Raw genomic sequence first — 288,358 nt, forward strand, 5'->3', positions numbered from 1 at the left:
CCTTCTTTGAATTAGGCATGAGTGAAATGCCTGAGAAAATGATTTATAACTGTAAAGGGTGATGCAAAGATCACTATTCTTTTGTTTCCTAATTTCAAACTCTTTGAGGAGCTACTCTGTAAGCTCAGCCTCAGTGTGACCCAACATCACTCACGATCAAAGTGTCCTTGTCAGCACTAAAGTCACTACTAATACGGTGTAGGTATAAACAATAACACCGCCATCAAAGAGCAGGGGTGTCTGGAAGCACTGGCGTGAGTCTTCGCTGTTTGAGGAGACTCTTTGAGAAGCCAGGCTTCGAGTCTGCCGGTTTCCTCCTCCCTCTGGTCAAGGGGAAGGCCCCTCACAGGCAGAGGCAGTGGGGACAGGGACGCTGCTGCACCTGATGGATGGCAAAGCCGGCTGGCTGCTCGGGGCCAGTTTCCTTGGGGTCGGTGGGGTCTGTCCGGCAGATCGCAGAACCAGCGACGAGTAGGCATTTCCCGCTGGACCGATTGAAGCTTCCATTTCTGGGACAGCTGGAGCTGTTACTAAGTTTCTGCGCTGCTGTGCAGATTTGGTGACATGGGGCTTAGCGCATGCTCCTCCATTCTGGGCCTGTTGTCTAGTTTTCAACAGTTTTGTAGCGGGTGAAGATCACAGTCCATTTGACTTCCTCCTTCTAAGCTCAGTGATTCAGCTTGGACGTAAATATTTGCCGGGTCCCTGGCATTCCATGAGTCATTGAGAGAGTCACAGGCAATGATGAGTCACGGGTTCCGCTCTCAAGGAGCTCGTGGACACTCGGGGCAGGGAGAAAAGGCCCACGCAGTGTGGGAGGAAAACACTCTCCTCTCCCCTTTGGGGTTATTTTGGTGGTCTGATAATCAAGTCTACAGGAGACAGGTTAACAAGAGGAAATAACCAAGTTTAATCACACATGTCCACATGGGAACCCCACATGTGCGAGGGAGTCAGAGGCAGAAAGGGAAAATGAGGGTAGAGGTGGTATTCTGAGCTGAGGATGAGGTGAGGCACCTTGAGCATTCCGGGGGAGGTGCGGGGGGAGGAAGGTTATTTGTAGGGTGACAGAAATGGGTGTTTAGTAATTAGAAGTTTGCCCTGCACTACAAACAGGTCATCAAACATTATTTCTGGTGATCACTCTTACTGTGGGCAGGGACCCAGATTTTGATTCTTTAAAGTGGACGTGGAAGTCCCCCTGGGCCAGCAGGGGCTCTGTTCCCTTTGGCTCGAGGTACTTCCAATGCCGAAGTGGTGCATTGTGGGGAGGCCTGTTCTGAGCCCTCTCGACAGTAAAAAAAAAAATAGTAAGCACTAAACAGTGCGCTCTTGCAGGGAAGGAAGAATATTCTTTCTACCCTGCTGGGTTCTTGGCTGAGACCCTGTCCCCAACCTCCTTCATAAAAGACAGACTCACAGGCGAGAACAAAAAGAAGTTTAATAAAGTGTGCGCCTCCAGTATGGGCGGGACACTCCCGAAAACTGAGTGACTCCTCCACGTGGCTCATCCACCACTTTAAATAACATCTCCAGCTAAGAGGAAAGAGGATGTTGACCTCGTGGGAGGTCAGCTCCAGACAGAGACCCAGAGAAGCCCAGCAAACGAGGGGGAGGTGGTTGTGTAGATTTGAGTCCTTTACTTCTCTGTTGATAAAAGATTCAGTCACCTGCCTTTTGCTGGTACAGAGAGGCAGGCACCCTTACAAAGAGGAAATTTTCATTATAAATGTAACTCTCTCTTACAAAAGGGTAACTTCTACTTAGTTTTCAGAGCTTCCCCTGTGTCTGCTGTTTCTTAAAATAACCATCTCAAAATAATCCATAGGCCAAGGAGGCATATTTTGGGGTGGCATGTTCTGCTCCCCTAAGAGGGGAGTGGGGCCAGTGGGAAGAGTACCAGGCCAGGAATGGGACAGCTCCCATTGTGACTCGGCCCTGGTTCACTGTGTGACCTTATTGGGGAAACATAAAAAATAAAATAGCCTTGGCTGGTGTGGCTCAGTGGACCGAGTGCTGGCCTGCGAACCAAAGGATCTCTGGTTCGATTCCCAGTCAGTACACATGCCTAGGTTGCAATGGGTCAGGCCCCCAGTAGGGGGCGTGTGAGAGGCAACCACATATTGATGTTTCTCTCCTTTTCTTTCTTCCCCCTTTCCTTCACTCTAAAAATAAATAAAATTTTAAAAAATATAGAATAAAATAAAATCTCCTGCCAACAGAAAACCTTGCCCCAAAAAGTAGAAGAGAAAGAAGACAGTTTTGTTACTGAATAGGCATCACACTAGAATGTAAGGCACAGCTCAGGCACCCACTGGAGACAAAGAAAGCTCACCCTTTCCCACAGCCAACAAGCGGAGACCGCCCCCTGGTGGACAAGGGCTGGTCCTCCAACAGCGGGCTTGACAGCACCACCTGTCACACTCCGAGTCCTCATAGATTCATTAGGCAATCAGGGTGACCTGTATGAGCGAATCAGTTTCATCCAAAGGAAAATGAAATGGCAGGAGGCAGCTTTGGAGCAAGACACCTGCTGATCAGGCTGCTGCCCTCCCACGGAATCTGGGTGAGGGGCACTCTCTTCCTCAGATGCCACATGTGTAACATGCATATGGTTTTTATGCCATATGTGTAATATATACACATGGTGTAAAATGTAAAATGATTATTTTTTAAAGTGATGGATCCTAGGTCCTTGAGGCAGAAATTCCCGGGTTGTAAATGTGGCACAAGGTTTACTTAAGTTTTGTCAAGGTAAGAAGGTCCAAATCTGTGCAGAACTTTTGTGAGTTGGAGCCAAAACTGATAACATTTGCCAAGAAGCAAGATCTCAAATGCTCCGGAGAGTGACAGTTTTGCCGTGTTTTTTGTGTGTGCATTTGAAATGAAGGAAAGGTCCTGGGAAGGTTATGTGAAGGTGGGAGAAAGCCAGGCAGGCCTGAATTACACAATAGTTAGTGAGATTGTGCTCTCTTAAAGGTGGCTGCACTTTCAAAGGTATTACTTCTGGCATTTCAAAGGTGTGTTCACCTAGATGCACAAGAACATGGTCAGGGCTGGCTTAAAACCCTGCATTGAAGAAGTCGTGGGCCTGGGGCTTGCCTGCCCACCAAGGCCTGCCCTGTTGGGGCTTATGACCAGATGGCACTGTGAGGTTACTTTCTGCAGAACCCCTTTTCCATTCACGGCTTTGAGGAGGACTTATATACATTTCAAGGAGAAAGACAAAGAGATGATGAGTTATCTAAAGAAGATTCTCCAAGGAAAAGCAGGCAAAGTCTCTTCCCGTATTGCCAACGAGTGGAATTAAGGGCCCGTTTTGTTGTGCAACTTGCATTTGCTCCGGCAGCCTTGTGCACCTTGCGCAAGCCACTGTGCCTTCCTCCTTGCGTGTGCATGGAGCCAGCAGGCAGCTCTGCGTCAGCCGTCACAACCTGCTCCCCGTGGAGTCTGAGAACCACCGAACTGCCTGCCACAAGGAGGAGCTTTCCGATTCTTCCACTTTTTCATGTCTGTTCTTGTGGTGGAATGCAAAACACAGCCTTGGAAGGCAGATAATGTGAGGTTCCGGCCCGGGATCCTCACAGCTGAAAATGTGACCGTCCTCTCTAATCTCCATTACCTTGTCACCAGACGGGTTCCGTTGGGGTGAGGTGGGGTGGGGTGGCTGGCCCGGCCCTGCCCTGGCACACCTGGGACCTCCAAGTTCCCGACTCCGACCTGTGCAGGAAAGGTTCCAAGAACAAGTCAGAGTGAGAAGGAAAGCAAGTTCATTCAGGTAAAGAAGAGAGAGGCAAGAACCCATGCGTGCCACTGTGAAAGGAGCGAAAACACACAGACTTTTTTGAAGTATTTTTATAAGTAAAATATACATAACCTAAAAATTACCATTTTAACCATTTAAATGAACCATTCAGTGGTATTGAGCACTTCACAATGTTGTGAAAGCATCACCACTGTCTGTTCTAAAAACGTTTTTATCACCCCCAATAGAAACTGTAGTCATTATGCAATAACTTAAACCACAGCCTTAAACTGTGAGAACCTGGGGGAGGGCAAGATTACATAGGAAGTCTGAACACAGCGGCCAGAGCTGTCTCACGCTATGAATGTGAATAGTTTGCATGTGCTAAAGACCATGGTCAGGACACAGAACACCAGCTTACTTAGCAGGCGTTCCTGTGAGGAAAGACCCGGATGACAGCTTGCAGGCCTCTTTCCTGACCCTGTAAAACCATGCTTATGCATCTGTAAACACACTGATAACAACCCTAGTGTTCAGAACAAGAAGATCACGGTGCTTCTGCAGATGGAGTACTGCTCAGGGCACTTTACAAAGCTCTGATAAACTCAGTCTGAGATGGGTTTTACAAAATGAAGTGCATCCAAGTAAGTAGGAGAAGCAGGATAGAGATTGTGAAATCTATGTCATGCATGCTATGTCTGAAGAACCTAGGAATATTTATTCCAAGGAACAGAGACCTGGATACTAAAATCCTCCTTGCACATCTGAACAGACATCATGTGAAAAAAGGAACCAGTCAGACAAATGAGGGCTTGCTAACAAATGCCATTGTCCAACAGTAGAATCAGCAGCCATAATGGGTAGTGAGAGCTCTGTCAGCAGAGGTAATCAAACAGGTTAGACAGCAGCTGATGAATATGTAGCTGCAGATATGTGCAATCATTGGTGTGTTACCACAGGCTTAGTTGGGGTGGGGTGTGCTGGGGAGCAGTTAGAGAGATAACATGTGAAAAATACCTGTTATGTTACAAGCTATTTGCCAGTACTTTGGATTACCTGTTTCATTGTAGGAAGAACTTTAACAAATTACTTTCTGGTAAAGTCGCTTAAATCCCAAGAACAATAACAAAATCTTTACATAACACTGATGCTTCAGAACCATACCTCTCATACGGGGTCTTTGAAGACCAGAAAGAAAACTTCCAGCACAGGCAGGTTTGAAAAATGCAGTGGCAGAGATTCGTGCAGGGGCTGATGGGCCCAGAGTATGTCATGAGGGAATTGTGGGCTCCGCTGACAGCCAGCTTATTTTTTCCTTTGTGTTTTGAAACCTTCCCAAAGCTGACTGTGACTCTCCCGGGACTCAGGGGAAAGAGGCCCAGTCCTTGCACTTCCAGCCTAGAACCCTGAACATGCTGGGACTTGCTAAGTGGGACTCTAACCAGGAGATGGCAGCACCTGCCCAGAGATGCACCATCCAGCCCGGTTCTCACCTCGCAGCACCGCAGGAACGTGTTTATGGAACACTAGAGGGCGCTAGGCGCTCACCGCTGGTTACAGAGGCCCTGGTTCAGAGGTTCTGTTTGCAGGAAACAGTCCTCCTAGGTCTCCAGACCCTGTATGTATAACTCCCCTCCCCACGCACCCCCACACCCCCACCTTGTGAATACGTATTCACAAGGAGGGTCCTGCGGCTGTCCACAGAGCTGGGCTGTTACACACACACACACACACACACACACACACAATTTGCAATCTGAGACAGGGCCAATAAGCCCCACATCTCAAGGCTCAGAGGGAGCTGTCGTTTTTCTTTATCTACTTTTCTACACTTTGGCGATCACAGGAAGTGCTCTACATTAAATACACGCTTCAGTGGCAGAACGTATTAGACTCCGAGGTCAACCAGGCTACCAGGTGGGCAGAGATTGTATCCTGTGAGAAACCAGAGCCAATCGAGAATGGGGCTGACTCTTTGCTGCTCCTCCAGGCACAGTAGCGGTGGCTGTGTGTATCCGGTGCAGTTTCAGACATGCTAATTTTGCGAGAGGCGTCACTTTATCCCTCTCACACTTTAGGCAGCTGATCCTCAGTGTCACTTCTTAGGTGCTTCTCCGCTGTCATAAACTGCCCAGTGACAGAAAGGAGACTCAGATTTATCCGATCCCAAACACTGATGTTTCTACAGCCCTTTTCTGGTGCTTCCCCTGCAACATGAGGACACTCAAATCTCTGAAGAAATACCTAATTCTGTGCAAGGAATTCAGTGCCAAGCGCAATTGTGTTTCCTTTTCCAAATAGAATGCAGTCGAATTCAACAAAGACTTTTGCCCATTGCTGAAGAGAAGCGTTTCTACCGAGGGCAAGTTCTAGGCACGTGGAATGCAATGTGGGATTCCGGCTGGCTGCGGATTCAGGGCTGCAGGGCGCAGCGCGCCATCCTCTGTGATCACAGTAGCCCCTAAACCGTCCAGGTGCTGCGTGCATTTTAAAGCAAGGCTGAATGAAAGTTGCTACACTTGTTCTCTAAAATGTTAATACCGAAAATCAAATCAGCTGCATTAGCTCTGGTTGGGGCGAAATGTGAATGAGCCTCACCCAGGGCGTTTTCACACGGGCTCTTGGGGGCAGTGTTGTGATCTGCACCGGGGTGTCTGTCCGGTACATCTACATGGACTTCAGGGGCAGCAAGAAAAGAATAAAAGTTCTAAACAAACCGATGCGGTCATTGTCCTCTGTTCTAGCTCGATCAGGTCATTCCTGGTGCTGCAGAGGTCTCGCTGCCACATTTCGGTGGGAGGACTGGCGGGCCTGCTGAGGGGATCAGTAACACTCGGTGGGTGGAGGAGATATTAAACAGCAGACCCTCTCCTGTACGGCGAGGGCTAAACTAAACCCGGGAGCACCATCACAACCGAGGCCAGCTCTGGCCTTGCCAGTCCCACGGGGAAGCGTGCCTCGTGGCCATGGGGTGTGAAAGGCACTGTAGCAGGTGGGTAAGGAGCCCATCAGAGAAGCACCTACCCCCACCTTAGAGGAGCCAGAGAAGAAGTCCCAGAGAAAGGCTGTCTCATTTGAGACCTAAATAGTGAATAGAAATGAGATAAGGAGGGTGGGCCCTGGCTGGGTGACTTGGTTGCAGCATCGACCTGTACACCAAAAGGTTGCAAGTTCAATCCCTGGTCAGGGCACACCCCTAGGTTGTGGGTTGGATCCTCTGTTGGGACTCGTACAAGAGGCAACCAATGGATGTTTCTCTCTCACAATGATCTCTCTCTCTCTCCCCCATACCTCCCTCCCTACACACACACACATTCTCTCTCTCTCTCTCTCCCCCTCTCTCCCTCTCTCCTTCCCTCTCCCTCTCTCTCAGGTAAAGATTAAAAAAGAAGGGCAGAAGAAAGTGAGGCTTTTCCATGGAAATAATCTGCCTTCCCTAGCACAAAGGTTCCTTTGCCTTTCTATATGTATATGATCTTTCTGAAATGCAAAGAAAAATGTCTTATTGCATCTGTTATCTATTGCTGCCCAACGAATCACCTCCAAGTGTTGTCTTAAAACCAGACCATGTATTTGCTCACGATTCTGTGGTCTGGGCCAGGCTCCGCTGTGTGGTTCTTCTCCTGGCTCATCTGGGGGTCACTTGGGGGCTGCCATGATCTGTTAGCCCAGCTGGGCGATGGTCCAGAGGGCCTCAAATTCCTGGCAGGTGGCGCTAGCATCCTCTGGGAATACTTGGGTTCTTGGTTTCGCATCCTTCAGTGGGATAGACAGATGTTCTTCCTACTGTGGTCTTGGGCCAGCATCTCAAGAGGACCAAGAGGGACATTTCGAGGCACCTTGGGCACTGGCTTGTAGAACTCACATAAGAAAATAGACTCCTGCTTTGGATAGAAGGCACTACGAAATATCCTGGCCATGTTGTTTAGTTTCCATCAATCATTCTGAGAAAACCCAGACTAGACCCAAGGAAGGAGACTCCAGAGAGGGGGAGCTTGTGCTCAGTCCTTGAGGATGAATGAGACTGCACTGAGGGAGCAGAGGGGAGCACAGCAGGGCAGGGAGGGGGGAGAGCGTGGCTGGACCATGGAGAGGATCACAGGCTTCGGCATCGAAGCATCAGGGGAGCGAAGGTGGGCACACGCACGGCAGGAGAAGGGTGCTGCTCCTTCTGGCAGTGGCCCCCAGTGCACTGGGCTGCCTGGGAAGCCATCAGCAAATTCCAATCCTATCTGGAGAAGCCTGGGATCATGAAGGGCCTGGTACGATCAATAGAGCGGTTCAGCAAGAGAACATTACACTGGGGGATTTCAGCGGCGAGTTTTGTTTGTGCATGTCCAAAGTGTCATTTCACAGCCCCTGCCTAAAGTAGCCTCGGAATTTCATTCCCGTGGATTTGGCCAGGGCCCCAGGTACTGGTCCTTGCTGCAGCCCTGGTTGGATCATCTGTGAGCCCTGCTTCCTTGTTTGGGCCACGCTCCTTCACTGGAGGTGGAGGAGAGGTTCCGCTCTGTAGCTGGCTGCAAATGCTCCCACTGCTTCACTGTGCGCACCGAAACCAGGCACTCTGAGGACCATTGACAAAGCACATGGCCTTCAGCACATGAGGGCCAGAGCCACCGCTGCCAACACATATCTACCGCCAGCTGGACGGCCACAGGATCCCCCCCACCCCCACCCTTATTTATCTTCAGTCAGCAAGGAGAAGATAATGTATTGCTGAATGACCTTTGAGAGGATGAACTGCACAGCAATCAACCCTTTGGCAATGCGGGGACAGAGGTGCCTCCATCGCTGAAGGTCACGTGGTAGCCAAGTGATCTAAGCCACCGGGGATGGGGAGCAAACATCCCCTCCCATTTCTGGTTGCTCTGTGGGCAGGAACAAAGCGTGATTGAAAACTGAAGTGCAAACTCTCTCTTTTGAGTAAATCCTTCTGTCATTTTGAGGCAGGCTGGCAACCCCCTAGGCTTTGTGTTCAGAAAGTCTGTTGAAAATCAAGTAGAGACAGGTTCTGCAAGCCGCAGCTAGCGCCACAAGTGCCTTCCGCTTCCTGAGCACACCCCTTTGTTCCTCTGAAGCCAGAGGAGCATCCATAGACGTGCACACCACGAATCCAGCCATTCTTGTAGCTGACAATTGGGGTTTATGTTGTTCAATCAACCTTAATGCTCACAAAAATAAAAAAAAAAGATTGTTTTGGGGAGAAACGGAGTGTCTTGGAGGTGGCAGAAATAAAGACCTGTGGATGCAGCGCCTTTTGTGTTAGATCAGCCGGACTCAGCAGAGCGACAGGCCCCTGAGCCTTGGGGCTGCCTCTGTTTTGCTAAGATAGGAGGGATTCCCTCAGGGACCGACAGGCCTGGGGCTAATTATGCTGTAGGGTGAATTCATCCCTAACTCTTTTTTGCTAACAAAGACAAATGACCTCATACGTTGTAAAAGGCCCTAAAAAATTAGGTGAGTGAAGCGGACTTGCAGCCAACACATGAGCCCAGAGTCAGCAGATGGCAGCCTGCCAGGGAGGCTCCTCGTGTGGGTCTGCATAGACAGAGACGAGAGATAGGCGACCATCACCAGGCATGCAGCTTGAGAGACCTTGTGCACGCCGTCGTCTTTGCTGCAGGCATGGAGAGGGAGACGGTGTTACCACCTTCCTGTGCAGAAGAGGACATTGTGGTTCGGCAGCGTCAGAATCATGGAATCAAGACAGGTTGGGTTTTGGGTTTTGCAGATGTACAGCTCTTAGCTCTGGTTCTGTCCCCACCACTCCTTTGCCACGGGCGTGATGTTTAGCAGGTTTTTAAATCTCATTGAGACTCGGTTTTCTCATCTTTATAATGGGGAGGGTATGCCACCTCATAGGCGTGTGACAACAGAAGAGAATTCATTCACACCTACACACTCACGTACAATTCCTGCACCTCACGGCATTCATGAATTGATGATCTAGTTTAGCTTTTCTGTGTCACGTTTTCTTATTTATAAAATGTGGACAGTAATCGCAGCTGCTTCGGTGGTTTGTTGTGAAGCTTAATGCTGATTATGGTAGGGGAGGTCAACCAATCAGCACTATGATGATGGTGGGGGGGGTGGTGGTGATGATGATGATGATAGTAGTGATTCTCTTATCCCCCAAATCATTTGTCAGGGTCTCACATCATGTAAGGTCCAGAGCCAGCGTCCAGTCCCAGGAGTTCTAACTTTAAGTTTTAAGGTTTTCCTAGTGTGAGAAAGGAACACACCAGGAATTAAAGGCGAGGATGGGAAACAATGCGAACTCCCAAGAGATGGGATTTCAGCGATGCCATAAAGGACTTGAGCGACTTTCAAGAGACAATGGAAGTGCGGGAGGGCGAGGCTAATGCCTTCCTGATGGGCCTCCGAAGGCTTTCCCCCCCGGGAAGCTCTGAACTGCGTTATGCTGCAAGACCCGGGGAGCCACTCCATGTGGGTCGTGGGGCTGAGTTCCAGGGCTATGGGGTCTGGAGTGTGACCTTCAGCTCTCGTTTGAGAGAAGGGTCTCTGTCATGATCAAAGAGTGACTGTAATCCTTTCTTATGTCTCCCTTTTATAGCTTCCTCTTTGGGGGGAAGACTCTGGGGGTGGTCATTTGTATCTGTAGTACAAATTGTCTTATCCTGCATTATTTATTCATTTACTCCTTTTCCACGTACTTCCACTGGCCCAAGGTCAATGGTTGGCATATCAAGATCTGTTTCCTTGTCTGTAAAACTGGTAATAAGAGAATCTGTCCCTTAGCACTGTAATCAAGGTGTAAGATAACGCAGGTAAAACACTTAGCCCTTACTTATTATCTCTGCCTTACTGCGTGCTGATGACTCTGTTGAAGACTCAAGGAAGTAGCCGCAGAGAGGGGTCTGGTCCTTTGGTCGCGTCTGGGGGTCAGGGTCAGAGTCCTGGTTCAGACGACTACTGCCACCCAAGGAGAGTCACTTTTTCTTTCAGACTTCTATTTTTTCTCACATGTAAAATGAGGATATTGGAAAAGGTCAACTTTTAAAGGTATTTTCCAAGAGACATTCATCTCTCAAAGTTGTCCTTAGAATGAGAAGGAGTCGAGCAGACGCACACGTCTGGGAAAGTGGGCATCTCCCATCCTTTCCCTAGACGCCCTCCGTGCCCGTGCTGCGGTGCAGACCCTGCTGCAGGGGAGTCCTCCGGTACAGCAGCCTGCTCGGTGGGGGTTAAAGTTTCCCAAAGTCTTTTGACCTTGGGACCCATTTCTCTCCATAACAGCAGGTCCCCTTCCCACGGACTGTTGTTCGGGACATGCTCAACTAGGTGATCTCCTAAGAGCTTTTTCAACAGTGACAATCTTTTCTCTCCTCCAACACACCAACTTGTGATGTTTCTTTCTGCGGTTCCAACACCAGGTGCAAGTGGGGAGAGTCTCCTTGTTGGGAGGGGCCATATTGGTCAACCCCAAACCACATGGCCTAGGCAGCTGGCAGGTCTATATCTACACAGAGCCACACGGGTACAATGCACACCCATTGGTGCGTGCACAAAGGAGATGGGGATACACAAAATCTAGAAATGCATTTTACAACATCCTTATTGCTGCCAAAACTGTTAGGATTTTTCTCTTTTTCTTTTCACTGTTCCCTGGGCAGCCCTTTCTTTCAGAATTGTATCCCATTTTTCTCACCCAGATGGAAAGAAAAACTTGGAACCAGAAGCCTGCCATGGCTTTTGGAGTAGCTGAGCCAAATCAAAGTGATGGTCTGGAAGCCAGAAGGTTTGGATTCTCGTTCTGCCTGTGCCATGAACTTGACCTTAATTTGGAGCAAGTCGTCTGTCCAGCCAAATCCTGCATTGCTCCATCCAGCAGGCGAGAAGTTGAGCTAGGTTGGTCTTTGTGTTCTCACCCAGCACGAAACGTGGTTTCTTCTAGACAGTTCACATCGGAAGCCTGCTGTTGATGCAGAGTCCTCCAGTGTGTCCCTGCAGCCTCCTGTAGCCAACACCCAGCCCAGAATGGTTCTCATTGGCCACTCTGCACCAACTAGCAATAGCAGCAGCTGGGACTGCTCGAGCCCTTCTGGCTCTTTTAAAAGCGGCTGCACTTCACACCCCCTGTGCACACCCACACGGGCGTCACCCTCGTTCTTGGGGAAAACGCTCTGTCCATTTGTTGGGACAGCCTGTGTCTACTAGATGGCAGGCCTGGATTTTAGGGATTTGGGTGTTTTTCTTTTTTTCTTTTCATATTATAACAACAGAAATCTCATCAACACAAAGCCTAATTTAAATTATGGGAAGGGTTTTACTTAAATCCACAAAAGCAATGAGAACCAGACCTGGGCTTGCAAGCTGGGCCAGACACAATGGGTTGGATTAAGGCATGAGGATCAGCTTCAGTCTTGAGGCTGAAGATTGTTCTCTCCTTTGTGGCTCTGTCAGGCCCTTAACATCACTTAAGCATAATTGATTTCGGGGAACTGAATGCCATGAATGTGTACATTGGCTTCTGTTTCTTCAAAATTGTGTTTTAAGAGAGTTCACATTCCAGGAACCATTTGAGCACAGAGATGTGCTCTTCAGAAAAAGCCTCAAGGGTTGATTTTGAGGTGGTTTTCTGTGTCCCTCGCCTTGTCCCACAGGTGACCAGTGAGTGAGGACCTGCTGGGGCTCGTCTGTAACTCCTGGGGAGAGGGCTCTAGTCTTTGTACACTGGCAGACGGGAGCACCACAGGCCGGGGCTGGGTCTCTGGGGGCTCAGTGACTTCCCCGCTGTGTGGCCCTGGGCCAGGCACTGAGGCCCCGTGGGCCCTGCTCAGCTCCCTTTCCTGTGCAGTGGAGCAGATAACCTTGTCACAAACCCTCATCGGGCAGCTCTGCTGGGGCACGCCATCCCCCTCCCCCAGTTTTCTGTGTAACACCTGTGGGACACCCTGACTCTGTCTCACTCTACCTGGTTCCCCGCGTCTTCGACACTTGGCCAGGTCTGTCCCCTCTTGTGGCAACAGCCTTCTCTTCCACGTGGTGAATGTGTATTCACTGGAATAGAGGGCTTTCTCCACGGGTAGTGTTTTCACGGCATTCCAGGCTGGATTTCCCTGCTCGGTGTTCCTCTCCGGGTGTCCCTGTGTCAGAGCACTTAGGGAAGCCGGAGCCCACCTTCGAGATGTCACACACTTGTGAGACATGTGTCACACTCTTCTACAGTTGTGCGTTCCCAGCATCCCATCGCCCCTGCGGTGGTCAAACACTGTTTTAGGCATGTCACAGTGAGTGAATAAAAGTGAAGAACACGTCTTATCTTTACTCACCAGTGATGAGAAAGGCCCGACTGGTGAGCTGAATGAAGGGAAACAACCCTGGTGGCAGTCTTCCGTGAGCCAGGGCGCGTTCTGTCTTCTGTCTCATCTCCCCTCCTCACATTCTGCTGGTGTGGGGGGGAGCAATGCAGTTTGAGAGAGGAAGAAATAGAGTTTCAGAGAGCTTAAGGAACTCTGTCAGTTGGATCCTTTGGGAAGTAGATGCCAAAATGGAATTAGTAGTTCGAATGGTTCATTCTGTGTGTGCCCGTGCATGAGCCCGCATGTGCACACTTGTGTGGTGTGTGTGTGTGTGGGGGGGGGTAGTCTTTGGCAAGGTATAGGCCAGTTCAGCAGGGAACTCCAGAGCAAAAATTGCCCATCAGAGATGTCCCACACTGGGCAGAAATGGCGATGAAGTTACTGCAGCTGAAGTTCTCAGCTAACTGTACTCCTTGCCATGGAATCTAGATGTCCCAGCAAAGCCAGGGTTTGAAAGAGTGGGTCCACCTGACTTTGAAGTCCATTGTTTCCTGCACTGCACTTCTCAGACTTAAGGCCCCTCCTATTACGTAGTTCTAAAGATCCCATGAGTGACCAAGATCAGTGCAATACCAACACAGATTTGACACTAGAGTTTCTGTTCCCCTGAAAAACAAGATACAAGGTGACCTTCTCATTCACAGTCTTGCTTCCATTGCTCCGTTTCCTCTCTCTTGAAACTGTGTCTTGGCAGAACCGTATAGGGATTCTATAATATACTGAATGATTAAAAGTTATTAAAACCCCAGATGATTGAACCTACTGATTAAGCAACCGTGTGGACATCCAAATCATTTAAGAGGGCTCTGATGGTCGCCAAGAGCTCTCTCTAACCCTGGACTGCAGAGGCGCGGGATTTGCACAAGCTGGAATGCTTCTGACGCTTCCTCTACCAGAGCTTGGTCTGAGCCAAGTCTTGATTAACCATGACCTCATCTTCATTATAGACGCCCCGGGACTGCAGCCTTTCAATCACCCCCATCCACGGCCATATGGGGACCCTCAGAGTCCGATGGCATGGGATCTGTTACAGTCCAAACTCTCTGGAGTATTCGAACACTACAAATTAATACAAAGTCTTTTTCAATCCAGTGCTTTAAAATAGCTGCAAAATAGGATGTCAAGTAGAGAGACAGATGGGTTCAGCTTTCCTCTGAAAATTCCGTTGCTCATTTGGGTAAAGCCAGGTCTACGTTGTCAGGGTCAAGCCTCAATCACTCTGCCTCATAGACCCCAGCCCAGAATGGCTAAGTATCTCCAGGGGTGGAGCTCAGAATCATTACTTTATTACTGATTTACAGGAGTTCATCTCAGGGGAATGAGCAGGCTGGTGGCAGGCACTAGAATCTTGATCCCCATCCAAGTTCATGCTGATCTTAAGAGTTCTAGTCTGAAGGTCACCAGTGGGAGAGACAAGCCAAAAACCTGGTCCAGGGGTCTGCCAGAATTATAGGGAGTCATACAGTTCTTCAAATCAACATGGTGATGGGTGGCCCAACTGGTGGTGAGCCTTCCATCCCTGGAGCTATTCAAGCAACAGAGGCAGGAAGGCCATCTGTCTCAAGTAGGCTGTGGATAAGAGTCTTGAAGAGGGAAGGAGGTCGTTATAGTCCATAAATTCTCTTGCAACTCTGTAAGTCAACCTCCAGTAAAGGTATACATAGAAAATCCAGTAGGAAAAAAATGTACTCTAATTTATGCCTAATGTCATATGTACCCACACCTTCATGAAGATCATGGTCTAGTGTCCAGGCATCTACTTTCTAACTCAAATCCAATGCCACCACTTACCTGCTAAAACCAACAACAGTCCCCTCTTACAGTTCTCTGTGGTTCACCCGAACACAAAACCTTTCCAATGGGATCCCCCCCCCCACTTTCCCTCTGCAGCCCCACCCCTAACCATTTCCCTTCATATCTTGGAGTGTAACAGAAACCTGGATGCCACCTACGTTCGCTCTCGGCTAGGGTTTAGCAAATAACCCCCAACACAGTGGCTCACAGCAGTCACAGGGACTCAGAAGCGGTTAGCTGGGTGGCTCTGGCTTGAGGTCTGTCGTGAGGAGGCAGGGAAGAAGTCAGGTCTCTGCTCCCATGGGGGCACTCTCAGGGGGCGCTGTCAGGAGGCGTGAGCTCTCCACGGGCTGCTGGAGCATCCCGACGGGGGAGCAGACTCCCCCCAGGTGTGAAATCCAAGAGGGCCAAGGCAGACACCCCAATATTTCTTATGGCCTGGCCTCGGAAATCGCACACAGTTAATCTGGCAGCTTTGTAGGTCACATAGGTGAGTTTTATCCGTCTGAGAGGGGACTCCACAAGGGCAGGGGTGTGAGGAGGCGGGGCTCATGGGGGCTTTCTTAGAGGCTGCCTAAACATGCTGCTCCTTCCCCCTGGCTGCCCCGGCCTCCTCTTTACCTGCTGCCCTCCTATCCATCCATCTAGGATCCCCTCACGTGCCACCGCCCGGGCGAGGTCTTCTCTGAACCCGTTCAATGGAACTCAAAATCTTTTTGTTTCCCCATAGAACTTTGCACATATTTCTGTTAGGTTATCTCTTATGAAAAGATGCATTTTATTGTCAGGTCCAGTTTTATCTTTCCACCAAGAGACATATAAAAGAAGGGGCCAAGGGGTTTGTAAAAGGAAGGGCCATATCTTATCTAGTGTTTCTAACACTGAGTTAAATTTTGGCAGATAACAGGTACTTATGGAACATGTCAATTCAATTAATATCTCTTCCCTCATGTGATCATCCCTAGCCTATTTTCAGGGGCCAAAATTAATACTAAGGAAGTGAAAATACAAAAATAGCACCTAAGATAACGTAAAAGACACCACATGCTATTTTTCATTTAAACCCTCAACTTATGTATCATTTTGATAAGAAACAATCTTCTACGAGGGGAAGTTGAGATAAAGTGGAAATCCCAATTGTTAGAGCAGGAAAAAGCTTTAAAATTTATGTTGTCCAAATTTCTCCATTTGGAAATGGGGAAAATTGAGGTCCGATTTTAATACACATTTTTCAGGAACAGACATTCACCTTGATAGAAAGAAGTAAATCACTGGAGCAGATTTGGTTAATATCTCTAATTTCATCCCCACGAATCTTCCCCACAGAAGAGCGACACAGAGTGCGCACCAACCGCATGAGGCCCAGGGGAGGAAGGCAGATGTTAACTCCAGAACATGAAGAGGGGACTCGGGCATTTGGTTCCAAGCACAGGTGGGAAAGAGCTCTTTATGCACAGAGAACTTGCAGGGGGCTTCTTCACCTTCCTCTGAGCTCCAGTGTTCTCTGTTCTTGAGGCAGAACCCTCACTTCATGCAAGGGAAGGACTTTGTCTGGAGAAGGAGAAATAAAGGCAAAGCCTCGCTAAGCGAGTCCTGGAGGTCACTATTCAACAATGAAGTTGGCTTTCTTTTAGGGGAGGGAAGCTGAGGACATGGGAACGGGGTCAGAGCAAGAACACCATCTTTTCCAAACCAATCTTGAATGCAAGCTTTATTTTTTTCTGTCGGGGGATCCGGGCTCATTTGCACCCGTCTCATTCCTCTGTGACCTTCACTGTCCAAAAGCAGTGCAGTTGTTTCTCCCCGTCAAGAGTTATGCCGACATCCGTGAGAGTTTTCAGACGGGAGGAGAAGGAAATAGGTAGCTGTGGAACCAGAGGACGGCAGCGCCTGCTGTGCCAAGCCCACCGACGAGGTGTCGCCGGGGCGTGTGTTGTTAGCACCAGAGCAACAGGGACACACATCCAAGAAGGAGTTTCCAGCAGAGAGCTTCCTGAGAGCCACTTCCCACCCCATTCTCACCATGTCCCATGTCACGGGCAGCAGCTAGTACTCAGCACAAATGTTTTTAATTTTTGTTTGTTGAACCCACCCAGGGAAGATAAATAAATTGCTGTAGCGATTGCACTCTCAGGCCACTTACACAATAGGCTGAAGTCATTCTTAGATTTTCAGTGAGAATAGAAGCCATCGTAACATGATGGAAGATGCAAGGGCTTGGAAGAGCCCTTACGTGACTCATCTGCAAAGTTGCTGGAATTTAACCAAGGGTTCCCAGCCCTCTGAATAGGAACGACCTGGGGACTTGCAGCGTTATTTCAAATCAATGAGACTGGAACTTCTGGAGGTGGGAACAGGCATAGTATTTCTTACATTTTCTTTGGGTTATTCTGATTTACACTCATGGCTGAGTATCGCCACATCTGATCAGACCCTGGACTCAGGGAGGATGTAAGATAAAAAACAAGTTCACCCAGGGGGTTCATGCAAAGCGAAGTTTAAACTCAAGGTTTTCTGTCTTCCTTCTTTTAAAGGCACCATAGTAATGCACTTCGTAATTAATGCCCTGACTAATGTCTATTTAATCAATTCAGGGAACAGGGACAGTAAATCTTAAAATCTCTTTCTTTAAGTAATGAACCATATGCACCCAAGATTCTCAGTCACCAGAATACTGTGCTCTAACACTTGATAACTGGGCTGAGTGCATTATCATGTTGGCCAAAAAAGTCAGTTATGTTTTTCTGTACAATGGCTCCAGTAAGCTTTGTACAGTGCTTAGTTGCTTGTAACTTCACTCAAAACAATTTTATTAGATTGTATTGTGACAACTGTCATTTTGGCATGCATTAAAAACATCAAAATTGGTGAATTTTTGTGCAATCATTTTAATATTGAAGATGGAAGAAGATAATGCAGCATTTTCAGCATGCTATGCTTTATTATTTCAAGAAAGGTGAAAACGCAACTGAAACACAAAAGATTTATGCAGTGTATGGAGAAGGTGCTGTGACTGATAAAATGTGTCAAAAGTGGTTTGCGATGTTTGTTGGTACTATTAACATTTTGGCCAAATAACTCTTTGCCCTGGGGCTGTCTTGTGCATTGGAAGATCTTTAGCAGCACCCCTGGCCTCTACCCACTAGAAGCTAATAGCAGGAGATGGCTGACATACTCAAAATATCCAAATCAAAAAAGTTATTGGTGAAAGTGAAAATGTGTATTTTATGGAAAAAAACTAAATGGACAATCCAATATTTCTGCGAGGCAGCAGAGCATGTAACGAGCACATTGGGCTGCAAGCCAGGTAAAGCTGCGCTCTAGTATCAGCTCTGCCACAGACCAGCCGAGCCGCACAGGTTGGAGGCGTTCAGTCTTGCGCTGTGGTTCTCTATCCAGGCTGCATAGCGCATCACCTCTGAGCTTAAAAAATATAAAAGCTCTGACTCTACTCTCAATATTTGCATTTAGAAAATCTACAGTGGCTCAGGAATAGGTATGTTAGAAGATCCTCAAGTGATCCTGATGTCCAACCCTTAGTTGAAAACTCCCAGACTAATGATCTCCAGAGAACGTTGTTTTCAGTTATGATATTCTGTGGTAAAAAGATTTCTATGGCTCTCGTGTGTGCTACACTGCTTAAGTATTTTTTTAAACAGATCTGTAGGGATATAGTTCACATACTATACAGTACATCCATTTAGAGTATACAATGCAATGGTTTCCATATATTCACAGGTATGTGCAGTCATCACCATAGCACATTTTAGAACATTTTCAAAACATGCTTTAGCTATCACCCCCCCCCCCAAGACTCTCAGCTTCCCCCTAGCCCTAGCCCACCTCTAATGTACTTTCTGAACCCACAGGTTTCCCTATTCTGGACATTTTACATGAATGGAATCATATGTAATCTTTTATGAGTTACTTCTTTCATTTAGCATAGTGTTTTCAAAATTCTTTCATGTCGTATCATATATCAGTACTTCATTCCTTTTTATGGCTGAGTAATACTTCACATTGTGGTTATACTGCACTTTGATTAAGTATTCTTCAGCTGGTGGACATTTGAGTTGTTTCCAGCTTTTGGCCATTAGGAATACAACCTACCAGGACCAAATAGTGAAAACCAGGAAGCCCAAGCACAAAAATAATAAGCAAGAAGATCGAAGCATTAAATGAAAATCTCCCAACAAAGAAAATCTCAGGACAGATGGCTTCATGGATGGATTCTTCCAAACATTTGACAAAGAATTAATGCCAAACCTTCTCAATTATTTCTAAAGTTGAAGAGTGGGGAGCATGTCCAAACTCATTTTACAAGGCCAGCATTACCCACATGCCAAAGCCAGATAAAGACACTGTGAGAAAAGAAAATTACAGCCTATATCTTTGATGAATATGGATGGAAAAAATCCTGAACAAAATACTGGCACACTGAATTCAACAGCATATTAAAAGGGTCATACACCATGATGAAGTGGAGTTTATCTCTGGTGTGTAAGGATGGTTCAAATTAATATGCAAATTAATAAATGTGGTGCATATTCATAGAATGAAGACTAAAAATCATATCATCTCAGATGCGGAGATTTGACAAAATTCAACATTCTTTCATGATAAAACCCTCAGAAAATTAGGTGTAGAAGGAATATACCTCAACATAATGAAGGCCATATATGACAATCCCAACAGCTAATGTCTTACTCAATGGTAAAATCTTCTTCTAAGATCAAGAACAAGGATGCCACAGCCCTGTCTGGCATAGCTCAGTGGATTGACCGTGGGCTGGGAACCAAAGTGTCCCAGGTTCGATTCCCAGCCAGGGTACATTCCTGGGTTGCAGGCCATAACCCCCAGCAACCGCACATTAATGTTTCTCTCTCTCTCCCCCTCCCTTCCCTCTCTAAAAAATATATAAATAAAATATTTTAAAAAAGTAACCTGAGCATAGTGAACATTTAAAAAAAAAAAAAAAAAGAACAAGGATGCCTGCTCTCACCACCACTGTACTGGAGGTGCTAGCCAGAGCAACTAAGCAAAAGAAAGAAATAAAAAGCATCCAAATTAGAAAGGAAATTAATGAAGTTGTCTCTCTTGCACATGATCTATTCTTATACATAGGAAACCTTAAAGATTCCACAAAAAAAACTCAAAAGTAATCAAACGGTTCAGTAAAATTGCAGATATAACATACAAAAATCAGTTTTCTTTCAATACTAACAACAAACTATCTGAAAAATAAATTTAAAAAAATCCTAGCACCAAAACAATAAATTTAACAAAGGAGCTGAAAAATCTGTACACTGAAAACTGTAAAACATTGATAAAAGGATTTGAAGAAGACGCAAATGGAAAGATATCTTTACGTTTATGTGTCCAAAGAATTTAACATGATTAAAATGTCCATACTACCCAGAGTGATCTATAGATTCAATGCAATGCCTATGAAAACTCCAATGGCATATTTTACATAATTAGGAAAAAAACCCCTAAATTCATATGGAACCACAAAAGACCCGAACCAGCCCAACAAATCTGGGAAGAAGAAAAAAGAGCAAAACTGAAGTCGTCACACTTCCTGCGTTTAAGTTGTACCCCAGAGCCAGAGGAATCTCCACTGGCTGGTGCCGAAGTTCACCGACTCTGTCTTTTGCTTGCTCGAATCTGCTGCCTAGCTTCAGTCATATATTTTTTTATTTCAGTTATTAAAAATTTTAAACTCTAGAATTTTTAGTTGTTTCTTTTCTAGAATTCATGTTTTAATAGACATTCTCTATTTAGGACACTTCCCATACTTTACCATCACTCTTATACATTAGCTCATCAGACATTTCTTTCCCCAATTTTTGAAGTATTTGAAATAGCAGATTTAAAATCTTTGTTTACTGAGTCTAACATCTGGGTTTCCTCCTGGAAAGGAAATGCAAGGAAAAGAAATTTGCCCCTTTGCTCTTTGCTTGTCCACATTGCACACCCCCCCCCCCCCGCCCCCCGCCCCAAACACATGCCTGCTCGTGTTGACTCTGCAGGTCTCTCTGGGCAGGTGTTTTTCCCATTTTGTCCAAAGTTTGCATCAGAGTTCATCTTTCAGAGGCTTCTACCATCCTCCTATCAGTGGAAGCCACAGGACAGTCTTTAAACGAATCTTATTACTGCCTTATTATTAAAAATAGGCTCCTGTCTTTTCCAAATGGAAAGATTTCATAACCTGAAACAGACCTGTGCTCTAAGCCTTGTAATGTCATGTTTTCCTGTGTGACTTTAAGTGAATTATTTACCTTTATTGGACTCAGTCTTCTTGTCCTTAAAGGGGAGGAAATTATAGGAGATTTGATGTGAGAATTAAAGCAGAGAGTGCTGATAAATTGCCTCAGACAGTCTTTGGCATACGATTGGGGTTTTGCAAATGTCAGCCCACTTTTCTTCGTGGAGCAGTAAAGGCTTTGGAAAGAAATTAGACTAGCTGGTGATTCTTGGGCTACCGCATTTGAAGGCAGTAAAAACCAACATCTGAATTAGCTGGCTTGATAAGATTATCTAGATCGCTACTAAATCTCCCTGCCACTTTGTAGGAGGGATACTGAGACACCTAACTCCCAAACATAATCTTCCAAAAAGCAATCCTTACAGAGTAACTCTGAAAGACTCTTTGTGCTAGCGAACAATACCCGGAGTGTGCCTTCCAGATAGACAATATGGGAAAGCACATTAATCTTCCCAAATCCTATTTCATGTCTTCCGGACCTTGCGGAGGGGAGATGGTGGAAACAATCCGTCCATTGAGAATCCCAGGCTGACCTCCAGCTCAGGCCTCTACCTGGGTGAGTAAATTTGGATGGAGAACAAGCGCTTTGGACCCCGCCAAAGGTTGTTTCCTGTTCCCTGGCTGAGGCTGGCTGCAGTTCAGCTGCGAACTCTGCTAGCAAGGCTGCTACTGGAAAAGACATTAAAAGTGCCCACCCAGTTAGGATTTAATTAACGGTCACACAGGAAGCAGCCTCCTCCCACTCTGGGGAGAGGTGGGGTTTGGCAGCCGGCCATTCCTGCTGGCAGCGCTCTGTCCTTTGAGGACTTCAGTCGTGTACCTGTGCCAGGGGGCTGCCAGCGTGGGGGCAGGCCAGTCCAGGGCCTCAAGAAATTTTGGCCACAAATGAACTTGCTTCTCATTGTTTTCTGAAAAGCTTTAAAATTATAAAACTCTAATTGTATGCTTCAAATCTCTTTTGCTGTTCTAAGAACATCTGTACTTTTTCACTCTTCTAGTTATTTTTCTCACATTTTTTTGTAGTCACCATTTGTTGAGTATTAGTGTGTGCCAGGCATTCCCGCTCAGCACACGATACCTTATTGAGCATTCAAACAGTCCTAGTTACTATAGTTACTCCTGACTAGGTCAGTCACTAATGAATGAATGGCACATTGGTGGAGGGGCTTCCAAAGGCTGAGGGGGCAGTACATTTCCAGGCACTTGTGGTTTTCTGTGTTCGTGGCCCAGTGAGTGCCCCCAGCAAGAGCATGACCTTGGAAAAGGAAATGCAGGTGCTGGCTTTGGGAATAAAATCACACCAAAGACTGGTGCACAAGAAAATGAGGAAGGGTTCCAGTGACTAGGTGGCTTATGCTACAACCGCACACCTTTCCTGCTTAGCCCCGATTCTGTGCAATTTTTGTGTGTTTTCCAATGAGGTATCTTGGCAATGGCTGTCCTCGCCCATGAATCATAGGCTCCGTGGGGGCAAACCCCATTTCTCCTCAACCTTGTCCTATCCAGCACAAGTGGTGCAAACTTGGTTGAATAAATGATAAGATGCTGTTCCTAGGTGAAGAAATTAAGGCTCAAAGAAACGAGGTGACATTGTCACTGACCAGATGAGTCTTTGGGGGAAACTCAGGATATGACTTTGAGGTTTGTGTGTATGCAAATTCCTTGCTCTTCATCAACATAATAGTGTCTCCATAAATCCGATGTCATCATATGAAATGTCTGTGAGCTGTGAATCATGTGCAAAGTAAGGGGAGTTAATAATTTCACATGTTGTTTTAAGATTCGGACAACTACAGAAATTCAGATGAACGTAGGGGCGATACAAAGCACACCCCGTGTGCAGAGCAGATGTGCGTTAACGTTAGTTATTACCCCGTCAGCACGTCCTCCCTGCCCCTCCCCCTCTTCCCTCCCACTCCTGCTGCTAGTCTTTGGGAACTCTAGCCTCTCACTGCATTGCTATTCTGGGTTTTCCACATAAATCCTAGAGCAATTTTATGAAAATGAGCAAAACAGTTTAAATTTATCAGATGACTCTTAAAACATAGATTTAAAAAAAAAATCTGTTTTATAACATCCCACAAGATATTAAAGAACACTGTCCCAAATAACTTCCCCCAGGAAAAGAGCCCTCTATGAGATTGTCCTCAAGTTCCTTTGTGATTATTTAATTCGATAAATGAGACGAAAAAGATCTTTTACTCTTTTAATGTGTGGGATATATGTATTTCCCCTCTTAGGATTGTGGGTGGCTACAAATTCAGACGTAGCTGCTCCCGCCAGACTCCTACAGCGCGGGCCGCACGAGCAACGTGCAGTGCCCCGCTTCTCCCCGTTGTCTCTGCAGCCAGAGCTCAGCAGCCTGGTCGTACTTCCCACCCCCCTCTCCTCCGGTAGAAACAGCCGCGTTCCTGACAGGGCCTTGCCCTTCAGTGACGTCACCACAAACATGAAGGGCTTACTTCCAATCTGCTTTATTTCTTCATATGACCCAGTCAGGGGCAGGAGGATTTAATTATCTTTGTTTCAGTTGCTCTGTTGTTTTATGGTAGGTTTTTTTTTTTTTTAACACAACAAGCATAGTACATCAAACTACTCTTTTAACTGGGCATACATGGCCATTTTAAACTTACTGATTTGTGATATGGTTTGGGTCAAAACACGCTTACTATCTGTGCCCTTAACATTGTTACTGGGAATGTTTCTCCTTTTTGAAAGGGTATAGGGAATCAGCTCAGGCATTTTTTAAAAAAACGCACACTAGCATTAAGTTTATCTTTTTCATCTCATTTATTGAGTTAAATAATCACAAAGGAACTTGAGGACAATCTCATATAGTGCTCATTTCCTGGTCCCACAGAGTTCTCTCTCCCAGATAATTCTGCATTAAGAGTCCTATTTAATTTTCTGTGTCTTTAACTAGATTGTAAGTTAGAAGAGGCACAGACTATGTCTGTCTCGTGCCCCTGTATATTGTCCATTCAAGAAATGGTAGGTGATGGTGCTATTGTACAAAACAAAACGAGAAATCCCACTGCCTTCATGGGCCTTCATTCTATCTTCAGCACCAAGCACAGGGTCAAAGTTAACATCCTACAGTTAACTCACTGAGTCAAATAGAAAATGAAGGAATAACATCGCCCCTCCTGTAAGTCAGAGTTGCTTGGAGCACTGTGTTGTACCAAGTAAGTATCCCCAGTGGGGTGTGAACAGGACAGGACTAATTGGCACCACACAGCGAAGTTCCAGTGTGACCACAGGTGTGAACATAGCCCTCATTTCAAACATGTGCCATTTATTTGGAGAGCTTTATTGAGATATAATTTAATGCCACACAATGCACCCACTTAGAGCGTGCAATTTGATGATTTTTAGCATCCTCACAGAGCTTCCCAGCCCTTGGCATCCTTCTTAATTCATTGCTTAGGACAGAGCATTAGCCCAGTTTCCTGAAGACATCAGACCTTTGGAAAGGGAATGGGTCAGGCAGTTTTAAAAATTGGTACTCTCGTGAGGTTTCCTTTGCCCTACATAGAGGAAGCATGGGAACATTTTTGTGCTGCTTACAGTACCAGAGCATTTCCTTTCAGAGAGGGAAACTTCAGTCAGCATTCTAGACATCATATGAGCTCAGGAATGTTTCCTGTTAGGGTTCTATTTCACGCTCACTACTCATTAAAGTTGTCCTTAAACTCAATGAGAGTGTTTGGCTGTTAAGTAAAGAATCAGTAAATATTTTGTAAGATAGTGAAAAGTGTATTTATGTGGAAATCACTAACACTGACTACACCTGGACTTACCATGAACTCAGCAGGTGATTTTCGGAGTGCTCCTTAGCTGTGTGGGTCTCAGCTGCTACGTTTGGGGGAGAGAATAAAGTAACCAACTTCTCTTCCAATTCTTAACTTCTACGCATCAATTTGCAAGTGGCCTTCTCTCTTCTTAATGTGATTTTTTAATTTTTTTGAGAGGGGGGAAGCCACACCTACAGTCTCATGACCCTAATTTGCACATGTGATAGTGACAATAATAAAGACTAAAAAAACAGGCATTACCCAGTGTTGACTGGTGTGAATGTAAAAGTGAGGAATTAAAAAAAGTCTTAGGACTATATAACCATGGACCAATGTCTAATTGTTGGGAGGATAATTATCTATAGTTCTCTTTTTTCCCCCAAATTTATTGATTTGGTGTGTGGGGTGGGGGAGAGAGAGATGGATTTATTCCACTTATTTGTTTCATTTATTTGTGCAATCGCTGATTGATTCTTGTCTGTGACCTGTCTGGGGACTGAACCCACAACCTTGGTGACTCAGGACAATGCTCTAACCAACTGAACTACTCGGCCTGTCCTCATATGTTTCAGTATGAGCTCCTCTGGGTTAAGAACAAGATCTGTTTTTGCTTGGATTTCACCCGGCACTTGGTGGCCCCTTTAAGAGCAGAGCCTTGGTCTCTAGCATCCCTTTGTCTGTCTCAGACACAATCCCTGCTGGTTTTCCCAGCCAGAGGCTATGGGGGCTCCTCTTCTTGGCACTGACACCCTAGGCTGTGGAACCCAGTGGAGGGCTAGGACCCCTCACTCTTCAAGGGGGTCCTCCCCAGCTTGAGCTGCTCTCCCTCCCGATTCTCAGTCCCTCCGCACTGTGGGTGTGTGACCTGCCCATTCTGCAACTTCATCCCCCCTACCAGTCTCCTTGTGGCTTCTTCTCTGTATCTCAGTGATAATACTTCTGTTCAGCTAGCCTTTGGGGGCTTCCCTACGGCGGTGGCTATACAATTTAGTTGTAATTTGGATGCGGTCGTGGGAGAAGGCAAGCACAGAGTTACCTACTGTGCTGTCTTGAGTTCAAGTCTAGACATGTTTATTTTAAATATCTTGACTCAATCTTCAAAAACATACCTTGTAAATTAGTGAAATTAGCCATTAAACAAGAAAAATTAAAGACCCATAACAGCAAAAATCTGTGACATAAACTTGCTTTCACTTTAGCACGATCAAAAAACATCAGTCTAACATTTCCTCCCCATATTCTCAAAGATGTCGTTTCTTCTGTCTTCCACAGGACAAGAGATAAATTCACGACAGTCATTCAGTCGGGCCAGCCAGTGCATTTCTGACAATTCATAAGGAAGGGACAGTTGGCGTAATTTATAAAAATGGATAATTTACCCCTTGGCACCTAAGGACCGGGCAGGAAGCAGGACAGGAGCTTTCATTCTGCCCTGACTCCGGCAGAAGCACAACTGTTTTCATGCACTGCAGGTTTTTACATATACCCCTGAAAGGTCCTGGGAGTCATTCGCCAGAAGACACTTTCTGGTAAGGATTTCACTGGTTTTTCTATTGCATGCTTTTTCCTTAAAAAACCAACCAAACAAAAAAACCCATCACCACCATAATGCACTAGCTCTTGCATGTGGGTGCTTGACTGAGGAAAACAGCCAGTTGCCCTCCATCCTGCCGACCCACCGCCCCCCACACCCTGCTGAGGGCTCCTGATGTGCTTGGGGATGAGAAGAATCTGAGAGAAAGGTGACCAGGGCGCTGGTTCCTGCCCGGGAGTCCTCCTCCTGACCCGTTATTCACCACCCCGAGAGCTCCCGGGCGCAACCTACAGGCAGAGGACGAGAGCAGGTCCAGGCCACTTTACTGTTAGCGGAGTTTGGCCCCCATCGCCCCAGAGCTGCACCGGAGGGGGTGGTGCCAAGGGGGCTCCTTTGCCCACACAAGGCAGGCAGACTCAAAGTGCTTCTTTACTTGCCTTAGATGAGGGGTTCTGAGACTGGCTGTTCTTTGAGAAACTTGAATGTCTTTCAAAATATGAATTCCTAGTCCCTACTCCAGGCTTAATTACTGTATTTTGGGGACTGTAAGATGCACTGGACCATAAAACGCACCTAGGTTTTAGAGGAGGAAAATAGGAAAAAAATTTTTGAAGCAAAAAATGTGGTAAAATATTTGATAACTTGTGACACTGCTTCATCATCGATCCCCCCAACACAGCAAGCCAGGTAAGCTACATTCAGACTATAAGATGCACCCCTCTTTTCTCCCAAATTGGGGAGTGCATCTTATAATCCAAAAAATACAGTGATTACACTTATAAAATGGGGCCTGGGAATTTTTTGTAAAATATTCTTGTGATTGTGACTTTACTAGTTATTTAGAAACTATTGCCCTGATGTGTCTAGCTTCAACTTGTTTCCAAAGGGGGCAGGGCAGAGGAGAGAGGACCCTCCTCCCAAGAAAGGGGAGGCACTTGGCCACACAGTATGTGGGATGAGAGCACCAGAACAGGAGAGCTGGCTAGGCCTTCGTCCAAGAGCGGGCTGCGCTGTCCTTTCTGTGCTCCAGCCACGTAGGAGAGAGAGGAGGGAGTCAGAGGGAAACCTGTCTGGGCTTTGTCTTGGCAGAAATAGCCCCTGGCCCTGGCTCACCTGCAGAGAGCATCTGCTCCAAGGGCTCTGACTGCTCGCTTATTCCAGCGGAAGTGCCATTCTTCGTACTGCGCACCGGCTTTAGAAAGGCTGTTGGCCACGGCCACAGAGGGTTAAGGAGTACCAGGCGTTCATCTGGAGCGGTCTGCCAGCAGGTGGCATGGGGATTGCGGTGCCACACTAGGTCATGGCAGGTGATCTGACCTGCGTGGGCACAGGTAGCCTTGGTGGGGAGGCCGGGGTGGTGCAGGGAGGAAGAGAAGAGGGGTGGAAAGGAACACAGGGGCCTGGGGAGGCATGGCCTACAGGACTTCCTTTTCCTAGACATCGGTGCCTCTTTCTCAGCCCAGTTAGGATGCTGGAAACACTCCTTGTACCGCCTTTCTCCATTAAGGGAACAAACAATATTAAATTACTTTCAGGCACTGAGTGGCCTGTGAACTCAACTGTGACCATCACTAAACACAGTTCAGGAAAACACTTGAATGTACCTCGAAGTATCTCTTCATACTATTCAGACACGATGGCGGTTGTGAGTGGGTAAGGAGACTTGGCATTACTCTGCAGAACCTAACACACAACGGGACACATTCAGGAAAATCGATTCTGGATATCGCTCCTGATGGCTTCTCTACAGCAAAAATTTGTCGAACCACAGTCACTGATCCCACAATTCTCAGTGTCTCACTCTATCAGCAAAGGTACAGTTAATAAACATAATATACTGTTCCTATGTCCAAATACAAATTGGGATGCAAGACAGAAATAATCTCATTGACAGGAAATTCCATCTTTCTCCGAAGCTCAGTGATGCTGAACGGACTGTCCCTGAGGAGCTGCACGCAGGTCCCTTGTCCTCCACTGAGGACTCTTTTTTCAGTATGAATTCTGTAAACCAATTATAGTGACAATATTTTATTTTTAGTTAAAATTAACAAATGTTAGTATTATTTAGTACTTTTATAGCTACTTTCTATTTATGGCAAATAATATTTTCCATTTCAAGGACTTATAAAAAGTTTACTGTAATTGACAATAAAAACTTTGTTTAAAGCATGTAAAATTACTTAAATAATAAGCTTGCTTTTCAATAATATTTTACTTGATGAAATAATTATTTACTTAAGTCGATAAATTAGAAATTTGACAGGGGTGTTCTGTGCTTGTTTGCAGGGAAACTGAACACAGTACTAATGAATGACAGCCATGCAAGCATCACTCTGCCCGTGGTCTCCCTGGAGGGGACACACAGTGACCCGGGTCTGGGCGGCTGATGGAAGGTACTTCAGGTGAAGATCCTTAGTACCAGCTAAGGCTGTGGAAGTGTTTGAGGACGTCAGATCTACTGGGAAAGATAAGGTAAGGCAGACAAAACATGCAATTCATACACAGCAGGTTCTCGAATACTACCCTTTCATTCAACATTGTTTGTTATAACCTTGGTGAGATGCTGAAGGAAGTGGACTCCTGTTATGTCTATAAGCCTATGTCATTTCACTTAATGTCACAGAACCCACTGATGACAGTAAGTGAGGACTTACAGTATATACTTTTCATTACTAGAATAGACCCACTAGAACATAAGTAAATGGCCTTTTCTTCATTGCATTTAGCAATAATGGGTTCCATGCTGTTAATTCCTTAAGCATTCCTTGTGTGGCACAGCTGCTGTGAGGTCATCCTCCCCTCCAGCTAGCACACAAAACCCACACCAAGGGTGCTGTTCCTCACTCCCCTCTACTCCATCTCTCTTGATGCTAATGGGTTTGACATTGTAGGCTCCAGTCGCTCAGATTCTGTTGCTCAGGAAACACTATCGTCCCAGACAGAAGCAGTTCTTAGAGGATAAAGACAGTTATGCAATGAGTCCCTAGGTATCCTGTACTGAGAAGACCAGCTAAGTGGGAATGCATGGCCTCCCATTCCCAATTCCCCACCTGAGGCCGTCCCAGCTCTGCCCATAATTCATCACCAATGACCATCTGGTTATCGATCCTCTTCGCACTCGTGGAGTTCTGAGGACTACAGGTCCTTTTTATTTCATCCCTCCCAGGGCAATGTGGCACAGTGACAAGAGAGTGCCAGCCGTTTGAGCCCAACGGACCTGGGTTGGAACCCTGACCCATCACTGGATGGCCATGTGCCTTTGGGCCAAATGTCTGAACCCAGAGTCCTCATCTGCAAGGGGAAGATTCCACTGGCTTCCAGCTTTTGTGAGGATGCAATGAGGTAACACGTAAAGAGCTTATTAGCACAGTGCTTGGTACCCAGTAAGCGCTAGCGTATGGTTACTTTTATTAATAATATTCTGTTACCTAATTGTATAAAGACATTTTCTGCCATTTATATCATTTTTCATCTTTAACTGAATTTCTTTCCGTTTTCCAATTAGCAATAATTCATATAAAATCCTCTTAAATATATTTTATAATTATGTATACATAAATGATTTACATATTATATATATATAAAATCATATATTCAGGGGAAAATATTTTTTATTCAGGTCAGTTGGATTCACTTTGCCTGGATAGTTTTTATTCTCTGTTGATCTGATGATTCAAAATTTGAAAAACCTGAGAAAAATGGCTTTTTTAGTTCTTGAAAAGAATTTGAATGTTTTGTAGGAAAAGAAATGGATGATTACACAAGGATTTGATGTCATAGTCACTAAAAAGGATTGCATATAAAATTTGTAATCATGGCCCAGAATGATCCTGAGCTTGGTGTGATTATGTGCAAATTTTAGAAAATGATAGGTAGGGGACTGTGAAATACTACATTCTGGTAAATAAATTCACTGCAGCTAAAGTGGGGCAGGGCCCACCTTTAGAATTAGAATTCATAAATGAAGCTCTACTTCTTTGATTTTTTTTTGGAGATTGTTTCTTTTGGGGTTGATGGCCCAGCTCTGGGCTTTATCTCCAGTTACAGCCCATCGCCTTTCCCTCAGGCCAGGAGCATGGAATCATTTTCACGGGGGGCCACATCAGCCTTGAGGTTGCCTTCAAAGGGCCGAATGTAAGTTGAGGACTGTGTACATGTAACTACTCCTTAACAGTTAAGGGAGAGCTCGGTGCTGCTGCGGGGTAGAAACAAGGTGCTGGGCCGGATAAAACAACGTGGAGGGCCAGACTTGGCCTGTGGGCCTTGTGTTTGCCACCTGTGCCTTAGACTCTGGCCCAAGGAAGACCAGCCAAGGGAACATATGCAAATTTCTTTATGCTTTCCGGTTTCCTATTCTTTCATCTTTTAAAAATATTTTTTGTTTTTCAATAACAGTTGACATACAACAGTGATTCAGCTTCAAGTGCACAACACAGTCATTAGACATTTATGTAATTTGTTAAGTTATTACCCGCATCAGTCTGGCACCCATCTGGCACCACACATGGTTATTATGACATTATTGACCGTATTCCCTACGCTGTGCTTCGCATCCCTGGGACTGTTTAACTGCCAATGTATACTACTAAATGTCTGCACCGTTTTTACCCACTCTCCAAACTTCCCTTCTATCTGGCAACTATCAGTTTGTTCTCTGGATCTATGAGTTTGTTTCTGCTTTGTTTGTTCATTTTGTTTTTTAGATTCCACATATAAGTGAAATCATATGGTATTTGTCTTTCTCTGTCTGACTTATTTCACTTAGCATTAATTCCCCCTAAGTCCATCCATGCTGTCCCAAATGTTAAGACTTCATATTTTTTTTTATGGCTGAGTAATAGTCCATTGTGCCACTTCTTTATCCATTCATCTATCGTTGGACAGTTAGGTAGCTTCCCTATCTTGGCTACTGCAAACAGTGCTGCAGTGATTGGGTGGGTGCACATGTCTTTTCAAGTTGGACCTTTGGATTTCTTCAGATGAACAACCAGGAGTGGAATTGCTGGGTCAGTATGGCAGTTCTATTTTTAATTTTTGAGGAACCTCCATACTGTTTTCCATAGTGGCCACACAGGTTTGTAATCCCACCAACAGTGCGCAGGAGTTCTCTTTGCTCCACATCCTCGCCAGCACTTGTTCACTGATTTATTGATGACGGCCATTCTGACTGGTATGAAGTGACACTGCGTTGTGGTGTTAATTTGCATTTCTCTGATGATTTGTGATGTTGAGCCTCTTTTCATATATCTAGGGGCCATCTGTGCATCCTTTTTGGAGAAGTGTCTATGCAGGTCCTCTGCCCATATTTTAACCATGGTCTGGGTTTTTTTTCTGGTGTTAAATTGTGTGTTTTTTTAAAATATATATATATATAATATATATATATGTATATTTTGGATATTAACCCCTTCCCAGAAGTATCTACTCCCATTTAGTAGGTTGTCTTTTTATTTTGTTGGCTTCCTTCATTGTGCAAAACCTTTTCAGTTTGATGTTTATTTTTTTCTTTGCTTGCTATGACATATCCAAAAATATTACTAAGGGTGATGTCGAAGAGTTTACTCCCTATTTTTCCCTATTTTTAATTCTAGGAGCTTTATGGTTTGGGGTTTGCATTTCAGTCTTTAATCTGTTTTGAGTTTATTTTTGTATATGGTGTAAGAAAGTGGTCATTTCATTTTTTTCCCATATCTGTCCAGTTTCCCCAACTGTCCTTATATAATGGGTCCTCCTGTGTTGGATTAATGGAACATATAGGCATGGGTTTATTTCTGGTCTGTTATTTAGGGTTGTTTTTTCCTTCCTTCTTCCTCCCTTCTCTCTTTCTCTTTGCAAAACAATTTTACTAGAATGAAAACCAACTACATTTATGGTAGGTTTATCTAACTAACTTGGATTTCCATAAATGTTTACACGATCGTTAGAGTAGAAAAAATAATTTAGTGTCCTTATAAGACAGTAAATATGTCATCTATTTCACCTCAATGCTTGATAGTTTTAAATTTTATCATATACAAACAGGAAAATTCATTAATATCTCTCCCCCCTAAAAATTTCTCAACTTTTCACTGAAAAATTAATCATTTATACAGTTAAATCACCTTGGAAATAACTAACTTCTCACTAATTTATTCAAGAACTTAACAAGTTTGAGATAAAGAAACAACACTTTATTATAAAACTTATAAAATAATTAAATATTATACATATATTTTGACTTTTCTCCATAACCCATGGTTTTATTCAACACTTTTCCTCAGAATTAATATCAGAGAAGCAAGTGAGAACACATAACAATAGGCTATTAATAAATTAATTTCTCCATAAAATAATAAAATGATAATTATATAAAGAAACAAATAACTTGTAATTCATCAAGGGTGGTGATGCATAAATCTTTTTTTCTGATGATAAAATGACCACTAATCTAGGCCAAGAGAGCTGAGACAATGTCCTGATCATTCCTCAGAGGTTTGAGAGCGCACGGTTCAGTGAGAGTGGGAACCAGGGATGCCCCGAGTTCCACGGACCGCTGTCCAGTTGGTTGTGCTGAGCTGGCAAACCCCTGTTTGAATCGAAACTTTTTAAAGCAGTAAAACTGGGTTACATTCATCAAAAAATTGAGGACTAGGGTAGAATTATATAAATATGTCCTTTATAACCACAGCTCAAAAAATTACAGGAGGACTCCGTCTTGTAAGTTACTTTGGTTTTGGCAAATTAGTGTGGTGTTTTTGCAATTGAGAACAATTTTAAGCTCATTAGTGCCAACCGACAGCTGGCCTTTGAAGACTGAAAATATCATCTGAAAGATTGGAAAATACTCTTATTCATTAAACAGTTTTGCCATATTATGATTTATTAATATTAATGTAGCAAGAAGACAGATGGACTTCACTCTTGCCACGATGACTTTTTTCTTGTAAACCAAATCCTAGGGCAAATTTAAACATGTCAGTTGGTAGGAAGAAAACCCACAAGTGGCCTTTAATTTTCCAAGCAGCTATGATAATAAGTAGGGAGCATTACAAATAATGGCCTCCTCTCTTTCAGCACACTGCTATTTAACTCCTCCTAGATTTTTACCAGAAATAAACATTTCACCAATTCTGATTCCCAAAGAGCAGACTAGAGGATCCTGTCTAGCACCAAAAGTTACGAGGTTGATATAATGTGCGGGGCATTAAGATTTACCCTTCTTATGAGCTTTTGTTTTTTATCCCCAGAGTGTGAATTTCAATGAAACGGCAATCTTAAATAGTCCATGTTGCCGTGTTTTTAGAATATTCCTTTTCAAGTTGTGAATTTTAGTCTTGGAGACTCTCTATAAGCAGAATATACTTTAAACAAAATAATAAAAACACACGCACACTAAATAAACATAACGTGATGCCTGCCCGTCCAGCAGCACGCACCACTGTGAGCACCAGTGGGCTTCCTGGCCAGCTCCTGGCTCGGCATGTCCACAGCTCCAGCCAAACCGTGAGCTCCAAGTAAACGTCCCGTCCGTGTCCGATCCTCCAACTCTCAGCCTACGACCTGAAGTCATAAAGGGCCTTTCCAAAACTGATGTCTTTGCCACGGAACCCTTTCAGACGCCAAGGGGGATATGGCCAAAGTTGGCTGGATTCTCACTTCGACCAAACTCAGAGTTCACCTATCTCAGTGTGACTCCTCACTCCTTCCATGCACACAGTGCAAATCCATGTCGTTTTCATTTTTGTTTCTCTGTCAGATTTGTCGTCGCTTCCCATTTTCAAGTGCTTCAGAGTACCATGTGCTCGGGGGAACTGGAAAAGAAGCCCACCTGTTCTTCGGAGTGGGCCCCTCCACGCCGCAGACCACTGGTGAGCTGCTGCGGCCTTCAGCCGTCACGGATCTGGAAGGTGAGCCCCTGGCCCTCAGGCACTGGAGGGGCAGCAGGGGGTGGGCTGGGGTCAGCTTTTCCTCGTGCATGACTTACAGCACTGCTTGCCGTAAAATTTGTGGTTGCAGACACCGTGTTGAGGAACCAGATGACACCAGCTGAAGAAATCCACACAGGCTGGATCCTCTGAAATGAGAAAGCAGGTTCAGCGTGTTAGGAAAAGGCTCAGGCTCTTTTCTGAAGGCACAACCCTGCAGATCAAAGGCCTGGCATCCGCCTGCCTGTGCTTCTGAGTGGTGTTTCTTCTTCCCCATTGGGACTTTGGCAGGAAGGTGGGGAAAGCAGCATTTAGACATCGAAAGGGACTATGACCCTTAGTAAAAGTTAAACAGGTGGGGGAAGAGTGGATGTTAAGACAAAAAGTCATGTCTAGCTAGAGCTTATCTGATCCTCCCCAAATAGCCTGGAGGTACCATTTTGCACCCAAGGGAAGTACCCAGACCAGCACATTTAAAATCACCGGAGGATCTTGTAAAACCACAGGTTCTGGTTCAGAAGGTCTCTGGTGAGCGCCGGGGTTCTGTGCTTCTAACAAGCACACAGCAGATGCTGCTGCTGGTCTGTGCAGATTACTCTGGGGAACAAGAAGCCCAAGGTACTGGGAATTGTGGCACCTGTATTAGAGACCCAGCTGCAACAGCGTGTAGTTTTACGAAAATCTCATAGCCAATTTGCAACTAAGTGAATGTAAGTCAACACCAGTCCTTTCTAATTTCTTTAAGTAGGACAGCAGCTGAGATTATGGATCAGAAGCAGGACGCTGGACATCAGGGATTCTGATCCAGAAGGGCCTCGTGAGACACAGAATGCACATGAAATTGTAAGTAAGATGTTCTTTATGTAAACATAGTACATGTTTAAGGAGTTAGGGCCCAGTCATTGTACTGGATTCCCAAGGATTTTTTATTTATTTAATATTTAGGGTCTACCCACTATGTGATTATTCTCATTCACAGCTGGGATAGTTCTCCCCTCCTCTGTGCAAGCCTTGAGTTGCCTTTATCTTCAACGCCCTTTAAAGCCCACATTGCCCATGCGCATCTACTCAAGTGCCTTCTGAGTTTGTCCTTCAGTGGCTCTCCACGGTGCCTTTGGTAACTGCACTCAAAACTCTCAGCTCTCCTGCTGCTCCCGATGGTAGCCTCCCTTTCTATGATTCAGAGCTGCCTAAGGTTAGTTCTTCAAGCCTTCCTTCCTCTGCCTAAAATTCCCTTTAACATACACATCCCGCCTCACAGTGACCCCTGTGATCCTTAAGCCAGTTCATGTAATGCCTCTACCCCAAATTCACCATTAGCTCCCAGCCACTCAGAGTAGGAGGTAGCTCTGGCATTGGCTGACCAGGTTCCTGCAATCTTTGTATGTGTGATTGTGTCTGGAGCCATCTGACTAAACGGTGGAAATTTGAAATCACTGACAGTGAAGAAAGGAGGAGATGGTCTAGGAAAACATGACCACTTGCTCAAAATGTGTATATTCCCCCACCCCCACTCCTTAGCTTTCTGCTGAGAGAGGCTGCAGGTTTGCAGAACTCCAGCATTGCCTAGAGGTGGCCTGGCTGGGAGCAACTGCGTATTACTAGCCCTCTGATCTTGTGCTAGCCTCAGAGAAGATGGGGGCAGAGCAGAGGAAGGGACAGTGATGCCCAGAGCCTGGAGCAAAGGCTGTAGAAGAAGTAGGTGAACAATGGAGAGAGAGAGATGAGAATTGAGTCAGAGTCCTGAAGCTGATTCACCACAAATTGGACAGCGTAGGCTAAAAGACTGGACAGTCTTGGAAGAGCTGTGATTAAATAAAAGGACAACTCAGCAGATACATGATTCTTTAGCCCAAGGAAATCCGATTAGGCTGAAAAAATATTTCATGCTGTTCGATTACTTCAAAAGAGGCTGCACTTGTGAGGAGTGATGTAGTCTATTTGTATAACTGAATTTCCCATTTTTCCCATCAGCACTCACTGCACTGCCTTTGAACTAAGAGAACATTTAAGTTGTAGTCCTAGGATAATGCATATTCACTCTAATTGTCTGTAATTAATCTATCCTTTCAATATGTGAGCTCCTTGAGGGCAATTCCTGTTCACGCTGGCATTCCCACTGATTAGTTCTATCTCTGGCACACGGTGCTTACTTTTCCATGTGTGTGTTCAGTCAAAATTTAGTTTGGAAAAACGGACTCACAAGATTACCATTTCTCCCTTTCGAGGTAAGAATTGATGACTAAAAAGCCTTATCATATAATTAAATCTCCCTGCATATGAGATCATTCTGAGCAGGAACTGCCTGGATTTGTGCCTCGTACACCTGCGAGGAGCACTGTTCCCATAGACCTGGATGTGAAGGGCGCCCCCTAGAGGTGTGGAACACACAACCTGTACAAGCAAATGGGAGGGGTTTCTGAAACATTCTCTGAAGACTAGTAAAATTGATGGAGTGTGGGGTCCTCGTTACCTCTCTTTTCAGGAGCTGGGCAAAAGTTAGTGTTGCAGGCTCGCATCGCTGGAGGTTTCTGTCGGAGCAGACAACCGGCGGAGGGCCGGCCCTGCTGCACACAGTGGACGGATCGGGTCTGGACCCCTCCTCCACAGGTCACCGTGCACTGTAGAAGAGGGAGAAGAGGAGGGAGTCAGAAACACTCAGCTGGATCGTATCCTTGGAGGGTCAGTGCTATCAGAGGATCTCCATGCTTTACGGCATTAGCAGGATGCCTGTTGATAAAACGAACCGTGCAGAGCCAGGTACGTGTGCTTACCATCTACAGTCTCTTCTAACATGTGGGAGCCATTTGGCCTGATTAGAAGGGTCTTAGGCTAATGCCAGCTTACCCGAGTGTATCTCTCCCCGTTAAGTGACTCGGAGAGAAGAGAGCTTCCAGAAATACAGAAGCTGCCCTAAGAATGCGGAAACAAATACAGACACATCTAGGCAATTAATCACAGTATGTAAAGAATTCCGAATAATCTCTGCAGATGCGGTGGTGGAGGGGATAGTTCAAAGTGAGGACAGCAAAAGAAACGATACTCAAGGGGCTCTGGAACCAAGCCCTCGGTGCCCAGCGAGTTCCTGGTTGGCACGGTGGGTACGCTGCTTCCCAGCAGTCAGCATTACTACTGTCCAGGTAGTGTTTTCCTGAAAAATAAATGACTAACAAGGGCTGTCAACGTTCTTACATTTTCATGTGTGTCTGAACAAAAGAACAAAGATTTTGTAACAAAAGGATAAATAAGAAAATACTGTCAGAGAAAAAGCCCTTTAAATTGATGAGCTTTTATCTTGCTTTTTAAATTTCACTATATAATCATTTTTATTTTATTACCATTTACATTTTATGGGCCATTGGTAGCACAAACAGGTAGGGGCCAGGGACACAGATTTGGCATGCTGGCGATGCTTTACTGATCTACATAACCATATAAAAATTTCCAAATCTGTTAAATGAGGAAAATAATGATAAAAATTTTTAAAAGCAATCCATAGCTGTAGGTATTGCACCTGGGACACAGGTGCAGTGCCAGCCAATCTGGAGAGAGAACGCCATGCTGATTTCCTTTCTCCGTGTGCTGCTTCCCAGACTGTCTCTCTTTCTCTCTCTCACACAGCTGACTCTGGAACAGCGTGGGTTTGGGGTATCGACACTCCGTGCAGTTGAAAATCCATGTGTAATTTTGACTCCCCGCAAAGCTTAACTACTAATAGCCAACTGTTGACTAGAACCTTCATTGATAACATAGTCTATTAACACATACTTTGTGTTTATATATATATATATATATATACACACATATACACACACTGTATTCTTATGATAAAGTCAGCCAGAGAAAAATGTTATGAAGAAAATCATAAGGAAGAGAAAATGCACTTCTGGTAACTATTGAAAAGATCCATGTGTAAGTGGGCCTGTACAATTCAAAGCCATGTTGTCCGAGGGTCCACCGCATGCATACCTGTGTATTTACAATACATACACATACATATGTGTGAATATCTATGCAGGAAAGTGTGTATGTAAACACAGGTTCATGCACATACAGACAAACGGGACCTCGCCCACCCCTATACTTCACGGGGAGTTGTGGGCAGCATCCCGAGCCAGCAAGTTCTTTGCACAGCTGTGTACCGCTGTTGGCTGGAATGCTGCGAGCACCAAAGACAGCTTTGGATTCCCGAGGACACGCTGTTCTCTTGGACAGCATCACATACTCCTGCCAATAAGAACCAAACCAATGTGACCAACATTTCACCTAAGTCTTCTGAGGAAAAGGGTGGCATGAATGTATAATGAGATGAAAAAGCTGGGGGTCCTTGGCTGAACTGCCTAACTCTGAGATTTTCCTGCCCCAGCTACAAAATAGGGACAAGAATATCCACTAATAAGACTATTAAAAGGATGAAGTGAGAGAACCGCAAATGCATGTAAAGCATTTACCATACTGTATAGCAATGGCTTGACAAATGTTGGCTAGCTATTATTATAATATTATTTGGAAACATAAGAACCAAATGAGTCAAGATTGTGACTTTTAGAAGGCAGCCAACTCTAGCAGTGGATTTAATAGCAGTGGCAAACGCAAAGATTAGCACTATAGACAAACCGAGTACTGAGTGCTTTATATTATCTTATTACTCATTTAAAAAAAAAGCCTTGCAAGATATCTTCCAACTGCGTTAGATGTGAAAACTGAGGCTCACAGATCCTGTAACCTTTCAGGCCACACAGGAGGTGGGTGGGCCAAAGAACGTAAGGACTTTGTTTTGAACCTGTGGACAGGTCTCTAACAGCAGCCCATGGCGGACTGCCTCCTTTTGAGTCTCACTTAAATAGAAACCTCATAGATGTGTGTGTACTCACCTGTTGCCATGGCGATGAGTACCATCCAGCTGCCACACCGTACCCCGAACGAGCCGGACAGGCCCCTCGGTTGCAGGTTTCCTCCAAGTCCAGGTTTGGCTTCTTAATGTTGCGGCACCTTCGCTCTGGGAAAGTTATCAGCTTTCCCTGGAAGGTCTTCTCGCTGCACTTCATCTCCCTCTTCCTCACACCCAGACCACAGGTCGTGGAACACTAGGAGCCAAAAAAAGGAGGTGTGAGTGTGCAATGCAGATGTGTTCCAACCTGAGGATGTACCGTCCGCGTGGAATTAGAGGGATTGGACAATGGCAGGTCCACCACACGCAAGGACCCTACAACTATGGCACCAGGTCCCTCACACTACAGGTAAGACAACCAGTGTCGCAGAGCTCACCAGCACTAAAAAAAAAACAGAATGAGACGCTGTCTTCCCCTGTGGACACAAGGGAGCAAAGTCTGGACAGAGATGAGGCGGCAGAGCATGGGATCGGGGCTCTGTGGGGCGTTTGTTTGGCTGCCCAGCTCCACCTGAGCCCCAAGAAGCTGGGCATCTGTGCCGACGAGGTGGGGCACACAGGTGACAGAGGCTCTGGGGTGGGAGGAACAACCCTAGTTTCCCCCCACCTCTCTGCTGGCTGAGTTATAACCTGACGTTGTTATGGCAAGAAAAGGAGCTGGGGCGGGGATGGAGACAAAGGAAATCAGTGTGAGAAAACTGGTGTTTGCTCCGAGGGTTTGAAACATCATTATGGGATAAAGTGTAGGGCCTTGATGAACTGAGGGAGTAAGAACCGGCATTAGTGCAACCATCATAAGCAGTAAAGGATGACCGAGCTTCCTACTCCCAGCAGCTCTGTGGGAGCTGTGAGCGCTGCTGGGTCCTTTGTGTAGAGGAAGAAAGTGAGGCTTAGCTGCCCTGGTGAGTGGTGAGCCCCAGGGCACACCCACAGTGCGCACTGGAAGCTGCTTTCAAATGGGAAGTCTGGGCCAAGCCCAGGCATTCCGCCGCTAGGGTTTTAAGGTCTCAAAGAAAGCGAGTGGACAGAGAGAGATGCACACGCTGCTCTAGACGGACCATTAGACAGAGAACGAGGGCGCTGATGGAAAGGGCCCCAGCTGTTGACACACAAACCCCGCCCCCCCTTCTAACTCCCCATCCCCCTGTTGGCCTTTTCTCCTTCTCCCCATGTCTTCCTCAGAAGACGGTGAACTCCTTAAGAGCAGAGACCTTGCCTCCCTGGTTACCGGAGTCCACTTCTGGCTCGGCTGCCTCTCTCCCACACCGGAACCCAGGAGGCATCTTCAAGCCTCGCCCACACATTCCTGAAGGTCCCAAGGGGCCTTTCTGGGACCGCTCAAAGGTGATGCTTCTCTCCACCCCCACACACTTTCATCTTCAGGCCGGAGTACTGTGACAGCTGTGCAGGCGCCTCTCCCGCCTCTGCCTGTGCTGCATCCGCTCCCCTTCTCTCTGACCTGAAAACCTGCCTGTCCCACTCCTTCACTTGCACGTTAATTGGCTCCTACTGTCTACAGGACACATTTCTAGGCCGTTACCTGAGGCCTCCCGCTCTGTCCCTGGTGACCTTGGCAGCCCCGGCGTACCCCTGTTGCCTCCTGAGTGTGTTCCCTTGTGTCCCCTGTACCGTGTCCACCCTCGGACTGGAACAGGCTCTCCCCAGCCCCACCTGCTCATCCTTCAGGCCCGCACTCCCTGGAAAGCCTCTTCTGCCAAGGATTCCTCCTGATCTCGGGCTGGGTGGACCTCGGCTGCCTGGTGGAGTGACCCGACCCCGTCAGTTTCTGCACCTCCACTGCCCAGTCGGGGTGATGGCCGCTTCACCAATATTTGATGAAGGCAGGCAGGAAGGAGGAGGGACCAGAAGGGTGCCTGGCACACGCGTGTTGAACGGAAAGAAGCCCCGAGCATCTGGTGGCGGTGCCCAAGCTGGGCTAGAACAGCGGCAGCACCACCGCCGCCCCTAGCAGTACATGGAGGTCGTACCTCACTCCACGAGGAGGCGGCCCACTGTAGCCGGCTGTTCTTCGGGCACCGGCCCAGGACACAGCCCTCCTGCGACTCCGGCCTGGGGGCGCCGGCGCACAGGCTGTCCGGCAGGCCCTCCGCCGCGGAGGCGCTTCTGCACAGCACCGCGCGTTTCCGCACGCCTCGCCCGCAGGTCTTGGAACACTGGAGATTGGGAAAAAAAAATGCGTTGGCATGCTAGTTTCAAATGATTTTCAGGTTCTCGGGCATATTTGCTTTTAGTAATAAAAAAAAATTTAAAAAATACTCTCAAAATATTTCCATGTGAAGTTCAGGGCAAATGCCATGCACTAAGGCTCCTTCTCTCGCTGAAGCCCCTATTTGACACTCCGCACGCCCATGTCCTCTCTCCACACCCGCCGTGCACACTGGGCTGGAACAGCCCTCTGAATTCTCCTCTGGTAATTTAGAACTCCCAGCTGCAGACAGAGACCCGCCTCAACGCCACACACAACTCAGATTTGCCATCTGGGATAAACGAACACGCGCCCTCACTTTGAAGGACACCTAAGCATGCTTGGAGATGTTTCTCCCCACTCCCAGCTCCTTACTCCCCCAAAAGATAGACTCTTAACATTAAAAAACATTTTTCATAATGTTCTGTCATTAAAAAAGCGAAGCAGAACTTTGTTCTGATCTCTGATCGGGGCACGGCAGCGCACTGTTAAACTGAACCAACCGGACAGCAGGCGTGCTGGAGGGGGCAGGGCGGAAATGGGGCCCCGGGCTGCCACTGGCTCCACGGTTCAGGCCATACAACCCCTGAAATTGTATTATTCCCCCAGATTGTCTCCCCATCCGCAGTTTAGCAGAGGCTGGGCCGTTACAGAGCAGAGTTCTCACCCTCAGCACCATTTGGACCAGGTAACTTTTGTACTGGGGAGGGGTCCAGTCTATTGTAGGATATTTCCCTCACCGGTGATACCCATCCCCCACTCACTGTGACAATCAAACATGTCTCCTGGCATTGAATGTGCCCTGGGGGCAAACGTACCCCCTTGTTTGAGAACCTTTGAGTCGTAAATGACAGGTAGTTCTATGCTTCTTCCAACTTTATAACTTTACATTTCACTGGGAGTTGGTGACAAATCAAGCTTTAGGCCCAACTCCTCTCTGTATTCTTTCAAACCCCTCACCCTTCATCGAAGCAACAGTTAAATCTCCTTTTTATGCCTTACCCTTTGTTTTGACAAATTCAGTTGCCAGTTCCACCGGCCAATCCTCTGGCACTCGAACGCTGTCTCACTGGGCTACTAGTCCAGCCTACAGGGCCCCCACACTCTGCTCTAATTTCTGGACTTCTAAAGATTCCCAAACAGCAGGTTGTGTGAGAATCACCGAAAACGTTAATGACAGCGCCCCTCACATGAACTCAGTGTGGCCCTCAGGAAGGCAGGTGTGAAACCAGCTGACGGTCTCCTGGGAAGCAGAGACGCCACCTGTATCTTTGTTGCCGTCATTTTCCACGAGGAACAAGACCCACAACTCGCAGTTACCTGGGACCAGGGCCCGGAGGTCCACTCCGGGGGGCAGGCGTGGCTGTTGCAGGCTTGCACTTGCGTGGGTGTGCTCACGGGGCAGAGGGAGTGCAGCACGGCCGCCTCCTTCTGGAAGGGCTGCTTCTGGACACACTGGATCTTCCGGCTCTGCTGGCCCCCCGCACACGGCCGGCTGCACACGCTCCACTCGCCCGGCTTCCAGCTGTCGGGGAAAAGCAAAATTACCTCCAGTGACGCTCAGACTTGGGCTCGTACCTTCCAAAGCAGTTCCTGCGAAACACTGACCACCTGGTGGAAGCCTTAGGTCAATTTTAGGACCCATAAGGGAGACTCCTACTAATTCTTCTCTTACAGATTTTGAAGTTCTCACTAATGTGGCCCAGCTATAGGGTGTCACATCTAGTCACCGCAAAGTTCTGGGGGAAAATACATTCCTGCCCTTGCCGGGGAAGAAACATGTGCCACTTGGAAATCTGAGCCATCCAGTCATTCAGCCAAATTTCTTGGGATCCTAACTTTGTGCCAGGGACTCTCCTGGGCATCAGGGTTGGAAAAAGGAATGAGGCGATGTTCTTTCCATTAAGGAGCCTACAACACACTGACGAGGCAGATATGTGAACAAAGACAATGCTTCCTGATAATCGCCACCATCGTAGTTAACATAAACCACAACAGTGAGTGAGGTTCATGGAGGAGCGATCCATTGGGTGGGGGTGGGGTGGGGTGCGCATGCATGTAGGGCAGAGGGGTGCATTCAGCGGTGGTCTCACAGGGGACATTTCTAAGCAGGCAATTCTACCACCTAATTCTCTGGTTAGCCTTAAAATTTACTGATGAGCTAGAGATATAACCTTGTGTTCTTTATTTAAAAATTGCCAGACCACCTTTTCCCACAGCAGCCTGAGCCTTGAATTCTATCTATGTGAAGGTGAGTCAAATGAAACTATTAATCCTTTTCAATGACTTTGATTAATCGAAATTCTATAATTTGAAGACCTAGCATTAAAAAGATCTATCAGACATAATCATTAATACACTGGAGCCATAGAAATGTCTAAAACTCAGCTTGATCTACCAATATTCTCAGTATCATTTTAAGGAATAGAATGTCACAAATATGCTCTTATTATATCTTTGCATTTCTCTGACCTTCCCTAGTCCTATAAATTTTTTTTCTGGTTTCTGCACAAGCCTGACATGTGAAATTAAAGACTTTTAGTCCAGAGAATTTAGCACATGGATTTAGGATTATGTGTATTCTAAACCACTGCATAATCCATATTATCTTTCTTAAAGATTGTGTCAAGTAAAGTATTTCCTGTTTGTATAATTATTTGATTTTATAATAAGACATAAAGAAAACATTATGAAATCAGTAGCTTTAACATTTCTATAAAAATAGTGTTTCTTTTGTTTACCAAGTTTCTTTCCTTTACATGGCTAAGATGGTGACTTTGTACAAGTAGCAGGAAAACCATAACACCCGTGGACTTTGTGCGTGGCAAGCACGGTCCCCACTCCTGGGCCTCCGGCTCGTGCCACACCTGGCCTCCTTCCCCACCCCCTTCCTCACAGACCAGACACCTACAGCGTTCATTTCTCGCTCACTGATCTTCTATGTGACCTTTTTTACAGCGTGTCTCTCACTGCATCTGCAGGACGTCTTGATGCTTCCGCCTGTTCCATTTGGTTGTGGGTTTGCTGAGGGCAAGAGCTACCAGCTACTCACTCCACACCCCAGTGCTCGGCTCAGGGCCGGCCTACAGTGAGGCCCCCACGTGGCTCACCTGCTGCGTGGGAAGATAGTGGAGCTGGCTCAGATTCATTTCTTTGTCCTTCCAGCTCTAGCAGTCTGAGTCTAAACTTCCATTCTAGGATCTCCCTAGGGAAGAATATCCCTGAGAGTCCCCATGATTCCAACAGAAAGTAATGAGACGTAAGTAATAGGGTGACGAAGAAAGAAGACAATGAAAGACTCTGCCCTTTCGCCACTGTGACTTGCCAGTCAGGGGAGGGGCGTGTCTGCTTTTAAATAACCAGTGAAGCTGTTACTGCCCAGGGTGCCATTTCTACGTGGAGTCACCGGGCAGGTCCTAGGGGCTGGACAGGACCAAGGCTCTCTCCCTTTTCGTGGATGTGTATGGAAGTGGGGTCCCTTTCTGTGGCTGGCCGAGATAACCCATGACGAGGAGGAAGTTTGAAATAAAATCCCAGCTTGCCATTCGAGCATACAATTCCTACATGCATATACACACCCCTACCACCTAAAGGAGAAATCACAACGGCCAGTGACAACTGTCTGGTAGTCATGTTGTGGAGACATGTGTTCCTTAGAACATGATTCTAAGCAAAAGGGGAAAATTCATGAAAGCACCCCAGATTTCTCTTTCTTGTGTTTAGGATATAGCTGGTTCCAGATTCTAAGACAAAGACTGGGCTGGCAGTTGGGCATGCGGGATTGGTGGATAGTTACAGGCCCAGACATAATTAGACAATTATGGCTAATACACTATTTATACACATGTATGTGTATAAAAAGCCTGTGTAATATCACTGCCTTACCACAAAGCAAACACTGCTTATTAAGATGGTCTGAAACATTAGTGAACAAATGTTGCTTCTGAAAAAACTCTGTCAATTCTATATAAATACATTTGGCAGGAGATAAATCGCACAAGAAAAGACTCCATATGGCTGGGGAGATTACTAAAATTACTGTTCAAACAATAGTACAGCTAAAATCCACCCAAAAACAAACCCACGGAGCTCCCCATAGGTCCCCACCAGCAGAAGTGGACTACCACTTGGCCTCTCACCCCGTCTTTTTATTCTGCGTCTTGCTACTGTGTAATTTGCATTTGGGGTTTCATGGTCTGCATAGTATTATGATCTTTAAATTCTTAGACAGCTATATAAAAGTTAAACACACAACCACGTGGAAATGTAACTAATACAGTTATCTGTGTTATTTAAATATCTATTTGATCTAGTGCAGAGTGTCTATGGAAAGGTTAAAAAATAAAAACACTTTTACACCTCAAGGTTAGGTTTGCACAGGCAGAGTTAAATGAATGTCTAAAGCAAATTTGTGTTTTTCAAGTTATATATTTGAACCTCTCCTACCTTCGTTCTTTTGTTAGCTTTCTGGGGATTCTGTCTATCTTAACACCACTTTTGATCAGAAGCATTGACCTGATGGGCTTTAGTGATCTCATACCAACAACAGAGGCATATAAAGTACAAATATAACCAGAAAGACATTTCCAGATGACTTACTAGGCAGGGCAGGAGAAAGCGTTGCATACTTTGGGTTCAGTTGCTGGCTTGGTTCTTGCATTGCAGAACGAGGAATTGACTTGAGTATTTTGATCTCGTAAGCAAATGGCCTTTACACTTATGTAACCTAGTAAGACATCAAAAGTCACAAAGTAAAAAATACAGATAACCAATTCAATTTCGTTTCCAAATTTAGCTGATTTACCTGGGTTTTGATACTTTAAGATACAGAATTACTGTGTGAGAAGGCCTCCTTTTGGTAAAATCTGCAACTCGTTTGATCCTATTCCCCCCCACCAAGATAATAATAGCTTTTATATCTTAATAATTTTCACATGTAGCTTCTTCATCGTCAAGACTGCTCTGCATTTTAGAGCCACACAGTGACACATGCAGGCTTTTGAAAACAGGGCAGCCATGCAGGGAACATCCCATCGACTTGAACTCACACTGCACACATCCAGTGGAAAGAATTCTTCAAAGAAAAACCATCGGTGAATCACTCGCAGAAACTCCGAGATTCTGCCTTTCCACGAAGCATCCTCCACTTCCATAATGGTATGACGCACACATACATGAGGAGTGGAGCTCACTGAATACATACGTATTCGGACCTGTCAGCTAGGATTCTGGTTTCCTGTTTCAGTGGCATCCCACACCTTGCCTGCAGTGTTCGTTTCAGGACTTCTCATCAGAGGCATGAATTTTGTGAATAGCTGTCTGTCAGCTCCCCGAATAGGAATTCTGCCTCCTCTCTGCATTGTTTATACTTACATGGTGCTTTTCCTTAAAATCAATCTGAGAAGCAGTGAAAAGCTGCCCCTGCTCTTACAGCTAGGTTGAAGTGGACTTGCCTTCAGGAGGCACTTAACAAAACCACACAGGGATTCCCTAAGAGTTTACTTCCAGAGAACTTATTCACTTCTCAAATGCCTTGGACACAATGTGACCTGTGAGTCATGTGACCGGATTGCTAAATCAAGGCAAGAGGGAATCCCACAATGCATTTCTCCAGCATCCTCCCTTTGGCTGGATTCATTTCCTGTAAATGGAAAATGATCGAATCTCTCTCCTTCCCAAGGACCTGTGCTCTCTCTGGAACACCAGGGAGTTATTGCAAATGATCTGAAAGAACCCTTGATATGGGAAAAACTGCTCAGGCTCCAAAACTCAGTAAAAAAGTGTAAAGATATGTCTATAGTAATGATTTCCAACCAGTGTGCTGCACAAATTTTTTAAAACATGCAACACTAGACTACCTAATTGAGGTACTGACCTCCTGCCCTTAGACTATCAAGTAAAAAGACAGTAGCCAACGCAACAACAGCTGTCTGGTGTGACTGAATCTAAAGCATACCTATTTTTTGGTCAGAATGGCAAAACAGTATATTTTTCAGTGTGCCACAGAATCTGAGTAATTCATTTAGTGTGTGCCGGGTTTAAAATGTTTATTGCTAAAATTGTATTACTTTTAAATTATTTGAGGTTTTTAAAAAGAAGTATTTCCTCATATCTTGTTAATTACTATGAATTCCTGAAGAACAGGCCTTATAGACACAAGAATTTCTTCATTTTCTCTATTCCTGCTCTGTCTCTGGTTCTGAGATGCCCCATTTCGCTAAGTGGGGTGGAAAGAGTTAGGGGACCCAGTGTCACCAGGTGCTCTGGACATGAAGAAAGGGGTGACCGACCTTCATGCTTTCTTTTCATGGGCCTCTTTATGGACTTTTCTTCCTTTTCCCAAGCATGACAAAATGTGCCTAACAAGCAAATGCGTGATGTTTTGGGATCTCGATAAAGTGTCAGCCTCTACTTGCTGAGAGGATAACTGGGTTTTTTCCTTACAAGGGTTATTTCTCAGAGTTAATCCATCTCCCTTCTGAGGCCTGCTGGCCTCGCCCCTGAGCAGACGGCAGGGCGCAGTACCCCCGCCTTCAGAGCTGCCTGAGGTCTGCATTGCTTGTGTCCTCCCTCATCACAGCCCTGCCTTCTCTAAGTCCCAGCGGGCAGTTTACAGCACCAGAGAAGTCACAGTACAGGAAAACTAAACTGCGGGCTGAAAAAATTTTTAAATGTATGAATATATATGTAAATATTCTTATAAATAGACTTTTTACAGGGTCCAGCAGAAGTGATGCCTCATATTTTATCATAAAATCTTTTAACAAAATCAATATGCATGTAATTCTGTAACCTAACAATATCACACTTAAGCACACCACATGACATTTTAGGTGAAATGTTCGAGTTATAACTATAAATTGTTACACCCATCTTATTACCCTACCAACCACACCCACGGGGGCCTTACTTCTGCTGCACCCTGCGTATTTCCCCCAGAGGGTTCTGACGTGTGACTTTGAGTCCTGGTTGTGGCTGACGAGTTTTGTGAGAATCGCTTCCTTGCTGCATAGGAAAATCCTCGAGTAGTACAATAATATTTGCTTTTCAGAGTGATGGTTCCCATAAGAGACAGTTCTTTTGTTGCTTATTCAAACCATACAATTCAAAGAGTCCCGGGGCGAAAGAGCCTGTTTTAAGGAGAGACTGCGAGGATGACACAAAGAAGCGAACGCACCTCCGCCGCAGGAGGCGGAGCAGGCGGACCGCACTGTGCTCCAGGAGTGGACGTGTCTTTTCGGCGCCGGCTGCGTCCCGTTCGCGGCCCTGGGCAGGGCGTACTTCCAGGCGATCCCCGGATTTTTGCCTTGCATCAGAACCTGCACAGCGTAAGACACAAATCAGAAGTCAAGATACAGGTCAGACCCTGGAATTCCAGAGAGCTCACTGCACATTTTAAAGATATTTATATGACATTTTGACCTTAAAGTTGGTTCACATCATTGTTCCCAAGCCAGTTGACTTCAAGTTTTCCCATGGCACTTTAAAACGTGCACTGCCACGCCATCGAGGCTGTGATTAAGATAAATGCTGCACAGGGAAACAGGACTTGACATTTGCCATAAGCCGGCCACCCTCAATGAGAGGCATCATTGTAATAAAAAAGAACTGCATTAATAAACCAAATATTTTTTACATTATATTGAAGGAAAGAAGGTTACAACTGGAAATCTTAACTAAAGAGAATGTGTCTGTTCACTGTGTACCAGGGTGAGCAGCAGATTAAGATGAAAAGAAATATGATTGGAAGTAGGAGTTGGTTTTTTATTTATATCTATATATCTATAGATATTCTTAAAAGGGCAAGGCCTTAGGATAAATCTGATGCTGTAAGATCTGACTACTAAATGAGAGCAGTCATTTCCCGACACAGTCTAGGCACCAGGCACCCTGCTGAATTTTTGCTAAGCATCATCTCAAAACATTCCTCCAACCACTTTATAATGTAGCTGTCTATATCTTCATGGGAAAAACAAACCCAAAACCCGAGAAGACCTTGCACAAGACCACACAGCTCACTAGTGAATGAGCTTAAGGCAGAACTTAGGACCTCCAACAAAACGTGTTTCAACACTGCAATACATGCCCTTGTTTCTGGTGTGGAAAAACATTCTTTGACTCCCTTTCGGATTCTCTCCTTTCTTAACTATCCCTCTCCTCTCTCCTTTCGAGCTCCGTGCATGAATATAAATAGCTGCTTGTCTCTCTACCCCAGAGTCATATGGAAAATTCTTTACCACCAGAACTGGGCATCCATGCTCAAGAAGCAAAGCAGACTTCTAGTTAAAATTAGAAACCTCTGGCCTTTTTCTCTGTCTGGTGGGATCCCACCTCAATTAAAGTCGGTGGGGTGGCAGCTGTTCAAGGACCTCTGTCATACCCGACCACTCCTGAGGATGCTACCAAACGCTTTCCACTTGGCCGCTAGCCTAAACGTACCCAGGAATATAAAGGCTTACTTGAAACACTCCACGGTGTGGACGTCACTTGTTGCACAACAAAAATCTTGGGGCCTCCCAGAAACAACCAACATGTTCACAGATGGGTCTTTGTTCCTCCATCCCCATCCAACACAAAAAATAAAATCAGTAAACAGGTAGCGCCACTAAAATAGACAAATGCCAAATTCTCACCAACAAAAATCTTAAAGTTGAGGTCCTAGGGGTCATTTCATTCTGAGGATCTATTTAGTCTTTGCTTTTCTTATTTTTGCAGCTAGAGCATACAACTGTTTTAGAACCATGTGTTTAATTATGCTAAACATTTCATACATTTTGAATAAATAGCATTCTTTATTTGATCTTTATTTGAAAGATTTTATTTATATACTATTTTAGAGAGGGGTAGGGAGGGAGAAAGAGAGAGAGAGAAACATCAGTGTAATTATTGCCTCTCATATGCCCCCTACTGGGGAACTGGCCTGCAACCCAGGCATGTGCCCTGACTGGGAATTGAACCAGCAACCCTTTGGTTAGCAGGCCAGTGCTCAATCCACTGAGCCACACCAGCCAGGGCCTTATTTCAGAGTTTTGCAGTGTTTCTGTAAATGTGTTTGTGTGCTGTTAAGTAAACAGATACTTTAGAAATTTTTCCACAATCAAACTAGACTTTTGAGGGAATTTTTACATTCAGAAGAATCTTGATGATCACTGATTTCTCAACTGAATTTCTCCTTCAGTTAAAGTAGTATCTCCAACACAACACTTTGGGTTGCTATTTTCTTTATGCAGTAGGAATGCAGAAATCTTGTAGACCCGAAGATGTTGCAGTTCACGCACCACACATGCATGTAGTTAAATATAAATGAACTGCATAGGAGTTAGAGTGAGCTAAGGCTCATGAGGCAGGGTGGCATTGCAATGCAGGGGGGTTACATCACACATGCATCCAAGGACAGCATGTTCAAGTGCAAGAGTGATAAAGACATCCACTCCCTTATCTCCTCTTCCTTGGACCACCCATTTCCCCCATTCAAACTAGATCTTGACTTCTACTGCCATAAGGGAAAGTGATCCCTAATGGAAATGCAAAGAACATTAAACATTAGTTCTTGCTTTGGGGATGTTAAGGACTTACATTCTGGTGATTTAACAGTGGTTTAATACATCTTCAAAGGGCATTTAAATACATTCTACTTTCATCTTTTAGACAGATTGTAGAACTTAAGCCACACATGACATGTGGTTCACTGTAAAACATTTTTAAATGTTGCTGTGAATAGCAGGATGCGTTCAAGAAAAAAAAAATTAGACTATGAAGATCAAAGTGCCATTGCTATTGAACAAACAGAACCACTAAGATGTCAAGGTTCCCCAGGTATCCAGTAAAGCCAACTATAAAAAAAACTATCAAAATATCTTGCTGTCAATAAAATAACTTAGACGTTTTCCCCACGCCCAACCCGTCCCTACATCTGTCCCTCTCATGTTACCCAGGATGCCCTGCCCTGACTCTGGGTCAGTCCAGGTTGTCCCCATGCCCCTGACTCCATCTTCCCTTGCCGGCTCCAGGACTCCGCTACTACAGCTGCCCTCTCTTTCTCGAGCCTTAAATTACCCTATTGACTGGATCATTCCCAACACATATCCAAATACGCTATTGTAGTTCTCACTTTAAGAAAAAAATATCTTCATATACCCCTGCAGCGCTTGTCCCACCTTTTTCCCTTGATGGCAAGAATTCCTGCAAGAGTTGCCTTTTCTGTCTGTCTCCATATCTTTCCTCCTCAGCCCACGATGCTTCTCTATTCGGTGCCCCTCCCACCACACCACGGAAACTGCTCCTTCAAGAACACCTGGTGATGTTCAGTAGCCGAACAGCCTTGTCTCACTCACCCAATCGGCAGCATGGGATACAGTTGATCACATCCTCCTTTCTTGGCCACCAGAAGCCCGTTTTCTCAGTTCTTTTCCAGACTCACTGACCATCATTTCTAGTCTCTTTTGCTGAATCCTTCTTATCTCCTAGCTATTCAATATCAAGTGATCTCCAGCATCTTGACCCTTCTCTTTTCTATACTCACCTCTCTAGGTGATTGCACTAGTCCTGTGGTTTTAAATCTAATCACCTTGCTGACCGCTCTCAAATCTATAATACTGCACCAGTGCTTTCCAGTAGAACTTTCTGCAAGGATGATAACACCCTGCCCTGTTCCATGTGGGACCCACAGGCCACAAGTGGCTATTGAGCACCAGCATACTAGTGTGACTGAAGAACAAAACTTTACATTTTACTTCCTTAAGACGTAAACTTCCCCATGCGTGGGCAGTGGCTACCATAGTGAACAATACAGCTGTAGGCGAAACCCGTTTTCTGACTCCATGTTCGCATAGTCAACTGCCTGCCTGGCCTCTGCGCTTGAATCTTTAAAAGGTGAGTCAGCATCCCACAATGAACTCTGGATTTTCCTCCCAGGCTCATAAAACGGTGACCCAGTCCTTCCGACTGTTCAGGCCAAAGTTAAACACTGGCGGTGTTTTCATAGCCTCCCCTGTTCTCATCCTCCACAGCTAATCAACCAGGAAAGGGTGTTATCTTTACTTCCAACGTATCTCCAATCAGACCATGTGCCCCTTTGCCTACGGCGGCAGCTGCGCCCTGACCTAAGCCCCCATCACTCTTCTGGGGTCCACCATCAGGGCACTCTGTGCCAGAGGCCAGGCCTACTCTCCAGTCGGGGTGGGGTGGGCGGGTGACGCACGTCCACACCACAATGACACAGTGACAGTGACTTCGGAGGTTAAAGACAAAGTGCCATCAACCTGTACGGGAAAATCAAATGCTGCTGTGACGTTGGGGGAGGGGACCGCACGCCTAAAGCAGCTCTGTGGCTGTCATTGAATTTCGGTGAACAGTTTCGCCAAAAAAGCCACAAGACAACAACATAGAAGGTAAGTCGTCTTTGCGAATGTCTATTCCCCTCAAGAGGACAAACCTTTACATTGAGTTTCCCATAGGCCTTCACTCATAGCTTACAAGTCCCCTGAAAAGTAAAATTATTGAGCAAAAATTAGCAAAGGTAAGCAAACAATACGAAGTAGCAAGAAGGCAACTAATCCATTTCATATTATCAAGGTAACAACAAGTTTACTTACTCAGCCAAAGCAGGAAGGGAAATAACTTACACAATTTACTAGAATGGTTCACAGGATTATGCAACTTTAAATTACTACCTCGTAAAATACATAGAGCTGGATATCGTTGTATTACTACTATAGTTTTATAGCCAAAGGCATAAAGAATACATTGTTTATAGTTTGTTGAACATATTAATGCATTCAATGAATGCATAAATGAGTAAAAGCCTCTCAACTTTGAAAAACTCAAACGATTCAAGGCCTGACTGTGACGCCTGCGCAGTGGCAAACTCGCCTCCAGAGTGGGCGCGTGGGCACGCACGCTGAGAGACAGTGTGCATGTGAACTAGCAGAAAGCTGGCGTAGGAATTAGATGAACATTTGCCAACTGTACCAGTGTTTGCTTCTCGATGATAATTAAAGTATATTTCTGTCCTTTTCTTCCCCTTGTATGGAGGAGGAAAGTGGCCAAGAACAGAATACACAGTGGTAAAATAATCTCTTCCTTCTAATCTCTTCACTCTTTCCTTTGGAAATAGACTGTCCATCTGGCTAATAGAATAGAGATTCTCAAAATGGCTGGACTTCAACAAAAAATCAACCCTAGAGTCAGGAATGGCCACAGAATTTCTGGGACCTGGAGCAAAAATGAAAACACAAGGCCCCTTATTTAAAAAAAATGATCTAGAATTTCAAGTTGGTGGCTCTTGCTGGGGGGTTCGGTTGGTTGGAGCATCGTCCCGATATACCAAGGTTGCAGGTTTGATCTCCGATCAGGGCACATACAAGAGTCAACCAATGAATGCTAATAAATAAGTGGAACAGCAAGGGGATGTTTTCTCTCTCTCTAAAATCAGTAAATTAAAGACAAAAGAATTTCACGTGAGTGACAGCAAAGCGTTAAACCCAACACAGGGCCCGTCCGAGCACCAGGCCCTGTGCGACTTTGCAGGACCCACACCCGTGAAACCAGCTCTGTCCAACCTTAAGGTGGAGGCTTTCTCATCTGCAGCAGTTTTGGGACGCCATTTACCAGCTCCCACATTCCAAATGGCACTGTGGCCTAACGACGTCTTCACCCTCTCTTCCTGGATGAAGACGATAGCCCCTGACGTACCTCACAATGGCCATGACCATCACCTCGACCACAGACAGTTTGTCCCACCAGCATCTGGGAAGCAGGAGGACTGGGGACGATGTACGACAACCACAGGGCTGAGATTCTAACTGCCTCTGGGAACGCTGAGGAACACGTCCGGGACAGTACATAATCTGAAAATAATTCCCATTACTCACATCTATTTTAGAACATTTGCAGTGACCCTGTCAGGAGCAGTCAATAACTTTTCTCAGCACTGATGAAGACGACAAATGCCCTGCAGGTCACAAGAATGCCACAGGGCCCCTCCCCAGCCTCTGCCTGGGCGCAACGTTGCAGTAGCGCCGTCCCTAGCCACCCCACGCAGCACGTCAGGCTGCACAGCCCTGCTGTCCAGTGCGCAAACTTGGAAAGACCGCCAGCGATTCAGTCTACTTAACTGGTCTTAGTCCAGAGAATTTTCCAGCCAACTGGCATTGGGTCTCTAATTTACAGCTGGCAAGCAACCTCCTTAAGTGCTTCCAGGTCCTCAGTAGAACTGTTTAATGTCTACCTTTAACACACGAACCACCTGACTTCAGACACAACACTCAGCAGCTTTGACCACAGGGTGCAGAGTTATAAAATTTACAGCTTCTTAAGTTGGAAAACCACAGATGGGGGCTGGACTCTACCAATGGCCCTCTGAACGGTGGGGGTGCGGTTTCTGCTTTGGGCACACCGAGTTAAAACAAAGGTTACATTGAGTAATCTTGGGTAAGCAGCCTTCTTGCTTTTGCTCTCATGTTTAATTTTTCGTGTTAAAACTATAAATGACTTCAACCAGCTTTGTATTCGTTTCATTATTTAGGCCTTTTTTTTTTTTTTTTTAAGAGATTGTCCTAATTCTCCCATGGAAATCAAAGAGTTATGGACAGGCTGGAAAGACTGGCTTTTTATTTAATGCATGCTGGAAAGCTTGCTTCTTGTCTGCAGTAATGTATTTGATGGCTTACAAAATACTAATAACAGAACTTGCTGTATGCCAGGCAAAGTACTGCACGTGCACGATCTCATTTTAATTTGATAACATTATGAAGAAGGCACAGTGCTATTAATATCCCACACTATACATGAATAAGTCAACACACCGGATCCCAAAGCTAGTAAACAGAAGCACCGAACTCGAGTCTCTAACACTGCCTGGCTCCAAAACTCACCATCTTTTCACTCTCGTGACATTGCCTCCCCAGCTGTGAAACACAACGTCTAGGATTCTAACTTAAAATTCTAAAAACCATATCAACTATTGAGAAGATTTTTAAAAAGACTTTATTTATTTTTAGAGAGAAGGGAAAGGAAGGAGAAAGAGAGGGAGAGAAACATCAATGTGTGGTTGCCTCTCATGTGCCCCCTACTGGGGACCTGGCCTGCAACCCAGGCATGTGCCCTGACTGGGAATCGAACCAGCGACCCTTTGGTTAGCAGGCCAGTGCTCAATCCACTGAGCCACACCAGCCAGGGCAACTACTGAAAAAGATTTTATTACTAGGACTCAAGAGCATGCTCTATGACATTTACTGGGTTCAAACCCCGAATGTTGGATTTCTGGAACATGCTAATATGTGATTTAAGCTTCCATGACTTTTAATCTCCTAAATCCATTTTCCCCTGTGTTTATTTAGATGTGTTATTTAACCACTGTTTTAATAACTGAAACACGACACGCTTTATAGAATGGCCCTTCCTGAGAAGTCACGAATTACACCAAATGTGGCCTAAAGCTCCGGAAGGGGGTACACTTTTGTGGTGCGGATGCGTGTTTGTGTATGTTCCTGGATTTCTGGAAACCCTCGTGATGTGAAAAGAGAGTCAGTTGTCTTTGCTGCCTTCTTGTTGCTGCAAAGTTTGCAGAACATGAGCGGGTATCATCGCCACTATTATGTGGGAGCGAGTTGGATCTGACACAAGGCAGCGACACGGAGGCCCCGATGCGGGCGCGCAAACACATCTGTTAGGCAGCTTCAAAGGTGCAGCTGACACACTGAAACCCTGACTGCAGTTCTAATTCAACTCATCAACATTCCTCAGAGTTCAGTGAAGAGAAATAGTGTCCTCCCGCCCGTCAGAGAAGTATTTGCCGTGAATGTACTGAGGCCTACGCTTCTAATAGCAAATGGCACTCTCCAGACAAATGACGTGGCATCGCCGAAGCACCTCCGAATTGTCCCCTGGAGCCTGGGTTTTACATCATCTGTTCTGCATTAATCCTCCATTCGGCCTTGGCCTCTTCTGTGCCTAGTGTCTTCACTCAGTCCGTGCCGCTTGGCTAGTCTCCGCTCCCTCACACTGCGTTTATCTCGAAGCTCATCTTCACTCATTTCGGCTCCCTTCCCTGGGGGGAACTTGGGTAGCAGGGTCACAGGGAAGGAGCTAAATGACAAGGCGATGCCCCATCAGTGGGGCTCACACACTGTCATCTCGCTGATCTATGTGCCGTCCACCTGGTCCCCCGCCACTCCATCATCTCCTTTTGCCAAAGAGGGGAGGAAGTTGTTTATTATAGTAATTTTCTTTACATGTCTTTTTTCTGCCCTGAAACGGGCCTGTGGTTAACCTATTTCTCACGTACTGTCATTACAAAGGCTGCCATCCTTTTCGGCTTCGGGACTTCCCCTTGGTACACTACTAATTGAGAAGGGGGTTCAAAGAGTTAAACACCCCTTTGGCCACTTAAAAGAGAGGGGAAAAATCTTTAACATAAAGCTTTTATTTTTAAGACTTAAAAAAAAGGAATGTTGTAAAAACACAGGTGATCATATTTCAGTCTTAGAATAGCAACCTGTGTTATCATGTCATCTCGAGTCACCGTCCATCACACAGAGATGAAGTTACTTTATAATGAAACACTCACGATGGATTTCCTCACCTGCCCTCCAACGGCGTGACAGTTGGGGAGAGTGTGTGACTCATTTATTGTTTTGTGTGTGTGTGAGAGTGACAGAGAGAGAGAGAGAGAGAGAGAGAGAGAGAGAGAGAAACAGATGGAGAATGAGGGGGAGAGAGGAAGTGGAAGGAGAGAAAGAATGTGGGAGAAGAAGAACGGAACAGGTAGGAGACGGGTGGGGATGTAGGGAGGAGAGAGGGCGTCAGCTAGCAAAACAGCTCATCTTACATCATCCCTGAGTGGACACCTTAGTTGATCAAGAAAAAAGGAGAATGTAAGTGCTTTTAATTATCATTGTCAAGACTCCCTAAAATTACACATTCAACAGGCCTTTTGCATGATGCTTAAACAAAGAAGAGTCAGTGACCTTACATGACCTCCAACTAATCTCAAAATGGAAAGAATGAAGTTTCCAGCCCCACTCAAAAGACCAGCACAAATACGTAGACCTCAGATTAAATCATTATTTTGCAGTAAGGCATGGACACATTTAAACTCTAATCTTTGATTTTCACATTTCTGCCCCTTCAAGATGTAATTCCTTACTCAACACGCACACTAAGCGGGAGGTGTGGAAGTAACATAGATACGGTTTTCCTTGGTCTTCCCAAACCTGATACAATAAACAACGCAGTGGTGTATACCTGATATCCTAAAGACTACCGAACTATAAGCTGACTTTGAAACCTTTCAGACAACTGACAAGTGCACTAGTTCAATGACAAATTCCTTACATTTCATTCCGGGCTTATGCTGTGTGGAATAAATTGCATTAAAAATATGCAAAAATTATCTAGTTTATAATAACTGTATCTGCAGTGACCTCAGACTGTATATGATTGCCAAATCAATATTGTTTTGGTGCTGGCGTGTGCGTGCGCATGAGTAGTTTTTCCACAGGCAATGCAAAAATATAATACAGGGTCATGAAATTAGCTCCTTTTCTCCAGCTCATTTACATATATATGTATTTCAAAATAAGCAGTTGATTGATGGATTAAATAATGCCTAAAAATTTTAAGATGTAAGGCAATCATATAAATCCTTGATTATCCTTATGAGTTTCCCTTGGCCACCGATACTCAATTTGACATGCACCTCTTGCAAATGCTGACGCACATGAGCCAAGGTCCCGAGGACAATGGATGTTTGTAAGGGCGTGTGTTTTAAAATCGGGCGGGCACATGACTCAGTGATAAAAGAAAAGATCTGTTCTCCATTTAAACTGAGCTTCTCTATGAAGACATTCTGTAAAGCTTTGACATATAAAAATAACCAGAAGCAGAAGACTCTTTTATTTGGTGTCAGGCCACACACTTTCTTCTTGGGGATAACTGACAGCAGTCAATTATTCCCAGGGTTGCCTCACCCTGCCTTGTGCTAGAAAGTGATCTGAAAGAAGCAAAAGGATCTGGGAAACCCCCCACCCTGGGAGGGCAGCTTGAGTGAGTCTCCTGTGAACCAACTGGTCAGCAATTTCTTCTGTGTAAATTATTCACTCCGGGAGAGGCAAGCATTTTTGCAACCATATTGATTCCTCAAATGCAATTTAGGAGATCAAATTTCAGTACTTTAAATGCTATTCACTGTACTCAACTTTAAACTCTAGCCAGTTCTAAGACTAGTCCTAGAAGATGATGAAATCCAGTGGTTTTTTTAAGTGCATATTTTAGAAGTCTGGGCCTTTCAGAGAACTCCAGACTACAGCTGTGGTTGGGGCAGAAGAAAAAAAATGTGGAGGAAGAAGAGGCTGGCCTTGGGCCTGTCACTCCTGACTTTGGTCAGAGAAACTCTCCTCTCATTTAATTTATTTATTACCTGTATGTATGATTTTTCAATCTGGAAAGAAGATTTTGCTTTTTAAGTGTGTAAGTGAATTTTATCATTGGATGTCCTTCATCCAATAAATACAGGCAAACTTTAGTTCTCAAATGTCTTGGTTCTCAAACATTTTGGTTCTCGACAAAGTTGTTCATGGAAAAAAAAATATCCGTTGTCTAACAAAGCTTCTGGTGTCGATTCCCTACCTAACAGCCCTTTCATGCTGATACCGCTGTGATCAGTCACGTGTCTCCCAGGTGATTCAGTTATCGAACAAATCACTTCTCAAACAATCTTCTGGAACAAATTAAGTTCCAGAACTGAGGTTCCACTGTATTTTTTATTTTTTGAGCATCTATGATGTTCTAGGTCCTATGCCAGCCCTGGAAGCTGCCAAGATGAGTAAGTCTTCCTGCTAATGTAGGGTTTCAGGTGCAATTAAAGAGCTTAAAGACAGTGCTATGGGACCGAGTGCACTAGTTTGGGGAATGATTTCACAAATGAGAAAACTGGGATCCAGGAAGTTTAAGTGACTCGTGCAGAGTGGCACAGGTAGGGGCACACGTAGTGACCCATACTGCCAACTCTATATACAGATGCTCCCTGCTCCGACCTGTGCTGCTTCCAAAAAAATGAGATCCACACACCAAACCTCACTTTTTACACCCTTTAAACACTTGTGACATGATTTATGTCTTCACCACTGTGTATTCCCAAAGTCTAAAACGAGGGACCCAAAAAATGTTTAATTTTTTTCAGACATTGAGAGGAAGTAAGGAGAAGAAAATTACTTTGAAGGTAGTTACCTAAATCATTACACACCAACATGGTTGAAGATGGGAACTAGGTATAAGATACTGGGAAGACCTGATTAATATGCATAAATGAGATAAAAATAGGGACATCACGTTATCCTTCCAATGCCAGCATCGTGTGTTTTGGCAAACAGGCCGTTCTGCTGATTTTTACACTATAATAAGGACTTAGTGAACACGCAGATATTTTCAGTGGCCAAGCGAGAAAGTGCTTTTTTTCCACAGACGTATACTTTCTGCGGACAGAACAGCATTTTTTATTTTGGTAGTTTCCCACACTTTGATTTTCAGCATCCCACAGGATTGTAAAACACATTCAACATTTTTATATTGGAGTGAACATATTTTTGGCTCTAAAAGTATTCATTTTGGTTCAATTCATAGCTGTATGGAAAGACATATGAACTTGAACTTCCTTTAAAGAATATAGCCATGGATTACTTGGATACTGATATGTAATCTAGTTTTGGAAAAAATGTAATTTATTGCTAACTCTGATTTTAACTTTTTAAAAATCACTGTGTTATATCGATTTAGGAGAGGACTGAGTATATGCAAAAAACTGGCCTGGAACTTGATGTTCTCCTGAGAGGAATAAAGTATAATTTAAATATTAAAGTCATTAACCCCAATATTTCTAAAAGATAAAATAGACATAGTACAAGGTCCCTGCATTTGATTTTTCTAAGCTCCAAACATATTTTGCAAAATTTGAATGAAACCATAACTCCTTTAAAAATACAAGTAATTCACGTCCAATTAATCACACATTTCCCTCTAGATTGCTTTCAGACAGGGCACATTCCTAGGACATTAGTTTAAGCTTTCATTGATTCTATAAGTAGAATGAGCACATAAAGTGTGGCTTTGTAAAGCAACAGCTAAGCCAATGTGATGTTAGTCCATTGCAGTGAAACTATGATTTTGTATTAATAGAGATATTACAGCTCTTATTTCTATTCATATGGTAGTAAAATTATTTTTAAAAATATATTTTACATATCTGGTTGAACCTAGAGAAGATTTTTAAGATAATTTTATTTAGATCTACCCAATATGTTCCTCTTATATTTTAACTTTTTTTTCCTCAAGGTGCTGCCTGTATTTGCAAACAGAGTGATGGATGAACTTGCTCAACTTTAGAGAACTCCATCACCAACTGAGGTCATCCTTCTATTTCTCAAAAAGAGCTCCTAAACATCAGAACAAATTTTGGACCAAGTGACCAACCCAAAGATTTCATTGTAGTCAAGGCTAAATAAGACAGATGAGTAAGATACGGAGCTATGCTTCCATTATGCAAAGCACAAAGAAATTCTCAGCTTGAGGCTGGTACAACGTTCTGTGACAACGCGTCAATTATCTGGTGAATTTGATTAACACAGACAGTGCCAGGGGATACTTCAGGCCCTGAAGATGAAAGCAAGAAGGAACTCAGCTATTCTGCTTCGCACTTTCCATCAGTCTTGTCTTACTCTTTGTGTTTTTTCCTACAGAAGATATACATTTAATGGCAAACCTTAAATTACCAACAGCTCTGGCAACACCTACTGGAACGACTTTGTGTTTATGAACAAAACAAACAACAAAAAATGGCTGCTCGTCACAAAGGAGTAAAATGCACATTTCTCACGAGGAATGATTTGCGCACGGCTCTCACTGCCCACGGCGGAGACTGTGAGTGGCGCCTCACTGCACCTCCTGAGCCACATTATTTTTCAGCCACAAAACGTGTTGCACGTACATTTGCTTAGAAATGGATCAGAGTCCTCTTGGCAAAGCTAATGAAGCTGTGTTTCCCTAAAACATACACCTTGCAAGCTAAATATACCTCCCTAAAGAAAACAGACCTTTTCTAAAGAAAAGAAAAAGATGTTTGTGTCTTAGACACCGGGTAGAAAAAAAATAGAACAAACATACATATCTAAAATTAAGGTTTGAAGAAAAAAAAAAAGTCCAGGAATCCTTAAGCAGAGAGTTTGATTCCTGTGTCTTAGGCTTAATGAAAGTATAATTTCAGGGGCTGGATTCCTGGTTGAGTTACACTCACCCTAACCTTAGTCCAGTTTGATCTGGGGCTCCTGTGCTCACCCATTGGAAGACCTGAGAGGGGTGGAAGAGGATTTTGTAATGATGGCTTCTCTCAGAGTTAGTGTTGTGAAATCTTTGAGGGATCTTCTGTCTGTGTGGGAGAGGGAATAGGATGTAGTACCTCAAGTTCATAAGATACTGGGAAGTTGACTCGTGGTCAAGATCGAGGGCTTAGCCCTGGCTGGCATGACTCAGCTGGTTGAAGCGTCATCCTATAACCAAAAGGCTGCAGGTTCGATTCCCACTCAGGGCACATACCTAGGTTGCAGGTCCCATCTCCCGTCAGGGCACTTACAGAAGGCAACTAATCAATGTTTCTCTCTCACATCATTTTTTTCCTCTCTCTCTCCCTTCCTCTCTCTCTAAAAGTGATGGAAAAATGTCCTTGGATGAGGATTTAAAAAAAAAGAGCTCTAGTGCCTAAGTTGCAAACTCAAATACTGTACCTGCTAGGGTCTGAAGTTCTGTTTTCTTAAAAAAAGTCAAAAATCTCTATTTTTAAATATAAGAAATCACCTTATATTAAAGCATTGATCTGTTTTACTTTAATATGCAGATCTGGGAGCTTGGTCTGGCTTGTGGTCAGCAGTTTGCTAGCCATAGTCTGAAGTTTAGATGAAAAAAAAAACGTGTGATATTCTCGGAAGGCAACACAACGCTCATGGTTACAAACATTATGTGCCAAGTACTCTGTAAGCACTCAACTTACCTCTGATTATCCTCACAATAGCCCTAATGGTTACCTAGTAATCTGCCTATTTCACAATTGTGGGCATTCAGTGGCACAGGGTAAGAAACTTGCCCAAGTTTAGAGCTAGCTAAGAGTCCGTATGCTTGACCAGACTACATGTACAATATCTGACTTAGAATCCAAAGTTACAGGTGGTCATTTTTTTAACTGTCTTCTACTCATTTTCCTTAGTAAATGTTTAAGGCTAATGCCTTTAATAATAATAAAAATATTAATAATAACAGTAATAATAGTTATTGTTATTGAATTAAGCTAACGTTTCCTTGAGTTGAGAAGAGCAGTAGGCCCGGACCGAGCGTAGATAGCAAACTCCGAGGTGGAGACATTGGGCCACAGTTCAGCGCTGCGTTTCCTCAGCTGTGTGAGTTGTGTGAGGCAAATCTTTTAAGCTCTCGTCACACTTCAGTGCTTATTTTTCTGGCAAGTGAGTGAGGCAGGTTTTCTATCCCAATTTTGTGGGTGAGAAACTGAAGCTCAAAACAACTCATACAAGTGCCGGGTTCTGTAGGTCCTCAGTGGGGGGAGCCAGTGTGACCCCCACACAGCCTGAAGCTAATCCCTGGCCTCTGAAAACGAGCAACCAGCCCCACCCTACACACTAAACATCAGGAGGACCAAAGAAAATGCACATGGTAAGAGCCTGCAAAGTCACGGGCACATATGTTGGCTGTTTCTGTGATCATTATTACCTGCTAATTATATTCCTTTTCTTACCTGTAAGAAAGCGGTGACCTACACGAGAAAGGTGGTTTGCTGTAATGAAAACTTTCTTGGCACTCAGGCAAGTGCTACTATATCATTCCACCTCCCGAGTCAGTCAGCCTAGGTGGCGAATTGCTAGAGTGGACTATCCAAATGGCGGACACGGACAAACTAGAACAATATAAAAAGTATTCCTAATCTAGCTCCACCTGAGCATTCAGGACAGCCAAGCGTCATGGTGGAAGGTTGGCAAGTAAACGTGCAAATCACACATTCTCTTGGAGACCCATTGGATTCTTGCCCTTTCCCCCAAGTGGAGTTGCTCTCTTTTCCCCTTCGCACTCGGAATTGTAGCCTGTGAGGAAACACGAACTCCAAGGATCGGAGCTCTCTAATCGAGCTCAAATTGGGATCATCATCACAAACTGAGCAAGAGGCACTGAGAACTGAGTGAACAGAAGGAGCTTACTTCAAAGACCAGCGTCTCATTAGTGGGTCCCGGTGCGTACAGACGTTCGGGGCGGTTAAAGGCGCGCTGGTACTCAAACACGGTCCCCGCGAAGAGGAACTCCCCAGGCCAGTCGATGCTCCAGCCCCCTGTTAGGTAGTACTTTCGATGGAGGCTTCGGACCGCGAGGTAACTGGAGGATGTCTGCAGTTCCTGGACTTCGATGCTCCGGGCGCCCGCCGGGATGGTGACTACTGGATAGTACTCTGGATGGAAATGAGAGGACATTGCTGTTTTCCAGCCAAGGCGGCTAGAAGTGCTCAGAGACAGCTGTAGTGGTTGTTTGCATAGAGTGAGGTTTTTGAATCATTAACTGACATTCCTTTCTACTCTTATGAAGTGAAAATGATCAATTATTTCCTTTCCCAGAGGGTAGGAACACCAGAGAAATCCATGTCGCTTTCCCAAGCAGTTGTGTGGGGACAGAGGCTACATGTGAAGGCCAGGAAAATCAAGAATGCTTGTTCTTTTTCATCTATTTACAGGAAAATCATAGCCATGTATTCTCACAGTGATATCTGAAAACCAGAGCTCAAAGTTTCATCTTCTTCAAGATGTTTAGATAATTGCTTCAGATATCCATCTAACACTGTGAGGGTGTATTATCTAAGTTCCATAATAAGTTCTTTGTTTAACAAACAAATGTGGGGTGTGTGCCAGCCTGGATAGCATATTAAAACTGCCTAGTAGGAGGACATGTGTGCAACACATCTGTGAGATGTGTGTACTGACAGAACTCTTCATCTTAAAAAACCCACCTCTCCTCCCTTGCTCTTGTGCCAAGTGCCGAAAGCCATCCTTTTCCATGAGCCAGGTGAGCCAGGTAAAGGCTTGACCACCTTTAGCCTCACCTGAACTTGTTCAGTAGCAAAGGGTGTGTCCCACCGGCAGTAGCAATGAAATAGCAGCATCTCTTACCGTTTGCTTTGTGCTGGTTGAGGTACAGGCCTTTATAAAACTTGCAAGTTGAATTATCACCTTTGCAAACGCCACAGGCATCAGAAACTGCTTTAGAGCCAAGTTCATGATCGCATCCCACTGGCTGTGACAAAGGCCAAAAAAGCAAGAAAAATCAAAAGTCAGAGAAGCCAGTGGCTAAGAATAACCGAGAGGTCCATGGTTTTCTGTACTTATAGAACACTAGGAAGGAGGCTCAGCTTTATGGTTAAAAGCACAGTGTCAACTTCAGCTGACTCAGGGTTCAAATCCTTCCTCTGCTATTACTAGGTGCATGTCTAGGCAGTTATGTAACTTGTCTAGGCTTAGACTCTTCATCCATAAAACTGGAATAAAAAGTCTCTCTTGCTAACAATGGCAGGTGAGCTTATTTGGGTCAGCTCCACCGCTGAAACATAAAATGCTGGACAACACACACACACACACACACCCTCACTGAAGAGATCAAAGATCTCACAATCAAATTAAAAAAAAAAGTGGGTACCCAAATAGAAAAGAAAACTAACAGAAATAAAGAGTAGTACTCTTTCATACACATTTTCGAGGCTCTAATCATGTAGTGAATGTACTTAGTGAGTATACAATAAAAGTTTCTGCTATTATATACATTCTCATGTAATTTTTACAACTACTATGCAAAGTAGGCTATATTAGGATCTCCGTTCTATTACACAAAGATGGAGCAAAAAGGAAACTAAAAAATCATACTGGCCAGTAAGTGGGCAACCTGGAGATAGTGCTCACATCCAGTTTGAAGATGTTGCCCTTTAACCCCAGGCCACCTGCTTTTCTGCAGACAGAATCTCTTGCCACACTTCTCACATTTGCATTTGATACAAGGAAACAACAAAACATGCTCAGACATCCCAAAGCAGAAAGGTTCTCTTACTTCACAAATCCCATCAATACAAACATCATTTTTGTTTGGGGAGCAAGGAGTTCCGTCTTTCACCTTGCTGGACATTGCGAAAAAAAATTCAAAGTTCTCAGCCTTGCAGTACAGTCGACATCGGTCTTCCTCTAGAAGCAAAGAGAGCAAGACAGGGCATGGTCAAGAGGAACCACAGGAAAATGACCTGCCCTCCCGAAGGGTGGATTAAATTTATTTAGCATGCCAGCAGGGTCCAAATGGAAAGTGTTATTTACAGATTTGTGTGTGTGGCATGTTTGTGCATGCGTGCTTAGGTACGTGGCTTTTAAAAATAGGAGTGCCATTTAGTAATCCATATGAAGCTGCTTCAACATTAATATATAAGAATTTAATTTTTCCTTAATAACAGCCACGATGCACACGTGGGTTGTATAGTTACTCTCCCTGGACAGTAAATATCTGAATCTTCATAGGCACTATGGTCTGCCATTGCCAACATGTAAGTGAAGGGGTGTTTAAAGTTCCAATAAAACTATATATTTATATTTACGTTTTAAATTTTATTTTTCAATTACAGTTGACATTCAATATTGTTTTATAATAGTTTCAGGGGTTCTGAATCGTGACTAGACAATTATAGAATTTACAAAGTAATCCCACGATTTTTCAGGTACCCACCTGGCCTCATACACAGTTGTCACAATAATATCTACTGCATTCCCTCTGCCGACTCTCCACTCCCGTGTCTGCTTTGTACCTACCTGCTAGTGTGCGCTTCTTATTTCCTTCCCCCTTTTCACCCAGCTCCCAACCCCTTCCTCTCTAGCAATTAGTTTGTTCTCTGTATCTGTGAGTGTTTCTGTGTTGTTTGTTCATCCACTTTTTTTCTTTAGACTCCACATAGAAGTGAAATCACATGGTATCTGTCCTTCTCCAGTAAAACTTTGTTTTTTAAAAAAGCAGGTCAGATTTGGCCCAAAGGCCATCGTTTGCTGACCAGTGATTTAGGATGTGGCTTACTACAGATATTTATTCAATCAGTTAAGAGAAAAAAAACTAGGCATTTTGGAATAAAGGCATATAGTCAATAATGTTCATAAAACATACAGAGAAGAATCATATCATGAAAAGTAAGAAGCAGCAAATAAACTGAACCTAAAGGCTAAAACAATGAACTTTTATTGACCATTACGTTTCTGGTACCACAGGCACAGAGAAAACAGTACTATGCTTCTAGAGCTCTTGTTATCAGAAGGCCGTTATTATGCTAGATTCTCAAATACGACGAGCTCTCCCAGGCCAGCAACTCCAGACGGCAGCTCTCACGAGACCTGAAGTGGGCAATGTCGTGATGTGCCCAAGCAGTCTTACAACAAATGTGCAAACAGTTTACAAACAGTTGTGCTTCACAAAACCTCTCAATAAAGGACAATGCCAACAATGAGAAAAAAGGTCAATTATTGTGTCCCAAATATGCAAATGTGTAGATGAATTACTTTTTTTTCTCCCACCTAGGGTTTTTTTTTAAATAGCAGCTTTATTTAACACCTGCTAAATTTTGCATATGAGATTAGGGAGCTGGAAGTAACCAGTTCTAGAAAATTCCATTTTTCCAGCACAGGTTCCTGGGCAAGTTATGAATTAGTCCATGGGAGACACAGAAGAAAAAAGCTCACTACTGTCAGATAAAGACAATCTATGGATATGAATAAGGACAAAAATGATCTACAAACAACCCATCCCTTGTGTTTCCCAAACTGCATGGAAGTCACAAGCGCTTCAATCGTGGTCAGTCTTTTCTGATTGTAAGTAAGTGTCAGGAGGAGGAGAGGGAGGGACAAGAAGGCCTTCCCTTTCCTGCCTCCCCACTGGGCTCAGAGACCCCACGGCTGTGGGCTGTTTGACCCCGTGCAGTCTGCTCCGTGCGGGGCAGGGAGTCGGCCATGCAGCCCGTGCTCAGTGAACATCTGCTGAGTGAAGGAATGAAATGGCATGCTCCTTGCTTAGTAAAAACTCCAGTAAAATTGGTGAAGGAATTTTGAAACCAAAAAACATCTTACACATTATAAAATTCACATGTATTCAAGACGGGGCCTGTTGAAAGGATGATCAGAGTCTATTAACAGATTCCATAAACACTGTATTTGAGTGAAAGATGTGGGAAAGGCCAGCGAATATCCAAGAAGACAAAGCAAGGAGCAGAAGGGGGAAATGAAGGGGAGGATAACAGAGTCTCGGAGAAAGAACTGTGGATAAGAAATGTGGAATTATGGGAGAGTACAACGAAGAGCAAATAAGTCTTCAAATGTCAGACCTGAAAGCAACTGTAGCTATTCTACTGAATTGTCCACTGGGACCTGCTGGATAGTATCCTTCCTAGATAACCACACAGTTTGTGATCAAATGCCGCTAATGATGGAGAGCTCACAGCTTGTAAAGGGGCACGCTTCCACTATGGGCAGCTGACATCTGTCTGTTCATTCAGCGCAAGTTATAAAAATTCCTGTAGAACCTAGGTTCTTGTGGGGGTAAAGGTAACAAATAAATGACAGTATAATATAAATTTATGCACTAGTAAGAGTTTTGAAGAAGAAAGCAGATTAAGCAGTTTGAAGACTGATACGAATGAAGGGTATTTTGGACAGGCTAGCAACTAGAATCTCTCTGAGGAGGTGATGCGGCTAGACAGGTCTTAGTCCTTGAATGAATTCTATTTGCTGAAGCAATTTCAAAGAAATCTAAATTCCCTTCTAGTCAATAAAACTCTGAATTTTTAAGGTAACTAGTGTCTTTTCTACAGGAAATATCTGCACAGGTTCCTCATTGCTTCCTCCTAAGACAGGGATTTCAGAACTTTCGTGTCTATTGTTATCTGTTTCAGGCACTCGTGACCCAGACACAGACCAGTGCTTTGCAATGGGCTGGACTGGCGCTGAGTGGAGTCACGCTACCATCTTTGATTTGGAGGTGCTCCTTGTTATAACGGTGTTTCTAATCGCATTGGCTGCTCCATGGTAATGGATAATCTAGGCTCCTTTTGGACTTTTGCACCAGAACAGCCTGCAGTCTCCTCCCCCATGAGTTGTCATTACATTTAGTCTCTCTCTACTTCACATGCATGCGGTTGGGATTCCCACGTTTCCCCTTCCCAGGGGGCGTGGATGAGTTCCCGTAAAGCCAGTGAATGGAAACAACGGGAGGAAACAAATGGGAGTGGGCGGCGGTTTGCACTACACAGGTAACAGGAAGCACGCTCAATTTGTATGTTAGAACTGAAATAAATGTCTTGATGCTTGACCAAAAACAAATGAATATAAAAGCAAAATACGGGTCATTACTTTAAGCTATAATAAGTACTGAGAACCTAGTATGAGACTTCTTTTATTCATGGGGGGCGGGGGGCGTACACTCAGCAAACAAGGCCTTCCCGTGCTTGTAACCATCTAACATGTCAGTTACTGAGAGTGGGGTCTCTGTGGGGCATATACGGTTTCATGAGTTTTTGGTCTGGATAATTCATACCAATTTCAATTAACATCCCTGGGAGGCTTAATTGCTGAAATGTCAAAGGTAAGTTTACAAATGTAAGTGCATTCCAAACACATGAATACTGTGGCTTACAGATGTGGGAGACAAGGGGTGTCTGATGAAAAATTAAGTGTGGAAAAATAAACAAAACCTATGCAACTGAATTAAACTATGGACCAGGACAGATCTGGGGAACAACGGATAAAAATGGAAACTCCGTCACATCGGCAGCCGTTTCTTCTGGGTTGTGCGTTCACGTTGCTGTCCGCACGGAGACATGTGGATCTGAGGGGCATAGAGACCGAGTTACCTTCCACTTTCGTGTAGGGCTTCCACTGGTAGAACCATCCACGGAAAGGTTTGCTGTTGTATTCTGCACACTGCTGGGCTCGAAAATCCAAGCTGTTTTCATGACAAGGGTTAATATTGCACAACTGATAAATTCGGCTAGAACCCGGACAGAACTTGCCACCGTATTGAGGCCTGAAAAATAAAATGAAAGAACTTATTAAAGTTAGCCATCAAAGAGCTCGCTACAGTCTCAAAGAGTACTATACGGAGGGACAAGCCAGGTGAGTGTCGTCCCAACGCATACGGTCCACGATGACAGTGGAAGTGTGTAGCATACAACCTATCACATCCCTTCTTGTAGCCACAGCAGACATAAGCAATCAATCAGAGGCTTTTGGGAGGGCGCAGAGCCTGACGTGTCCTCAAAATCCCTCTCGGCATAGCCCTCAGGTAGCCACTACTGCAGCTCATCAATTGGAATTGGCAGGTTAGAGCAAACTTATTTGGCATCTCTGATCCCGTTTCCACATCTGGCAATTTCCTTAAAGACTGTTGAAAGCATACTCTTGACACTCATCCTGTCACCTTACATGACAGGAAATCTGTGAAGGCACCTCCGTGTTCCTATTAAGGTAGATGTGTGCTAGTCACACAGACCCCAGGTGGGCATCAGAGCTCTTCAACTGTGAACCCACACACCACTCCAGCTTTCCTCGGATTTCTAGGTACTCAGCACCTTCCTACGGGTCACCCTGCCTCTGCTTCTGTGAAGAAATTCAGGCTGCTGGGGAGAAGGAGTGGGGAGCCTCATCTGCCATGTTTTCCAGTCCAGCTTTGTCAGTCACTGAGCTGATATTCTGATTGCTGTCTGGCTCTTGCGTGTTTTACTGTAATTGTTCCAAAGCTGCAAGGCTGATCATTCCCTCATTTTCATCTGCACAATCACTTTTCAACTTTGCAGGTGGCTCACTCCTTTCCTGCCAAGCACGATGGGAAATGGATTTCAAGAGTAGAGAATCCCATTAGAACATAAATAATTAGGATCTAATGGCAAGCTCTTTAAGATCTTAGTAGGCAGGCTGCAAAAACCAGAAAGCAAAATAAAGAAAAAAAGGAGCACAAATCACACTGCAAATCACCAGTAACATCTTATCCGGCTTAGTCCAGGCATAAAGCAATGGCTTCTTTTCATTTCCACTTTTTCTGTAGTTTTCTCCAACAGCTAAACCCAACGATGGATCGCCTCACACCAAAGCTCGATGCAAACATGTAACGTGAAAGAAGGTTCCAGGTTAATAAATTTATGTGATTAAAATTCCTTGTCTTTTTAGGAAGCACAAGAATGCTATAAAACAGCCCTGGAACTGCTTCAGCATATTTTACCAAACCCTCCAATAACGGCCTGCTAAAATGGATTCAACAGAAACGAGAAGTGCCATATCGCCAGGATGAGATTTTTCTGCTATTTCAAAACATTCTGGAGCAACTACTTAAACATCCCACCGTCGCTGTGCTAGATCAAACCCCCGAGGACTTCTTAAATCATTATCTAAAAAGCACTTAGAAAAACTTGCAAGTGCCCTCTCACTGTCTTCCTGTTCCTGGTCATCTTTCCAAGGCGTATGTCAATCCTCAGTGTGAGACTCCCTGAGGTTTTACACGTAACCTTCATTCAGACCATTTAAATGCACTAAAGTGAAAGAGGACCACATGTGTTGCTTTTTCAACTCAGAAACTATAACGTGGAAAAGACTTCAGGACTCATATAGCCATCTCACACAACTTGCTGCGTAAAGGCCACACGGCTAGAAGAGAGGCACGCTGAACCTCTCATCTCTGGACTCTCCAGGGTTCTTTGCCTACTCTGCTCCGCCCGCACCTAACTGAATGCAGCAATAGGACCCAGGCACAGGTGAGGAATGGAGGAGAGCACAGTGGTCCTGGGCTGGCCTTTTCCAATGAGGCAGATCTGGATTTAACTATTCTCTGCCTCTTTCCAGCTTATCTTTAGGCAATTTTATCTAACTTCCTAATCTGTAAAGTGGGGGCAATTGTGACAATATTTGTGAAGAATTTAGGGCAGAGTCTAGGGCCCAGTTAGCACAAATAAATAATAACTATTTTTAAATGCTTTCTATTTTTAATGACCAACAAAAATGTGGACATTTCCATCAAATCCTCAAATACAGGCACATTCTTCTGGAACTCTGAACACGAGTGTTCGGATAAGTTAACAGAAAATTCTACTACGGCATCCCTTGGTACAATAAGTTCTTGAAGATTAAAAATAAAAATATAAACAGAAGGCAAATGTCTAGGCACATGATTTCATGTTTATATTAGACTATTATACAGTATATCCATAATTTGCTTCTGCATAATTTATCAGGTCCTCCCTATAAATGGTTACAATATTGGCTGGCCAGCTGATATTAGGGCCACTTGGGGAGCTCTGCTAAATATGCCTGCACCCTCCTGGGCCCTCCCCGACATTCTCCATGAGAACATGGGATGGGGAAGACCCAGAGATCAGGTTTTTAAAGTACACAGGGTGATTCTAATAATCAGCCGAGCCTGGAAATTGCTGGTTGGGAAAAGAGCCAGAGATTTGAATCAATTATTATTCTGATTCTAGTGGCATATTATTCTTTCTCAAATGGACCTGCATATTTTAGGGAAGTTCTAGAAGACCTTAATGTCTTTCATTTTCAAGATTTTCATTTCACTGTTTTCTTCAACAGGGTTTATAGGAGTTTGACTAGGCTCTCTGAAGTGTAATAATTTAATAGTAAGGGAACCAGGAAAAATGTCAGAGGATTAAGACGGTGGTCCTTGGTCTCACTCGAACATCACCAGCTTGGTGAACTGGGCGAGGACTACCACTGTGCTTAGCACCCTCTGCTGCCCCATCACCTGCTTGTAAAATAACTGGATTAGACAACAGGTGGCAACTCGTGTGTCTGTTCTAACCTGACTGGGAGCTAATGCCTGGGAAGTGTTTGGAGAAGATTCCTGAGGGCTCAGTAGAAAATGAAGCTCCATCAATTAAAAGTGTCTGCGGCAGACACGGGAAAAATAAGAAGGGCCATGTGTACCTGGGACTGGCCGTTCCAGGACCAGATAAGCTGTAAACTCTCGTGAAGCTGGAAAGCTTGATGTGAAGCCATGAATCAGCCAGGAATAATTCATTTTTTATGAAACAAAAATATGCTCTGGGAAAGTCATCATCGTGTGAAATAAAAAGCTCACACTGCTTTCGCATGAAAAAAAATAAAAATGGTTAGGCCGAGGGATGCGAACAGAACAAATGTTTCAGCTGAAGGAAGAAAGAAATCAGTAACTTGAAATAGGGAGAAAAAAACCAGCTGTGCTACAACGAAGTGAACTAAGGACAGAGAACAACTTATTCAATCGTCTTGGGATAGCTGATCGCTCACTTGTTTTATTTGTGACTTCAAGCTTAATCAAAGCAAACAGCACCGTGATTAGCCTTCATCTTGTTTAAAATTAAAACTGCACCAAGTGGAACTACTTTAGTGATTAATTCTCCTATTAGGCATCTCTAAGGTTACAATGTGATATTTCCATGAGCAATGCCCTATTCCGACGAGAGCTCTCAAGCCCGCAGACACGGGAGAGGGTTTCACTGAAATCTCGGGGGTGTCATTCATGCACTCTACCAGTGGGGCTAGTAAATTAGGCAATCTATTTCTTTCTTGGGAAAATATCGAGATGGTCCAATGTTGCGATGTATGAAAACCAGATCCATGGAACATGTTGCAAAAATGAAACGTAATATAATGGATTTTAACAATTCCATCCAAGACGAGGGCTCCATTCAAAGCAGAGGAGGGTGGTTTTAGAAATCCGACATACATTGTACAAGTATCACAAACCTCCGCACCATTGTGCATAGTTACTGGGTCTGAGTAGAGGAGCCAGTCTCGACTGAGGATGACTCTGCCACCTATAGGACATTTGGCAACATATGGAGACATTTTTCGATGTCACAACTTGGACGCCGGCGGGGAGAGAGAGTCATCCTACTGGCATCCAGTGGGGAGAGGCTAGGGATGCTACTAAATATTCTGCCCCATACAGGATCAACCCTGACACCAAAAAAAGTTTCTAGCTTAATACGTTAATAGTGCTGAAGCTGAGAAATCCTGCATTAGCCTGAGATACCCCAAAGAGCACCTAAGAACCACGGTTAGTGTGTCTCCCCATCCTCCCTTGCATTTTGGAACAAATTGGCCTTTTGATCCGGTTCAGCCTGCTCATTCCCATAAAGTATCATTTGTCTCTCTAAAAATTTGCTTGGGCTCTAGTTTCATTATTTATTCTACTTCTCAATCAACCACACTGCAATGTAAATGCAATGTAAATCAATGCAAACATTGATTTATGCAATGTTTGCAACCTGCCAGGCACTTATAAAAGCACTTTTCAAATATTGACTCAGTCGATGGAGGTAGCATCTTTACCCCGTTTTTACAAATGAGGAGTCCAGAGCAGCAGAGTACACTGTCCATCGCCCCAGAGCTGGGAAGCGGCGGGTTGGGAGGCAAACCCAGGCTTCTGGAGTGAGGTCTGTGTTCTTAGCTCCCGTGCTGTGCCGCCACTGAAGTGAAGTTGTAAAATCAACTCCACTATTTTCCAACGCCCCATCACATTCCCCTCACTCCACACCATCCTCCAAAGTCCGGTTCCCACCGCTCCTGAGGGCTGCTCCTCTGATACCCCGTGTTCCTAGTGAGATTTAAGGTGAAAGGGCAAAAACCACATGGACCCTAGAACCTTTGCTGATTGGCCATTGGATGATCCTCAGTGTGTCAGACGTTCTGTAGCTGCGATTTTTCATCCTCCCCAAACCTTCGGAGGTGAGTGTTATCACCTCCATTCCATGTACGTGAACCCAAGCTCAGAGTTCATGTGATCTTGCCAAAACCATACAGTTAATAAGTGGCAGGCCAAACGTGTGGAATCATATCTTCTTGTCTCCCAGACCTGGGCTCTCTCTCTGCGAACTGAGCCAGTCAGGAAACACACGTGCGACCCCTGCAGGAATCAGATCCGGTGACAGCAGCAGCAGAGCCCCTTCTTCCACAGCACAGACTGTAGTCAGACCCCCAGGACTGGGCCGGGGGGTGCCCACGGGGGTCACGGGCCAGCTGCAATCCACAGATGTTTTGATTATTCCTCACAGTGTTTTTATTTTTAAAGGAAATTGAATTTGTCCTCAATATTTTAAATATCGGGAAATTTCACACAACTTTTTTTTAGATTTCTGGTTTCTCTTGAAAAGTCAGGCAGATCCGTCAACCTGTGTTGATGGACATTCCTGCCAGGCAGACACCAGCCCACTCTCTCCAGTCGGCCCATGTGAGGGAGGCACCAGGCCCCGCGGCCAAGCCTCCGGGCTCCAGCCTCACACTCAGGCGGTGGGACTTGCAGCCCTTGTTCAGGTTCAGAAAGCAGCTCAGACCACTGCTACCCTTAGGGAGCCCTTGATCACCATATTCTCGCATGGACTAACTCCCTTGCTGGCATTCCGTTTCTGCCCACCATGGCTCCCCCCGGTGCACCCCACCTTCACATGCAGCAGTAAAACCCTAGTTGACAGCTATGAACCAGAGACAAGAAGGCCACCCGTAACAACAAAACCGAACCAGCACATTCCCGGTGGAAGGTCAATGCCTTACAAACACTGACTTCCTGCGGGAGCCTTACTTGGGGTTGTTGCAGTGTCTCTCTTGGTACTTGACTCCTCCACCGCAAGTGCGGGAACACTCCGACCACTTTGACCAGGCGGACCACTGGCCGTGGACGGGCCGGGGCCCGTGCTCCCCGAACTTCACACACTGGCCTTGCCGACACCACTGGGGAAAGAATATGTGACATGTCTGCTGTCAGAAACCACCTGGGGAAGGAAGGGCAGGGGGATGCAGACACCTGCACGGGAACAGGAAAAACGAGTCCGTTGGCAAGTGGGAGAAGGCAGGACGCCCTGATGGAATTCCCGGGCTGGCTGTGCTGCATAAACAGCGGCTTAGTCTGCAGTGACCACATGCGCTTTGAAAAGCTGACATCTAGAGAGAGGGGACATCTGTCACCAACAGATGCTTTGTGTGCTGTGGAGGTGAAGGGTTCAGACGGGATCCCACCCAGCGGCCGAGCGAGGCAGAGCAGAAAAATGAGAACAGAGCCTCCCTGGATGACTAGGAACAACGCTGTGTAGGCAGCAGTTTGGATCGTGCACTCAAGGAGAACCCGTTTTTAAGACAGTAACAGAACTCATTGTTCTGGATGTTTGTCTCATCATGAAAACAAAGACAACTATGCATACATTTTTGCTTATTCCACCCATAGAGCATTTCTTATAAAACTCAATAGCTTTCAGGCTACACATACTGTGCTTGTAGACAACACCTTTCTGTGTGTATAGAAGGTCCCTACTAAAGACCCTCGGGTGACGTGGAACACTGAATGCCTTTTACGGGTTAGCCTTGGGTCTTTCGTTTGTCGGCAATCTGCTCAAGCCAGGGAGAGAGGGTTTCTGTGTTAACCCTCTCGTGTTAGTATCCCGGGTTTCTCGGGTCGTATCTGTCCTTGGGGGTTGCATCAGCCCTGCGAGTGGCTTCTTTCCTGTGGTGCCTTTATTTATGGGTCAGTTCTGCATGACTTCACAGAACTGCGTCCTTTTCGGAAGGGCTCTGCAGTCAGATCCAAAGGGCTGGAGTGTGGTCTGCTCCAGGTTGCACCGAGGAGAGGGGTGCTAGGTGCGGAATCATGGGGAGATTCGATTTTCAAATCTTCACTTTTCTCCCATGATACATTTGGCTTGTGGCTGTTGATTGTGTTGCTAGTGCACTTTGTCTAGGTCAACACACTGCTTCCTGTCTTCACATTCCTGTCATAAAACTGATGAATTCTTCTGTTTATAATTTTTCTTTCCCTTGGATTGACTGCCATTTTGGAGCTTGCAGAAAATCGTACAACATGGTTGAGGACTTTGAATGGTGGGGGAGCAACGGGTCACTTGAAGATTTTGTCTACCATAAGTAAAAATGTGACTCTTCCCTACCTGGGGTCCCCGGGACCTCCTGGGCAGGGCTCAGTGGCTGAGACAAAAATGACAAGAGTAGCCAACAACCACCACCACAGCTCCCGTTTATGAAGTTGTTTGTGTGTGTGCAGAGGTGCAGGCAGGGGGAGGAGGGAGCCTTCACGAGCAGTATCGAATGCAAACCTCACATGGCGTGCAGTGGTCAATAACTATTTTCTGGATAAGAGAAATCTAGCAAAGAGAAACTGATGAACTTGCTCAGTTTTGCACATCTGCCCAAGTAGCTACACAACTAGCGGAGGCTGCATTTAAACTCAGCAGCCAAAACCCCTGAACAGGACACACAGGCTTTTCCCCTCTGAGGCAAATCACCCACCAAGATATCTGAACTCTGATCTAATTTCTTCCTTCCTTTTTTTTTAGAAATGTGGTTTTTAGATCTGTTCCAACTCTTCAATTATTTTGACTTTATTTAATTCTACTATTCATCTTAGTACTGACAGTCTCCTCTGGGTTTTTCAGTTTGTATAGGAATCCGGAATATATAGGAACACATACCCATACATGCAGAGTCCACATGTACACATAAAATTGTACACAGAATGCACAAATATTGGGTTGGCCAAAAAGTCTGGATGATTTTTCCTATAAAATAAAAAACACATTGTTCATTTTCATCAATAACTTTACTGACTTGGGTATTTTGAATATGTCAGTCATCTCCCTACATGGTATAACATTGATTGTTCTCAACTAATGTCCTGATTTGATCGCTATGAACTTCAACTGGTCTACCAGACCACTGAGTATCATCCAGCGAGAAATCTCCAGCATGAAACTTGGCAAATCACTTTTAACAGGTTTGATCAGTCACAGCACCTTCTCCATACACTGCACACATCTTCTTTTGTGTGTTTCAGGTGTGTTTTTACCTTGAAATCATGAAACATAATATGCTACAAATATTATGTATTTTCTTTAATATTAAGATGGCTACTCAAAAATTCAGCTGTTTTGATAAGTTTTTTTTTAAAAATATACAATCTGATATGACAGTTGGCACAATACTATCTAACAAAATTGTTTCGAGTGAAATTGAAGACAACTAAGCTCTATTAGAGCCATTTTATGGAAAACCCAAATGAACTTTTTGGCCAATCCAATATAAAATAGATACACATGTAACTTTTTCTATCGGCACAGACGTATCCCTAGCACTGCTTCTAGTTTCAGATTGAACAGCCGTGACTTGGGCAAATGTCTTTTATGACAGAGAGCAAGCACAAGGCTTTCTTTCCTTGCACACATAACCTAGGTGAAAGGATGCAGCTCTCACAGCCTCGCACACATGCTGAGCATTCACGGTACAACTATCCCTGAAGCACGGGGGAGGGACTGGAGAAAGACGAGGGAGGATTCAGTGGGTCCCAGTTTGGGGGAAATAAACAACACATGGAGTGGCTGCTACTTTGCAAGACCCTCGGGATAAAGCCTGAGTAAGACAGGGCCTGACCTCCTGGGGTTTGCAGTCCAGTACACAGCCAGTTATATCCCCCAGGGAAGGGAGACTCCGAGAACCATCTGTGTGAATGAGGAGTAATTTCACTGGAGTGATGATGGGTGAAATGTATCAGATGCTTTCTACTGAGGGTACCCTGACAGTTGAGGGCTTTCTCCCAGTGTATACGAGGTCTGTCTGGAAAAAGTCCAGCCATTACTGATATAACAAGAACGGTTTGCACGACATGGTCATAACCTGGCAGCCAAGGTGAGTGGGCTGGAATGTGCACGTGTGGACAATGACAACTTCCCTATACTAGTCAGTGGGGAAGGTGGACGCCACTGAGTGAGCATGTGTACTGTGTGGTCACTGCATTCAAAATGACTGAGCAAGTAGAGCAACAGATCTGCATCAGATTTTGTGTTACACTTGAACATTCCTCTGGGGGAACTACTGGGATGATTCAGGACACAGCTCTGGCCATCTGGTGATTGGCAGCTTCATCAGGACAATGTGCCCACTCACACATCAGGTCTTGTGCAGAGTTTCATGGCAAAACATCAAATCACCCAGGTGACTCAGTCCCTCTACGGCCCAGATTTGGCACCTGAGACTTCTTTCTGGCTTTTCCCAAAACTAAAATCTCCTTTGAAAGGGAAGAGATTTCAGACTGTCAATGAGATTCAGGAAAATATGACGGGGCAGCTGATGGCAATTGCGAGAACTGTGTGAGGTCCCAAGGTGCCTACTGTGAAGGAGACTGAGGCATCACTGTCCTATGTACAATGTTTCCTGTATCTTGTATCTTCTCCGATAAATGTCTCCATTTTTCATAGTACATGGCTGGCCACTTTCCAGATAGACCTTGGTACATCCATAGTCTGGTCTTCTAAAACAGCAGGGTGTGGAAAGCAGTATTAGGATACCTGCGCTCTAACTCTTGGCAGGGTTTGTCTCGTGTTGTACTAGCCGGAGTCTAACCCCGGGGCACTTTATCTCCAAGGCACTAGATCGTGGGGGTGTTCATGTAACACACCTGAGACCCATGCCAGGGTGCACTTACTTTCCTCACTGATTATATCAGTCTTTTCTTGTCCATCCCTCTTATGTGTAACGCTGCCGCTTTCTTAACAACAAAAATACCTGTGACAAGTTTCAAGTTCTCGATTTTGATGCTTTAAAAATACAAATGACTTGAGCAGTAGCTGTGTTTTCAGTCCCTCAGGTAACTCATCACCGTGTGTCATCACAGCTGAAATGCTCTGATGTGGGCTTCCCACGGCATCCTTACTGGGGTTTCCTCAGACAGATGCATCCAATTAAAACTTGCGTGTTAACTCCTCAACTTTTAAATGTTTATTTTCTTTAGAGTTTGAAATTACAAATCTTGTAAGAGGTGCTGAATAAATGACTTAACAAATCTCAGAAAGCATTTCTTGGCACGTTTCATTGTGTGTGTTCTATCCTTGCCTCTGCTGTTACTGCTCTGTCACTGAGAGCCTCTCATTCCACGGAAGAACTTCAGTCCAAATTCCGGCGTCCGCCTTGGTGCGCCCACTCATCGCAGTGCGCCCCGAGTGCACGCCTGATCCTGAGTCAGACTCACGTCTCGTTCATCTGGGCCTGAATGGCAATGCTGTGCTTAAAGAAGGTACGTTTACAAAGAAAGTTCCAGTTATTGGCTTCTGCACAGGTTTGCTCACTAGATTGTGAGTTCTTGAAGAGACAAAACTGAGTTTTATTCACCTGTGCGCCCCCAGAGCTTTCCGTCTCTGATACATAGTAGTCAGGAAACTGCTGTGGAACTGAATTCACTTTCAATGACCGATTCTTCTGCGCAGGCGTGTGCTGCCCTCGAGAGGGCCGGGAGCAGAGATGAGGAAATCCTGTGGCATCACGTGCTCTCTAATCATTCATCGCCCCCCTATCTTGGTCTCTCAAAGGAACACCCCGATCTTGGTCATTTGCTATCCTTCAATTGTACCTTTCCCTCCAGATTCAACTGGGGAAGGGAAAGAAAAACGGAAACTAATGTGTGAGAGTTCTTCAGGCAAAACACAAAAATCTCCCATAATCTTCCCTAATGGGAGCGGTGCACCGGGTGGAAGACGCTGGCCAGCAGGCAGACTTGCCGGAACACTCTGGATGGAGACGCAGCTTACCCTCCCACAGAGGTCACCACATGTGACGGGACTCTACTGGGCATGTCACAGGCTCCACGGCGGGTCCTGGGGGTCATGAGTAGGGGCCTTGTGTGGAGGGACGGTCTTTCCTTTGCTACTCAAAGGGCCACCTGCTCCCTGAGGCCTTTCTATGCTGAATCGAGTTTAAAATATGAGCAGTAGACAATGAACCTATGAGCTCATTGAAAGAGAAATATTTTGTCCCAAATCTCCATCTAAAAATGGAAAATAAAGGCAAAAAGTAAAAAAAAAAATCTTCTTAAAGAATTGAGCTAACTAGGTTACATTAGCACTGAGATTCAGAAGAGCTGCTGAATAACGCTGGTTAATTTAAAGGGAAGTCAGAAAACACACGCAGCTAGGGCAGTCCATTCTGAGGTCACAGCACCAAGCGTCCAGGTTCTACGCTCCATCAAGTTTCTAGAACTAAAAAACTACCAAGTATGCAGTTTACCATACTCAAGCCACAAATGGTCCCTTCTGCTGCAGGCATAAACTTGGTCTCACACCTGTGGCCCACTCGATGGCACCAAAGTGACTTGCAGATGTCCTGAAAGGAAAGAAGGAACTCATAAGGATAATGGTACAATAAAAACAAAAATATCCAAAGCTTTTCATACATCATACATTTTGAGGTGGCCAGAAGGAGGCAGTACCCAGAAAGCAGAGGCACGTGAAGTTGGTAGTAGCCAGGTAACCAGCAGTATGTTCTAACCAATGAAGTTTCTACACTACCCACGTGTCCATGGATGTTTAGGAATGACTGGGAGGTGATAATAGTTAAGTGAAAGACCATTTGTCTTGAAACTAAGGGATCTGCTTTCTAATAACAACAAAGACAACAGCAATATAGCAACCAGCAAAGGAGAACTCGCCAAGGCTGATGTAAAGCCCAATTCAAACCCCTGTCCTGCAATTCCAGGTCGCATGCCCTAAGGACATGTTATAGGAGCCTTGTCTCACAGTTTCTTCCTCTGTGAAATAGTGATTGCATTAGCCTTGCCCCTACAGGCTTGCTCTCCAGGATAAATAATGTAAATAATCACTGGCATTACCTTCTTCATCTTTTATTAATTTTCAACCATTGAGACAATTTAATTCTCACACTAGACCTACTAAATAAGCTCCTGTGCTAGACTGTAGTAGGCAGAATAATGCAACCCTCCACCAGAAGCACATCCTCCTAATCCCTAGGAACTGAATACGTGAGGTTATACAGCAAAGAAGAATTAACATTGCAAATAGAATTACGGTTGCCGCCCTGGCTGGTGTGGCTCAGTGGATGGAGTGCCAGCCTGTAAACCAAAATCTGAAATTTCCCAGAAGGGCCCAAGGTAGTCACAAGGGTCCTTAAAGGGGGAGGAGGAAGACAGAAGAGACAGGGGAGATGACAGTGTGAGGGAGACTTGGGGATGTCGCTGCCCTTGAAGATGGAGAAAGAATCCAGGCACCAAGGAGTTCAGGAGGCCTCTGGGGCTCGGGCACGCAAGGAAGTGGCTTCTCCTCTAGAGCCTCCAGCAGGAGCACAGCCCTGCCCGCACCTGCTCTGCACCCAGGGAGACTCCTGTCAGGTCACATGTCTGCCTCCAGACCCACAAAAAACCGAACGTGTGTGGTTTTAACCCGCTAAGACCGTGGAACTTGATCACAGCAGCCGCAGGAAACTAATACTGTTACTGACACCATTTAGTGCCGGATGCTAAAGCAGTTCCTCATAAACACTCACTTGATGAGGACACTGAGGAAGCTATGGACCCATCCCCTGCAGGGGAGTCACGCAGCTGGGAAGTGGCTAAGCCAGACTCCAGTGGCCTGTTCCAGAGTGCAGATCCTTGACCGCTGCTCTGGGCCTGGATTTGCCATCGACAGATGGTAGAAAGCGCTCAATTCTCCAGGCCTCAGTCACCAATCTACAAAGTAAGGGAACTGAACCAGACTCCTTCTAGCTCAGACAGTTGAAGCTGCCCTTCAGAAAGACCTTCCTAATGAAATATCAAAAACCATGAGAAGTCAAAGTGACTCCATTCTGCTTGCTGCATTCTATTTACTATGATAGTGTGAACACATGCATTTTGGGATAAATATTAACAAGGAAAGAGGAAACAAAATGATTTTTATGGTCACTTGCAACCGAGAATTTGATTAAGGAGACACCCAATTCCCCAAGCAGTTCAGCTAATACAGACTCCGTGGTGAGAAATATGGCAGGAACATGCTTAGAAATATTCCACCAAAAGTTTCCTGCAGGACTGAGAAAAGAAAACCCAGGGAAACCAGAGACAGGGGCAGCGAGCCTGTTCTTGCCGACCATCACATCTGGGCGCCCACCTCGGAGAAGGAAGCACATTCAGGACACGGCTTGCACCGCACACACCATTTCCAGAGCTCCAAACAGCTCGGAGGACACAGTGTGTACATGTTTCCCGTGGAAGTGGATCTGCCACTGGCATTAGTGAAAAGCACAAGGCAGCTTTGAACACCTCAGGTCCCCGTCTCTGTGCACCACCCTATGGCGCCACCCTGGGTCTGTGGGGGACAAGTTCATGGGGGAAAAGAGCAGCCTCCATCAACATGGAAAAGTGGATGTAACCATCGAAACATTGAAAGCCACAGTGAGAAAGGCTTTCAGCATTAAATTGTTTTCCTTCTTACAGCCAGAAGAAAGCCATAACGCATACCCTTCGCCTATGTGGCAGCCACCAGAATGACTCCAGGGCAGACCAGAGTGGAGAGGCCCTGATTCCACAGTCAATGCCAAGCCACAGGCTAGGGAAAGGGGCAGCTGGAGAAGACCAGGGAAATAAAGCAAAACACGAAGCACAGGGACTCCAGAGAGAAATAGGGCAGGCTATGCGAACATGTTATTTCTTTTGCGGTGAAGTACAGAAGTCAAAGGTAATTATAGCCAACTGCATGCTCCCTTTCAAAGTAAGCAGAAATGAGAGTTTGCGGTTTTTTGCTGGTTCTTCCCTCTTTTTTTTTTCCAGCATATTCAACTAACTTTTCCTTATCTATAATTCCCTAGACTTAAGTCATAATTTAAGGGAAAAAGAAGGACCCATAGAGACTTCAAGGTCTCCTGTTGCCTGCATGTGATTTTCGAGAACAGAGTCTCAGTGCCACTCATTATTCTGTCCTGTCACCCCTTGGCTGTGTTCTCCAGGTGTATTCCAAAGGACAGATGTCCCATAAGTAAAACCTGACATGCTAAAAATGTTAATGGCCCTTGCAAATCAAATTTTATAAAGCATCTCAAACCTAACACATCCAAAGCAAAATTCTCCATCTGCCTCTCCCCTCAAACCTCTTCCAAGTCCAGCCTTCCCCAGCTCACTTTACGACTCCTCCATACATATAGAATCTCAATCAATAACTGCTGATTCATCTTTGACTCCTCCCTTTCTCCCATATAAGTCACTCCCATTTCCTTGAGGAGAGAGGAGAAGGGGACAGAGGCCAAATCCTCCACTTGATGAAAATGGGAGAGCTAAAAAACGTTTTCTTCGGTTATCACTGAAAACCCAGTAACTAACTACTGAGTATTTGCTGGCATGTCAGGTGCATGCTCGGTGCTGCAGATACTCTGCACCTACTGGGGCGAGAGGTCTTCGCGGACAGCTGTCATACAGTGTCACAAGGTTTTGATGGTGACACACAGGGTGGAGATGGAGCCCAGAGAAAAGAATGTTTAGATCTCCTTGAGGGGAAAACACTTGAGCTGAATCTTTAACAACAGTGAAAAAATGACTAGACATTTGTCACATGGGTGACCGTGCAGCTTTCTAGATGAAGAGCACGTACGCGAAGGTTTGCAGGTAGGAGAACAGGTTGGACACACAAGCCCATGGGGAAGTTCATAGAAGCTGAAATGTGATGTAGAACATTTACTAAATTACAAAGTAGGTGTGATTTAGATTCTAGGAAGTTATTCTTTTATTTTATCCTCATACAAGGACAATTTTTCATTGCTTTTAGAGAGAGAGAGGAGAGACAGAAACATCCATGCAAGAGAGAAGCACTGATTGGTTGCCTCCCCTATGCACCCAGGCCAGGGAACCAAAGCTGCAGCCTAGGTGTGTGCCCTGACCTGGAGTTGAACCCACAACCTTTCAGCTACAGGATGATACTCCAACCAACTGAGCCACACTGGCCAGGGCTAGGAAGTGACTCTTTACTCTACATTCTTTGGTCCCAGTGTCCAATTCTTGGAAGGAGAAATATATGCCCATCCTATTATATTCGGCATGCCTTTTCCTTTGAAGGGAATGCTTTCTGAGGTGACAGGCCTGAAAATACTCAGGAGAATTCAAATACCTTCCCCATGATTCCCATTCTGCTTCAGACCCTCTCGGTGTGGCTGTAAATGAACATTTACCGAGCTCCTGCTAGGTGACAGCGGCTGTGCTGGCTATTGCGGTACAGAGTTCGGGCTGCTCACTCCTCACACAGTAAAATAACCAGCACGGAAGCACTGGTCAGCGCTTCATACAGCTTGGGGCACTCTGGCAAAAAGTACTGAATCACTCACTGCATCAGTAAGCATTTAATAAGTACATAATAATCAAATGCAAGTTCTCCCTCCTTTAGGTCTGACCAAAACTGTGCAACCATTACCCACAATGACGCACTTTCTCAGCACTGTGAAAGGAAACAGATATTCAGCCTGACGTGCTGAAGAGACAGTCTGTGAGGCTGGGAGAGGAGGAAAGGCAGGACAGGTGATAACAGTAGCCAGCCCCAGCCCCTCTGACAGGCGGCCACTGTGAGAGGACAGCCAGACCTGACGGTGATGATGCTACTGGAGACGGAGGCGGCGGCAAGCAGAAAGCCCTTACTATTTATTGAGTGGTGAAGCTACACCAAAAGATTAATCCTCACAAGGACCAGGGAAGAATTATTAGGCTCACCTTACGAATGTGAACATGAGAGCTGAGAATAGTGGAGTCATTTGCCCAGGGTTCTAGGAAGGGGTGGAATAAGGTTTTAGATTCAAGTCTAACTCCAAACGCCAGAGTGTCCATGTGTGTGTGTTTGAGCATGTGTTTCAAATTTAAGATGGTCTAACGCAGTAGCCCCCCATCTTGAGCGTGCATCAGGATGACCTGGAGCCCCTGTTCGAGCACAGACTGGCAGGCCCCACGCCCAGAGGTTCTTATTCTCTAGGCCTGGGAGGAGACCCGAGCATTCGCATTTCTACCAAGTTCTAGGTGATGCTGATACACTCCACCTGCTGGTTTGAGAGGACACTTGGTTAGACAGAGAACAGGATGACAGCTATTGGAGGGGAGGGATTGAGAAAAAAGGAAAAAGGACTCATGGGCATGGACAACAGTGTGGTGATTGTCGGGGGGACTAAATGGTAGTGGAAAAATACAATAAAGATTAAATCAATTTTCTAAATGATCTTTTATTTTTCCCCCTTTTTTGTTGCTTCTAAACATTATGTAAAACTTTCCCTCCAGGAGGTATAGAGAAAAAAAAATGGGCAGTAAGGAGAAAAGATCAGAAAGGGAACATATGCTAGGCCAGTGGAGACCCCGAAAAGAAACCTTGTGCTTTTCTTGGGTTGCCGGAGCTGGTCTAACCTGTGGAGCCCAATTGGGTGAACAGGACCCCTCCTACTTAGGGCCTGGCAGGGACCTATTTATGATCCCCAGAGATGTAGTCGTGTTCAAGTTATAAGTAGGCTTGGGAATGATACCGAAGGTCACCGATGGCAGGTGGCGGGGGGTGGGGGTACATTCCACACTCAGGATCCACCGCCCAGCCCACGTCTCCACCTCACTGTCATCCTCAATGATCTCTCTCAGTCAGATCCCCCCACCCTGCCAGGCTTTCCCATCTCTGTGCCTCCCCTTATTGTTTTCCTTTTTAAAAATACTCACCCCAGGATATATTGACTGATTGATTTTAGAGAGAAGGAAGAGAGAGAGGGAGGGAGGATGGGAGGAGAAGAAAGACAGAGACAGAGACATTGATAGGTGTGCGCCCCTACGGGGATCAAACCCGCAGCCTAGGTATGGGCCTGGCTGGGGACTGAGCGTACAGCTTCGTGGTGTGTGCAGCAATGCTGCGACCAACCAAGCCACCGGCCAGGACATGAGCCTTTCCTTATTTCATTCAGTCCTTCAGTCTGGAATTTCCATTTCTCTTTGCTCTGCTTCCCAGGGAAGACCACAATGCTGAGATTGTGTCTTTCAAAATATGGCATTCTTAGAAAAAAGATCTATATTTTAAGAATGCTTGTTTAAGCCCTGCACACTGTCTGACACAGAACACTCACTCCACAAATGTTTGTTCAATGTACGATCCTGAAGGAATGACAGTCATTCTGGAAACTTTCTTTATGTTTCTAAAGAAAATCAACCTCATTAGCAATTGTGCATTTACTGCATAATTTATAAATATTTGATTAACAAATAACTTAGTGAATCTTTTAAGAATGAAGTAACCAGGAGACAAATACAGCAACCATTTTCAACAAAGAGAACAGCTACTTAATTCTGCCAAATGCATCAACTTAATGGGCAATTTGAAATAGTTATAAATTTATTAATTTATATATATCATATAGGCCCATGATACCAGGTACCATGGTACTATGGAGGACACACCAAAATGTGTATGTGTCAACTTTTCTAATAGTTACACATTTAAATTGTATTAGAAAAATACGTAATCCCGTATCAAACCTGTGATTTAATGGTTATTATTTCCTAGGTCTGAACTTACATTTTTTAAGTGAGTTGTTTTATAGAAAAGCAACAAGTGGATGATAAAAAAGAGACAACATAACTAAGGAAGGTAACTGTTAAGGACTGGATGTTAACATTAATGACTGAGGGCTAGGAAACACTGGTATTAACTAACGGAGAGGAAGAAGCTTAGCATCAGTGTGGGTGATGCATTTTGTTTAGGTACCACATTTAAAAGTTTTGTGACTTTGGGCAAATTAAATACATTCTCTGAGCTCCAGGTCGAAAGTGGTGATAACTCTCACTTCAAAGGTTTTTGTGGAGGTTAAAGAAAAATAAAAGAAGTCTAAGTAGAGTGCTTTATGTGGAGCAGAGACTCACCCAGCAACTGCTGAAGGTGATGGAGGTAAATGGAAGGAAGTGGTGATACTGGGGGTGTTGGCGGTGCTGCTTGTGGTAATCATGGTGGTGGTGGTGCTGTTGGTAATGATGGTTGCGGTGGTGGTACTGTTGGTAATGATGGTGGTGGTGGTGGTGCTGTTGGTGGTGATGGTTGCAGTGGTGGTACTGTTGGTAATGATGGTGGTGGTGGTGGTGCTGTTGGTGGTGATGGTGGTGGTGGTGCTGTTAGTGGTGATCATGATGGTGGTAATGATCATGATGGTGGTAATGATGATGATGGTGCTGTTGGTGGTAATGGTGATGGTGATGGTGGGTGGGTGGAGGAAGAGGAAGAGGAAGAAAATAAAAGTAGAAAGAGAAATAGTGAGAACAGAGGAAGGAAAATGAGCTAGAAAACTCCGTAATTCCCCTGCATCCAGACCTAGGATTCCATGTTTCTCATTGAGTACTCGCAATACACCAGCTTAGAAGGGCATCTACTTTCTCAGTGAGGTTGAGGTCGTCAGGGATGTGGCTTTGGCCGACTGGAACAGTGTTTCTCCCATTCCTACTCCCTCGACTTCTGCCTTTTCCCATCTACCCTTCCCACAGTATTGAAAGAAAGACTTGACAAATACCTTAAGATTGCTCAAGATACACATTGAATTTTACATATCAAAAAAAGTTGGCTGCCATAAAGTATTTTTGTATCACGTAAAAGGCACCTCTACGTATTTTGGGGGGTGATTATTTCAAAAATATCGCATTAAAAGAGAACATGAACACAATGATGCGAAAACCAGAGATGAGCAGGAGGTAAAGCTATTGAACGCAGATTTACTACTTGTGACAAAAACCTTCGTCTGCAGCGGAGGAATGTTCTTTCAAGGGTGCAAGTCAGATGCACTAAAAGCAGGCATGGTCTAGGGGGATAAGACTGGGCAATTCATCGGTGGTAAAATTGCTACTTAATTATCATGCCAAACAACTGCCATTTTTGAGATAACCCAGACTCTAACCCTTGGCCTTAGCAAACTAAATGTTTATACTTCGGTTAGGTATACAGACACATTGCAGGATCTTAATGTGAGTTTCACATCGCAAGCAAACATACCTTCACAAAACCAAGGCTGCATAACTTGGCTTTGGCTCCAAATTGCCACTTGCACTGTGTGTCGGCATCATAAATCTGTCCTGGAAGTTTGTCCGGATATTTATACTGTCCTGTTTGCTTGGGCTCATCCACCAGACACCCGGCCTGCGGTGTACTGCAGTGACAACGCATCCTTATTAATTATCTTGCTTATCTGCAATCTGCCACTTAAAATGGTACACCTCTAAATGCATTCATGTAAAGAAAAGCATGACATGGCTAGAGAAATAGATATGCGCTTAAAATGAAAATGTATATTTATTCCAAATAGTGAGTTTTGTCCTAAGAAGGTGAAGTTGATACATCCCTAAGGGCTTTCACGTGGTACTGAAGTTCGAGCTCTCCGAGGGACCTGGCTTGGCCTGCTAAGAGATGGGCAAGATCAACATGCTTGAAAAAGTTCCCCATCACCTTGTTCAACAATATCTAACGAATTTTCATTGAGTGCGTACTCTGTGGACAGCATTATGCTAATCACTAAAGGCACAGAGTGAACCAGACAGGGAGAGAGTGTCTATCTTCATGGAGTTGAAAATCGTGCTATGTGTTTTTTTTTAGAGATGATGGGGTAGTAGTCAAAGACACTTTATCTCAAATAACCTTTACAATTAAAAAAATGAATAAGGTTTTTGAAAGTAGTCAGGAGAAAAAAACACATGGGGGCATAAGACAGAACAATTTCCCTGAAGGACATGCTGACAAAGAAAAAAAACCAGTCTTAAAAAAAAAAATTGGTGTTGATGGAAGTGGTATTCCCAGAAAGCACCTTATCTCCATCGGCTTAGTTAAACATACTGTCTGTGAGGGGTTAAAAACAGCGTGGCGGTTACATGTTACTTCAGAGTCCGACGTACGGGGTCCTAGCCAACCACACGACTCTGAGGCATCTCGTTTCTGACAAGGACTCCCAGGAAGGCCGTTACACAGATCAGTAAGAAAAAGGAAGGCGTACAGCACGGCAGAGTAAGCATTCCGAGTTAGCCGCCACTGCTGTTACCATTATCGTCCAAAAGCATTTAACTATGTCACAAAAGTGATGAAAATTCCATCTATAGGGTGGATCAAAAGTAGCTTTACAGTTGTGAGGATGTGAAACAGAATTTATTTTTGTATTACTATTTACTAATGATTGCATTACTTTCCATATGAACAACTGTGAACCCACTTCTGCCCCACTCTGCACATTGAGTTGACCTGGATTTACATATAATATTTATTCTCACATGAGGTAGAAAAGACCATTTCAGGCCCCAAATCATAGATTTAAAACTGAAAAAATCTACGTGACAAAGCTCATTGTTAGCAAAAGTTTTGTCAAGTTTTCACTGTCTTTTGGGATGACATTTGTTAGGCATCTTGACATTTAATCAGCTTTGCCGGTGCTGTGCATATTGCTAATTCTGTAAGCACTTGTAAATAATATGCAGTTGTACAGGTAAAAAAAAAAAGTACAGTAGTGCCCCTCTTATCTGTGAGAGATATGTTCCAAGACCCCCAGTGGGTGCCTGAAACCATGGATAATACTGAACCTTACATATATATATATATATATATATATATATATATATATATATATATATACACACACTATGCTTTTTCCTACACATCCATACCTAAGCCAAAGCTTATAAATTAGACAAAGTAAGAGATTAACAACAATAACTAGTAATAATACAGGACAATTAATATCTAGCCATCTCTGGAGGTCATAGAGGAGAAAGAATTGATAAGCACAAATCTTGGGGGTCGTAACAGACCTAAGTGTGAGTCTTATGTCTGCAACTTACCAGCTGCAGGACCTTAAACAACACAATTATCCTCACAAGACTCCACCTCCTCAACTCTAGGACAAGGAGATAATAGGATTGCTGTGAGGACTGAATGAGGCATCCTGGGGTGAGTATATAGCACAATATTAGGCTTTTAATCTGTTTTTCCAACAATGACAATATCACCATCACCATCGGAGTTTGTCAGCCTTTCTGTTCACCAGAAGGTGAAAAGCTACTCTCACTGCATATTTGTTTTTGGAGCTATGGACCACTGCGGGCTGGCATGCTCCAAACCCGGGAGTGGCCCTGGCCTTGGCCCGTCTTACCTGAGGAATTTCTTGAGATACTGCCGGCTGCACGAAGACCATGAAAACACCCCGTTGTTTCCCGTCAGCGTGGGAGACATGATGTTGCCCTCAGCCTTCCTGCAGGGGTTGCCTTCTCCGTCGTGAATCATGCCAAAGCTGAGGCACAGCAACAACCGTGACCACAAAGCCTCCCTCAGTGAACACCCCACTTCCCCAGTTATAACCAGAGGAGGACAATGGTGCACTGAGAACCAGCGGGCCCAAGTGAGAGGCAGAGCCATCAATACTGAATGGAAAGGGAAGGACAAAAATAAGCTGCCACCCAAAGTGTTGGGAAATATGTGGGGAAGATTATGCTGAGTCCTTTGTCAGAGTATGTCTTGGCCAGAAAAATCAAAGGATGGTATACCTGCCATGTATTTTAAGAATGAAGAGATTTTGGTCCCGATTTTTAAGCTAAGCTGAAGTGGTGAGCGAGTCAAATTCTTTTATTTCAAATGGCGACACTTCTTCCTTGCCACCAGTTGTGGAACCGTGGTAAGGAAGTTCAGAGTGAGGATCGGGTAGGTACAGAGAGAAGCTGGTTGTAACTCGCTTATAGACGGTTCATTCATAAAGCAAGTGTGACTTATACACTTCTAATGATGGCCTGTTTATTAACTGAAATCACAAACTCTACCATAACCAAACTCCCTTAAATCATAAATATCTTTAAAAATTAGTGGTTGAACCCATCTAGTGAAGGCATACAAAGGACTTCTTTTGAATACATTTTATGAGAAAACTTTGATTCGTCCCATTTTACCACAGCAGGTTCTAGTGAGTGCAGTGTAAAAATAACTTTAGGTGGTTTACTCCATAGGACTCATGTACATTACACCCAAATTGTTCCCAAATCTCCTGATGGGTAGAATAAATATGGCAGTAATGTATATACCCATACGTGGTGCATACACCATAAAGGCAGCTAACTCCAGCCATATTAAAGTTATAGAGGGTAGGAGAATAATTGTCTTTTGTCATCCCCCAAAATTCAGTGCACGAGAAAGCTTTTTGTGGTTCTAGGGAGGCAGCGGATAGACACATATCAATTTTATCATTAATTTAGATGGTTCTTAACCTAATTATTTAACGGAGCAGAATTGCCTCTGAAGAATGTATCTTCATGAGGCAGATACGACTCCTGTAGAAAGAAACATGTGATTCTGATGTATTCTTATCAATTGTTACCCTTTGAAGGTAGGCTATACCAAATAATATATTATAATATAATGTAAACTGATAAGTATAAGCATGAATGGGATTCTGTTGGGAGTCATGTCTAACACTAGCCATTTTTCTAGCATTTCCTCTCAATTTGTCAGGCAGGCCATACCAGAGGGCTGTATACCATGATCTTATCAGTGAACGACCCAGCTAGTTAGAGGTGGCAAATTCACAAATAAGTATTTATTAAATTCAACATATACTCAGGGAAAGCATTTTTTCCTCCTCAGCTTTGCCCTATTCAATTCTTCCTTATGCCCAACCAGGAAACTAATGGGTTTACTCTGGGAGACATCCCCCTAAATATATCAGTGAAAGTCAGAAGCAGAGGGAAATTTCTATATGAAGTACCAGAGGAAAAGAGTAAGAATTGAGGAAATGATCATTAAATTAGCATTTCACTGGAGTTTGACGGACACAAGAAAACCAAGTTTAAACTGAATTTTGAACTTAAAAATGCTAAAATTTCTAATTTATTTTGATTTAGCAGCAGTTCAGAAAATACACATTTTCTTTAGCACATGTCAAAAACCATATCAAAACCTCATGAAATGTCTGTTTTAAAATGTACCTCTATAAGGCTATGTTACTTAGAATGTGAGTATGTATGTTTCATTTTTGTATCTGTTCTTTCTTCTGATTGTGACCATTCTCTCCTCACCCCATCTGGAGGATTTATTTGTTTTTCCTTATTGAAATGTTGGATTTTGATTTTGGTTAATTTTCACTCATAACCAAGGATGACTAAATTTTTTAATGGCCAGTAATTTGAAAGGTGAGAGACCTATTCATTTGGACCTGCTCCTTGGAAACAAATTGACACATACGTTTGACATTCAAAGATCATTTTATTTCCTGCTCTATACGAAGGGTCTTGTGCCTAATGGCTATTTCTGAACCACCACCATTCACAGTAAAATTGGTTCATTCACATCTTTCTAAGAAAGCAGTTTGTATATATATACAATTCTGGGATTTTGTTAGCTAATAGTAATGGTCAAGATTCAAATTTTTTAGAGATAATGCATTTAGCTCATGAGACACCGATGCCAAAATATCAAACACGAATTATAGTTGTGGAATAGATGGCAATTGCTCTTATTTCTAAGTCAGAAATTAATTGGATGCTCTGAAAATGAGCATTCAATATAAATGCTGAATACGAGGCACACACAGAAACAATCCTAAACTCATACATCCAGGGAGCTTGCCCTTGAACCAGTCATTTTGCAAAGCAGTATGCGTATACCAATGTAGATGCTGTTGCTCAAATAGTATTTGAAAATTCACCATGGAATGGTATCCACTCCAGACGATATGCCTCATAAAATGAATTCACTTCATTACTCTTGGGTTTCTGATACCTCATTTCTAACTATATTCTCACAAAAGAAAGATTTACTGATAGCAGTTTAAAAAATATTAAATGCACGCAATGATGCCAACTAAAAGAACATCTGGAATATGCATCAAAAGTTTTAAACCATTAGCATGCCATTATATTCTGGGAAGTTCCACGTGCCCATGATTACTGCCTTCGTGTAATAAACCATAGGCATCTTCAGCAGAACATGGAAGAAAATAAACAAATGTCTGACTGACTAGAGGAGCGACCAGATAAGCCGCAGTCCATGATGCACAGCGCAAGGCTGTGGGGCCACTGAACGAACGCAGCTGAAAAGGAGCAGCATCAACAATGGCCTTTACGGAGCCCTTCTCATCGTCAGGCGCTATTGGAAGATTTACACAAGATCTACCCAAATTATTCTACTGAGATCAATGCCAATGCATCACCCAACCAGCTTTCATATAAAGTCACTTACTTGTGCCCTGACTCGTGAGCGATGGTGAAGGCCAGGCCAAGCCCCGTGTCCTCGTTGATGGTGCAGCTTCGGTACTTACTGCACATGCCGCTGATGGGGGCGAACCCTGTTGAAATGCCAGTTTCAAAAAAAAAAAAAAGTTAGTCCACAGGGAACACACATAGGTACCTCGTCATTTCTTATGTCCTCAAAATGTTCTGTACAGTTTTAGTTTAATGCATTCATGGATTTATTGGGGGTGGGAGTGGGGGGGGGGGGTAGGAAAACACTCATTTGTCCAAATAGATAAGAATTTGATATTTTCTTTTTTCTTACAACATCATCATCAATTGGTCCTCCTCACAACCCTGTTAAGTCGGTCTAAATATCATAAATCTCATTTTACATGTAGGATAGTGCATCACTGAATGTTTCTTTGCCTTATCTAAATTTACTATTTGGGTCAGAGCAGCTGCTAAAATGATAGTTAAACCATTGCAAATGTCCACTTAACAGTAGTATTAGCATCAGTGCTCAAGGTTTATTTTCTAAGAAATACATTCTGTTTTATTTCTAAAGTATGTAACATGAAAATGCCTAAATAATGTGAATAAATCAAATTCATTTTTTTCCTGTTCACTATAATGTGATAAATATTCCTCTTTCCAAAAACTACTTCCTCTCAAGAACAGTCATAAAATCAGTCCTGGATCGCATCTTGAATGACATGATAGTGGTAAGCATCTTTCCTCCCACATTTGAGACCCTGTAACCAGCGAGTATTAAGCACACACTTGTGAATCTACTGCATCCACCTTGCAGTCAAGATGTGAGGTCTCCGGGGGAACCTAATACAGTATCATGGGCAGCCCCATCACCCCCTCCACCCCCACCGTCAATACTGATCTACCATCCATTCATTAAAATACTTGATGAATTCCTACTTCATGCAGTGGAATACACGAGAAAATATGTCACAGATGTAAAAGATTTGGTGCTTACTCAATGTCTTGTACAAATGTAGAAGATCTGAGTCCTTCGAAGGTCAAGTAACTTTCTAAAGGAGACACTGCTACCAAGGAACACAGTTAAATACCATGGAGACCAATCAAACTCTCTTCAGCTACCCAACTCTGCAGTTGTGATGCTTATGGAATAAACCACAGTGCGTCCAGTTAAAGAACTTACCTCAAGCCTCAATGAGCATCAACAGAGTTAATGAAGAAAAACACAGAAACTCCATGCTCAGTTCAGTTAGACAGAACAACATTCACCAGAGGGTTCAGTGAGGATATTCCACAATTTAAATATCAGGTCTCCTTATCAATGATCGTAAGAGCCACCCACCCAATAGAAAGATGCCCTACTGTGTTTTCAGCTAACGGGGTCTGTGTATAAAGCATCTGCTCATACCATACCTAGAGTGTCACACGGTTCATTCTTCCAGGAGCAAATATCAAACCCTGTGAGTAAGATGGCGTGATCATGCCTCTTGCCGTTCTTCCCGACGAGGGCAGACTGCCACTGACAAAAGCTGTTCAGAGACTGGTCTGCGTGATGGTTGATCGATAATCCTCCCTACGGGAAACCCACACAAATCAGAGTGTGAATCTGTCACAGAGGTGAGATCGTTGTTGAGTCATTCCATTTCTACAGGCAAACACAGAAACAGCATGTTTCTCGGAGAGGAAAAAACTTGAGCTAAGGTTGATGACAACTGGTAAAAAAAAAAGAAAAAAACTAAAAACTATTTTGGGTAAATGCTCACGATGTTTAAAGTAACTATGAAGAGGTTCAGTAGTGTAGTTAGTTGATGACCAATCACACTTCTATAACCAATAACCTGGCTGGCTAGGTACATCTTTGTCCATGTCTGACTGGTAACACCTTTACAAAAGTATTATAACTTTTGGAACATAGTTATAAATTAATAGTGATAAAGTCCAAAGCCTCTTCAATAGAGCCTGAGAAGGTAATGAATATAGCTTAGTTACTGCTCTCTCAGAATTTCCAGTAAAGGGCTTGGCATATCACAGATTACGATCAATCAACCAACCAATCAAATGAAAGCTCATTGAATGGATGAAGAAACAAATAGTTACAAGCTTCTAAAGGGAAAGGTAGAATTTACCCTCAAAATAATGGTTTGTCAAAACGTTTGCTTAAAATTATCGACTAGGGTCCAGTTCAGGGTTTTTAGAGCGGCTCTTCAGTTAAAGTGAATTAGGCTGCTGCTGGCTTCTGAGTCCTTGAGCAGAGTGTAAGTCGGAGGTCAAAGGTGAAAAGGTGCCTCCCAGACAGCACACACCCTTTCTGCCTTTCGGAAATTCCAAGAACCATTTGGCAGGCTGTGAACCTCCCCAGCTCTGCACACCTGGGCAGTGAGATGGACTTTTGTCTCTGACTCTCTGCTTCGTACATTCCTTACGGGGGCTATCCATGCAGGTGAAAGGCTGCCGGGGCTTGAACAACAGCCTGGGAATTGGTGGTCCCCACCTCAGGAAAACACAGTTTTAACATTGAAACACTGCAAAGCAGTGAGCATCTGCCATTCAGCACTTTATTATACGTGCTGATTTTATCATTTACCCCCTGCCTTTGGCTTGCACCTCATGGTGATCAGTTCAGGGCAGTGCAACATTCCTTGTTTGTCCCGGGAGTGCCCAACGTTATGCTTGAGACAGTCGGTTTACTACAGGGACTTTCTGGTGACTTTTTTCAGTATATGTTTAAAATGTCCTTTTGCATATACCTGCTGTTACTCAGCATATCCAACTTGTAAAATCCAATGAATCCTTACATTTATTATCAAATGCTCCTTCCTTATGAAATCTATATTGTTATATATAAGATTTATATTTTACATTTGTATTTATAGTATATGTGCATATTTAATCATAATTTATGTCACTGTATATACATGCATATATAATTACATTTATATATAAATAATTACTTTGTGATGTTTCAGTTATTTGGATACACAACCCTATTCATTGTACTTTCCTTGAGGGTAAGGTCAGCATATCTTTGAATTTGAATTTCTAATGACCAGTAAGTACATGACTGGCACATGCTAGGTGTTTAACAAGTGTATCCTGAATGAGGAAATAAAGGAAGTGTGCCACTCACAGGTTCTTGTTCCAGAAGAATGAGGCTCACCACCACGATGTTTATGTCGCTTCCAATGGTCCCATCTTTAAATAGGCTGGAAACCTGTTGGAACAATTGAAGTCAGAAATAAAATAAACAGATCTGAAAATTGCCAAAAGTGGGGAGGGCAAAAACCGATGAAAAATATTTATATGTATAAAGGCTTTAATTTTACCAAATACATGTACAATGAAGCCAATTTCCTCAAAACTCAAATTTGTTTCCAGCAGAATCGCATGGCTACGTCTGCTATTGAGCCCACACAAGAGACTCCTCTGCGGTCCAGCGGTTCTGGAGAGCCGGGAGGGTGGGAGTCCCACAGCTTCCCTTACCATGTTCATGACCGTGAGGATGTACGTGGTGACGTTGGCCTTGCCGTGCTTGTCCACCATTTTCTTGTCTGCTACCACGAGGGTCTCCACGTTCAGGCCCTTCTGTGACTTCCCAGCTGATCTTCTGGGCCGCCCTGTGCTCCCGTATTCATCAAACCTGAGATAGGTGTCCTCGGTGGGCGGCTTGGGGGCATCTGCAGCGAATGGAAGAGCATGTGGACGGGGTATCGGTCCACAACATTTGGGTGAGGCAGACAGAAATCTAAACGAGGGGAGGGGAAGGCCTACAGAACCAACACTTCACTGAGCTACTGATAAGTGATGCCATCAGTGCCTTCCCTGGGGCTCTGCACCTAGTTTGTGGTCAGACAAGTTCATTCAATAGAAGTTTGGATGGATGAATGGGTGGATGGATGGGTGAGGACAGGGGCGAATGGGTGGGCGGGTAGGTGAGTGTGTGGATGGATGTGTGGGGTGGGTGCCTGGGCGGGTGGGTGGATGAGTGGGTGGATGTGTGGCATAGGTGGGTGGATGGATTCAGAAACTCAGAAATGCTCCAATGAGTAAACAAAAAGCTACAATTCAAGTGGGTGAAAAAAAAAAATCAATCTTGTGAGAATAGTTTTTAAAAATAAAAAATGTTCATTTTATTTTACTACTAAAAAACTGCAGAAATAGACATCACTCTTTGCATCTGAACTCATGATAACACATTACATATTACTTCCTAAATAAAACTTAAAAATATATATCCTGTAGAACACTGCCCATGTCTTATACTCCTGTTTCATCAACACGAACTTTAACATAGCACAAAATGAATGGCCAATCAAATCTCTGCCCTGATATTGACTTAGTGACACAGGAAACAGCATAGTTTGGTTGATATTTAAAAGCATAAATACTCTGTAACAGGTAAAGTGCAGGCACCCTCTTAACAGAAAGGATACCGGCCACAGCCTGTGGGCAGAGCCCTGGATGTGCCTGCTGGACCAGACGCGGTCTCTTTAGCGGACGGACAGGGACAAGTCCAAGGGTGGCTGGGAAGGAAAGGAGCATTTGAAAAGCTCAGGACAGTAACTACGTCAAGTAATAGAGGATTATTTTGGTACTCTAACACCCGGTACCATTATAACAGTGATGTCTACTCTCTACAGAGTGAAATTAAAAGAGCAGACCATTCAGAGGTAGATGTAAAACCTCAGGTTGGCTACACTGATACGTGACCTTGAGGTTAGTTTTCCTATCTCGTTGCCACTGTGAATATCATCACAATTACAGTAACACGGCCACTACTATAGACCCATGCCAAATAGATGTCACTAAGAGAGGATATTTCAATAACACCCCCAACGCAAAAACTAACTACAATGGTAAAAACACCATCTGTCATTATTGCTCCCAATCAACGTCTCAGTGACAGAAGCCCCCTGACCCCCCAGGGGGCAAGCATCACGTGGTTGCACATTCAACTCACTTGCCACTCATGGCTACTGAGCCTTTGCAATGTGGTTGGTGACAATGGAGAGGGTTAATTTTAAATTTAATTTAATTTTAATTTAGAAAGCAATACTTGATTCAGTTATTAAAAAATGTAAGCATGCTTGAAACAACTTGAACATGTAAGTCTACTTTTTCAACCTTAAATTTTATGAAATCTAAATACAGATTTTTTTTTCAGATGAGAGTTTATTATCTGAGTTAAAACTGTGCTGTAAGTGCAAAATAAATACTAGATTTCCAAAACTTAATATAAAAATAATAATTTGTTCCATTGATGACATGTTAACATACTTTGTATTTTATTGCCTTAATAAAATATGTTATTATGTATTAATAAAATTAACTATTTAAAAAATGTTTTAGATGTGGCTATTAGAACAGTTAAAATTCCATTTGGGGTTGGCATTATCATGTATTTCTACTGGACACTGCTGGTCTAGAGAATGCAGAAGCCTGTGCCCAGGTCAAAAGACCATGCCCAAGGGTCCAATTAATTCACTGCCACTGCCCCTCAGGTGCCAACATTCTTGTCTGCTAGGAAGTTTCTCCTTTAAATCCTTAAAAGGAAGGCCCAACCACACCTAAGGATGCAACTCTGATTTCTTTCACTATTGTAAGACTGTGTACTTTTCTCCCAAGCACAGAGATAACACTGGAACCTTTGACTAAAATGTAGGAGGTACTAAAAGAACAAGAACAAAAAAGCAGATAAAAATCTTTCCAGTTTATACCAAAAAATTGAGCATCTATCACGTAATATCTGCCTGACCAGGATGATGTCTGGTCCATCTCCAAGACTAATTCCAATTTTAATATGCGAAGCCGGCACACCCAATGGACTTGAGGAAACCTATTGAGGGCCCACATATGAATAGAATAAGAAAAAGTTTCCTTACATACATTTCTTGCGTCGTCCACAAAAATGCTGCTTTTGCAACCTTCGATGGTGATGGTCTGTTTCTTGACTCTGGTACGTGTGGGGAGTGTGTCTTGGAGTGTGACCCGGATAATACTGGCTGGAGCCCAGGTAGCCATGGTAACGCTGGACCGTCTCCTCAGCGGTTCTTTTGTACAGTACGTGAGGGTGGTGGCCGGCAGGTGAGCTGTAGTTGTGTTCCTGGGCCAGCAGCTGAGGTAATGGTGAGATGAGGAATTCATTTCTTCGTGTCCTTATCAGACCTGACTAAAAAGTCAAACGCAAAGGAAACATTAATGATTCCAGGCATGCCTTTTGTATGTGTTGATTTTCAGTAACTGTTTATTGGCTACTTCCTACGTGCGGGCACTATGCTAAATGCTTGACTTGTATCATCTCATTTTATCTGTACCATTAGCAGTTGCAACTCTTATCACCCTGTTTTACAGATGAGGAAACTGAGGCTAAGATAGTAAATGGGAAAGCCAATACTGGCACTTTGGGGAAGGAAAAATAATTTTCCCTCTACCTTTCTAGGCTCTTGGCTGAAATCGCCCCTGTAATAAAAAAAAATTAACAGGAGAAAAACAAACAGATGTTTAATAACATGTACATCTCCCTTTATACATGGGAGATACCCAGGAACACTGTAGTGCCTGGAAATGGCCCAAACTACCACTTTAAACCTGTTTTATTACAGGGCTGCCTCAGCCAAGAACCTAGAAGGTGTGAGAAGGTGGCAAAATAGAGCCAGAGAGGTCACCCCAGGGGAGCAGCCTGCACATCTTGCTCCTTGAACCTTTGGAAAGTTTGAACTGGACAGCATAACCTTGGGACTGAGCCAAAGCAACACCGCCTTGTAAGTAACTGCTTGTGAAACTAGCAGGAGAGCAGACACCCTGACCACCAGGACTGCCGATTGTGGACTCTCCTTCTGAAGATAGAACCAGTCATCAGCCACGTGCAGCGAAAGGAGAACTCCACCTGCTCGCACCGATAGACATGTCTCTCCTTTCTTCCTGCACTCACTTCCCTTTCACGTCCCACAAACACCCCTTGCCTCCCCCTGGAATCAGTACCCAGCCTGGGCTTCTGCCTGCATCTGTGCCCGGGACTGCAATTTTGTAACCTTACACAAATGCTTGTGGCCTCTCACTTTGGCTTTTTACTTTTAGGTTAATCAAGGATAAAGAGAAAAATGACTTTCCCTCCTCTACACACGTGTCAGGGAGTCTGCACACACGTCTCACTGTGTCTTCTCCCACACACTGACGTGGCTCGCTGGTGCTCCCTGCCTCTGTCTCAGCGTGAACACCACCCCCTCAGACCCTGTGTGAAGCGGGCCTCTCCCCACTTCTAAGTTACCTCGGGCCACAGATGTCTGCTTTAGTCTATCTTCAGTGAAGGAAGCAGACAAAGGGCACCCTGGTCCCCGCCACCTCCGATGCACGATTTCCATGTACCCGACAGTGGCATCCCAGGTGTCTGCCACACAGCAGCAGCCAATCAGTATTTATTAGTCTATAACATTTGTGGAATAAGTTATTGAAAGAGACTCAGAGTGGAGGGGCACTGAGGGGATGCCAGCCCCCCCGCCCCTCCCTTCACAGATGGGGAAATCAGAGTTGGGAAGTGACATGTTCGAATCCACTCAGAACTAAACAGAGAGGTGTGTGGGCCCAGTGTGTTTGTGCCATTACAGGAAGAAAATTATTTTTGTATTGCTTTCTCAAAAACAGAACCTTTCACTCTGCTTTGGAGTTGCCTACAATTCTTCAGCAACAGGGAGGAAAAAGAGAGCTCCCAAACTGGTTAGTCCAGTTAAGGCACTTCAGTGTTTGAGCCTTTGATATGACTTCAACCAGTTAGGAAGTTACTAAGGCTGGAGGGCTTTCAAGGATAATGCACTTTTTTTTCCAAAAACATTTAAATCTTTTCACTGTGTTGGGGACTGTAACTGGTGTCCCTTGTCTGCATGCAGCTCAGAAGGGATGAGGGGATCCACCTGTGCCGCCAGCTGAGATGGGCTCACGGGTGGCGGTTAAGGGTGACACCAGGTCCCGGGTGAGAACAAGGGGACATCTGGAGGGGACAAACTCTGATGTCATTATGCCGAGAGCACACCAACACTGGTAACGTCCTCAGGTCTCCCTAAAGCACACCAGTCTAAGAAACTGAAATATAACTTTTTGCCGTCTGCATCTACAGCCGGAGGAACGGTTTAATTGATACCTCGGACAGGCCCTCACATGTGGACACAGACTGAAAAAAGAACGTACGTTCAGGATTCCCTACGATTGAAGGGGGAAAATCTCATGCTTTGGGAGAAAAAAACCGAAAATATACACGTCAACAAAAAACTGTGATTTCCCACCCATTCACTGGTACCATTATTCCCACCAACGCCACTCACAACAGAAATATGATTTAGAAGATTTATGTTTTCCAGATCCGTATACCATATACCCAATAATCTTCCTTCAAAAGCCTGAAAAGCCCAGTTAAACTGAATGTAATCAGATACTGTCAATAACCCCAAAGTTTTCACAGCCTGGTGGGGGCGGGGGGAGGTCCGAAGCTAGTAAGAGCCACCAAGTACTTTGAATTCTGTAATGGGTAAGTGTTCCTTTCATCCTTTCCCTTATCTCTCGGGGAAGTTTATAAACCTCTCAGGTGCTCAAGTCCCCGATTTGTAAAAGAGGAATAATAATAGCACTTCCCTTAGAGGATTTTTAGAGGTTAAATGATATTTTAAGTGCTAAGAACAGTACTTGGCACAGGGAAAATACTCAGTACATGTTTATTATTGTGATTACTATATTTGATTATTTGAGGGAACAAAGCAGAGACGTCATGCCATTTTCCAACTGTGTTTGTATTGCAATTTCACCCTTCAGCTGGACCTGAAATTCTGGGAAGCAGCATAAATGTTCTTTCTGTTCATTGAGAAAAACGATGAAAAGACTCAACAGGTTTTAAGATCTGAAATGAGACAGATGAATGAAATTCTTGCAAATGTAACTGGAGATAAAGACAGAGGAGAAATCATAATTCCTGTTTCTTTTTTAACCTCGGATTGTTGCTCAACCCGAAGATTCTAGGTTTTAGTTTTGACTTGTTTGCTGGGTTGTTCTGACGGGAAGTCACTGGACTGCTCCTCTTCAATGACACTACTTGGATGCATGATGTTTACAGGTCAAAACATTTAAATCCCACTTCCATCCATTCTGAAGACCCAATCTCTTATCCACTGGCTGTTTCCTGAGAATGGGAAGCTTTATGGGGGGAAAAATACCCTTGACTGGCTTTAAAGAAATAAATGGATGGCGACTGCTGGGAGAAAAAGAAAAGCAAAGTGGACTTTCTGGAAAATGTGCCAGAATGCACCATGAGTGTGGACTGGAGCTCTCAAATTCCACGCTGGCCATCAGTTTAGACAGACGGGTAATGGCCCAGCTCCTCCCAGAGAGTGAACACCTGGGCAGATCCCTCCAAGGCTGCTCAACAGCTGCTCACTGAGCACCCGGGGTACATGCAGCTGTGTCCCTGGCAAAGATGTTTATCCAGGTGACCCCTGACCTCAGCCAGGCAGGTAGGGTCTCCGTGTACTCTCAGTGGCTTTGGCTTTCTGAGTCACACTGAGAGTGATGGATTAAGAGGGGAAAGGGTCCAAAATACTTGCTTCAGCAGTTCTGAGAAATGCCTGGCTTTTTTTCCTTCCCTAGCTTGGGACGTTCAGCGCCTTCAAACACTCTGGTAGGCACAAGACAAATTATCCTTTTCTTTCACTTACTAACCAATTCTGGCACCAAAACAGCATCAGCCAACATGTCTGGTTTATGCAATGGTTTATGCTACTGACACAAAGACAAATCATCTCAGTTCCTTCCTCGATTAACTGTCTGTCCTGGTCTAGATTATGCCATTTTGGTGTCTCTTAAGAGATATTAATAACACGCTGCTGAAACTCACTTATTTGGCTAATTAATAATATTTCTGTTGAAATTAATCCTTAATTACATCAATAGCCCAAGTCTCAGGAGACCAGGATACGGCGGCTCACAACTCAACACGGGGTTGAGAGGCGTGAGCCGATTATGTCCGTTAGATGTCTGTGTCCATTCTCCGAAGGGCATTTACTTCTAAAAAGCTCTTTTTATTTTCTAAACAGTGTGTAAATAGCAAAATGGTTGGCATGTTTACCATAGCTATTATATAAACTTTAGTATTAATTTCAAAAAATAAATCCACAAATGTTCATATAGTTTTTTTAAGCAGTCAAAAATCTATGACTTAACACTTACAAACTAATCCAAGTAGTTTAATCATGACCAATAGACGGCTCTCTCCTTTTCTCCCCACCCCCTGTACTGCCTCCACCAATCGGAAGAGTTGTTCACAGTTTCCTATGCGCCAGACAGTGTGCAAAACATTCTCTCTGTGAAACCTCAGACTCTCACAATGGCCCGTTCGATAGACACTCTCATTAAACCTTCTGCGTGACACAGCCTCCCTCACCCTTAAATATACATCCCATCAGGATTCAAGAAAAGTTCAGCAAACACTGTATTGTACAACTAAAACTTTCTAAGAAAGAACTGAGTGTATGTGTAAAAATTTTTTACAGGTACATATATGAGGTGAAGAATGTGTTCATTAACTCGATGGGGAAACTCTTTTCATAATGTAGGTAAATTCAAATCATCACGTTACACACTTTAAATATCTTACAGTTTTGTTCATTATACCTCAGTAAAGCTGGAAAAAAAAAGAGAAAGATTCTAGAGAGGATGTGACTTTTTTTGGCAAAGTAGGTTAGCAGCCCAAATAATTGACTCTTAAAGATGAAACGCTCGTTGGCTGGCTTAACGTAAGTGCTAACCTGTTAACTCCCTTTTCCTGCCATTTCCTAGGGAAAGGAAGAACACCGAGGGGTGCCCAGAAACTCAGACCTTCTGGAAATGAAGGCTGGGGTCAAGTAATCTAAAATCAGAGCCATCCTTTTGGCTTCCCCTCTCGATTTTCACACCAAAGCGTTGTGTTCAACAACATCAGTCACGGAGAAAGCTTCTCCATGCATCTGGAGATCCCGGCTCAGCTGCTGTCTGGAATGTGGCCTGACTGGACATTACTAAGCTAGTCCAGACTCACCCCGCAATGCTCTGGTTTCACGCTTCTACTGCTTTGCAAGCACTTGCAGGGCACGGTCGGGCTACTCTGCTTTGCAACAGCCAAGGCCTGTCCTGTACATCAGAGGCACTCAGCACATCTTGGGGAGAGGAGTAAGTGAAACCCACTCTTCTCTGCCCCTCCAATAGCTAAACATGCCCTGACAATCAACGAGGACAGATGTCAAAGCTGCGTGACCCTTCCCGGCAGTGTGGCCATGCAGACTTTCTATTCTAGGGAAGACGGAGGAAGGAGCTCCTTGACACTCGGCTGCCACACAGTCTTCTTTCCTCCAGCCTTGCCTTGTGAATCAGATCATTTCAAAGGAAGCTTAAGGAAGGACTCCATTTGGAAAACACATGACTGCCATAAAGGCTGTTGGTTAATTGTGAGGGACCAAGTTGAGATAGCTAGCGTGTCTGGATTTAATAGAAACCAGACTTTCCATGAACTTCACATGAGACCACGCAGCCAGCCTCCGTCCCTAGACCATTCCAGGCTTTGGTGCTGTGTCTGCTAATAACAGTCCTCCTTCGTCTCATGTCATGTCACTGTCCTCTGGAAGGGGGGTGCATCTGGGAGGAGGCAGTCATAACTCATATCCCTCAGGGTTGTGTTTTTAAATGTCAATTTCAGAATCCAAATTTGTGCTCCCAACCTCAAATTTCCATTTTCTCTAAATAATATCCTACCGAATGCGGTATTATGTGGTTAACAATGCTGACAAATTTCAACATACAATTAGCTCCCGAGCTCCTAGCTCTGCCCTTCCCTGTGTTCTGATTCCAGTCTCTACAGTCTTGTCATGCATCACCCCAGCCCTAGAGTCAAGCAGTGGCCTCCTCTCTGATCTCCCCGTGGGCAATGCCTACCCTCTGTCACTCCAAGGTTTATTTTTCTATAGCATCTCATTAAACAGGCCACATTCATGCTGACTTAGGACAAGAGGAGCACCAGCACAAGAAACATGGATTTCAAACAATGCTGCAGTCCAGTTCGATCTAAACCCAGCCCCTAGTCGCCTCTCTATCCATCTTCTACCCCTTTCTACTGAACCCCAGGTACGCGGGCTCCTTCGCTGTTCCATCAACAGGATGGCTGAGCTCCAACCCCAGGACCTTTGTGACTGCAGTTTCCGGTGTCTACAGCAGCGATTGTCAACCCATGTGCTGCAAGAAGTTCAAACACACACGACACCAGACTATTGAGTCAGGGGCACTGACGTCTTTTCCCTTAGATGGTCAAATAAAAAAAATGAAAACAGCCGACATAACAATAGCCATCTGGTGTGAATGAATCAAAATGATGCCCATTTTTAGTCAGATCGGCAAAAAATAATATTGTCTGGAGTGCTCCAGAATTTTAGTAATTAGTCTATGTGTGCCATGAGATGAAAAAGGTTGAGAATCACTGTTCTAGAATGTTCTTTCCCCAGACACCTCACTGCATTTAGAGTTTTGCCCAGAAGCCACCTCTTCAAACCACCCCGTGCACAAAGCAAACCTGGTCGCCCTCTGTGCCAGTCAGCTTCCTTTTTCTGTGGAGTCCTTATTGTCACTCAGCAGTGCACCATGTGCTGTTGCTCGTGTGTTTCTTGTCCGTTGCTCCTGTTCACTCCCTAAAACCTGGGGCTTTGTGTCTGTGTTGCTCATTTTCGTGTGCCCAGTGTTTGACACATGGTTGGTGCTCTGTAAATATTGGTGGAATTAAGGGATGAGCTAGAAATGAGGTGAATGTTGGTACTAAGGGAGACAAAGCAAGCAAGGCAGTGATGGCTGAACTTAAGGATGCTTCTACAATGGGACACAAACATAACCAATCAGTCAGATACATTATATCCTTTCCTGAGTCATCATTCTGGTTTATATGCCCCTGGAGTAGGCTTCTTTACCATAGTGTGGTTTGCCACAGCACTCGTCAAAGGGGTCTTTTATCCTCTCTTCAAGTCAAGTAAATCCCTGCAAAGGGGAAGTGGTGTTTTACCAGACTTTGTCCCCGTGGTGTACTCAGATGGCACTGGCGTGACATTTAAACCATCATGGGTGAATGGGGAATATACAGAATCCTATGGGAATACAACGTCAGGGCGGACCATCCCTGAGAAGAATATGCAAACTTTTGTCCAGCAAGGAACAGCAGAAGGTTTTGATGGGAAAAGCCGTAAGAACCAATCTGTTATAGAAAACTGGCTGGACCCAAGTTGTAGACACTCTCTGCCTCCTCTGACAGTGAAAGACAAACTAATTTGACACTATATTTTTCTGATTATCACAAAAAATGCCCCCCAAATTAGACAAGACTAGAAAATTATATGATGAGCGTCTATTAGCTAATATCCAGTTTGTCAACTCTTACTATGCCATCTTTGCTTCAAATTTCTTTTTTAAAGAGCCTTATTATTTTATATATAGGTATTCAAATACAAAAGTCTAAACTCTCAATATAAAAATAAGTGGAAGCTCATACTGTGCTCATGGATAGGAAGAATTAACGTCATTAAAATGCTCATACTACCCAAAACAACCTATAAATCCAATGCAGTGCCTATAAAAATACCAATGGCATATTTCACAGAACTAGAACAAATAATCCAAAAATTTATATGGAACCATGAAAGACTCTGAATAGCCTCAGTAAGCTTGAGAAAAAAGAACCTGTTGGGAGTATCACACTGATATCAAACTATACTACAAGGCCATAGTAATCCAATTGGCATGGTACTGGCATAAAAACTGACATACAGGTCAATGAAATAGAAAGAGCACCCAGAAATAAACCTATACCTATATGGTCAATTATTTGACAAAGGAGGCAAGAGCATATAATGAGGTAAAGATAGTCTCTTCAATAAATGATGTTGGGAAAATTGGAGAGATAGAAGCAAAAAAATGAAACTAGACCATCTTCTTATACCATAGAGAAGAATAAACTAAAAAATTAATGACTTAAATATAAGACTCATATCCATAAAACCCCTAGGAAAGTAACATAGGCAGTAAAATCTATGATATTTCTCTTAGCAATATTTTTTTTCTGCTATATCTCCTCTATTTGTAAGGGAAACAAAGGGAAAACAATGGGACTACATCAAACTAAAAAGGTTTTGTACAGCAAAGGGAACCATCAGCAAAATGAAAAGAAAATCTACCAAATAGGAGAAGGTATTTGTCAATGACACTTCAGATCCAAAGTTTATAGGGAACTCATACAACTGAACACTGAAAAAAAAACAAAGAATCCAATCACCGAATGGATAGGACCTGAGTAGACACTTCTTCAAAGAAGACATACAGATAGCCAATAGATATATAAAAAGATGCTCAATGTCATTAATTGTCAGAGAGATGCAAATTAAAACCGCAGTAAGATGTCACCTCACACCTATCAGGATGGCTATCACCAATAAATCAATAAACAACAAGCGCTGGCAAGAAGGTGGAGAAAAGAACTTCAGTGGGAATTCAGACTGGTGTAGCTACTATGGAAGACAATATGGAGGATCCTCAAAAAATTAAAAATAAAACTGCTTTACGACCCAGGGATTCCACTTCTAGGTATATTTCCAAAGAAACCAAACCACTAATTTGAAAGGATGTCTGCACCTCTATGTTCACTGCAGCATTATTTACAATAGCCAAGATATGAAAGCAACCCAAGTGCCCATCAATAGATGAGTGGGTGAAAAACACTGTGGTACATATATACAATAGAATATTATTTAGCCACAAAAAAGGAATGCAGCCTTGCCATGTGGGACAGCATGGATGGAGCTAGAAGGTATTATGTTAAGTGAAATAAGTCAGCCCAAGAAAGACAAATACCATATAATTTTATTTACATGTGGAATCTAAAGAACAAAATAAAATTAAAACACATTCATAGACACAGAGAACAGACTGATGGTTGCCAAAGGAGTGGGGGGAAGGTGGGGAACTGGGTAAAAAAGGTGAGGGGATTAAGAAGTATACATTGGAAGTTACAAAATAGTCACGGGGATATAAAGTATAGCATAGAGAATATAGTCAATAGTATTGTAATAACTATGTATAGGTCCAGGTGGGTAAATATCGGGGGAATACTTTGTAAAGTATATAATTGTCTAACTACTATGCTGTACACCTGAAACTAATACAAAATAGTATTGAATGTAAACTGTTATGGAAAAATATACTTAAAAAAAGAAACTCTCAGTATCGAATCAATCACAATGAATATTTTCATATAAGATTAGTATCCTTTGCTATCAAAACTCTAACTCGTTGCTATCTAAAATCAATAATCAATACATTGTTGTTGTCTATTGCTATTTAGGTTCTCGCTATCCAAATTTATTTGGTTCCTGAGTTTGGACAGGAAGGAATTTACATAGTTGGCTTAATATACGTTTGCCGAAAATAGTGATGTTTCTAGGAGGAACAGCTGACACGGGTCCTGTGACCCAGCTGGAGCGGCATAAATAGTGTCTGTTACATTTGCAAGATGCTGGAGCAATTGGTTTTGAAATAAACGGCACTCCTCCATTTCTAAGGCTGCTGCCTGCTGGTGTGCGGCATCAGGAAGACACATGTTTATACTTGTGTCTGTAGTGGTGATGGGTTATGTCAAGCCCTCCACCCTACCTTGCCCTGCCTACCTTGGAACTGACAGCATTCATTTTTTTGAAAAGACAGCTGGAGCGGGAAGCCATGCCAGTAAGCAGCTGGTGGAGATGTGATGAAGTTCACCACGTGGCGTCCGCCCATTGGGTAGCCACACTGAGGGGCTAGGTGGCTGACTGGACTGCCCGAGCCCTCCCAGGCGTGGCGTGCGGCAGCCAGAGATGCACACCATGTTGGGAACAGCTGGGCCCAACTGTCCTCAGTTATTTCTCCTTCTCCTGCCCCTTCTTGCTCCCTGCCTTTAAGGTAAAACCAAGGAAAATAATCATAGGATTATGGGATGTTAGCAATTATGTACTTCAGCCTCCAGATTTTACAGAGGAAGAAAATGGGATCCAGAAAGAACAAAGCAGCTGGCCCAAGTCTCACAACTGCTTAGCTGTGGATCATTCTTGCCTAGCATTTTGTTTTCTCTATTACTTAATGGAGAGGTTGGACTTTGTAATGTAAGGGCCAGTCTACTTCTGCAATTTTATTCTTTTTAGGAGTGGAGATGACATACAGGTTATTTACTGTGATGCAAAACGTAAGTTCTGCCCAAGATGGCTAGCTCGCATGACAGCCTGGTACACACATAGCAATAAACATGTTTCTTGATGATGCTGCATAGCATCAGAACCCAGTTAGGGGCCCTACTGCCCATCTTTAACCTGGCTGAATATCAAGTTTAAAGATGTAGACACATCGAGGTGTGACAGAATCATCTACTGGCTGCCTCTTGCATGCCTCCTCTGAACCCGAAACCCAGGCATGTGCCTTGATTGGGAATTGAACAGGAAACCTTTGGCTTTGTGGGACAACACCAAGACCAAGTGAGCCACCCCAGTCCGCACAGCACAGTATTATTAGCTGTAGTCACCCTGCTGCACGTGACATATCCAGAACCTACTCACCCCGCATAACTGAAAGTCTGTGCATTTCCACAATTCCCCCACCCTTCAGTCCCGGCAGTTACCGCTCTACTCTCTGGTTCTATGAGTGTGATTGACCACTTGAGGTTCCACCTATAAGTGAGATCGTGCAGTATCTGTCCTTCTGTGTCTGACTTCACTTAGTGTAATGCTCATCCTAGCTGTTGCAAATGACAGGATGTCCCCTTTTTAATGGCCAAATAATATTCCATTGCACATGTACATCACACTTTTTCATCACTTATTCGTTGATAGGCACACTTCAGTTGATCCCGTATATTGGCTACCGTGAATGATGCTGCATTGAGCCAGGGAGCGCAGATGTCTCTCTGAGACCCTGATTTTGTTTCCCGTGGATCTACACCCCTAAGTGAAATTATTGGGTTGTATGGTAGTTCTATTTTTTTTTAGACATCTCCATATTTTTTTCCCAAAATGACTGTACATTCCCACCAACAACGTACAGCGTCTTTCCCGATACTTACCTCCTCCTGTCTTTTTTGTAACACCTGTTCTAACAGGTGTCAGGTGACTCCTCCTAGTGGTTCTGACTTGCATTTCCTCAGTGAGTAGTGGTGCTGAGCATTTTTTCATATCCCTTTTTGGCCATTGTATGCCTTCTTTTGAGAAACATCTATTCAGGCCCTCTGTTCAGTTTTTAAATCAGGATATTTATTCTCTTGCTATTGAGTTCCTTCTACATTTTGGAAATCAACCATCTATCAGATGTATGGTGTGCCAGTATTTTCTTTCATGTTGTAAGTTGTCTTTTCACTTTGTTTATTGTTTCCTTTGCTGCGCAGGCACTTTTTAGTCAGCTGCAGCTCTGCGTGTCTATTTTTGCTTTTGTCGTCTGTGCTTTTGGGGTCAAATCCAAAAATTCCCTGCCCAGACCAACGAATACAGAAGCATGTCCCCTTATTCTCTTCTTATACTTTTACAGTTTCCAGTCTTTTGTTAAGTCTTTCGTCAATCTTTCATCCACTTAGCTGTTGTGAGGGCTTTTTCATGCACGAATGGTGATTCAAATCGATGTTCCTAGGAGGGGACCAGCACTGGAGACTTCTACTCTGCCATCTTGCTGACCTCACTCCCCGTACGGAGGTTTTGTCTTTCAACTCCATGTTAATTCTGTGTGTTTTTTTTCATATAGGAATTTGAACCCAATATTGTCATTTCATTCAGTTTTTCAAGAGAAGTCAGAAATTCTGTTTTGTATGTACAACCACTGGGCACTAGCTAAGGCTGCCCCGTATGGATCTGGCATACGCTCTCCAGTTCCTCGCAGTGCCCGCCCTTCCCACTGCCCCACGTCCCTCGTTACATTACTGGCCTGGTGCCTGTGGGCATTTGGCTTCGTGCCCTCTGCCCTCATGCAACCCTGTTTTCAATGCATTGCTTTTATAGGAGTCGTGTCTTATTATTAGAGACATTTCTTTTTCCTTCTTTACCTGCCAGATCACTGAGCACAATGTGGACTCCACAAATGTAATTATTGAACAAAAAGTATCTGCTACGAATGCGTTTATATTGAGCAAAGGGAAAAAGAATTGAGATTTAGAGTCTGGACTTAGATTCGAGTTCTGACTCCACACCTTAAAATCTTTGCAACCTTGGAACATTTGCATTTCCCTCGTGCCCACCCCCACCCCACTCAGCCTTCATTTCCTCACATGTAAAATGACAATGACAGAGAATTCTAGCTTTTTAGCATTGCTTGGGATTATATCAGGTAAAGCACACTTGGCTGACAGGGATTCATTAAGACATTAATACACGATCACTGTTTGCATGCGGCCAGTAGATAAACACAGCTTTCTTAGAAGGTTGCAACAGAAGCATAGTTTATTTACGCTGAAGTCTGTTGGTTTGCAAATACTTGGGTGCCTTCATGCAGAAACAAACTACAGAAGCCTGCAAACGGGTAAACATTTCTGTTCTGTGAACCGAACTGGCCTTCTGTAGCATCCAAATTACCACCCCAAACAGATGCTGGGGGTGGAGGAGGGGCGCCTGGCGGCAAAAATAGCAAAGGGCCATTTGCATTAAATTAAACTAATACCCTCCATCCAGATTCAGCTTCAGAATGACATAAATAAGATAGGATGTCAGGCCAATGCATATGCTGTTAACTCGTTAACATATAACAGAGGGATTAATTAAATATGTGTGGGGATTTCCAAGTTTTTTCCTCAGGCTTTCATCGTTTCCTTGGCTTATCCAACTGTCATGCAAGCTCTCTCCCCTTTACAAGCACAGTGTGGCAGGGAGACAAGAAGTGGCTTTCTTGCCAGATGTCGGGTCACTTCCAACTGATGTCAATAGTTACATATTAGTCTGTCATGGGTCATGGATCGGTTTACAAAGTTATTCAAAATGTCAGATGGCTCTGGCCACACTTGTCCTGGGGTAAGTTGAACTTTGCCGGCTTCCTGAGAGCTGATAAAAACAGCCGACTAGGTGCTTGCTGGCGGACTCCGAGGGCTCCAGTCAAGTGCGAGCACGGGAAGACAGCTCTGTCCTGACCCAGCTGCTCGTGCTTCCTAGGCTGCCTGAAGTGTACTCCCCGCCCATGCTTCAGTGGAGTGTAAAGCATTTGGAAGTGAATTGCTTTTACTGTCATGTCTCCTTTAATCAGAGATTTCAGGCTGCATATCAGTGGTTTACCATGATCACATTAAGAGAAAATCAGCAGCAGGACTCTGAGTTCTTTAGCTTCTGCCAAAAAGAGTTTTGTTTGTTTCTACAACCATAGCTAAGATAACATGGGTACTGAGGTTGCAGCTAACATCTTACATGGATCCCTCAACAATGAAGACTGTGGGTAACGTTGTACCTTTGCTACCCAATAGGCTGTTTGTTTATCTAATGACTGCCGCCCTCACTTGGTTGCGGTGGACCCAGCTCCAGTAGGAGAGAGGGGGCCTGCTCTGATATCCTCTCTGCCTCCTTCTCTCACCACTATGCCCTCCCCCACCCCCACCCTCACCCTCTAATACTTTCTAAGCAGGGAGGTCTTTCTGCTGTTCTCTAAACTTGCCAAACCGGTTTGGGGCTTTCTGCAAACCTCCAGCTCTCTGTGAGACTGAATTCACCTCCTCAGAAAGGTTTTCCCTGACTATCTAATTAAAAACACCCCCTCCCCCTCCCATATCACCATTGTGTGGTCATGTCACCAATGGGAACCAAATGTCTGGGGTCAATTTCTGGCTCCACTACTTGGGAGACTTGTGATCTTGGTTGAGTTACTGGACCCTTTGTGCCTCAGTTTACTGAGGACAAGTGAAAGACAGGCTTGTGCTGAGCATTAAAGGCATTAATACACATAAACCACTTAGAATAGTGTCTGACACACAGTGAGTGCCTGGCCGGTCTATTTCATTTGTTGCTTCCCTACCTGAAAGTATTGTGTTTCTTGAGTGAATGATTATCTTTCCCCAGGAGCATGTAGGGTAGCAGAGAGGAGGAACCTTGCATGTTCTTGTCCTGTTTTTTAATCCCTGAGTCATGTCTGATGCTTTTGGGACAAGATAGCAGCCACTAACAAAGCTGGCGGCGGTCAACTAAGAATTCATCGGGTGGGGAACCGGGGATGTGATTAAAGAAAGATAAAAACAAGAGCATTCCAAACGTTGTATTAGCTAGTTCCACAAAATGGTTATAAAATCACAGCCTATATAGAGAGTTTGGTTTTCATTTGTTACTTTTGCGGCGGGGGCAGGGGGTGGTTCTGGAAAACTCCCCCGCATGGTAGCATGGGACTGTCAGATTAACTCATTGAACAAATACTGAGTGTTTATAATGGATTAGGCACTGACCTAGGCATGAAACAGCTCTGGCCCCTGTGCCCCAGGCTGCCCAGGGAGACCAACTGCTGAGCAGATATCACAAGGCAGCCTCCTTTTGCCCTCCCCTCCACCACCCTCCAAAGGAGCTTGGGAGATCACAGAAGGGGCACCTAACAAATTCTTAGAAAGGCTTCTTAGAAGAGGGAATGTCTCAGCTTAGTCTTTAATGAGCCCGGTGTCAGCCAGGTGAACAAGGGGCGGGGGTGTGTGGGTATCCAGGTGAGGGAGCAAAGGTGAAACAGAAAGAGTGGCTGGCCGCCTGAAGCTATTTGATTTGTCAAGCGTGGAATGGTTATTTGCACTGGCATGCATATGCTTTTGAGAGTGGAAAGTAGCAGATTTTTAAAAGCTCTAAGTACTAAAAAGATAATGTGCACCCACACGTAATTCCAAATAAAAACATTGTGAGTAAGACTTACATTCACTTGACACTACCACAGCCAGAGTCTCATGACTCATAACACAAAAAAAGCCATTGTGTTCATTAAAGCAAAGGGCTCTGAGCTCCATCCTGAGAAAAGTGGAGACTCATCAGGGATTTAATCCCGAGCAGAGTTCATGTGGCTACAACAGGGAGGAGGAACTGATTGAAAGGAAGACAAGAATCCAGACTAAGAAATCATCAGAGGCTAGTGCCCGGGTTCCTGCAGAGAAAACGGCAATAGAGACTAAGCAGTGATGGCAAAGATGCAAATCCAGTATGCAAATTAGAGAAAAAGAAGAAGGTAGACTCACAAGGGTTCACTTATTGGGTATGGAAAGTTAAGGTAGGTACTCAGGTCTCTTTTGTAAGCAACTGCATAGATCAAAAATGAAAAGGGCCCATGGCTTCATTTTTGTCACCCAGCCGGAGGACTTCCTGTAGACAACCCCTCCAACCCATCAAATCTGCACTGTCCAGTATGGTAGCTACAGGCCCCACATCACTATTTATGTTTAAATTTAATTCCCTCCAAGTGCTCATTAGTTGCACGTTGTGAGCAGCCACCATAGTGTACAGCGCGGAAAGTTGTATCGGCTGCACCTTGCTACCACCCTTCCATCAACTTTAATAAACTGTCCTGATCCCACACATCTATAATTTGTTTTCCTTTTTAAACTAAAAGATGTCAAGCTACTTCTAAAGACAGGAATTTCTATCTACTTACAGGCATAAATTAAATGTCATGGCACACACGCATTTAGAAGAGAAAGGAGGCAGGATTAGAAACCAACCCATCGTGATTCCACAGTCTTAGATGAGATTAAAAGAGGCTTGCTGCAAACAAGCTGGAACCTAGTAATGTCAAATACCAAGTAATTATGTGGGTGTTCCTGATAGAGTAGCAAGAGCCGGGGGGCGGGGGAAGCAGTCAGCAGTAAGGTTCTATTGATCTTCCTTTTAATATCTGCAAAGAGCCTTGTGACCAACCTATAATCTCTATAATCTGCTGGGGTTAAAAATAATGAAAATTAAATATCTGAAAACCATAAAAAAAACTACAACAGCTGTATTTGGTTTCAGGTTGAACAGAAAGAAGAGGTATTCTTTTCTTCATGCAGGCAGCAGGCAAGGGGGACCCAGGAGTTCACCTCAGATCAGCTAATACATCACTTTCTGCGTTTCCAATCAGCCTCACAAAGGGATCCATCTATATCATTGGAGAAGGTGGCTTGGTGATTTGGACAAAATGTAATTTACACTGCTATTAACTAAAAAAAATAGCCTCATTGACCACTTATGTTCACAGAAACTTCAGTACCACAAAAACAGTCCCTTCCAGGCTACCCAGTAATCACACAGGAAACTGAACAAAAATAATGAGAATCATTGAGTCAAACTTTTGCCCATAGACTGTGTGCCAGGCATAACTGGTAGTATTATGGGAAAGAAAACAGTCAAGGTCAAGTGATAACACCTTGCTCCTCTGCTCAAAACTCCTGGCCAGCTCCAGTGCAGCCCAGATTAAAAGTCAAAGTGTTTGTCATGGTCTACATGGGTTTTCATGTTAACTTCATGATTTGCATGATCTGCACCTCACTCATTTGTCTTTGATTTCACTTCCTAATGCTCATCTTTCACTAAATGAGCACCTACTATACTGGCTTGATGGCTATTCTTAAATATGTCAACTATAATGCTCCTGTGTAGGGCCTTCCTACGAGCATGTTCTGTTTATTCTGCCCAGAACACTCACCCCCACCTGCCTTACACCCTCATTTCCTTCCTGCTCATCTGTCACTTTCAGTAAGATGGTCCCTGAGCCCCTGCATGAAATTCTCATCCCACTACTCCCCAGCTCATTCCCCTGCTTTACATTCCTTTATAACACTTTACCTGTAGGTGGATTATAATGTGTTTCCTTATGGTCTACTTCCTCCTGTTACAGTATAGGCAGGCTCCAGAAGGGCAGTCACCTCAATTTGTTCTGCTGTATTCCCAGTGCCTGGCCTGCTCCTGGCATAGACTGGGCCTGAAAATTACTTGTTGAATCAATGGGTACCTCCATCCTTGCTGAATGAATGCGTACCGTTTTATACGTAGATGGCAGATCCCTCTGCATTAAGTACTAAAATCATCTTTTTGATATAGTAACAATGTATTTCATTTACCACTGAATTAAATCAGGCATTAGATCAAAGTATATATGTTAGCTATTAAATTCTTTTTTATGTTGATTTGATCAGTGGGCTGTCAAGGAAACTTTTACAACATGGGGAGCTCGTGGCATCTAAAAGAATAGAGAAAGGTGTCATTAAAGAAGTAAAGGACCTGAATCAGGAATCAGTGGGTACTACAGAAGGGGTGGTGTGCTGATCATGATTTCTAAAAGTCAGCCACGTGTTTAAAGGTAGCATTTAAAGCACTTTAAAACAGACAGGGCTCCTTTCTGGTCAAGATGGCGGAGTAGGTATACACTGTGTTCACCTCGTCTCACAAACACATCAAAATTACAATGAAATTATACAATGCCATCATTGAGAACCACCTGAAGACTAGCTGAACAGACTTCCTGTAACTAAAGACATTTAACTAATATCTTTCTTTTCAAGTGGACATAGAATATTTTAATAGGATAAACCACACGTTAGGCCACAAAACAAGATTCAATAAATGTAAGAAGATTGAAATCATATCAAGCATCTTCACTAAAAACAATGGCATGAACTAGAAATCAGTTATAAGAAGAAAACTGAAAAACATGCAAACACATGGAAGTGAAATAACATGCTACTAAATAATGAATGGGTTAACAACTAGATCAAGGAAGAAATCAAAACATACCTTGAGACAAATGAAAGTGAAAACATAATGGCCCAAATCTATGGAACACAGCCAAAGCTGTTCTTGGAGGAAAATTCATAGCAAATATAGGCCTACTGCAAGAAACAAGAAAAATTTCAATCTAATACTACACCGAAAAGAAATAGAAAAAAACAAAGACCAATGTGAGAAGTTAGGAAATAATAAAGATCAAAGTGGAAATAAACAAAACAGCTTCTAAAAGAACAATAGGAAAAATTAATGAAATGAAGAACTGGTTCTTTGAAAAGATAAACCAAATAGATAAATCTTTATCAAGATTGCTCAAAAACAAAAAAGGAGTAGTCCCAAATAAATAATATCAGGAATGAAATGAAAGTAGTGACAGCTAAATACAAAGGATTTTAAGAAAATGCAATGAAAAATTTTATGCCAACAAACTGGACAACCTAGAAGAAATGGATAACTTCCTAGAAACACACAAGCTGCTAAAACTAAACCAAGAAGAAAGAAGAAAAGCTGAACAGCTTGATAACTGCAAATTATATCATATCAGTAATTTAAAAAAAAAAAACGCTCTCATCAAACAAAAGTCCTGGACCAGATAGCCTCACAGGTAGACTTTAACAAATATTTAAATAAAATTAATTTCTATCCTTCTGAAATTATTTCAAATAATTGAAGAGGAAGGAGGCAAAGATTAACAATGATACAAAACCAGACAAAGACACTATAAAAAAACAGATAATTATAGGCCAATATACCTGATGAACATAGATGAAAAATCCTCAACAAAGCATTAGCAAACCAAATTCAGCAATACACTAAAAAGATCATAACCCATGATTAAACAGGATTTATCCCTAGGATGCAAGGTTGGTTTAACATTCACAGATCAATTCACATGATATGCCACATAACAAAATTCAGGATAAAAATCACATGATCATACCAATAAATACAGAAAAAGCATCTGACAAAAGCCAACATCTGTTTATGATAAAGTCTCTCCTCAAAGAGGGGACAGAGTAAACATACTTCAACACAATAAAGGCCATATATGACAAGTACACAACTAACATCATATTCAGTAGTGTAAGCTAAAAGGTTTTTCTTTAAGATCATGAAAAATACAAGGATGTCCACTTTCACAACTGTCATTCAACATAGTATTGAAAATCCTAGCCACAGCAATCAGACAAGAAAAAAAAAGGCATCCAAATTGAAAAGGAAGAAGTAAAACTGCTATTATTTGCAGTTTTACTTCAAATACTGACATGATACAATATAGAAAGAACTCAAGTTTTCACAAAAAAATTATAAGAACTAAATAAATGAATTAAGCAAAGTAGGATAAAAATATTCAGAACTCAGTTGCAGTTTATATACCAACAACAGTCAGAGAGAGAAATTAAGAAAACAATCCCATTCATAACTGCATCAGAAAGAATAAAATGCCTAGGAATAAATTTAACCAAGGAGGTAAGAGACCTATACTCAGAAAACTGTAAGACTAAAGGAAGTCATTGAAAAAGATACAGATAAATGGAACAATAAACTGTGCTCGTGGGTAGGAAAAAAATTAAGATCTTTAAAATGTCCATACTACCCAAAGCAATCTACAGAGTAAATGTAATCCCTATCAAAATACCAACGGCATTTGTCACAGAAATAGAACAAGGAATTCTAAAGTTTATACAGAACCACAAAGTACCCCAAATAGCCAAAACAATACTGAGAAAGAACAAAGTTGGAGTTATCACACTATCTGGTATCAAACTATACTACAAGGCTATGTAATCAAAACAGCATGGTTTTGGCATACAGATGCATAGATCAATGCAACAAGATAGAGAGTCCAGAGATAAAACCATAATGATCAACTGACCTATGACAAAGGAGGCAAGAATATACAATGGGGTAAAGGCAGTCTCTTCCACAAATGGTGATGGGAAAACTGGACAGATACATGCAAAAAAATCAAACTGGATCACTTTCTTACACAAGAATAAACTCAAAATGGATTAAAGACTTAAATGTATGACCCCACACTATAAAACTCATAGAAGAAAACAGAGGCAGTGAACTATTTGAGAGTGCTTATTGAAATATTTTTTGGATGTGTCTCCTTGGGCAAGGGAAACAAAAATAGGAAAGTAAATAAAATAGGACTGTATCAAACTAAAAAGTTTCTGCATACTGAAGAAAACCATCAATAAAATGAAAATACAACATACTAAATAGGAGACATATTCACCAATGATACATCAAATAGGGGTTTAATATCCACATTATAAAAGGCATTCATTCAATTACATACACACATACACACCCACAACAATTAGACTAAAGAATGGGCAGAGGACCTGAACAGACATTTCTCCAAAGAGAACATAGAGATGACCAAATGACACATGAAAAGATGTTCAACATCACCAATCATTAGGGAAATGCAAATTAAAACTACAATAAAATATCACCTCATGCCTGTCATAAGGGCTATCTTCAATAAATCAATGAACCATGAGGGCTGGTTTGGTGAGGACCTGGAGAAAAAAACAGCCTCCATGTACTGTCGATGGTACTGCAAATGGTGCAGTCACTATGGAAAACAATATGGGGTGTCCTCAAAAAATTAACAACAGAATTACTATATGACTTAGCAATTCCACATCAGGATATTTATCTGACGAAATCCAAACCACTAACTTGAAAAGATATATGTACCCCATACTCACTGCAGTATTATTTACAATAGCCAAGATGGGCAAGCAACCTAAGTGCCCATCCATAGATAACTGGGTAATGAAGACACGATACATATATACAATGGAATACTACTCAGCTGCTACAAAGAATGAAATCTTGTCATTTGCAACAACATGGGTAGACCTAGAGGGTATTACGGTAAGTATAATAAGTCAGACAGAGAAAGAGATATGCCATATGATTTCACTTATATGTGGAATCTGAAATAAGTAAACAAACAAAACAAAAACAATTCATAGGTATAGCGAACAAATGGATGGTTTCCAGATATAAGAGGATTTGAGGGATGGGTGAAAAAGGCGAATGGATTAAGAAGTATGAATTGCCAGCTATAAAAAGAGTCTCAAGAATGTGAAGTATAGCCTAGAGAAGATAGCAGTGATATTGTAAGAACTACGTATGGTGACAGATGGACACAAGACTTACAGGGCTGATCACTTTGTAAGGTATATGAATGTGCAATCGCTTGGTTGTACATCAGAAACAAATATAATACTGTATGTCAATTGTAACTGAAAAATATATAAAAAATAAAACTGAAAGGACTCCCAGTGACCATCTGGTCACCATGGGGGTGAAAATAATTGTCCAGAGGGCGGCATGACTTGTATGCAGTCACAGAGTGGCCAAGCTCTGCCTAGAAGCCGACCCACGACCCTCCCGAGTCAGTCACACAGCCTGGCACAGTCTCCGCTGCACCACGGGCTGCATGCAGGGGGCTCAAAACGAAAGGCCGCCTGCGGATGCGCAGTGCACTCAAAACAGGGAGCCAGGCAGGTCTGAGCCCGCAGGGGCTCAGCGGTTCGCACTGAGATCATGCACAGCCCGATGGACAGTCTTCTAAACCCTGAGATGCCATGAAAACCAGCCTAGAAAAACACTTGCAATGGGCCAGGCCCGTTATGGTCCAGTGGCCTCTAATGTGACTCTCACTGCAGGCCCATTCTTTCTTCCAGTCTCCTCTGACACTGACAAATGTCCTGGCGAGGAGCCCTGCGCGCAGCCCAATGGGGTTATTGCTGCTGAGATACTCAATTCACGTTACCAGGGCTTCACGTGATTAATGAAAATTTTGTTTGTTTTTTTCAAGACCATCAACTTTGTTATAAAGATCTGTCCCCCAGAATCCATTAAACTTGATGATCACTGTACATTAAAATACAACCTTAGCAGCCATTTGGGTGGAGTGGGGGTGGGGAGGATACTGATCTCACTTCCAAGAGACTTTTCACTTCACAATTAGGTCCCTGCACTAAAGTGTCTGTTTATAAACTATTCATTGCTTTGTATGTGGAGACAGCCCACAGTCACAGGATTGGCAAGGGGTTAATTAAGCCCAGCTTTCAATCCTGGTCACAGGTGATGTTTTTCAGGTTGTTTAATGTTTCTGAAATTTAGTAGCCTCATTTATAATGTGAGAAAACAAAAGCTTTAGTCGAGGGACTGATGTGAGAATTAGATATTTATCCACTACTTTGTACATAGAAAAATGTTAATTATTAGTGTTATTTTGAGGAGAAAGTTTTGGAAGACAGCAAATATAACATAAGTATTAGAAGTCTGTGTCAAAAGGAATTGATCAGTATTTTATAATACCCTAATAAACAGAAAGGAGGAGAAAAAACATCTACCAGAGATTAGGATAAAATGCATTTGGTTTACATTATGAATGAGAATAAAATAACCTTTCACTATTTAAAAAAACATAAGAAATAACATGGTGAGAATGTGGAGAAAAGGCAACACTTGAGCACTGTCAGTGGGAATATAAATTGATAAAGATACTGTGGAAGACAGTAGGGAAGTTCCCCTGCAAAATTAAAAGTAAAATGACCATATGATCCAGCATAAATATTCACTTCTGGGTATTTATTCTAAGAAAATTAAAACGTTAACTTGAAAAGCTACATGCACCCCCACGTTCACTGCAGCATCATTTACAGGAGCCAAGACATGGAAACCACCTGCGTCTGTCGACGGGTGAATGCAGAAAGAAGGTGTGGTACTGGGTTGGCCAAAAAGTCCATTTAGTTTTTTCTCTAAAATAAAAGACATATTTTCTGTTTTCACCAGTAACTTCATGGATTTGTATATTTTGAATATGATGGCTGTCACTTGCTATTGCCTTCTAGTGGGTAGAGGCCAGGGGTGCTGCTAAACATCTTCCAATGCATAAGACAGCCCCACAGCAAAGAATTATTTGGCCAAAATGTCAGTAGTGCCAAGAAACTTCACAAACCACTTTTGACATGTTTGATCAGTCACAGCACCTTCTCCACACACTGCACAAATCTTTTTGTGTGTTTCAATTGCATTTTTACCTTTCTTGAAATAATAAAGCAAAATGCACTGAAAATGTGCATTTTCTTTGATCTTCAATATTAAAATGACTGTACAAAAATTCACCCATTTTGATTTTTTTTTTAACATGCTGGTATGACAGCTGTCACAATACAATCTAACAAAATTATTTTGCATGAAGTTCAAGACAACTAAACACTACTAGAACCCTTGTATGGAAAAAATGTAACAGGCTTTTTGGCCAACCTAATATATACACACAATGGAATATTAATCAGTCCTCAAAAAGGAACTCTTGCCATTTACAAGAACATGGATAAAACTTGAGGGCACTATGTTAAATGACATAAGTCGGACAGACAAAGACAAATATCATGTAGTCTCACTCTGTGTGGAATCTAAAAAGAATAAAAACAAAAACCAAAAAACAACTCCTAGATACAGAGAACAGATTGGTGTCAGAGGTGGTGGGGTGGGGCAGATGAAAGGGTAAATTCGTTCAAAAGGTATGAGCTTCTAGTTATAAAATAATCAATCTATGGGGGTATAATAGCATGGTGACTATAGTTAATAATACTGTACTGCATATTTGAATGTTGCTAAGATGGTACATTTTTTTATTTTTTAAAGATTTTATTTACTTTTTTTTTGAGAAGGGGGCAGGAAGGAAAGGAGAAAGAGAGGGAGAGAAACATCAATGTGGGAGAGATATATCAACCAGTTGCCTCTCACACGCCCCCACCTGGGGACCTGGCCCACACCCAGGCACGTGCCCTGACTGGGAATCGAATCAGCAACCATTTGGTTCACAGGCGGGCACTCAGTCCACTGAGCCACACCAGCCAGGCCAAGAGAGTAAAATTTAAACGTCCTCATCACAGGAAAAAGGTGTTTTGACTATGCACTGTTTGACAGACGTTAACCAGGCTTACTGCGGTTATCATGTTGCAGTCACTCAATCATCATGCTGGATACCTGAAACTAATACATGGTAATGATACTTCCATTTTAAAAAATTCTGCTAAAAAAGCATTTCCACCCTAAATGTGACTTATAAGAAAAATGTCAAGAAAATACATAACATAAAAAGAAGGGGGTTGTAAAGACTTTTGAAATTCTTGGACCTGTAAATGAAACTGTAGCTGATTCATATTAATTTGATATTTCCATCTTTATTCCCCAAACTGCCATCTTTCATCAACATCATTTCATACAATAAAAAATAGGGCATTTTGTCACCAATAGGTGGCAAAGAATAGGCACACACCCAAGGTATATGCATATGTGAGTATGTAAGTATGTGTGTGTATATGTACACACACATACATTTAACAAATACATGCAAATTTATTTTACTCTTCCCTTTGCATTGAAAACCGATCTCAAAAACAAAAACACTCATTTGTCTCTTGGGATTTAATAATACAACAGAGACTTCTGGCTTATCAGTCCAAACGCACAAAAGTGCCGTTGCCGCCTGTGGAGAGCCGATGATCTAGGGCAGCATGCTCTGGAACCTCCAGAGAGCCCAAGATGACAACGCTGCACAGGCCACACGCCCTGACACCTGACAGACTGCAGTTCCTTACATCTGGGTGGTCCTTTAGCAGCTGCACTTTCTAAGCTCCACAGGTGAACCACTTCGGTCCTCCTCACACATTGGACGTGCTGCAAAGCTGTAAGGTAACAGGACCATCTGCCCCCCCAGATTACGAACCCTTCCACTGTGTTCCTTCGGCTGCGTCTGTCCGGGCTCTCAGCACGCAGACACTCATAGGCACATGAAGCCTGGTCTGCCCCTGGCCAGGGAGAACATGGGTGACCTTCCCTTACCCGCCTAGCTTCATGACAATCTTATTACTGGTCCCACTAGGTCTGAGGAAATGGAGAGTAAGCCACAAAACCAAAGGAGACCTAAGACCAGCTTAGTGCTACTTTCCTTCGGAGAAACTAGAAACCATGCCCACATCTTCTTTCCGACGCAATCGTCAGTAAATGTGCTTGCAGAGGGGGCTAGAAGGTGGGTAGGGAGAATGTTTGGTACTGAGGAGGCCCAAGTTCTCTGAAAGGCCACTCAGGTCCCCGCTATGGCCCCAGCCCCGCTCTGCAGCCTCACCAAGGACCCTGGCTCCTCCGGCTGCCCACCCAGTGTGGCTCCCCATGGTGGCCTCCTTGGTTCCTGCAGCCATGCTTGCTGCGCTTCCCCCTCCTCCAGAGACAAGCCACCCCCTCTGCCTAGTGAGCTCCTGAGCCCTCCTCCTCACCCAGCTGAGGGGTGTTCCCATCACTTCTGAGCTTAAGCACCCTTTGGTTTTTTTCCCAGGGCTGCCTCTCTTTTTTATTATTACTTTTTATCCTCACCTGAGGATATATATTTTTTATTTTTAATTGATTTTTAGAGAGAGAGGAAAGGAGAGACAGAAAAAAAATTGACGTGAAAGAGAAACATCAATCGGTTGCCTCCCACCCACACCCCAACTGGGGCTTGAATCTGCAGCCTATGTATGTGCTCTGACTGGGAATTGAACTTGCAACCTTTCGGTGTACAGGACAATGCTCCAACCAACTGAGCCACCCAGCCAGGGTAGAGCTGCCTCCTCCTAACCCCCTTCCACCAAGCACGCCTTCCTTGCTCCATTCACCTTTCTTTCGAAGCACTTACCAAAGTTGTAATTGCACGTTTCTATGATTCTTTAATGAAATATCTGCTCCCACAAGATTATAAGCTATAAAGCCCACAAGAGAAAGAGCATACCTTTTAAAAAAGGCAGTCATTGCATTTTCAGCACCTACCAAAGGCCCTGACATCGAGTATGAGTTTAAAAAAAAAATCAGTAAAAGGATGGAACGGACAATATCAAACAGGACTCTGGAGAAGCCTGAATTGAAACATCTCTCGGGCAATTTTAGATCCACTCTAGAGAAACATGATTGATGACGACTATTATTACCGCCACAGTTCCTACAAGTACCAGTGTTAGGAGCAGTTTACGAAGCACTTCCCACTACGAGCCGGGCAGAACGCCAAGCTGCTTAATCTCATTTAGTTCTCATAACAGCCCCCTAGAGTAGGAACAATACCATTAATATTTTGTAGATGAGGAAACCGAGCCTCAGCAGAAGTGAAGCCGCTGGCCCGGGGCCCATCCAGCCAGTGTGGGAAAGTGGGGGCGCCGGGGTGTTCGCTCGCCATTGGACTGCCAGGCTCGAGCTCCAGCCCACGGCGGTCCCTCTGCGACTCTCTGCCACGCCCTGCCCATGCCTCACGCTGAATCGAAGGGCCTGTGATCTCCACACGTTCCAACGGAGTAAAGAAAGCTATTGCCACTCGACTGCAAGGGAAGTCAAGAGGTTAATCGACTTACTGTGTTTGCCATAAAGGGAAATTTGAAATATCAGCAGAAAAAAAAAATGTATCAATATGGCTTCAAACTGCTGCAAATTAAAAACAGATCACAGCCTTTTTACAAAAATATGACTACATTTCAGCGTAAAGTCATTTAAAAATAACTATTTCCAGACACCATATGGGTTATGTACCAGTTTCACATGATTAGTATAATTTTTGAAGGAAGTTGTTATCAGAACCACAAGGTTGAAAAATCATTTTAGACCAAAACCGCAGGAAATATTCAAAGGTAAGAATCTTAACGGAAAAACAAATGTTGAAGGGAAGAGGACCGGTCAGGAGAAAACCTGCAAAGAGTAAGTTCTAAATTCCGGCACATGGGGGAAATCTAGATTCCAAGAAAGCTTATGAGAAACAGGGACCGGTTTATTTTGTAAGCCTAAGATGCAGACCAGGTGAATTCCAAAACCATTATTGTTTTCTGAGAGCTCACACTGAATGACATCCCAGTTCTGTCCACCAAACATGTGCCAATCTGCGTAGCTTTCCAAGGTTCTATTATTCCAAATCTAATACTATTATCACCCCAAGTAAAGAATAAAAAATAGTTTTAGAATCTATTTTAGACATGGGAAACAAGAAAAATCAACCATGTAAAATAAAAAAGAACTTAGCATTTACGCACTTCTATATAAATGAAATATACAGGAAAAAAAGAGGCAGGACCCTCATTTTCTCCATTTCCCTAAGGTCAAATATGAAAGGATATCAGACTTCCCCAATGCTGTGGCTATTATATTAATACATCACATCCACTTTTCTTCTCTGTAATTAGTCTCATCATCACCATCGCCAGTAGATATCACTAAGTTAAAAGTTCTAATTAATTCCATTCCAAAGACGGCCCTTCTGTTAACAAGCTTAACAGAGCTGTCTTGACTAGATAAGTGGACCTTGTAGAACTTGTGGTCATCAGCCTGTTGACATTCAACTATTCCGAGGCACTGGGGAACCCTGCCAGCACGCAGAGCCTGAGAAGCAAACGGCGCTCGCTGGAAAAGATTCCCGGGAAGTCCTGATGGCTCAGGCAGAGGTGGTTACCCACTGACCACACACACATGCACACACACACACACACACACACACACTTTGTTTTGTTCACCTGGAGCTTCTTACAGATGTGTTGGACCAGGCACCCACATTGAACATGAAAAGACTTCACACGCAGTCCAGGTGTGAGGCTTGTCTGCGAGACTCGGAGGAGCTGGTGACAGTGTCTCACACCTGAGAAAGGGCGGTGACGAGCAGCTTCCCTCGTTAGAGGAGGACCCTGTCCCTGCATGCCCCAGACCCCTCTGCTCCCTCCCATGTGCAGTAAGATTGCTTTACTTCCTCAGATATCTGCCTGGCCCGGGATTTGAACTGGGGGTGCCAGATGCAAAGAAGGATATGGGTAAGAAACCAGGAAGCAGGGGTCAGAGGGACAGCGGGAAGCCAGGGGTGGTGCACCAATCACACATGCCAGGGAAATGCAGGGTTCCCAGAAGACCATGGTCAAAACTGTCAAGTACTTTTAACAGGCCAGGGTACCCTGAGGGTGACAGCAATGGGTCGGCTTCAGCAAAAAGGAGGACGTGGTGATTCTGGCCACAAGAGTGTGAGAGCATTTATGCGGATCTCTGTTTCTTAGTATCTGCACTACTGATACTTGGGCCCAGTTAAGTCTCTGGGGTGGAGGGCTGTCCGTGCATGACAGGGTATTTAGGCACATCCCTGGCCTCCACCCACTAGCTCCCAGTAGCCGGTCCGCCATGCCTGGATGGGACAACCAAAAATGTCTCTAATCCCATTGCCAAGATGTCCCCTGGGGGGCAAAATCGCCTATGGTTGAGAATACCATTCTAGGTAGAAAAGAGATAGAGATGGGTTAAGTAGTGAAAATTCAAGAACTGAATAGAGGAAGGATTGAAAACATGTAAATAGTACCTAGAAGTTGCGATTTGAGGAGGGAAATGTCATAGAATGACCGTTCGAGGAGATGCTCAGAAAAGTCATCTCCCGGTACCTGCTGTGCAGATGGCTCCAGACCCCTGGGGGTGCCTGAGGCGGCAGACAGTCCGAGCCCCACAGCACTGCGATTCTGCCGTACGTGCATTCCTGCCACAAAGCTTACTTTCTAAGTTCGGCACAGTGAGAGAAATGAGTGTTACTTAAACACAAGCACTGTGATGCCTCGACAGCCCATCGGGTAACCGAGATGGCTACTGACTGACTAAGGGGAAGGCAGCCTCCACGGGGTGGAGACACTGGCCAAGGGAGGACTCGCTTCCTGGGAGGGACAGAGAAAAGCCCCGTGCTGCTGAGAACGATGCTCGGCAACTTTCCATTGCAGAGCTGCAGTTCGCTGCAGGTTACCTAACCACCGCCAAGGCGGGGGAGGGGGGGGCGGAGCTACGGCACAGGGAAAGAGCCTCAGTCCGTTTGCGCACGTGAAAATAGAGATGACCTTCCCAGCAGCTGTTCTTTGGGGTCTGGAGCCACACCCCCTGGTGGGGAAATGCCTTTTACCTCACTGAAATCCCGCGTGGTTCAGGTGTGAGGTGGGCCCACCAGGGGCTGTTGAGGCCGTGCTGCTTGCCTTGGATTTGGAGAGGAGCCCATCTCCACCCTGACGGACAAGGGACAGCCCTGGGCACGGAGCCGGATCTCGTGGGGGGAATGGCTGTCTCTAGTCTGGGATTACTCAATGGGAAGGAAGGAAGCCAGGGCTGCTGTGGCTGTCCTTGCCGGCACTCGGGGAGGCCCGGGGAAGGGGCCGACATGGAAGGCTGGCCTGGGCAAAGGACAGAGACCCAGTCCTGATGAACAAGGTCAACACCTGAGTCTCACCAAGCCCACATACTGCGTTTTCCCTTACACCAGGTGGGTCAAGCTTTTCATGTTTGAAATGAAAGCCTGAGGGAACCTAGAGGAATTGTGAAGTTTTCATTTCATTTTTTTCCCTAAAAGAAGATAAAAGTAAGTTATGTCTGCTGCTGCTTCTCAGAGACCCTACTACTTGCTGGTGTTAGGATGCTAGAATGTTGACTGGTTTCTCTGACCTTCAGTTGCTTCACGAGGTGGAGAAGGTACTACTATACACTTCATAGGGCTGTCTTGGGTGGCAAGTACGATTATGCTGCCAGGCAGTGAGTACAGTGGCTGGCTTGTGCCAAACCCTCAATACATGATACATGTCCATAGTTATGGTTCAGTATGCAGTCACGACTTGATCACCACTACTATTATTACTCCACTAGTAACTATAATGATTACAACTATAACCATAACCAGCCCCACATTCTGTGTCTTATACAAATTAATCACAGATAACTTGGCTGTCTATAATCAAGAATCCTACATGGGTCTATCTTTAAGAAGTTGGTGGCTTATATAAATACCTGACTGGGTCTATCTCTCTTTAAAATAAGTACAAAGACTTTGTGGTACCAAGCAGTATATGGGGGCACTGGTTAGAGTGAATCAATGTCCCCAGCCAGATCTCACAAAAGCTAACAAAGTTTAAAATGGGCTCTCTGGCCCTGCCCAGTGGAAAAGCCACCCCATTTGGGGCCTTTGTAGAAGCCCTCTATGTTGCCTGCACCCTCGCCCCCTCCAGCCCCCTCTGGCTTCAGTTCCACCACAGTGGACAGTGCAGGGCGAGCCCAGCCTGACGCCCAGCACTGAGGATGGAGGGAGCAAAGAAAGACCCGGGGCAACGCCCCTCCAGTGGAGGACGGGACTCCCCGACAGTCACCCTCAGGGAGACATTCGGGGGTATCTGTGTGCTTCTCAGGAGACCCTGGCAGCACTGAGCTCACTGTGCCCCCAGAAAAATCCTCTAGGAAGCGCCCCAGTACTGTTGTTGTTCTTCCCTTATCACATTCTCGCTGTCCCTCACTTCTGGGATCATCTCCCAAATAAATTACCCAAAGCAAAAAGCACCCAAATCATTGCCTCAGGTTTCACCTTGGGAGAAACCAGACTAAGACAGAGTTAAGGCACAATAATGCAAGATAATCACAGCAAACACGTTTACTGTGTACCGGGTGCCATTTCCAGAGCTTCACTTAAATTAATTCATCAGCCCTTTAAAGTAAGTTATATTGTTGACCCTGCTTTACATGTGTGGAAACTGAGGCACAGAGCACTTAAGCAACCTTCCACTAAAAAGTGGAACCGGGATTTGAACCTGGTCTGGCCCCAGAGCCTTAATCACGGTTGTACTGTCCTCGTCAGACTCTAGCACTCACACGGTCCGTCGCCTCCCAGAACAGCGGGAGAGCTCAGATACAGAAGAACTTTGGTTATATAATGATTCAATCAGTTTCCTAGGTTTCCTGTTCCAGCACAAAACACGACCCACCACAGCTTTCTGCCCAAAGAGTGGGCCACTTTACCGGGACATGCCTGGTCCCCCACTTCCAACCATGCCTGTCCCAACCTGGAGGCAACCCCGGGGGCCAGCAGTGTTCGTTATCCTGACACCCTGGGGACGTCTTTCTAAGCAGAGGTTCTAACACTGAGGGGGCTCTTCCACGATCCTGCGAAATCCCCGAGTGTGGCCTGGAAGATCCGAGGGAGACTCGAGCATGAGAAGCGAGAGCGAGCCCGCTCTTGAGTGCTGGCCGAGATTACTAATAAGACTTTAAGCTCAGAGAGTCCATTTTAAGTCCCAGATTTAAGTAGAACATAAACAACTTTAAAAATTAACCTTAAGTTAGAGAATGTTTGTGTGCCTTCTCTTCCTCTGGATATACGAACTTGCATTTGAGCAACATGGATAATTGATCTAAAGACTAACAGCAGAAAATATGTTTTTACAAAACAAAGAAAGTAAGACTGGACTAGAATTTGTTGCACCTCCCCCCACAAAAAATACAAAGCTTTTAACTCTCCAGTTCTTATTTTTACAAAAGTATCCGAACTTTAGAGATGCCTGGCTCTCGACCAAGAACTCTGGCCATGGTTGAATGCCCTGAATTCTTTACCTCCGCATCTGGCTTCCTCGTGGGAAATGCCCTGCGATGTCATAAAAACACAGGCTCTATCAAATACACATGAAGCAATTACTGGGCAATCACACGGCGGTACAGCATTAATAATTATTCCTTTTATAATCATCACTATAAATCATAACAAATAATGCTAATATTTTAAATTCTCACTATGTGCCAACCGCTATTTTAATCTCTCTGCATGCATTAACCCAATTTCTTGTTCATTGTTCACTATGAGGCAACTTAATAGCCAAGACAACATGCATGCACAGAGGTCAAGTAACTTGCCCAACATCACGTGGATAAGACGAAAATACAGGAGCTTACCATAAGAGGGTGTTGGTACCTTTAAGAGGTGGAATGACATAAGTCAACAGAGACTTTTTCTCTGGGCTAACATCTGATATTACTGGAAATCATAACGCAAGCATACAGTGAGAGTGCCTCCTTGGAGTCACTGCATTTAATCCGTATAATGATAGCCGAATGCAGGGAATATTTTATCTATATTTGGAGGAGAGCGTGAAGAAATGAAAGTTGAAGAAATTTTAGCAACGACACATGCTATTAAGTGTCAGAAACAGGATTTGAACCGAGGACTGTCCGTGTTTAGAGCCTGTGCTTTCTCCTGCTATATTCCACTATGGCACAACCTATGAGGCTGGGGAAGGAGGGTGGGAGGCCTTCGGGACCAACGTGGTTAAAAATCCAGTCTCCTTGCTTCTGAATATCCAGATCCCTCAGCCTGGAGTACAGCCGGTTGCTGAGTTGGGTGCCCTGACAACATCTAAATCATCTTCATGTTTCAGCCAGCTCAACTATCAGGGGAGACAGTCATTCATGTCATCCAAAATATTTATCTGTGGAGGCCTCGGGGCACAGAGGCCTGCCTCCCAGTTCTGACAGTCGAGGGGGAGAGAGAAACGGCACCCACAGAACCACACAGGTCAGTGGGCAATCACAAACAGAGACGACCACTTTGACAGGAAGAGACGTGGCGCTGGGAATGTGTAAAGCGAAGGGACTTGAGCAGATCCGGTTTGGAGGCAGCTTCCCCGAGGACAACTGGGGTTACGTGGGGATGACCTCTGGAAATTCTCCAGACGCTGCTTCGTGTGAGTCAAAAGCCTTGTCTTAAAGAGTCCTGTGTCTGCTTGCAGGAGGAGGAGGAGGAAGTGAGGAAGAATGAATGACTCGAGAGCATGAATTGAGTTCTGCATTCCTGCTGTAACTTCCTAACCCCCCTGAGACTGGGGATGCCTGCAACCAGAGAAGAGGGTGTTTCTCGGAGAGATAAGGAAATAGATTTTGAGGAAAATTTCTCAGGATTACAAAATATTAGTTTGAGAAAAAATGGATTTTTGGCATGAACCTCAAATCCACTTTAGTATATTATCACATGGACCCAAGGCTTATGAGTTAATAACGGAACAATAATATAACAAGAAAATAAGAAATAAAATCATTGAAAATTGACTGTAAACTCCATGGCTAGATATTTTTTTAAAAAAGCCAGCATGGGAAATAATAGCAAGCATGACCTGACTCTCACATGCATGGTAGATGGGGTAGTGAGTGATACCAGAGTTCTAGTTTGCTTGTTCTGTCTGTGTAGTGAAAGACTGTAAATCCTCAAAGCCCAGTCCAGGTCACTCGGTCCACATACTTTCCTAACGTGTCTGTCACACAGTCCACCCTGGGATCCTTTGCATTTAGCGTGACTGATTCTATGCCAGGCCCTGAGACTGCAAAGATGAAGATCTCCTCTCTCTCCTAATGATGTCTGAGTAAACAGGCCTCTGCAACATGCAGCATGATGGCAAAGGCAAGCCCCGAGATCATGAAGCATGGGTCCTCAACTCTGCGGGAGCATCAGAGAAGACTTCTTTGGTGAAAGGGGTGTTTGAACAAAATCTTAGGAGCAAGGCAAGAGCCTCCAGAAAAAGATGTTTTTAGCACTGCTGTTAATCACTTTAGCCATTGGTGAGGCCAAAAATTCCGAGTGATTGCGGGCAGATCAGCTCTGAGTAAAAGGGACGTTGATACCCAGGGGAGGGGAATGCAAAGGAGACTCAGATTAGGGCCTTGTCCTAAACGGCAGGTGGCCATCCCTGAGCTCATCCAGGGGGAGGAAGTCTGGATGCCTCTGCGGTGTGCTGATAGCTAAGTGATCCGAAATTCAGGTCCAACCAAGCAGCTCTTGGTCAAATGCATCCTCAATGTTCGACCCTGAATGCAAATCAAACCAAAACAATGGAATTCTTTTCAATATCTTGAGCACCTCTCCAGCCCACTTGGGAGAACATCTTGCAACGCCCAATTCATTCAGTCTATCACACCGCTCTAACACTTAGTTTGTCCTTCTGTAAAATGGTGGTAATAATGAACCTCTATAATGAGATTATTATAAGACACAGCTGAATAAAAAAAATAAAGCACTCAGACTTTTTTCAAAATAGGGCCTGGCTGGTGTGGCTCAGTGGATTGAGTGTCAGCCTGCAAATCAAAGGGTTGCTAGTTTGATTCCCAGTCAGGGCACATGCCTGGGTTGCAGACCAGGTCCCCAGTAGGGGGCGTGTGAGCAGCAAACACACACTGATATTTCTCTCCTTCGTTTTTTCCCTCCCTTCCCCTCTCTAAAAAATAAATAAAATCTTTAAAAATATTTTATTATCGATTAAAAGGTAGTATAGTATAGTGTTCAAAATACTAGGCCCTGGACCAAGAAAGACATTTCTCAAACTTACTGTATTTAGAAGGAGTTCTGATAAGTGAGTGAAGTATTCTATTACCTTAAGTGCAACCCTTCATACAAAATAAAGTGGCATTTCATGCAGACGGTGTCAGTAGCTGTGTGGCTCGTCTCTCAGTTCCTCACAGCGCACCCACAAACCAGCTGTGCAGTGGAAGTGTACACTGGCCGCTCCCATCACTCTCAAATTTAACTTTTCTTTCTTTTCTATAGTGTCCTTATTAACTCAATAGTAAAACAAGAAGACATAAATAAGACTATCTTATAGTGGACCAGATAACATGCTCGATAAAAACCAGGTAAGTTTTATAAGATTACCAACCCCCCAAAACATGCCTGTTTGAAGATATTAAATAACTGTAAAGACATCCAGGACCCTAAAGCTAAATATCCCAAAAGGAAGAGAAACACAATGAGATGATCTGGGCGTTCTACAGTATTTTCGCCTCAAGGCATTCAAATGTGGCAGCCGAAAAGTCTGACTTAAAGCAATCGCAGAGATGAAACCTCAGCATCATCTTCTGCTGAATCAAGAGGCAAGGAAGACAGAAGCTTATGTTTCAGGCTCCCAAAATATCCAGCACTTGAAGGGCCAACACCCCACAGGGAAGAAAAGCACCAAGAAGTGAACCCAATACTCCAAAATGCCTATATCTTTGAGGAATTTGCTACTTAGTAAATGGTGCTGATTCAGAGGAACTGGGCAGAAAGCAACAACCCGAAGTTTGAGGGTGCTAAACCCGGGCATCGGCCGTTGCATGGGGAGATAAAAAGAAAACGGGGTTCGGTAACCACCAAGGAAGAAGAAAACTGGTGAATGAGCCCAGCCTTCTCCCGAGACCACCGGAAGGAGGGTGGCCCGGGGGTAAGGGGAAACAGGAAGCAGACCAGACTCTACAAAAACTGAAGTCCACCCTCAACACGGCTGATTGGATTAAACCAACCTGCCTGGTAGATTCTGCCCTTACCTGACTGCCTCAGAAGCTAAAGACTGACCTGGAATCTGTAATTTCTCATACATAAAGTTGACCATGTAATTAAAGTCACAAGGCACAACAATACATGGGACGGAAGGGGAGCGGACCCCAGACACTAGGAGGAGATCCTCAGGTGAAGCTGATATTGATGTTACCAGCCCCCTTTAGAGCATCTGTGGTTAACACACTCAGGAAGATAAACAGCAAGTGAGGAAAATTTCACTAGAAAACCAACATTTCTTCTAAAAGTTAAATTTTAGGCTTTCAGAATGGAAGTCATAATAATTGAAAGTAAGGACTCATGATTTCACGAAAATTCAGACTCTGCTGAAGGGAGGATCAATGTTTTGGAAAACAGGTCAGTAGACAAGGTATAATATACAGGCTGTTGCTAATTTGAAAATCTGTGTGTGATGCATGAGCAGCCGAGGTCTCAGACGAGGAGAGGAAACAACTAAAGCAGATGGGATACCTGAAAAATAAAGGGCCTGGCACAAATAACGCCCCTCCATTTACTACAAAAATCCTTTATTACAAAATCAGAAGCATGTAATTCTGTAACATAACAATACCACACTCAAGCACACCATATGACATTTTAGGTGAAATGTTCAAATTAAAACTATGAATTATTACGCCCGTATTATTACCCTACCAATCACACTCAAGTAGGCCTTCCTTTTCTGCTGGACCCTGTATAATGGCCCAGAATTTTCCAAAAACTGGAAATGACTTCAAGCACATATCCAGGAAACACAGGAAACACCAAGAAGTTTAAGAAAACGAGAACACACCTAGGCACACCCATCAGTGATAGGAGTCAGTGTAATGGCTCCGTGCGGGGAGGGGGAGGGGGCTCAGGAGCCGAGAAAAGGCAGAGAAGGGCTTCTGACGGGCTGGGGACATTCTACATTCAGATCCAGTTGCCCGTTACCCAAGTGTGGCCACTTCATAAAAATTAACTGAGCTTTACAGTCACTATTTGTGCATCCTTTTATATTTATGCAATTTCAGTGAACTTTCCAGAGCAGAAATCAAAACATTCCTGAACGGAGAGAAGCAGCATGCAGGGTTTCACAACCACCTTGTAAACCGAGCGGCCGTGCTGGAGTCAGAAACTAGACTAAAGCTCCAGTGCCTGCAGCCCCGTCCTACTGGAACAGGAGGCTGCAGACAGCAGAGATAAGAAACTGCATTAGAGTCCAAAGTAGCATTTAACAGGGGAGAGTAACAAAAGACTGTTCACCTCAGCTGATACGACAGGATAAATAGTATCACAGACATTCTGTTCTCAGTAGCTGACTCAACAGCCACGGCTGACAGATTTACAATGGAGGACTGAATCCTCAGATCAAAAACCATGTGCTCTTTTGGGGGCTTGATGACCTACAGTGTACACTGAAACCCTTAAATCAACAGGTTTATGGCGTTTACAGCGAAGCACTCTGACAGGTCTGCTTCATCAAACAAGCCTTGTCTTGACTCTGAGCTCAGCTAAAAGCTGGGCTATCAAAGGCAAGCATTTGCTAACACGGGAGGAAAAATGCTCTGTTTCTGTTCAAATACTTAATGGAAACCTTTCTTGTGCTTTTAGGGTCAAGGGAAAAAAATGGCACACAAATGTAGAGAGATGTACATAATCTTTAAGACCTACCAGAGCTGGACCCTGTGGAGTCGTTCATTCAGTGACTCCACAGCTGCTGAGAATGCGACCATGGCGAGAACCTCAGTGTTCGTCCTGGTTGCCCCTAGGCGGCCCACACAACACCCCTTTCCCGAGGGCCAGTGACACACACCCCATGGCACCGCCATTCGGTATGGATGCCCCATTACGGTGTCTCAGACTATTCTGGATACAAGCCAGGTCTAAAAAATTTAGCACACAAACCTCTACACATTGTGTAACGTGGCTCAGTAAGCAACACGCCCACACTGGAAAACATCATTCAGTGCTCTTCCCAGATAACAACCCGGCATTCTCTGGTCCAGTGTGCTTGATGTTCCCTATAACATTTCCCTTCGGACTAATGGTCATCATCACTGACTAGACTGATTCACAACCCACTAACTGCCTGCAACCCAAATTCTGAAAAAAAGAAATTCTCTGTAAGGTATCAGATTTTTTTTTCCAAATGTATGAGGCAAGCTACCTTTTTTATTTCACTGATTCTCAAAATTTGATGAGCATGGCAGTTATTGGAAGAGCAGATTCCAAGGGTCTCAATCCCAGAGATGATGATTCATCAGATCCGACCTTTTGTTGCAGGGGGACCCAAGAGGACAGTGTGATAAACACTTCTGAGATCCCACCCTTCATTTCCAGAGGGGTAAATCAGGGCCCCGAAAAGGATGATTAGCTGGTTAGGGTCTGGGGCTGGAACCAGTCTCTTGGCTTCCAGACCGTCTCAGCAGGTACCCAGTGCCCTTCCCCTTCCTTTTAATGTCTGCTCCAAAAGCGAACAATACAACTGAATGTTAGCAAGGAGGAGACTAACTGGTAACATTAGAAATGAGCCACCCAACCCCCCGCTGAGTCCAGGGAGCTGAGGACACCTTCTTCCTTCTACCCATAGGGCAACATCGCGTGTTCAGCCCCGTGAATCCTCCCAGCGCCGTCCTCAGAGTGTGGCCGACCGCACAGCATTCCGGCCTTCAGTCACCCCCTGCTTGCCCGGCAGTTCTGGAAGAACCTCACATTATTTCAAACTGGCTCATTTGTTACAACTGAACCCCCTATTTGCCGATGAAGCACCAACAGCCACCGCCTACCTGTTCCCGGTGGCGAGCTGGGGAGAATGGCAGGCAGCAAGGAGCTATGGGGACAGCAGATGCCCACGGAGAAGTCGGGCTCCCGGAACCGCCCCCCCCCCCCCGCCCACCCCAGCGCAGTCGTACTCCCTGCCTCTGCCGCGGATGCTCGTCCCCACCAGGGCCGCGGGACTGGCTCCTTCCTGTCCCCGGTCTCCGCTCTGCGGTCAGTTCACCAGGGAGACCTTTCCTGACCGCTCCGCAGGGAAGAGCAAGCGCCCCCTTCCACCCCGCCAGCATTTCCTGTCTCCCTCACCCGCCCTGACCTTCTGACCCACGTGTATTCGCTTGTCTGTGTGTCTGTTGTCTGTTTTCCTCCCGGCCTGAGGGCAGGGACTTTTTCTCTTTGGTCGCTGCAAGACCTGGGGTGTCTGTAATAGAACACTCCCCGGCAGACGGAAGGCATGAAAAGCTACATGTTAAGTGATTAAGAGAGAGATGCTCGCTCGCTCTTCTTTCCGAGGCATGGTGATGTGTTTTGCACGAAGAGTGTAGGACTCACCACAACCCGTAAGAGACAGGGGATCTCGCCCATATGTCACTGACGAGGAGGTGAGAAGCACAGCCGCACAGAAGGTGTGAGGCTGCCCGGGTTCCTCGGCCCCCAGGTGGAAAGGCTGTGACTCACCCTGGGGTCAGCCTGATGCTAACTCCCCTCTTCAGGGCCGCTGGGCTAGACAGCTTCCTGGACACTTCCCAGTTGGCAATCCACACCTATTGCATTACTGAGTGAATTAATTTAGACATGCTTCTAATATTTAAGACATTGTTTGGTGACACTAATGTTAAATGTAGAGTTACACATTTCTATATACTTATGTTTGAAAATACACACTGGAGTATACACACTTGAGCACATATACTTGAAGACCACGAGTAAATGGGTGTCCGGCACGGTGACAGACCCCTGAGCTACAACGACAAGAACAAATTAAAGGCAGGGCTCATGCCCTCACACACTCGCCATCCAGCTCAGCAGACAGACATGACAGAAACAACCCCACGACTGACTGTAAAAGCACAACTGGAGTATGTCAGGAGAAGAAAAGCTGCGGAATCAGCTTCACCAAGGACAGTGAAAAGACGCTGCTGTTATGAAATCGACCACCTCGTAATTATTTAACCAGAGAGCTGGTTAAACAGTGTTCTGGGAGAGCCTGTGTGAGTGTTTCTGGAGGAAACGAACGTTTGGGCCTGTAGACAGAGTAACACTGACTGCCCCCCTGCCTGTGGGTGGGCTCACCCGGCGGTTGAAGGCCTGCACAGAGCACAAAAGCTGAATGAGGCCGACCTCGCCGGCTCTGCCTGACTTTGAGCCAGGACCAAGGTCATCACCTGCCTTCAGACTCTGACTGGACCCTGCACATGGGCTGTCCTGGGTCTCCGGTTTGCTGACTGCAGGTCTTGGGACTTCTCAGCCTCCATAAAGCACGAGTCAATTCCTCATAATTATTTATTTATATATATTTAATGTTCTATACCATACTGATGTATATTAATAATGTATCATAATAATTATACACTGATATTATACACATATGACAGGCACGCATTGTTCTGTGTCTACGCAGAACCCCAGTACAACCCCACTCACGCTGGGCCCACCGCCAAGAATAGAAGGGGAAAGGGGTGCACCTGAAATGCAGCCACTGCTGTTCCCCTGGACTGAGCATGTCCCTTTCTTTCTGTGGAACGAAGGCCACCTGCTCCGCACTTCGAACCTTTCTGGGGAAACCCTCTTCTTTTCTGGCCTGGGAGAGCCAGACTCAGCAAAGGATTAGAGCATTAGAATCAAAGCCAGGCAGCTCTCACTCTCGGGTGGGGGCCGGAGCCCCTGCAGGGGAGGCCTGGGGACACCCCCCCACTGGCTGATTCTGCAGCCAGCCTCAGGCAGCGATGCCACAGCCGGGAAAAGCTGCACAGGTCTCCATCGGAGCAGAACTCCAACGAGTTAACCAAGCATTCTGATACATTAAATGTCATCCTGAGTCAGATACAATATACAGGGTCCCGCACAAGTAACACCCCTTTTTATTACAATATCATAAGCATGTACTTCTGTAATGTAACACTATCACACTCAAGCACACCATATGATATTTGTAGGTGAAATGTTCAAATTGTTGTCCAGCTCACGCGAGACATTCACGTACCCTACCAACCACACTCAAGCAAGCCTTACTTTTGCCAGACCCTGGATTTTTGAATGTTCACTGATTTAGACCCTTTTTGCCACTGAACTCCTGTGTTAGAGGATTTTGTAATAGTGTGATCTGACCTTCTAATGTCCTGATCATGGATACTTTAAAAACGATATTTTGCTTTGCTTTTTCAATCTGTTAATTAGCATAACTAGGTAACTTATTATGAAAACAAACCAGAAAGATGAGACTTAATAAAGTTTCCATTTTTTAAAAAAAAAGTAAAAGTTAAGCTAGCGGGATCACACCAAATAGAATCAGAAGAAAACCCATGTGTAAATTCTGAAATTTTTCAAGGCATCATTTCTTTCGCTGATCATCAAGAGAAATATTCAACTTAGCATTCTCACTTTAAATCTGAGTTTCACTGTCAGAATTGTGCGACTTCCTGTGTAACTGCATAAATGTGAAGCCTCCAAACCAAAATGCCAAACTGTCCACAGCAGCGAATTCAAAAGAAAACTGAAGGTGCCGTGAAGGTGCTGTTCGGAAGGCGAGCGGTTCCAGCGAACTAGTCAGCAGGGAGTGGCTCTCTTCTCCCCGCTCGCTGCGGCTGGCTCTGCTAGGCCACCTCTGAACGGGAGAGGACGGGACCCACACTGCCCGACACCGTCGCCGTCACTGGGCTCTTGACATGTGGCTGGTCTGACCGAAACGGCAGTGATTGTGAAATTCACACTGGGTTGTGTAAGGTGAAATCACCTCATTAATAATTTGAGTGAGTTATATTTTGAAATATGATTGTCAATACATATTGGGTTAAGTAAAATACGGAGTTGACTCTTAAACAAAGCAGGGGTTAGGGACACTGATCCACCACCAAGTTGAAAACTCTGGGGTAACTAGGTGATGCCAACAGGAATTTCACCGGTCTTTTTCACTTTCTTTTTAAAATGACTACTAGCAAAATGTAAAATCACATAGGCTAGCTTGTGTTACGTTCTACCAGACAACACTATGGCAAAGCAAAGAGGAGATGGAATTCCACGCATCATAAAAAGAAAATAGGGGATTTTGTGGGGGGAACCCCATTTCTGTTGTTATTACTTAAACATAAAAATCCACTGCACACTAAAATTAGGTTCATTAAAATAAACGTCTTCAAAGACACAAATGAACTGCATATGAATGTTGAGCGATATAATCAATCAATAAGCAGGCTTGGTTTACAACACTGCCCCACATGTCATCATCCAGAAAAATCAAAGAAGCCAAGTAAAAGGGGTTACGGCGTGTGAAGTCATCCTCTGAGCCAACCATGGCGCCCCTTCTCCCTCTGACCACGCACTGACAGGCATGTAATGTGCTCACTTGTACTTGCTGCCGTAAAGCCATCTGCAGTTATTGTTGGCAGACACAGCGAGGTGTGCAATAACAAGACAATTGACAGACAGAGTCAACAAGAGATAATGCATCCAAGATGCGTGGGAAGGAACAAATATTGACAGTGCTGACTGTAGCAGGACTGTGCAGCGGGGCACCGCACCCAGATGTCGGTTTACGACGTGTGCGGGCCAGTTGCTGCTGCATTTACCTGTTGGCCACTCCATGCCAAGTGCCCTTATTGCATGAGGCTTCCCTGCGTCCTCTGTGAGGCTGTGAGCGCTTTGCAGAAAGCGTCCGTAATGGCTCATCCCTCTCACAGTGAGGACTTGCACTTTAAAATGACAGAAACTAAAGTTCAAGTAGATTAACCAAAATAACAGGGTGAGGGTTAGGGTTCATATGAATGAAAAGCCTGAAGTACTTTAATTTCAGGCACAGCTGGACCTCAAGGCTGGGGTGACCCTATTCTCAGATGACAAGATAGTTGTGGGCAACACTGGACTCACATTCCACCCTCTTCACTAACACCACTGCCCACCAGGGGTCTGCCAAATCTGATTTGATTGGCTCTGATCTTGTTACATGTTTATCCCTGAACCAATCACTGCACTCAAGGGTATCTGACATCCTGACTGCTCACTATGGAAAACATTCCAAGGGCAGCGGTGGGGAAGGCAGGTCCCCAAGGAAGACTGCAGTGTTTGTACCAAAGGGACTAGAGAAACAGTGGTTGGCCAGACAAAAAAATTACAGGTGGTCTCTGCCATCTCTGAATCACTACCTCTACTATGCACATAGAAGATACTCAATTAATACATTTTTTCAATACACAAACAAACAAATAGATAAATAAGAAAGAAATATCCAAATCATGGATGTATTCCAAACACAGAAATGATTTATCTGACCTAAATTACCAGGATGTTAATTGCGTACATTTCACACATAATGCGTGTTCATTGGATGCCTACTATTCGCGGGACTGCATTGTAGCCACTGGGGGGCAGCAGAGATGAGACCCTGCCAGGCCCTCGTGGGGCAGACGTTCTAAAGCGGAAAGTGGCTTGTCCAAGACAACGAGCTAGTAAGTTGGGTCCTATTTATCACCTGAGTGATAAGTAGCATGAAGAAAAACAGAGCAGAGTAGGGGGAGGCGGAGCGGCAGGTGTCAGGAAGAACTTGAGCAAGGGTGGCATTTGCTCAGAGAACTGCAGAGTGCCAGGAGTGAAGGATGGAACTAGGTGAGTATCTGGGGCAAGGGGCTTCAAAGTGCAAAGTCTCCAGAGTGGGGGCTCCTGGGGACACTGAAAGGCAGCGGAGGCCAGAAGGGCTTGGGCGGAGTGTGTGACGGCAGGAGAGGTGGGCAGTTAGGTCAGAGGGTCCAGGCCACATGGGGCCTTGTGGTCTGTGGTCATAAATTTGGATCACGTGCTGTGGGTAACAGGAAAACCATTAGGTGGTGCAGAAGATGATGGAATTTGCAGGGAGAAGAACAGATTACGGGGACACAGGAGAGGAAAGAGAATCACCAGACAGGAAGAGGCTGCGGGAATCCAGGCGAGAGGATGGACACTGGCTTAGATAACAGTGGCCGCACTGGAGGCGGGAGCAGCGGTCCAAGCTAGCACATTTTAACTGACTTGCGAGCAACGAAATTGACACGGACACGTGTGTAGTGAGATCACCAGGTATTTCTCTATCTTCGCAGGCTGGTGTACTCATTTAAATTGCTTGCCCATCGCATTAAAAATCAGTCTCATCACTCCCTTAGTCGTGCCCCCGTGGTGCCGTAAACACACCTTCACTATTGCATTAATTCTGTTACACTGTCCTCATGTGGTTACACTCCTATCACTGTTACTTCCCACCATCCATTGGAATATCCTGGAATTTATGAACCATATCATCATTTTTGAACTTCCACAGTAAGCTGGGAATAAATGGTTTAGATTAGAAGGTGGGTGGACATGTGAGTGGGTGGGTAGGAAAGAGGAAGGAATCAAGGGAAAAGAAGGAAGCCATGTCAAGCAATCAGTTGCTGAGAGCTAGGAATACAAGCTCCAAGGTGACCTTGACTTTGTTAACCTGGTTTATTTATAAAGAGGTTGAGTAATTCAAAGAATGTTGCAAATTATGTAGATACCAGTGGACTGCTCACTCCTCCCTGACAGCTACATTCGAGGAAGGGGTGACGGAGACAGGGCAAATGGGCAGGTCAGCGGGGAGTCTGAGCAAATGAGAGAATGAGGTTCCTTATCTGGCATTCCAGTTAAAACAGAGCTCCTTGTCTCTTCAAGTACGGTGCAGAATTTCTATATGTCCTAAATGTATAAACGGCCCAACTACATGCAGTGGAAAGAGAAATCCAGTATAGCTGTACAAGGTTCTTAGGCTCAGATACTCATTCACAGAACACGAACATCTTTCCCGATTTCACCCCCGGAACTGGCCCCTGCCCCCATTCCTATAGGTCAAGAGAACACAGAGAACATTGAACTTTTATCTCTGCACAGCTGCGAGGCCAGAAATAGAATCCACATGGTTGGGCTCCCTCCTTCATAAGAATGCAAGAGTAAATTTTATTATAAATATATCTCTGTGTCTCCAGAGATCCTGTTATTCTCAGCAGTCTGGGTTAGCATGCTGTCAAATTCAAAAGCAAATACACATCTTTTAATGTATTTGCAGATGGTTTTCCTGCTGCCACCCCATCCACCTCCGGCCCCCAGGCACCTGCATCCCCAGCCTCCCCAGCTAAGATCCTCAGAAGCAGGTGAAGTACCTGAAATCATTATTCTTAACACTAGCAAACAGCAACTACGCTTACAAACTTACACGAATACATCCTAGTAAAGAGGCCAGTCTGTGATGGTGCCACACCAGAGGTTCTCAGCCAGGGACAACACCACCCCCAGGGCACACCTGGCCACGTCTGGAAACCCTTTTGCTTGACACTGGCCTCTAGTGGGCAGCGACCGGGATGCCGAGAATCCCGCGATGCACACAGGACAGTGCCCCGCAAGTCTCTACCCACCGTGTCCACAGGGCCCTGGAGAGAAACCCTGGGCCAAACAGAACAATCCCTAAGCAGTGTCACAGAGTGAATGTCTAAGGATGCTTTTCTCCCCCTTGGGTCCACTGTCCCGCCTGCCCCACACAGTAGCGTGGGTGGTTGATGATTTAAGATGACCGTGATTCCAGAAAGGGAAGAGGACTCACTAGGTGTTCACACCTGCTACAGAGTCAGCACCATAGAAATTTTCTGTATGTTTTTTATTGCTATGTAACATGTGTGTGCATGTATACACACATACCTAACATGCATATACATGCACACACAACAGCTTAAAAACCACACCCATTTACCGCCTCGCAGTCCTGCCAGTCAGAAGTCTCGGCGCAGTGTGACTGGGTTCTCTGCTCAGGGCTTCCTAAGGCTAAAATCAGGATGTCAGCCAGGCTGCATTCCTTTCTGGAAGCTCTGGGAAAGAATTCACTGTCAAGTTCATTCAAATTGTTGGCAGAATCCAGTCCCTTTCAGTTGCTGAGGCTGAGGCCCCATTTCCTTGCTGGCTGTCAGCAAGAGGCCACTCAGCTCCCAGAGGCCGCCTGCATGCCTTGCCACGTGGCCCCCTCGCGCTCCCAGAAAGAGACTTCCTCAGATGGCAGATCTCTACGTATGAGCCTCTCTGACTTTTCCTGATTCTGTATGATCAGGTCAAACCTACCTGGAAAATCTCCCTTTCTTAAGGTCAACGGATTTGAAGCCTTGGTTCTACCTGTAAAATCCCTTCCCAGCAGGACCTCAACGAGTGATCGACTGAATCCTCGAGAGAGGGTGTGCGCACACCAGGGGCTGGAAGCTTGGGGGCCAGCTTCAGGTTCTGCCGCCTCGAAGTGTGCACGGGGTCACCCTCTCGCCAACTTCCCACAGCAGCCCTCTGAAGTTCGCTTCTCACCTGCACTTGGCAGGTGAGGACACCAGATTCTCAGACCATCTGATGAGGCCCCAAAGGTGGGGGAAGGGTACATGGGAACCCTCTACAAGTTCTTGTGAGTCTAAATTGTTTCAAAATAAAGTGCCTTTAGAAAAGAGCAACTCCACCAACACCATGCAAGTGGAAAGGGAGGCTTCTAAAGCCCACACCCTTCAGCATCCTGCCTTCGGAAACTGTTGCATTTCTGACGCAATGGCGCCTCCAGAGCCCCTGACACTTCTCCACGGCAGGGTTTTCGACCCTGACTGCGAGTTAGAACCGACTGGGGGCCTCTGAGGACCATGGATGCCTGGGCCCCTCTCAGACATGGCGCCGCCACAGTCTGGAGCAGCGTCCGGGCATCTGTATTTTTTAAAGCTCTGTATGGTACGAATCCCTGATCCAGACATTATTGAATCATAAATGACAGTGTTGGATTTGCATATTAAACAGAAATTCAACAGAAACATATTCAACACGTATGTTATTTACTTCACACACAAAAGGAATCCTTTTGAAAGAATGAAGTTCACCTTCCTTCAATGCATTTTTTTTACTGGAAAGCAAGACCACAAAAGCCTGAGATTAAACTGAAAAGTAGGAAAATACATTCACAAATTTGAAGAGTGAGAATGCATTTAACTAATATTTTCTTTCTGTCACATCTCTGTGCTGCATAAAACAAACCTAAACTCAATAACTAAGGTGGAGTGAAAAATTGTGTCTGTTATTTATTCACAGAGAAATAAACATCAAGTAACTCTTTGCCTCCTGGAAATGGCAGAGTATGATATAAAAGAGAGAGGAGGAACTGTAAAATCCCAGAACGAACCCACAGACACTAACCAGCGTGCTGCTGGAGGAGAACTCAGTAAATCACCAGAGAGATAATCTCCTTTTACTGGCTTATCTTGACCCCTTTCAAGTGCTGTCTCTCCAAGAAGGGTCGTGCACACAGCCGAAGTCTGGTAAATTAGTGATGTGCACTATATAATTCATATTTGAAAGCATGCCCCCTTGACTTGCAGTGGGAATAAGGGCAGATAAAATATTCCCAAGCTCAGAAGCATGAATAAGCAATCAAAAGAATTCAGCTGAAAATGAAATCCTCCGATCCATCAAAGGCGTCCCTTCAGGACAGATGAGCGTGCTGTCCAGGCAGACCGCTCTCGCCAGACTCGTACCATGGTATCCCAGTACACTCCGCCCTGTGACTGCATGGAGACACCACGGGAGCAGGCTTCCACGGGAATATAACTGAGGAGGAACTCCTGCGTTTGTGGGCTGAGGTACATAGGAAGCCCAGGCAAATATATTTTGGTTATGAAAACCTTAATGTGCAGTGCTATCAGTGGGCCAGTAGGTACCCAGACTTCAGTATGATTTTCTCTTACATTGTTTATTTCCTGGGTGGAATGCCATGCAATTTTACCAGCACATACACCCTGCAGGAAGGACAGACTTCTTCTTCCGACTGACTCGGGCTGGGGCTCAGGGAAAACAGAGGTGAAGTGCGCTCTCAGTAACGTCGCATGCCATATGACCGAGACGACGGCAGCAGTGATGCCGGGGGACTAGTGTCGACACCAGCGAGCACGTTTCTGGCCGAGCACATTAACGTCTCTCCTGTGTTTGGCACCTCGGCCTTTCACAAAGTAGGTCTCCCCTCTCGCCACCCTCTACCTATAAAATACACAAGTGCACGAAGCACTAAGAAGACCCATGCATATGCATGTTCTTTTCAGCGGCAGCAAGAAATCTAAAAAATAATTAATCAGAAGGTAATGATGAAAAAATGCAGAACTCAAGAGAATAAGATAGATGTATACTCAGTAATAAGGAAGGAACTCAAAGATACATATTATGTTAAAGCACTCCTCCTTCCCCAGAATGCTTCAGGAAAAGTATTGACTAATAATACAATTTATGTGTGTTTTAAATGCATGAGCGCACACACAGCCACGACAGAAACAATGAACTCTGGTTTCAAAAAGAGCCCAAACTGACGGCTGGCTGTGGCACCCTTGGCTTGCTCTGCCGTACTCCAGACCTCCTCCTAGGCATTAATTCACAGGTCAACACGTAAATTAAAATACAATGGAGCCATGTTCAGATACACAGACCAATTGAGTGTGGCCCTCTGAGGCTTACAGACAGGTGCGGGCAAAGAAAGCCCCGAGTCCTGCACACTTGTTGTCATGTATGACACAGGTGACAACTGGTGTTATTGCTGAGTAAGTCTCACAAGCTACTAGGAGCTCGAGGAAACGTTTGAATTATCACTGGAGCTCAGAATATCCTGTATGCAAAAGGAAGACTAGCAACTGGCAAATTGCTGAGTGATGGAGGAGAAGGAAAAAAAAAAACAATGATGACATCATCGGGTACCTTGGATCCACCCTGCTGAGAGCTAGCTGGCCATCCTAGCACAGGGAAGGATGAGGTAGATTATTCCAGAGCGAAAAAATACTTCTTAATGCCTAGCATAGTTGTAAATGGAATTATTCTACTTGTGAATGAAAGTCTTATTGTATATAAATAAGAATAATCTCTACATTCTGATCTATACTCGCCACCCCTGCCTGCCCACCCCCCTTAGCATGCAAACTGGCTAGCACTAGTCAGAGCCTCGACAGCCACACTTACTTGGTGTGATGTGGTCCGCAGAGCACAAGCGATCTTCCAGAAGAGGTCCCACCCATCCTCCCCGCTCCCTGAGCCGGCCCTGTGCAGGCACCTTTAAGGCGCGGCTTCACGGTCGCCAGGGGCCATGGGCACGGTTTGTGGAGCTTTTCTCTCCTTTACTCAAGTGGACAATCAGGCTCTACCCAGGACCTGCTGAATTTGCAGGGGTGGGGCCCGGATATCTGTTGTTTTTGTTTTTTCCAAAGTTCCCAGGGGAGCTCTTTTTGACGTGTATGGAGAAAAAAGAAAAACTCTACTTCAGATTGTGAATATCCATAAACAGACTCACAGGAAAAGATTATAAAAGCCGAGATCTGAGTCTCAGCTGACACTTCTCTCCATGGCTCCGGTTTTAATAGCTCAGTAAGTGCTCAAAAATGCAAACTGTTCTTATTGTCTAGGCTAACACTTCCTGGCCTGTGGGTGGCGAGGAGGACTGGCATTAGCCGATTTTGAACACTCCTTTGTGGAAACTCTGCCGTACTACTCTCTCATTGCCATGGCCAATATTATTGCTAGGTGCCAGGTACTAATTTAAACATTGTACCTGGAATGTTTTCCTTTCAATTAAGCACCCATAAACCCCACAGGGGAAGTACTGCTATTATCCTCACCCTACCAATGAGGACATGAAGCTGAGAAAGGGTGCCTAACTGGGCCTGGGGCACACAGTTCAGAAAGGCCAGAGCTGGAACCCCAGGTCCACCCTCAGAGCCATGGGTCTGTGCCGCTTTAGCACCCTTGCATTCGTCCGCGTCTTCATCTGCTTGTTCATCCTTCCTCTCTGATTCTTTATCTTTCTCCCACTGTATTTCTTTAGAGTTGATAAAAAGTGGTTCCTTTCCCCCCACAAAATCCCTGCACAGTCTCAGTGGGATGATGGCCGACACCCAAGTGCTCGCTTCCTGTCCCGGCAGTGTGGAGGAGAATCCAGGATGGGAGCCCTTGTTGCCATTTCCTTCCCAGACCCTCGCCTCATCCAAAGTCAAGAATAGTCAAGTGCGTGCCAGGCTAGGTGCCCATTGCAAAGTGTCAGGATCCTGTGAGAGAGACAGCATTACCATCTCCACTTTACAGGTGAGAATACCGAGGTACAGAGGTGGGGAGGGGGCATGGGGAGTCTGAGGCTTCGGGGGTGTCACAAGCAGGCAGAGAGCATGGCGGGAAGGGGTGGTGTTTCTCCCTCTTATGTAAATATCCCTCAGCTCAGCCCTTAGGGGCCAGCTCTCAGGCTAAAACTCTGGCTATTTAAAAAAAAAAGAAATTGGATGGAATTTCACTAACAATGTTGCTATGGGCAAATAATTATTGTCACAAACCATGTCAAAATAGGGCATACTGGAGAGAGGCAAAAAAAACACACAAAAAAATAGCAAAAACAACACTTTTTACCCTTGATGAACCAAGTAAGAACCTAGGAAAACAACTCTGATTGGGGTCAGCCTGTATCCAAAAACTTATAGATACAACCCAGTCCAGTCCTTAATTTCACATGATCCTCTCACGTGCCTGGAAAGTTCCAAAGAGGTATATATAATTCCACAAACCCCTGCTAGCTAACAAGGCCCCACAAAGCAGTAAGAGCTTGGTTTCTTTCTGCCGGTCTAGACTAAGGTCATTTAACTTCAGCCCTTTTATGAATGGAAATCGGCTTTCTAAAGCCTGCTGGGCAGGCAGTGGCCAGCAACAGTCAACTCAATGGCTGAGCCTTCTGAGTCATAAAATCCTTCTGAAAGGGGGAGATCAAAGTGTCCCTACCACCTATTGAAACCTGGCTGCTTCCAAAGTTCCTCGCAGGGACCCAGGCTCTGGAGGATTGGTCACAGTCTACAAAGGCCACCACTAAGAAGGATACAATGAGGACATTAGGGCAGCCAGCCATGGAGGAGAAACACCACTTACGGTTTAATTGGTGGGGACAAAGAAAAGAGAGAGGAAGGAAAACCAAGTCACAAAGTTGGCCAGTGGGTCAGAGTCGAGGCTGGAAGGACCCTGTGGCAGTCTTGGTCACGGCATGCATGCCTCTCTGAGTCCCTGGTGCTGTGCGGAAGGAAGCAGGACCCTCCTCGTCAGAGACTGGACAGAAGACGCCAGGAGGCACGGCGCAGCTGCCTGCTGCTCTGCCAGCCAGGCCCTCGCTGGGCTCACAAATCAAAGGTACAGTCCTGATATATTACAGACCTGGGCAGAAATGCAATAGGGTGACCATGTTTACGTGTCTTTTCACTTGATTTTCTGTTGTGAATGGTGCTTGGTGTTCAGAGTTTCTTAAGCAAGGGGCTCATTGGCCCAACTGGAAGACATGGGTGTTAGATTTATGAGGTTACCAGTAAAGTGCAAATAATCTTAGACCTAGGTATTGCTCCTCTATAGTAAACCACGGAACCTCAGACAAGCTGTTGATGGAAGGCAGGGCTTAAAGAGGGAGGGAGTATTTAAATCAGTATCAAAATTCCACCTGTTGGAGCTTCACAAAGCACATGGGCATATGAGAAGAAGTGAAGTGGATTACAGAAAAACACATTTGCCTAATTGAATTTAAATTTAACATTTCCCTAACCAAATGGTAATCTACAGCCAAGAAACCACTTACATGGTCATGAAAACCCCTATTTCATTTCCTGAAGCATCATTTAACAGTTAGAAATCAATGCATAATATAGTATTTCTTGGATGATTTTCTTGTTACTACAAGACAGTGAAGGAAAGCTCCTTGTAAAAAAAGTTTTCATGATCAAATAAATTAGGAAAACTCTAGGTTTAAATGGAGTTCAAGAAATGTCATTAATGTAGGACATTTCTGAATTCTTAATATGCTGGCGGGCACGGTAAAGCCCCAGAAACGGGCATCCGGCACCAAGTTGACCGTATTCCCCTTTACACCACACCTCGTGAACCCCTTGTTCCAGGGTTATGTTGAATCATAGTTGGGTTCAAAATGAAATGCCAATTTCTAGGTCTAAGGTTACTGCTCCAGTTTCTCTCTCAGAATGAAACTGTATAAACAGGAGCACAGCATCGTTCTGCCCCCAGTTTCACTCACTGTGCTCCAAACAGCGCCTGGCGTGACAGAAGCTCGTCAGCAGTTGTTGAGTGAAAGACAATCACTCAAAGTGTCTTTCCAGTCACTTCTCAAAATCCACTCCCACTAAGTTTCAAAAATGGGATCCATCTATCAAACCATCCACAAATCAAGTTAAAACAATTCTCCTGTATATCCAAGGTCTTAATCCAATGGTTCTCTATTGTTAGTATGCATTCAAATCATTCGGAGAATTAAAGATACACATTCCTGGGCCCAGCTTCCCTGATTTTCTGTGGCGGGTAAAGAAATGCAAATGTTTAACACCTTGAAGGAAGCTAAGGAAGGGAACTGACTGTACTCTGAAAATCACTATCCTAAAAAACAAAAAAGGTGGAGGGTGGGGTGGCAGGTGTGATCACTAAGGTGAAACACTTCTGGGAAGAGTGGCCTTTTAGATCTCCCAGTATGTAAGAAGACAGACACAGGTTTGTTTGTTTTCCTGCTATCATCCCAGAAAACAAAATTAAGAAATATTGGTGAAAGTAACAAGAAGGTAGGTTGATGTTCAACAGCAGGATGGAGGCTCTCCCAACAATGGCACAGGCTTCTTGGGTGTAATGAGCTTCTCACCACTGTGATAGTCGAGAAGAGGCTAGATATGGTAGAAAAAACACGCACAGCCAATTGTGCTGTACATTAGGTTCACCTGCAGCCCTGAGATTCTGGGACAAGAGCTGAAAACCCAAACACCTTCCTACAGTGCAGGCCGGCCAGGTATAGGGGGCAGTAGTGAGCTGCAGAGAGCTTGCTCCGCGATAAAGGCCTTCCAAATTTAAAAAGAATCACCTCAGATGTAAAGGTCGGCAGGATCCACTCAGGGAAGTTCACAACTCCTGTTTTATGAATTATTCGAAGTTAATAACTGCCTACTCAACTCTTGAATAAAGTGCGACCTGTCAGCTGGGGGAAGTGCATTTTAAAAAATTATTAAGTAGAGTTTAATTCTGAATGACTGAGGGAAATTCCTTGCCAGAGAAACCCTGGCTGGAGTGTGCATGTAGGCACATAAGTACTTATTTTTCATTATTATACCCCACCCAGCCATTCTGGCCCTCTCTTGGGGTTTCCCTAGCAGCTTTCCTAGATTGCTTTCAAGATCGCTTTTGAGATCGCTTTCCTATTGGTACTTTGTTAGCCAAAGGTGACCTATTACTTTCCTGCTGCACACCGCATGCATGCTGGGAGACTGCTCTGACCCTAACGACATTCAGACGCAGTCACCAGAAACACTGGTGTCGGGACTTTGAGTGGAAGATGCTTCTCGTCCTACTCTTGTTCATCTCATGTCAGTCTTGTATTAAAAAGAGTTGCTCAGCTCTTCTGGCATGTGGACTTCAATGAGTCTCTCCAACAAGCATGTTAGAAGACTGTTATCTTTCTCCTGAACTCTTGAATCATTCACTATCCTGAATCCATTTCAGCAGTTACTAATTAACTTTAGAGAAAGTATTAACCTCTGGTTTAGCCAAAGAAGCCAGACAATGTCTGTGCGTTCCAGGTAGGATGAAGAAATTCTTCCTCCCAGCATGACTATTTCCCTCCATCCCTGTTTCTCAGTGCCCCCAGTGAGGGGTCCCCTCAATGTGGGGCCTCACGTGATCTCCCAGCACTCACTGTTGCTATTTGATAGTTTCACAAGCAGATCGATGCCCTGTTAGAGATTCAAAGCCATAATAACAATTATATTAGGTTGACAAAGGTGCTTTTGCTCAGAATTCCTGTTTCTACTCACTGAGAGGAAAACCCACCACAGTTTAGGCTGAAAATATTTATATCATTTCTTGTCCATGTATGATATAGATAGATCACCAAAGAGAACATACAAATGGCCAAAAGGCATAAGAAATAACACCCAACTTCAAAACATCAGGACGATACAAACTAAACCCACAACCACTTTACACCCGTCAATCGGAGCAGCTAAAATGGAAAGAAACAGTAACAAGAGTTGGTGAGGGTGTGGAGCAACTGGAACTCTCACACACTGCTGCCGAGAGTGTAAATTAGTGCAACCACTTTGAAAAGCTATTTGGCAGCATTGACTAAAGCTGAATATACACATAACCTGTGACCCAGAACCTTCATTCTTAGGTATGTCTCCAACAGAACATGACCGTAAGTTCACCAAAAGGCATGCACAAGATTGGCGAGCAGCACTCTTTGTAATGGCCCCAGACTGGAAGCAACGGGAATGTCCGCCAATAATTAAATAGGAACACTGTGAAATAATCATACAGAGAAATACTAGGATTCTACCTATGCAAAATATTAAAACAGGCAAAATTAAGCAATGTCATAAGTTAGAAGAGTGGTGACCTAGGGTGGGTAGTGACTGGGAAGGGGACATGGGGATGCTCTGGGGCACTGGTAATGTCTTCTTTGGGCTGGTTGGTGGCTACACCAGTGTGAGCTTTCTGAAAATGCATTAAGCTGTGTGATTTTTGTATTTTTCTGTGCATACCTTATATTTCAATACAAGGTTACAAAAGTTCATACAGAGTGGTGTCTCAGCTTCCTGAGCCACAACCATTTCTTGGTTGTAGCTCTGTTCTCTCTCTTGTTCTGTTTTCTTGTTGAGTCTGGGTGTATGTGTTTTGTAAGGCCATGGGGAGGTGGGTGATGCAATGAGATAAGCTCAATCCTCTCCCTGCCCCCTGCCCCGTGGATCCTGCCGGGACCAGCAAAGGAATAATCAGAGGCAGATGTCTTAGAAGTCATTTTACATGTTTCAGGAGAGGAAATCGAGGCCTACAGGAATAAAGCTAATGAAGAATATGTTGAACGGTGGGACAGAATCTCAGTTTTATGATTCCACTTTATATCGGCCTTATACATAGGTGGAAGTCATGGACAATTACCTCCTTTACATCCATCTCAAAGATGGAAATTAACTTGCCTTATTCTTATGTGTTAAGTGATCATTTGCTCTCTGTTCAAAAGAAAATCTCCTCCTTAGGAGAAATAACACAACAACTTAATATGAGGCAACTGATCGGATTTCCTATCTCTGCAGAGAGTGGGGTCCTGAGAGAGCTAAACAGGAGGAGATTGAGTTTTGCAGGAACTAGAACACATACACAGCAGCCACGCCCTTCTAGAACAGCTATAGCACTTCCCATAAAAGAAGCACTTACTCCCCACAGCATCATCTAAACTCTCATTATCCCCCTTTTAGAGATGAGGAAACTGAGACACAAAGATTAGTAACTTGCCCAAGGCCCTACCGGTAAGTCCTGGTGTGAGAATGACCCTGGCCAGCTGCACCTACCCACTGTGTTCTGTTTAAGCCAACTCGGTGGGGTGCCTATACTCCTTCTGAAAACATTAGGTCACTGGGATAGACAGAAGACAGGGAAATAGGAACAATGTCCCCAAAAGAGCAGGAGACTCATGACAACAGAAGAAAAACCAAGAGATACTCATGTTTGTGCAGGCGCTCACGTGTGTGTGGCCACGTTATAATACACAGGTGGTCAGACAGCCACACCGATCCTTTCAGTGGGCCAAGCTTAGCTGGGGATGGTCAAATCTTTGTTTCACTCTGTACTTTCAAGACTACACCCGAGAACATCATAACTCTGATGAAAGATTTTTGCTAAATTTCAAGCCATGATATGGAGGGGAAAAGGTTAAACAGTAAAGTTTTAATTAGAAAGGAACGTGGGAGTTCTCATTTGCCGGCAGCCAAGCCACTCTGGCTTTGTGTTGTAATGCGTTAATACCATGTGCATTGCTAACCACACACTCAACTGAGCTTTCTCACAGTCTCCTCCTAGTCATCCCAGAGTGGGACCATCATGTGTCTCAACACACACACACTCACTCACACACACAAACATACACCTGTCTGTGCAAGGCACTTCTCAATTGCTGCACAGAACGAGATCAACCCCAAATGCCACCGACTGCCTCATGTATTTGACTGACTTCTGAGACAAGTACCATTTACACCAGTGTTCTTGGCCCAGAGCTCAACAGATGAGGAACACACAGAGGGGAGAGAACACTTGTCCCCAGTTCCTCTAAGTGTTCTGCTTCCCTGGATGGCACCCTGAATGCTGCCAGCCTGCAAACACACCACACTCCAAAAGGACGTCGTACATGAACAGGACAACATGAACAGATCAGTTCAAAGAAAACAAAAAGCCTCCCTTCTCCAGTGAAGGTTGGGCTTAACAGGGCTGCTGACTGCAATTTTGCCATGAAATACAGTTTTCCCATTTCAAAGCAACGTAGAGGCATGCAGCTTGTGAGATTTATGTAATGCCTGGTCTCTCAGGACTTTACAATGCGAATGACATCCATCAAGTTAATTTCCTTGGGGATCGTCTCAAACATGGGGAATGAAGAGGCCCAGACCATTAAACATCAAAAGAATGTTCTAAATGGTAGTTAAAGTTCTATTATATTTTCTTTTTCTGGGAGCAGATTAGATTAATTCAATTGAGAATATTATACGTATCAAAGCTGACAGTGTGAATGGGTCGAGTTGGCTGGAAGAGCACTTAATATTGCAGACAGCTGTTTATCCGAGTTACACCGAGTGCACGCCCAAGAGGGAGGTGCCTCAAAGAGCAGGGTACTTACCAAGCCAGCACAAGTAGACACAGCGACAGAGGAGGAGCTGTCATTTCGGATAAATCCCTGATAGAAACATTGCTGCACCCTGGGTCCCCGAGTCTCTGAAGCACCATCTTTTCCAAGTACCTGGACAATAAAGTGACTGCTCAAAATCGCCGAGGGCTTAAGTTCTAAATGGAGTTCCTGTCCAAATGCTGAAAATCGGTAATGCAGGGAGCTGCTGGCACCCAGCGCGGATCGCTTTCTCCTGCCGCTGTGCAAAATGTCGTGTGAAATGTAAGACCCGCCCGCGTCCACTTCTACCGGTGTGACAAAGACGTAATCTGTAAGGGGAAAGGTTTGGCTGTCAGCACCCCAGGCCCACAATGCCAGCCAGTCACGCCCAACAGGCTGGCAGAGTGACGCTCAGCTCAAGGACATCTTTGTTCCCACTGCTACCAGGTGAGGTGAAATGTAACTCGGAGCAGCTCACGAGGAAGAGAAGCCCGTCGTGGCCTTTACTGCGAGCTCTGCCTCAGTAATTCCTACAAAAACTGAAAGTCAAGCACAATCTTGACGAATGTCAAGAATGTTTACGGAAAAGGCCCCAAACGCTCCCGGTCTGGGGAGAGACAGATGGACTTTTCATATATCAGCCATAGAGCCACTCATTCATAAAAATTTATTTTTGGGGAGACAAAATTAATAAATATAAAATTACCAAAGTAAAGACATGAATTTTTTTAAAGGAGATGACTATCTTTGGGTTTAACCTGAACTGGGAACATTTTGGGTGAGGGGCAGAATTTCAATTTCATATGGTAACTCACAGTGCTGAATAACTTGAGAGGATTCCTCAGAAAATTAACAAGTAACTGCGGTTTCCGATTTCCAGTATTAATGATATGTGACAATAAAACTGAAGAACTTGTAGCACTCTTAACCCTTTACCACGAGCTTTCACAGGGACAGCCCCACTCAAATGCAAGCACAAAATACAGTGGATGCGTAAAAATGCCTCGACATTGTCAGAACGTTCCCTGCACAGTGTGATGTTTAAAATTGCTCAGACATGTTGCCAGATCAGGGACACCTGGAGAGGCATGTTTAGAAATACCTTCGCCACGGCTCCCCAGAGCAGCACTAATTGCTGCTTGTTCCAGAGGGGAGGAGCTACGAAACCATTTGCTGCCTGAAAGAATGAAGCCAGCACGCTGCTTTCTATCACAAAACATTGAAGCTGAAAAGTATCATCCCCCCAAAATGATCTGGAATATGCCCTCGGTGCATTGAAAAGCACTCTGCATTTCCACTTTCGAGGCACAGAGCGGGGAACGAATTGGGAAAGTGTTTAGAAAGATTCTGAACAACGAAGAGGCGTGTTCGAGTCACTGGGGCCCTTGGTTACAGGAGAAGAAAAAGAAAGAGGAATTTCTCTTTTCCCAAAATAGTCAACAATCAAAAAATTAAAACGAAGATGAAGAAGCCCTGTAACTAACAGGGGGTCAATAAGTATTACTACCTTTACAAAAAAAAATCCCAGCATGACAATTTTAAGATGTTTTCCCCTGTATGACCATCTGTCGTTCCTGCAGTATCTGTGTGTCCTGCCTCTCCCACTCTCTCTTCCACCCCTTCGGCTGGAAATATCATTGAATTAAAGTACATGTGGAAAAACTGGGAAACAAAAGTTTGTCTCCTCTCTTAACCTCAAGAAACAGCAGGTGTATACTATCTTCTTTTAAAAACCCTCAGCATGATGCTTTACAGGTATATGACTTTTGATTAAATGCAGCTTTTCCTTAGTGAAAAACCACTTTCTCCCTTATTAAAAACTATGAAAACCATCCCCGACACATGCAACAGAGCCTCTCAATAAGTTGTTTCTTACCTCCGTGTCCAGAACCATCTGAAACTATGCTCCTGGCTGCGAGGCCATGCGGGAGTCTTAACCAGCAGCTTAAATGGTATCAGCCCAAAAAGCCAACACCTGCCTCCCAACACCATCAGCCCAGACACCTGCTACTAGCTTGTTTCCGAGGGGAGAATGAGCGGGCTGATGGCAATCTTCAGCCCTTGAAGGGAAGAGGGTCAAGCGTAGAGAATGATCTGGGCAGTCAGCTCAGGGGCTGACTGAAGATGAGGTTCTTACAAGGTGGCGGCTGGAACAGAGGGGGCCCGCAGCCATTTGACCCCGATGGGACAATGGGGAGTTGTTTCAGAAACTGCAGCCAGCCTGTCCGGTTGGACACAAGGTGAATTTCTCAAGAGCTAATTCCTGACTCTTTCCTGTTCCCCCACTCACCCACTCCCTGGCACAGCTCCTCTCCAAGCTTCTGCCATTGCCCCATCCCCAGTCTGTTCCCTTCCCCCCCACCCCCCGAAAGGAGGAGAAACCCTGCAAGGCTAAAAATGAGAGGATCCACACCAAGGTCTTGCTAGACACCTTGGGTCAAGCATCAGCTGTTCTGTAGTTGGTGGGAACAAGGAAACAAGGATTTTCCTTCTGGGGACCATCAAGAAGCTAATAAATGACAGAAGCGAAGGGTGTTCTGGAGGTTTTCTGTTGCGGAACCTTGGAAGAGCTAAAGATCCCAGAGACCTCAAGCTATCTTCTTTCCTCTCTCTGACAGTGGTCTTTGGGAATCCGAGACACAAGGGCAGAGACTCAGGGGGAAGAGAGGAAAGGAGGACAAGGAGCAGGAGTGGAGAGGAGAGGGAGGAGGAGAGAGGAGAGGGTGAAAAGCGTTCATATTCTTTCATCCCTCACACAGAATTAGCTCCTGCCGGCTTTCTCAGAGGAGGAAGGTGCCTTTTGATATCAACCGCCTAGTCAACGTCCACTCTCTTTCTAATTTCTCACTGCAGTACGATGTGATTTTTAAACACGCCATCTGCGAACAAGGGAAAGTATTGTTTTCTCATTTATGTGCCTTGAAGCTTGAGGCATTGATTCTTTTGATAAGTTCAGAGCCCTTGCCATATACCCCCCTCTCCAAACAGGAACCATTTCCAAGACGCACACACACCTGCAACTTTGGGGCCCGGGGTGGGGAGTGGGGGACGAGCTTTTCTACCTTTTCCCTCTTTTGAGGGGGGGGGGGGAGGAAGGAAGGGATAAAGTGCCCAGACAGACCCTTTTGAGGGTGGGGGGTGCAATACGAACCGTCGTTTAATCCGCTGCCGCCGCTGCTGCTGTCACTTGCTAAGACCGAGGCGACCGACGCACAGCAGAGGCAGCACAGCTGGAGCGCCTGCAAGAGAAAAGGTGACATCGTGCGTGAGGGGCGCGGCGGGGCTTGCACCGGGCGCCCCCAGCCACCCACTCTCGGCGCGCCCCTCGGCGGGCACCTGCCTTGGCCACACGCCCCAGTCCCGCCGGAGCCCACGGCGGGCCCGAGCCGGCGGCGGGGAGGGCGCACGCGAGCAGGAGGGCGCACTCCATGGTCAGGTGCGGGTGCGGCGGCTGCGGACGGCGCACATTCTCCCCGCCGCCCCGGAGCGAGGCGCTCCAGGTGCGGCGCCAGGTGGGAGCCGCCGCCGCTCACATCGCGGGCCCGGCGCGCCGAGGCCTCGCCACCTCCGACCGCCTGCGCGCCCTCCTTCTGCCGGCGCCGGCTGCGGAGCTGCCGCCTGCGGCTCCCCGCGGGGCACAGGGGGCTCCCCGGGCCGGGGCTGGCGCGCGCCTCAGAGCGCAAACGGCCGGGGGACTTTGTCCGTGCCTGCCCGCGCGCTTGCCCGCCAGTCTGTGTGTCTGTCTGGGTCTGTGCGAGCGTCTGAGGCTCCCGGGGAAAGCAGCGCCAGCTGGCTCCCCCAGCTCGCCGGAGCCGAGCGCCCGCCTCTCCACCGCACGGTGATTGGCGACCAGCGGCTCCTGGGCCCGTCCGAGCCCCCGGGCTGGTGCAAGGGCGTGGGATTCCCGGCTCCCACTCCGAGGGAGGGGGCGAAGAGGGAGGGGAGGCTGGGTAAGCTTGAGGGGGAGGGAGGGACCCACCGCCGAGAGAGGGAGCGGAGCGCCCTGGGTCAGGCTTGGAAAACGTAATTTAAGCGCAGGAAGAGATGAGTCGAGTAAGGGGGAGGCTCAGGTAAGTGGCCCGACTTCTTTGCTGCCTGTGCAGACTTCTCTTTTAAGTCTTCTGGGTGGCGAGACAGACAAGGTATTGAGCGTTCTCAACACCCCCAAGTGCCAGGTGCTATTCCCTGCTTTATCTCCTTCCCCTTGGGCCCTGTCCTTGCCAAGGCGGGAATCATTCACCCCTCGGTGAAGATGAAGAAAGTGGACTCGGGTGGGCTCCCCTTAGCCTACCATAAATAATTCTGAAACTCGCAAGTCCAGGGCGACCTAGAGGGCTGGAGCTGTGAGCCTCGTCTCTGTCTGCAGCGCGGCGGAAGGAGACTAGAGTGAGCACACAACAGATGTCTTCGGGTGCAAGTTGTGCACCCGAACTTTACATGTCACTAACCAGTGCTGCCCCAATACATTTGAAAGAAAAATAAAACACACGGCCAGTGGGCAGCGGCCTCGCCTCTTCTCCTAGATCTTTCTGTCTTCGCCAAGTGGCTGTGGTTCCAAGTCCTAAAGACTGAGTCCTGGCCCCAGACCCCCGTTCTGCAGAAATCAGCTGTAACAAACAGCATGGCCATCACCCCAGACGCACATCCCATGTGCTGCGTTCCTGTTCATTTACTCAGTGCCTTTGATCCCTACTGTCTGCAGGGATAAACAGAATATATTCTCACAGGCTAGTGGGAAAGACTCTCATTGGATAACTCAGCAACAATACTAAAACCTAAATGATCACAAACACTCCGAAGGAAAAGCATAGGCTACTAAACCAGAAAGAGTAACAGTGGAATCCAGTGTAGTTGGGGGGTTGCAGCCGGCAGGGGCGTGGAGAAGAGGAGTGTGTGAGAGCATAAGAGCTGGCTTTTCAAAGGAGCCCAGACAGAGTGGGTCAGCTTTATAAGGAAAAAAGGAGAAAGATCCCCGGTGCCAGGGGAGGGGGCACCACATAGGTGAAGGTGTTGACACAGGAAAAGGGCTTTGCCATGACGAAAAAGCTACAGGCAGGAGCGAGAGTCAGGAACAGGTTCAGGCAAACAGGACCTTGTAGACTGGGGCGAAGCAGGTGGGAGTTAGATTTAAGGTGCATGTGTGTGCATGTGTGTGTGTGTGTGTGTGTGTGTGTGTGTGTGAGAGAGAGAGAGAGAGAGAGAGAGAGAGAGAGAGAGAGAGAGGGAGAGAGAGAGAGAGAGAGAGGGAACCTGTCTGCAATGAAAACGATGTGGATTGTGTGTGGGGATACGGATTGCAGGTACTAAGCAGAGGGGGCTAGCAGGGAAGCTATTGCTAGAACCACCATGAGCAGTGCTGGTATCCCGGACCAGGGTGGTGGCAGGGGAGTGGGCATATGCCCTGCTCCGGCTTTAAGGATACAGAGGTGGTTAAGATGAGGTCCATGTCACAGCTTAGAGCAAGTGACAGACCCCAGTGCACAGTCTGTTTCCTTGGCTGCAGCAGTAAAGAGGCAAACCTGGACTGTGGAGGCAGAAAAAGTGTCACAACTTCTGCCCGGGGCAAAGCTTTTTAGCATAACCTCAGGGGAGGAAGACCAGGTTAAACAAAACCCTTAGCTTTGCCTATGTAATCTGTGTAAGCTTGGTGACCTCTATGTTATAATCTGTAAAATAGGAAGAAAAGTAATACATCAAAAGAACATCCCAAGGATTGAATAAGTGTATTATACTTTTCTGAGCTGTATAAGTGGGATTGCAAAGTCAGGAGAGAGGACACCTGCACTTCTGTTACTTTGCAGATCTTATGTCAAACTTTAATGTGCGCAGAAATCACCTGCGCCGCCGGCTGAAAATGCAGAGCCCTGAACCATGAGCCATGGAAATTCTGATGCTGTTGGTTTGGTGCAGGCCCCAAATGTGCATTTGTAGCAACACCTGTGGGTGATTCTGACAGAGGTGACAACAGTGCTTTATGTGATTCCAATAAATAGCTGGACACTAAGGGAAACTGGATGTTAAGGGCATGCAGCAAAGACAATGCTTAAAGTCATGTCACCAAGCAACAGACAAGATTTTTAAAAAGGAGACTGGGGTGGAGAGCACTGAATGATAGTGCTGGATAAACACTGAAGGAAGTGGGAGGGGTGGACGGTCTGTTCACTGGCCCCTGAGAGTAGCCATGTCCCTCATTTGCATCTCCCCACTGAGATACGTTTGTATGGAGTCATCCATACCCCTTGGGTCTCTGTGTTTTGCAGCCGGTAATAGAGGTTACTCGCCATGGTGAAGTCCAGAGTCTTAGAGACCCACTCTTACCATGCTCTGTGTCAGACTGTGGTGATTTTCAACCTCAAGCACCAATGACATTTGGGGCTGGATCGTTCCTTGTGCCAGGGTTGTCCTGTGCCTTGTAGGCTGTTTAGCAGCATCTCTTGCCTCTCCCTTCCAGATGCCAGTAGCAACACCACAACTGCGACAAAACGTGACGTGGCCCGATGTCCCAGAGAGCAAAATCACCCCTGGTGAGAGCCTGGATGGACAGTGTGGATTCTAATCCTACTGTGTGGTCTTTCTCTCCATCAACCTGGAGCCTCACAGCCTCTCATTCAACCGAATAAATATTTGTGGAGTGCTAACACTTTGAGGGACTGGTGGCCTCTTCTGAACCTAATGGTATAAAAGCCCCCACCCCATGGATTTTGCAGCTCATCTGCCACACATCAGTAAACCTCTGCACTTGGTAGATCCCAGCCCTCCATGGTTTGGTAGAGAAACCAAGATCCACCTAGTAGATCTAGAGATCAAACCTTCCTGTTCCATTCATCTGCAGATGAGCAGGTCTAATTTCTTCTTCAGGACCCTTACACAAGCACCGCAAAGCCATCACTTCCGGAATGATTTCAAACCTTCAAGACTGCAGGAACTGGCCCTGCAATATGTATAAATTGTCTCTAGATGGTGACAGAGAGTCATGAGCAAGTGGTCCAGTCTTTCAGTTACAAATGGCAAATTCTAAGTTACTTGGAGATATAAATCGTAGCTGATTTTAAAACTATAAATCTAGGACACGGTGAAGAAGAGCTAAAGTTCACGGTAATCTGTCTTAGTCTGTGCAGGCTGCTATAACAAATACTAGAGACCGGGGGCCATATAAATAACAGAAAGGTATTTTTCACCATTCTGCAGGCTGGGAATTCCAACAGCAAGGCTCCTGCAGGTCGCTGTGAGGTGAGAGCCTGCTTCCTGGCCTATACACAACCTTCTCCTCACTGTGTCCTCACATGGTGGAAGGTGCCAGGACCCTCACTGTCTAAGGTCTCTTTTATAAGGTCCCATTCATGAGGGCTCAGCCCCAAATACCATCACATTGGGGACTATGTTTCAACATACCAATTGTGGGGAGGAGCACGAATATTCCATCCATTGCATAAACCAATGAGGAAAAAAAAAAATCCTGTTGTACTCCACTCTGTCAAACATGGCCCAGAGCCTGGCACACAGCGGGCATTTGGTAAATATTTATTGGAAAGAAGGAAGGGAGGGAGAGGGGAGGAAGACAGGGAAGGAAGGAAATGGGAAATTGAGAGAGATCGCACGATTCACTCTTAACTACATAAAAAGAGATTTCCCTTTCCCCCTCTAAAGTCAATGGTATATTGGTTTTTCTTCTTTTTATACTGACATAAGTTTCACCTTTTTTCTTTTCAAAATAATATGCCTTAAGTTAAACACATCCTCCTGGCCACAGCAAGAAATAAACAGCAATCCCCCTGTTCCTCATTCCCTTCTTCCCTTGGTCTCTGCTCCGCGATGATGCAGGCGTCTCCTCCACGGAGAGTAAGGTGCGTCCAGCCCCTCTCCCACCTGGGCTGAGGGTCTGTGCTGCAGCAGCCAGCCTCCGTGCGCTCCGCTCCTCCCCACGCGGAGAGCAGAGGGCGCGGCCTTTGCTCTGGTGGATTAATGCTGCACGGAACAGCGTGTCGGATCGTATTGAGCCGACTCCTGACAGTGTCCCCTAGGAATCAGTTTCATGACCAAAGAGAAAGATAGCCAAAGCCATGCATCCAAACCTAGTGAAACAGAAGACAAGGCTTCACTTATTTCAACACAGGAGCCCAGAGAGAACAGTACGGAGAAGGAAAGGTACCCTGTCCTCGAAGCCCTGAGAAGGCCGGGCTGCCTCGGGGCCCCTGTCTCAGCAGCAGGTGCAGTTAGCAGCAGGGCCCTGAAAACCAGTGTGGGGTGGGGCGTGGGAGTGGGGGGAGAGGACAGCGCAGCAGCCCCAAACATTTTCTCTCTTCTCCAGAGATACCTGTTCAGAAAGACAAGCTGTTTGCTGTACCACACAAAACAGGGCAAACCCCACCCAAGCGACACGCAGCGACTTGTGCCGCCTACTCGTTGGTGACGACAGGGAAAGCAGAGCCTCTGAACGACTAGCTCTGGAAATACTGCCACCGAGCGTGACTTGGGAACTGTCCGCTGTTCTCCCTCCTCGCGTTTTACTCAGCCATTCACTGCACTTGCTTAGGACGCTGGCACAGAGTTCTTCCTTGTGCGACCTGGGCTTGTCTCACTTCTCTGTGGGACGAGGCTTCCTCTGCTCATCTCAGCGTCCCTCCGATCATGCTCCGGCTGCAGACTGCTTCCCCATTCCAGTTTTAGTCCGTTCCCAAGTCCTACTGTGGAAAGTAGTTCATTTGCCCGAGGCTAGAGGCAGTATTAGAAGTAGACTACTTATTCCCACAAAGGAACCCAAGCCTCGTTCAGAGCTCTCTGCACAGTGGAAGAGTGGAATGGAGGCCTTGCAAAAGCTCTGGAAAATGTCCCACTGCCTATGAAAGGGAGGTGACCTTTGTTCACGTGAAGTCTTCTCCCCTCGTTCTCATCCCCTCGTGCTCTCATCACACACAGGCGTGGACACCTGCTCCAGTGCTTCCCCAACTCACATCTCTAACACCGGCCAGTCCGCTCCACACCTGGGTCGGCCAGCATTGGGAACTACTGCTGCTAATCAAAACCACCTGGGGGACTGTTAGAACTCCAGTCTTGGGCATCCCTACGAGTATTCCAATTTAAGTGGGTCTGGGATGAGGCCCAGACATCTGTCTTTTAACTAACACCTGGGTGATTCTGATGTAACTAAATATATTACAACCCAGTAATTGTGGCCCGTGGTACTTGCGCCTGCACTTGAATGCCAAAGTTACTTCCTAGTCAATAGGATTTAAAACTTCTAGGATGCCTTTGACTCATTTCTTATTCATGAAGAAAGCAAAGTGTAATAGAAAGAATGAAGGGTAGGGCTGAGGCTGAATCCTTGCTACAGTGATGAGCTGTATTTGTTACTTAGATTTTTGGGTAGCAGAGGGTAATTTCTGTTCTAAATGTTTCTTTCATCCTTCTCTGTCCCTTTTCCTGGTTTAATCCATGATACAGACTTGCCCAAACACATCATAACACTTTTTGGCAAAGATTATTGGCCAAGAGTTGGGACCTGAATACATGCGGCCTACTAGAATCAGTCACTGGTGTTGATCTGCAAAATATGGGAGAGTGAATCCATCTTTCAGCTTAGGTTGTCACAGTCTGTGATTAAAGCCCACAGTTGTCAGTAGCCATCTTCCTGGGCCGCAAAAAGAAATACACGGAAAAGTATGAAAGAGCCCTGGCTGGTGCAGCTCAGGTGGTTGCAGCGGCGTCCTGTAAACCAGAAGGTCACGGTGCGATTCCCCGTCAGGGCACAGGCCTGGCTTGAGGGGCTGGTCCCCATTCAGGGACCATTTGGGAGGCAACCAATGGGTGTTTCTCTCACACCAATGTTTCTCTCTCTGTTTCCCTTCCTGTGTCTGCAATCAATGGATTGAAAAAGAAAGAAAAAGGAAAGTACAAAAGAGGAAAATCCGCAGGTTCCTGTCTGAGCCGCGATTCTTGTACCTTCTCCTATAATCCTTGGATTCACTGCCATTTAAGACCCACACAGTCTCAAGGCGCTCACCTCTCACACAGGGAGAAAAAGCCCATGATGGTTGAATGAAGCCGCATATAAAATGTCGGGTGCACAGCCCAGAACCACCAGCGCTCAGCAAATGGTAGCTCTCCCCTTTTGTGAACTTCCGTTGACCCTTATTCCTGACGCGGTGCCGATTCCTGAGGCTGTGAGCTCTTGCTTAGAGGTGCACGCCAGCTGCGTGTTCTTCCCCCCAAACCCCAGGCTGGACCCTGGTATTTTCCACACGACCCAGGGCTGCAGCTCCTGGACACAGCGCCTGCGTGGGCATTAGAAAATGGTGCTCCCCCTGTACAGGGACCTGGATGTGGCCAAGAGAGCCAGAGCTATGCAAATCAGGACAAGAGGGCCTGCTTTGGGCAGATGACACCTTTTGGGGGCAGGGTTTAGAACTCACTCCCCGAGAGAGCACAGCTGTTCACCGTGTCCAGTTTGGGGCTGCACCCTCCTCTTGGGCTTCTTCTGATTGGGCTGGGTATCTGACAAGGAGCAGAGTTGGCCGCATCTACTGCCCTGCATGGAGTCAGTAATTTCTAAGTTACCAACTCATCCTGTCCTCATTTGTACTCAGCATCCCCCTCCTGTGCTCACACTCTCTCAGGATGCTCTTTCCAAAGGTGGGCTATGCAGGTAAGGGTAAACACATTGCATCCTCCATGACTTTCCCTCACTTCCACCCCCAAGTCCCTGAAACTGTCCCCACCAAGGCCAGACTCCAAAGGATAACTTTGTAATCCTCTAAGGACAATAAAGCTATTTAAAAATAAATACAGAGACATGTAAAGATGTAGGCATGATTTCTCCTCATGTTCAGAGAAAACCATTAACGATGCTTCAGAGAGAGGGGCAGAGCTCTTAGCGGTGTTTATCTTTAACTCGTTGCAGCATTTGACACAAACCTCCACTGCCTCCTTCTCAGAACCCTCTCACCTCCTCAGCTTCCCGGTCACGACTGCATCCTGTTTCTTTTGTCCTTTCATGTTTAATTTTTACTTATCAATCACTTCCCTGTCCCTTTTTATGTCCCATAAACACTGGTGCTTCCCAGACCCCCATCCTCGTCTGTTCTGTTTTCTCATAACATAATCTCCGGTCCTGCACATCCAGATCCCATCTGACTTGTCGATGACTCCGGGATCTACTATGCCTGCACGAATGTGTCCCAAGCCCTAGATGCATGTCTCCAACCACTTACAGGGCATTTTTAACTGCATGTGCCAGAGGCACCTTGAACTCAGGGAGACATAAGCCCACCATAAACCATTTGTGTCTCTCTGGCTGCCACCATCTGCCCAGAATCCAAAGCTGGGAAGTTTGGGAGCTGCTCCTGCACCTGGGTGGGAGGTAAAGGGGAGCAGAGAGGGGCCATTTGGTCACCAAATTTACTTTTAAAATGCCTCAGGATCAGTCCCCCTCATCCTCACCTCGCTGCCTTAATTCATGCACTGATTCAGGCTCTTGGCAATGGTCACCCTTTAAGACTAGAGAAGGGAACATCTCACCCAGGACTGACCTTTCTGTCTCCCACAACAACCTGCCATCCCCTCTGGCCTCTGTTCGAGAAGTGAGGCAAGTACAATAGAGGTCATGGCTCCATGACCGCCGTGGCCACTGCTGGCTTTGTTTCCAGGACCACGAACAGGGCTGGCACAGCCAGGGCTAGTACACACGTGTTTGGAAATATGTTGAATGGAAACCTCATGGCCCGGAAGGAGCCCGATCCAGACTGCTGAGGCAGGCGCTTTGCATCACCCCCCAGCCAGCCCGACCACAGAACCTTATTACTACCGCCTCCTGTGAGGGACAAATCCCACAGCCGAACAGGTTCCACACCTGCCTGTGAACTAGCTCCAGCTGCTTTTGTTTGTTTTCACTCTTTGCCCGAATTCCCCAGCTTGACCTCATTTCCATTCCCTCCCACTCCCTCCCATGCACAGTGGTCTTTTTCTCCTTCTCTTCCTAACTAAACCATACGCATTCATTATTAAAATAAGTCTCAGTGCCTCGAGGCTTGCCCCGACCTGTCTGGCCATGCGATTCCCCCCTCAGCAGATGTTCTCAACCTGTGTGCACAATGGCCAAGTTCCACCCCCACGGATTCCGAGCTGATGAGTCTGAGCGCACATAGGGAACATTTTTCAAGGCCCCTGGCTCCAGGTGACTCTAACGTGCAGCCAATGGGACCATCCCATTGTCTGGAATCTCCTATGGAGTGGGCCCCAAACAGGCAGCGTTCACATCCCCTGGGAGCTCCTGAGTCAGGTCGAGATCCCCGGGTGACTGTCTGCATGTTAACTTTTCTGAAGTGCTGCAGTCCATCAACCAGACAGCACTTTGACGTGAACTGGGTAAACTTAGCTCGTCTCCTGCCCTCAGTTTACCCGTGTACGAGATGGTGCGAATAACAGCACAGTCTCACAGGAGTGTAGGGGGGAGTAAAAGAGATCACCAGGGTAAGTGCTAGACTAAACACTTGATAAGTGGTGGTCTCATTATCGCTCATTCTCCCTCCCCCATCCCTGTGCCACTATGGTCAGGGCGGGCAGGGCAAGGATACTCTTTGTTCCCGGGATGCTGACCCTGTTACCCTGGGCAGCGTAGACAATAGGAAGCTCGAGGATGCCACATTGACATCCAAACTCAATGTTTCTGATTTCAATCACACTAAGAGGCTGCAGATCCCTGGATTTACCTGCACCACCTAGAGCGCCGCCACGCGCTGGCCTTCCTCACGCGCCGTCTGCCCAGTTACACAACCACCACTCTTCTGAGAGTGCTGCAGGCAGCCCGCACCCCGTTAGGCAGGCAATTTGTTTCCAGAAGCTGCATGGAGACTTGGCCACACCGCATTGCAGGCTGGCGTTTCCACGAGGCTGCAAGGCACGATTTCAAGAGGCAGATCATTTAAAAACAATTATTGGAACTCAACTGGCTTTTTGCAAGGAATTAATTTAAGGAATCCAAGGTGCCAGAGGGATAATAGTAAGAGGGATGGGAGGGGCATTCCTTATTTTTAAAGCAGTCTGGGATCTATTTAGAGACGTTCCAAACATCAGGGGTTGTGTCCAGACTGCAACCTAATACTTTATATTGCTCTCTTTCTGTAGAGTTCTAGCTCCCGCGTGATTGGATGGAGTCTCTCTGAAAAGCTAACATTGAACTGGGACGAAATAACAGCCTCGGGACATCAGAGCCGCTTGTGCCTGCCCTGCAGGACTGGACGTTTTTATGTGCACTACATTAAGAGCTTCCATCTCTCCGGACAAAGGGGGGAAGCGCTTCCATGGTGGGTGGCCCCAATTAAACCCTGTGCCTAGTGAGTTTCCGCCGAGGCTGACTGGATGGCAGCCAGGCTGATTAGAAAGCAGGTACCTCAAATGGCCCAGCGCTGCCATAATGAAAAAGCCCGGGAAAACTGCTAAGTGACACAGAGGAAAACCATTACAATGGAAACAACCCCCACCCCCTACCCCATGCTCCCTCGTGCCTAAAAAAGGCCCACTCCTTCAGAATTACCTAAATGTCTCTTTGTCCAATGAATGAACTGTACAGTAAATGAAAGCTCTGTCACAAACACACAGCTTTGAACACCATGATTTGGTGATGAAACATGTATTTGGTTTAACAGCGTGTAAAGAGAATATAGTCAAAACCAAAACAAAGGCAGCCCACTCACCACCAAAAAGCAGATAAATCGCCACATACAGAGAGCTGATGGGTTCCATAGGTTTAATACAGGCGGGTTGCAGATATTATGTAATTTAGAAATGGTAGTAAGTATTTATGATGAAAAAGCCAGTAACACTCTTTTGAAAACATTGTGAACTACAGTGTAATGAGACAACAGGAATGACTCATCATCCACCCGTCAGAGAGGAGCACAGATCACACGGTATCTCCCATCTGCAAACACTGCTTGACGCAGCTGAGATCACACTGCGTGTACCTCCGTGGGCTGCTCCCTTCAGTGTTATGACATGGAGTGTGTTGCAGGTACTGCCAGGTCTGGTACCTTCACTGTTAACGGCTGGGACACAATCCACCGAAGGAGTGTAACATGATGCACTCAGCAACAATTTGGAAGCTGCCTTGGGTGGGACAGTTAAGCTATAATGTAATAGAAGCAGCAAGGAGAAGTGCACCATCGTCCCAGCAGTAGGGAAGGGAGGTGAGGACTAATGCTGTGTCTGTTACTCTGAGCCAAAGTCTGTGCTAGGGAACATCCAGTAGGCACCTCATGCAACCCCCAACAACTCTGCGAGGGAGTTATTACTAACCCCCTTTCATAGATAGGGAAACGGGGGTTCGTGGACAGGCAAGGTCACTGGCCGAGGTCGCAGAGTGAGAGAGGCTGGGCCAGAACAAAGACCCAGGTTTCCACTCTCACTCATCCATTTGCAGACACGCAGCAGTGCAGTCAGAGGAGCCTCAGTCTGGAGTCCGAGTGTCTGTCTTGCACCGTGCAAACCCTAAGCACCCAATGGATACGGGCTGCATAAATGCCGTTTCTTCTGCTTCGAATCTCACGGCTGCCACCACTTATAGACCTGGTGTCTACACCCACAAACCATGAGATTGGCAAGGCTGTACCTTTTCCCAAGACCCACCGCTTCGAATTCAATTGTATGTATGAAGAATGTCACAGGTTTAGTTAACAATGTGGGACTGAGAAAACAGAAGCACAAGGCATGTGTCTCAGAAAGTTGCAGAAGAGAGAGGGACTCTAGTTGGGTTGAGACAGGGACAGTAATAACACAAACAATGACAGAAGTCACTCCCGCTAATTAATTGCTTACTTGGTACTCAGCCAAGCACATTTAAAGAAAAGAAGCATCAAAGTACTCTGCAAAATAGTTTCCTAATCTGGAAAAGGAAGAATGTCTAATGCATAAAGAAACTTTAAGTAATTACCAGCTGACATAATTTGGATGAGTCGTGGGGGGTGGTGGAGTGTCTGCTGTTTTCCAGAAATGCATGCAGGGCCCGCCCCACCATCCTTTCTTGGAGGGTGGGATGCACCAGGCCAGTAGATACAACCCACCCCCAGTCATGCCATGGTAGCTTCTGGTTTCCGGGGAGCCTGAATTTGGAAAGAAACAACCCTTGCACTCCTGGAGTTGCCAGCAGATGTCTGTCTGTGTGTCCATCCCCGAAGGCTTGAATGGACAAGACTGCAGCTGGGAATGGGCATTGTTAGGAAGTCATCCAAATGTTCAGAGTTTACCAAAAAAGGCCTCCATGGCCTCACCCTGGGAGTCAGAATACTCACCCGGGCAGGTCGCAGGCCTGGCCCGAGGTGGCATTTATATGCTTAAATTATAGGGGGAAATCAGAGAAGCAAATGTCAGGGCATGCGCTGGAGAGAGGAGGAGGTTTAGGAGGCCAGAAACTTGGAGAAAAAGGCTAAAGGCAATAACTATCACGTGAACGGAACATCACATAAGGGCAAGAAAACATTTTAACAGAAGCAAAGAGAGCATATGAAGAGGAAGCATCAGATAGTAAAATTGGTATGTATTCAATTTGCATAGCCATTAAACTGCTTTGACACTTAAACAGCCCTGTGAGGTAGGCAGTACAAACAGCAATTGGTAAACTCTAAACCAAGCACAGGTTACAGTCCTTTTGAGCCTTTTCTGCTCCATCTTTATTTATGCAAGCTCAGTTCACCCTGTCCCCTGAATGTGGACACCATCAGTGTGATCCCTGAGTCCCTCACACTATTGGAAGTCTGGAATTTGAGTGACTTGGTCTGGCTGGAATTTGTGTGACTTCCTAGCCACCTGCTTTCTCACATACCTCCTGGTTCCCACGACTCTCACCTCTTCTCCTATTCTCCCTTCTCACCCTAGGCCACAGGTGGCAAACACAAGGCCTGCAGACGAATCTGGCCCCCCACCTTGCTTCTATCTGGTGGCAGTGCCGAGCTCTCGCTTAACTGTTAAGGAGTAATTACATTTATACGGTCCTGAAATTACATTCGTCCCTTGGAAGGCAACTGCAAGGCTGATGTGGCCCCCGGTGAAGATGAGTTTGATACCCCTGCCCTAGACATAGAAGACAACCTCTTTTGTTTTCCCCAGACCATTTCCCCAAGAAGTACAGGTGTGTATATAGCAGATTGTTCCTAAAGTTCAGGGTCTCGAGTGCTTTTTTATACAGATAGCAGTAAAAGACTGTATTAGTCAGGAGAATACACATGTAAGGGTTGCTGACGAGCCCCACTATCTGCCCTGTGCCAGCTGGAGGCCCAGGAAAGGCAGTGTTGTAGGTCAGTCCAAACCCAAGGTTGAGAACCAGCAGAGCCAAGGGTGTAGGTCCTGGTCGGAGCCTGAAGGTCCAAGAACCAGAGGCCCTGGTGTCTGAGTGCAGGAGAAGATGGGGACGCAGCTCAGTGGGAAGAAGGAATTCACCCTTCCTCCGAGGCACTGCTGGGTTCAGGCCCTCAGCAGTCTGGATGCTGGCCATGGGCAGCGGTGAGGGCCATCTTCTGTACTTCCCCTACCCCTTCAAATGCTAATTGCTTTCACAAAGGCCCTCACAGACACACCCAGAAATACTGCTTTACCGGCTCTCTGGGCATCCCTTGGCTTGGTCAAGTTGACACCTAACATTAACCATCACAAGTACACGTAAAATCTACCATTGGAACCCGGTGAAAGTGAACAGTTCAGTGGCCTTCAGTGCATCCACAAGGCCAGGCGGCTGTCACCACCATCAGATGGGTCTACATCACGGAGGTCTCAACTGGTGGAAAGTTATCCGATTGCTCTTACAAGCCACTGGCCAGCCACCATGTGGCTTGAGGTCTCCATACACCCAAAGACTCTCCTGGTCTCCTGCCTTTGTGCAAACAGTTTAGCCTCCATCCCCTACCCATCTCAGCAGATCACATCACTCATTAATGTGCCCTTCAGCCCCTGCTGCACTCTTCAGCAGAGCGAATGACTAACAGAAGCACTGATGTGTCAGATCCCCTTTCTGCTTACTCAGTCTCCGCAAGTGGAAAGAATCTGGAGAGAGGTTGATATTCTCTTGGCTGGAAAGAGTGCCATTTCCCTCAGACGGCAGATACATTTAATCAGTTTAGGCTTAAGCAAAAAACATGGTTGTTTTTGCCAATTTCTAACTATCTAAAAGCATATCTTCTCATCACCAGTTCAGATGGACCTACTGGGTCTATTTATGAAGGTCAGTCCAACTGGTTGTAATCGGATTTCTCCATGGAAGCCTTTTAAACTACCCCAACCCTTCCGAAATGGGTCGATGACCCCTCTCTGTGCTCTCCTTTGTTACCAGGATCCTCCGAGAAGCAGTACATGTGTGAGGGCCTTGGGGGTCTGTCTGGGAGGAGAAGCAGGGAGGAGCCAAGGAGGCCAGGAAACCCATCAGGCTGTGAAGTGGGTCTGACCCTCGGTGAAGAGGACCAGGGAGGATGGTTGGGTGCAAGCACCTCAGACTTCCATGGAGTATAAGGAATGTTCCAGAAGGCCAATGAAAAGGCCTAAATGACAGCCCTCAGAGGAGTCCCATGTGTCCTAGGACTGGGCCTGCCTTTGCATCACTGCTATGCTCCCTCGCTGGCTAGGAGGAAGCAACCCATTGGAAGTGCAGGCTTGGAAGAGCTGTAGTGGGATTCAGCGCAGGGCAGCTGGGCCCCTGGTCCGTGACCCTCGCTGTGGATGAAAGTTTGTAAGGCACCTCCTCATGACCACCACACTAGGTGCTTTTCCATGTTTAATAAAACACGTACAAATCCTCTGCCTTCAATTCAGCTAGATGTGCAGGTACTCAAACGCATGCTCCTTGGACAAACAGCTGTCATCTGCCTGCCTCTGAGTTGCACTCGAGCATCAGCTTGTAGGTGAGCTCACCTGCTGGCAGGACATGTTGGACCTGCCCCTTTCTGTGCACAGTTGACCTGCTCCCAATCCACCCTTACCTCCCCTCCAAAGTGCTATTATTTTGTTTTGTTTCATATTAGAACCTGTATCTCATCTTGGAGTGCCTGGCCCTCCTGGTTTCTTTCTATAGCCACTAGGCCTGGGGTAACAAGCTACGCACACTGTAATCGTGTGTAAACAATACCTGTCTGAGGTGAGCTCTAAGCCAAGAAGGTAGCTCCATAGTCATTCTTCTCCCGAGGGTCCTGCCCCGCCTCCCCAGGGTGGGATATGTGGTGTGAGAGGTGAGCGTGTGTTGCCAAACCTTTGGTGGGGCCTGAAATAGTCATCAGGCAGGACAGAGCGGGGTGAGAGGCATTCGGGATCCTACCTGAGTGCTCTGTAGGTGGCCGCAGGGCACTTGACTCACGCCCAAGAGAGGCACCTGGCCCCAGGCTGGCGTGGGGCCAGCTTCAGAGGGTAAGCTCGCTGTGAATGACAGTGTCTGGACTCGGTTCATGCTTTATGGCTGTGTGTCTCTTCAAAACTAATTCCTCAGTGAAAGACGTTTGAAACCTAACCCGCCCCATCCTCCCTCCCCATTTTACTTTCAGTTGCAGGCACTTGTCCCTGTTGAGGATCAGGAGAGACCTGCTGGTGAGCAAATCCCTGCTGGAAATCGAATCCCTGAACATGGCCGGGCACAGCTGTTAAAAATCTGGAAGCTTCTCCCAGGTCTACAAAAGAGCAAACTTGTCCATCTTCTATAACATCCGAGGCTGTGCCTAGTGCAGTAAGTGGAGAAGGGGCGATTTCTCGAAAATGTTTGGAGCACACGGATGTAAGAACCATCTTCCAAAAATCCGTGTGGGCCGGCACCGTGGTTCTCAAGGCCTGGCCGCCGGCAGCACCAGTGTCACCAGGAAACTCATTAGAAATGCCATTTTTGACACACCCACACCTACTGAATCAAAAACTCTGCAGGTGGGAACCTCGCACTTGCCTTTAGCAAGCTTTCCAGGTGATTGTGATCATCACTCAGGCTTGAGAACCCTGGCTCTGTGGATGCTGTTTTCCCCCCAATACCTGAGCACACACATCAGTTTAACTATGTAGCAATCTTACCACGCCCTAGCACTGTGTATTTGATCAAATATTTATTGAACTTCTACGATGTAGTTCAAGGCTTATCTGACTCATTTGCACTCTCTCAACATGAACCAGGAGGCAGTTTTATAGGTTTTTCTCTCTCTATAGCCACTAAAAAAAAAATTCTACCTCCTTGTTGGAAAAAAATAACCAAGACAGATCATATAGTTACATAGATAAATATGAACATTTTGTGAATTTGAAGGAAAATACCGTGGTAGGTATCATTATCATTGTTAAAGAAATTTAAAAATAACATAAATAGAAAAATTCAAATGGTAGAAACCTTGGAAACCAAGTCCAACTGTTTCTGTACCATCCTTAGAATCTCCCCTCCCTACCCCCTTCCTTCCTTCCATTTGTTCAATCTGTGTACCCCCTGAACTATTTACTTATTTTTACATAACTTGATTCAGTTTACAAACTGTAAAATGATTTTATCTAATGTGAACATAGTAATAGTTTCAAACGTCAGGCTATCATGTTCTTTGATTCTCTGTGCCCTCAAGAACCTTCTGGCGCGCCGGCAGTGGAATGCGTCCTGCGGTGGAGACCCCAGTCAGAAGGATGGGGGATGCAGGGAAGACGACAAAAGAAAGCAAACAATGGCTTGGAGACAGGGTGGCTCCAGACCTCTCATCTCCAACATCTTTTTTCAACTTCCCAAGGAATCCCCATAGGGCAGGACTCGGTTGCCGGGGAAACCCTGGTCTCCGTAACCTGACCGCATGTCACCCTGTGACATATGGAAGGGCTCCCTACTCACACCCAGGACCCATCACAAACATGTCACCCAACATTGGAACATTTGTGAACTATGAGCTCTGAATTTACAATTCAAAAAGTTATCTGCCAGGAAGAGCAGGTATCACACAACAAAATGTGCAATGTTCTAAATTCAACCACGGATTTCAGAACATAGATATCATGGTCTCATATACACAGGCAGAAAAATGCAGCAAAGCCAAAATGTTTAGCTTCGAAAAAAAGGAAACATTTAGTCAGTTCTACTTCAATGTCTCCTCTGTGGTCCAATTAATCAAATCAGAATGGATTCAGAACTGGTCGTCACTTGCCAAGCCTGCAAAAAAATGTCTGATTCTGATTATTAAGTAAACAACTGCTAAAAAATGGGAAGCATTATGGAGAAAGACAAACATTTTCTTTCCCTGAACGGCAGCATTTTGAACCCCCTCACAAGCTCGTCGTAGGGAAAGACAAAACCAGCTAGAAATTGAGGCTATATCAAATCCTGTTTCATTCCAAACATAAAATATCAAAGTTTCTAAATTGCCTCTTAAAAATGTAAGTGTTATTGCTTTGTCTTGTTATGCTAACGAAAATAATTATGACACATTCTTGGACGGTAAAGGTTTTGGTTATCTGTTTCTGTACAGAGTTTTATAAATTAGTTCTCTCTTCAGTGCAAAAGCTTCAAAGCAAATACTAATGAATTCAATTTTGATTTCCTAATCGTTCTCCTGGTTCTTTGTGCCATAAGCCAGGAGGCTGGTTCAAACAACCCCAAGGCAGCTGGAGCCAGGATAAGGATCTACAGATTTGGAGCGGAGTTCCGACCCTCACAGCTGCTCCCTACCTGCAGCAGAACGGTGCCCTGGTGCTCTGAGCTGTACAGCCGTCCCACGTAAAGGGGGAATGCTTCATGTGACCGGTGAGGGTGTAAAGGAGACAGTGCAGTGGGAACCCTCTGTGGTGGGACATTGGACAGGAAAGGAAAATCTGGAAGGATCCACATCTCAACCGAGCCCTCCCTTTGGAAAAGTGCGAAGGTGTGTGTGAGGGCCGGGGGTTTGTTTGTGGCATGATTGTGAAATCCCATTTTCTGTTTCACCTACTCCCCAACTAGTTGAATATGTTAAAATGAGCATGCCTCACGTGTACATGTTAGCGATTAAAAAGACATTTAAGGACAAAACTAGCCATAGACAAAAGGTGCCCATGGAAGGGGTTCTCGGTCCTTGACCTGCACCCTGAGCCTTGCCCAGAATGGCGGGCAGGCGGCTGAGGCCAACTGGACTCTGAGGGAAGCTGCACAGCAGAGTCACGGAAAAGGCTCCTTACAATGAGTGCTGTGGTGAGCTCGACGCATTAAAAAAAAATAAAGTAAGTCGCTCTTTTTATCATAACTATGGCCACAGTGTTGCTGCTATCAATCATTAACATTTATTGGTATTTTGCTATGATCCGGGCATGGTGCCTGGTATTTTTTTAAGTGCATGCCTCATTTGATGTTTGCACAACTGTTTGAAGACGGCATTACGGTCAGGCACCCCCCTTTTGCACGTGGGAAAATGATGCTGGAGAGGTCAGGTAACTGCTCCATGGTCCCAGGGCTCACGAGTTGTGGAGCTGGAAACTAGACTCTGAAAATCTGGAATGTACATGGGATTAGACAGTGGGAACCCAAAAGCACTGAAGCAGAGAAGTCGGCAAATTGGCCCCTTCTGAATAGACGTGAACTTCTCGTGGGCCTGGCTCTTAGACTCAGAATTGTCAGTGTTGGAAGGATGGTGCAGGTCTCAGAGCTCAGTCTCTTCCTCGCACACAGAGCGAGGAGCCCTTCCCACACGTCTCTGACAGGTGGCCGATTCTCTGCCTAGGTAGCTTTAGCAAAAGGAAATTTGGGATTTACGTGGAGAGATCTTTGTACTGTGGAATAATTCTAACTACAACTTCTGCCTTAATTTCAGCAGATACTGGTTGCTTTATGCAATGGCAGCAAATGCCTTCGTTCTTGTCTCTGGAAACCCACATGAGGGAACCTTCGTTCCCTCTTCCATATGCCAGTGCCTGAAATATACGGAGACGCCTGTGTCCTCAATACTCGTGGATGGTGTCTCTGGAGGGGAAGGTAGTTTAGGGTTAGACAGCTGAGTCTTGGACTCAGATCTCAGTTTGGCCTTTCGCTAGTCATTAATCTTTAAGCAACTTCCTCAAATTTTGAGTCTCAATCTTATTTATAAATTGGTGAACACACTTCCCATGTCATAGGGCTTTGGGGGAAATTATATATATAATATATATAATTTCTATATTATATACCATATAAATAATTATACAATCCATATAATTTCCATATTATATATCATATATATAATTATATAATCCCATATATATAATTCCCCCCAAATATATATATATAGTGTGTATATATGTATACATATATGTATGTATATATATGTAGAGAGAGAAAGAGAGACAGACAGACAGAGACAGAGAGAAGGGTGGAGAGACAGAGATCCCAGCATCCACAGTGCCAGGCACAGAATAAGAATCCAGTGACCGCTGGGTGTCTTCCCCCACCCCCCTCACTGCTTTGTTGGCCTCTGTCTGATTTCTCTCTAGCTTTTTGGTGAACTTGGGCTCCCATGCAGACACGAAACCCCAGAACTACTCTGATGAACAGGACGGGGCAACTGTCAGGTCCCACGACATAAACACTCTGATGTTTAAACTTAAATGTCCTCATCCTTCCAAGGGTCCATGTTCACTCTGGAAATGGATGGGAACAACCAGACCTCTTTGCCCTGCTTTCTCATCAAGTCTCCTGTCTCCTGTGACAAACCTACTGATTTTATAGCCAGCCCCCAACGTTGAAGACTTCCATTTCTCCTGTTTGCGCTCCATTTTCTAATGTTCAAGTCCACTGCTCCCGCCTGTTGATTTCACTGTGCCTCTAGGTTCTGTCGTCTGTGCTATTAGCCACCCCTCCCCACTAAGTGGCAGCTGAAAATGTGATAAGCATTCTTTCAACCCAAGTAAGTAGCTGATAAAAAATGACAAAGAAGACAGGGCCGGGGAGTGATCCCCGTGCCGCTCCGCTGCAGACCTCCCACCAGGCTGCCACGGCATCATTAATCAGCCTCCTCAGTCATCTGCGATCGTGTTCAGTGGCTCTCCCATCCCATTCCCGTGTCATCATCCTGCACACGCAACCACCAGGGAAACTTGGTCCAACGTTTCTCTGCACCCAGGATGCATCTGTCCCCGATCCACCAGCCTTGCAGGAAAACCATCAGTACAGTATGTGGAGTTGTTTTGGCACAAAAACACAAACCACATTAATACCGACATACAGCAGTAAATGCTCATCAATTTACTAATTGTCATTAATTAGTTTCTTTAAGAAAAGATTATTTTTCTTTAAAAAGATGACATCACCTCTTTGGCTTACGGCAGTGGCTTAAACAGATAGCCCTCGGTGTAGCACAGTTGGGTATTTCTAACCTAATGGCATCTTTGCTATTCTCTAAATAAAAGTCAGACATTACAGAAAATTATGCTAATGAGTCTTCAGATCCTAGAATTGTTTTCACAAGCCCTGAAGGAAGCTATCTGCTTTTATGTGTGTGATCACTATCTTCTTTCCTATCTGAGAAAGTTTCCGCTTTTCAAACATTTATTTGATCTCCTCTTTGCTCTTAGAAGACCAGCCATGCGGCTCCGTCTCAGGCGTCTCAGGCGTCTCAGGCCAGCACCGGCCGGAGGGCCGTCCTGTGAGCAGCACCTCACGCTGCTGTCAGTGAGTCCCAGTCCTTCCTCCTGCGCTGGTTGTCTCTCGTTTGCTCATCTTCCGAATTGAGAAAGTTAGTTTGGAGAGCTTTCAAAAAAACTTTACATTTCTTGAATAGAGCTACTTTGGTCCAATAATTTTAAAAAATCAGCTTTTGTATATATGCACGTGTATTTCACATTTGACCTATGCATTACCACTGACATACTTTTACATCTGCATTTTAAAACTAGTATCAAACCATATTCTTGTTTATGTTGTTACATATTGTAGGGGTGACATTCAAGCAAAGTCAATATGTCAACTTCCTGGACTGTAATGTAGAGCTTAAAACACTGGAAGCCTAATAAATATATAATTTTCCAATTTAATTTTTGTATAAATGTGAAAAGAATCTTGTCTATAGTAGTAATGTATTGCAGTTTATCTCTTTGAGTTCTTTCCTTGGTATTAACTCCCCTGAGACAGAGAACTAGGTCACAGTGAACGGGTGGGTACTTTCATTCCTCTCACTGTGTATCACCATTTCTGTTTAAAATAATGTATAGTGCTACAATGTGTTCTTTAGAACTACACTTGTGTTATGTACACTGTTAATTTTCAGGTGTTCCATTCTAACAGAGAACCTTCACCTTCGTATTTATTTCATCAAGCCTTATACTTGTGGCTTGTAGATATTTAGACAGTACACAAATTGTGACATTTGTTATATCAGTTTCCCTTGTAGTAAACTAAAAAGAAAATTGCACTATTTAGTTTTGTTCTTTTCCTTTTAAATTACTGCAGCCAGCTTTTGTGATACGGCAACCGTACGTCACTCCTTCTATCGTTCCCACCCAGTGCATTTATTAGACGGCTGCCTGTGATGCGAACTTCAGCTCAGCTCAGAACCCAACAAAGACAGCTCTAAATTTTGAAAGACACATGCAAGACACAGAACAGCTCTCCAAAGTCGTTGCATTTACCTGTCACAGAAACTATGGAGGACACGCTGTGCCCAGCATGGGAGTTGCTGTGGTGCAAGCAACGGTGAGTGAGCACGACCCTTCCATCTCAGAAACTTGTCATCGATGAGGTGTGATAAAGGGGAGAAAAAAGAAAGAGAAAACCCAGCAGTAGGAGGCAGACTATGGGTGCTGCCCTGAGTGCAGAAAACGCAATGGGAAAAAGATGGAGAAATGGATTTGGAACTCAGAACTCCCTCCTCGGGGCCTGATGGGGTGGGGCAGACATGATGATTAAGACCTATCAAAGCCCCAGGGAGAGACTTCCTCTGCTGCTCAAGTTAGAGGAGACCGCCAAAGAAGGCTGGTTTCTAGGGCATGGGAAATAAAGCCTCTCCCCAAAGGAGGGTCTTCTGCTTTTGTTTTGTACGAGCTGAGACTGTGCCCAGACAGGCGACACTCCGGGGGTGGTGTGTGGGAGCGCACAGTGTGTTTGGGGTGTGTGGGCTCTTGGGCGGTGCTTTCCCCGGGAGGAGGGTTTGGTCTGGGGTCCAGAAGGGCTCTGAGAACTGGGCATGGCTCCTCGCAGTCCTGCGAGAGTGGAATGTGACGCGGACACTGAGCCACCACCAGGTCGTGCCATGCGCCTCTCGGGACTGTGGAAGCATGTTCGTCATTTTGATGCTCGTCGGGTGCGTCCACCAAAAACCAAGCATTGGTACCATCTTGCTTCTCCTCGGCCACCCAGAAGCCCCACCGGGGCCAGCCCAAGGCCCTGGGACTGCAGGACGGAATGTGCGCACTGCATTCCTTTGCAGGACCGCTGCTCGGGGAGCCTGCCACCTTACCCAGCAAGGAATGTTGTTTATTGATCTTAAGTGATTCCGGGCACCTACATCTCAGGGCAGCCTGTCAAATACTGGTCAAACTGATGTGTCATGTGATCGCCCCCCACAGCTGCCAGAGATTCCATGAATTTGATACATAAATAAATATGTCACACCCCCCCTTTTCTTTACCCTATACCTTTTTCCCACTAGTAATAAACTATTCAGCAGTTCAACTTGACTGATTAATCTAGAAGTGTATAATATAGTTTGTTTCAAAAGGAAGTAGGGAGACCTGGGTGCAAATCTTGACTCTGCCACTATGAGCACGTGGGTTGGATTCCAGTGTGTGTTTCCTATGCAATAAGATTGGAATTTCTCCTAGAGCTTTATATAACTGGTCCTTTCTACTTACTCAGGTGTCGGCTGAAACATCAACTCCTCAGAGAGGGCTTGCCCGATTATTCAATTTAAGTTGTCTCTCGCTTTCCCAGTCACTCTCTGTTCTATTGTACTCTGGAATTTAATTTTAAAAATTTTACATTCATTTTATTCTTTTTTCATAGAACTTGTTGCTATCAAATATTATCTAATTTGTTTATTTTCTGTCTCTTTTAACAAGAGAGTAAGCTTCACGTGGGCAGGAGCTTTTTCTGTCTTATACCAGGTAGTGCCTGGCTCATTGGCCACCCTAGGATAAGAAGCCAGTAAATATTTGTTAAAAGCAAAATGAAACACATGGGATTTGGCAATGAATTCTTAGATAGGATGCTGTTATGGGATGAGTTGTGTCCCCCTCACTGCCAGCCCTCCAAGTGTGACTCTCTTTTGAGACAGGGTCTTTGAAGGGGTCATTAAAGCCACACAGGATTGCCAGAGGTGGGTCCAAATTCAATATGACAGGCGTCCTTATGAGAAGAGAAAGTCTGAGACTTTCTCCACAGACACCAGAGATGTGCACGAGCAGAGGAAAGAGCAGGTGAAGAGGCAGCAAGAGGCAAGCCATCTGCAAGTGCAAACGAGAGGCCTCAGAGGAAGCCAGAGGTATTTGTTACGGCAGCCCGAGCAAACTAATACAGACTCCAGAAGCACATGCCACACCAACAGCAAATAGGTGAAATGGACTTCATCACAGCTAAAACTTCTGTACACCAGAGAATATTATTAAGAAAGTGTGAAGATAATCTCTAAAATGGGGGAAATCTGCAAACTAGAAATCTAATAAAGGTTTAATATCCAGAATATAAGGACTTCTGAAACTAAACATCTAATAATCCCATTGAAAAATACTTGAATAAACATTTCTCAAGAGACGATATACAGAAGGCCAGTGAGCACATGGAGAGATGCTCAACATGGCCTTTCAGGGAATACGAATCAATAACAAAGAGATGTCGCGCCCTGTCTACGAGGATGACTGTCATCAGAAACTAAAATGATCGCAAGAGTTGCGAGGGTGCAGAGAAACTGGAACCTGCAGACACCACCATGGGCTGTGAAATTCTGCAGCTACTGCGGAGAACAGTGTGATGGTTCCTCCAAGAGCTAGACAGAGAAGTCAGTTCCCGTAGTTCCACTATTAGTCACATACTCCAAAGAATTGAAAACAGACCCAAACAGAAACTACTTGTTCACCCATGTTGACTGTGGCATTATTCACAACAGCCAACATGGGAAGAGAACCCAACTGTCCATCACAGATTAATGAACAAACACAAGTGTTGTGCCCACACGATGGAATGCTATGCAGCCGTGAAAAGAAACGGCTATCCGATTGATACATGCTTCAGTGTACACAAGCCTTGAGAACACCGTGCCACATGAAAAGGTCAGATGTTATGATTCCATTTCTGTGAAATATGGACAACAGGCAAATTTATAGAGACAGAAAAAAGCTTAGAGGTGACCAGGCAACAGGGAAAGAGAGAACAGTGAGTTATTGCTTAACAGGTACAGAGTTTCTTTTGGAGCGATGAAAAAAGTTTTAGAAATTCTGGTCATGGTTGCACAACCCCAGGGATGCAATTAATGCCACTGAATCGCACACTTAAAAATAGGTAAAATGGCAAATGTTGTTATAACATGTTACCCCGGAAAGGGAAAACATTAAGTGAATATAGGATTTGTAACACCACTCTTCATCCTCTCCCAGATTAGACTCTTATCAGAGGTTATAATGTATTTAAGAAGCTTGTTTTTTCCTATATGGATTTTATTTTCGATATGAGTTGGGACGCATATTAATAAAATGTTGGTACATTGGAAACTTCTGAGCCTGCATATATTATTCTCCTTGGAAGCAAGCTTGCAGAGCATATGCTGTGGGCAGCCGTCTCCCTGGCCACAGACTAGGGTAAGCTCCCTGTGCAAAGCTTGGACTTTCCCTCAATGCTCCTTCACACTGGTGTCTCTAGTACCAGATGTGGCAATAGTAGGTGCTTAATAAAAACTTGTTAAAGGGTGGAAGTAGTAAGTGTAGCCAGAGCATCCTAACTCTTTAGGGAATCATGACAAATTACAGCAATTTAACCTCATATATAACACCAAACTCCCTCATTAAATCATCAAATTAGAGTGAGCTTTCTTTTTCTATCCTCAGTAGGCATTCTCCAGCAAAGCTATAGTTTTTTAAAGCTACAAATCTTCTTTAAAATAGCATGTATTTCTTTGAATTATTATGGGTGGAAAAATGCCCCATATAATTTATTCCAATTTCCATTAAGGGGCCCTAGTAAAACCCTTTTTCTCCGAACATACATAGTCTCAGATTTGTGTGTGTGTGTTTGTGTGAACACACACATGCATTTAGGGAGGACATAAACATCTTCTAAACCTAACCTTTCTGTATTGAAACGCTCTGGTTCCACAGAACCAGGGCATATATGGCAGAGAAAGAAGGGCATCCGAAGGGGCAGGGGCAGCAGCATCATCCTGAGGGATGACGGGAGCTGATGATTTCAGGAAACACGATGAAGCAAGCCTGACTCTGAAGGTGAAGCTCCCTTCTCAGTGAGATTCCAAGGAGCTCCTAGTCTGCACGCATGGGCATCTTAACCTCTTTGAGCTTCAGAGTCTGTTTTGCAAACGCGGAATTGTTAGACCTATACGATTGGTCATGGCAAGAGTTAAGCCAGGTGGTGAGTGAAATCGCTCCTGAATTCAGGGAGCTGACAAAGCTATTCTTACCACTGCCTTCGTCACCACCATTTCCCCTGACAAAACCCATGAAACACCTGTGTGACACACCGAGGACCACAGACCCCCACCACAGGACCCTCACGCCGCCGCACAGGCCCTAAGATCTTTGATGGGCTGGGCAGCCCCCAGGCTGTGGTAGCAGCCCCATTCCTGGCCCCGGCCCTTGAGTCTCCGTTTATATCAAGTTCATTAACTATCAGCAGCATTTCCTGTCCCAGCAAGGCAGTTAAATAGTATCCTCCTCCTCAAGTGTCCACCATCACACTATTAAAACATGCTATTTAAAAAGTAAAACAGGGATTTTCCTACCAAATCTCTGTCTTCACATTTTACTGCAGGCCTAGTTCCTGACCTCCATGGATGGGCTCGCAGAGGTTCTGTGGAGGTAGGACGAGGCTCACTTCAGTAGCGGTGTGGGAATGTTCCCCTCGCCCGGTATCGAGAAGCTCGACCTCCCAGAGCTGTTAGAGGGGTGGCTTGCACAACGCTCGGTGTGACTTGCTGCGGCTTCTGTTTGTCACTGCCCAGGAAGCGTCGGACAGGACTGGCACTGCTGAAGAATAATTTATTTTTACAGAAGGCCAGTATAAAGCTTGCACCAAAGCAACCAGTGATGAAAAGCACGGGGTCCTGCCCTGTGCAAGGACATCTCTCCCTCGGGGCCAGGGTGGATCTCACCAAGGATTAGACTGTTCCACCGCACTTCCGGTCCGGCGCAGAGAGTCTGCACCCCCATTCGGGAGCGCAGGCACGCCAACCTGGCCACTGCCTGTCCGGGGGATGGCTTTCAGAGGTGCACAAACAAAGTGACAATGAAATCTCACAGGAACCTAATTGAAAGGGACTCACTTTCTCACTTGCTGGTTCCATCCAGGGGAAGTGTTTTGGCTCGGAATGAGTAGGTCTTTAATGCCACGGTAAAAAGAGGGATTAGCAAGCATTAAGGAAAGAACAACCCTGGGGCTAGAACCTTTGGCAGGCAAAAGTACCTAATTAGAAGGTAATTTTAAAAATACAGTGAAAATAATACAATGTTTAGAAATTCTTAGTGTGGCAAAGGATAGAAGGAGTCCTTTTTAAGTATTTCTATATAGAGAAAAAGTGAGTTGGCTTAAAGACAAGTATTAAAGAGATATTGGTACACCGGGCCCACTAAATGTGTCCTAAGGGATTCTGATGTTTCTCTGTAACCTGCTTTTTGCCCCTTTACTTCCAACCTGAGGCTAGAGAGCACCGGGAATTTCGAATCTCCTGAGAGTTCCACGTGCGAGAGCAATGGTCTCTTGGCTATTCTTTCCATTTTGAGAATCACACCTTGTTTTAATCAGATAATCTCTGAGGTTTCTTCAGGCTGCAATGGCTCACTTTTCAGAAGAGACCCCTGGGGCTCACAGAGGCGATGGAATTCGCCCAAAATGACAGGGCTGGCAAGGGGCAGAGGCAGTATAGGATTGCCGGCCACATCTGTGGTAGGAAGCTGCCCCACAAGGCCTGGGGCAATATTCCTCCCTTCCTGGATCTAAACGTCCTTTCCTCCTGCCCACTCTGGCCTGTAGGTATTGGCCAGCTGGGACCAGAGGAGCCTCAGCTTGCCAGCTCTGAGACAGAAGCCACCTGGGGTGTGAGAAAGACATGTGCGACCTTGGGGATGAGACATCAGCCCCAAAGTCACTGGAGGCCTGGCAGTTGTGTCCTTCCAGAGAGCTTGCTGATGCTCTCTTCTTCCCCAGGACATGGGAGTCTCCCCCGTGTTTATGGTTCCCACAGCCCGGCCCAGGGTGGGCCTTCTCCTCCGACTGCTTCCCAGCCCCTCCCTGTCTGAACATGCAGCCCCCACTGCGCTCCCTTCAGTCCGCCCAGCAAACGCCCTGGCAGCCTGCTGCTGATAAAAGCCAAAAGCCATCGTAGCAAATGCCAGAGGCATCTGTGTCATTTTGTTCATTAGATCTGGTCCCACTGATAGTTGAAGGCCCACTTTTTAACAACAGCAAAAAAAAAAAAAAAATCACTGTAAGAAAAATAGCTTCCTGGTCTCACTCGCCCAAACAGACCTCTGTCCACTTAGAGTGACAAGCATGTCATTGAAACGTGGAAGGTGTATACATTCAGACCCCAAAACTGGCAAAGATGGCACTGGCCCCATTTTTTCCTCCCTTTGGGATTTTCCTTTCTCGTTCTGCAACTGGAGCAACTGTGAGTTCTGTGCTATCGAGTGCTTTGGTGTCGCCGAAGGAAAAGCACATTGGCTTGTTTCAGACTCACAGGTTCTGCAGGAATCGCACCTACGCCCTGCCAGGATGGCACCTGAGATGAAACAGTGAATCTTTTTTGGAAAATGGTGTAAAGGACAGTCCCTTGTGCACTAGGATTTGCTCTCGGCTGTCTCCATGTCACTCTCTTTGCTGCAGCAAACCTCAAATGAGGAGCCATTGGGAAAAAGAGCTGAGGAGACATCCCATTCCTCTCTCTGCCTCTGCCACCTGCTCCTTCATCCTTCAGGGAGAAATCTGGATGAAAGTGCCTGATACAAAACGGAAATTCACACTGTGCTGTCAGTGACCGGTCAAAGGTCATTTCCTGGGGGCGAGCGCAGGGGCAAGACAGGACAGCGGCCGAGAGCAGGGCTGGGAAGCCAGGCTGCCTTGGTTTGCGAGTCCTGGAGCCAACACTAACCAGTTTGGGACTTGAGGTGCTTAACTCTCCAAGCCCCCATCCCCTGGCCCTCAAAAGGGGGACTATCACAGGGTGTGGAAAGTCATATAGTGCCCTTAGAATGCTCCTGGCCCTCAGCTTGGATGGACATGCATGTGCCAATGATAATAAAAATGTTTGGTAGTCTTTGTGCAAGGGGCAGCCTTTGCTTACCCGAGGGACTGCATTCAGGGTGTAAAATAGAATGAGTAGAATTCTCAGCCCCACCCCACCACTGATTCAGGGTCTTCTGTTGGACAAATGATTTCCTCTCTCAATTTACCAGGATGGTTTCTGGTTGTAAGTGACACAAACCCAACTCAAACCGATTCACACATAAAATGGGACTTGATTTATGGGCTCATACGACTCGGAAGCCCAGGTCCCGGCTTCCGGCACTCTGGGGTCTGGGAACTAGGAAGGACCGAACTCACGGTCTCCTTTGTGCCGAGGCATTGCCCTCGTCCCCACCGCAGTCGAGTGCTTAGCTGTGCTTCTCTCGTGTCTTGTGTCCTCTCCTACTGTACACGTGTCCTCTCCTACTGTACACACCTTCTCTTTGCGTGTTTTGGTAGATGGCTCCCACGATCACTCTGATTTGTGCCTTGTGGTTCTGTGTCCCAAAAGACAAAACCCCTTTTCTTTCAGCCCTAGGTGAACAAAGTCCTGGGGAAGAACTTGGAACGACCCAGCACGGGTCAGGACACTGAAAGCCGGGCCAGTGGCCATGGTGAGGAAAATGTGGTTCTCATGACTGACCGGGCCTGTGTTCAGTGCCCAGCTGCGTCTCGGGGGGCCCACACTGAGCGGAGCGGGGCATATCCACAGGAGAAAGAGGAGCGTTGGAAGAAAAACAAATAACTGTACACATTCACACAGAGTATGAAATTCTCTATGTGGAAGAATTTATACCTAGATATTAATCATTCTCATTAGGGCTACATGCCAAAATCACAGGGAAAAATTTAGTATATTAATTTTCAATCTTTGCTTTATTTTCTGAATTGTATTGTTCTCTGAAACTCCCTAGTCGAGTTCATTTGTTTGTTTTTCAACTTTGAGACCCACTGAGCTAGAAGATCCTTTGCTATGAAGAAGGAAAAAAAAAATGAGTGCTACTGGTGTGGTCCCTGGGTCTGCACCACATGTTCAACTTTCCACCCTGACTTAATTTTCACTCCCCACAGGATCAGGGAACTGGCCTCCGGAGCTCCAAAGAGCATTCTGTGGTCTTACTTCAGGACCAATCCCTCTCCTCCCACCCAGAGCATTTTAAGTGAAGAGAATGCAGAGCATAGACACACTGTAAACAAGTATTTCCAAGAGACAAACTTAGGATAAAATCTGGGCTATACCATTTGCAAGCTGTGTGAGCTCAGACAAGTTATGTGACTTATCTGAACCTCATCTTCCTCCCCTGTAAGTGGGGGGGGGGATTAACTATTTCAACGGCTCATTGATACAATTAAATAAGATATCGAGAAGCCTCTCTTCTACATCCAGGCAAGACAGATTAACAAGACTTACCTTCCCACCTGAAATAAACCAACAAATAAAAAGGGATACAATACATGAAAAATTATTTTCAAGACATGGCACATCAAGCAGCAACAGACAGAGACCCCTGAGGGATGGGGAAGGACTGAAGCGAGGACTACGACTGTCCCGGCTTGCTTCTCCAGCAAGGTCTGCGGTCTGGGTGACGAGGGGAACCCACGTGCAATGAGGAAGACATGAGTTGGGGAACAGAGTTGAGTGTCCAGGGAGAGCAAGGCAGCTCAAGTCTGTAGACCACGCATGCAGGGCAGGATTTGGGAAAGAGCTGCACTTAGCACCCCAAAGATCAGCAGAGGGTTCTCCTTGAATACTCAGCAGAGTACTAATCAGCAAATGCATGTGAGAAAACTACTCCAAATAAGTGAAAGAACCACCTAAAAGGATGAAAGGAAGCATTGTCAGGTATTCACACAATGTAGGTACATATTTTTGTACCTACAGTTTTGGAGTATAAAAATATCTATCAACCTACAAGGTGAAGTTCACAGTGGCTAACACCCAAACATAACCAGGTATGCAGTAAAGCCAGCAATGATGAGCCAAACTGAGAATCATCAATACATTGAAATGGATCCAGAACTGACACAGATGTTAAAAGTAGCAGACAGGTACAGTACAATAATTATAACTGTATTCCAGATGTTCAAAAGTTACATTTTAACTGAAGATGACTCTGACTTAAAAATATATAAAAGACTGGAAAAAAAAGGTTTTTTTGAAAAAGACCCACACTGAACTTCTAGAGATGAAATCCACAGTGTGTAAGATGGAATGTACACTGGATGGGATTGATTCCAGATTAGATGTCACAGAAGAAAAGACTAGTGAACTTGGACTTACAGCAATAGAAATTATTCAAAATAGAATTCAGAGAGAAAAAATGAAAATAATACCAGGTTGTATACTTGAAAGTTGCTAAGAAAGAACTTAAAAGTCCTCATCACACACAAAAAAATGTGTAATTATGTACGGTGATGACTGTTAACTAGACTTATTGTGTTGATCACTGTGGAGTATACGCAAACAGTGACCCATGATGTTGTGTACCCAAAGCAAACTAAAAGAAAAAAATTAAAAAACAGTATCAGCGAGCTTAAGGACAATTCCAGCTGCCTGGAGTACGTGTAATTGTCCTTGGTGAAGAACAGGGCCGGTGGGGACAGAAAGAATATTTGAAGAAATAGGGGCCAATTGTTCTTTTTTCCCCCAAATTTAATGGAAACTATGTACCTGTTTAATGGAAACAGATACAAACACTCAGTATCTCCCTGAGCACACAAGATGTGAATAGAAGGACACAAAGGCGCATCACAGTCCAAATCTGCTCACAGTGATCAAAATCATAGTTAAAATCTGCGCAGGAGCAGTCATGAACACCAGATCTCAGAAGCAGCCGGGAGCAAAGGGACATGTTCCGCACAGCAAGACGAGGGTGAGCGTGGAAGCAGGTTTCTCCTCGGAAACGAGGCCAGAGAGAAGGCAGCGAGGCAGTGCGAGGCGGTGAGCAGGCCACGGTTTCTGTGTGGAAGCTCTGCCATCCAGCATGCGACCTGGTTGGAAGACTGAATCGGGGCTTCCCGGTTCTTGGGGAGAGTAGAAAGCAAACAGAGCTTGTTGCTCTAAGGGGCATGACTTGAAAAGTGCACAATTCTCTGTCTTCATACCCATGGGCCAGAACCGAGTCCCAGAACCAAACCTCTGTGTTTGGCTGCGAGGATGCCTCCAAGCACGGTCTGCAACCTCAGGGAGGTTTACTGCTTAATGGAAAAAAGAGCCTGTACGGCATATAGTGGGGTGATCACCAGCATCTGCCACACTACCCTATTCCCACTTGGCTCTTTACCCAGCCCTTTCTCTATCTGACCGATCAGCAAACGTGGTGTTACCCTGTAAGACTTTAAGCGCCATGGAGACAGGAACAAAGTCAATCTGGTCTACCCCTGCCCAAGCCCTGTTTCGGTGTTATTTTGTTCTTGTTTCTTTTCTTTTCCTTAGTTTTACATTGTTTCTATACATTGTTTTCTTTTAACAACCTTATTGAGATACAATTCGTGCACCATACAATTCACCCAAAGTACGTGATTCAATGTATTTAAATATATTAGCAAAATTCTGCAACCATCACCACTATCTAATTTTAGCATTTTGCCAACTCAAAAGAGATCTCATCTCCATTAGCCCCTCCACAGTTTCAACCTAAAGCAATAAGTAATCTACTTTCTGTGTTCCAAATGCATGAATGAAGCAACAGAGGTGAATTTTCAGGTATGCAATAAATACCTACTGGACTTGGTTAAATCTTTTTACTATCGTCACATGTTCTCCAGTTAAAGATTCTTGGTGCACTTTGTCACTTTTTCTTGGTGCTCAGAAAAATAAAATAAAATCCCACTCTCTGGCAGCTGGTAATGATCTCATTTTACCTCCACCACCAACATCTGTGGAGGGAATCACTGTGGTTCCCATTGTACAGGTGAGAACAACTGAGTCCAGCTCTCCCTCACTAGCTGGCTGATTCTGAGAATTATTAACCTACTTGCTCTACGCAGGTCTGTCTGAGTCCTCAGCTTTAGCCAAGTAATGAATGCAAAACCCATACGTCGTACCTCTTAGAAAATGTTGTCTAATAGGGCTGATGCTGGCCCAGATTTGCAACCTGTTACATAAACCATATTTGGTTTTAAACTGAACCATTACAATCTGCTGCCTGATCTGCCTGCCAACCACCCGCCTATCAGGCATTCTGCCTGTGCCATCGTTTTCCCCAAACGACATAAATATCCACACCGACACTCACAAAAACTGGACATCTTCACAGACAAGAATTTTTCTGCTCCTTAAACTGTTTCCCAGCTTGCTCTCACAGCTGGCAAGGTGCCTCTGTTGAATCACTTGATATTTTGACTTTTCTTACAGTAAACTTCACAGACAACCAGAAGCCACGACACCCTCTGACTGTGTGGGTTCTGGGCACATGGAAACACGAGGCCATTCAGGGCTCTGGTTTCTGTTAGGAGGTCCTCACAGTTTGGATCCATTGGCTTTATTTTAATAGAGCCACTTAATGTACCAAAATGAAAATAAAACTTGTTTAAAGTATCCATTTCATAGCTCCTGGTCCTTGCCCTGAGCCACAAAGTTGCCAAATGTTGCTGTCTGCACTCTCTGCTTCCCAACTGGTCCCTTTTTGAAGGGAACAATAGTCTTTCTTTCCAGACGCCTTGGGGGAAAGGATGGATGAAGCAAGAGAGGCTGGTGAGGGCAGGAGCTGCCTCAGAGGCTCAGGGTGAGTGGCAGGGTGGTGAGAGTGTCCGGGCTCCTGCAGACTTTGATGCTCTGAAGGCATGGAAAGGCAGCCAGGGAAATTCGGATACACTCATCCCGTAATTGATTATTCAGCTGCAGAGCAAGAAAGACACAGCTTGGGGCAGGCTGACAGCTATTGTTTCCTTTTGCTGCCTCCTTTGAGGGTGGGAGCCAAGGAAGTGTGGGGCAAAGATGTTGCCTTCAGGGGATGGAGGTAAGAAGTCATCCAGGCCATGAAACCTATTGTTCAGGTATTTGCAAGCCTCCTTTTTCATCCAGTATGAGATAGGCAGTGGGGTGAAATAGGGCTTGATAAGAAGAGCAAGGGCCACTGATGACCGGGTGCTGGAGAAAAACAAGTGCAGACACCATGGAGAAAAAAGACTTTTGTGGGCTTAGCGATGTTTCCTTTCTTGGTGGGGTGAAAAACATGAATACACTAGAGTTTCATGTGGGCACAAGTATTTCAAAATAATGAAAATCAGTCCTGATCCTCCGCACTTTTGTGCCACTGTGTGTGATCTTTCACTTATTTTTAAATGCGCTGCTGAAAGACAGTATGAAATATTGTACCTCTGTTGCCCTCATGCACTTTTATGGTTATTTTTTGACAGATGAACAGCTGTCTCCAGTAACTGTTGAGGAATAACTACCACGGGTTGGTTTTCATGCACATAACGGGCAAACATTCCCAGGCTGGACGGGAACACCCGGGAACCTGTGGGACGGGGATTTCACTGGGTGTGATTGTGTCTCGTGGGGAGGGTGGAAAATGAGAAGGTACCTGTCAGATTTCCCAGGAGGAAAACACACACAGACACTTAAAAAGGTTTCAACTCTATCGCACTGCTTAGCTTCAGTGGTGTTAAAACAATTTAATCCATCTGGAAGTGTCCAAGGATTGTGCTGTTCATACTTATTACAAGGGAGTGAGGTTGCCCTAGTGATGACAGGTGCGCTGACGCCCAGAGCACGAACCGAACACACCCCCGCTGCTGGGAGAGGCGGGCCGAGGTCTGGAACCAAACACCCTGACTCCACACTCCACTCCCTTTTCGTGGTGGACGTTCGTGTGTGGGGGGATGGGGACATGTTTCTGTGTCTGTCCCAGTCATCTCTGCACTACGGAGAGGGTCCTGTGAGTGGCAGTGGAGGTGCTACCACATGTGGTAGGTGTTTAGCAAGTGCTGTTAGTTTATGCCAGTCATTGTGCTAAGCGCTTTACGGGTGTCATCTCATGTACGCCTCATACCTAGCCCTACCCAGGTAGCGCAGTTGGCCAGGGCATCATCCCAACACGCCAAGGCTGTGGGTTGGATCCCTGGTCAGGGCACAGACAAGAATCAACCAAATCAACCAATGGCTGCATGAATAAGTGGAACAACAAATCTCAACCTTTTTCTCTCTCTTTCTCTCTCCCCCCACCCTTGTCTCTCTCTGAAATAAATAAATAGATAGATAGATAGATAGATAGATACTTGTTAAGCCTCACAACTATACTACAGCTTGGGCACCGCTATTACCCCCATTTTGAAGATGACAAAACAGGTTGAAAGAGGTTCAGTATTTTGCCTGAAGCCACACAGTTGGTACATGGTTGACTTTTGATGCCTGAACCCATATACAGGACCCATATACACTCCCAGAGCAAGAGCATGGCTAGATGTCACCCATATACTCCCAGTTGCTGGGACATATGGATATCTAGGATCACAGCTGTTTTGTTCCCACATGATGCAGGCCCCCGCTCCAGAGAAATGTGAGTGGTACTGGCCCACCCTTCCTGCCAAGCATTCTGACAAGTGTGGGCAGCTTCAGCCTGCAGGGGGCGCACCATCAGAGATGGGAATCGGGCTGGTGCAGCATGCCCACTGAGAACAGATGCCTGGGATCCCCGTGAGGCCACTGGTGGACCTCAGGACTTTTCCAGTACTGCATGTCTACAATTCTTATGGTTCACCTTCCCTGCCTTGCCTTTTGGCTCTCGATCTGCTGATTTTGGCTTTTTCGCTTGTATCTCTCCAACTGACCATATCGCCCAGGTATAAATGGTCCTGGCCACATTGCCAGGCCACCCTCACAGGCTATGTGAGTTCTGGAGTGAAGGGTTTCTCAGAGTTTAATGTCTCTGTTTCTCATTCCAGAGAATCAATCAGTCAACAGCATCTGAAGGGCAAGAGTTTTGCTGGAGTCGCAACAGGATCTGGGCTCACCACAGGATGCTGAGACTGTGCCACTGCGGCGAGTCTGTGCTCGGAAGCTGCAGCCACCCAGAGACCTGGCAGCAGGCAGAAGGCGTCGAGTATTTAAGCAGGAAGCCGTTTGGTTATCAACTAAACGGCACTTTCATTTTGACCTATGAGAAAACGAGAGAGAGCTCGCACATGGCTGCATGCCCCTCGGCGAGCTGGTGGTAAAGCTGGCACTGACACTTTGGGGTGCCTGAGATCTTCCTGAGATGTCCCTGCATCCGTCCATCCCGCCACCTGACAAACTGCTATGAAGGGTCTTCTTTGCTGTTGTCTGGGCTAGAAGGTGGAAATTTACACACGGAGACTCTCCATTCCCGTGTTTTGGGAGCAGACAGTGGAGCAGGGAGAAACACACATCTAACGATCACACGAATTGATTAGCAACTGTGATAGTGACACATAGATTCTATGGAAGCACAGAGGAGAAAAGAGGTTACATTTCCCGGGCAGGCATCCTGGAAGGAGCTACAGTCGAGTGAAACGTTGTGCAATGGGGAAGCGTTTGTTAGGTGGCCCAGCAGGAAAGGGAGGAGGCAGCTTAGGAGGATGGCACGGGTATGCGAGAGCCATGCGGAGACGAGAACAAATGCCCTCACCCTGCACTGACGCCGCAAACAGAGGAGGGAAAGCTGAAGAGTAGAAACACCTCCCAGAAGCATCGGGAGATGGGCCTCTTCAGGAAACCTGCTACACGGGGCAACCCAGGCACGTGCACTTGGGCTGCAATCGTTGCATTTAGACAGCCTAAGATATCCAGGGACCAAGCTGTCCAACTTGTCCCATCTCATTCCACATCAGCTTTTTCTTCTAAGGTGGCCGTTGGCACCAGGAAGAAAGTGAAAAGCCATAGGCAGGGCAAAGACCAGGGGAGTGTAGCATTTTCTCAAGCATATTCTCCTGTGGAGGCAGCTCGTGCCGGTGGTCAAAGCCACATACAATGTAGTGACATGCAGAGACACGTCCTCGGAGAGACACGGTGGGGAAGCCAAGACCAGAGCCTCAAAAGCCAAGAGGCAGCTGTGGAAAGTGAGCCTCGTGAACCGAAGTGGCTTGTACCCCAGACGTGCCATGTCAGTGACTCCATCCAGGGGCTCTCTGGACGGAGCTCATCTGCGTGTATGTAAAAGGCTCATCGCGGCGGGGGCCAGGGGGCTTAAGATTGCCCTGCATGTGAACCATGCTCCACGTCGCTAGGTGGGGGCAGAACGAGCAGCCCACTGCCCACACCGAGAAAGCCCAGAAACCTCAACATACTGACGAGGCTAAATGGTGTCCCCACCACAGGTGTGGCCTGATGTCACTGAAGCTAAAACAAGGAGGTTATGATTCCGGAAGAGAGCACATGTCTCTCTGAGGAGAGAGGGACTGGATTTCCCTTCTCTCCAGCATTTATCTTGCCTAGACATGCTTCATTTTTTCCCCCAAAAGACTTGCTTCAGGTCAGCCAGAGAAAGGAGTTTTTGCTTAACTCAAGATTTGGCACAGACGACCAGAGTGGAATGGGTTTCGAAAGGTCCAGAATGTGGGGTTGGGTGTGAGCAGCCAAAGTCACTGAACATTGTTTCCATAAAGTTCAGTGACTACTCTAAAGGTATTAGGGAGTCTATACTGACTATAATTAAATACATATAATAATTTGATGATATAAAGAGCTACTCAGCTCCCAATTTTAAATACATACACACCGTGGTGGTTAAATTTATATGGCATCTTGGACAGGCCACGGTGCCCAAATATTTGGTCAAATGTTATTATGGATGTTTTGGTGAAGGCATTTATTGGATGAGACGAACAATTTAAGTTGGTGGACTTTGAGGAAAGCGGATTACTTTTCATGGTGTGGGTGGGCCTCGTCCAATCAGTTGAAGGCCAAAGCAAAAAGGAATTCTGCCAGCAGGCTGCCTTTGGATGGGGAGTGGGAGTCCTCGGAGTCTCCAACCTCCCAGCAGTCTGTGCTCTGCATGCTTTGGATTTACCAAACCTCTACAATTGCATGAAACAATTCCTTACAAGAAATCTCCATTTTGGTGGATAAGATAAATAGATGAATAGGAAGGAAGGAGAGGAAATGAAAGGAGAAAGGGAGGGAGGAAGGAAAAAGGCAGAAAGACACACACGCCCTGTTGGTTCCCCTTTCCTGGAGAACCCTGACCGATACAAACAGACACACATGCATAGTCATACTACGTGCTCACTCTATGTCAGGCAATATGCCAGGTTATTTATATTCATTTACCTCATGAACACATAACAAGCTAGTTATTGATATTATTATCTCCATTTTAAGGGCGAGAAAACTGAGACTTAAAAAGATTAGATAACTTGATCAATAAAGGTCTGGGAGTTTACAGGAGACAGAGAGAACTAGGATTTGAACTCAAGCACATCTGCCCAAGAGATGGTGCTCAATGCCCAGAGTGATGACAAGTAACTAGGCAAAATGAAATGATTTAAGTGGCAGAACATGTGAAGGGAGAAGACCCACGAGTGCAAAATCATCTCCCAATAGGCAGCACCGGTGAAGCCGTCCACAAAACTCGAGAAGACGGGCTGCTGGAAGGCGCAGCACCGCCCTGGCAAAGGCAGGCGCGGCCCGCTCCCTCTCGCTCTGTCTCTGCCCGTTCCGCACGCGGCTTTGATGGGTTTTAGCTGATTCTGGATGCGTTCTGGAGGGTGGGAACATTCATGGCAGCCCAGAAGGAGAGCAATTAGGTTTTACATTAGCTTCCCCCATGACTTCATCATTGACTGTTTCTCTTTGTGGAAAGACTTTAGAAAATTGTCCCAGACAGATTTCTGGAATACATGGGACTTGGGGATTTTTTTTTTAATGAAGGACATTCCACTCGTTGGAGGAACTGTGTTCCGGGGGTAATGCTGACAGATGCTGGAAGTTGAACCCTAGCTCTGCAATTTTAATCTTGTGGACGTGGACACAGGGCAGTTCCCCAAGATTTTCCCCAGACCATCGATGTCTAGCTTAGACGTGAACGAGAGAGGACCACAGTCAGCCCCCCTTCCTCTAGCTTTCTTCCTTTCCCTAGCCACGCGCTTAGCTTTTCCCCAACACATCTTGCCACTGACATAATGGGGAAACCTTCGCCCAGCTCTGATAGGGAGCTAATCCTCACCACTGTGCTGAGAAATAACCAGTCCAGTGTCCAAGGATGAAGTCATGGGAGCATCTTTGCACCTAGAGACAAGCTTTCAATTATTTCGGCATTTGCATGCCTCCCTGCTCTCCATTAGCCAAGACAATCCAGTGTTTACCAAACAATAGTTCCCCCTTGCTCTCCACAGGGTGAACACTTATCTCCAGCATCCCCCAGATTTTCCGCTGATGCCTTTGCATCCCATACGTGACTCAGTGCTCTCCAACTGTGATTCTGTTTTGCTTGTGTTTCTCCCTTTTTACAGCCTCTGAGTAGTCCCTGGTGGTGTGTGGATGTGATTTCCCACCGCGAGAATGGTGTGGCCGTAGCAGTGAGGTATCAGGGTGTGCCATAAATCAGCCCGGGCTTGGGGAAACGATGACAAGTGTGATTTATAGGCTCGGTCAGCCCTGATTTCCAGAGAGCTATTCTTTGATTCACAGTTATTCCTCAGAGGAGGGAAAAGTAAAAGAAAGTACAGTGTGGGTGGTAGGTTCCCTCCCCAGAGATTCACAATAGTCATCGTATCCATATAGGAAAGCAGATCCTTATGCTTTCCAGTGGATGCGTGTTTTCATGGCAACCGGGAACCGGTCAGCGCTGGGGGAAGTGAGTCAACCGAAGATCATTTTCCCCTGACCTGGGAAGACTAATCTTGCATACTGGTCAAGACGATTAGAAAACTGCCAACAATTTATGGCACGGTGAGCCCCTAGAATGTAACTAACTAAGAATGTATAAATAGAACATATCAATGCTGATCATCATCTTTAGTTTATGTTTGAGTGAAAGTGGGAAATGTGGTTGATTTTACCAAAAGGCACTTCTTTTCACACATGTACAACCATTGGCAAATTAGCCTTAAGGAGGGCAAACTCTATAATTGACCTTCCAAGCTCGGATCTTCTTAAGAACGAAAGGGGGACTTGTAATCACCCCAGCCCGGGGGAGCAGTCCCTGGGGACGGCTGTGAGCCTCGCGGCCTGTCACACTGACCCCGACACTGTCCACCTCCCCTCTCCGGCTGAAGAGCAGGCCCAGGGGTCCTGGCTGTCTGCCTCGACAGCCCATTTCGCTCTCCTCGAGGGGGGAAGGACATGTTTGTGTTGACAGGACGGCATGTTGCAGTTTGAAATACATTCACCCAGACACCTGGTGTAAGGCAATTACTCAGTGAATTACATGAATAAATATTTTTTTTAACGCTAACATGAATACAAATGGCCATGGTAGAGAGGGCCAGTATATTTTGCAGACATTCAAAATCAGTGTCTGGGGGGAACACTTTAAAACATTTTTTATTATTTTCTCACCGAACCTCTTTTTGTGCTTTGAAAATGTAACCTTACCTAGAACCCTGTATGTTAAAGAGATAAAAGCAATTAAGTGTGTGCATTTTGGAGGAAAGTTCCTCAGCGTTTGCAATACCCCTAAAGCACAGCTTCAGGTGCAAATACTTCCCTTGGAGCAAAATTCAACACTAAAATTATAAATAAAATGTTAAAATATCAACTAGACATGACTGGAGAAATAATCCCAATGTTTTAGACAAGTTCAGAAGTGCATTAAGGGCCCTGGCTGGTGTGGCTCAGTGGATTGAACACCGGCCTACAAACCAAAGGGTCACCCATTCGATTCCCAGTCAGGGCACAGGCCTGGGTTGTGAACCAGGTCCCCAGTAGGGGGCATGTGAGAGGCAACCACCCGTTGGTGTTTCTCTCCCTCTCTTTCTCCTCTCTCTAGAAATAAATAAATAAATAAAGTCTTTATAAAACAAAAAAGTGCATTAAGGGAGAATCAAGAAGAAATGCCTGGCGTTCACTAGGTTTTAGGATTTCTTTAATGCTTAATGCGTGTGATGTAAGCAAGCGAGCGAGTCCTTCCACTGAACTTCAGACCCCAAACAGAAGAGAAAGAGAAAAAGACAAGTGCTATTTGCAGCATTTCTCTTCGCATTCTTTCAGACTCAAGGAAGCAGGAAAGAAAAACAGATTTTCTGAATGAGCTCGAGGATACTGTATTTTCCTTAAACTCCTGCTTGCGTCTGGCCGGCCAGGTCCTTACTGCAGCCCCCTGAGAGCCCCCGTTCTTCGTGCCATCGTCAGAAATGCAAGTAGGCGCTCCCATTTCAGTGTGATCCCAGACGGCTCCACGGGATGCTCCTGCTAGGGACTGTGAGGGTTGGAGCAAACACTCGGGCCCGTTGGCTCATGCTGGGAGCAGCTTCTTGCCCAAGCCCAAAGCCAGAGTCGTCTGCCGTGGGTCTAGGCTAACATCGCAGCGGGCCGGTGATTTAAAATAACACGCCCTTATTGTCTCATAGTCCCTCCAGACCAGGAGGCCAGGCGCAGCTCAGCCAGGCCCTTGGCCTCAGCGTCTCTCACAGGCTCCTGTAGTCAAGGTGCCGGCCAGGCATCTCGTTCTGCTGAAGAAGGACAGGCTTCCCGGCCCATGTGGTAGTTGGCAGGATTTACTTCTGGAAGATTGTCGGATTGGTGGCCTTCATTCCCATCTGGCTGTTGGTGAGGGGTCATCCTCAGTACCTTGTCCTGTGGCCTCACCATTAGGGCAACTCACACCACGGCAGCCTGCTTCACCGGAGAGGAGAGCAGGTGAGAGGAAGAGGGCAGGCGAGACAGAAGGCACAGTCTTTTCCAGCCTGATCTGGGAAGTGACGTACCGCCAGCTTGGCCGCACGCTACCCACTGGCAGCGAGTCACAGGTCCTGCCCACTCGCAGTGGGAGGGGTCACACAGAGAAGTGAGCGCCAGAGGGTGGGCGATCACTGGGGGGCCACCTGTGAGCCCACCTGCTGTGAGAGACTTACTTGAAGCGAAGGAAGGACTAGAAGTCAGTGATTTCCAAACCTGGCATTCAAGTCCTGTGTCTTTAAACTTCTCTCCAGCCTCCTCATAGACCACTCCCCTTTTGGTAAGCCTGTTCTGTCTTTGGAAGCACACAAGCCTCCCAAGCCTTACTGCCCTTGGCCCTCGCGCCTGTTCCTCCCACTGCCCTCGAAGCTCTTCTCCCAGCTCCACCAAGGCTGCCGCTGGAGTGCCACCTCTGCCCACAGGTCTCCTCCGAGTACTCACTCAGTAGTTATCCACTGAGCTCCTGCTAGGTGTCAGGTGTTGTATGGGGCCCCTCAAAAATAAATAAGAAAAAAAACCCAGCATCTGTGACCTGAAGGAATTCTCTACTCAGTGGAACAGACAAATAAAAAGCCAGCCCTTGGCACTATGAAACTGCCATTCACTACGACAGAGGGGAGGGCAGGGCGCAGAAGCCGTGGACTAGGGGCTGTGCCTTAGTTGGGAGAAACCCACTCGTTTGCCCATATTTTGAAGCCAAACTCCTCCACTTGGCATGAAAAGTGCCCTTCCTACTGGTCCCTTATCACCCCTCTTTCTTCTGATTATATAGTCCAACCACAAAGAGATATAAAAAGTCGGGTGTGGTGCCCATGTGTTGTCCCCTCTGCTGAAAACATCCCTTCTTGCCTGTTGAACATGTCCACATCCTTAGAGGAGCGCAATCACATGCCACCCCTGCCTTCGTGTGCTTGGGCTGCTACGGCAACATGCCACCCATTGGGCACTCTGCCCAACACGCATTTACTTATGACTTGTTCTGGAGGCTGGCAGTTTAAGTTCACGCTGCCAGGAGATTCAGTTCGGGTGACAGCCTCCTCCCGGCTTGCACACGGCCACCTCCTCACGGTCCTCCTGGGGCAGAGGGAGGAACCTCTGCTGTCTGTCTCTCCTCTAGGGACAGTAATTCTGTCATGAGGCTCCCAGCCTCGTGACCGCATTGAAACCTAATGACCTCCTCAAGGTTCCATCTCCAAAGACCATGACATTGGGGGTCGGGGCTTCGACATACGAATTTTGGGGGGATGCCAACATTCGGTCCACGGCAGCCTGTTTTGAAGGAGCATCCCCCCAATCCCTAGGGGCTCAGGCGGCTGCACGCACCGTGCTTCCGCAACCCTTTGCACTTCGCCTGAGAAGCGTGTGCCGCATGTGTTTTTGTGCACGTGAATCTCTCACTCAACCGTGAGCACCTTGGAGGCGGATGATGGGTCCTTGTTGCTGTCACCTCAGTGGGTAGAAGGCAGGGGGCACCCAGATGTGGCCAGGAAGCACTTGAGAGGAGTATGTAAGAGAAGAGGGTGGCCCTTTTCTAACTCTCTGGCTATTGCTCGCTCACCTGGATCTTTCCTTTCAGGTCATGTAAATGCCCTGAACTTCTAGCTGCCGGAATCTCACTGGAAATGTTTGCGGGTCTGGCCGTCCTGTAGTTGGTGAGAAGCTCCAATGTGCACACCCAGAAATTAGAAACCCAAAAACCACCGGCACTTCAGAGTGTTTCGTATGTCGTAGCCTTTGACCCCAATCTGAATCAGACACAGCCGTCTCCAGAACTTAAACTCCAGCGTGAAAGTCAGGGAAAACCATGTCCTCACACGCAGAGGGTCCTCACATGTTCGGTGTGTGGGTCTTTCTGTGTGTTGGGATTGCTCCTTTGCTGTTCAACTCCCTGGCTGCAGCTTCCTCACTTTGTCATCAGTGTTCTAGAAGGAACTGCTGTGTCGTCAAGGCTCTCTGTGACTCTTAAAGCACAAACGTATATTATGATCACCTTTTATAGGCAGTCTCCAGTGTATTTCAGTGTGGTCAAGGCACGTCTTTTCTGAGGTTTTAAAATAAAATGTAGTATGTTTAGAAAGTTTCACGACTTGATTATTTTCATCCCTTTAACCTAGCTTCTAACATGGATGGTGGTAATAACAATAGTGATAACAATAACTACCATTGTGAGCATTTATCATGTACTAAGAATGTTTGCTTTTTGCTATTTTATGCTCTAAAATCATCAGGGGTTGATAGAACCAACATATTTTGCAAATGAGAAAATTGAGGCGCAAAGAAGTATGTAAAGGCAGGCAGGGGAGACATGAATTTTAGGGGAGCCAGGAAGGGGCTCAGTTCCTGGCTGGCTGTTGGTCAGAGGCCACCCTCCGTTTTCCCGCCCCTTCTGCCTCCTGACACCCTGTCTTTGGGAGGAAGTACGGCATTCGTCCCCAGTGAGAAATGCAGGAGGTGCTCCTGAGGCTGCAGAGTCAGCCACTGACAATTGCACCAGGATAGTAAGTAATCAATAACGGTGTCTTTCTGAGGACAGGTTTCAATAAAAAGGGGTGGAAGGAAGGACAGGTGAAGGGAGGGATGTTGAACCAAGGACTCTGGATGGCTAAGGAGAAAGGAAGGGGTCGTGTCTTCCCCACTGGAAAGTGACCCGGACGATGAAGGTTTGTTGGACAGAAGACAGGAGTGGACTGAGTCATGACGTAGTCACAGGACTCTACAGTTCGGTCCTGCTGTTCATTCCCTCAGCCAGTGTTGGCCTGTTCAGTGCACAGGGTTAGACAAAGTGCACAGCCTAACAAATGCACCTCAACATCCCATACGGAACTTTTCAAGGAATGAAATATTTCAGCAAGTTACCAACAACCTATTTTGTTTCTATTCTAGTGGCTAACACTCTGCCTTTATGTTATTTAATAAAAAAGAATCAGTGCATGGAAATAATTCTTTAACAATTTCGCAGGCCCTCAGAGGAGCCCTCTGTCAGACCCTGTAACCTTCACACTGTCTCTCATCATGGGGCTCAGGCTGCATGCCCTCCCTGCCCACTCCAGAGACCTTGGGGGGGGCGGTGTATGGAGCCTTCAGTTAAATACTTGAGACCCTGCTCAGAAAAGGAGTTTTCCATCCTGTCCTGCCCGGGGATCCAGCTCCCACTGCCTGCTACTGCTCTGATAAAGGCCGGGCCCCTCAGAACTGAGGCCTCCCACATGCTGTGAGGCCTCTCAGCCACCCGGCATTGGCCTGCACGTCTTGGTGTTGCTCCTCTCGAGAACACTTGGTGATGCGGGTGCCGTCGGCACACCTCCTACCTCCACTGACATCAGCAAAAGAGAGGGAAACCCTCTGGCCTCCCAGCTGCTTTCAGCAAACTAAAACTTCATTTTTGAAATGGAAACTTTCCAGTTAATAAAAAGTTCTGAACGAGGCTTCCAGTATTCTAACACCAGAACCACGAATGGCCAATGAATAATTACCAGTGCGGATCTCAAACCCACAGAACAAATATTCTGCGTGTGTGGCAAAAGAGTAGATGCCACACATGCTAGAATTTTCTAGAAGTTGGAAAGTAATTAATGTCCGTAAAATGTTGAAACATACCAGTTCTCCTCCCCAGATAAAGAAAAAAAGAACAATACAGACTTTCATCCTCAATGCCACAGGGCATCTAAAATAAACATCCAAGACAAAAGACAGACAGACAGACAGTTGGTTGGATAGAGGGTGGGTGGATGGTGGGTGGATGGACGGCTAACTGATGATTACTTTCGTCTGAGTGAACGGATATTTTCCATCTCTGTCACCTTCCCCAGAGCTCAGAAGTCATCCTAAAAATGACGGTGACGCTGAAGACCAGCTAACGATCGGAAGGGAGATTTCGGCATGAGGGGCCGAGTCACTCTGTCAGGGAGCGCTCACCCACCAGGATGGTAACAAGGAATCTGAGGGGACAGGGGCAGTTCTCACGGAGCAGGCCCACTCCTCGTGCGGATGTGGGCGAGATCAGAGCCCTCGTGATCGGCAGCCCTCTAACTCTTCAGGACTCTGGACCCCTCGAGGAGTCAAGTGTTGAATGTGTTCCCCTGGCCTGGGAAATCGAAAACATAGAAAGGGGCGCAACAGAGGTGAGTCCACGGGGAGGAATGTGGCTACCTGTCAACGTGTCCCAAGAGCCGAGTGTGGCTTCCTGCCCTCCCGCCCCCTCCCACCTCCTCCTACCCCAGAGTCTGGAGAAGGCCCATTAGGAGCGGAGCGAGAAAAGGCAAGAATCGCAGGGAAGGGAGGAGGAAGGGGTGCCGTCAGTGAGTTAAAGCTTGCCTACACAGTCAAGGAGGCAGCTAAGAGAAAAATCCGAGAGGTGGGCCCTGGGCAGGTGAAGATGGTGCAGAAAGCAGGCTGGGGAGGAACAGGGTGGGTGTGGAGGGTATTTGGCATTGGAGTCATAGGGGTGAAATGGGAAACATAAAGGAATATTCACAGGTCATAGGCTATGTGTTCCACACAGAAGTCCAAAAACTGCCTCACTTCAGGCTGAGGAGAGGCTGGCCTGCTCATGAGCTTTCTTCCTTAAGGAGCCTGGAAGGGAGCCTGGGGAAGCCAGCTTCTGTTTGTGCAGCTTCGCTCCCAGGCCAGCCTCTACCCTGGCACCCTCTTCACAGAGACACAAGCACTGAAATGAAGTTCATGGACCTCGCCACTGACCCCTGGCAAGAATGCAACCGCAGGCCAATTCTAACAAATACAGGCAGTATTCTTCGATCACCTATTAGTTGCCAACGTTCTTTTTGCCGCGTGAAGCAGGCATTCTCATCCCCACTTCACAGGTGAAAAGACTGAGGCTCAGGCACAGTGCGTCACTTGCCCAAGATTTCATAGTGAATCAGAGGCATATTGAGATTTAACACCAGCAACCCCAGCTATTCCAGCTTCCAAGGACTGTACTGTGTTCTTTCCTCCTTCACACTCCTGTCTGAACTAAACGCAGGAATGGGGCTGAAAAAAAAGGAAGAGAACTAAGTGGCATGGAGCAGTTTCTCAACTACTACCATTACCTTATCATTTTAACACCAAGTAGGAGTGGGTAACTTTCCTTACACATTCCTGCATCCCTTGGGCGCAGGGGCACTGACTGCCCCTGTTATGTACCATCTTGTCAAGGAAGTGTGACGAACAGGCTTAGGAGATACAGTATCTCCCTGGAGCAAAAGGCTGACTGTCCGAGCTTAGGATTCCTCTTTTGTGACACACACCCGACTCGTGCCTGCCACCTGGCGCTCTCTGCATTGCCCTGAGGGACCCAGGAAAGGGGCAGCTGACACGAACCTCACCAAGCTCACCCTGGTTGCTCTGCCAGGAGTAGTAAAGTCCTTTGTCACTGATCCGGGACCGTCATGCCTCCTGCCAACATCCAGGAAACCTTGGCACGCTGCCTTGTCAGCTTGGCATGCTGCCTTGTCAACGTGTAAGCGGGGAGACATCTCCAACTCCGCCACACTGGCAGCTTCCTGGGGAAGCAGGGGATTGCCAGAGAAATCCAGACAAATATCCCCCTCCTTGTCTTCTGCCACCAAAAGAGAATCTGGATGCCCTTGTGTGGGACTCCAGAAAGCAGCCACGTACCTACCTGTGCGTCCTCACAAAATACTCGTCTACCCTAGGAAATGTCTCAGGTGCTAACAAACACCTTTTCATCAGGTCCCTGTTCCTCGGTGAACACCTACGCCCCCATACATCTGTAATACAATGAGGGCGCCTGACCAAGTGCTTAAGAATGGCAGACACTTCTGCGAGCCCTAGACGCTCGATTTCACAGAATCCCGACAATGACCCTATGGACTGGGAATGGTTGCTCTCGGAGAGGTAGCCAGCCCTGCAGAGCACACAGTCTACCTGAACCCGTGCCTGCCATCTGCATCCTGGGGGACTCCCCTGCCAGCAGTGAAGTCACCACTATCCTTACAACATATTCCCTTTCAATTCTTTAAAACCATGCTTTAGACAAAGGATTTTGTGCTAGCAAGAAGAGGCGATTGCTACTCAGGGTGGGAAAAAAACCTTATTTCGTTAATGAGGAACACTTGTTCAAGCAAAGAGGCACCGTGGGGCAAATGAAACTTTATTTTTTTTTCCTTAATCATGTGAAGTCCATGTTAGGGTAATCCAAACCTCCCCACAGAGAGGATGCAGTCTGCATAACCCCGTTTTCCCCTTCTCTCAGTTGCAGGACATGTGAGGACCTGGGAGTAACCCTTCTGGAAGAAGACATGGCGCCAGTAAGCTGAGGCAGTGGGAATGCCTTTTGCGGGGCCAAGAGACATAACCAACTCCTCGGTTCCCGCTGCAGCCAGGGCTGAGGCCGAGTACGGGCCTGCCCGCTGCTTCTGCTGCCGGTCCGTGTGCCTGCCAGCCTTCAAGGTGTCATGCCTCTGACACAGCCCGCTTTGGAGAACAGGCACAGGGAGCTTCTGGAACAGTGGAAAGCATTCAGGGGCTGTGGTCAAAAAGGTGGGGCCCCTCTGTCACCAGCCGAGGGACCCAGGAGAAGCCCCTTAACCTCTCAGATGTGGCCGATTTATGAGTAGGGGTCCTCGGTTTAATAGACCATGATCATTTGTCAGAATCACTGCCAATAATGGGTATCTGTATTATTTCCCAGGGCTGCCCTAATGTACTACAACAAGTTGGATGGCTTAGAACAACTGAAAGTTATTCTTTCACGGTTCTGGAGGCCGAACATCCAAAATGGAGGCACTGGCAGAAGCATGTTCCATTCTAGCTTCGGGTGGTGGCCAGCAACCCTTGGCATCCCTCTGCCTGCAGCTACACACTCCAGTCACTGCCTCCAGCACCACCGGGCTGTCTACCGGGGGTCTGTGTCTTCACACTGCCTTCTTTTCCCTGCGGGTCTATCAGTGGGGATCTCCTCCCCTTCTTAAAAGAACATCAGTCCTAGCAGGTCAGGGCTCACGGTGCTCCAGCATGGCCTCACCTGAATTTACATCTGAATTATACCTGCAGAGGCCCGGTTTCCAAATAGGTCATATTCACAGGTACCAGGTGTGTGTAGTAGGGGGCCAGGCTGCAACCTACAACACCTAATAATGATAAAGTGCCCAACTTTGTGAGCCATCTTGCATTTTATATAGTAGAAAAAAAATCAGAACAATGTCACTTCCATGCATGTGTACTCTCTCCTCTGTCTGCTGCACGCCAGGCACGCCAGCCTCCTTTCACTCCCTCAAACAGATCTTTCTAGTCTTAGGGCCTCAGCTCCTTCAGCCTGAAACCTGCTTCCCAAGACCTTGCATGGCTGACTTCTTGTTCTCCAGAGTTTAAATACAACTTGCTCATCTTGGCTGGTGTGGCCCGGTTGGTTGGAGCATCATCCCATAGATCGAAAGGCCACAGGTTCAATTCCCAGTCAGAGCACATACCCAGGTTGTGGGTTTGCTTCTCGGTTGGGGTGCATGTGAGAAAGTAATGAATCAGTGTTTTTCACTCTTTCTCTCTCCCTTGCTCGCTCTCTCGCTCTCTCTCTCTCTCTCTCTCTCTCTCTAAAAGCAATGAAAATATATCCTTGGGCAAAGATTTTAAAAATAGATAAATAAAAACCACCTGCTCTGTGAGGCTTTCCAGTCTAACTCCTTTATTCTCTACCTGAGCAGCCCATTCATCTCCTTGGTAACACTCAGCATTTGTGTATTATAATTGTTTCTCTGTTCAAGGACCAACACCCTCCACCTCACTGGTGAGTAAACTCTATGTGGGCAGGAGTTTTAGTTTGCTTTCCTTACTCTCATAAAGAGCAGCACAAATCCTGGAATATGTAGAGAAACTCAGTAAGTATCCACCTGAGTAAGGGAATGTTTGAAAGAGGCATTTTCAAGAGTCAGAGAAAGTGGGACGTCCTTACAGCTAGCCCGGCGAATGGCTCCTGCTGAGCTGGTCTGTGCCCTCCCCTGCCCATCATGTTCTGCCCATTACACCCATTATGCACCAGTATTGGGTCTTCGTTAAGACTGTGGGCCTTGGAGTCAGACAACTGGGGTCCGCCCCCATAGCTGCTGCGTGACCTCGGGAGGTTCCTTAGCCTCTTCAAGCCTCTGTGTAGTATGGATATGGAATTCTGTCTTCATAAGACTATTCTATGACATTCACGTAACAAACATTTATCGACTACCCTGTTGGACGCCATGATAACACAGGCTGCGGCACATGAAGTGCTGCTTAGCAAAGACGGTGGCGTGTTGGAGGTCTGGGTAAGTGGTGTTTTTCGCAATTAAATCTCTGATGTGGGAAGACAGAGCAAATGGGGAGATCCGCCAGGTGTAGTATGAAGATGACCAGAGAGAGCAAATGTCCTCAGCACCCTTTCCTACTGAAGGTGCCCCACTCCGTCCACCCACTGAGAGCAGAGAAATCTCCACTCTGTAGCTGGAGAAAAGAGGGTGACAGGAGACAGCGGGGAAAAGAATGTGAGGGAATGTTTACCCAAGTGAAGCATCACTTGTCACCATCTGTTGGGGGGCCAAGGAAGTAGGGAAGTTGCCACTGTCAACTCCAGAGAGACTGATCCTACGGGGCAAAGGCGAGTGCTGGGAAGGCGCAAAGAGAGAAGAGCACGAGCTTAGGAGTCAACATTAGGCTCACGTAGAGGATGAGGCAAAGGGCCATATTCAAAGAGGAGGCTCGTCTGGGGCTAACACAGAACAGTTTGTGCCATTCACGTCGCTACTCAGCCTCCTGCGCTGTTTGACGCGACCCTCACCTGAACTCCGAGTCAGGCATCACTGCCCCCGTTTTGCAGATGTAGAAAATGCATCCTGGGAGATCAGTTACATTTCCCAAGGACTGACAGCTACTAAGTAGGGTGAGAGCAGGGACTAACCTCCACATGCACCCCCTCTGCCCCCGACACCCTGCTTCCCTCCCACAGCCGAGAATGCTGGGTGTGGAGTGTACACAGGCCAAAGCTATAACTGGGTTGTGCAGTGTGTAAATGTCCGCATGGCCTTCCTTATTCCACTTTTTACAGGGCACAGAGTTGTTTGAGTTTATTGGCACAGAAGACCTTCTGGAATGGCACTGGCCTCTGATAAGCCTCCACACCGTCCGAGCCACGTTCACAAAATATCACCTTATCTTCGGGACAAATGCAGGGAAGCCTGGAGTTGGTGGAGCCAGGCCTGGTTGCTGGGCCTCAGCACAACTGGCATTTGGGCCCATTGCAGGCTGTCCAGCAGCACCTCCCCGACGTGTGTGGCAGTGAAAAGTGTCTGCAGAGATGGCCACAGTCCCTTGGGAGGGGGCTGATTAAAATCACCTGATTGTGAAGCAGCAAACAAGACAAATATGGGTTCAAATTCTTAGTCTACAACCTCTGTGGCTTTGAGAAAGTGACTCCCCTTGAGACTCAGTTTTCTCAGGCAAAGAATGGAGATCTCAATTCATATCTTGTAAAGCAGTTGTATATGGGCCATCAGTAGATGTTCGATACGTGCTCACAAAAATAAGTACTTATGTTTGCACGGCTCTTGACCAGCTTCCATTAGCCCGCCTCGATCCCTGGAGAGGACAAGGGATACCTTTAAAAATTGGTGCTGCCCATCCCATGCAAATTGTTTTAATATTTAGGAATAATATCTATTGCTTTTTAACTTTTTAAAACCACTTTATTGAGGAATGATGGACATCATCCCCCAAAAGCTGTACTCATTTCATACGTCCAACTTGATGAGTCTGGAGATGAGTATACAGCCAGGAAACCACCACCACCATCTGCCATACACGTATCCCTCACCTCCTGAAGTCCCCTTTTAATCTTTACAACAGTCTGATGACAAAAGTGATGCCGTTACCGCTGTAGAATGAGGAAGTGGATTTAGACACATTGTCCTTTACCGAAGATCACCCAGCTAGAAAGGTGGGGTTCTGACTCTACAACCCAAGATATTTTCTAGTGTCTCTCTTATCTTCCTGCTGTACATATCCAACAGACACTTCCAGAGTTCTGGACTGGGAACGGGGACTCGTTTGTCAAGAGTTTACAAGGAACAATAAGCAGTTGCCGTAAGTGGGATGGATAGATTTTACATGGGGTGGGGAGAGCAAGAGGTGATGGAGTGCAGAAGAGGCACATTTCTCTCATCTGAAAGGGCTTAGAGAGCTTTCTAGCAGAAAAGAGACAAAGAGAAATATGATGAACCATCGGGAATTAGCCACGGGGAAGAGGGGCACGGTCCTGCCCGAGCAGACGTGGCATAATCTCCTGGCATTGAGGAAGAGCACGGTGGAGGGCATTCAAAATAGGTGAAGTGTTCAGGACAGGAAGGGAAGGAAAGGATGAGATGGGAGGTAGGAAAGGTGAGACAGCCCAGGGATGTGCCTGGTTGTCGTGTTCTGAGCACTTCCTCTGCGTCAGCAGGCTTCCTGAATGTTCCATCCCTCTAGGTCCCACTTGTCACACGGACCCCTAGCATCTCTCTCCAGTGGTGTAACAGGATAGAAAGGACTCCGTTTCTTAGGCGGCCTGCAGCTAGGAAGTTGAAATTCCACACTTTGGCAAGTGGAGAGGCTGTCGTGATAAAGCTGATCCGTGGCTTATCATGTCCTTTTGCCAAAAGACCCAATGCAGGAAAATTAACAAGACTGCTGCACTTTACACGGCAGCCGTGACCAGGCACACAGCACCAGGTTCTTCCCAGAAGCCTGCACGAGAACAGACGCCCAGCTCAGCAGACAAAGCAGAGGCAGGGCTCTGCATGGGCAGAGCAGGGAGGCAAACGGGCATGCCAGTCTGGGAGGCTGGGGAGATACGAGGATGCCTCTCAACACCAATGTACGAGCCCAGACCTCTGTTGATCTTGGCAGGCCCTCTGAGGCCCTGGCTTCCCGAGGAGGAAGGTTCCTAACGGCACCCCCGGCACATCAGGGGTTTTTCATCAGGACCAGCAGGCAGGCAGCTGCCCTCTCCCTCACATTTTAAAACTTTCAAATAAGGAATGTTAATTACGTTTGAGACTTGAGAAATCTAAACTGTCCATCTGGCTTTCCGACAATGTATACATGTATGAAATGCTCACTGGGTGGAAGGCAAGACTTGTGGGGTTTTTCCTCGTATCCCTGCCCCTTGAACATAGTGAGTGCTTAGCAAACGGTGGGGGACAGGAAATGAAACTGCAATCCCTATGGTAGCACAAAAAAATGTCATGTCCGTCCTTATTCTTCACAGTTCCAATCAACACTGATAAAAATATGAGGTATCCAAAATGACCATGGATTAATTACTCCCAAAGGGGATTATGTGGCATTTGTTCTCATTTAGCAAAGAGCAGGGCAAGTTGGAAAAGGACCATCCCAGGGAAGGAGACAGCAACAAATCTGGAAGTCAGAGAGGTCCATGGATGAAGACGTGTGTGCGCACGCACACACACTGAAGTCACGGATTATTCCAGTGTAAAGTTTTTAAGTCACCACTTAAATAACAAATCATTTGTAATGCAAAATAACCCTAGGAAAACTCCCTAAAGAAGGAAGAAAAAAATTAAAAGAAGTAATGTTTTTGTAGTGCAGCCTGAGATGATATCAGGGAAGCAGAAGGCTGGGAACCCGTATGTTGCTGACTATCAGGGACCAGGGTGCTGGGGTGGAAGGGATGGGGCCGGGGGTGAGGCCGGAGGCTCCCCCATTGGTCAGTGCTGCCCGACCAGCCTGCAGGGGAGGAGGTGGGTTGTCGGAGCTCCCGCTGCCGGGTGCCCAGTCTGTGCCAATGACCACACACAATCGAGCGAGTGCTCGAGGTCTAATAAAAAGTCTAGCAGTTTCACCAATTCGAAACCAAAGATAGTCGAGAGATGATTCTTTGTTACTCTGTAGAACAGCCTTTGATGGAGGTGGTGCTGGGCTGACTCGGGTGGTGCGGGGGGGGGGGGGCTCCAAGTTCCACCTGACCATCTATCTCATCAGGAAACACGCAGAAAGTTTCATATTTATTTTCGGGGCTTCATAGTCCCCTGAAGTCCATCCATGGACCTTCGTATAGAGATAAAAGGGCTGCTAATAAATGAATGGTGCATAGAAGCAGCTCTTTGAAGTAAGTAAAGCTCCTACCATAAACTTCTAATTAGTCTTGTTTCTTATGGATGAGTTCCCACTGAGATAGAGTTCTGAGAAGGCTTATTGAACGGTGTCAGAGCGTCACCGCTGAGACTTCCCTTCCTCATTAAGGGGTCGGTGAGTACGCCCACAGGAGGGGCTTCAGGGGAGCTGGGAGGTCACCCTCGCTTCTCCCAGGGTGCCCTTGGACAAGACATTTCTCCTTCTTGAGTTGCACTTCCTTCGCCTGTAACATGGAAAGATTGTGCCACATAATCTCCAAACTCCTTCCAGCACATGAAAAAAAATGAACACTTACATCCCAGACCCTCCAGACACGCTGACATGCTTTCCCCGGGGTAACACCCGTCGTTAAATGTTGGTGTTTATGTGAACGGAAGAGCAACATCTTTCTGCAGACAAAGCAAGAATGAGCAGACGCCGTGTTCGGTTGGGGAGCCGAACATAAACCAGTCGTCTCGTCTTCTCTCACCCTCTGCTTTGAGAATTAAAAGCTACTCTCAGGTTTAAAAAAATTCCTCAAAATTATCAATAGTGGCAGAAAATTAACCATAATAAACTGCAAAGAATCCCTCCCACTCCCTCATAAGAGAGCAGGTCTCTGTTTCCCTCTAGGTTCCTCTGCTGACTTCATCGCTCCTTCTACCGGCTGTTATTTTTCTTGTAAGATGAAACTTGACCAAAACCACACAGGAAGGGGAGGAGAAGAGGTGAACCATCACTTGCTGGGGATTGTTGCAGGCCAGGAGTTGCACACGTGTGCTCGTAGGGATTCCTGCGCATGATGAAGACACGGAGATTCAGCGGTGATAAGAAACTCGCATGAGATTATCCACCCAGAGAACATCACCAGGAAGATGTGAGCCCGTGTCTCTCTCACCCCAAACCCCATGTACTTTTCAACAGACCGGGCTGCCCCCGAGAGGTCTGCTGTGTGCCCTCCACAAAGGTGTTTCTGCATCTGAAAGCGGAGATGACCTAACACTTGACACCTGACCCAGATCTGTAAATGTTGACATCACCTGAAGAGCCACAGGTGATGACTAGAAAGACTAAAACAAGGATCGACACTGAAACCCGAGTTTTGAGGGGAACACAGTGTCACTCAACGATAAAATGCCACAGCAAAATGAGGACGATGGGCCAGCCTTTTCTACTGAACAGTTGTGAGTCCTTAGCCACCACTTAACACATCTGGGCTTCTGTTCCTTTGCCTTTAAAGCGCAGTAAATGGCATCCTTAGACCCTGTCCTCACAGGACCTCTGTGATAATCAAACAAAATAATATATGTAAAGAAGTCCTTAAAAGGACAGTGCGAGGTAACATTATGAAGGTAATGTTTGAGAATTTTTGACATGTGTTCTGGATCTTTAGTAACAGCTATCAGTTCAGGTAACTAGAGTCAAAGCAACTCACCAGACAGTTTTATATTTTGTACCTAACCTATGTATATAATTCACTCTTGTTTGTATCTGCATTACCCTTCCCACTAAGGAATAAATAGAAAATAAAAATAAAAGCAAAAACACCCTCATGGACAGAGACAACAGCATGGTGACTACCAGATGGAAAGGGGGTCGGGGAGGGGGTAGAGAGTGTACAGGGGGTAAATGGTGAGGGAAGGAGGCCTGACTTGGGGTGGTAGACACACAATACGATGTACAGATGATGTGTTATAGAATTGTACACCTGAAACTGATATAATTTTATTAATCAATGTCACTCCAATAAACTATAAATAAAAATTAAAAAATAAAAGCAGATTCCAGGTACTGTTTCATTAGAGTAGCCATATGTCCGCTGACCGGCTGGAGCCCCACACAGAAGTTTCCGATTTCCCCCAGGAAACTGTAACTTCTCTGTTCATTTCGGTGTGAACTTCTTTTAGCCTAGCTCATATCTCTCTTTAGTGCATGGTTTCCATCCATCCAATTGTGATGAGAATTTAAAGTGAGGAGCTCCCTGTCACATGGCGAACCAGTGGTGCTATTATTCAAAGGGAGGCCTGCTTGACTTAAAAAGGTGATGCTCTTTCCACAAAGGCTACCCTGACTCCTAGAGCAACAAAGACTAAACATGAGAAATACGGCTTGAAATTCCACTTGTCTGATTAATACAGAGTGCCTATCTGGAGATTTATGTTTGTTTTTCTACTAAATAAATGGTTACATTTCCCCAGCCAAGAATACATTGGGCTAATTAATAACAGCTTTCTTTCAAAGTCTACTAGACAGAAAAAATTCTATCCCCTGGGACATATCCCTCACAAAGGCCACGGGTAGACCATCTCCAGAGTTCCTCAGGAAGAGACCCCTGAGAGCAATCACACCTTGACATACCCTTGGCCATTCACACCTTGGAAAAGATTAGCACTGGTGAATTGTCAAGTAGGAAATAGTATGGAATGAATGGATGAAAAGGGAAAGAAGGAGGGAGGAGAGGAGAGAAGGTGGGAGGCGGGCAGGAAGAAGGAGGGAAGGAAAGACATCTTGAGAACCTAATATTTTCCAGGCACTTGCTAAATAACGTATACATGGCTTCATTTAACTGCACACAGTATTAAGGGGATGTTTTTGTTCATTGTTTACTATTTATTCAAATATTTTAGATCAACTTAATGAGAATCTCCATAGAGTAAAAGGCAGAGTTTGATGAGTTGATTCATATAGATAAGCATCTCTATCATCATGATACAATACATCTTTATCACCTTAAAATCTCCTTCCCTTTTCCGGTCAACTCTCTTAACCCCTCATTCTGGCAATCACTCATTTGATTTCTCTCCATAGAAGTTTACCTCTTTGAACACTTCACATCAATGAATTGCACAATATGCGGCCACTTGCCTCAGTCTTCTCACTCGGCGTACTGTTTTTGAGGGTTGCGCATTTGTAGCACGTGCCGGTATTTCACTCCTTTTTTTCCTAAAGAGAATTCCATTGTATGGATAGCCCACATTTTGTTTACCCATTCTTCTGTTGAAGACCCATTTCCAGTTTTTGTTTGTAATGAATAAAGCTGCTGCAAACTTTTCTGTCAAGTCTGTATGTAAACCTGCGCTTGGACTGAGGTCGAGGACTAGAATGGCTGCGGTGCATGATTACGGTTGGTGATGTGTATCTGTTATATGATGAAAGCTTACTGACCCATAGATCACAGAGATTCTCGCCCTAGGTTTTACATTTACGTCTATGATCCTAATCAATGTTTGTGCATGGTGTGAGATAAGGGTCAAGGATTTTATTTTTTTTCCCCTCCTGTGGATATCTAACAAGTGGTTTACTCTCATTGTCAGTTTTTAAAAGCATATCTTTTCTTCACTGAATTGCCCTGGCGCCTGAAATCGTGTGGATCTTGCATTGCATTTGATTGATCGTCTTTGTCTATCCTTATGCTAATACCACACCATCTTGACCACTGTGGCTTTTGTCATAGTTCTGTCATAGTTTTGTCATAAGGTGATGGAAGTCATCCCACTTTGTTCTTCTTTCTCACAATTGCTTTGGCTATTATGAGCAGTTTACATTTTCATATCATAAAATTATAACTCAGCTTGTCAACTTCTGAAAAAAGTCCACTAGAATTTCTATATATATTGTATTGAATCTATAGATCATTTTGGGGAGATGTAAATGAAAGAGATCCTAAAATACTGAATTTTTCAATTCATAGATACATTGTATATCTTCATTTATTTTATTCAATTATCTTTTTAAGAATCTGGATTGCATTCTCACTTAGACTTGGGTCTAGAAGATATCTAAGCAATCACTGAGCCCAAAGGCCTCATTCGTGTGAACTAAAACATGATTTTTCCCATGTGAGTATCCAGTCTTTCTTCTTCACCCAGGGAAGGAAAGAAAATGTTCTGATTATCAGCCCAATATCCTCTTCCCTTCTCTCTAGCTCATCAGAGATTAATTTGAGTTAAATGATAAAGTGCTTAAAAGAAAGAGATAATGAGGAAAAATGCCAAGTATATTTGAGGTAGAAGAGAATCCATTCCTTATAGGGCATGCATCCATGTGTGTGAACACACACGCCCAAGACATACACAGACCCCAACCAGGGAAGTTAAGGAAAGATGCGAGGGTGGATAAGACAAGTGAGTGGAGGAGGAAATAGCATTAACAAGTATTACTCTGGACTGGGTATTTGGGTCCCCTTCAACGACCTTCAACAGATGCCAGTAAGACCTGTGCATGGTGAGCTGTGATTGCTGAAGTTGGTGTTGCCACAAGACTGAGTCATAGGGCTCCTGGATTTGTAAAAGGGCCCCACACAGTTGAGGGAGTTAGAGTCCAGCAGAGGTTTGACTTCACAGTAAAGCAAAGCATAGCAGAGGCAGGGATGAGTCTCACACTGGCCTCGCCATGAACGGTGGTTGGTCCCAGATGAATGGAGCCCGATCCCTGCCCTGCACAAGCTGCCCCACCTTCCACCCCTGCATGGACCCGGGCTTATAAGCAGTGGCAACACAGCACATGTCGCATGACCCTTAGAGCACTGGGTAGCAGTATTTTCGTGACTAGTTTCTCTAAAGACAAAGCCAATAGGCAGGAAGCACTGGTATGTCTGTATTGGTTATTTATGTATTGAACTACTTCTATATGTGATGAAAATAAGTGGTTTGATAAGTAGCCATTTCCTCCAAGTCTTTTCCCCATCCTATAGATGGGGAAAACTGCCAGAGCCACCTCAAATAGCATCTGTACATGGTCCAGCAATCAAAGGGTTAAAGCTTGGCACAGAGGGCCCCCCAACCTCCACCCTGAGGACCCTGAGGGCCCTAACGATGTGGACTTTGTCCATTGTAATTGGAGCCCATATCATACATGTTGCTCAATATTTAAAGTATCATCACTTTCTACAGAAATGTTTTAGAAGATATTTGATTTCACATTACCCACTTCCTTAATCTTTCAGGCCCACATATTGCTTTTCATTCTCACAGATACTACATCTCACCTACATATGTGAGCTCTTCATGGTTATTAAAAACACCAGCCACTACTACTTACTAAGTATTTGCACTATTCTGACTCTTAACAGACACAATCTCACACGATCCCCAAACAAATCTACAGAGTAGGCTTTTTGTCCTCATTTCATAAGAGCCTGGGTTTCAGGGTGGTTTAATAACTTCCTCAAAGCCAACATCCGGGCCTCTTTCAGCTGGAGTCTTTCCATCATGCCTCATCGTTTTCCCTGATTTGAGTAGTGAAAGCTGTTTAAAAATAAATTCTCAATGAAAAATATGAGAATCAGTCTCAACGGTTGCAATTCATTTAAAAATGCTAACTACCTCTCATTTTAAGAAGCCATCTTTAATACGTTTACCAACTCATGGTAAAATTATGAAAGTGTCCTGTTGGCAATAGGCCGACTGCTTCTCACTACAGTGGAGGCTGTAGCCACACGTGCTGGGAATGTGAAGTCACCAGCGGTAAGCCCTGCATGAATAAAACCATTCGCTTTTGCACTCCAACCCTCACGTCCGTGTTTTTTTATTTATATTCTCAGCCATCATTTTTTTCATGCTTTTATGCTCTCTTGTTATAAACTAATACATAGATTTAATTCAGACAGACTTTGTCACAGTAAGAGGGCTGGATTTAGTGGTTTCTAGGGGGGAATTATTTGGGATAACTAATTGAAACCAAAGTGCATTACCGTTCCTTGCCTGCAACAATAAACACTAGTCTTCAAAGGCTGACCAAGTTTCCAGTGATTCCCAACAATAGCAGTTGTCATTTTCAAATGATGGTCCTTTTGAAACGCCAAGCGGAATGAAGAAAAAGTGTGTGCTGTTGCTGATTAGACAGGAATATGACTTGCAGAGGCCTATGTTACTCTCTTGTCTGCAAATTTTCTGCCCTGATTAATTACAAAGAGTGCCAGAGCGTGTTGACGTTAGTTAAAAGCATTTGCTCTTTCTGGCCTGTCGTTACACCAGAATGAAGGCTTGCTGTGTCGAGGTGAGGTCAGGAGGGTTCAGATCTGTTTTCCACGGATAAATCTTTCTGTCCTGTAAGGATTAAAGGAACCCGAGGCTTTCATATGTAAAACTAATACACGATCGCCTGTGTGTATGTGTCCCCATGATCAAAGAGCTCTGGGCCAAGTGGGAATGCCTCAAAGAGATAATAAGTAATTTGTTCACTACAAACATTACAATTATCTATTCCTCTACAAAGCACTGAGAATAAATTCTCTAATCAGAGTTAATTAGCATCCTTGTTGCTTTGGGCTTAGTGGACTAGTTCTCTTAAAGGCACATGAGCAGGAAAAATTACATGCCTTTTCTGAGCCAAGTTCTTCAACTCTTTCGAAGTTACTTGGAGTATCGGCTCACTGATTAGTTCAACCCATTTACTTCAATTTGATGAAAATCAACTGAACGAATTCACTGAGATCTTCCTCTGTGTTCATTTACTCTTCCATGCTTTTAGTTGTTGACTCCCTACTTTGTGCCAATAGCATTTTTGAGGGTTTGATGCCCTCAGATTCACAATAAAGCATAAAGAAGGATGAGCATGTAGGTACTCTGGGAGCAACATGAGAAGAGAGCAGATGGTAATGACCTCTCAGGAGGGGACATCCAAGTCCGGTTTGGAAGAATGAGCAGGAATTTGGTAGGTTTGTATGAGAAAGAAACATCTAGCACAAAGTCATGTGCAATGATGATAACAATGGATATTTAATCAGAGCTGTGGGCCATACGCTGTGCATAGTCTAATTCATTTAATCTTCTCCAAAAATGCTATGGGTAGATTCTGTTATTATTCTTTTGCACAGATGAGGGAACAGAAGATGGAGAAGATGAAATAACTAAAACCAGACATAGAGCTGAAAAGAGGTGAAGTCAACATTTGAACCCAGGCCACCTGATCCCCGGGCTGTATGTTATACCAACCAGGCACACGCATGCATACACACACGCACATGAAAAATAATTTGTTCTTTTAAAGGCATAATGATGTGTTGGGATCAGTGAGGCACAGATACATCTAACTTTTCCTTACTCCAGTCTCTGTATGAAAGAGTCCTACAGAGAGAATTGCAATGACACTGAGATCTGTTATGGAGGAAAGTCAGGGAGGCACTTTATGGGGCAAGGGCTTGCTTCTGAAGAATGTCAGCTGACCACCCAGGGCCTCGCTTTGTTTAACAGACGAGAAACAACACGCGGATGAAGGCTTCCTGAAGGCCTGATCTGTGGGAGGGGTCTGACTGAGGGCTTGCCTCCCCTCTGCCCTGGAATCCAGCCTCCAGCCCAGATCTCCCAAAGCCCTCCCATTTGAGCTGATCCTCCTCTCCCTTTGTGCTATCATGTGACACAGAGGGAAAGAGGGGGTTGCGAGCATTTTCTCATGTAATTGCACTAACAGTGGTGAACAATTAGAGCAGATTATTCTCTGCCCTCTCACTCATAGGAAGAAATCCTGGGATTAAAAATAAACTTGACTAAGATTTGCCTTTACAATAGTGTCTAGTTCAGAATCATGTTCTCACAGCAACGGCCCAGTGCCAGAGAAGTAGCTATTATTACATTAGTCATCTGTTTTTTTTCACCCTGTTTTCTTCTTTCATTCTTCAAACCACCCTCCAAACTATGCATTATCATCTCCATTTAATGGATTAAAAAAACTGATGTCTCTACAGTTTATTTGACTTGTTCACAGTCACACACCCCTAGTACTAAAAAAAGAGAGACAAGATGTGTACCCAGACTTTTTCTTAAACTGTGACTTCACAATGTTAACCATTCCTTCTCGGTAAATTATCTGTCAATCTTAAATGAATTGGGAAATGGCAAAATCCAGGCCATTTCCCCTTTCTTGTAAGAGAATAGGCGTGTAGACTAAGTTTGGAGTAAGAAATCTTGGTATCTAGTTCCAACTATGCAGGTGAAACTCGAGTTACAAGGTATTTGACTTCTTTAAGCATCAGTTTCCCCATCTAGAAAATAGAAATAATACCTTCCTCACAAACACAGATGAAAAGAAAGGGAGATGATATATGTTAAGATACATTTTAAATCACCACGTGGTTTTATTATGCTTGTAGGGGGGGAAAGAAGAAAAAGAAGAAGACAGAGACAGAAATTCTGAGGTGTGCTTAGGGGAAATACTGTATTTCTTCCTTGGTTTCCTCCTCTGGAAAGTTAATGGTTTGGACTAGGTGGTTTTCAAACCCCTTAGCCAGTAGAGGAAGTCCTTTTGGAAATAAAAGTCCCAGTATGTGGCAAGGACCAGTCCATGTACCTGTGCTTGACCGTGAAACCTCCCCAATACCCATGACTCTGAGGTCAGGGTTGGGAAACCTTTGGGCTCAGCAACTGGTGACATTCAAGGATCCAGCGGTCCTGTGTTTGAGGCTATCCATGCTGAACACCAGCGGTAGATCCACACGAGATATCATGGTCTGGACACCTAAACTCTGCCATAACTTTACAAAAGCTGGTCATTGTCATGAAAATACTCCAAATCAAGTCACAATGATTCTATGTCTTCTATAAGTGGTTCACGGGTCCTACTCTCTCCACCCGTAGAAGCCCAATAACATTTCCATAGTGTTGACCTGCCAGCCTTCCGGCACAGTCACCCCGAGTCTCTCATTTCCCTCGCCCTCCAATCAACCCATCATGAGCCTTATGGCTTTTAGTCTCCACCGTACGGTAAATCTCGAACCCCTTTACCTCCTTCCATCCCCACTGCCATTTTCCAAGGTCAAGACAGTTAGCTTCATCCAGACAACAAACAATAATAGCATCAAATGAATAAGCTCTCAATCCCCAAATTGCTCTTGGTTAAAACTGAAATTCTTAACTATAGCTTCCAAGACCCACTCCGGCCAGTTTGGCCAAACTTGACTCACAGGCCAACATCTTTCTTCTTTCCAGCCTTTGCATTATCCTTCCTTCCATTTAGAATATTTCCCCGTCACTTCTTTACTGGCTCACTCAGCTCCTTCAGCCCCAGATCAAACACATGTCCTTCCTCATAGGAATCTTCCCTGAACACCTCAAGGTGTTCACCTCACCTCACCTCAGGGTGTTGTGACGCCTGCATGTTCCCTCCACAACCCTATCTGTACTTGGCATTTATTTCTGTGCTTGTTTGGTGTCTATCTACCCACTGAAATATTAGCCCCATGAAAGTAAAAGGACCTTATTTTTTTCATTCACTGTTATTGTCTCAGTGCCTGGAATAGTACCCAGTGCACAACAGATGATTACTAAATACAGACTGAGAAACTCAGGCTTAGAATTGTGCTTAAGATGGCCACAGAAAGGCAGGAATACAGTTTGCTCTTCCTACTGGCACAAGATAATCTGGCACTATGTAGGGTGAACTACAATATTTCCACCATTATGTGATACTCTGCCTACGAGCATTGGGTGGTGGGGTGGAAAAGGGTCTCCCAATATTTGAGTAGGAGATAACTCCATTCTGTGCAGGGAATCAATGGAAAAGGAACTTCAATGCACAGAAATTCACTTCGCAACTTCTTCTTTTCAGAATACACTTTTAATATTTTTGAATGTCAAATGATAAAGTATGTAGTATATGTAGGCTCCATGATATACTGGTGAACATATGGACTGTTCTCCTGATCTCATGAAAACACGAGAAAATAAACTTAAGTCAGTTAATCATAGGAAAGATCAAAAGGGGAAAACCATCTAAAATGTTGCCTACATTAGATTTTTAAACATTAAGATCAAAGTACATTCTCAAGAATGTTTTTTTATCGTGTCCTATGAAAAGAAAGTCTCCAGTAGACTCTGTGTTTCAACAGTTTTTTTTAACATAGTAAAGGAGTCACCAAAATGTTTAAAATATTAACAGTTTGTTAATCCAATATTATAATTGGAATATAAACAATTTGTGATTCCCGAAACTTGAAACTAGGCTAATTTATAAGCTGAAAATGATTTTATATACAAGTCTGTTTTCAAGGTCAACCGCCAAACAAATGGTGGCTGGGACAAGGGCTGCACTTCCGTCATGAAACTGTAAATCCATCATCCGTGAGGGGCTATCAACCACGCATTCAGGGGACATTCCCCTCGCTGGGCTGACTGGGGGAATCCGAGGAAAGCAGTAGGATAAATGACTTGCTACCTCTGCACGCTGACCTGCAACGTGTGCAGACACTTCGCTGCTAGACAGCGGGACTGGAGGGATGTGGGGTCGCCACGGAGCCCGAAGGAACCTCTAGGAGTGAGGAGGAGGGGGTGGAGGGGGCAGAATGGATTCCAAAGCTTTATTTTTTTCCGCCTAATTGAAAACACCTCTAGAAACTGCATTTTCACTCTCCAAAGCACAACTGTTTGCCACATCAGGACCTTACCAAGCACAGCACAGAGAGCAGACAGGTGTCGCCTGTGTCTCCCACATACAGGGCACGGCAAAAGCACGTGTTTGTATACTAAGTGCCAAGGGAATATACAAAGTGCATGAAAAAATTATTCATCTCTGAGATAATAAGCCAAGAGTTTATCATATGTTGTCCAAATGATAAATAAAATGCCTAATGACCGGGGATATGGGAATGTGTGTTTGCTAATGTGCCAAGGGTGGTCCTTCCCTTTGGTCAAGTGAAGCTTGAGTCAAAGGGCTGTTGGTCATTTCTGGACAGAACTGGGGTCACGAAAAGTGTTGTAAGTTACTTTGCTGTAACGCAGAAGTACTAGCACCTATTCATAGGATAACCATGTCAGTTCAACTGGACACTGTATGTAAAGGGCTGGAGCAAACACGTGTTCTATAAGTGTTTCTAGAATGAATACAGTAGGACAAATGGTAGATGTGCTTGTTCCATGTCACCCTGGAGCAGAGGCCCGGGACTCATGTGACTGTATGAAGAGGAAGGGAAGGTGGGCTTGGTGTGGAAGAATGAGTAGAAAATTGGGTCACATGTGTAATAGTTTGGAGACCAGGCTCAGAAATCTAATCTTGTGTGACCTTGGATAAATGTTTTGATGTCTATGAACTTTAGTTGCCTTGTCTTTAAATTGGAAATACCATTAATACCTTGCTCAGCACATAATGAACTTAATAAAAGCAAAGTGCTTAGGACAGGCCTGCCACATTAAAAAAAAGCACTCAGTAAATGTTAGTTATGATGGTATTATTACTATGCATAATTACTATTAGCGAGGACTAGCCAACACTATACTTAACTGAGATGTTTGGAGAGACAGTGAGCTCTCACCGGGGTCGCATTGAAGCAGAACCTGGAAAACTACCGTTTAAGAAAGCCGTGCCTTGTCTGGAAGGTTGCTAAGACCCCACACGTCTCTTTATTCTAGTCACAACTGGAAGCCAATTCCTACCTGCTGAAATGTGCAGGACTTGCAGAAAGGCCTCCCACTTTAAATTCTCAGCAGAGCCAACTCATAAAATCACACTTAACTCTCTGATCCAATTCTTGGCAGGCAGGCCCTCAGCACCCTGCAACTACTTCCCAAGACTCTGCAGCATCTTAGAGCATTTTCCACTGTGGTGCCTCCTAATAAAGTGCAAGACAAATTGGTAGCCCGGGGAGAGAAGTGTCTTGTGTTACATTTTGTGCTCCTTTAACTAGTCCATCTGTGATTTACAACTCAACAGAGGGATAGGGTTATAATTCAAGGGTGAGGGAGCTGGATGAGTAAAAGGTTGAGAATGGAATTAGAAGCACCGCACACAGCAGCTGCACACACTGGAGGCACTTGGCTGTTTTGTTTGCCGGAAGCAGAAGCTCCGAAAGCAAAGGGAACTCATCAGAGAAGAGAAGGTGGACGTGTGACTGAACGCGCACAGACAGACGGGAGAAATTGCAGAGGCACACAGCTGGTGTGGCCCGTGACACCCAACGTCATGCTGGAGACTTGCTGGACCCCACACAAAATTTAACCTGTGAAACTAATTCTGATGAAGAAAAAAAACGACTAGATATTTTTTGTAGGTCTTACAAACTTCCTCTCAAATTTCAAGTTTATATACTTCTTTTGAAAACTGGAATCTCCCAGAATTCAAAATAGGGCAAAGATGTAGCAATTTGGATGCTTTCAAGAAACCTTTGGTTAATTAAATTCATTAATTATCATTCAGAAGGTGCTCATGTATTTTCTTAGCTTTCTCTATAAAAAAACAAATTTACCTCTTCTTTTTTCAGCCAGAATTTTTAAGGATAAAATTATGTTTTAGTTGAGAATACGATATGTTCCTTGATAGTAGCTGATTTACCCTAATTACAGTGAGGCACGCTGCATCTCAGGTTTCAATAAAATGGAGGCTTAAAAATGTAAATTTTAGTTCTCTGGTTAAATATCTGCTAGGAACACACATGAAACAAAACTTGATGGTGAGGACTCTGGGCCCACCTTCCTGCAACAAAGAGAAAGAGGTGAAAGGAGCCTTGAGCCTCGGTGGGACAGACCCTCTGGTCCCTCTCCTGCAGATGGGTCATCGCCAGTTCACTGTGGGGTGCACAGGTTCAGCCTCTGAACTCCATAAATAGCATTTTGGTGGTAGCCAAACTCCACCTAGTGACGGGTCACCTTCTCTGGATGAGAATGAGAAAATTGAATTTAACTCTCCAAATATGCCCTGTGACCACCCACCATCCACATCTAACAGAAGTTACATCTTTCCTGAAAAGAATGATGTGGTCAGTCATCCTAAGAACATTTACATCAGTTCATTTTGTTCAGTCACGATTTCAATTCAACAAGGTAGCAATTCAAATATCACTGTGGGGAGGAGCTGGCCGGACAGCGTGGGACCAGACCACCTCATCCCTCAGGTGGTGAAGTGGGTGAGCTGAGGGATGAGAGAAGCCAGGAATTAGAGAGGAAGATGCAGTGCTCTTTCTGCCTCAGTTAGTCATCCTCACATGGCCCACAACCACTGGGAACACCCAATGCCAGTTTCCTGAAATGTTTCTCATGTGACCTTAGAACAATACAGTAGGAAAAAATACAATATCTTGTGTAAAACTACTTCTTACTTTCCTCTATTTGTGAATTTGACTTAACATTTTTATCTGGTCATCACTGAGCCTCAACACTACAGCTTACTACTGAATATGCTCATCGTTTGCAAAAGGCTTTCGTAAAGAGATCGTCCCTTCGATGCTCAGAACTGGGGGAGTCAGCTGTTACTGCTATTGCAGCCTGAAGGATCTGGACGCCCGCCACTCAGAGAGGTTGGGAGATTTGTTCGAGAGAACACAGTGTTGTGCATTCACTGCACTGTTAAGCTGTGGGCTTTCCCCGGCCCCCACTCCTCCATCAGGTGGGCATTGAACTGCTCAGAATCACAGCACCAGCACCCATCCTCGCAGACGCAGTCCTCCCATCTCGCACTCGTGTTGTGCAGCCTGGTAATCTGTAATGAATGGAAAAGTGTGGAAGGGACAGTAGTAGTAGAGCAGTAGAGGGTAGTGACTAAGAGGGAGTAACTAAGAGCTAAGCACAGGTGTCAAGTGGATCTAAAATCAATCCTGAGTCTGGTACTGACCGACTCTTGATGCTGGAGAAGTGAGTTAACTTCTCTCAGTCTGAAAATCCTTATTTCTAAGATGGAGCAAAAACAGTGTCTGCTTCATGTTGCTGTTATAAAGCAAAAACAGTACCTGCTCCATGTGAACATGTTAAGCATGAAAACAAAGGGAGTATATTATCTACAGTATCTCTCGGCCAGGCCTGAAGCTAATGACAGTTAAAGGAGAACAGCCAATAGAAATATTAATAGCAGTACTGCTGCAATACTAGCACTAACAGCAGCATTAGTAGCAGCAGTAAGACCAGCAGTAGCAATAGCTACAGCAGCAGCAGGAGCAAGAGCAGTAGCATTAAAATAGCAGTATTGTAACAGCAGTTTTGCAGGAGTAGTAGCAACAGTAGCAGTGCCCACTGTCCTCATACTCACACTCATAGGAGTAGTAGTCTGTGGCCAACAGCTGATCTCTCAACCAAGGGACATGGAAAGAAAAAGGAGGGTGACTGTCCATCAATAAGCATCAGCAAGTACCAACCAAAGAAGAAAATTTAAGTAGCTGTTATGTGTGCGCAGTTACCACTGAGGCCACCTAATCAGACCAGATTGCAGTGAAAATAAAAAATGTCTGTTACTTCAATAATCACAAAGCACTCATGAATAAAGGAAGGCCCACATGACCACTGGATCCTCCCCGTGGTGACTGTCAGCAGTGGCAGCGGAAGACAACGGCCCAGGGCGGGCCAGCGTCTGTGACTTAGACATCTTCTCTGTGTTCCCTGGGGAAGCAGCAAGCGACTGTACGGTCACAACCAGCGCAGTTGGGAACTATTGTTTCAAGCTCCACTTTCCCTCAAAAACTTTCTGAAAGCAAGTGGGGCCAAACTTTCTTTGCTGAGAAGAAAATAAAAAATAAATTATGGCCCCTTGAGTGCCTACCAAGTATTTCACCCTCTGCTGGGTATGGTACCTACACGTGACATTGGCTATGGCCTCAGAAGGCACAGGGGAACCAGAACTCGAAGAAGTCTAGCAACACAGTCACCATGTTGGCTCTTTCTCACGAACCTATGCTGTGACCGGAAGATGTGCCTGGAAAAGTATTTGCCTTTGAAACAAGACACCTCTGTTAAGTCACACCTCACTGAAATTTAAACACAAGTTCAGCATTGTAGCAATTGGTTCCCAACTCTTCTGCCCTCACCCTTACTACTCTAACAGTTGCTGGCTTCTACCTCTATGTCTTCTCTGATTGCTGAACCTGACTTTACCTGCCCACTTGCAAATGCCCACCTGTAAGTGGGCAAATTCTCCCAGGAACATGCCTCAACCAAGGACTGGAGAGAGTTAGGGAATGAACGCTCCAGCTACCTCATCTCAGGAGAGGTCCACGGACGCCTTTGCTCCATACCCTGGTGACATGAAGATCCAGTGGTAACAGGAGTTCCTTTCTTAGCTGTCTTCCCTTCTCATCTCGACTCCCCTACTGGTGTCCCTTTCCTCACCCAGGTGAACTGCTTACACTCAAACCCTTGCTCAGGGTCTGCTTCTAGGGCAAGCTCCAAGTCAGAAGAGCAAATTTGGTGTCTGTGAGAAAACCCTGTCCATAAATTCCATCACACAACTGTAGGGTCACACCCATTTCTTAAACCCTTTTGTATTTTTTTAATTAGCTAAAATTATGCCCAAGAACTTGATGCTTAAAGTTAAATGCATTATTGTTACAAGTACATTATTTTGAGACAACATTGGGTTTTACAGCCTTTAAAATGTCTATCAACTTTTCCATTGTTGCAAGTAGAGCAGGATTAATTATTACCAGCTTTCTAAAGAAAATAGGGGGAAAAAACTGATCCAAAACATTTCACATGTAATACAGATCTGAGCTGGGGGGAAAGGGCCTCAGCTTTCCAACTGTGGGTCACAGAGCGTGTCAGAGAGGAAGATGAGGAAAAGGGGGGTGGCAGCGGGACAGGAGGCCAGGTTTACTGCAGGTTTGGGGAGAGATGTGTCCACAACCTCTCAGGTGCAGGCAGGTCCCTCGTGCACAATGTTCTCATCAAAGCTGGGGAGGGAAAGGGCAGGAAGAGAACTTACAGTGCATATGCACCCAGTAGGGGTCAAACAGTCTTTTGGGTACTTTACACATTCTATTCCATCAATTACTACCTTAAAGAAGAGTTCTAGGAGGATCATTATCATCATTTATATGGATTGGAACAGACTGAGAGAGTTTAATCTGGTAAAAAAGACACATTTAGTGAATGGCAAAACTGGAGTTCAAAACTCAAGTATGTTACAGACTGTAAAGCCTATTAATATCAGTAATGTACTACTCCTCCAGCAAACTTGCATGGCAATTGCTTTACATCACAGTGTGCAAAGAACTTTCATTAAGGCTGAGGAGAAGGAAGCTCCTGACAGCTGGGGACAGGCATGGCACTACCAGGCACATGTGGATACCAGTAAGAGCCTTCTGGCACTCGCAGCCAGATTGTGACACACTCCTGTTGAGCACAAGGATTCACAGCACACCACACTGGGGAAACAACGGTGATGGAAGGCAGACTCAAGACCACTCTATAATCAGGGCTGAGCAAAGACAAAAACAGCTACATTGTCCAAATAAAATAAGATGACAATAGTATTCATTAATTTAGAAGACCAAACATCATCCTCTCTTGGCAAATACAAGTGATTGCGCCTTCATTACCAATTTTAAGTTGAGCTTTTGCCTTGTTCCACCTGCCTTCTGGATAGAAATTATTAAGTCGTCTAATCATAAGAGTTACCTTTACATTGTGGACAGCATCCAGTCTAGGGCAAAGCCCCACTTGCTAACTAACAAGCCTACAATAAGTCCTTGCCAATGCCCTCTTCCTGAGAAAATACATAATTTCTAATGGTGTACATTCTCCCTCATTAAAACAAGTTAATAAATCCTATTTTGTTCAACTACAGATGAATTTCTGGTAATCTTTAGCTGAATACCATTGAGAGTGTGTATATTTATTCAATGCATTTTTGAGTCAGGCACAGTGAATGATATATCTTTGTCTTTTCTGAAAAATCATAAATCCTACCCTCAAAAGGTATATAGCAATGCACACTCTAAATTCAAGAGCAGTTTTTAAAATGCAGAGAGAAGATATCAATAGATTTAATAACATACTCAAACTTTTCTCACTGAGTTCACACGAAAATGCTAGTGAATAACTTTTCTAATTGTAATTCCACAATACAGAAGAGAATCTGAGAGGCATCCACAGAAAATAGAAAAACAAAGTCGTGGATAGAAGGGTTTATTTAGGAATCTTACGCTCCTGAAAGAGAAGCCTGAGAAAAGTACTTGAGATAGAGTGAAACCAGGGGGTAGTGGTGAGGGACCAAGGAGAGGAAGAAAAAAGAGGAAAAGCCAGGAAACAGTGTTGCTAAGTGTTGCTAAGGTTGCCAAGGTCATGACCAAGGGCACTTGAAGCTGAAGCCCACCCAGATCTTCCAAGGACAGTTTACATGGAGTTGTCTACCCAACGACTGAGAGAAATACTGATCCATTCATTCCCATCACCCATTGGTTGACACTGCCCATGAAGACATTAACTCCCTTAAACTCAGGCTTCTCACATTGTTCGATTGGGGCACCTTCTGACATCAGCAAGGAATAAGAAACTCTGGGGGCGAAGTGTGAAAACATCGCATGTGCTTGAGATGGGTCACCCTCAGTATAAAGTGAGTCCAAACCCCTGTGAACTGTCCACTGCAGCTGTAGTGGATGTCAGTGGTAAGGCTGAAAGGCTGAGTCCAGGCTCCAGGAACATCCATCCTGCTATGAACAGTGAGAGATGCTCCAGCCCAGATGTGTGGACAGGGCCCCTGTGAAAGAGGGAGCCTGTTAGCCAGACAGAACACTGTAGAGTCTTGGAGCTTGTAAAAAACAGGTATCACTGAGAACTAGAGTAAGACAGAGCATGAAAGTGGAGGTGTGAGGAGTGTGTGGAGGGAAGTGACATTTATTTAAATTCTATATGCAGATGCCAACCATCTCATGTAGCAGACCTTACCTTTGTTCATATCACAGCGTCTAGGACCTCCTGGTGCGATAGCCACTCCCTGTCTTCTGATCACCTGAATGTGAAGCCCACCTGTCCACAAACCCCAGCCTGACACATAGACCCCTCATTCAATATTTCATACCAGTCATTAGACAGCTGAGAAAAGTGTCCAATATAAACATTAGAGAAGACCAGATAGATAAAAAAAAGAAATGACTCTGGAAGAAATAGAGATAATTCAGGGAGCTGATGAGAATTTAAAAGGCAGAATTTTATTAATGTTTCAAAGAGATTTGAAAAATTTATAATATTCATAAAATATTCACACAAAAGGCGTACACAGAAAAGTGCAGAAAGGTTAAGGAAATACCCGAGAGAACGAACTGAAAAGACAAAGAGATAATAGGAGACACATTTGTTTCCTGAGATATGTGGGAGTGTCGGCCCGGAAGTTACAACATCCAACACAGTATTTCCAAAGAGATGACAAAGAAGCTATGTGTTTCTAAATTTCACCAAGATATGCCTCGGCATAAGTATTTTTTTAATTCACTATGAAAGACCATTGGCAGACCATCCTATCTGGAAATATGTATTAAAAATTAATAAATAAAATTGAAAAGTAAACTAGGAAATACATTCATAAAATTTTAAGAAAAGCCACAAACCCTGAATGAAAAAAAGTGATTAAAATATGTAGCCATTTCATATAAGATATATAAGTGGCAGTACGAAATAAAACTTTAAGTTAACTAACACCTAAAATATAAGTTAAAAGTGACTAATAACATGAATAAATGTCTAATCTCATCAGGAATTTTTAGAAAATGCAAATTAAATAAAATTTTCTTCTTTACTTATCAAATAAACTAAGCTTTTAAAAGTCAAAAATTTTTGGCAAGGGAGCCCTGGAAAAGATACTCTCACTCCCCTCTCATCAGAGTACAAATTGGTACAAATTATCTGGAAAATAATTTTATAATATGCATAAAATTCTTCAAAAACAAAACATGCCCCTTGCTTTCCCCAGTGATTTTTCCAAACCTATTCTAACAAAATGAAACTCATATCTCTCTCTGTACTTTGTAACAAAACTATTCACACAGACAAAGAAAGGGAAAATAAAGAGACATTAATGGAAAAATGTTTATTATTTTGGTATAAACATTGGAAATAAGCTAGATATCCAACAAGCAGGGAAATAATTTAAGAACTGTGGCTCACCCATTCGGGTGGTCGTCTAAAAGGGTGTTGTGAGAGACTATTTAATGAAATGGGAAAGTGTTGTTGATAAAAAGTTGGATGAAAAAAGCAGGATTAAAACTCATTTATACAATGGGATACAAATCAAAATGTATAAAATACATGATACACATATATGAGGAGTCGTATCTACACTTATATCTATTTCTTTCTCTATCCTGGGGGTAAAAGACTCAAATTTTAATAGGAAATATTTCTGATCAGTTGCATTGTGGTTATTTTTATTCTCTTCTCTGGACCCTTTGATCTTTCCCCCCAACCACTCACAAGGGGCATAAGTCACTTCTAAAATAAAAATAAACCAATGTTTTCTTATTATTTGATTTTTTATCGGTCACTGCTTAATGTGTGTGAAATTTATTTGATAGTTTTACGTTGAGATTTTAGTAAATGACCAACCGATGAAATCAACAGACAACACCCATTTTACCTGATCTGTACAGGCGAAGTGGAGCGGGAAGAGTAGGGGAATAAGGGGAGTTCGCGGGGGTTGGTCCTCAATGCCGGTGTTCGGGGCAGGTGGAGGATGAGACTGGGAGTCCCGCGCCTCCATTCCAAGCCTGATGCGAAGGAAGGCATCAAGAGGAACAACGTGGTGAGGCCCTCGGCTGAGCGGCCCCGCCCCTCCCCCAGACCCACGGTGCCGAGGGAACTTCAGTGGTGGTCCTCGAGTTCTCAGGGCTCCCCTGGCAGGAACTCTCGGAGCTGGCTCAGACACACTGAGACGTACACTTTTTTTTAGAAATAGAAATACAGTCGGGTCTCAGTTTCATGCAATTTTATCCTTTTTAATAAGCAGTTAAATCACATTTTACATCTGGCAATAAATTAATGGATTTTATACCATTGTAAGTCTTTTCATAGAACTATCTTAAGACTGAATGTGCACTGTGGTTAAGATCGCGGGCGGATGAGTCAGGTCCACTGCGCCCGTGTTGTGTGGCCTCAGCTGTGTCCCCCAGCTTGCCTGCCGCCTCGCTTACAAAATGGAGGCCATAAAAAGGGCCTAATTCCCTAACTTTCTTGCAAGGGCTATGTGACTTAGAACAGTGCCTGGAAAAAGAACATATCCTATGGAAATGTTTTCTGCATTAAACAAAAAGTTGGAAATATCTTGATCATACCATGCCCACTCATGTGTAGGAGAACATTATAATTACCATCACAAACAACAAAACAAGGTTTGTTTGTTTGTTTGTTTGTTCAGATAGGAGGAAATAAAAGAAAAAAAAAACTCAAGCAGGAGTCAGCATCTCTTTTCACCCCAAGTTCCAAGAAAGACAAAGACCATGGCAACCAACAGTGGGAGCCCCCACAGCGGAGTAGGTGAAGCTGTTCTAGCAGGAGACAGAGGGAGGAGAAGCTCTGACTGAGTGGCAGTGGCTGAGGGGGTGGCCACGGGGCAGAGAGGGGCCCCCACATTTGGAAGGGGGACCCTCTCAATTGTGGGAAAAGAGCTCCCTGGGCGCTTGCAGGACCTCAGAGGGTGTCCGCACAGTGAGGAAGAGGTGCTCCACCGCCGGCCTGCAGGGCTGGGGTCAGGCCACAGGTGTAGAGAGGTGCCGGCAGAATCTCTACTGATGCCTGATAACAATAACAAGTGGGGCGGAAGGAGACAGGAAACACGGTTCAATAGGTTTTATTTAGGGAGAAAAAACAACTGTTTCAAAGGTGAAAAACCAAGAAATCCTGTGTCCAGTGTCATACAGACTTGGATTTGAATCCTAGTCCCTTGATAATCTTATCTGCTCCTGCCCTTCCCCTGCCTGCCCATTATCGGTAAATCCTGGAGCTGGAGCACAGGAAGTAGATGTCAGGATGAGCCAGGGCTCACCTGGGCTCTGTGGTCACCTGCAGGCTTTCTGTGATGTGGTCAGCGCCTTGCCGGGTCCTCCTGGCTAGTCTTCAGAGTCTATTCATGGATTTAAGGCTCCAATGATACTCACATTCCAGGAAAGGAATGGTGTGAGCGGGCTGGATAGAATCCTATCACATCAGGCCCCATCTGCCAGGAAGTCATGTTGATTGCTGGGAAGGATTCAAACTGGGGCGTCAGAGAGCTGGGCTTGAATCCCAGCTGGGATTACAAACTGTGAGATACAGGGGTCAGTGAATCTGTTATCTGAGTCTCATTCATTTTCTCTGTAGTGTACTAACCAGCAGTCCCGTTTTACACGGTGCCTTTGTGAGGGTTGAACAAGACAATAGAGTGAGATGCTTAGCTGGGTGTTTAATTAATGCCAGAGCCCTCTGGGTCCTCCCTAAGTGCATATCCAAGTTTCCTTCTTCCCACCAAGAGGAACAGACAGGAACCCAGGCCCTGGAGGGCACACCCCACCCTCGCAGGGACTAGACTGTGCTCAGTGTCCATGCAGACATGTCTAAACCAGGTGACCCCTTGAAGACCTCCCCAGCCCCTCACTGAAATGCCCAGTGATTATTTAAAATGACACAAAGAGAGGAACAACAGGACACGGAGACAAAGAATGTTAGTTTTTCTAACAGCTGGAAAAGAAAACAAAATGAAGAAAAATATTCCCCATGAAATTCTTATAGTAAAAAATATAAACCACGTTGCCTTTAACGGGGGTCACAGAGTGAGTTCTCGGGACGTCTGTACCTTGAGATTGTTCAACAGCTCCAGCACAGACAGACAGTGTTAATCATTTTCTGATGGCTGTTCTGAGCTGGGGCTTTGGCGAGTGAGAAAAGACAAATTCCCAGACCTGAAAGCTGAAAAGCAACACTGTACAATCATGAGAATTAAGGGAAAAAAAGATAGTCTTGGGCTGAGTTAGTCTGTATTCCTGGTGAAGTCGTGCGAGGACTTTCCAGCTGGGAGCCGCTGGGAGAGTCTGGGCCAAGGCTGCCACGGGAGCCTCACGTGCCACAGCAGGGGAAGCAGCACCCGCCGTGGCTGGCCGGACAGGCGGTTCTCAGCCAGGGCCTGGTTTGCTCCCCAGAGGACAGCTGGCGATGTCTGGAGACATTCTGATCGTCACGAGTCGAAGGGAAGTGCTACTGACATCTCGGGACAGAGACAAATGCTGCTGCTAACTATCCTGTAAGGCATGACAGCCCCCACCCCTGCACCACACCCCCAAGAAACAATGTATGCAGCCCCAAATATCAATAGTGCTGAGGTTGAGGAACTCAACAAAACACAGAAACGCAAGTTTGTCGCTATGGACAACAGACAAGATTTAACACCTAAATCCAGCATCTGATCCTGAATCCTCTGTTTCTTAAAATGGCACTTTCTGCCTTGAAGCCGCATGCATTCTCAGACCCCAGTCTAAGTTTCTGTTCTCTCTTTTCCCCCTGATACTGAATCACACCGTTTGCCAAGTCCTAAACAAACCAGAGGCTTTGAACCGCTTCACAACGCTGCCTAGTCACTCTAGTGTAATTTTCAGAATAATTCCATGTAGGATATCTGGTTATGACCTCACTTTATTTATTTATTTATTTACTTATTTTTTTAAGATTTTATTTACTTATTTTTAGAGGGGAACGAAGGGAGAAAGACAGGGAGAGAAACATCAATGTGTGGTTGTGTCCCATGCGCCCCCCCACTGGGGACCTCGCCCACAACCGAGGCATGTGCCCTGAGTGGCAATCAACCCGGCAGCCTCTTAGTTCATAGGCCAGCACTCAGTCCACTGAGCCGCACCAGCCAGGGCTGACCCCATTCTATATATCAGAAAACCAAGGCTAAGAGTCATTACATAAATTGCCCAACTATGAGTGGCAAAGCCAGTATGTAAACCCAGACCTGTGCGATTTCAAAGCATTATCTCCAAACCGCTCTACTCTACTTGCAGAGATTAATTTTACTGCCTGGGCAGACCCAGTGGGTTACTGAATATCCCTGAGCTTTGTCCTCCTAGGAAATAGAGATAATCCCAGCTCTATAAACTTGCATGAGTTAGAGATAATACACGGCAAGATTCCTTGGGAGCTCAAGCAGATAATCCCTGGAGCGACAACACCCAGGAAGGTCCTATAGTTGGGTAGAAGCTGAAGTAGAAATCCCCAGATTTTCTTCTGGTTCTAAGATTCTATTAAGCCAAAACTTAGCAATTCTTCAGGGCTCAAACCACTCCCTTCTCCTCCCGTGGTTCCCTGACACCGCCCCTGCCCTGTAAGCCACAGGCGAGTCCTTCCTGTGAAAACCTAGGGTCGCCTTTTGTGTGCCAAGCTCTGGGTAATCTCTATTATTTTTACTTTTTGCCAGATTATAGAATTCAACCTGAAAGCAATTCACCGTAAATTTCCTGAAATTGTTTTATTGTAAGTTTTTAGGATTACTCAGGACAGAGTACGCAATAGTCATAAATGCTTTATACATATTGAAAGACTTACTAAAAGACAGAGGTAATAAAGCTTGATTACACACTAAGTAATCTCATACACTTAATCTCATATAATCTTCACAATAACCTGTGAGGAGTAAGACAATAGTATCTGACTCTCTCGTGTATACCTACTTCCACCCTTTTGTTATTATTCTGACCCTGCTTCAGTAGCATTGGGTTTATGGAGGGAGAGTATCTTTTCTAGGGCTCATTTTCTGCCTCTGATAAGTGCTGAGGTTGAACTCAACCAATGGTTCTCCAGCTTTGATTTTCATTAAAAGGATCCCCTCCTCAGACACAATCTTATACAGCCCCTTAAAACGGAAAACAGTGAAAGCAGAGCTGACATGGTAGAAGGGTAGCAGAGTGGGGGAGATTCCAACATGATGGATTTGGGGCCTGACTTTGAGCCATCACGGTGGTTTCCATCACTGTCATTGTCCTACGGCTAAGCCCTCCAAGCCACCATTGGGTACTGGTCGTCCATAAGTAGTCCAACATGGCAGCACCTGACCGAAAAAGACTTTGTTGCAGCAGCCTTCTCCACTGACTACGTGTTTGACCACAGGGAACCCTCGGTTCTCCCAGGTCCCGGACTCGGTGTCCGGTCTCCATAGGTGCCAGCTGGATGCCATGGGCCGTCCGAGGTTCGCCCTCCACCGGCGGGCCGCTGTGAAGGCAGGCAGAAGCCGGCCTTGCCTGTCTAACTCGTCTCTCCTCGGCCGCATTACCTTATCTCCTCCCCCACTGCCACCCCTGTCCCTGTCTCGAGGAATCCTCGCATTCTTTCCTGTACATAGCCGTTCCCCTGTCCCCCAACCCTTGGATAACCTCCCCCTCTTGGAGAGTCCAACTCTATAACATTTATAAGCACAGGCTTTCAAAAGAAACGTTCTGTTAAGTCTCCCCATCGACTTTTCCAGATATGATGGTGAGGTTCATGAGTAAGAACAGAAACATTCCCTCCTCACCTTCCCCGAATGCAGGAATAAAGAAACAAAACGAAACGCTCATGTCTTCATCCCATCATTGTTTTACTGATTAACCACAGAAAGTCCAATTTTCTTCCTCTTCCTGGTTTCTCCATCAGCCCCCACCCATTCTGCATTTCCAAGCCCTCCACCAGGAAAACAAGAAAAACACACAGTCGCACACAAAGGCAACTGCATCCCATCCATTCTCCCCGAAGTGCATGATTAGGTCACGTGTGGGGAGATTAATGTGATTCCGAGCTTAGAAATGTGCTCCTTTATGATTATTAACGAGGATGGCTTGGAAGGGAAAGAACTCTGCAAACACAGCCGTTTAAAAAATGTATTTTCTACCTTGTTTATGGGACGCAAACATACATAATTCAGTTCAAGGGTTGGGATTTTCTGTTATTATGTGCCAGGGATTATCTATCACAATTGCAAATAATTTCCCAGTACAAATTATCCTCATCTTATCATCCAAATGCACTTCCCTTCCACATCACTCATGTCATGCTGAAATCTAAAGCCATAAACTTTCAACCACGAAATCCGTCTCCCTCTGGATGGCAGCATATGGTGTGTGTTGGTCGGGGTTTTTTAAAGCGCAATCAAATTTACCACTGTCAGCAACTGGCCTCCCAGCTTCTTCTCAGCTGGTGACGCTGGTGTCTGAAGCTGATAGGGAACTATGCACTCGATAAAATATGAGACTGCAAGAGAGAGGCCCGGCCAAAATAAGCAGTAGTCCACCAGAGCAGGGGCCACTTTCAACAGCTAGTGCTTCACGTCCATCACGCTGATTGAAGCCATCCAGAGGTAAAAACATGCGCCCTGAGATACGTGAGACCGGAGGACGACAGCTAAGGCGTCCTACTCACAGTGTAAGATGAATGTCCGCAGATGCGTGCCGGGCTGCCCTAAAGATGCTGAAAACCTGGCAGGGTGGAGTATTTGTGGGAAAGGAATATGAACTCTGATTAGTGAACTTCTGCAAGGGGCATGAGCACATTTTTCTTTATCACATGGGGACTTTTTTATTAACATCCATGAAAAAGCAAAATATGTGTAAGAGGAAAATCAAAATATGGATATTTTGTACTTTTATTGGGAAAATAAAACCAGATTTCAGGAAACCTCAATTTTCAAAACAAAATATTGCTTTTCAATGAGGCCAGCATAAAAATGGGTCCAAGCTGAGTCCCATGACGTGATGCAACTTCAGAAAAAAGTAAAAAAAAATCAAATAATACAAAAGCAAATGAAAATCATCTTAATTCCTAAAAAGAAAGAGTCAGAAGAATGCTATGCATTTCTCTTTGGTAAGGATTCTATTTAGATGTGATATATCAAATATTTCGAGGTATGCATCCTTTGTTTTTGCAAAGGAAAAGTGTGGAATGTTCATTTTTCCTTCAATGGAACATATTTTTATGATCCCTCAAACTTGTTTTTCTGTTCCTTATCCCCAAACAGGCTGTCGTTGCTAGGTTGTAGTGTCGAACTCCACTGGGGCCATAACCACAAGCTCTGGTATCAAGCACCATATCCCTGCCCAGAGAGGTGGAAAGACTTTCTTGAGGTCACACAGCAGATGATTAAAACAGGAGACATGGGTCTAGAAATTATGAGCCTTGAGTTCTGGCCCTGGAGCTTGATAGGCCCAAGCTCTGCACCTTAAAATAAAATCTCATGAGATTTGTGTGTTTTCTATTTTCAGAAGCAAAAGACTGGTATCTCTCCTTATCCCTTTATGTGTCCTCTGCACCCATGGAATCCTGTAGGCAGTTTTCCAATGAACTTGGACTATACTCCTGTAGTATACTTACATCTGGAATCTTTTTCCCTCCCATCCACCCTCAAGCCCCTTGTGTCTTTAAAGAGCCCTGCAAAACCTCTCCTCCTGCATTAAGCCTGCTGTGATGAGGTGCGAGCCAGGGCTCTGCCTTCCCATTGCAAGGATTAGCACACGGAGTGCCGAACAGAAGAACACAAACAGAGAATCGGTTCATCTGGGACCTGCCTGGATGTGCTGGAGAGAGGTCCAGCTGCGCAACATCTGTTCGCCGGTGTCATATTCTGCATACGTCCTCAACATCGCTGCCTCAGTCTTTGGGACTCCTTTGGACCTCCCTACAGAGCCGTCAGCAGCTGATGTGGGAGCTGGTACACACAGGAGAGCCCACCATTCTGAATATCCCTTGACGCTGCTTCAGCTAGAAGTGGGGGACAGCCAAGCAGGTGGCCACAACACGGTGGGCTTTGCAGTGTCTCGGGAAGCCTGCCTCGCCCGAGATAAGACCCTTAGCAATGAACAAAGGTTTCCACCATTCACACCACTCCTGTGGGCCTCTGGGGGTGGTGCACATTTCAATAGTGTTTTGTTACCTGTTGAGGATAACATGGTCCAGTGGAAAGAGTTCTAGACTAAGAGCACCCGGGTGTCCATCTCAGTGGCAACACGTGTGACAGATGTGAGTTCCGGGACAGTGTGTACTCTCCAGGTGCCATTTCCTTCTTCTCTAAAATGGAATGAAAAATACCTGCCCCATCCTTCTCCCAGTTGAGGTAGAATTAAACTGCCGTGTGTGGAAATGCAATGCATAATAAGCTTTTCGCTGAGGGGGAGAAAGAGCGTGCCTCTGACAAGTGTTCCCCGGACGAGCTCCCGCAGGCCACGCACACCCGTGTCACCTGCCACCAGACCAGGAAGGCAGAGCACGACCCAGACGCCCCCTCTGGCCCCTTCCAGTACCAACTCCCATCAAGGGTTACCACTATCCTGACTCTAATACCGAAAGTTAATCGTGCCTCTTTCCATGATTTATGTGAATGAGATCATGCAATATGTACTCTTTCGCGTCCCTCCTTTCACTCAGTACTGTATTTATTAGATTCACCATATGGTTGTGAGGAGCTTCAATCATTTGTTCTCATTGTGTGATATTCCATTCTGTGAACACACTCAGGGATTGTTTAATCCACTGCCGTTGATGGAATGCGCGAACAGCACTGCTAAGCAATTCATAAACTTGCAAGAAATATACAAATGCGAGATGTTAGCATCATTACTCTTAGACCATGCCTAGAAGACATGGAGGACTTGGTAGAAAAACATCGAGAAGTGACCCCGAGGTGGGGAAAGCCCAGGATGGGGTGTGCTCTGGGCGAAGGGAAAACACAGAATGTCAGGTACATCACAGTTGGGAGGTGCGGCCAAAGTTTGAAGCCCAGCCATTTATTTCAGCAAATATCTGAGCTTCCACAATAGGCCAAATGCTGTGCAGTATTTCATGTGATTCTAATAAAACCCTATAAGGTAGGAAGTATAGATATTCTTATCCTCATGTTAAAGAACCAAACTGAAGGCCAGAGAGCTGGGCATCAGCCAGTTGATGGCAGCCGGCCAAAGCAAATTCATTCACCTCTTCATTCATTCATTCAACAAAGATTTATGGAGCTTTCAGGATATGCGAAACGCCATGCGACATGTTAGACACACCCTATGCAAAAAGACGGAAGCCCTTATGTCAATCACATTCCAGTTGAAGTGACGGCCATTGACCACTGATCACCCAGGGGAGTGAAAAGTTAGACTGTCACTAAGTATTTCTAAAGGAGAGGGGCCTGGTGTTCCAGGAGCATAGTGTGCGGATGTGACCGGAGAAGCAGGGGACCGGTGGAGCTGAGGTCTGAAGCCTGAGCTGGAGCTGCCCAGGGGGGAGGAAAGGAAGGGAGGAAAGGAAGGGTATTCCCGGTGGAAGGAGCAGCGTGGGCAGAAAGGAAGGAGCAGGCAGGTGTGAGAGGTTAGAGACGCTAGGAAGAGACCACACGCAGAAGCCACGCTAAGGAGTTTTGTCTTTATGCTCAGAGCAGTGGAAAGTTGTTCTCTAGGTAGCCCAGGATTATTCTTAAAATACCATGAAACTCAACAAGGAAATGTGATCCAACGTATATACACTTATGGTGCCCCCGCTATGTGAAGGGCACTGACTGAATTTTTAAGATAAAATAAACTACACTTTGAATATGCGTAATGGATCTCACTCAGGGTAAAGGAGAGGAGCCACTGCTCACGTGGCAGAACCTCTCATCACTCCGCAGAAGGAACGGGCAGGTGGGCTCTCTGTCTGCAGGGCTTCCGTCGGGGTCTGAGAAGGGGGCACTGGTTCGGGCGCCCACCTGTGCACTGCCGGGGGCAGCAGGGAGGGACACAGAGGGCCAAGCAACGAAGAGGGAGCGGAGGTTCTTTACCGCCAGGGCTACACCGGCCCTCGTGGCGGCTGGTCTGCAGCCACCTGACCTCAGCATCACCTTGGGGACTGCGATGTGAGGTTTTGCTTTTTCACCAGGATTTGAGGTTTCGCCGGCTGCCAAAGGACACTAAACTTGAGAGGCACAGCCTTGCGTGGGGCTCCCCAGAGGACAGGCCGGTGCCGGATCATACCCAGATCACTGTAGCTGGATGTGAAGGGCTTCTCCCCGGATAATAATGATGTCTTAAAAGTCATTGCTAAGTATCTTGAGGGCCTTCCTCCAAGAGCAGGAGACGGCCCGTATGTTTCCTAGCAAACGGAGAGCAACAGGAAGGCTCTGTAGCCTCGCGCATTACAGCGGTGTCACATACTCCTCTTTCGCAGTGTTTGGCAACCTTGATGTATTTGCCTTTTTATTAGTTACATTCTCGAGCTCAGCAAAGGTTTGGCTTCCCAATGTGTTTTGAATTAGACTCATGAAAGCTGTAAAAAAATAACTGGCCGGAATTAAGCTAATAAGGTCCTAAAAGACTACAGAACCGCTGTTGTTGTGAGGGTATGTTTTCCTCCTATCTGAGAGTTCTGGTCCCTAGACTGAATGTGCATGTCTTTTGTAAGATCATAGACTCCTGGGACTGGAGGAAAGATTAGAAGCCTTCCTGGTCCCGTGCCCCGACTAAGGTTCTGCTCCCTTTACAATGCTCCAACCCAGCACTTCAAGTTTCTCTCCACTGATCAAACACCTCCAGTTACTTGTGGGCCACTAACTTCATTTTGGATACCAGTTCTGTTGCTCAGAGTATTATAATCCCGCCACACTTTTCTGATGTCCCCAATCACTATTATCTGCCTCGCTGAAAACCAGAGATATTAGAGCCTTAGCTTCTCTCTCTCTCTCTCTCTCTCTCTCTCTCTCTCTAACTAGCCCTATTCTGAAACAAGGGAGGCACAATTAAACATGACTGATTCTGTTGACTCTCAATTATCATTACTTCCTTTTCTGAGTTTCTCAAGTGATTTATTTACCAATCTCTAAACATGAAGACAGTCAGCTGAACTGAAACTGCTATATAAATAGAGGGTAAAAAATCTTGATGCTCATCTCTTAATTTCAATCATTCAGTCAACAAGTACTGCCCGAGCCCTGCCCTGGGTAAGGAGCCGAGAGAGACCTCAGGAATGCAGACACGCAGGGCGTTTTTAGCACCACCAGAACTCACCAGCAGGCCATGTGGATAGCATTGACAATGACAGCGAGGCACGGGTTCGTGCCTCAGGAGAGTTAGGCTCTACCCTCGGAGGGCACTGAGGCCCACAATGAGGACACCGCCCTCGGCCAGGGTGGTGGCGATGTGTGTGGGCTGGGGAGAGACAGAAAAGCATCAGAAGAATCTTGAATCATAAGAAGGAGTTGTTCAGAGAAGGTAAGAGAAGGAGATCAAAAAATTTTTTCTCAGGGTGACCATTACTACAAGGCGTAGAGGCACAAAAAACTCAGGGTCTGTTGAGGAGATGGCAGGTTGACCCATGGTCTTAAGGGTCTTTATTTTTCTTCTTAGCGTTCTAAGTAGAAGGACAGAGAGTTCCCACATACTCCCTGTCCCCCCAACACACCCACCCCCACTAAAGTGGCACGAAGTGGCAATAAATAAACCTGCGATGACATGTCATTATCACCTGAAGGCCACAGCTTTCATTAGGGTTCACTCTTGGTGATATGTATTCTATGGGTTTGGACGAATGTATAATGACATATATGAGGGGGACTCCCCCCCAAAACTGGAATTATTTTCTGGAGGGCAGGCCCCTTGTACTACAAGCTCGCCCCGCTAGGTGAGTACTCTAAGAACCCATCTGTATCACTGTGCCAGCAGGCGTTGTTGGGAGAGGCTGTGTTCGGCTTCAGTGAGTGTTTCTGAAGATTTTTTCCATGCATTTGCCCATTTCATGATGGAGGATTTACAAGAGCACCTGCCCACACTATGCCGAGTGTTCCGAAGTCTTTGACCAAAGATGGCATGACCTCCTGTTAGGGATGCCTCACCATTCCTGTTCACCTGATCCTGCTCTAAGCAACTCTTTTGTGTGTGTCCCCAGATGAAAAAAGTCCTCAAAGGGAAACATGTTGCCGATGTGAAAGAGGTGAAACAAAAAACCGACAGAAACACTAAAAGGCATCAAAATTGACAAATTCAAAAGCTGTTTTGAGCAGTGGAAAAAACGTCTTGATAGGTGTATTATATCCGATGGAGAGTACTTGGAAGGTGACTGAAGTTTAACTATGTAAGAATAAATACACAACTTTTTATAAATAAACCCTGGGTTTGGGGTCCCCCACCTCGCATTCACCATTTGTAGTATCATATGGAATAGTTTTTTTGTTTGTTTTTTGTTTTTTTTTAAATTTTATTTTAATCATTGTTCAAGCACAGTTTTCTGTCCTTTACTCCCATTATATGGAATAGTTTACTGGCCTAAAAACCCTCTGTGCTTTGCCTGCCCATTTCTCCCTTCCCGCCCCCTATAAAGTACTGCTCCTCATACTGTCTCCATAGCGTTGCCTTTCCCAGAATGACAGACATATAATTGGAATTATGCAGTAGGTAGCCTTTTCAGATTGGCGTTTTTCACTTAGCAATACGCATTGAAGGTTCCTCCATGTCTTTTCGTGGCTTCATGGCTCATTTCTTCTTAGTACTGAATAACATTCCACTGTCTGGGTGGACCATGGTCATTTATCCATCTCCTACTGAAGGACATCTTATCTGCGTCCAGGTTTTGGCAATGGCAAATAAAGCCGCTGTGAATGTCTGTGAGCAGGTTTGCACGTGGACATAAGTGTCCAATACATTTGGTTAAATGCCAAGGAGTGTGACTGCTGGGTCTTAAAGTAAAGGGAAATTTTGTTTTGTAAGAAACTGCCAAACTCTCTGCAAAGGCGTCTGCACCATTTTGCATCCCCACAAGAGCCCCTGGTCTTTTATTCACTTATCTTGTCACTGATTCCAAAAGCAGTCACTGAGCATCATTGCCACAGGCCCTGCACAGGGAACAGCTCAGTGAGCCCCACAGCAGGGGCCCTGCCCTCCTGGAGCTTGCGCTCTCGCGGAGAACTTGCGCAAGTTTATCAGAGATGGCATCCTGACAGCAGAGCTGTGTCCTGGAGCTATCTCAGGAAACGGCTGGGAGAGGACGGGAAACAGCCCCTCCATTACTCTCCCCGGGAGGGTATCCTGCAGGGGCAAAAGGTTCCCCCACACCCGGGAGGGCTGCTGATTGAAGGGAGGGGCAGAGCCACCCCTGAGGCACAGCTGGCTGGATGGTGGTGGAGGATGTGACAAAGTGGGTGTGTTCGCCCCCACGTGGACAGCAAGGGCTCACATTCTTGGCCCCCAGGGTGGTCCTTTGATACTGAGGAGTCTGTTATCATTGTTTCCAACTGAAATGAACCTCAGGGACCAACTCTCCTGGTGGCTTTCGAACACTTCTAACCACTGAAATCCTGCCTCAAATGAAATCTTAGGTGAAATCCCAACGTGTAAATCAAATAAAGGGGGTGTGTTCATCTCCTAGGGCAGCTGTAAAAATTTAGCACAGGCTTAGTGGCTGAAAACAACACAAATTTATCACCTAGAAGTCACAAGACCTATAATCAAGGGACCTATAGTCAAGCAAGGCGCACGGCTCTCTGAAGGCGACAAGACAATACTTTTCTCCCTTCCTCCCTCCCTCCCTCTCTTTTTTTCTCTCTTTGCCTTTGCCCAACTTCTGGGAGCCACCTGCATCCCTTGTGGCACGGGCCCTTCCTCCATCTGCAAAGCCAGCTGCACGGCATCCTCCAGTCTCTCTCTCTCTCTGTGAGTCTCTCCTTGCACCCCACCCTGTCACTCTGACTCTCCTGTCTGCTCCTTGAAAAAGCATTGTGATTGCACTGAATGCACCTGAGTGAGCCAGGATAATCTCCGCATCTCAAGAGCCTTAATCTAATCATGGCTGCAAAGTCCCCTTTGCCATGTAAGAACACCTACTCAGAGACCCAGGGATTGGATGTGGGCGCATTCGGGGGCTATTATTCATCCTGCCTCAGTGGCACTGCTCTGGTTGGAGCACAGGTGGGAACTGTACCTACAGCCTTAATATTTAAAAACCTCCCAATGCTGCCCAGACCGTAATTTTCAAGCAACAGATTGGAAGCCTTCCTCAGATCATCCATGAGGAAACAAGGGTCCAGAGGTGGGAAGTAAAGTCTTTTAGGGTCCGTAAAAAGCTTGCAGTGGGACCAGGCCTAGGATCTACTCCTGGTCCCGGGCACTTTCCCTGAACCCCACTTTAAAAGGCCTTCCCATGAACAATCCCAACAGAAACAGGTCTGGCACAGTACAGGCCACGGTCAAAGGCACCTTACGATCTGAACGGACAGAAATGAGGCTTCCTTGGGCCCTGGAAAGCCGACACCCTGTTGTGAATTGGAAGTTCTTCCACTCCGGACACATCTTTGAAAAGCAAATCCCTGTGGCTCCACAGCCAGCTGCTCATCACGAAGCACAGCTCCAGGCCATCCCGACTGGGACTTAGGACCCCAGGCAGGGTCTGCGGAGGCCAGAAGGCCTGGGCATGGCCCAGCTGCATGGCAGAGATCAGCCCTCCACCGCTCATCCTCACATTCCTGGCCTGGTGAGTAACCCAGCTGTTCCCACAACAGTCCTTCCCTCTCCATTTCATGTCATTTACCACTTTTTTCCTCAGTCACAAATGTGAACCACAAGTTAGAGGCTTTGCAAAAAGACTAGACACTCTGATATTTGGGGATCTGCTGTTTATTAAATTTGGAGATTTAAACAGACTGTGATTTGTTCTTAATTTAGGACAGTGACAGACAGATGTCCGAATGTGTGTGTGTGTGTGTGTGTGTGTGTGTGTGTGTGTTTGTATGGATGGCATTTGTACAGCAACCAGGATCCAGGCACATTTTGGGGAATTAACAGTTTAAAACTGTAGGCAGCCACAAGTGGAAATTTAAGGAAAGGAAATGCATGTTTGAAATCAATTCTGTTATGAAATGACCAGGGCAGGTGGCCCAAGAGCAGAGAGCCCCACTGAGCTGATGCCGCCACACCTGTGGGCACGCTCCTGGAGGCGCCCAGGGTGCTCAGGGGGCTTTTGAGAATGAATGAATGGGTCGGGTCACTTCAGTCTGCTAACCTCTGCAAAGACAGAGTCCAGCCTAGGGGGGACTGATGGATGGGCTACAGCCTCTCCTGACCCTGCTGGTGACGATCACCTGACCTCCTCAGTACAATTCCAAACATACTTCCCGAACACCTACTATGTGCCGAGCACCGCTAAGTACTCTAGAAAAATCTCTTTTAATCTTTGCAACAATGTTTGAATTGGGTAAGCTTATTTCCCAGATGAAGCAATTGCAGCTCAGAGCTGTTCACTGCTGGAGGCCCTTGCGAGTGGGAAGGCGGGACTTTAACAGAGCTTTTTCTGACTCTGAAACCTGTATCCCTCGTGACACCTCACGGTGCTCAGTCTGTGTCAGCACCCAGACTGCGTGCTGGGGGTAAAATAGGAATACAGATATGAACTCTGCACCAGGGTTGCTGTCTGGCTCAAGCAGTGAACTATTTAATACACGGCTAATATTCAAAAAGAACATCGAAGCCCAATGTTCACCAGATCACGTGGTTCCCTGTCCTCATGGAGCTTACATTTGTTGGGGGAAGGAGCCCAGATAGTCAACAAATGAACGAACAAATTAATTAAAAGTTACAGGTGCTGATAAGTGATAGGAAGGACACGGCCAGACGGCTACAGTGGAGAATAACAGGGAACGCATCGTTTTGTAAGGTAATGAGGTTTCTGTCCCTGGAAGTATTTAATCACAGGGTGGGTAACCCACACGCAATCTTGCCACTACGAGAGGCCAGGGTGGGTGGAGGAAAGCAGATATCCATCACCCTGATGCCTTGTGACTTCATCAACCAACTGCAGGCAGGATGTGGCTTTCCCCGGAGGCACAGGAGGAATTCTGGAAGAAAGGACTTGGGTTATTGATTAGCACTCATGCAAACTGGGCCCTGGCCAGGAAAAGTATCAAGCGGTTATGGCTATTGTTGTGGGAGAAACAATAGCAGAGAAAGTATTCAAATGACTGGAGGTGGGAGGCGGTGGGAGGGGGCACACCAAAGTCATCAGCAGGAATGGCAGGAAAAGCAGAAAACCCTGGGTTCAGGCCAAGTTCAGGCTCGACTGAGATTGTTATCGGGGCCTAATCACTCAACTCCGCAGAGCCGGGCCCACAGGAGAACCGCGTCTGATTATCTGCTCGCACGTTGGGTTCCAGTGCCCCTCCAGACCAGACAGGGGAGGGGAAAAAAGCTGTCTGGGCTGGAAACTGTATAGGCACTTAAGGAGCACTTCATCTTAAAAGGGGAACTGTTTTGCTTTTGTCAAACTGGTTAATTTGTCCCAAATGTTAAAACCTCCCATTCTCTTGCAAGAGCAGCCATCCACAGATTCAAACAGCCAGGCCGAGGGAGAGCTAAACCAAACACCTCCCTGGTCTCCGCTCCACCCGTGGGTCCGACCGGCGTGTTCACGTTGTGAAGAGACAAACGATTTCACTGCAGCCTGATGAAAGGCTCTGGCACGCACTGGGTCCAAATGGCACTAATCTGCAGAGCGCCAGGTGTCGACAGTCTCCTGATTCTAGGAAAAATGATGTCTGATTCGGCTCAGACGTGCAGTGCCCTCATTCCAGTAGGAACGTCCTCGGTTCAGGGTTCCGGACCTCAAGTTAAGAATTCTCAGATTTTTTTTTTCAAAATCCCTTTTTGCAAAAGGAATGTGGAAGTCAAATGTTTAAAGTCTGGCAAAATCCTAAGATTTATTAAACCACACACACACACACACACACACACACATACACACACGCACGAGCACAAAGCTAAGAATTTTGCTATATTCTTGATATTCTTTTTTTGTGTGTAATCCTTACAAGAACCCTGTGGGGCAGGGATTTAGCTATTAAATAAATGAGGGGGCGATAATAATCTAAGAATACCAAGGCTTCAGGAGCCTAACATGTGTCTAAATCTGCACAGGTGGTTAAAGGGTAGGGTCGGGGTTTGAACCAGTCCTTTCTCCCCGAGGGGGGCACTTCTCAACTGGGGCTAGCTCTGTCTCCCACCCACCTCCCTTCTGGGGGGCCGTTGGTCAATGTCTGAAGACATTTGTGATGGTTACAACCAGGGGGCGGATGCTGCTGGTATCTAGTGGGCTGAGAGGCCAGGAATGCTGTTCGACACCCTTCCATGTTCAAGACGCCCCCCAGAACAAGGAATCACCCAGCCCCAAATATCCAGCGAGCTGAGGCTGAGAAACCCCGGTCTGGAGGCTGTGCTAGTAAAGGTGACCCTTCCACCTGGCTTTTGTGTTTTCCTATCAATCCTCTCCTTTCAGCACACGTGCCCCCAGGGGTTATTTCAAGCCCCTCGTGCTAGTCACGGTTCTGTGAAGCCACCGCAGAGCCTTCCGGCCGGCAGATGACAAACGTGCAGCCTTACAGCACGGCGCTCCTCTGGCGTTCTTCTCTGCCCCGCACACCTAGAACTGCGAGGTGCTTCCTTTCTCAGGGAGAGCAGGCTCGCGTCCACACTTTCTCTTATAATCTTAACGGCCACCGTGCAAAGTGAGGAACTACTCGTCTCACAGCTGAGGCTCTGATCTGTCCGAGGTTAACAAGCGAGAAATTCCCAGACTTGAAACGACACAAGCCGCCCCCGCTCCCTCCAGAGTCCCAGTCCTGCATGCGGCCCTGCAGAGGAGGTTCTCAGACTTTGGTAAGAATTTCCATCCACTGCCTGCAGAGCTTGTTCAGTCACAGTGTGAGGCCCACTCCCAGGGTTTTCTCATTCAGGAGGTCTGCCCTGGCGTCCAGGAACGGGCATCCCTGGCCATCTCCCCAAGGGGGTCTGATGGGTTAGCCTCATGGACCCCGTCTTGAAGGACGCTGTGCTATATAATGCTGAATGGGAAGTGTATTGAATTACAAAATAACAGGGGAGATATTTTGTTTACTAACAGTAAGGATAATAAATGAGTGATAGACGAGTGTACGTGTGCACCTAGACCTGGGGAAAGGAAAGTTCAGGCAGCGTTTGCTGGCTCTGGAGAGGAAAGACCAAAGCGTTGGCCCGAGTCCCATAGAGATTCAAGTTCCATTTAGAGTCTCCTGATGCTCAGCATTTTCCTCTCAGGCCTTCATTCTTTCATTGTTCACCATGGGCAGAAGAGGAGAACTAAAACTCTGAGCCTTTTAGAGTGGCATTGGCATGAGGCGTTTCTGTATGGGATGCACTGAATACAGCACAAAAATCCACTAAGCTATGCTCGATAAATGCTTTTGACGGGCGGTGTTTTCCGCCAGTGTTAGAATTGAGTTTGTTCATCTTAAATCTGTGAAACGGCAGCCCCGAGCACAGCGGCGTTTCCCCCTCCGCGCAGCCAAGAGCACCCGCCATCCAGCAGCAGCTCGACTGGATGAAACGCCGTCCCCCCAGCACATTCCCCCTGGCCACCGAACCAGAATGAGCAACATCGCAAAAGCATCTGAAATATTTTTGCATTTATAAACACGCCTAGAGCAAGGGCCTGTCTTCCTGGCTCTGATGAGAGCGCCCAGCAGTCCCTTTTTCTTCCCTTCTTTTATCCGATGGGGTTCTGAGCGACACGCTCATGAATGGACTGAAAGAGAGATGTCAAAACGTGGTCAGATGATCGCAATTAGAGTTTTCCTTTGTAATTATGTGATCATTTGTGTCTGAAAACCCTCGAGTCACATGCATTCGGCTCCATTACAGCGTGGGAGCTGCTCCGAGTCCCGTCACAAAATGCGCAGTGACCGGGCCTGGTGGGGGAGGCCGGGGGAGGAACCAGACACAGATGTGGCTCCTGATGCAGGGCAGCGAGACCGGCCGCAGCGCGCAGGACATCAGCACGTGCCCGCCGACTTGCCCTCTGCACCAGGCCACATGGACAGTGCGGCACACGGTAGTAACAGTGCAGTGTGGCGGCAAAATCACAGGGAGAGCGAGCATTAGATGAGATATCCAGCCAGACCAATTCAACACTGCCAAGGTCACGGCACACGAGGCAGACCGAAAAACTGTTGCCGACCAAAGGATGCCAGGGAGACGGGACGACGAGGTGCACACTGATGGGAAAACTGGAATTCCGTTAACAGTAACGTGCCGGCGTCTGTTTCTTCATTTCGTCAGATGCAGCGCAGCAGGTGTTGGAGGTGCAGGAACGAATGAAGCAGGCAAAGGTTAACGACAGGACACAGCGTGAGGTGCAAGAGAACCCTCCACTCCCCTCACAACTCTTCTGCAAAGCTAAAACTATTCCAAAACAAAAAAGGCTATTAAAAGAAAGAAACTGGGGACATTTGGATAAGAACGCAAATCTCTTGGTCCTCATCCCAAGTCTTCCGACTCAGTCATCCTATCCTTTCTGTCTGAGGCTGGAAGCAGCACAGCCTGGCCCCGCTGAGCCTCGACGCTCAGCCTCTTCCCATCCATCCGATGAGGCTGCGCAGGTCCCCGTCACATGACTCACCGCAGGGCCTGCGATACTTTCCTTCCACAATTTAATTTCCTCGGGAAAGCAGTGGGTGTTGTAGGTTGGGGGACTCTCATGGACAAACCTTCTGAGAACTATTTTCTGACTTTTTTTTAAGCTCCAAATTCAGAATGACAGAGAATGGAATGTGCCACCTGCTTGTCCCTCGGGAGAGAGGGCACAGCACCTTCCATGAGTATCCCCCCGAGACAGACTGTGAATCGCGGGGAGGAGATTCCCCACAAGGAAGTTAGGGTTCTGGCTCTGGGAAGAACAGCAGTAAGTGCTGTACGGCACAGAGAACAGGCATCCGTTCCTGGAGTGGGCTGGGGACCACGCACTGGAATGGGGATCGCCCTCCCTGCCCTCCTTCCCAGGTGATTCTTTGTCAAGGGACTGACAGGTCGCACTTGAGAATCGCTGGTCTGAGGTGGTGGTCAGACAGCTGTCATGATAAAGAGCAGATGCCATTTATCTTCTAAGAACAGCAGAAAATGTAACAGGAGCCCAGATACCAGGCGCGCGATTCAAGTCTGGAGAGTGAAGCAAGGACTGGTCAGTGAAGGCTAGCTCCAGGAGGATCTCACTCTGCTTTAGTAAGGAGGCTAAGGAAAGAGGGCAAGGAACAGGACTGTGGCTGGAAGTGTGTTCCGTAGCTCCACATGATGTCACTGATGCTCCCGATGGGTGTGCCGCAGGCAGAGGCATTGGGCTTACAGGGCCAGACACTCCCAGAAACACCTGGGAGATGTAAGCCTGACAGACTGGGAGAACGGAGAAGTGGCTGAAACAGCGAAGCAGGAGCAAGAGCTGGACTGGGGAACAGACTTCTAATCAGTTACCAGCCAAGGAGAGGAGTTCACGTTGTCACGTGGTCTGCTTCTAGGTGCTGCATTCATTCCTTCAAGAAATATTAATCAAGTGCCTCTTTTAGAAAGTGGGGGTACAAAACCCCACATAGACTCAAATAAATAATCAAACACTACCCTAATAGAGGGATATGTAAGAAATGCCAGGCTGTTCCCAGAAAGAAGTGGATCAATGCTGGGTAAGAAGACTGAGAGGTATGAAGACAGATTCGCTGCCACGGTGTTTTCCTTTTGATGCAGGACATCAAACTTCGTGAAACAGAAGAAAAAGATAATCAGCCAATTTAGAAAACAAACTGAACTGACCAAGTGGAATTTGGACCACGAGGGGACGGTTTTCTGATGAGTGAGAGCCAAGGAGAGCAGACTGGGACTGTCGATGGGAATCAGAATGACATGGGTTTGAGTCTCAGCAACTCTGCTGTGTGACCCTGTGTGAGTTACTTTACCTCTCTGAACCTCGGGCGCTTTCTGTAGAAAAGGTGAGTGAATGCTTCCTTCAAAGTTAGTGCCGAGGATTAGGAATGATGTACTGCATATAGCGTCAGTCTGATCCTCTTATATGTGTTCACACAAATTGTCAAAAAAGGTAGAAATCTTTGTTTCCTCTCCTGCACAATGAGTCTATAAGTCCAGCCGGCACAGCCATCTTTGTGCTCTGGTGCGCGTGCGTGCTCTCTGTCTCTCTGTCTGTCCAATCTAAATTGAATTGAATGGATGGAGATGATTCATGTGAAAATTGTTACCCAAAGAAGCTGTTTATTACTTCCTGCTATCTCATCCCATGAAAAGCCCTGGTTCCTGTCCTTGCTGAGGTCTGCTTGTCCAATTTTTCTTTTAGTCCCACAAGCTTTTAGTAAATTCCCTTTTTGCTCATTGCCCAGAGAAGCTTCAGTGACTTGCTTCTAAAAAACTTCAACTGATTCAGTTAGTATTATTACTATTACTAATAGTGTTCATAGCTCTAATATGGATTATTATAATTATTACATATCAATAGTAGTAGTTTTAACATCTTTCTTAGAAGTAAAAGTCTTAACTGGGCCGTGGGTCAAAGGATGAGAGAAAGAGGGTAGGACTATACACGTAATAGTAGGTATTAGACTTCTCCCCGGGATCCTTGACAATTGAGGAAATGACTCATGTTTTGCTAAAATGCACAGGAGCCTTTACCAAGACCCCAGCCTAGGGAAGAAAGACTGACGCTTACATTGTTTTCCTGCGTGCTACAAGGGATGCTGAAGAAAATCCCAAATTTGGGTGCTCACCTCAGAAATGCAGAGCTCCAAGGGGTGTAAGTGGCAGTTCAAACCCCAGAGGTGCTGAGGTCCTGAGGCTGGAGGGGCCTCTGAAAACCAGTTAAACAGCCTGTGTTTCTTGAATGGGATGCGAGTGTCCACCCCATCCCAAACTTTGACTGTATTGCATCCTACTGCTGCACAAATTTTACTTGGAGGTTATGTTAAATTAGAATAAACACAAACACACATGGACTTTTGTGGTCTCTTGTTTATCCTTAAGAAATTTCCTTCTTAAGGTCTGCTGGCCTGAGCTCCGTCTCCAGCTGTTCAGAACAAACTGCAGTGCATTGTGCGGATGGGAAAACGGAGGCCCTGACGGAGGAGACCCTTGACCGGGGCCAACCCTGAAACCGGGTCTCCTGCTTTTCAACCCAACTGAGAAGTAAAGAAAGAGTAAAGGGGGGAAGAAAATGTGGTGGCTTTGTTTTCTTTTGTCTTAAGTCAAGCACAACTTTCTCCCTACATACATCCTTAGGGATTTGAGCTGCAGTTGCGAGCAGGTAAACTCCTCCTGTGAGTTGCATCTTTCTCTGCAGCATGACAGTGGCTGAGGAAGGGCATTCCTGCCCAGCACAGGGCAGGTCTAGCTTAATGTGAACTAAAGCTACTGTTCATTTATTCATCAAGGCCTGCTCGTTTGTGGGCACATTTGAAGCCTCCATCAGTTTTACTATAAAAGAGCTTCAAATGCATTTTGGTAGAAAAAACTCGAATCGTCAAAAATAATTCTGACATCTGTATCAACTGGGAGGCCTGAGATGATGGCTTCTTTAATTTCCTACGCAGGTGCCTCTCCTACGGCTTCCGCCCTCCGGAATCGCCACCCCGTTAAAATCCTGGCTGTGCCCCCCTTTTCATTGTTACCTATTGAGGGGAGCCCTTGGAAGCATGTTGGTTTGTCTCCTTTATGCTCTATCATGTTCATTTAAAACAGTTTTGATTATATGTGTATATAAACATTTTATCCTAATTTTTCCATCTACTAACTCTGAGAACTTTTAGGTTATTATAAACTCTTCAAAGATGTCATTTAGGAAAGCTACATAATTTCTACCCATTATAGTCACTTCATTGTGGGTAATTTATTTTGCTATGTTTAGCTAATTAATAATTGAATTAATAAGTAAGAGCATTTCCCCCAACCCTTCAGACAGATTACTGAAAATGGAGAGCTGACGTCTCAGACTCCCTCTTAATTTCTGAATGTGGCCATTTTATTTTATCCTTGCCAGCCTTAGGGAATTTCTTTGAAGAAAAAAAAAACTCTGCCAACTGATATATGAAACATAAGAGTTTACTAACATTATCTTGTGCTTACTCCCGAAGTTGAACTTGTGTCCGTGTTCTCCAACCAGTTAACTTCTTTCCTTGGGGAAATGCCACCCTGTACTCCTCGTGTCCTTCCCCTGGCCAAAGCCTTTCCTCCACCCACGGCTCCCGTTAGGGGCTCTCCTCGTCCCTTCGGCACAAAGTCCCCCTGCCCCCTGTCCATGCTCTGGAACTCCAGGCAGATCACGATCAATCACAGTAATCACAGGTGGCTGTAACGAAAACACTAGGTTTAAGGATTATCCCCCCACCTAGAGAGTGGGCACTGTGCCTAGCTCCTCCAACAGAGCACATGTTCCATCACCGTTGAAGGCGGGAAGGAGGAGGGACCGTGGGAGGGAAGGCGGGCAAGCCCAGGTCCTTAGGTCACGTCACCACCAGGTGGCTGAGGATAACAGCAGAAGACAGACACCAGGACAGACACAAGGAGACCGTGTCTATAGCCTGTACCTCCACTCAGTTTCACTCAAACTCACAGGCCATCATGGACTCCACCCCTCCCCTCCACGAACTACAGACAGGCCAGAGCCCTCCTCTGTAGTACGCTGGAGGCTTTGCAGGGGCAGGACTGACTAACTGATACAACTCCAGAAGGTACTCCTTAGCCAACTTTTAAATAATGTCAGATTTCCAACACAAAGGCCAGCCCCATGGAAAACCGCAGCTCAGAAGATATCACACTCGAAACAAAACTGGAGGCCCCAAGCCTGATTCATCTGGCTGACTGTTACTGCTGATGACCCTCGTCACTCTCTGGCGTGCCCTCGTGTCCCTTCATCCTCTTCGTGGCCTCTCACCTGTAAGGAGAGGACGGTCGTGCCTCCAATTATGTTAATGAGCACAAACCAAAGATTAATACGCTAAGCAGCTCCTAGTACTAGATGTGGGAAGAGGAATCAGCCTGTTGTTTTTAATTAATCCCTTGTGCTCTAAGCTTATCTAGTCGCAGAAAATGAAAACCATATATTTTACAGTACGTGTGCCAAATTGTATGTGTAATTCAGTGGAAAACCCCTAGCAATAAAGGGGAAAGCTCTAAAATTACCAGCAGTTCCCTGGGTCCCAGGAAAGCCTGGGCAACAGTTTGCGAACTTGAGAACACCTTCTTGAAACCCCACTTGAATCTCAAATCTCAGAGAGTATCTTATTGCTGCCTACAATTACCCAGCAGACCCAGGGTTGTCCATTGCCAAAGGGCCCGGGAGGAGGGTCAGGACGGGCCCCTGCTTGCTTTCAGAGCAGGTACGTGTAGGAAGGACCCTGAAAGTTATATATATTAAGAAATCTAAACCATCACCCCAAAGACAAATGCATCGAGAAGTCTGATAAAAAGGGGTGTGTGTGTGTGTGTGTGTGTGTGTGTGTCTCAGTGTGCACCGGAGGTGAGGAAAACTGAAGACAGTGGCTTTGACTTAGTTGGTCTAATGCCAAACACAGCAGGAGAGACGATCATTATTCCACTATCCACTTTAACATTATGATGTAATTTGCTATTATGTGCCCAGTTGTATGTTAGGTACTTTTTTGTTTTGTTTTGTTTTGTTTTGTTTTAAGAGACACCTATGTTTTGCCCTTATGTAAGGAATGTAAGTTGGAGCACAGATGTGGGGTGTGTGTGTGTGTGTGTGTGTAAAGGTTAACATTCACTGAACACTACTCTGTGTCCTAGAATCGTGTATTCTAAATGCTTCTTCTTCAGAACCTTATACATTAGGTATCACCCTCATCTGTGAAATGGAAATAATGAGATCAGCATAAAAGGGTAGCTCCTCTCCCAACCAGTGAGAAGGCTCGGGTGTGAACTCAGCTTTTTCCAGCACTCCAGGATACACGAGGCTACGCCCTCCATCCAAAATTAATAATTATCCCCCTCATGTGCAGACAGCTGTAAGGGTTTCTGAAGTGCTTTCCCACACATTGTCTCCTATAGCATACTCAGCAAAACCTATTTTAGAGGAGATGATGTTGAGAACCAGAGAAGTGCTGTTTCATTTATGGGTGTAAGTGTGGGTAACCCAGAAATACCATGAGCAAAACAGCCATCTGAAAGAACAAAAATCGGACCTGGCCATTCTTCTGCGCACTGTCTGTGGTCCTCATGACAACAGCTCAACTTCTTAAGGCTCAGGCAAGGCCCCGGCAACTCAGCCTCAAGACTCTACACCCCAGGCACAGGGAACTCTCTCGAAATGGTCTATGTCGTCATGGTATCTCCAGGTACTGGGCCTCTTAGCACGCCCTTTTTTCTCTGGAACAACCCAAACCCTACCGCCACACCTCTTCCCATTTCCATCTGGATACCGTCCACACCACTCAGTCCCCTCAATTTATGTGTCATTTCCCCAGGGACACCCTCCCTGAAATCCACGTGCACGAATGCGATGCCCCTCTCCCTTGTGCTTCCCAGCCCTGCTCTTCCCGCTTCCCTCTCCGAGCTGCACTGTGAGGGTGGGCTCTTTACTCAGCCACATTCTGACTGCGAATCGATGACCCGCAGGAAGGCGGGAGCTGCCATGTCCCTCTGCCCATACGACGCTGCCCCACCGTGAACAGGCCCTGACTGTGGGATCACCCTCAGAACTGCAGCTCCTTTCTTGGGCAGGGAGGTGTACAGTGGGCTATGAAAGTTAGGGAGGGCCTTCTTGGGTGAGTTAAGGCTCGACTCTGATCTTAAATGGTGATTGACTTTGTAGAGAGAAGGGGAGATGAAAGGACATCCTTAGTTTGGAAAACAGCATCCAGTCCCACTGAGCATGGCGTAATTGTGGAATAGGGAAGACTTTGGGGAGGTTCAGGGGGATGCGGCACACTGGCGAGTAAGTAGGATAATAATGACAGGACATTTATTGAGCACTGACTGCATGCCAGTCACTGTTCTTAGAACCGAAAACCCATTAGCACTTATAATCCCACAGTAACCCTTTAGGAAGTAATTTTCCCGAGGTCACCCCGCTGGAGGAGACAGAGCTAGGACTGAAACTGGGGTCCTGGGGTAGAGCCCATGTCTCCTCTGCACAGATCCCCACGTACTACAGACACTGGGTCCACTGAGGGGAGGGAGTCGGGCAGGAGATTTAAGGTCCCACTTCTGAGCCATCGCGGGCACGCCATCGCCCCAGCACAGGCGCTGTGAGCAGACGACTGTGAGCAGACTCTCTGCGCGCGATGACATCAGAGCTTTGGCAGTATTTCCTGACAGCACAGTGAAGCAAAGAAATGGAGAGGAGGAGAGTGGCCTAGGAAAAATAAAATAGTTTTGTAGAGGTTTAAGAGGGAGAAAAAATAAAAGAGATGGTTGAAGAGGCATTTGTGGGGGGCCTGCAGGACTACCAAGGCAGACCAGCAATTAGGATTGTTCTTCTGAAGAAACAGTCCTGGGAGGATACGTGCTGGAAAATCACTAGTTACTGGTTAGATGGGAGGAGCCCTGCTTTATAGGGCCAAGATGTAAATAGTCCAACCGTGGCCTCTTCCCATGGTGTAAATATTCTCCACGTGGCTGATTTCAAGCTATCAGCATGACATCTCTGAACTCAGAGTTGGGATGAGTTGGATGTAATTGGGTCTTGCAAGTCCATAGGACCTGTGCCACACATAGCTGAGAACGAAGTCAAAATGCCCAGGACCTGGGGAGTCCTGCTGCACCCCGAGGCACAGCCATTGTTTTCAGGTCCACAGGAAGTGACTGAGGAAGGTCTTATGGAGGATGGACAACAAATGTGGCAGCTTCCACTTGTGTCCAGCTGTCCATGATGGGGCGCTGCTGGCTATGCTGACACAGGCAGAATCTCACTTAATCTTCAAAGTCACTCTGGGATTTAGGCATTAATTTTTCACAGATGAGAAAGTAGAGGCTTGGAGAGGTCAATTTATTGGTTCAAGATCACAGAGCAAACAGGTGAAGGAAAATAGACTGAAACGGAAGTGTGCCACTGTGTTCCGCTTCTCAGTGACTCTTCCCAGCAAATCGGAGAGCGGGGACCATGAAGCACTGATCTGACACAGGGAGAAGGAGGAGGAAATTAAAGATCAATACTCACAAATAGAAACCAAACCCACATACACTGTGCATGCTACAAATTATAATTCATGCCAAAGAGCAAAGCTAGAGACCCTGTCTCCACCCCCACACCAGATTTCTGACATGATTTCCTTATAACCCTTTCCCTAGATTCCTGAAAGAGGAGAAAATGATAAAGCAATATGAAAATGAGTTATATCTATTTCACAATAAATTAACAGCATTCCTCTGTATCTGTGCGCTGGACACGTACCTAAAACAGAAATACAGCCCCTGGCTCCAGTCCCCCACTTCTCAGTCCTGCATGACTTACCCGCCAGTCACTTCGTGTTGCCTAAACTGAATGTTCCTGAAAGCAGCGGCCTGAGGGGAGAATAAGGTTTCACGGGCAGTCAGCATTGCCCCATCCTTCCCATCCTGCACGCAGACCATGAGAAGATGACATTTTGGGAGATGATGTATTTGCACGGCCATCAAAACACAAGGTCTTGTTCATACGGTTATTTCTTTTAGTAAAAATGGAGCAATCAGGTAAGCTTTCTGGTTAAAACCAACAGTTTCAGAGTCACCCAGACTAGGATTTAAGATGTCATTGGGCGGGGGGGGGGGGGGGGGGGGGGGCTGAATCTTACTGTTGGAAAATACACAGGAAGCCAGAAGGAGGGACCAACAGTTCAAGATCAAAGGAATCATGACAATTCCGAGCCCCTTATGGGGTGTGGTAGCCAGACTCCAAGAAGGCACCCAAAGAGCCTCAGTCCCGGGGTGGTAGTCATGCTTGTGTGCAGTTCCCTCTGACCACGAACAGAGCTGGCCCGTGTCATCAGCAGGACACTGCAGGAACGACAGCAGGTGCCTGCTGAGGCGAGGCCATTGAAAACACGGCAGCCTCTCCCTGGCCCCTCTGACACCACTCCTCTTGCAGGGAGCAACAGCCTCCTCCTGGGACACAGACCGCCCCAGGCAGAGGTCCGCACAGGGTGAGCAACTGAGAGCTGTAGCCTGCGGCCAGCACCGGTCTGCCATCAGGAGTGAACGACCTTGAAAACAGATCCACCTGCCCTGGCACTCGGAATGTCATCTTCTCGTGGTCTGTGTGCCGGTGGAGAAGGATGGTGCAGCCCAGACTGTATGCGAAACCTGGTTGTCCCCTCTGGCTGCACCCTGGCTGACCAATGGATCAGCGTCTTGAATGCCACCTCGTGAGGCATTCTACGCTGCTTCCTGGTTCCTGACTCACACAAACCGTGAGATAATAAATGTCTATTGTTGTTGCAATCTGCTAAATTGGGGTAATTTGTGACATGGCAATACAACTAATTCAAAGGGTGCTGTCAGTAGGGTAGGCAGATCCAAGAGTGGGTTCAAGTGCATGATGCGTGTTGAAGGCGTTCTCTTTGGGAGAAACCCATGATGGGGGAGTGAGGCAGGAGAGGGAGGGAAGGGGCTGGACAAGGACGGGGTCTCCAGTAAGTTCCAGCCACCACGGCCTGGTCCAGGGAGGCTCCGGGGCACACGTCACACTGCCGGGCTGTCTTCCTCACAGCAAGGGGCCTAGCTGTGGTCCTCCTGCCTCTGCCAGCCTCTGGCTGCGGGCTGTTCTCTGAGCGAGACGTCCTGGGTGAGGCGGCTCTCAGCAGCGGGAGAAAACTCTCCAGAGCAGGGGCAGATGAGAGCCAGGAGCAGCCGCCTCACTGAGCTGGGGGAAGGGCCCACTTGTCTGACAAAGGGGCTCTGGGCAGGGCTCCACAGCACTGCCACCAAGAGGGGCCTCAAGTGGCATCTCTATCCTGTGGGGCTCCCCCTCCACTCCCCAAGGGATGGCTCTGCCACATGTCACCTCCCAAGCAACCGCCCCCCTCGGTGCTTGTTCTGCTCTGCATGGTCCTTTCACCCACGCGGAACTGGAGATGGCTGAGGATTCCTGTGGGTTCGGGGGGTGGTGGTGAGTGGAGTTCTATGTTTCTGTCCCAGGAAGAAAAAAAACAGTAGAAAAAGCTGGAAATGTAAATGTTAATCTCTATAGTGGCTTCTGAGGCCAGGCAGCCCTGATGGCCTACAAGCTGAACAACTCCACCCACAGAATCCTGTCCGAACTGAACTTAGATGCACGCTCTTCAATTCTAGCCTATAGCTCATCGGGTTTGCTGCTATTTGTTTTCAGTGCCATTTGGCGCAAAGTGCCAGCAGTGTCCTTGTAGACGTGGCACCTTAGGAAGGAGCACACTGGCCTTCTCACCCCGGAACCGTCCTCCGGGCTCCCTCTACCAGATGTGCCCTTCCCCCAAACCCCGAGTCACACTCTGCTCACCTATCCAAAGCCATACGCCCCCCTCTGGGGGAGACCACCATGTGACCCTCCCCCCCCCCCTTCTCTGCTCCAGTGCTACACCTCTGCACTTATGAACATCAAATGCATGAAATACGTCATTCACCTTGTGTACTGTCTGTCTCTATCACCAGTCTCCACGAAGTGGGACATTTGTCCATTTTGTTCGCTGCTACATCCCTAGCACAGAATATAGGTTGTCACACAGTATGCACTCACTAAATATTCACTGAATTAGCAGAGGAGAGAATGGCTGCTTAAATTTTTCATTCAGACACAGATTCTGCTGTGCTCTGGCTGGCCAGGTCCCAGTCCTGAGATGTGCTCTCTTTCCTGTGGCCTTCGGCATGCCGCTGGCCTGTCCGAGCCTCAGTGACCCCAGCAATAACAGGCTGCCTCTCTCTCTGTTCGCTTCACTTGTCCCTTTTCAGAAACACCTCACCTTTGCCCGAGGGAGGAAGAGCACCTCTGTTCAAACGAGGACTTTCAGTCGGGGAGGCTGAGAAACGCCCTTGCCACGCCTGTCCGTGGGAACCGAGCAGAGGCTGAAATGCCCCCGGTTGCCTCGGCTGTCCCAAGCTCGTCTGCTCTAGCGCTAATGAATCATTTCCATCCCTACCATAAACCGGGGTCACCAGTGAGAGTATTGTTCTTGGACCAGAGCACGCATCCTCGAGAAACTCGCACTTGGGGTGACCTCACCGGCAGGTCAGACTGTCTGTGTCTCTCCGGGCCGACAGAAGGCGAGTTTGAATTACAACGTCAGGAAGTTCCCTCCTCGGCGAGCTTGGAGTCAGACGTCCCCGGGGTCTCAGAAGGAAAAGTGGGCAGCGTAAGGTGTCAGTGAAAGAACTCAGGTACAGGGAACGTTACAGGATTCAACGTCTACTAGGCTTTAGACTAAAAAGTGTGCTCGGATGAGTGTGTGTGTGTGTGTGTGTGTGTGTTGGGAGGGGAGGTAACAGGAAACATAGAGAAAGAGACAGCAGAATTCCTTGAATCCTGATTTGAAAGGCCTTTTGAGCTTGCCTACAGAGGAAGGGAAGGGGCTTCCTTGCTACCTGCTCACTGCTGTGACATGCGCACTGCGGCCTCCTGTCCCCCGCCCAACGCAACCTCAATGTCAGCAACAAAACCCACTGCAGCTGAATCCCAGTTTCACAGTTTTTTTTTTTAATTCAGTAGAAATGCTTTCTATTAGTGAACGGCCCATTTTGTGTTATGAACTGAGCTCTCTCTCTACCTTTCTCACCTTGACAATAATGCTCTGACATCGGAAGGATTTTCACTCCTTTATTCAAGGTGAAGCCATCAAGGCTTAGTTGACATCTACAGAAAAGGCAAGTTCAAGACTGGAATTGGACTCCGCCGAGCTCCAGCAACTGCAGGGTTTGTTTCGATTCAGCGGAGGGATGACGGGAAAGCTCGGCTAGCCCGCTTACTTGTTATTTGCCCCTTTTATATCCATCCGCCGCCACTCCCTGCTGGCCTCTGCATTTGAGGAAACTACCTTTCCCACGTTCCTTTGCCTTCTGGCTTCTGCAGAGTTTTCGCCAACAGGGCACACTGGCAAAGGCTTAAATAAGGATATAGGCACTAAAGAGAGAGGCCTGGGTCGGTTGGTGTCTGTCTGTCTGTCTCCAGTAGGAGCTCCACTGTCCACCACACCCTGGCTTCTGGAGACAACACCTCATCCTTATTCCACCGGCATAGGGGTGGAAGAGCTGTTCTAATCTCCGGGTTATCGCATCTCCGGTTTTGTTTCTTAGCTCTTCCATCATCCGCGCAACCAGATCCCGGTATCGCATCGCCTCCATGTGAAGGACCTGGAAGGGTTTCTGTTTCCCCGGCTGTCCTCTGGCTGACACATATTGTCTTCTTTCGGAAAATAATCACACATCATTCAAAGCACGTTCAACCAACATTAACACTAGAGTCAGAATCAAAACACAGGGTCAAGGGCAGACCTGGGGGTCATCAGCATGATTTAAAGAACCTGCCTTTGGTATCACAATGAGATAATCACAAGGCTTTGTCATCAGAGTTAAGTCCATCATCTGCATTTACTGGCTCTGAGACTTCAGGCAACTTATTTTAGCCTGAGTCCCGTCCCCAGCAGTACAAACCCCTGCTGCAGCGCCGTGGCACTGCAGCGCCGTGGCACCAATTAGCAACTGCGTGTGCAAAGTAGCAAAGCACAACTCCTGACATGCAGGAGACAACCAACAAATGTTACTTATTTTTCTTGCAGTCTAATTAGCCTCAGGAATCTGAAAGATTTCAAAAGGCCTGAAAATAAACATTTTTCAGGACTGGCAAGGGAAATGCACTGCATTAAATTCAAGTGAAAATGGGAAGAATGACATTTAAAATGATGAGCTATGAACTAAATAACATTACCTGAAAGAATGCTAAAACTTGCAAGATTGAGGGTGGGGGAGTATCCAAAAGAAGACAAACATGACAAAAATGTTTTTGTTTAACACTCTTTTTCTGGTTATCACTCAGCCAGGAAATGTTTATTTAGCTTCTCTTCAATTCATGGCTGGGGAGAGACACAGGGACACAGTGGCCTCGACCTGGGTGCCGAGACCTGGAGCGGCCATCCAGAAACCTGGGTGCTGGTCTCAGCTCACCTCCCCTCCAAGGGCCTCCGTTTCCCCTCTGCTATTAGCTTATTAGGTCAGGGGCGTACAGCTCGGGATCCCCTTTGCAGCTTTTAAGACAAGCACTCACCCAGGGGCTAGAGGAAGAGTCTAGCTCAGTACATTCCTGGGAGGGGCCCCAGGATAATTCTCTCCTGAGCGCTCCAGATTCTGACATGTGCTCCTGCAGAATCTCCTGGCCCATGGCTTCCATGGTCCCCTCTGGCTTTAGGACTCTCTCATGCCATGACTACACACCCTCTGGAGAGGGACAGAGAAAAGACAGACGTGGGAGGGACATAGGAGGGAAGTCTGTCCAGGTGAGAGGAAAGCAGGTTAAAAAAGTGCCAGTTCACCTGTACAAGAAACAAAGGGGCTGGGGCGGGGGGAGGCAAACTAGGACGGATGTACAACCCAGCAGGCTGGGAAGTGGGACCCGGCTCCGCCACACTACGACCTGCAGCAAGAGTGCTTGGCCTCTGAGCTCTGTGGCCCTCATGGGTAACAAGGGCACATGACAGTACCTCTGTCAGAGAGTTGCTCAGACGAGGGCCACACAGAACAATACAGGGTGCACTTACTAATGCTCTCAACACAAGAGTGCCCATGCCATGACCGTGACTACAACAACTGTTTCTATTATTTTCTGCCATCCCTTTAAAAGCAACATGCCCAAGCCTGGAGCCTCCATGCGACAAAGTGCTGCCATCAAGCAGGAACAGAACGGGGTCTGGGAGCTGGGAGAGAAGCTAGAACGAATGGAGACAGGAATGAAGGTAGTCAGAAAGGGGTCACAGAGATTAGCAAGATTTAAAGCAGGGCTTCTCGATGTCACACTATTGATACTGGGGGCCAGGTGACTCTTCATGGTGTGGGCTGTCCTGTGCACTGTAGGAAGGTTGACGGCATCCCTGGCCTTGACCTGCTAGACACCAACCGTGCCTCCCAGTTGTGACCACCACAGGTGAATCCAGACATTGCCCAATGTCCTCTGGAGGGACAAACTCGCCCCAGTAGTTAAGAACTGCAGACTGAGAGTGATGGAAATAAAGATTTCTCATCAGAAGGAGACAGAAATAGAGCCCTGGAGGATTTAAAGGGAAAGCCAATTTTCGTAACTGGGAGAAAAGAGTGAGGGAAGTTTTGTTTCTGTTTTCGCCTATTTCAAAATCTTAGATGCATCTGCCCCAGGCCTGGCCTCTCCTAGGCACCCATAAATGCAGTCAGAGGAGAGGTGCTTTCTTTACAGAATCACATTTTCCCCCAGATGGAAAGAGTGTCTAAGTCCCGATTACTAACCGAAGTACAGATCTTGGCGGATCACCAGAGGCCTGTATTCTTCCCTCTGTTACCATGGTTGCCTCGGAGATTCCAGAGTTTCCCACCCAGCCCACGTCTGACCTCTCATCTCCCCACGATGCTCAGATGGCCCAGGGAAATCCTGGGGAGGACCTGCCAAGAGCTGGGGCCAAGGTAACAGATCTGCCTCCTTATCTATGGGCCTCAACTTCCCCCAATTCTTTCCAAGAGGAAAACTCACCAGGCCACAGGGCTCATCAGAGCTGCCTGACAAAGGCCAGTTGGTGATGAGGCGGGAGAAGCTGGCCCCTCCCCCCTGACTCAGCCGCATTGCCTCCCGGCCAGGCCCAGGGAGGGGCAGGCTGGCCCTGTCCTCGAAAGCAGCTTGCCTTCCCACCTCGGCCGCCTGGACTAAGCCCCTTCTCCTTCCCATCTCCCCCTCTGCCCCTCGGCTCTGAAGTGCCCTGTGCTGTTCTCCAAGTCCCACTTTGCTCTGGCCTCCAAAGTCAGATGGGCAAAATCGAGAGGGTTTCCTTGAGTTGAACATTAATTCAAATACTCCAGGTGAGCACTTCAAACAGCTGGGAGAATGAAGTACTGTACTTGACTTCTAGAATGTTCTTTGCCATCCTGACTTCATCATCGACTACTTCATTCTTAATCTCAGGCTTTTGCTCATGCCGTTTCCTGTGTGGAAGACGTTACCTATTTACATTTTAAACAACCTCTTGATGACATAAAACAGATTGTATGCTTTCTTTCTTTTAACTCCCTACGACATATAATAACTCTGTGTCCAACACCTAGCAGGTGCTTGGTGAGAGCTTGGCATGGACTGTTAAATCAGTCAAAAAAAAAAGTATCTGACAACTAACACTCTGCGTCTTAGTTTTGCCTTGATTCTGAACATCCGCTCACTCACTAGCTGAGTCTCCCACACAGTCGCCCAGTCATTCAATCACTCCGTAATAATTTCCAGAAAGCCTACTGTGTGCCAGGCACTGACTCAGGCTCCAGTGCTGCAGCGGTGGAAGGAACAGACCCTATCCTTGAACCCGTGGACTTACACGGCGCTAAATGGCACACATGTATGAAGACAGCTATTGTCTCTCTTTAGTGTTCCCAAATCCAGGTTTTTCACTAATTCAAACTGCCCCTCCAGGCCATGCCAGTAATTGGGACTTACAGTGTCTGAAGAGTCCTGTAACTCAGCTGTCTGCAGCCGAGACGGGAAGTTTAAAGATCTGTGTGAAATCACGCCCCTCGGTTCGGCCCGCTCTCCTCCTGCCAGTGCAGAGCCCCTGTCCTTTTTGCTCTTCCCCTTTTAGCCCAGACTCCCAGCCCGCTCTCCCTTCCCTCCACAAACCTCACTGTGAAGTGCATAACGTGTGCCCTTTAGTACAATCACGATGTTGTAAACTGTGTGCTTTTATGTCTGCGTATGTGCATGTGTGTTTACTTCAAAACCAGCTCCTGACTCTTCTCTCAGAATCTTTATAAAATCTGTCCAGGCTGCTGCATCTTGAGTTTAGTTTGTTTAGCATGCTGCATAGTATGTGTATGAGTTTCCTATGGCTGCTACAACAAATTGCCACAGACTTGGTGGCTCACACAATACGAATGCATTACCCTGCAGTTCTGGAGGTCAGAAATCTGGAATAAGTCTCCCTGAGCTAACAGCAAGAAACCGGCAGAGCTGCATGCCTTCCTGGGCACGAATCTGCTCTGCAGGCCCTATGTCTCCAGGGCAGAGCCCGTGTCCTGGGCATTCCAGCTCTGAGAGGCCGCCGCATCCTTAGCTTAGGGCCCTTTCCTCCATCCTCCCAGCCAGCCTAGAAGGTCAAGTCTTTCTCCTACCACAGCACTCTGACATGGTTCGTCTGTCTCCTCCTTCCCCACTTATGGACCATTGTGATGACGATTGGGTGGGCCCACCTGGCCATCCAAAATAATCTGTTTTAAAATCAACTGATCAGCAACCTTACTTCCATCAGCAGCTTAAATTCCCCTTTGCCACAAGGTCACATATTCACAGGTTCCAGGGATTAGGACGTGGGCTTTTTGGGGGGTTAGGGGAGTAAGAGCATTTTTCTGTCTACCACAGTATTCCATAGTCTGTGTCCACCACATTTTGACCAAGCCGGGTTTTCATCTCTAGGGAAATGAAAGACTCCAGCCCCTTACTAAGACAGTGCCTCAATGTTCATCCTAGCAGGTGTAACAGAGCAGAGGTCCCCAACCCCGGGGCTGTGTGCCGTGGACTGGTACCGGTCTCTGGCCTGTTAGGAGCTGGGCTGCACAGCAGCAGGTGAGCAGCGGGCCAGGCCAGCAAGCAAAGTGTTCCTGGCATCACCACCTGGGCTCAGCCTCCTGTCTCCCCACCCTCCCAACCCCCCCCCCCCAACCCAGTCCATGGAAAAACTGTCTTCCAAGAAACTGGTCCCTGGTGACAAAAAGGTTAGTGTCCACAATATTAGAGAATTTCTCTGGGAGAATACATACACCCAGGGATGGTATTACTGAGTCTTAAAGTATAGTTATGATACTATATGATTTTTTAAAAAATCACTTTTTGACTCTCAGGCAAGCTAGCTATATTTCTATAGAAAATATCTGGATAAAATTCTGCAGCTATTCTCAACTTTCTTGTTCTTTTTCAGGCCCGTGGTGAGGTCGCCCTCCTCTGACCCTTGGAAGCTACGCCTGGTCACGTGACTTGCTTTGGCCGATGAAGTGGGAGTGGGCGTGAGAATGTGTCCCGCAGACTGAAGTTTAAGGGCCAGTGCAGAGATTCACCTCCTGCCGTGGGGGTCACAGACTCCCACGTGGGTGCAGAGCCTTTGTCACATTGCTCTGTGAGTGACTCCAGTGGACAGAGACTGTCCCTCTCCCTTGCCAGCCAGCTGCACTGGAGGGAGTATTAGGGAAGAAAAGCACATTTTTATTACGTAAAGCCACTGAACTGCATGGCTTTTGTTATTGTAGCATAACATAACCCATCCTGACCAAGACATCATTAAAAGCAGAAACAGTCCAAATTTAATCTGCATTTTGGTGGTGAAAGCACTTTATTATTCCCATGTTTACAGCTCTATTCCTCCTTTACTCCTCCTTTATCCCTCAGGCCCCTGAGCGGCCCTTCCCTTCCCTCCCACATACTCCGTTACTGAAGACACACGGACATCACCTCTTGACTTGACAGTCTTGCTCACCAGTGGGTGACACCCAGTGGTCCCCCCACCTGACAGTTTGTTCCTTGAGGGCCACATCTTTCCATCATGCCCAGCTAGTCAGCACCTGGCACATCAGTAGTGGTCGAATAATGCTGACTCAAAAGGCTATTCTCCCCATCCTACAAAAGCTAACCAAGGCTCAGAGATGACGAGAGACCAGCCACGGTGACACGGGCAGGAGGGGGACGTGTCAGGATGGGCACGTGGGTCCCCGAGTAGTGTCACTCCTCTGTGGAGGAATTCCCGCCGAGGAGGGAGCCTCCCGAGATGCTGCCCAGGACCTGACCCCTGTCCGCCTCGCCCGCCCCACACAGATACGGACTCGGGAGCTTAAGTTGGAGAGGAACTGCCCGGGCTCCTCGGGGACTGCATGGATTCCCCTCCTTGTTCTCAAAGAATGTGGGGATGACGCGTCCTGACATCTATTTCCGACGAAGCGAGCGCTTGGGCTCGTAGCTTCTCAGCATCTCCGTTACACATTTGCTAATACTTCCTCTTCACTCAGTTGCAAAGAGGCCTCAGAAGCCTTCTTCATCAGATGGGCAATCGTGCACCATGATGTAAGCCCAGCATCTTGGAAGACATAAACAGCTCAAATCAGCAAGTATTCCTGGAAGTAAATACAGCCTGGAAGGTGAGGCACATATGGGGAGGCTCCAGGCAAGAAAGGGGGGCCCATGTTTGATCTTAAATATAACTAGAGAGCTTGCATGGGGGAGAAACCAAAATGACCCATTTCCTCTGTTGTTATCATGAATGTGGTTAATGATGCTCCCAAAAGTCCTCCGCGGCTTGGCTGCCGGCAGATGGTGCGGCTTCCCTTATCAGTCCATCAGCTGGGCTAACGCGGCCCCGAGGAAACATGTTTTTCTCCACTCCATCTGTGCAAATAAACACTGGCCATTCCTGATACCGAGCTGCCTGCCTGCAAAGTGATCTAAGTGATACAAACTTAACTCACAAATAATGGCTCGCCCCCAGTTGGACCTTAAAACTCCAATTTGCTAATTCCTCTGATTCTTCCCTTTTCTTCTTGTTCTTGACCCTGACAGATTAGCACCCTGAAAGTGAGCAAGTGGTTCCAAGCCAGAGGGTCCCATCTGTTTCTAGGCCTCAGGCATCTAATTCTTTGAAAGGGACTGATGGTTGTGACCCCAGATTGCTGAACACACCGTCCCCGTGGGGCTCAGAACTGGGAGGCCTGGGACCAGGAGGCTAAAGGATCTGACCGGTGTGGACAGAGTAATCACCGTGGGAGATGCTGAACCCTGGTGGGCAGGGTGAGGGAGCTTCAGGCTTGGCGGCTCCCTCTCGAAGAGATGGCACAGCAAGTGCTCAAGAGCTCCAAGTCTGAGCAGCACTCGAATTCTGCTCTGCTCGGTAGTAGCCCCTTACCCCGGGGTCATTAACACAAACTTTCGCAGCCTGTTTCACAGCTCACCTAGGAAGAAGGAGTAGTAGACTCAGACACGGTTATTATGAGAATGAAATGAAATAATTTATGCAAATACTTAACACAGTCCTTACGTGAGCTGTTGCATTAATAAGAAGAATACTAATCCTATTTCGGTAGAGAAGGGTTACATGTTCCTGCTGTAGGATAAGCACCCTGGGATGCGATGTCAAGAAGGAGAAAGGTAGCCCAAGACACCAGTCTCTGGAGTCAAGGGGAGCAGACAATCCTGCAGGAGAGGAAAGGGTCATCAGATGGACCAGATTCTCCCTATTGGGACGGGGGCGGGGCAGGGAGGTGACTCGGACTACCACAGGCAGTGGACCTGCCAAGGAGAAGACATCTGGGGAGGAAGTTCCCTCCGCCGGAGCAGGAGAGAGTCAAGAGAATGAGCAGCTTGGTTGGCAGTGCCAGTGAGCTGCTGCCACTGGGGCACCAGCTGGCAGCCTGGACTTCACAGCAGCAGCCCTCAGAGCACGGGCTTCTGCCGGGAGAGGGCGCTCCACCCCAGAGCAGGCAATCAAACTCTTCGAGGGCTTCCCACGTCCACGGGAGGAAAGCAGAACTTCCCATGGGCAAGAGGACTGCCCCTCCTGACCCTCGGCGTCAACTCCCCGTGGTGCTCCCTACAAGTATCCCCTTCCCTCCCATTCACGGAACACCTCCGGCTGATGGCTGATGCCAAGCTCACCGCCTTTGCACCTCCTTGCCACCCTAATCCCAGTCCACCTCCTCTGCCCTGGGGAACGCCCATGGCTCCCCGAGTGTCCGCTCTAGCGTCGCTTCCTCAGAGAAGCCTGTCCGGGGGCCGATGACGAGCCTCCTTGCTGCGAGGGCCCCACCTCCCAACCGCCCTTCAGGTCAGCCGCCCACTGCGCCGGGCCCTGAGTGCTCCCCACCCCTTGTTAATTGCGCTCACTCCCGTTAGCATTAGTACTTCCTCCTTTAAAGGCGCCTCAAAATCCCCACCTGTGCCGGAGTCTCCACGGACAGTCCCTTCTCGATCAAGAAACAAAATCAGTTTACCCACCACAGTCACTGTCATCATTCTACAGAGTTTATGCCTGCCTCCTCCACTACTGTACTGTCTGCTTATAAATTGGGACAATCAGCAGGTTTTAACACAGCTGTGTGGACAGTGCTGCCCAGCTGGTCAAGGAAAACAGGCTCTGAATCCACTCCCGGGTCCTCCGCACACGGTGCTCCCCAGACTGTCCGCACCTGGGCAGGGCTGTCAGCAGGAGGGGCGGGGGTGCTGCTGCAGACTTTAGCAATTTAAGCTGGATGTAAGCCTCCAGCTGATGGAAATGCCGGCCTGAGAAGGGAGGTGGAATTACCTCCCTAAGAGATTATCCGAGGACACCAGCGCCTGCCTTCAGGGCTCCCTAAGATCTGCGTGTTTCCCACCACCGGGCCCTTGGGAGTGTAGAGCGGATCAGGAGATTGGAAGAGCTGCTTCCGCTCGATGTGTAAACATGCTCAGGTCTGCTCTTCCCGGAGTTTGGGGGTCCCCTCGTGATCCGGCAGCAGCTGCCCCCGGAAGTGTGAGTTCCTTCAGAATCATTTACAGCCTTCCCTGCCCCCACGTGTGTGGCCTGTGACTTTCTGAACGGTGGCCGTGAGTGGGTCTCTGTGTCCTGATTCTGGCCTAAACCCCCGACTGGACACGCCAGCCTCGACCTCAGCCCAGACAGAAAGCACTCGATGGGACTGCTGAGGGGGGATCTGAGGCTTCAGATCCAGGGGCCACTCATGACTCGGGAAGTCGACCCCCCCTACACAGGTCAGACCCCACTCCCCAGCCCATGCACCACCTTACAACAGGTGTCGGGCCCTGGCTCAGAATGGGTCATACCTGCAGATATTAGTGGGTGTTTGGTGTAACTGGCTGCTTCCCAACCTCGCCCCCCGAGCCGCCCCCCGCCTGGCCTTTTTGGCAGGACAGCCACCGCACTGTGGCCAGCGAGTCTGGTGGCAGAGCCAAGCAGTGCCAGTCACAGCCGAACAGCGGAGGGCTGTCTCCTCTCCTTCCCAAGACGGCCAGACCGGGAGAAAGTGGCCGACTTTAGCAACTTGAATAGTACCCCCCAGGATTTTAAATCTTTAGCAAATCGACTGTGGGTCAGAGACTAAATGGGTAGAATTCATTGATTTCAGGTGTGAGCTAGTCCTTTGCCAGGCTCCTCACTAGAGCAGCTTGCGTCTGGCTAGAAAATACTGCGACTCACAGGCCTCTTTGACAAGTTGAATCCATCGCTGTGCAAACAGCCTCGATGCAGAAAGCCTGAAGCCAAGCGCCACAGATGATGCTGACTCCCCTCCAACACCTTGGGCTGCCCGTGTGGATCCCTGGCTTCCCTGCGTGCTTACAGCAGCCGGTGCTAGAGCTCTATAGAGTCTGGCCTTGGCCGAGGGCCCCCTTTTGCTTTCTCTGCTCACAGACGTGGAGAGTCACAGATCCTTGGAAGTTAGGCTCACCTCTCTCCCTTCCCCCAGGGGCAGTCTTAACAAATGACTGACAGGGGCAGTCGTAGGAAATCCCTGTCTCTTTTGCCCCAGAACCTAGGGCAGTCCTTCCTAGGTTTCCCTGATGAGATCAGCTGAAGTCTGCTCCTTGGCCTTTGTCTGAATTTGCTGTCCTCTTTGCCATCTTCCTCCTCTGCCCTGCCCTCCCCTGCTCCCCACCCTCCTTGCTCTCCCCTGGGAGCTTTGCACCCGAGCCCTCAGCCCCTGGTCCGCTCTGGGTCATCTCGGCTTCATCAGCCTGAATATCCCACACACGCCAACAGCAGCTTTCTCAGAGCTGAAGGCAAGAAAAGGTGGATGTGATCAGATACGTGCTTTGTGAGCATTTTCTCCCATTGCGTAAGCTGCCCTTCCACACCGTTGCTTGTCCGCGGTGCAGAAGCTTGTTTAGCTTGCCTTGTCCTTGTCTGTCATTGCTTCTGTGGCCTGTGCTTTTGGCGTCATGTCCATGATATCATGGCCAAGACCAATGTCACCAAGGTTTAGTCCTTGTTTTTTTTTTCTGGGCGTTTTCACCTATGGTCGACAATAAGGTATTGTATGCTTAAAATTTATTGCATGGACCTCTCTCGTGTTAAGTGTTCTTACCACAGTAACGTTTTTAGAAGGAAAGGGTAGATATATCTGCATGAGAAGCCATTGAAATATAATGGCCCAAAGAATGGGAATTCAATGCAAAGAATTGCCATTGAAATATAATGGTCCAAAATGGACTGTGCGGTACATTAAACACATGTGGACCCTGCCCTCGGTCAGCTTACAGCCCAGTAGGGAACATGGCTACTTCTATATTTGTATCCATCACACAATCTATCCACCACATTTTACACACATATAGATGTGTATATGTTATACATACACATTACACACACACACATATTAGTATATAAATACATGGAACTGACCAGGAAGAATTCCATGCAGTGCCTACATGCTAAGTTCACAGCCAGCTGTCGCTGAAGCCTAGAAGACTTCCCAGGATTCCTTCTCTCCAAGGTAGGTTTATGGGAGAACCACCTGGTTCCCCTGGCATCACCCTCTGAGGGTGGAGGCACACCTCAGAAAATCTGAGTCTTCCTTCATAACCATCTCCTGGGGCTGGGACATCTGTGAAAACACCGAAGGGCTTTTGGGCTGGTTCCATCCGGGGACCACCTCTTGGGAGTATCGTGTTCCGTAAGTTTCCATCCGGCAGAGACAGTGCGGGCGGACAGAGTGCGGGCGGAGAGACAGTGCGGGCGGAGAGACAGTGCGGGCCGAGAGACAGTGCGGGCCGAGAGACAGTGCGGGCAGAGAGACTGCAACAACAGACGCATTCGGGTGTGGATGCTGCCTCTGCTGCTTCCTAGTTCTGTGCCATTGGAGTCCCGAATGTTGAAATGCTTGCTCAGTTTCCTTTTCTGTAAGACGGGACTGCCCCCACACCCCTCGTAGGTTTGTGGGGAGGACTACATACATATAAAGTGCCCGGCTCAGTACCCGCATATAGTAACTGAACTGAGAGGCTCAGAAGTGGTCTAATTCGAGGAACTTTTGAAGACAGATATTTGGTAAGCCTCTTGAAGGCAGGGGCTAGACCTTCTAAGCAGTTAGTACAGTGCCAAGCCTGCTGGAGTTGTCCAATAAACATTTAAATAATCATAGTTGCTTAAGAATCGGACTTTTGCGTCAGTTTCCTTGAAGAGGTCGCCACCTTGTGGACAGTGATCAAAACAGCACACCTCTGGAACCTGTGTGTTCCTGGGGCCATTTAAACTGACAGTTTCATCTGCTGTAACTGATAGCTCCTGGGACACTGCACAGGTAGCAATGTATCTCCAAAGAGGCAGAAAGGGTAATTAGAAAGGAATAATGAAATTCCTTCAGGTTCTGAAAAGATCAATGCATTTTCGTGATTCTAAACCTTTGCCTAGAGCAGCGATGGCCACCAGAATCCTTAAAACACGCAGCACCTGACTGTTCAGTCAGGGGCACCGGCCTCTTTTCCTTGAGACTGTCAAGTTAAAAAAATGAAAGTGGCCAATATAATAATAGCCATCCAGTGCGAATGAATTAAAATTACACCTTTTTTTCGGGGGGGGGGTCAGAATGGCAAAAAATATAGTATATATCTTTGCTGTGCCACAGAATTTTCATAGTTACTGTATTTTTGGGACTATAAGATGCATCTAGGTTTTAGAGAAGAAGAAAAAAAATTTTGAAGCAAAAAATGTAAAATATTTAATAACCTGTGACCCCGCTCCACCACCACGCCCCCCCCCACCCAGTGAGCCAGGTAAGCCACATTCAGATTATAAGATGCACCCCCCTTTCTCCCAAATTTGGAGGGGGAAAGTGCATCTTATAGTCTGAAAAATATGGCACTGTGCATTCCATGAGATGAAGAAGGTTGAAAATCGCTGGCATGGTAACCCCATCTAGTCCCTCTTACTAGCCCTGAGAACTGTAAGTGAGAGCTGGCACCGGCCCCCTCAGACTCCGCCACAGCCAAGCCGAGAGACAAGGAGAAGACAGAGGCCTTGCTGAGCTGCTCCCAGTCATTAGCAGCTGGCTGGGTCAGCAGGAGACCCTACGAGAAATATCTGGTCTCTGAAATGTCAGTGCCCACTGAGCATTCTGGGATCCGAGATATAACATCATCTGTCAGGGGAACGCACTGGCAACACACAGCCGAGCCTCCGGACAGTAGATGCGTTCACCACACAGAGCAGAAAGGAACTTCTCAACGGGGGTGGGGGGTCCTAGGCCCCACCCAGTGATCCGACCCTCAAAGGGAACGGACCCAGCTGTGAAGGCTAGGGGGCTCCGGGCACAAATCACAACTGTGGGGTTTCGGACGGAGTGTCCAGCCTGGCTAAGGCTTCATTTCCTCATCTGTGAAGTGAGCCGATAAACTTTCCTCTCAGTAGCCACCAGGCAGCCACTTCTATTGAACAGTTATGGTTCCCGAGATGACACAGGGGCAGTGACGAGGGACTGTCTTCCGCGGCCCTGGCGGTCCACGGGGAGCCACACGGCCCTTCTGCGCAGGTTTCTGGGCTTCGCTCGCGGTCACATGGCATGTGGCCCTGCAGCACTCGGCTCGTCACCCCGTTTCACCCATCGGGTGTTTTCACAACGAGTCCGTGGAAGTCTGGGGTCAGAGCAGCACTTGCTAAGTAATGCCCACCAATTTCCTGAGCAGGGTTTTCAGGCCAGGCCGATAATGTAAGGAAAAGGCTGCCCACTTCCATCAATTCATGTCTGCCTCTGCTTCCTGAGAGATCCCGGGGGCGATTGCGGTCAGCTTGGCTGAGGGAAACCTGCAAACCCTTTCAGCGAATTGGCCCAGCAAAAAGAAAAGGTTACAGTACACGTGACATGGGCTGACCCTTTGGCTTCACCCCTTCACCCCCGCCCCAGTTATTTCCTGCACCAAAGGCGAAAGCTGAAAGGATATTTATGCTGGTGGCGAAGAGCCCTCACATTGGTGTTAGGTAAAAGCGACTGGGTTGGGGGCAGGGCAGTTAGAATGTTGGAGCTGCGCCCCACCCCCAGGACAGAACACACACAGGTCCCTTCAGTGACTGATCACTCTGTCTTTTCTTGCTCCTAGAGGTGGCGAAAGATGCCGGCTGGCTCGTTTCCTGCCTGCCGTGTTGGCAAGTGGGCACCGGTCCTGCAGTTGGGATCCTCTTGTTAGAATGTAACTTGGTTCTTCTCTGTGTTTTCCTGAACAGAGTCCTGGGCGCTAATCCTGAATCGGGGCTGGGAGTGGGCATCAGCGGCCCTCTGGGGAAGAAGACCTGCGGCAAAGCCTTCAGTGCTCAGCCAGAACCCCGGGGTGAGCCTGGAGGTAGCAGCTGTGGGCCTGCATCACCCTTGAACAAGGGACTTGGCTTCGGTTTCTTAATCTATAAAATGGGCCCACAAAACCTATGTTGAAAAGTAAACCTATGATGAAAAGTAAAATTATTTCTTCCTTTGGTGTTTTCACAAACCACCTATAAGTCATGGAGCCTGACACTGAGCAGGGACTTCACAACTCATGTTTTGTCCCTGGCATCATCCCAGGAGGCCCACATCATGGGGCCCATTCTGTGAAGGCAGCTCAGTCATCTTTCCCAGGGCCACACGTCCAGTGAGCGCTGCATCGGCCGGTGCCTGAGACTCAGCTGCAAACCCAAAGCGCACGCCTTCTCCCTAGGGCAGTGACCTCCTGCAAAGCTGGTTACAGTGGACGTTCCAGGGCCCCATCCAGATTGGACCTAGCAGGTCCAGAGTGGGCCCCAGGGTCAGACACAAGTGGTGCTTCGACGCTGCCCCATCCTGCTTCTCAGGTGGGAAGAGCTGTTCGCATGCTAGATGTCACTGCTGTGACGGACCGTAGTCGTGCCCATGTCACTCCCAGGTTTTACTTTTATACTGAGGTAGAAACCCGACACAGCCTGTTTAAAGGTGGCGTGAAGTAACATGACCACACATGTGCGTGTGTGCACAGACACAGGTGAGAAGACACACTTGGTTCTGCTCGCTCCACAGGGTGGTTGAAAATAAACTCAACTAAAGCTCCACAGACCCAGGTAATGTATATTTTAACAGATCTGGTAAGTTAAAACATGTTTGGGGAGTCTACCATTTTGACCACAGAAATTGTTCCATTTCTCAGTCTCTGGGTTTAGGGAGAGTATTTTGAAAACACAGTGAAAGGCTGGAGAAACTGAAAGCATTCACTCGTTCAGCAAACATGCTGCTGATCCATCCCGAGAGTGAGAGATTCAGCAATCGACAAGACTGGGCACTTGATGAAGCCCCAGAACTTGTCTGTCTTGTTGGGGAAAGAGAGAAACTTAAGTAAATCAAGTAATTCCAGCATGTACGCACTGTAGGAGAAAAAACCAGGGTGCTACGACAGAGCTGTTGGGGGGGTCAGGGAGTAGGGGATGGAAGGCTCTCTCTGAGAAACAACCTCTGACCTGAGCACTGAGGGTAGAGGGCTTGGGAGTAAGACAAGCGGGACAGAAGGGGAACGCATGGCAGGAAGAAGGCTGGTGGGCTCGTGGGAGGGAAAGATGTCCCATGAGTGGGTTCGAGTGACACGAAGCAAGGACGGACGGGGGCAGAGGACACCCTAGGCCCGTGGGCCCTGGCCAGGAGTTCAAATTTTATTCCACGCAGAGCAGGACACTCACTGGACACTTCTGAGTGGGGGAGGAGCATGGCCAGCCCTGCCCCCTGCAGGAATCACCCTGGCAGCCGTGTGGAGATGGGACTGGGGGGCCCGAGTAGCAGCAGGAGGCCCGTGGGTGTCTCACAGGGAGGACACCACAGCGGCAGCAACGCCAGTCTCTGTCCAATCACTGTCCTGAACTCCTGGTGACAAATGTGGCAGCTGGCCTCAGGGGGACCAAAACAAGGCCCATGTGGGCTGTCAGACCTAGAGCCTGAAGGTCTTCAGTCTCTGCCTCCTCCCGGCCAGGGGGTACAGGGCAGCCTCTGCCCCTGGCAGCACTTGTGGGACCCTGCGGAGCACGTTTTCCTTGAGAAGGAGGAAAGAGGCCACTTCCAGGGGCCACTCTCACCCCAGGCTCCTCTGCCCCTACACCAGGCCTGGGACCCTTGGTTGGTCCGTTCAGCAGCTTTGCAGGGTGTGCACCGCCGGGGGCCTCGTCCAGCTGTGTCTGCAGGCATTTCAGGTGGTCTTGAGTGAGACGGTGGGGGGGTGGAGATGCTGCTGCTGTCTACAGGGGCAGACCATGGACACTGCCAGACGTCCTACAATGTACAGGACAGCCCCCCAGATTATCTGGACCCAAATGGCTGCAGGGCCAAGGTCAAGAGACCCTGGATTCATGGCTCACCCACTTTTATTTTTTTCTCCTACAAAGCCAGCATCTCCCCCAGCAGTTCCCCAAGGGGCAAGCTGAGGGAGAATGCAAACCCCGGGAAACAGACAGAGGAAAGGAAAACGGTGCGCGTTTACTGATCTCCTGCCCTATGAAGGCTACCACACCTTACACGTGTTACCTCATTCTCTGTTCGTCTGGGGTTTGGGTTATTTCTTTTTCTACAGCAGACTTATATAAGGTGGAGACTTTCACACCACCTCTACCACAGAAGGAAAAACTGAGACACGTCCGGATCAAGTAAACGTTGAGAATCACAGAGCTGAGAATCACAGAGCTGAGATTCAAAGCCCAGGCTCACTGACGCCAAGTGCAGCGCCCTGTTCTGAATTCCATGAAAACCTCTCGTGTCTGCTGGAGGGGAGACAGAGCGGCCGTCCGCCTTGAGGAGCCCGGTGTGGGGCCTGGGGATGCGAAGACTCCAAGCTCGGGGCTGCAGGGAGGACCACGCTGCCTGCCTTCCAGGGCCACCAGGAGGAACTCGGGAGCCCCTCCCACCAGCCACACCCACCCCCCTTCCCCCCCACCCCCCTCCAACACGTCTCCTTTCAGACTCTCACTATTCCCAGGTGTAGAACTTCCTCTCACCTGGAAGCCCCAGCCTTTCTTCTGGAAAAATGTGGAAAAAGGTAAAGATGTCCTTTGGCAACCAAGCTCCTGAAGCAAAGAAACACTGCTACCGGCAGAGTAAGTGATAGGGCAGCAACGCTCAGTGCGTGTGGGTTGACGTGATGGCCATTTTATGGAAGGCTCCCTGCTAGAGTAGCTGAGGGCTGGGAAGCTGAGTAGTAAACCGTATACAGCCCCTTTTCATTCATCAGAAAAAGTGCTAAGCATTTATTTTATGCCAAACTGAATGTGAGCCTCGGAGGTACCAGGATGAACTGGATCCCTGGCCTCAAAGGGTCTGTGGGCTAAAAGGGCTAATTTATAAATAAAAGTGCTAATTAAAATACATGCTAAGCCCTGGCTGGGTGGCTCAGTTGGTTGGAGCATGGCTCCCTACACCAAAAGGTGAGTTTGATTCCTGGTCAGGGCACATACCTAGGTTGTGGGTTTAATCCCTGATCGGGGTGCATACAGGAGGCAATGGTCGATGTTTCTCTCTCACGTTGTGTTTCTATTTTTCTCTCTCCCTCTTCCTTTCCCCTCTCCCTTCCTCTCTCTCTACAATAAATAAATATATAAACATATCCTCAGGTGAGGATTAAAAGCAGACATGTGCTAAAAGCAGCGTGGAGCTAGAGGGAGGATACCCGGTGCCCTGTGTTTGATGGATGCATAAAATCATGTAAAAAAGGAATGAGTACCATTCAAAAGTACAGTTAAAGTGCTGAAAAAGGAAGGTGCAGAAGTGAGTGAAATATGACCCCCAGGAGAAAAATGAGGAAAAGTTTAGTGACGGATTGGCCTTTAATCTTAACGAGATTCAGACGTGCAGGTAGGCGAGGACCTGCATCCGGCAGAGGAGAATTCGTCAAAGCTCTGGGAAATGCCTCCGCAGACTGGAAGGGGCAGCGTATCTAGAGGCCAGAGCCGTCGGGAAAGACAGAGGTGGGCGCGGCAAGGACGGTGCAGGTGCTGGTCACGGGAGAGACTGGGTAATCCTGGCACTGTCCCACTAAGGCTTAAAAGAGCTGTGAGGCTGATGGGGGTTTTTTACCGCCATTTAACAGAGGAGAAAGCTGGAACACCCAGCTATGGTCCTGGCAGGTAAGCAGTGAGGCCCAGGTGAGGTCCCAGACCCTCTGGCTCAGAGCAGGTAACTTCAGACTACAGCACATGATCTGGCATGTCGCCTGTTTTTATAAATAAAGTTTTATTGAAACACCGGTATGCCCATTCACTTACATATTGTTTATGGCTTCTACCACGCTCCGTCCAAGAGTAGAGCTGAGTGGTCGCATGGGAGACCCCAGGGTCTGCACAGCTCAAACTATTTGCTCTCCAGCCTTTTACAGAAAGTCTGCTGATGCTGCTCCAGAGCTCGGTCTCCTGGCTCAGCAGGCCCAGCGAGGCCCGGGCTGGCAGCACGGTAGGACACTCCACCTGGGGGACGTTCCCTGCCCTCGATGTGCGTGGCCGGCCACTCCCCGCTGTGCTGGAGAAGACCTGGTGGTGGCAGAACTCAAGGGTCTTCTCAGGACGTAGAAATCCCTGTAAGGAAGCATGTCCCTGGAGCACTCGAATTCCTGTGGCATCTCTACTGTTTATATTGAAAACACCACAAGAACTCATTTTTCATGCTATTTCAGCTGAAAACAGCCGTGCAGGACCACAATCTGGAGATCAGAACGGTGGGGGAGAACGTGTTTGTGCAGCCGGCGCTGCCTACCGAGCCCCAGGTTGCCTGTCCCAGGTGCACTGGGCCTGGGCCAGGCTTTCTTCTGGGACAGTGGGCTTGCGGAACGAGGGGAAGTCGGGGTGCGGGGGCAGGTGCCCCACTGGAAACGCTGCCTCCTCTCATCTAGAGAAGCGTGAAAACATGAGCTGGCGCTCGTACATCTACCTTGTTCCACAACCTAACATGGGTCATTAATTGAAATAAAATGAAACAAAATGGAATCCAGATGTTAGTGTACATTCACTCGCATAAAATCCAGAGACAAATCACCAAATGGAAATGCACCAAAGTATCAGCAGTGGTTATTTGAGGGGCGCAGGGTTATCTCGCTTTCTCTCACTCAGTCACTTCTGTTTTGCTTTTCTTTCATGGCACTGAGGCAAAGAGAAGGAGAAGAAGAAATTATACAATTATAACAATTATAACTTAGAATTATGCCGAGCTCCTCCCCATAAAAGGGGAGCTCCACAAGGGACTGTGTTTGCTGTCCGCTGTTGCATCCCTAGTGCCCGGCACACAGCCTGGAACGCAGTAGATGTTCCTTAATGGTTGTTGATTGAGTAGATGATGAGATTTTCATGTATGCCAGATGATCCACAAGGAACACGACCCTTAGAATTTTGTAAAACCACATTTTTAAAAAGCGTGTATCAATCGAGTCAAAAAATGGAAACTAATGTCTTCTCTGGCAAAAGTTTATTGACTGCCTACTATGTGTCCACATTGCCATTTTCCCTTCAGCCCCAGGAGGCCTTGGATGGTAAATATTAATAGCAGATATTCCGTTAATACTCCAAGGAGATCTTCGACCACACAAATTGCACAAACCACCACCACCGCAGTTACCACCTACTTTGAGGATGATATATAAAGACAATAGAATAACTACTCATCTTTATGAGATTAAATGTTCCAGTGAACCAGCCCATCACCACAGTCCTCCACAGTCTGGAATGCATTTTCCTGGGAGATATACAATGGGTCACAACTGTAGTGCAGAGGAGAACCCAAAGTTGTTTTGGATAAGTTATCAGGAGCCACGATGAGGCAAGCACCATGTGAGAATAAATGAGTCAGCATTTATGAAAGTCTCCAGCACAAAGCCCGGCACCTGGTGGGCCTCGCCCCACGAGTCCCCATCAAGCCCCAAACTCCTGAGGTCAAATTCAGAACACAGAGGGAGCCTGAGAGAGTCATAAAGGGCACTACAAGCATTGAGAGTTACGTAAGTTAATACATGCTGAGTATTAAGCGGGAGATGTTGAGGTGGATTTTGACTCATTTTTTCCCCTCGTACAAACAGGGAAATGAAACCTTTATTTTAAAGGCCACTTATGAATGTTGAGTAAGACAAGACACCCAGGGAACGGCCAAGGTTGTAAAACAACGGCTGGCCTGACCGCATTGCTCACGTCTGACTCGTCTGTAAGACAAGCCTGGAGCTTGGATGTAACAATAAACCCGCGACGCTGAGGGTTGACCTGCCCACGCTGAGCCTTCATTATTAAGGATGCCCGCGACGGCTCCACCGTTGTCTAGGTCACACCTGCCCGCAGTTGAGTTGTTCCAACAGTGTAGGGAGAAGTGAAGGGCAGCTGGGAAAATGACCTTCAGAAAGTGAAAGGAAAAAGTACAGCACAGGGAACATAGCCAATAATATTGCAATAACTACGCATGGTGCCAGGTGGGTACTTGAAACATCAAGGAAACACTTTGTAAAGTATATAATTGTCTAACCACCAAGCTGTACACATAAAACTAATGCAAAATAATACTGGATGTCAGCTGAAATTGGAAAGTAAATTTTAAAAAGTGAAACACACTTTCTTAAGAAGACACCTCCCTTCTCTAGCCACCTTCTAGAACTATGAGAAGGACAGAAAGAGATCAGGCTTACACCACACTGCACACAGGACTGACCCTTCCATTCCCAGGAGGAAAGACGGCAGCCTAAGGTTACAGCTGCCGCACTCTTGAAGACAGACTGCTGAATGACGGACTGTTGGCCGTTATCTATTCGTCTCCCAGATGAGTGTTCATCACCTGCCGTGCAGGAGGCCTGGGTGCTGAGAAGAAAGAGAGCAGCCTCTGCCCTGGAGGACGAGGCACGATGAACCCCCTAGAAACATGCTGAAGTGTGCTAGTGGCCTGCGGTGAGCCAGGCTTTGTGCTGGGTGCTTCACACGTGTTAACACCTTCCTTCATTCCTTCAATTTGCGCTGATGAAGCCCTGAGCACAGCAAGACACTGCTGCAGGCGGTAGGATCGCACCAGACAGATACACTGTCACCTTCGTGCACCTCACGGTAACCCCACACAGCCGCTCCACAGGCGTGACTCCGCTTTATGGAGACGTGAGTGGGATGTGACCTATTCTCGGCCACACACTAGTAACCAGAAGAAAAGAATTTGGTCAAGTGTTTCCAGAACTTCGGATTTTTCAAGTGAAGCCAGAAATCTATATAGCTACATCAAATCTCCCAGTGTTTAGATATTAGTAGTCAATTAAAAAAAATTTAAGTACACCTACCAACATTTTGCTGGCTATAGAGTACATGTTTTAGTGTTAAACCTGGCATGGGTCTCCAATTTATAAACTCTTCATTACTCCACGTGTTCTTTCCAGAAAATGTTGTGAATGTTGAACAATATTTCAATATAGTTAGAGTCCCTATCTGTGGTCCTTTCCTTCCCACGTTTATAGATACGCCACAAAACCAACTACAAAGTGAAAAGAAAAAATAATGTATTTCCATCTAGTAGCACTATACTCCAGGTACCAAATATAAGATGTTACCACAAGAACTGTCAAAGTTTAGAGGAGGAAGAAGTCACCCAATTCTTGAATGGGAGGAATGACGACTTGACCTTGGGTTTGAAATAATGCATCTAATCTGGACATAACAGAAAAGTGGCCAAAAAGTAGATCAAGAAGAGACAGAACGCGAGCCAAAACTTGGAGATGAGAATGGGCGGGGCAGGTCTGCGGGGATGTAAACAGGAGGACACTGCTGGAGGGGAAAGGATGGCAGGGAGTCGTGAGAGGCGAGGACACAGGTAACACTGAGGCCGCATCTGGTCCACGTCAGAAGATCAGGTTAGGGGAGAGACCGAACTCTTGAGAATGAACTTGTACTGTGTGTCCTTTGACTTCATACACTTAACAGTGCTCAACATGGAGAATGCTCCCAATAAAAACTTCAGGATGAAATCGGCTCGTATATATGAAGGCATTTTGACCAACACCAAAGCGTGTGCAACATCAAGGGATCACTCATATTGATGAGGAGACACTTTTCAAAGGAAGCTTATATAGCACTCTTGAGGGAAGAATAATAAAATGAGGGTCTCTGGCCATCGTTCATGCCGTTGTCAACCTTCAGCAGGCATTTCCTTCTCAAAAACAATGAGGGGAAACTCATTCCATTGATTTCTGATCCAACTGGGGATAGTAAGCCAAAAGTAGAAGGGAAACAGAGGTTAAAACGTGGCCCTTTTTGGATTTCAGAGTCAAGAGACACACCCTCCTTTCCCCCTCCCCTCTTCCCACCCAGCCTCCCCTAATAACAATAAAAAAGCAGTGGCTCTTAATATAAGAAAACAAGACATTTGACATTTATCAAAAGCTATAGTTTACTTTCAACTGGATGACAATGCAAGTTTCGGAATCAGACAGACCTGCATTCAAGTCCTAGCTGAGCCACTTACCGGCTTGGGCACCTGGGACAAGTCACTGAGCCTCTCTGAGCCTCCCTGTGAGGGGGAGGCAGTGAAGGCAGGGCGCATCCATCTCCTGCGGCTCATGAGGAATAATGTGCAGGAATGGTGTATGGTGAGACCTAACCACCCTCACAGACATATCAAACCAGAGACAAAAGGACCCCATTTCAAGGAGACACCAAAAGCCAAGGAGCTGATTCTGTTGAGTTGAAAATCCCACCAGGATTTCCTCCAGGATGCAGGCTGGTCCTTGATAATCACCCACCTCCTCCCAAGTGCATGTGCTGCCTTCGCACATAGATGTTTCTCTCAGCAGGGTAACCCGCATGCGCAGACCGCCCACCACTGTCCCAGCCACATGAAAGACCCTGGCACTCCCTGGTGACCTCCTGGCACAAGGTGCTCATTCATCAGATGCTGGAAGCTCAGCACCGGACACGCAATGAAAGGTCAGCCCTCGGTTTTCACTGTGCTGGTGTCAGCTCTCCCTGTCTGCAGCTGTCTGGTCAGCACAGAGCTTCATACTGTCTACAAATGTTGGGGAGCTCTGGCCTTTTCTTCTGATCGACTTTTGGGCACTTCCATCATTAATCTTTAATGTTCATTGGAAACTTCATCCAGCAGTTGAAGGGAAATGCTGCCTTTTGCCATGTGCCTCGAAAGTCCTGCGGGACTGTGCCCCTCTGAAGAGGCTGGGGGCATGGAAAGTGGGGGAGGGGAGAGCTCCACTCTACGCAAAAGCTGGTTGTTCCTCCGACACTGCACGTGCACTGGATACAGCCGCAGCTGCCACAGGCACTGGGCACAGTGTTTAGTGCACTGGGAGCACTCAGTGAGGGCAGTCCCCGGTAGAGTTAAAATTGTCATTATTAACTCTGTTCAGTTACGGTTATTTTCATGGCTTGGATGATCAAGAAAAAAAGAACGTATGTCAAAGAGAGGTAGTAACTTCTGAAGTAAATAACACTTTCACCGATAGTAACTGTTACTATGCAGAATGACGAGGGAACAGCGTGGCACTCCCCAGTCCGAGCACCAGGGTACGGAGCAGCAGCACGGTGCACGTTTCATTTTCCTTATCGGTGATGCACATGAATGTGGAAGAATAAGTAGCATACTTCTTGCAAAAAAATTGTTTCTTCTAGATTTCTTGAACATAATTTTCCAGATCAGCACTATCAAATACAACATTCTGTGATGATGGTAAAGTTGCACAGCCTAACAAAAAACTGGCTGATACATCCATGTTATCAAAAACTCAAGGCGATTTAACAATTTTAAGATTTGATAATACCGTATTCTATGATGTACAGATACCTTACTTTACTTAGCCACTCCTCCACTTTTTCTTATTATACTTGCTTTCTATTGATGATTCAAAGGGTACTTTTGAGATTCCTCCCAATAATATACATTAAATAGGGAAAGCTAAGTGTACTATTAATTATCCTAATATCTTTGAGTTTTGTGTATCATCTCAGATTATCCAATCTGAGAGAAAGATTTAATGCACGCTAAGCCATTAACGCATGCAAGTATGTGGATGACACTGAGAGAGAATTATCTGACACTCAAAACCTATGCTTTTGAGAAACAAATAAAAGTTACAACAGGTTGACTTCCTTGAAGATGTTAGTATTAAATTCCTAGATTGGCTTATAGAACTTCATGTTCAAAAAGTTCAGCGAGGAACTTTTTGAACATGAAGTTCTTATTGCCGAAACATATTCTGGTCACAATATGGGTGAATCCATATTCATTATAAGACTAATAAGCAGTTATATTTCTTGCCTAGCAGAACTCATGGTATTTGCTCCTATCAAGGAGATAATGGGTTCCTTTATTTTCTCCCTATAAATTCATATTACAAAAGGAAAAACTGACACACTCCTAGGCTCTCTGCTATAATACAAGATCAAAGACTCAGTTCTGGATTTTTGATGAGGTTAAAGTGTAGTTGAGGAGGAAATAATGCAATGCTATTGAGGTAAGTTGCCTTAAAGTAAAAGCATTAAAACCAACAGGTAAAACCACCATGGCTAGAATCATGCCTTTGGGGAAGCGGATGTAAGTTTATCATTGAGGAAAGGCCAAGTCTTAGAAGACCTGAAAGAGGAATGGGAAATAAAGATTCCCAGCCTGTTTGGAAGAGGACTAGTCCGAGTAAGGAGACACATTTATTGGAGGCAAGTGGGAGGAAGGTACGAGAGGGCCAAAAAGACCCTAACCGGGGTGTGACTCTTCAGAGCCTTATTCTATGGCCAACGGGGATGTAATTTAACAGTACAAGGGCTTACAAAGATTCTTGCTTTTGCATACTGGTCTGATGATGATGGGGTCAGAAGAAAGGATGTTTAAAGACAGAATGGTCACTTTAGGGAACTGTCTTAACTGTCTAATGTGAGGTGAATAAAATATGGGCTCAAGGACATCAGTGGAAATGAAAATTCTTTGGAGGAATGTTGAAGAGGTGTAATTAAAAGAACTTTGAGGTTATATGGATGTTGTAAAATACTGAAAGAGTCATAAAAATTACTCTAAAATTTTAAACTTCAGTTATTGGGAGAAATTCTTATAGAACCATTGAGAAAAGGGGAGGCCAAGAGAAAGCATTCATTTAGGAATGTCAGAGAGCCGAAAAGCAACGAATCTGCTTTGGGATACGCTGGGTTAGACATATGGATGTAGGTGGAGTTGACAGATGGTTAAAAATATTTGACTGAATCTTAGTCAAGAGATCTAAGACTGGAAGTCCTCCACTGGGAAATGCTAGCTGAAGCTATAGTACTGGATGAGCTCATCGAGGAAAAGGTGTTATAGAAAAAAAGATGGGGGTCTTGGGACAAAGTCTTAAAGAATGTCCATACATAGACATAGAAGACAAAGAAGTTGAGGATAAAGGAAAAGGAATAACCAGAAAGATAGAAGAAAAATGGAATCCATGGAAGGTTTGGGATCTTGGGATAGTTACGTGGGAAGATACCTCAGAGTGTAGTGGTTTTGACATTTAATTTAGCCACTTTTTTTTTTTATTTTGTCAAATGAAGACCCACATGGAAACTCTATAGCGGAGCTGCTGCAGTGAAAGAGCGGTGGGGGACCTGAAGAACTGTGCTCCCGCCCCCACCCCACGCATTCACTGCTACAAAGAGAGTGCTCCCCAACTCCCCAAGACCCCATCAAAGTTAAAAAATCATTGCTGCATTCCGATTCTTTGTATTTTACACGTGAGGAACTGGAGCTCTAGGGGAAACAGAAATTGTGCGAAGGCAGAGCCTGTTAGTGCAGAGCCATGAGCCGCATCTCCTGGTTTCTGTCTAGTCTGTGAGCTTCTAGATACCAACAGTGCTTCTTATTGTGTCCGGAGACCTGGGTGAGAACAGAAGCTCAAGAAGGAGGGACGGTGGCCTGGGGTGATGCTACGGAGAGTGTACAGGTGGGTGAGGGAGTTTGGGAAAGGCAGCCCGAGAGCACAGACAAGCTGCTGATCCTCTGACTCTGCGAGGGACGCTGCCGCCCTTCCCCAAGACCACTGTTCTCACCACTGCCACAGGCCTCAGGAGAAAACTCGTTCCCTTCAGACCACTTTATCCTCTCAAAGTATTATCACATCCATTGTCTTTTTTAATCCCCACCCAAGGATATGTTTACTGGTTTTAGGGAGAGAGGAAGGGAGAAGAGACAGACAGACAGACATTGATGTGAGAGAGACGCATTAAGCAGTTGCCTCCCATACGTGCCCCAACTGGGGATCGAACTCACAAACTAAGTATGTGCCCTAACCATAAATCAAACCCATTGCCATCTGGTGTATGGGATGATGCTCCAACCCATGGAGACCCACAGCCAGGGCCGCATCCGTCTTCTCATCTGACCATCACAATGGACCCAGGCAGGTACTATGACATGATCCACATTTGACACAATGACCCAGGTATTAACTTGTGTCGGGTTACCTGACTTGCCCCACACCAGCACCAGGACTGGAAGTCAGGTCTCAGGGTTTCCAAGTCCAGAGGCCTTTTCCGTATACCCCAATTCCTCCCGCTCCCCGAGAATAAAATAGAGCTGCTGTTTAAATTGATGACTAAACAGAAACACCAGAAGGTTATGTGTCTTGCTTAAATTAATAATTAGGAAGTTCTGGTTCCAGGTAACATGGAGGAAACACACTCCACCCTGTCTCTTCCACCAAGTGTAGCTAGAACACGTGGACACAGTTCACGAGGCAGCTGTTTGAGGGCCCTGAAATGTGAAATAGCAGCGTGGAGATGAGGCAGGAAGATCAGAATTTGAGGCACCCCTGAACCAGCAGTGGGTCACGTACTTCTTCCCTCCAGGGTTCTTTGGCCCGGACTCAATGCACTGGACCTGGCGACAGACACAGTACGGAGCACAGAAAGCTGCAGGAGAAGCCCCCTCATTCTGTCTTACAGGGCCTAAAAAGGGAATTTCTAACTCAAAAAGAGAGTATGAAAATTCCCCACTTTTTCTCCTTCTTTCTCTGTTTTCTCACACCCCCACTCAATCTTGTGCAGAGGTGGGAGTGGCCAGCAACAGCAGCCGCTCTGAGGGAGGGAACATTCCTGCCAATTTGATGGAGTTGCAGTCCCAAGCCGGTGGTGGGGGGGCGGGGGGGAGGAACCTTCACTTTTCTCTTTGTTCTCTGGTCCTTGGTCCTGACACAGGTGGTTAAAGTGACTAATCCCCATTTTTCTAGTCACAGGACCAAAAGGAGGTGTCCCGCATACCAGAAAATACTGATGAGGCCACAAAGAGGAAAGAACTCAATAAAACAGGCCCATCAATGTGTTTATGGACATTTGGGCTCATCCCCCTTAAGGTACATGGGTGGAGCTGATCCCACTCAGCATAAAGCACGTGGATCGACGTACTACGAAACCAGCTTCCGGCCCTCAGTCTGGCCACCAGGCGAAGCATATGCAGGACAGGTCCCAAAAGCACCGAAAAAGCTTTGGAAATGAAGAACATTAGAACGTGGGACAGAACTGAGGTCTGGACCACAGACGGGGCAACTGGCTGCTGAAGAAAAACACCCGTCTTCTGCAGGGAACTTAGAAATGCCCAGTCTCTTAACATAACGTGACAAAGGTTCAACATGCAATCCAGAATTATTCAGCATGTGAAGAGTCTGGTAAATCTGAATTCGTGGGAAAAGGCAACCAACAGATGCCAACATTGAGACAATACAGATGTTCAAATTACCTGACAAAAACTTTTTGAATGCTAGTATACAGATGCTTAAGCAAGCAACTATAAACTCTTTGAAATGACAGGAAAAAATAGGAAGTCTCATTAAACAAATAGAAGGTATAAAGAATCAAATAATTTTAGAATGGAAAAATACAACTGAAATAAAAACCTACCAGATGAACTTAATAGCAGAATGAAGATGGCAGAAGAGTCAGTGAACTTAAAGATAAATCAATAGAAATTATTCCATCTGAGCATAAAGAAAAATGTTCACATACAAAAAAATAGAACAGACCCTCAGAGACTTAAGTGATAATGATACATGTGACCAGAATACATGTGACCAGAAAGAAGAGAAATAATTTAGTACTAAAAAATGTTTTTAAAATAATGGTTGAAAAGTTCCCAAATTGGGTGATAGATACAAACCTACAGATTCAAGAAGCAGACTAAATTCCAATGAGGATAAACCAAAATAAATTCCACCCACACACAGCATAAACCAACAGGCCAGAACTAAAGACAAAGAATAAACTCTTCACCTATAGAAGAACAAAAATTGAAATGACTACAGATTTCTCGTTAGAAACCACAGGGCCATAAACACGTGGAACAATATTTTTAAAGTTTTCAAATAAAAGAACTGCCCGTGCAAATTCCACATCCAGCAAAAGTGTTCTTCAGAAATAAAGGTGAAACAAAGACATTCTCAGATGAAGAATAACTACCAAAAAATCATTTTTAACATACATGCTCTAATTAAATTTTGAAAGTTCTTCAGAAAGAAAGAAAATACCAG

The 288,358-nt window shown here is 46.0% G+C and overlaps 1 protein-coding gene across 2 annotated transcripts; it reads right to left on the minus strand.

Moving 5' to 3' along the window:
• Window positions 1-32,851: 32,851 nt before the first annotated feature.
• Window positions 32,852-158,959, minus strand: ADAMTS18 (ADAM metallopeptidase with thrombospondin type 1 motif 18). Of its 2 annotated transcripts, XM_028501790.2 has the most exons (23): window positions 158,444-158,959; window positions 158,255-158,342; window positions 155,116-155,432; window positions 99,414-99,696; window positions 97,011-97,204; window positions 96,658-96,741; window positions 94,944-95,103; window positions 93,547-93,652; window positions 90,476-90,613; window positions 88,339-88,492; window positions 80,603-80,698; window positions 75,129-75,277; window positions 69,418-69,590; window positions 65,598-65,728; window positions 64,670-64,793; window positions 63,713-63,957; window positions 48,640-48,781; window positions 46,062-46,188; window positions 42,783-42,987; window positions 41,245-41,430; window positions 39,240-39,452; window positions 36,839-36,986; window positions 32,852-34,514 (listed from the first exon to the last, which is right to left on the minus strand). In XM_028501790.2, the coding sequence occupies exons 1-23, from the start codon at window positions 158,531-158,533 to the stop codon at window positions 34,399-34,401; spliced, it is 3,669 nt and encodes a 1,222-aa protein (XP_028357591.1). In that variant the 5' UTR covers window positions 158,534-158,959; the 3' UTR covers window positions 32,852-34,398. The 2 variants fall into 2 exon arrangements, with proteins under 2 accessions (XP_028357591.1, XP_035868136.1); XM_036012243.1 differs by lacking the exons at window positions 158,255-158,342; window positions 158,444-158,959 and having other exon boundaries at window positions 99,410-99,696; window positions 155,116-155,198.
• Between the last annotated feature and the right edge of the window lie 129,399 nt (window positions 158,960-288,358).

Source organism: Phyllostomus discolor, chromosome 12 (assembly GCF_004126475.2).
Source record: "Phyllostomus discolor isolate MPI-MPIP mPhyDis1 chromosome 12, mPhyDis1.pri.v3, whole genome shotgun sequence".
NCBI lineage: Eukaryota > Metazoa > Chordata > Mammalia > Chiroptera > Phyllostomidae > Phyllostomus > Phyllostomus discolor.

What these genes read in the sequence shown, in the direction of transcription:
- ADAMTS18 (XM_028501790.2), bottom strand. Translation starts at nt 158,533, where the DNA reads ATGGAGTGCGCCCTCCTGCTCGCGTGCGCCCTCCCCGCCGCCGGCTCG. An exon ending in GACTGGGGCGTGTGGCCAAG is followed by an intron (nt 158,343 to 158,443) that starts GCAGGTGCCCGC and finishes TTTCTCTTGCAG; the next exon opens with GCGCTCCAGCTGTGCTGCCT. An exon ending in CCATTTGTGGCTTGAGTATG is followed by an intron (nt 75,278 to 80,602) that starts GTAAACTGCATA and finishes TTCTTTCCCCAG; the next exon opens with TGGTGTCGGCAAGGCCAGTG.